Below are 281324 nucleotides of genomic sequence, written 5' to 3' on the forward strand. Positions count from 1 at the left end.
TTGAAAATATATATGATACGTGATTGTTTTTATGGACTTTACAGTGACATGCTGGGTATTTGATATATTTTATATTTATATACAGGGTGGCCATTTGAAAACGAAACAGACGAGATTACAGACGAAATAAAGTTTTTCTATAGAAATGCTCGGACAGGTCGATTTCTGTTTCAAGGGGGACAACTTAAGATGTAGGTTACGGACGCAAAGCGCTTCAACCCTTGCTACTACAACCCTCACCCCCAAATTTTGAATAGGGAAGATGGGGTGAGTGATACCTCATTTGAAAGGTATTTTTATACTGATTTCAGCACAGTAATTGTTTTTTCATTTTATGCATTAGTTCTCGAAATATTCTTAACTAAGTATTTGAAAATGAAGTGGTGTTTTCATGGCACTTGTAGTGTTTTGTGAAAAATCGACATTTTGAGCTTCAAAACATACCTTCAAATTGAGGTATCACTCACCCCATCTTCCCTATTCGAAAATTGGGGGTGGGGGTTGTAGCAGCAAGGGTTGAAGCGCTATGCGTCCGTAACCTACATCTTAAGTTGTCCCCCTCGAAACAGAAATCGACCTGTCCGAGCATTTCTATCGAAAAACTTTATTTCGTCTGTAATCTCGTCTGTTTCGTTTTCAAATGGCCACCCTGTATGATATTCATATGAATTGAAAATATCCGCATTTTATGTGTTCAATAAACTCCACTGAATAATTTGTGAGGTTTAAAAAAAATTGTTGAATATTCTCTTTCAGTTTATGTATATTCGACAGAGCGGTGCATATAATATGAAATTTTCAACTGTAAAATTATTCCATTGTTGGGGATATTAAAACAGCATTGAAAATCAAATGTTGACAGGAAGTTTTTATATAATTCATCTCCAGATTTCGGCATGACCATCGTTTTACTCGTAGCTACACTGTAACAAAACTTATTTGAATACAACAGAAATAAAACTTGTAATTACAAGGAGTGCAACACTCAAAAGTGAGATACAATTGCAGGATATCCAGAGAACTAGGGCTGTTGCTGCATTATGGGAAGGCTCTTACCAGTTTTACGTTCCTCTCAATGTTGGAAACCGGTAAAGTATGAAAACGATAGAGCCAGTGCTTTTTATTCCAGATACTTTCTACACTTCTTCTTCCTAGAATTTATTCCACTAGAATTCTCTATGAATAGGACAAATAATAAAATAGCATAGGGGGTAATCAATCATAAATCATAAATTGTTTCTCATTCTGAGATTGAAGGAACCATAAAAATTTGAAAAATAAAGAGAGTATAGGATCTGATCTGATTGAAGAACTACTACTTGACTTTAGCTTGACTGGAAATCAAGTGAATCCCTAATTACCTATGATTTTAAATAATATTCAAATTGGAATATGCATTTGAAAAATCACTTCGATAAAAATATGGTATTTAGTATGAGCATGTTCTCATTTTCTCTATTATGTGTTTCCAATTATTTATATTATGTCTAATTGATTCCTTGAAGGATCAATACCGTAAAGCAACCGAGTTTGTACCTAATTTTCATTAGTTGATCCCTGGACAGAGAGGAGCTACGATTCCTGCTCTTCGAAGTACACTTACTAATTCAAGAACACTGGTTGTAGAACTGGCAGATCAATAGGCATTAAATGTATATGGGTGTATATATATATATGTTGGCAAATATAAACAGAACGACATCCCTATATGTCTTCAAACTAACTCCTGCGATATATAAGTTTATTTTAAGATCTCAGAGTACGACATATGCACTTTGGCTGAGGTAATTTTTCAACAAATTGGATTTTTATGTCGTAACGTAAAACAAGATTTGATACGATCGAGAGTTTCCAGACTTGTTCTACTTGTCTTCACATCACTTCGCGTATAACAGTGGCAGGAAGTTGCATTACATAAGGGATTTGAGTGGCCAGACAGACTTCACACAAAAAGGTTTTCATTCGATTTTGGTTATTTCACTATGAGTTTTATGAGTCATATAATATGAAAAATGCTGTGTTGACTCTCTCTGGAATAATCACTCATTTCTTGTTTGCATAACTCCCAAGCGCTCATTCTGAAGAAGCTGGATATCATTCGATGAAGATATCGAAGTCATAAAAGAAAGCTTACCTACAAGAAAATGATTTGTCGAACTGACAATTTTAGAGAGAATGAATCGATTGGGCTTTAAACATTAAAATCGCGAATTCATACATACGTTCATATTTTCTAACATCCAGCTGAACGAAAATCGAGTTGTTTATCTGATATTCTGATAAAAACATATGCAGCAGTCTGACGAAGATAAAAACAATGTCATGACTCATTTCGATTTATCGCGAGACGAGAAAATGGAAAACGTGTTTCAAAACTAGCGAACTGACGAATTTTAATAAATTTTGAAATCAGCCCGAGTTTACATTTGGAAAAAAGTTAAATTGAGTAAATGACGTATTTCATATTTTTCCACAAACAACGAAGGGTGGAATGACTTCCAATTGCAAGGAAAATGTCCTTACCCACTTGATTGCGATTTGAAAAATTTCTAAGAAAATGTTGACTCTATACAGGTGTTCCAAAAGTAGAACTCTCAATCTGATTAATTTTGAAAACTACTCTAGTTTACTTTTGAAAAATAAGGCAAGCATTGACGTTTCGTCAGAAGATTTTGAGCTTTGGCTCATTTAAGCTCCAATTGCGCCATTGGATACCACATAACTGTATATGGGTATATTATATACAGTTATGTGGAATTCAAGAGCGCGTTTGTTGCATGAATGACGAGCATTAAAAAGCACACGACTTCACATCAGCGCTTTCCTGATTTTTGAGCGCTCATTCCCCGGACAGATCGCTGTATCATTTGTATAAGAATATTTTTTATACTATGGTTATACTTATTCCCATAAAATTTTGTTTTCTCGTTAATTGAGAAAAATTCTCTTAGATCGAACTAAATATTAGAAATCAGTTGTAATATAGCAACTTTTTTCGAAAATCGTCCATTGGAAGGATTTTTTTTTTGTGAAACTTCTATATCTCAGAAATTATTTGTCAGATCTCACAGAAATTTTGAACTTTGTGTTTTGCTGTGCTATTTCAACAAGAAAATTGAGCTAAGGGAACGTAATATATTGAAAGTCCTGAGTTCTCATCTTTAGCTCATTATTCCTTACCGTACGCTGGTGCAAAACACCCATCTCCCTTCTTTATTTCTGACATCTTATGAAAGACTGCACGGTTTTACAAGTGCTTCTAAAGGAGCTACACTCAGCAAATATCTTTTGTTCTCCACAAAGGAAATTTCCAAACGCAATTAATAATAATGTGGAAATAACTTGACACTTTTTTTTCGATCCTGGTGATGGGTATCTCGAATTCTATGGTTTCGTAAATTTTTGTTTTGCTGATAATTTCAAAATTACGAAAATGAATTTTTGCAAAATTTCATGTTGATTGCGTCTCCTAAATCATATCAAAATCAAGCAGTGTCACTTGAAAAAGAAAATACTTCTGTAAAAACCAATTCAGTTTGTAGATATGAATTGATGAATTCAGAGTTTTCACTTCCTTAAATAAACATGATGAAGTTCGAATTACAGCGAATTAGGGTACAGATTTGTTTGGATACAGTAAAATTGAAAATTGAAAATAATACTTTTTTAATTGAATGAATTCTAAGAAAGTACGAAATACACATTGAAAAGTCAATTACTTAAAATTAGTTTATTTTTCAACATTCTCCGTATCCGAACAAATCATCTTTATTCGACTGAATTAATTTTTTTTCTCTGTAGCCGTGATGAAGTCTAAATAAACAGACTAAACGTAAACGTAGTCCAAATTGGTAGCTTGATTTCTATGGTCCTAATCCTGCAATTTTAACTTCATCATAAAATACATAAAATGACTCGAATGTTTTTGCCGGATTTCAACCTTCGAAAGCTCCTGACGCTAAGCCAGCGTCTTTTTCGAATTCTTAATTGGTCTCATATTGTTGTTGAAGTAAATGAATCAATTTCCTGGTTTTCCCATTTATGAATTCCGTGGAGAATTTCCTCACCAGACGTCAACTACAAAGCCTTATCAGAATTTGTGTATCTTTCCTCCATTTCGAAAGCTCTATCTTTATTGGAAAAGAAAATCGCCTATACGAAAATGCATCCGCCAGATGAATTCAAGAAACGGGCTCTCTACGCTATCTCTGCATTGCCATCTTCCGCATCACATGTTTATAGCTATGTTTACTGATCTTCCAACCGAGATTTTACTGGTTTGCTTAATAGACAATCTGATGTTGAAACAAATGAGCTTCAATTTAAGTAATTACTTTGTTCTGGGTAACTACGTTGATTCAAGCTGGAAAAATATATGTCCAGTTATTTCCATGAAGCAGATACAAATAGCATACAGCATAATACCAAAAGGCTTTGACAAAACCCTATGACAGGATTACAGATTTCCAAAGCTCTCCAGTTCCATGTGGAATATTTCGATTCCAGTTCTAATGAATGCGATCAGTAGTTTAACCATGTTTATATAGATTTTAATGATGTTTTCCCCATTTGCCAAATGTTTAATTAACTAATCGAATAACCCAGTCAACAACTTGTTAACGAGAAAAGGAAAGAATGGACATAGGAGTGAAATCGATATCAGAACACGATTTGACTTTGTCAATTTCTAACCGATTGGGATAGTCTGTGACTTCTGGGAAATGCGGAAAAGATCTAAATTTGACAATTCATGAATTCTAATTAATTATTCGTAATTTGAAATGTTATTGGTTTTTTGTTTCTCAACAATCTCAACGGCTGTAGCGGTAAGTGGTAGTCGACATAAATAGATAGTAGATGTCATACAATAAGCTTAGGTATTTGTAAACATAACGCCTTCGAATTATTAGTCGATTTGTGTTTGCATCATTAAGTTATTCTCGATCGAACACGTCAGCTTACGAAAAAAATTCTCGTCATTTGCGGGAGGTTTTATTTCTGCTTTAATATGGAGAAATCTGGGGCTGAGGCTCATCGAATGCTCTCAAATGGTCGCTATTAGTGAAAGAACGTGCAAAGATGAGTTTCAACGCTTCAAGAACGTTAATTACCAGGATTATTGGAAGTAACGCAACAAGTCGTTTCAAAACGCCTGAAAGTCATAGGAATTATTCAGAAAGAAGGAAATTGGGTGCCCTACGAGTTGAAGCCGAGAGATGTTGAACGGCGTTTAGTTGCTTGTGAATAGCTGCTTACAAGGCAAAGACGGAAGGGATTTCTGCATCGCATTATGATTGGAGACGAAAAATAACTTCATTACGATAATCCCAAGCGCAGAAAATCACGGGGATATCCCGGCCATGCCTCCACGTCGACGGCCAAATCGAATATTCACGGTCCGAGGTCATGCTTAGTATTTGGTGGGACTAGCTCGGCGTAGTGTATTATGAGTGGTAAAAACAGGCTGAAACAATAACAGGCGATCGTTATCGAACGCAATTAATGCGTTTGGGCCGATCATTCAAAGACAAACGGTCGCAATACAACGAGAGACATGATGAAGTGACTTTACAGCATGGCAATGCTCGATCCCATGTTGCGAAAGTGGTCAAGACATACTTGGAAACGTTGAAATGGAAGGTCCTTCCCCACTCGCCGTATTCTCCAGACGTTGCTATCTTGGACTATCACTTGTTTCGATCAATGGCACAAGGCCTGGCTAACCATCACTTCCGGTCTTATGAAGAAGTAAAAAATTGGATGGATTCGTGGATCGCTTCAAAAGATGATCAGTTATTTCGACGTGGAATTCGTACGCTGCCCGAAAGATGAATATATTAGTGGCCAGCGATGGACAATACTTTGAATCATGAATGTATAACCAGTTTTTCAGAAAAAAGCCTCTAATTTCGGAAAAAAATGGCGGAAGCAAAGTTGTAAGCCTATGTAGATTCAAGAAAGTTGTTAGAAAATGTTATTTTATTCTGACGTCATTTCATCTTTCATATAGCTAATGTTGTGGGAAACTTGGAATAATAGTATATTCTAAAACAAGTTGCAGAATGAGCTCCTATTCCAACACTAAAGTGAAATTTGAATTTCGAAGCCATGAGTGTTGGAATTGCCTTCTGCAACGAATATTAGTCGAAATTCAATGAAAAATGAGTTCATTATAGCACTGTTTTTAGTACTGTAATGAACTCATTACGATACTGAAATAGAGAAAGAAAATGATCTATCTATGAATCTGCATTTCCTTATGCAACATCGGCCTGATGATAAATTTGAAGCAACCCCCTCTAATTTTTTTCTGATTGGGATGCTGTGCAAGATTCAAATGTACCGATTGCGTCGGGAATGGACCGACGCAAAGGGCCTACGTTCGACGCTATCTGAACTCCGTCGTTTCGAACGCTTGTCAGTCAGCAGTTGTAAGCCGCGCTGTTCGGTTGGGTTCCCTCGCTCATAGAAAGGTGCGCGCGTATATTTCGTTGCACCTGCTCGAATTCCTCAGGACCAGTATAGCATGTGTTCTTAAGGCCTACGCCCTTGGTAAGTGCTTTAAGGCCTAACTTATTGCCAAAACTATTTTTGTACGAGACGCCGGCGTCTAGTTGACGCTGGAAATTCTTAAGACGGCCGTCTTCTAACACGTGGAGGAACTTCGCTGCCGAAGAGTTCTCAAGCTGTCACAAAAAGTTTTGTTTTGCCGGTTATTTTTGACTGGCGATGAGTGACACGTTTGAATATAAATTTAACTTGCGCTCCATGTATTCTCGTTGCATCGCGTCTTTGTTTTTGTCCTTTTTAATCCTGCGAGGAAGTGCAGCTTACAAATGTTCGAATTTAGGAGCTTTTTAGTTGGTGTTTTCCAGGAGATCTTTTATTTGACCTGAAATCACTTATTAAAGGATCAAAATGAAAATGAGGAAAGCGCTAAGGTGATGTCAGGACTTTTGCGCGCCTTAAAATTCGTATACTTGTGATTTCGAACGAACTTTCGCATGAATCTTGTATCTGCCATGATAGAATAAAATAGTTCATGATAATATTGAATTATACTTTCAACACATTATCAGTTATCCCCATTATAAAATAAATTAATGTAAGAAACAAAAAAAAACATAAAAAATAAGGTCCAAGTTTTGATTTTTATGATCGAATCATTATAGTGGCTTTTGAAATGTTTTTTATTTTTATTCAATAACATTAGTAACTATTCTATATAAAATTCCGAAAAGGACAACTATAACTTGTGTATTTTCAAAATTCCCATTCGAACTTTGTGAACTTCGTGAAAAATATATTAAAAATGTTTCAAAGGCCCCAACGATGTCAAAAACAATAATGAAAACTATTTTATCTCTTACAATTTACGTGAAAATAACGAAAACATTCGAAAAGAACATTCTCTATGGTTCAAAGGGTTACCCCATCAGAAAAAACTTGATTATTTTTCTCATTCATTATTTTTCCACAGTTTTCTAAATTTCAGCTCGATCGGATTGTGTTTTTTCAATTATTAAAAAAACAAAATTTATGTTTGTAACTCCAAAACTATCCGACGGATTCTGTACATTAGTTGAACTAATCCAAATATTCCAATACCAAACCTATTCTTAACTCACTAGTCATCTTGAAAATTCAATTATGTGGAAATTAATTAATTCATCACATCAACCACTTTGAACATAAATTGAATTTGTGTTTACTTGGTGAAAATTCATTCAATTGATCTAAAATATAAGTCAGTCTAATTCTCACAATTGTTTCTCTATACCTAGGTAGGAGATTAGCTTCTTCAGATTTCTTACAATTCTTATTTATATAATGAAATAATGGAATTGAGGATAATTGGTATTTAATGATAATAGCTTGAAAGGTTATTACGATAATCTATTCATGCTGGCATGAAATGTTTAAAATTTCAATAAATTCTAATACGTCTTCTTATAAGGGATTATAGAGAACCGGCGCATTCACCATTTTGCGCCTAAATTCTATCTAATATTTTCTTTTTCATATTTGAAGTCGACTAGACATTCGAATATTCAGACTTCAAATGTTATATGTCGAAGGATTGCTATCTACAAGAAATACAGTTTTCATTTATAAATTTTCCTCTAGTTCACTGAAAAAAAAAATGATAATAAACCTTGCGCAGTATTGACTCATCAACCTTATTTAATTATAAAATATGAAAATGTGTCACCTGAAATTACTTCCGTCGCAGCAATATTTGAAATTCCTCAATTCTGGAGTTTCGTCCGGAAAGGTTTCCTTATTTAGCTTCTTCACTGTGAAAAGAACAGTCTATATAAGGCGGAAAATTATTAAATATCGCTCAACTTTTTTTATCAAACTATGTGATTATTCGAATATAACCGATATAGAACGCGATGTAATCAAAAAAATTAAATTTAATGAATCTGAAAAAGCAATCTTCCTACTAGAATATTGAGTGTTTATTTTTCTAAATGATGAAACGCAAAGAAAATACAGAGTTAAAGGTCTCATTCCTTCGGGATCAAACCACAAAACACGTATCCCATTACGCATTAACAAAGGAATAATCCTAGACCTGACAGATACAAATGAGCGGTTAGTCTTAAAAATTACACAATAAAATGAAGAGATTTATAAATAGGTATAATAATATGTCGTATCTCAAGCACTTTCTAGAACACGGCTGTAAACAATATGATGAACCTGGTCCAAAATAAACACGGCATTGAATGTATAAATGTGCTACAGGATCTATCCACAACAGAATTCCAGTAGATTCCGATGTCTATAGAAAGAGATATTTATTGTTCTATTGTCGCATAAGTAGCTCTACTAAGTGAATTAATTCGACGTTGTTCCACCATTGCCGTCCAAGTTTAGCTCAAATGGTCAAACAATATAATATATCGTAACTCTTACTGCAATTACTAACTCATACATTGAAGAATTTCTTCAAATATAACAGTCCAGTTCCCGGTCTACCATAGTAAAACACATTTTTTTGACAAAATTCGATTTTCTTATTCAACATAATTGCCTTCGAGGCGATACAGCGATTTTAGCGATCTTCCAACATTTCGATACCATTTTTGTGGTACGATTTGTCTTTCGCTTCGAAATAGGACTCAGTTTCGCGATTACTTCTTCATTGGCGCTTAATTTCTTTCCAGCGAGCATTCTTTTGAAGGTTGGTACTAACTAAAAATCATATAGATTAAATACTAGCACCGCCATCTGTGCATCGGACCAGGAACTTTTCAATTGGTCTAATATTTGTTGGAAGTTTGAGCTGGTGCAGTGAAAAAATTGAGGATTATCGAAAAGTGTTTGTAGAACGATAAACACCGTAATATGAGTAAATTAAGATTATGGATTATTCAGTAAATTGAGGAGACTGTGCGATTATCTTGGCGAAACGAACGACAAAAAGCCTGAAAGTACTTCCTAACTCAGTAATACATATTCCCTGCAGAAATCTCGAAGTTCGAAATAAATAAACGTTGACCGACTTCTCAATTCGGAGTTCCATCAGAAACTTCGATTTGAATATCCTCGCTCTTTATTCTGTAATGAAGGAACTTCATCTTAAATTTCCATTAATCGACTTAAGGGTTTTTCTTTCCTTTCAATCGATAATTGAATATGTCATTTCTCAGAACTTTGAATTTTTCATAATTTGAAGTCGTGTCGTTATTCTCAGCAGGGAAAACCTCAAGATATCACCGATTGAATTGAACTGATTCAGTGGGAATTCTGGGAACCCTCAAAGATCTCAGTAAAACACAATTAAAAAAAGAATGTTACATTCAATTCATCGTTTTCTTTGAATTATTTCCAAATTTAATTTAGTAGTCTACACTATTGAATATTTCAAAATGGTTACACTTGTTTTGACTTGACGATTTTCAATGTAGATCTGCTTTGATTATGAAGACTTTATCAACCCAAAAGTTTGCACGAAGTTCGAAAGGACTATTCTTTATGAGAAATAATATCAGATAGAAACTATATTGGAAAGGATGAAAAAATATGAATATAGTCAGAAGGACTAACAAAAAGGCACCTCTATGCAAAGACCAGTAGAGTTGAGATTATCTCGAAAGCAACCGTTGAAGATTGTGCTAAAAATGGAACAAATTGATTTAAGTTGTGTGAATACGAAAATCTTATACTTTCCTACAAGGATCCTTCCAGCGTTGAAAGAGTATCCAGGCGAGTATCCTTCGGGAATTGAAAGCTGATAATGTGGCTTATGGCGAAAAAAACCGTATCAAAAAATGTGAAGGAATCGGCACATCCTTATGTCATGTCAGTTTATTAATTTCATTTCTGATACAGCCCCTCTTTTGTCCTTTTCCAGAAAAGGACTGGCCGTGAAGTTCATAACACGAACTCATTTCATTTCGATATGTCGGAAACTCCAGCTACTTTTTATATTATTCCCGATTATCTGCTTTTCCAGGATCGTCACGTGTGCTATCCCGTTTTATTCTGGGCTGGCGTGAACGAAAATTCTTTTTTTGCGGGATTTTTCGAATTTTCTGCCGCCGCACCAACTTTTATCTGGAATAACAGCTGCATAAAAATTCGTTCGGAAGATTCGGATATAAGGGTTGTAAATAAAAACTTCCATAAATCATCCAAAGAGGTTTATATGTTATATTAATATCTGGGGTTCCAAGTTTGTTCGAATATTTTATCAGCAGTGGGCTTTAGCATTTATACTGAAGGAAATCGGGCAGAAAAAACCTCTAAGGATAATTCGATATGAAGGAAAGAAACTTCCAGACAAATCTCCTCCTGAAATGTACACGTTCTTCGTCGAATGTGAAGCTCAAATAAAGATCCGATTTCCATTGAAATGAAGCCCAATTATTCATTATTATCTTCTTTGTGTTACAATCTCGAAAATCCCCACATACATTTTTCTATAGAAACTGATTTAAATTGTGACAAATTGGGGATAAAAGAAATATTCATCTTCCGTTTTCCGATGTTTTATAAGAACTTGATGAAAGAAAAAAGACTGAAACATTCGTAATAACATAGAGCTTTCCACTTTTCTATTCTTCCAACAATGAATGATGTGGAAAATAATCCTCTATTTTCTCCAGTTATTCTTTCTCGAACAGGTTGTCTTGAAATGTTCGATCGCAATAAGTTCCCATATTGACCTTCTTATATTTTTCACTGGAACACGTGGCTAACATCGAGCATTCTTTTTTTTATCGAATAACTCTTACGTTTCCTTGAAAGGCTTTACGAAGACGTCAATTTGAAGTCGACACGTGTGACATTTGGATTTTCGTTCTTTTGCGTTTAGTATGAAAACGAACTATTTTGTGTATGGCACAAGAACTGCATAAAAGTAACAGGGACTGCTATTGAACTGCTTGTAGCAGGTTTTCTACTCACCATGATTCAACTTGTAGATTCTTAGCTGCATTTTCGCAAGTTTGGAGCCAAAGTTCACGGAGTACTGTCTTCAGAGAGGTCTCTTTCAGCCGGAGTTCCGCAAGGATCTCTGCTGTCTCCGTTATTGTTCACAAGTCGCATCAGCTGTGACGAAGGTAAAGACTAGCAACCGCTACGTTGTAGCAAAATGTCTCTTTCCAAGACCCATATACAGAAACTTCAAGTCATGCAGAATACGATCCTGAGACGAGCCGTAGTTGCACCATGGTTTGTCAGCAACTTCAAGACCGATTCCTAGACGATCATCTTATAGACCTAAATGTGAAACCTTATAAGGAAGGCTTGTGACCATGAAAGAGCCCCTAGGAAACACAAGAGACCAAAGATGGCACTTTCCTAGGAAGTGTGTGTTAAGCCAAACACAGAGAAGTTGTTATTATTGCACAAAGATTTTTGTTGGCATATTGCCACCTGCTAGAGCAGAACACAATACTTCACCAGAGGTGAATAACATTGAGATGGAGCAGTAAAAGGCTGATAGTCTAACTGCAAAAGGGAAGAATGTTCAAAGTATGGTACTAGAATGTTTATAAACATCACTGAATGATTTGGGAGGATTTGACAAATCTTTAAAAAAAGTAAATGTGAAGTGTTGGAGTGTATCATGTAAAAATTCAAAATTCGGATGAATTTTACAATTTCAATTATTCTAAGCGCTGCTATCCAACTCACGGTGTATAAAATGACACTCTGCCCTCTTATTTCGTATTGTGGATTAGCATTTAGATTGGCTATGCGATTTCATTTATATGAAAACGTCCAAATAGAACGTCTGCTTGGTTCCTCCAGAGAACTGTTATAATTTAATTTATCCTTCGGACAGAACGAGAAACTCATTGTGTGAAATATATCCCTAGTTGAAGGGATCGTTTCCGCGATAAAGCTGAAATCAGGATCTCTCGATACGTCCTGGGAGACGTATGAGCAAGAGTTATTTTCAACAAGGATTGCATAGGGATTTCGAAATCGTAAATAGACGACTGATTGCTCCCGCTATAACGGAAATCCATAGACACATTCTTGTAACGACAATATAAAGCGAGGTGTGCGCCATAAAATTGACCATAAAATCGGCGTGTCTCTATTGTTCCTCTAATTCAGAGAGTTGCGGCGTGGAAAGAAACGGCGCAAAAATAGATCCTTGTGGAATTCCCGAGAATTGAAGCGAGTGATCCAACACAAACGCTCTTGAAATTTCGTACAACTGTATCGTTTAATTCTCATATTAGGCCAATTGAAAAGTCCCCGGTCTGATGAATAGATGCCGGTGCTAGTATTAAATCCATATAATTTATAGTAAATACCAATCCTCAAACGATACGTGTCAAAATTTGACAGCAGTCCGACCATTAGTTTGTGAGATATTGCGTTGGCAGTGTAGCTACTTTTGTTATTTGAAAAAAAAAAGAATTTCGTGTGCTGGTAAAAATACAGTCGAAACAAAATCTTAGCTTGATGAGAAGTTTCTGCGGTCTGCACCAGGAAAATCAACCATCATAGATCGGTATGCTTAGTTTAAACGTGGTGAAATAAGCACTGAAGATGGCGAACACAGTGGACGCCCAAAAGAGGCTGTCACCGACGAAATAATAAAAAAAGTTCACAAAATAATGTTGGATGACCGTAATTTGAAGTTGATCGAGAAAGCAGACATTGTGAAGATATCATCAGAACGTGAACATCATATCATTCATGAATATTTGTACATGAGAAAGCTGTGTGCAAAATGGGTGCTGCGCGAGCTCACAATCGATCAGAAGCAATAACGTGTTAATGATTCTGAGCAGTGTTTGAAGCTGTTTAAGTGCAATAAAACTGAATTTTTGCGTCGATATGTGACAATGGATGAAACATGGCTTCATCATTCCACTCCGGAGTCCCATCGACAGTCAGCTGAGTGGACTGCACACGATGAGTCGAATTCAAAGCGAGGAAAAACACAACAGTCAGCTGGCAAGGTTATGGCATCAGTATTCTGGGATGCGCAAGGTATAATATTCATTGATTACCTCCAAAAGGGCCAGATCATCAACTTCGATTATTATATAACGTTATTGGATCGTTTGAAGGATGAAATCGTTAAAAAAATGCCCCATTTGAAGGAAAAAAGGTGCTGTTTCATCAAGACAATGCGCCGTGTCACAAATCAATGAAAACTATGGCAAAATTGCATGAAATGGGCTCCGAATTGCTTCTGCATCCACCGCATTCGCCAGATCTGGACCCCAGCGACTTTTTCCTGTTCTTAGACCTCAAATGAATGCTCGCTGGAAAGAAATTTAGCGCCAACGAAGAAGTAATCCCCGAAACTGTGGCCTATTTTGAAGCGAGAGACAAATCGTACTACAAAAATGTTATCGAAAAGTTGGAAGATCGCTATAATCGCTGTATCGCCCTCGAAGGCAACCATGTTCAATAATAAAATCAAATTTTGCCACAAAAAAAGTGGTTTACTATGGTAGACCGGAGACTTTCCAATTGGCCTGTTCAAATACATTGCTTATTATGTATATATGACTGATTATTTGAAAAGCCTGGCCATGTGAGCTTTTCATGTTCACGCTCCATAGTTTCTTGACGTTGTATATTGACGGCATAAACCTTTTAATAAGACTCAGATGATACTCACTTTCCAAACTAATAAAGGTGAGTGTTGTGGCTGTGTAAATTGCCAAAGTGTCGAGACCAAAGTTGCCAGGTCCATCGATAATGTAATTCCATTGATACATTGAATGGTCCTTTCTAGATGTTTCATTGGAAAGTTATGCGATGAAAACTGAATAATAAAAGGGAAGTGACTTCATCACGATAGAACTTTCTTCCAATAATTATTGATTATACAGTATTGCTTACGATACGTCTTGATATTGCTATAAGTTTCTCCAAGTTATTGCCCAATTGGTGGAATTCCTGATGCAAATGGTACAGAACATTAATTTGAATTCAGTTACAAAAAGGTGATGAGAAAAACTAAAAAAGGCCTATGAAATTGGGTAAAGAATAAAGTGTAAAACTTGTTTAACATAAATCATAATCAACTACCAAATACTTACGACAGAAAGAGTTCAATTTGAGTTGAAAATCCATATTGTGCGCCCAATATTCTGGAGTTAAGATTTTTCAACTACTTATTATACCCTTGTATACAGGGATTATAAAATCTTTAATTAACTCCATCGAAAAAATTGAAAATCGTTGCAGACTTCGCTTAGGCCTACGAAATTCCTAAATTTGAAACTACCTCCCTAAATCCTCTTATAAACCTATAGGGAAAATCAAGTACTGTGTGGATGATATGATATTAATTCCTGATAACGGTACATAAAGCCACTTTTCAGATTTAAATTAGTTTCGAACTCAATTAGGGTATCCCTTTCTTGAAATTTTTACGAACTCTGGCTAACTGATCGCCAAACTTGGTAAAATCGATTCCTATATTTCGGCGATTTATTTGTTCGAAGGAACTTTCTATCCGAGGAAAATTCGCCGAAGCTGGTCAAATTAGTTTTATTTCTAATAATCTGGTGTATTGTATGGAATTTTTGCATTTTATTAGAAGGTTTTTGGGGAAATGGAAAATGGTTAGATTTTTCATATTCTCTCAAATGAATCAGTTATATTTATTGAGCACATGAATAATGAATATTCTCAATTCGCATCAATATTTCCCGAGATGAAAACGTAACACTTGAAGGTATAAACAATTATACACGAAAGAGTTAATTTAACCGTTTATTTTTACTATATCTTTTAGTGCTTACTGACTTCTTCATCTTATTCATCAACTCACGGAGCCTTAGCTTTAACTCTTGTTGCATACAAAGTTGATCATATTCAGGTATCAATTTCATATGCTAATAGTTAATTTCCATCATTTCCCTCCTAGAAGAGTGGATATGATCGACCCTATTTCGATTAAGGCAAGAACAATCTATATAGATGCTGTATCCTGAAAGTTGTACATCAGGAGAGAAGCAGTATAGAGCAGGAAATTGCTAAGAAGCTCAATTACTGTTGCTAAAACCGAAGATCTCTCTGGAGATGGTTTCGCGGCTTCTGTTCTGTTTATATTATTTGATATACAGCAAGCTGAACCCCTAATCGGAAAATAAATTTCCATATGTGCCTAGGTAAAATGAGAATTTATTGGAGGCTTTAAGACTTTGGCATGAATTTTTGATTGGGTTATCACATTGTGTGCTTCTTCCACCTCTGAATTATCAGAGTGTCGGAAAAATTATTTGATGATCGTGCATTTTTCACCTGAACCCACAAGCCCTTGAGATATAGCTTACATCGAAAGCACAAGCTTAAAAATTCAGTTTTACTGTTGAGCTGAATTGACGTAGTGGATTTTAGCCCATAAACAGATGAAACGCAGGTGCGTGTGAAGATTTATAGTCGACCGCTGCAGACCCATCAGAAGATTAAAAAAAATCCCATCAACTTGTCGAGAAACGTCTATCAGCCTCTTTCAAATTCACCCTATAAACAAATTGTACAGCAAATATATAGGCTTTCCCTAGAAAATCAGCAATTATTAAACAGTGACAAATGACATTACTCTAGGTAAAAAAGTGACTGAACTGTTCAGTCACGTGCTGATTATTCCACTAGATATTAACCTAGTCGTTGAACGGCCATATTTACAGAACCCCTTGTCAGATTTTGCCCATTAACGTCATTAAACGCTACATTCAAGATCCAAACTTATCCTGAAAATTTCAAGTTTCTAGCTCCTTATGTTACGGAGTTATCGTGTTTACGGCCGGCCGGTCATTCCTTCTCGTTTAGGATAATTGCCGGCTCAAAATTCAGAGAAAAACAGACATTGTGACGAAATGCAGAAGCGATTTGTTCAGTGAACGAGCGCTCAAAAATTAAGGGAGCTTTTGAAGGCTTGTTCATTCATGCGTCAATTGTCACCGTTGGAGAACACATAAAATTTATAATGTGTCGCTAAAAATATTTCTAATTACACCCAAAATTCGATCTATAATAATATTATTTTCAATCTGCTTATCAGATTGAAAGAATTTCATTCCTTTCTTACGCAGTCGCCTCAAAATCACCAGCTGTTTGTTTACCCGAATTAAGTTGAAACTTTCTGATCGAGAAATCTGTGCTTTTGTTATTACGTAGTCATTTTGTTCCGAGTGACAAATGCTGTTCTAAGTTGCAGAGGATTTTGTACGAAAAATGTAAGTATTATTGATTGTTATCAAATAACTCTTGTAATAATTAGTCTTTGATATATTTTCGGTTATTTTTGGCTTCACTGTTTCACTTAATCGAAGTGAAAACTTCTCATGAAATTTGTATCAGGTTGATGTTGTTGGAAAATGTCATGTCAGTGCGCATCGTAAAAGGACATGAATATCTATGATTATTTCGAACCTACAAATTCCATCGAAATTAAATTCTGCATTTAGATTTCAAACAATGATTTCAAGCTACATGCAAAGTTTTAACAGGTGTGAAGTTATCCACATCCACAAGTACACTCCGAGGCAAAAGTAGGGTACAATCAAATAATGGTATAATTATGATTTTCAATATGAAAATGGATAGTAATTTATTACTTGACTCAAGCAATACATACTTTTCATATTTTTTTCTATTATTGAACTTTTTTCAGCAATTCAGAGGGTTGTTAATGTTCTCATAGAGGTTATTTCTAGTTAAAAATTCATAACTTTTTTGTTTGAAAGAGTACCGTGTTCTGCATTTAGTATGTGGTGAACAGAAAAAAACAGAATCCAATGACATACTCCGTATAGTTTTTCAGGCCTCGGGAGTGGGGAGACTGCGATTTTGGGGGTATTTTTTCACTAAAAAATTCATAACTTTTTTAAATGGAGTAGTACCGTGTTCTGCTTTTAATATGTGGTAAACAGAAAAAAACTGAATCAAATGACCTACCCCTTATTGTTTGTCAGGCCTCGGGGAGGGGGGAAATTGCGGTTTTGGGGTATTTTCTAGATAAAAGATCATAACTTTTTTGAATGAAGGAGTACCGTATTCTGTTTTAGTATGTGGTAAAGAGAAAAAAACTGAATTAAATGACATACCCCACATAGCTTGTCAGGCCTCAGGGAGGGGGAAACACGGTACTCTTTCAAACAAAAAAGTTTTTAGTAGAAAATACCTGCAAAATTGAATTTGCCCCCCAATTTCAGTTTTGAACAATATTTTGGAACCCCTCATCGGATTCTGCCCATCAGCAAACTTAACCGTGACATTCAAGATTCAATCCTACCCTGAAAATGTCAATGTTTTCAGCGCCTCACGTTCGAGAATTATCATCTTTACGACCGGCAGAAAAATTGCCGGCTTAAAATTCGAAATTAATAAACCTTGTGACGAAATGCTAGATCAATATGATTAAAAATGAGAGGAGATCTTCATTTTTACTTCAATTCCATCGTAGAAAAGGATTTTCTAGGAAAATGTAAGTATTACTGATTTTTTTCGAATTTTCATTTCGATCGAATCCGCAGTTCTAAAATGAACAAAAGACTCGAAAAATTTTCCACTTACAAAATGTAACCAAATCAATCCATCGTTGATTATCAGATAAAATTCCTACTTTTATCGCTTCAAAACGTAAATGAAGAGTTCAATTCTGTTTGCATATTGAAAAGACAAATACGTGTGAATACAGTAAGGCTAACAGAGTAGAAAATGAACGAAATAACGGCTGATTCAGAAGTGGAAGTTAAATCGAATTTCGTGTTAGAAAAAAAAATTGCGGAATCCTCGAGAACATCTTTAATTGTTCTGTTCGAGAGTTCTATTTACCTTTGCTCCTCACCTCTTCGTCTAATATTCCCACACATTGTTGCTCACAAAGCAATACGAAGTCAATCAACGATGATTTCAAAAACAAACACAAGAATATTCTGTCGAGGTAGAGGGATGGAGATATTGATTGTTCAGCTCGAAATTAGAAAATGAATATATTATTGTTAGCACTGACTTCTGTTCAGACTAATCCGATTATGTTGGGAAGTTTGTTTGAACTTTTGATTCGGCTACGAAGCTCCCTTTTGCCAAATGATGAAACGTCTCTGCAAACGACTGAAATGCTTGGCTCATATTCGGAGTTTGTGAAAAAAAAGTTCGAAAAATTTCAACGAAATCTTGTAGAAAAAAACTGGGAGTTTCCACATTTGTTGAAGTTATTCTGGATCTAATTTATGTTGATTTATATCGAGCTTGTTCATTATTCCCCAATATCAAGCTAGTACATCTGATTATTAATTTCTCTAATTCTGTGGTTATTCCGTTCATTCTTCCACATCTTGTAGAACAAAATCGTGCGAGAATATATCAGAAACGCACAGTTTTCATGGTTATATTTTATTATTCTATGTTGGTACTCCGAACTTTCCGCCACGGCTTTATCTGTCAATTCATCAATTTGCCTTAAAGAAATCAGTTCTGTCAACCAATATTTTTCAATGCAAAAATCACTAAATGATATTCATGGAAATATTTCATTAATTTCAATGAAAATGCAATGAATTAGAGAAAATAATGTATAATACTCGTACAGAAGGCTCATTCTACCACTCGTTCATTCCAAAACTCGCCACTTCGTGGCTCGTTTTTGAATTTTGAACTCGTGGAAGAATATCAATGCCTTCTGCACTTGTATTATAAATAACTATTCCAGATGAGGATCGAATATCTGTATCATTAGGTTAGGACAATATCCAAAGGGGTATCGAATCAACGGTAATTATTACACCCTTATAACCAGCTTTAATTGAAATTTATCGCCTGAAATTTGCAAATAAAGGGGGTATTTATACAAGTTCAAGGATTATAACAGAAAAAATTGCAAATTTGATACATGGACCGACAGCCGACAATTTTCAAAACACCTAATGTGTTTTTTTATCGAAAATGGATTTTTGGGTGTTCCCTGATCATTCTACTGATTCGCTCGAGATGAATTTTCGTATTCAGCAATAATTGGAATGTGAAAACTCTACTGAAATGTGTTTAATATTTTCAATTTAAAATCTGTGTACTCTCAATACTTTTTATGTAATTCCATTGACCAATGACTTCATAGTCCAAATCGAGGCACCAACAAATTTGTTTTTGTGCTTCCAATTAGAATCTGATTCTGCTGAAAAATGAATTAAGAAGAAAATTTCTCATTGACACTGCCAGATGCGGCAGAATCTGCTAAAGCATCAAAATTTGTAGGAGAAAAGGTTTCGCACTATTTTAAATAACTACTTTACAAGAATCGAAAAGAGAGCTTCTAGAAAGTTTATGGTCTAAATGTTTCGTGCTGAAAGCAACTTTGAATATCCAAAACAATATCGATCTATTATATAAAAGTGTTTATAGCGAATGCTTCTGATAATACAGGGTCTTCCCGAATTGGAGGTACAAACGAAAATGAAAGATTCCTCGGATCATTTTGAGAAAAAAAGTTCTATGAACATGGACCCGCAAACGATTTGTTTTTGAGATACAGGATGGTAAAGTTTGATTTTTTTTCCATATTATCTTCGTTTCACAATATATTCAACTTGAATTTGGCATAGATATAATATATAATTTTGAATGCAAATCTACAGGGGGATATTTTTTCTGGAAGATTGGCCGCTTCTTTCCTCCAGAACTAGTTTTTGATGAACCACCAGTAATTTAGAAGAATGTAAAAAGAAACTATGTTCTATGATGCTATGATGGTTTCCAACCTTCGATAAGAGATGGAACTAGAAGAAGAAGAAAAAGAAACTTGGTCAACTACTACACCTTGTGGTGTCTTGTAGTTTTGTCTTCGATTTCGACAAAAAAATTTCCAACAATTCTCTGGTAATCCTCAGGGAAATCCAAATTTTTATAAAGATCCAGTTAGCAAGCATTGATGAATGAATTTATTATAAGATTTGGTACTTATTAAACTCATCTGTAGGGAAGATTAATGTAGATTCGATATTCTGAAATACAATCATCACCAAAAGTAGGACTACATCCCGAGATCGTAGCTTTAGCGGGCCCATGTTTATGGGACTTTTTTTCCTAAAAATTTTCTAAGGAATCTCTCATTTTCCTCTGTACAAAATATAAAATGAATGTAATTAAAATCATTATTCGACTTGTAGGTAGCATTGATTTTTGGAGTAGCTGGTGCATTTAGGAGAGATGAGTTGTGTAGTTTTCAGAAAAATGATGTCTAAGATATGAAATCGAAGTTTTCGTTGAATCCTTTTAAAGCACACTCAACCAGGACATACAATGTGGTGGATAATGATAAGCATACACTCCACACGTACAGCCAATAGACATGAATAAGATGGATATGTTGTAATGGAATTACTAGGTAATTTTTTTTAATATTCAGCTTAATTATCTATTGTTCTGACTAACACGAAATTTTGAACGCAGCTTGAATTTATTATTCCATATATAAACACGTAAAATCTCAACCCAATCGAATCATTATTCACATGAATAACAAGCGCTCAACAGCTCTTGAACGCAAGTCTGTTGTTATCTAGAAAATATATTAAATAAATGAATTCCAAACTGTTCAGTTGAGTGACCACACTGTATTGCACCTAATTTTTAGAGGTTTTTAACGTTCTGACAACAATGTTGCCATCTTCAGAAACTTAAAGTTACTGTGATTTTTCGAGTAATGACGTCATCGTAATTTTTTTTAAATGGAACACCCCCATTTTGTCTCAATTTTCCGATTACTCTAGCTGAGCTGATTCCAAAAATGTATCACATGTTGATTCCAATTGGTACAGGGTGAACGAAAATACAATAGTTTTGTGTGTGCTCATAAAGTAACGCGTAACATTCTTTATTAGTTAAATTAAGAATATTATCAAAAATACTTATTGTCTAGCGGCAATTAGTTTGAATGTAACACCCTGTAGTTCCTTACATTTTTAGATTAATAAAAATGTATAAATAAAGAAATAATTTATTTCATATTCTGTCTGTTAAACCAAACAAGTACCACACATGTTTGGAAACAGCTCATTTTTATTAATCTAAATATGTAACAAACTACAGGGAGGTACATTCAAACCAATTGCCGCTAGACAATAAGTATTTTTGATGATATTGTTGATTAAACTAATAAAGAATGTTACGCGTTACTTTATGAGCACACAAAACTATTGTATTTTAGTCCACCCTGTACCAATTGGAATCAAGATGTGATACATTTTTGGAATCAGCTCAGCTAGAGTAATCGGAAAATTGAGACAAAATGAGGGGTGTTCCATTAAAAAAAAAAAGACGGTGACGTCATTACTCGAAAGTAATTCACCCTGTATATTAGATTATTATTTTAAAATACTGTAAATTAAAATAAAAAATCGACGTGTTTCAGGATTATTTCTTAAAATGGTCTGTTTAGCTAAAAATGAATTTGTTCCAAACTTTACGTACAAAGTGTATACAATAATTTCCCTAGAATATCATGTGCGCTCCATCGATTAATCGATTGAACCTAGTTCATCTCGAATCGAAGGTACAACGAATTATTTTTAAATTTGGCAATCGTGATCAAATATCGCGCCTCGCTATCATCGAAACGTTCGATCAACAGAGATGAACAGAGAGCGAATTCATTCTGCCTTGGGCGATGATGATTGGGATTCCACTAGGGCACAACTGAGATAGGATGCGTAAGGAACAGATGGCGTCATCCAGAATACTGAACAGTGCACACACATTTCACCCTATTCGCATCCGTCATTCTCAGCTTCATAACACCCCTAAGAAGATTCTAAGGGATCGGCGTGGGCGAGAGCGAGAGAGAGAGGGAGAAAGAGATACAGGGTGGATTGTAGGCATATATGTATGTACTTTGGTGGCATTTTAATTCATCACAAAATAAAGATTATCAATAGCTCACGTTCTGAATATTGAGGGCGCGAAGTGTACCGTAGGAATATTATCTAGGGGTGGTTTACGATGTGTAGAGACCTTCGAAGATTAACAGGGGTTTGGGGAAATTGATTTCATACGTTTGGTCGAAGTGATTAGGATGAATCTGAAAAGATCCTAGGGTGTTTAAGTCCTCTTCACCTAGGTGACAGATCAATCCATCAAAATATAGATGTAATCAATTGCTCCTTGGATTCTTATGGTTTCTAGAGGATAGAATTCCTTTCAACTCTACTGGTCTTTGCTTAAAGGTGCCTTTCCGTTAGTCTTGTTAATGTTCTTTTATGTCTGTTTCTTTATTATCTCTTCTATGGTTTCTATCTTCAGGTCTTCTGTTATCTATTGGTTACTCACGTACCATGGAGATCCTGGGTCCTTAGCTTCTTCCTTCAATTTGATTTTCTTACCTTGTTCTAGATTTACAAGTTTCTCGTTCTTCGCATTGTTTCAGTGCAATGAACTTCGTTAATCGTTTGGACAAAGAGTCCTCCATATGGTATGCCGATGGATCAAAATCAGATAGAGGTACAGGGGTATACGGGTGTGAGGATCTCGAAACCCCTAGGAACTGACCCTCTACCTTATGAACCGAGAACTAGCTGTCTAAGAGGCTCATATTAATAACACTATGGACATCCAGGCCACGCTGAGGTTCCTGGCAGGGGTCTCTGTTGACATAGGAGTGTCGTTGTACCATAAAGCAAATAGCTAGAGGTGATAAAGTAACTCTACAATAGTAACTGAAGTGTTATGGTGTTGAAGGAAATAAAATAGCTGACGACCTTGCGGAAAGAGCATTAAGGTTAACACCTTTTGGCCTGTGGGCTTGGAAAAGAATAATTAAGACAGTGATCTAACAATGGGAGTGGGACTTCAGAATAACCCTCTGGGAAAACACCCCTGGTTTTGCTCAGGTAAAGAAATTTGTGGTGTTTTCACCGACCTATACCAGGAAGCTCTTAAAGTTGCCACGAGCTGAGCTTTTGGTAATATGGGACTGCTGCCAGGACACTGTAGGTGCAAATACCTTTTCTACCACAAAGGTAAGTCAGCAGATGACATTTGCAGGCTCTGTGGAAAGCAGTTGAACACATGGTGTGCAAATGTCCGGGATTGACTGGCCTAAGAACCACTCATCTGGAAAAGTCAGTAGTGGATACTCACGTTATAATAGCCAAGGCTCCTAGGCATATTGGCCTCCTTGGGTTTATATGAATGGGTGAGCTCTGACGACTCTTATTAAAAAAATAATAATAACAACATCGAAATAGATTGCTTTGGTCTTATTTCAATTTATCCTCATTCTCCTATCGTTCGAAATAATTGACGTTCTTCTCGAAAAATTGTTCAATTACCCTTTAGCGATTGTGTATGTTGATCACAGTGTCATCTGCTAACTCAACTATCTCACTCTTTGTCTCTGGGAAATCTGAAAATGAAATTTTAAACAGTAGGGGACCTAATACAGATGTTTGTGGTACACCTGATTTAGTATTCCCGGTTGTTGACTTCGCTTCTAGAATGTTGACTCGGAACTTCCTGTTTGCTAGACACTAGTGCACTAATTCCATCAGCTTCGTTGGGAATTCAAGTTTATCAAAAGCTTACGAGGTGAATATTGAAGGCAGAGGTGAAGATAAATACTCTCTGATAAGATCAATAATGGTATGAAGAAATTGATATACCCAAATTGGGTGATTATGGATCTCTCCTTGTTTTTTCAGTCCATTTGTCCCAATGAAATTGGGAGTAGATTTTCAGTAGGCTGAACTTATAATACAGAAGCAAATTGATGTTGATGATAAAATACATCAGTAGATTAACACAACAATTCTTGGTTCATACAAGCCTTTCAGATTCATTCTTTAGCGATGAAGTTAAGCCCCAGGAAAAATCTCTTCGAGTGATGCCTTTGAGATTGTTCTCTGTATTAAATAGTTTCCATATTATCTTCATTAACATCGCTGTGTATCGCTTGGCTGGCTTAGAACATATGCGCAACACTTGCAGAAACGCAAACTTCATTATGATTCAAGCGGAGTAAACATGGTACATCGCGAAATAACAATCTGAATATTTAGTTAATTAATAAATGAAAGAATAATGTGCCGCATATGTGGAAAGATCTACGTTGCTTTTCTCCCTCAAATTAACGATAATTCGTACAATGCTCATGTTAATGGATTAATTTGCCTGCCTTTCAGTCGTGTTCACTTTCATTAGGTATAATTCGAATTAAATTTTTCGCCTCAACCGTATCCAGTTTGAAAGTGACCCTTTTTTTTCTTTATGGAGAATTGTATGCCTTTGTGGAGTATTTAAGAGTACCAGGGGATGAAGTGTTGGTCAAGATTCTTCAAGAAATTTAAATTGAATGGATTTAATGTAGAATTTTGCACATCTCAGCTGCTCAAAAACTTTTGTAGCACGATTTGTCTTTCGCTTCAAACTATGCCTCAGTTTCGGCGATTACTTCTTCATTGGCGCTAAATTTCTTTCCAGCGAGCATTCTTTTAAGGTCTGAGAACAGGAAAAAGTCGCTGGGGTTCAGATCAGGCGAATACGGTGGATGCAGAAGCAATTCGAAGCCCAATTCATGCAATTTTGCCATTGTTTTCATTGGTTTGTGACACAGCGCATTGTCTTGATGAAACAGCACCTTTTTTTTCTTCAAATGGGGCCTTTCTTCAACGATTTCATCCTTCCCACGATCCAATAACGCTATATAATAATCGCTGTATGATGGTCCGGCCTTTTTGGAGGTAATCAATGAATATTATACCTTGCGCATCCCAGAAAACTGATGCCATAATCTTGCCAGCTGACTGATGTGTTTTTCCTCGCTTTGGATTCGGCAGCTAAACGATAGGAAGCATTCTGTACTAGCCCCTAATAGTCTTGGTTTAAGAACCTCCTGTGTACCATTTGATGGTATTCTCTTTGAAAACTGATGGTCGATTGGTTTATGGTTTATGTTGAGTGTTAAATTCATGAATCTTCACGCAACCACTCAAGCAGTAGAAGACGTTTGGTAAGGTTATCGAACCTATTAATATTTTCTAAAAAACCTTTTAATATTTTCAAAAATTGGATTTGGTTCATCAATGAAAATAATTAATTTCAAATTCAGCTTGAGAATGTTTTCTGACTTCGGATTTCGAACAAATATAAAATATATCATTCTTTCTATTCAAAAACGCGTGACAATAAACGCAAGACAACTGTGACTTCCCCTTTTCCGAAAGCATAATTATAGAATACACAGTGAGCGAAAAAAAGCCGTTGGAAAATCTTCCTCACCGATAAAAAATTTCATAACTCCCCTCGGGTGCTTCCGATTGTACAAGCTGATGGGGGAAAGTCTGTATTTCGTTACTCAAGACTGTGGAAAGGGTCCCTCATTGTGTCTGAAGCGAAACGAGATCAGAAATGTTGTTGTCGAACTATCAACTTCAAACTGTACAGGCTTCTCACTGAGATCAATTTTGACACAAGTACGCAACATTTTCAGGTTCTCAGAATTTCCTAATAGAAAGGAGTTAACTACGTCCTGTATATTATTATTATATAGATAATAAGGCTGGTTCTAAACAAAGGCCTGTTATTTTCCGAGATCTCAAGTCTCGAATGTTAATTTCAAAAATGATAATGTCATTTTAATTAAATCAAATTCATAGGAGAAGTGTTAGGACTTTGAGTTGAGGAATTTTGTATACAATTTGTTCCCATGATTCAAAAATGCATTTTGGTGAAAAATTTCATGTCAAAGCTTCCAAAGTACACGAGAAAACATTACAAAATGTAGATCATTAAAATTTCGAGTAGTTCTCAAGTTGTACTATCACCTTATATATTGTATTGTTTCAAGTCAACTTTGAGATAATCAAAAATAGGAATATGACGAAAAGGAATGAGGTGCAGAATTTTGCTCTGATATTCATTTGATTTTTGCCTCATGTGTGAAAATTTTGTGCATTTATTTCCAGAAAGATATCAAACAATTTTTTTTTAATGAAATACTCAATCAATTCATAAATCTAGAACTTGTCAAATTGGTGTATATAAATTTTTAATTATCAGTACTGTTCCCTCGATCAGCAAAAATGCCATCAACATATCCATTGTCAAACAGAAGATTCCCACGATATTACGTAGGAATCATAATCGAAAGTAACCCAAGGATAATGCATGTCATCGAGGGAGAGTAGCGATATACCGGTTTCACCCTTGTTAGGGATCATCAGTACCGCAAAACTCAACCTAAGATGACAAACATGCGTCTGTCAGCGTTCAATAAGGTGCCTACTATTTCGTTTGTTCGTCATCTTGGGTTGAGTTATGCGGTGCTGATGATCCCTAACAAGGATGAAACCGGTATATCGCTACTCTCCCTTGATGACATGCATTCTCCTTGGGTTACTTTCGATTATGATTCCTATGTAATATCGTGGAAATCTTCTGTTTGTTAATTCATTATTTAGACACAAATGTTCATTAAGAATGTTGTTTAGCAAAGTGTATACGAATTGTTTTTTTAGAGATGTAATGACTGACTGCCTTGAACCCTTATAACTTGCACTTGACCGATTATTACTCAGCCCACCCCTCGTTCGTTACCTTCGTTGTACTTTCGAGTTTCCGCTTGCTTTTAAATTAATCATTCTCCAAGAAAGTTTCCACTCTCCCCCTTGTCCCCTGGACCCCCTGATCGACTACTTGGAGGTCCCATTTCCATCTGAATAACCGCTCTTCGTGATCACGTTCTTGGTGGCTGCTGTTCACTGTTATATACTGCGGATATACTATGGGCTCTAACCGAATATAACTTGTTTCGGACGATTTCTATTCAACTTAGAAAGGGTTAGGGATCATAATGAAAACGGCCATATCTGAAAATCGTCTTCATTTCATGATGGCTCCTGCTATTCCTTTCGATGCACAGGGAGACAAGGGCGTAGATCTTTTTTTTTTGCTTGGCGGGGGGGTAATCGAAAAAATTTTTTCGACGACATTGTTTACTCATATCTATACCTAATGGGAGAAAAAGAGGTTCTATAATGTAGTTTGAACCAAATTACTCGAAATAATTTTTTTTTATTACCAATTCGATTGTTCTTATCTTATACTGGGTGTTCCTGAATTGGAGTTACGAAGGAATATGAGAGATTTCTTGGATAATTTTGAAAATAAAATGACCCATAAACATGAGCCCGCAAACGCTTTGTTTTCGAGATACAGGGTGTTTCTTGTAGTCTTACTTTTTTGTGATGCTTAACCAGTTTATCGAATCTTTATTAATCTTCGCTACAGAGTTGATAAATAAGTACCAAAACTTATGATTAATTTATTTATCACAGCTACCTAACTGGTTCTTTATAGTAATTTGGATTCTCCTGCGAATTACTATAGAGAACTGTTTGAAATTTTTTATCGAAATCGATTACAGTTACGACAAACTACAACAAATCAAAAAGTGAAGTACTGAACCAGACTTTCTTTCTAAATTTTTCTGAACTACCAGTAGTTTACAAAAAAATAATACTGGATGAAAGAAGCGGGCATCCTTCCAGAAAAGTTTACCCTGTAGATTTGCATTCAAAATTAGGATATCACATGATGATATCAATGCCAATTCAAGTTAAATATCTTGTGAAGGAAAGGTGCTATCAGAGAAAAACTCGAACTTCATCACCTGTATTTCAAAAACAACTCATGCGAACTCATGTTATAGGACATTTTTCTTGAAATGATCCGAGAAATCTGTCATTTTCATTTGTACTCTCAATTTAGGAACCCCCTGTAAATATAGTCAATTCAAAACTGATTTCTTCACAAATAAATTGCAAATTGAATGAAACACAATAAATTGTACAACACAGCTCAGACAATTTTTTGTTGCGAATTACTCAGTTCATTTCTTTGATAACTACATATTGAAATTTTGTGACTAGAATGATACAAAAAATCGAAAACAACGGGTAAGTGTATACCGATGTCCAATGCAGAAAACACAAATGGCAAATAAGAGGCGGTGCCGAGAAAGCGGATAGATAAGGAAAATAATAAACCTCGGACAAAGACGAGCTCGTAGTGCAATAAAAGTACTCATCTTGAAAGCGATAATAAACTCATAAACCGTAAAGGGGTCCGATTTTTTACTGACGTGTCGATTTCAAAGGAAGTAGAATGATTATTATTATTGGTTCATTTTATTGAGAATTTTTCGTTCTTCGTTTTCGCAAGATTTCTGAAATTTTATACTTTGAAAATCTTGGGGATCGATTTACTTTCCAAATTAATTTGTAGACACATAAGTTCATCCTGGAGTGGAGGTCGAAGAACTTTTTCTTGATCTTTTCACATTCGAAATCCGTTCGAAAAATCTCGCATATAATAATTACTGAATAGCTACCTAGGGGGTGTTTTTGTTATTATGGCGATGCAATATGCTTTGATTAAACCTGATGAGTTGAAAGCTTAGATCCAGTCTGAGGAAAAATTGGATTTTTTTCTCGCGGTTAAGCCTGTCATAAAAAACTCAAATTTAATTTCCATTAGACAAAACAAGTCGATTATGTGCCCCTAGTTCAAGATCAAATCCCATTCTGAATTAAAAAGCGTTGGAAAGTTACAATTCTTGTCATAAAGCTGTCTTTTATCGGTGAATTACATCCTTCCAATCTTCTACATTTAATTCCCCTGCTTTGGTTATGAATAAGGTAGGCATCAGAAACGCGTTCCTTCTCTTTCTGTGGTTAATAACATCATTTCCCCTCTGAATAGCGCACAGTTTTTCATCCAATTCACGCTCAGCCTGTGTTTATCCCGCTGAGAAAACGCTTTTATAGGACCATGGATAATTTCTATATTTTTCCGATTTACCCTCAGAGATTTTCAGGAGTGAAAGGGGAACAGTAATTTATGGAATTGTAATATCCAATACCTCCACTTTACAACACCAGGGGCATTTAATGAATTCAATATGGAGCCATTCGAAATAAGCGAATAACTTGCTTTTTCGACTACTAACCTCAGACTTCCAAACAACGAATTTGAATGCCGAAACTTCTGGGAATTCTACAGCCTGGTTCATTATTTAAACACCCCTAAAAAAGCGGGGTCTGAAATTGATCTTGAACTGCAACTGTTTTCTCAGAATTCGATAAATTGTCACGAAGGGTTTGGCTTATCACATCAAATAATGAACAATCAGAAATAGAATGAAAATTTCATCAATATCCCAAAAAATTGAAAAAAAAAACACATACTTCTCAAAATGAGGCTGTAGTCCACATAATCCCATTTTAAATACAAAACACATTTTTTCTTTATACAGGGTGTCAGGAAAATGTGGGAAATCTCACGGATTCAGATAAAACATAAAAAATAAGATGACAAGTTCCCATCATTTTTTTCCTAGTGGCCCTACCTACGGAGATACTGCCTCCTAAATGACGTCACTGGAGATCCATTTTAGTGGAATGAATTTCAAACTACTCAATATAATTTAAAGAAAATTTGATATGATGAACAGTAGTAAGGACCTCTTAAAATACTGCCCTTAATTTTAAATTAGCTCTTTTAGTTTAGCAGGGGCGGACTAGGTTGTTCATTTTAATGCTTACATTTTCAACACACTGTATGATAAGGAGTAGAAAAAAACAAATTTGGAGAGCTTGAACATTGAATTAAAAAGAGGTACTGCTATTTATCGTCGATAAAATGAACCGTTTTCGAAAAACAAAATAACAAAGGAATTATTTTTTTTAGTTCTATTAAAAAGAACCATGAATTCTATTTTTTCTTGTCGGCAACAAGTGTGATACGAAAGTTATTCAAGGAACAAAAAAGTTTAAGTTTATATTATTGAATCCGACAAAATTACAAAGATTCTTAATAATGCAGTTTTGGCACAGAAAGGCACGTTATAGTTATTAAGGGGTTACTAAAAGAGCTAATTTAAATTTAAGAGTTGTATTTAATGAGGTCCTTACTCATCATCAATTTTCTTCAAATTATATTAAAAAGTTTGAAAATTATTCCACTAAAATTGAGTTCCAGTGACGTCATTTAGGATTTCCCACATTTTCCCGGACACCCTGTATAAATTAAAAAGACACTTGATTTAACTAACTGATGAATGGAACGGTTGACAGAATTGTACTAACTAAAATTGAATGAAACAATTTCCTTGGATTTTCAATTTTTATTGATAGTCAAAAATACAATAATTTGAACAAATATAAAGAAATATCAACCAGATTTATTCGCCATGTGGATAGTCTTGTATTTTTCATTTAATTTTTTTAGTTGTTTGTCCGACATTTGAACCCTCCTCATGAGTTTGAGTCGATTTTTGATTATATCCAATTTATTTGCGAGGATTTCGTTGAAGGCATACTTCTTCAAGAGGTAGACGAAAAGACTGGGATATTCCTTCTTCAAAAAAGTGCAAGCAATGGTGAAATTATTATTCAGACGATCGTTAAACTTCACGTTATCATCGAGACCTTTCATTTTGATCCTGTAATGCTTGGAAAGGAGCTCTTGTTCCTTCAATAACCTCATGCATGACAAAGTGAGTTGCGTTTTGCTGAATTTCTCTTTGCATATATCGAATTTGTACAGATAGAGTACGTCTTTTTGGGAAACATATTTCCAGTAATGAGGGTAATACACTTTAAGCAATGATACTGCTTTCGAGAATTCTTTTTCATCTATGGTTTCTCTAGATTTTCTTATGATGCCATTGTAGATTTCGCAGGCTGCTCTGAAATCTTCAGTTTTTTGTGCATCTTCGCAGTATTTTGCAGCTTGGTTGGTATTTCCATAAAGCTTCTCGAAATCGCAGCAACTTTGTGAAACACATACTGTTTTGAGTGTTCTGTTTGGGATCATTTCAGTGCCGAATATTTCATCTTTCAGGTAACAAGCACATTGAATTATGTCATAGGGGAGTCCATACTTCGTAGCAATGCTATCATGCTCAATATTCGCATCATAATCTGAAAAGAAGAAGAAAAATAATTCTTAGTCTCATTTTGACTTATAACATAAGATCTCCAATAAAATTTGATTTTATTGGAACTCTTTCAGCCGTTAATCTTTGGTAGTTAATAGAAATTGATTTTATTGTTTCTTACCTTCAAAACTGGCGTCCAAAATGTTATCAGGAACTCTAGCTAATGTTTCTACGGAATCTTCATGTTCCTGTTCGAAACTAGAAGATTCGTCCACAGTGAATGTTCCTAAAAATTGTTCAATTAATGGAAAAAATCTTCAAAATGAGTATATTGTTCTGTACTTGTTCTTCTCAAATTTTTCACGTTAGATGTTTTCTTCATTTTTTGAATTGATGCTATCTTCTTCGCCCTTTTCGCTTTTTTGTTGGAAGATGATGAGCAAATTCTTCGTTTTTTCATAGTTTTTGATGGTATTTTCTTGGGTTCCTCCTCCTTCGAAGGAAAGGCTGAAGAACTCGTTGAATGAAAAATACCAAACTTTCTGAATAACTTCCTCTCTTGTGTTTTGGATACTAGAACATATTTTAATATTTATAAAATGGAATTGTACTAATCATGAAATCAATCTGAAATGCCATATTCATTTCAATTAAACTACAATTCTGTTGAAAATTCTTGAATAATCACTACCTACATTCGAGTACGCTTTCGAGCAGGGTGCTAGATGTATCTTCTTCGAAAGAATCGGTATAAATTGGTTCTGATACATTTTCAACATCAAGTTTACCGGAGCCCTCACTTTGAAGTGACATTTTGGAGAAAACTTCTCAAATATTTATGAGTTTGGAGAAGCTGTAAGAAATATAAATATTAATTGACTCAGTAATGAGTGAAATAAATTAGTGAGATGACCTCCATCCAAAATTGGAAACTGAAAAGGACGTATTAAAAAATCACTCACCTATCTTCTTTTCGACGAAGAAATTTATTGTTATTTCAAGTTCAATATATACAAATTCAATATGATGTACTTTTGAGTTTGATGATTCGATTTTGATTACAAAAAAACTTGTTCAAAATACGAACATATAGAAAATAATATGACAGTAAAAAATATTTTGACAACTCAATTTTGACTTTTCTCTCCCTTAGTTACAGAACCTAGTTTTAATGACAATGCTTTGATGAAATCTCATTCTCTATGAGCTATTTCATTCGTGAAAAATAATCGAACAGAAGTAATTTTATTCAGGAGGTTTTAGTAGGTGTTTCATTTTATCTTTGTAGAAATTTAATATTTCAGAAATTTTATGAAATATATTATCATGTACGATTTGAACGAATTACAGTGTTAGGACCGTTGGACTAAGCCAACGTTTCGTCTATGAATTTAGACTTCATCATGGCAAGTTCATTCAATCGACTATAAAAAAATGTGTTACGTTTTTTTCCAATATTCTGTGAATCCTAAATTACCTTCATTCGATTATATGAACTTGCCATGATAATGTCTAAATATACAAGGTTCCAAAATTGGAGGTACAAACCAGAATGACAAATTTCTCGGATAATTTAGAGAAAAGAATTTTTTTATTAGTCATAATAAAAAATTTTATTCGGGAATTTTAGGCTTTATTGCCGACAAAAAGTCTGAAAACTCCTGATAAGGTGTTTTAGTCAGAACATTTTCATTCCTATAGACAAATGCTTTGTTTTTGAGATAAAGGGTGTTAAAATTTGATTTTTTTTTTCGAGTTTTTTTCTAATTTTAATTTCTCTTCTTTATTGGATTGGTGAAAAATATGCTATTGGGAGTGCAGGGTAATTGAAAACCATAATTTTTCAAAATTTTTTTATTGAAAAACTCAATTTCACAAAAAATTTAACAAAGAACAAATTCAAACTTGATGTCTGCTTCTGATCTTCTCCAAAGATTGATGATAGTGAAGGTGCTCAAGTTCCTCCAAGTCCTGTTGTAATTTCTTCGAGTAACTGATGAATCTCAAACGGTTTTCTTCAATCACCACTCTTTTCGCAGCAAAAACATGAAACTCATACTTATCAATCAAATGCTCGAAAAGGCTAGGGTATTCTTTCATCAAGAAGGAGCAAGCTGCTTTGAAATCTTTGTGAAGATAACGGCAATCAACGCTGAATTTAACATTTTCTCCAAAATCTCTCATCTTAACTTGGTAGTGTTGCGAAAAGAAATCCTGCTCTTTAAGAACTCTCTTACAGAACTCCACGACCTTTTCTTTGCAGGATTTCTCTTTTTGGCGCTGATCTTCGTTCAAAAAGGTCCTATATTTCTCGCTCAAGTACACCCAGTAGTTGGGATAGTTCACCTTCAGTTTATAATCAGCACTGCGAAATTCAGCTTCCTTCCTTTCATCTGGTTTGTTCAGGAAAGAGTTGTAAATTCTGCAGGCTCTCTTGTATCCATTCAAGCGTTTGGAGGTATGCCATAGTCTTATGGCACGTCCATCCAGTTCACCAAACTTTTCTTCGAACTTGTGGCAACTGCCTGATTTGCAGACTTTGATTCCAACTACTCTACGTGTTCGCATCTGTGATTCATTGTGGCAGTTGCACTCCACCAAGTCATATGGTAAACCATATCTGGTGGCAATCATGTTGTGTTCGATATTTTTGTCGTACTCTGCAAAAAAAAAATTGTTTCATCAACTCATCTAGAAGAAGTAAAAAACGCTTTTCTCACCTGCTGTTTCTTCATCGAAAATGTTATCAGCAACTGAGATGTCTGAAGAAATTGAAGAACAAGTGGCTTCTAGGGAATCATCTAGATTAGACCAAGTCCTGGTAGTCACCTTGGAAACCGAATAAGTTGTAGGGTCATCTTCAACTGTAAAAAAATCTCAATAAATAAATTGGATTATTACAGAAATCTTGAATACATACTGTCGCTTGTTGGTGTTGAAGAAGGCTCATAATCTTCAATATCTGAGCAAGTGCGATTGCTGGAATGTGGATAGGAGCTCTCAGATCCGTCACTTCTTCGGATGTTGAACAGTTTATATTTTCTCAGTGGTCTTGGTTCATCTTCACTTGATGATTCAACTAAAAAAGAAAAATTTTAGTCGTTATGTTTTTGTCGATTCAAAAAGGTACCAGTTTTCTTCAGTCTTCTATTAGAAGCGACAAGAGTTACATCGTCTTCCTCCCATTGGTGGTCAGAAGTTGAGATATCTTGCCATTTACGAGCACTCTCCTGTAATAAGGTATTATCAGATTTGTAGTAGGAATTCTTAATTGGTACTTACTACGTCACTTGTAACACTTTCTCTCGGTAGGGATTCGATGCTTTCGTTTTCAGAAGCTGAAAAAGTAAATCAGGTATTTCAATTTTCTTGGCAGTAAAACATAGAAACCATGGAAGTTGAAACACAAAGAATTTTTGATGAAACCCATCAAACAATATTCGTAATGATGGGTTTACGATTTCCATAAAGTTGAATCCATCTATTCCATCCTTGAAATTATTTCAATTGTTCGGTCTTTGATGTGAACCCCCCTATAATAATGAAATTGATAGTCTATTGTTAGCTATTCGTCAATGTTCAGAAATAATGTATCGGATCATGTCAGAAGTCTCTCTTGTTAAACCTCTACCTCCAACTTATCTCTGAAGGTTCATCTACTTGTTGAATTAATTGTAGTGCTTCGATTAGTAGCTAAACGACGTACAAGGAGAAACTTCATTTTACAATACAGCTCACGCAAAATCTAGTTTGAACAGAGTTAGTGAGGTACTTGAAGTATTATATGAAACACCTACCCATTATAACCTATTATGAGCTTCGGAAATTCATGAGTATTGAACATATTGATAATGCCAATTTGGCAACTATTGTTTCCAATCAATTTTCCAGTTTTGAATAAGCCAGAAGAAAAATAACTCTACAAATCAATTATCGAAATAATATGAATAATTTCCCCTTTTTCCTACATTTGTATAATTTATTTATATTATTTTAACTTGATAATGTGCTTTTTGTCACGTTTATAATGAGCAAATATTTGCATAAATGCTTAAAGAGGTTTGGAATTTAATTCATTATCATAATAGACCATAATGTTTCAGCCATTAACTAAAAATATAATACGATAAATACATTTAGCTAGTTTTATTTGGGTAAATCGTGATTTCATATTTAAAATTATTGAATTATCATGCACTATTGAAACAGAATATAAATATTGGGGTGGTGAGTGGTTATTGGATGTTGTTATTTTTCACTTCAACAATAACAGGATTTTCCATTTGATTAATCTTCTCAATTCTATATACAATTATGCTAGAATATTGCGGTAAGAAAATATGGTATTCAGTATCTAATTAAAATTGAGGGGTTGGTTTTCTAAGGTAAGATTTCTGGATGGGTAAATTCAAATATTTATAATTGGAAATGCGAATTTATGTAGAAGTTTCAACAGATAAATTATTTTTGGATATTCCAAGGAACGTAGGATTGAGTTAAAGTATGTATTTACTTTCTTGGAGGAAGCTACTGTATTGGATTAAACATGAAAATGAAAATGAAGCTGTTTTCCGTTTCACCAAAATTTCAAGTCTTCAGAGGAACGAATTCGAGTTATAATCACCGAAGAACAATTGCGCTAATGCTTAAATTTTCATAAAGTCCTGGAAGTAGTAGCATTATTTTTGCTAGAATGCACCCCCAAAGAAAATTTACTGTCCGAATGTTGACTCTTCAGGAATAAAATTGCAATTTCCAGCCAGCTATTACATCCACCCTACCCAACAAAATACGAATAGAATTTTATAAGATGATTTCTAGGTTTTTAGATCCTTCATTTCCGTTCTAATTTACCCTCAGTTCCGCATCCGTTGAAAGGGGTGCTTTCTATCCATCCTGCCATCTCGTCTAAGTAATAAAGCAGCACATTAAAAACAGCTGCCCATGCCAGAAGATGAGGGGATATTGTTTTCGAAGACGTTCGCCCAGTTTGCCGAATGCTCAAACAGATGTCGTTGTACAATTACCGAAAATATCAAAATCATACCGAGTGATGGATTATCTTGATAACATTATTCTTGGTTTATTACATTCAATAATAAAACTCAAGGAATCGAATATGGATTGGCTCGGTCTGGAAATTCATTTTGAATCGAAAATAAAATGACAGTTATTACCTTTGCTTCCACTTTTCAATTATATAAATTACTGTTTCGCAGCTTATTCAGATTTCACATTTTCCATAAGTTATCGAAAATGTAAAGCAGCTTCATCAGATTTTACATTTTTCATAAGTTATTGAAAATGTGAAGTAGCTTCATCAGATTTTACATTTTCCACAATTTATTGAAAATGTAAATTATCTTATTCAGATTTTACATTTTCCATAAGTTATTGAAAATGTAAAGCAGCTTCATCAGATTTTACATTTTCTGTAAGTTATTGAAAATGTAAAGTATCTTCTTCAGATTTAACATTTTCCATAAGTTATTGAAAATGTGAAGTAGCTTCTTCAGATTTTACATTTTCCATAAGTTATTGAAAATATAAAGTAGTTTCTTAAGAATTTACATGTTCAATATGAATTTCAAAAAGCTACTGTGTAAGGAAACAATTGTAATTCATAAAATGAAAAAGTTGAAATATAATGAAGGGTCATTTTGTTTTCTATTCAAGGAATCACATTTTTAGAAAAATTCTCAAGAACTTGACGACAGTTGCTAGTACAAAAATACTGAATACCACCCTCTAACCACAAAATTCTGGCCCAAATAGTTTCAGAGTTATGAACTATTGAAAAATTTATATCGGAATTGATTTCGCCGAATTCTAATCGATATGCATATAAGAATTTTTTAAAGCACAGTTTTCAGCATTTTCAATGCAACTAAGTCGAAAGAATTCACCATAACTAAATAGTGTTTTCATATGTTGAAATAAAGAAATTGATTATTTCTTCATTTATGATGTGATAAGAAGGCCCTTTTCGATATGATCGCTTGAACCCCACCAAATGAACTGAGATAACAGATATAATTCGGTTATATGACCAATATTCTCTAGTAATTTGGGATCGAAAGCTCAAAAGCTGAGATAAGATAGCAATCGGGTTGAATGTCCTCAGAGTCCAAGCAGACCCCTCCGAGGAACGCTACTGTTTCCGTCCTTAATTATCTGCCGGGGTCATAATTTATGACTTCTAGTTATTTTTGAATTTGCCGGCCACAAGAAGATGCAATTGCTACACTATCGATCTAGATAAAAAAAAATCTTGTTGCTCAATATCGTCCATTCATCTCTGGACTAAACGAAAGATACAACGAAAGAAAAATGAAACGTATTAATCAAGAAGGCGTCGGTCGGATTCAACTGTTCGAACAGCACGCTTGATTATTCCTACTGAATAAATGAGAAGGGATCGTTGGAATGATGATTATCCATCTTGTGGGTGAAATGTTTTCATTGCCAGAGGCTCGTCAAAGCCATAATTCTTTCAAACAGCTGCATTGACAGATAATTGCTGTGGGATCTTGACGCCACCGCCAAAAGCCTCGTAGAAAATCTCTTTGTAGCTAACACCCGATAGAAATATATATAGAACTGGGACTTATTCACTCAGAAAAAAATTCCTAGTGTATCGAAATTAATATTTGATGATATATACCTAGCAATTCCTCAATCAGTCACAAAAATCGACCCTAGTTCTTGTAATTCAATGAATATTGGAGTTTGACTCACCCTCGTTATCAGAATCGAAAATTCCACTTGAAATCATGTCCTCAGTTGAGGTGCAAAAAGATACTGTAGTCCAATTCGTTAGTTTCACATTTGCATTCATATCATCAGTGTCATATTCGATTTCATCTCTAGAGAGACTATTGGTATTTCTTGAGATGCTTATGGTCCTGTCAGTCAAGCTTGGTATTGGAGTGAGACTATGGGTCAATGTACTGATAGATAAAGAATCTGAAAACACAAAAAAATTTAAAAAGAATGGCCAAAAAATTGTCAAACTGACGTACCTGCCAATTGTTGACACAACTCCATCTCAGGAGAATCAGGTCCCTCCCCAAGACCTATTTCCATTTCATCTGCAGAGTTTTCCATGCCTGACGATTCGAATTGACCCTCTTCTTCCATCACTCCTGATTATTATTGAATAATTCAAATTTTTTTCACTCTGGTAAAATTAATCTGAAAAAAAAGTTTTAGTGGCATTCTATGCTGTGGAAAGTTATACAAACAATTCTTACCTGTAGAAAAATGATTGTAGATATTATTTGAAGTATTTGTTGTATTTACTTTCACTCTGGTTGGCTTGAAAGATGAAAAAATTATAACACAATTCCTTGACAGTAGATAAAATTTTTTGACAATGTTCTGACGTTTATTTTTTTCCTTAGAAACAGACACTTCACTGAAGTTTTGAATAATTAGAAACTATATTTCTATGAATTAGACAATTCTACAATATAGTATACAGTGTGTTTCTTGAAAAATTCATCTAAACACAGGTATTATTTTTAAATTCGGAGATACGTGGTCTTATTCGATACGAAATGATTTCTAGCTTCTTACTTATATCTGGAAGGAAATTATTGATGGATTTGGTATTGCGAAGATTCTGTGATGAAAGAAAATTCTTTCAATCAGATTGGTATCGATTGATACTTTTGAAAACATAAGCTAAAAATTTTTTGAGGTGAGTTTAGAATGGAGAAAAATTCTAATGATAAGCTTCTGTCTCTAAAATATATATTCATGTATATTGAGTCAGCAAATTAATTGAAATCCTTGAAAAAATATGTCCCGTAGATGAAATAACTCTGCTTTTAGTATAGAATGATAACGAATAAAATTTATAATTCCGATTCGAGAGAAAAGCAGTCAACGAGACAAGAGTTTGATGATCAAATTAACAATATTTCTATAGAAGTGAATTCATGGAATGATTGCGAGATAAACCAATTAGTGTTTACCCCAGAAGTTGACTCGTTCAACCATGTTTTCAAACTCGAAACGGATGTCGTTTCTTGTCCAGAACATATTTGAATCAAAGCTTCAAATGATTAAATTAACTTCGAACTTTTCCTGCGAAAGACGTTCCTGAATGTATATTCCGTGATTTCTCATTGTGTCGAGTTAACCCTTTGTTTCATTTTTCCACCAGACAACTTTGTGTTTGAACAAAACCGCTAGTTTTGCACTTGCTGGGTTACGAAAAGGATACCACCTCATTCATTCAGGAACTTTTTCCTTTCACTGCGAAATCGGATAATTCAGCTCCTTTTATCCTAACACTTTCTTCTCCTTTGAAGTATTTCAATCCACTTGATAGATATCGTTATCACATTATTTCTTCTGGTAATTTAAATCCATTTGATTGATATCACTTTCGAATTTGATCATTAATAAGTCAGTGGATTATTTTTGGAAACAATAAACCAACCGAGGGCAGAAGCGACCTTTTGTCATGAATATTGTAGTTCCCTGCGGTTGTATTTACAATTTTCCAGTTCCTCCACAACAATTCTTCTGCCCAGAGTAGATAAATTCGGATGGAGCTAGTCAAGAATTCAATGTTTTCGGAATCCCTGTCCGGAATATTGTTTTTTGTGTATTTGCTTGAAAGCCCATTACCAACTTTCTTCATTTATCCACAACAAAGACGAAACGTCACTGAGGAATGGAAAACTCAATTTTCCAAGAAACTTGATGTTCTATACTAAACTCTGCCGAAAATTTTCTACGCTTTTCATTTCCTCCAATTAGGTAAGGACAGTCGTAAGGAAAATATTAATTAAAGTTTTCTTATGGATGAGATGATATACCGTAGCTTCTGCCGAATTAGTGGATAGGTATAAAAATTAATTTCATCTACCAGAAATGGAGTACATTTATCGTATTTTCTATTTAAGATCTCAAACTTCTAAATAAATATCGCAATGAGTAGAGATTCCGGCTTGGCTTGATTTTCAAGCTACTTGGCTTTAGCTTGACTTGATTTCAAGTCAAGTAGTAGTTTTTCAATCTCAAGTCAAGTCAGTATTAATTTATCAAGTACTTGAATCATATCAAGTTAGTTGATTTTTAGCAGTTTCATTTTGTAGAGTCACATCAATAAAAAAATTTTGAAATGAGAAGGAACCTTGCAAAAAACACTTATTTATTAAACTGATTGTAAAAAAGAACGGAAAATATCAACTTTTTTGAAATAGAAACATAAATTAAATCACTATAAATCATAACAAAATGAAAACTAATAAAAAATAATGTTTCTTAATATTGGGAAACCAGGCTTTGTTTGATTTCATAATTTTCCATCCAGGATCTAAGACATTGTGGGTTTTTGTAACTATAAGAGCAGCTCTGGAAAAAGTCTTTCAACAGGAGCTGAAGATGCTGTCGTTGATGAAAAATCCTTGGCCATTTTGGCCAAGTTTGGAAGGATATTTCTGAAACTACCAAAATCTACTAATATATTTCATAGAAATATGAGAAAACTACTACTAAAGCCACTCTATCGAATGCTTCACTTTCTCGGTGCTCGAGGAATCCCCTTATTTAGTCTAAGCGCGCACGAGATTGCAGAAATATATGCCGAGCGACGCGATCATATCAAGCTCAATTAATATCAAGTAGCTTGATATCAAGTCAAGCAATCAATATCTAAAATCAAGTCAAGTCAAGCTCAAGTATGTAATTTTTCACGATCTTGATTTTCAAGTCAATTAGTTTGTTAAAAATGTCAAGCTACTTGGCTTGATGAATCCATAGCAATGAGAGATTGAATAATAATTATCGGTGATTATCCCATGAAAATGGATTATATTCCACCTTCCAATTCTACTTTTCCGAATTGGATTTGATTGGCGTAGTGAGGGTCTTGCATTTGGCTCAGTGGATCTTCCAATATCAGCCCTAATTATGAACATGCTGTGTTCGTAGCCACTGAAGCGATTGATGGCCATTTGAGAGTGTTGGGGAAGATTGAAAAGGATTCGAAAATACAGATAGCATCCGCCTAATGATCCATAGTATCGTTCAATGTTTGAAATTGCTGTTCAACTCATCAGCGACGTCGATCTGAAAATAATCAGAGATACTAGGAATTATTGATGGGTTCTTTCACTTCGAGTCTGTGGAGTGGAAAAACTGATGTCGAAATGATATCAGGCCACTGATTGAATTCCTCCACAGATTTCTTATCGAAATAACATTTGATCGAATTATTAGATAGATGGAGTTTGATTGAATCATCCCATGTAATACGATTGAATTATTGCATTGATTTCATGGAATTCTTTTCAATCAAACATTGGATTTATTTGAAAGAATTATTTCATGGAATTAATTCAAGAATCATATGAATTATGAAGGAATTATTTCATGGAATTTAATTCTTTTATAAAATGAAATTCAATCAAGTTAAAGTTATTTGATGGAATTTAATCCATAATTCCATGGGATTTGATCAAACCATTGCATGGAATTCAATTCATAACTATATGGAATTAATTCAAGAATCATATGAGAAATGACGTAATTATTTCATGGAATTTAATTCTTTTATGAAATAAAATTCAATCAAGTAGTTCCACAGCTTTTTATGGAATTATTCGATGGAATATAATTGAAACAACTCATAGAATTCCAATGAATATATCTATGGTGTTTGATTGAATTATTAGATGGAATTTTAAAATCTGATAACATGGAATTCGATTGAATATTTGCATTGATATGATGTCCGCCGAATGAAACAATGGCATTATTCCATGAATTCCAGTTTATAATTTAATTAAATCATTTCATGGAATCAATTTCATAATTCTATGGAATTAATTCAACAAATATATGGAATTTGATATGAAATATGTCCGAAATATTTCATGGAATTCAATTTCATCATACAATGAAATTAAATGAAGTAATTCCATGGAATTCTCTGAAACTATTAGATGGAGTATGTTTCCCGAATCAAACAATGGAATTATTTCATGAATTCCAGTTTATAATTCATTTGAATCATTTCATGAAATTCATTCCATAATTTTATGGAATTAATTCAAGGAATATATGGAATTTCTTATGAAATATGTCGGAAATATTTCATGGAATTCAATTTAATCCTCGATTTAATCAAACAATGGAATTAAATGAAGTAATTCCATGGAATTCTTTGAAATTATTAGATGGAGTATGGAATCATCTCATAAAATCTGAATGTATGAATGTTAATTTAATATAATCGTACAATTAAAATCATTAGAATAATTCCATGGAATTCGATGTCGATAGAATAAACTGTCAAGAGTTAAAAAAAAAATCAGGAATAACTTGCGGTGTTTTTAACAAGATTGAATCACGCTGCAATTAGAAGGTTACCACAAAATACTCAATGTCTCGCTAGTCCTAATCAATATCTTCGTAGAATAATCAGAGATCGCTAATGCCAGGTGAATATCTGTTCATGTTCCATGAATTCCAGAACTCTCCTAGTGGTTTAGGGTTGTTTCTCACAGGAGTGCATATTTCACTGTTTCTAGATCGAATTGGGGGTCATGCCCTACACCTCGATAAATTTGGATAATTCAGTGGTTTGAAATTGATTAAGACAAGCAGTAGGTCGGAGCTTGAGCTGGCTAGTTTGGCCAATATTGATTGGCAAAATAACCGGAATATAGCCACATTCGATTTCGAATTGCAACGAATTAATTTAAATCTGATGATGTTAGCGTTAACACACTTTAACATGGGACGTTAATAGATAACAGGACAAAAAGGTCTATTCAGATGATTATAGTGTGATCATTTTGGACGTATTGCCGGAGGCTTGTATGGACATATCGATTTAACTGCATGTCGCTTGAAATTGTTGGATTAAATGTCTGATTTGTAGACATATATAGAGGTTTGTCCTCGGCTCTCCAATTTTCAAACGATAATGGATCCTGGTTATTTTCTCTGATTGAAATTAGCTGTAAATTTGTAACTATTGTAATCGTCATTCCTAGCCATTTAGTTCCGGTTGGGTTTCAAATTATAAAATTCAAATAAAGCCCCACTGAGGAAACATCATATGAAAAATAGAAAAATTGTCTTTGAAATTTTTTTCAAATTGTGTTTTTAAAATTTTTTCGTAAGATATAATAATTTTAATATGGATATATCCACAGTTAGATTTCGCGTAGAATTATTTTCTTATTTTTTGTGTGGAATGACCTTTAGTAAGTATTAATTCATTTCAATTATATAATTCAAATTATTCAGCATTTGTGTGAATAATAGACTAAAATTGAAATGTAGTTGTCGTTCATATTTTCCAGTAATAAAATTTTTAATAGTCGACTTCCTATAATTTGTATCACTCCGTTCCACTGAAAATGCACAGTATTATAAATTACACGAAATTCTCCATTCTTTCGGGAAAGCGTGCCTGACATACGTCATTCCAGCTTTTCCTTCCAGTCCTAGAAATTATCAGTTACATGCTAATTATTCCTTTCGCTGCTTTTCATACCACAAAAATAGGGAATTTTAATAATGTTCCCGGTGACTTTGATGGATTACCTACTCTACCCTTAAGCTGTTTTTCCACACGCAACAAATCTTAATCATGAAATGTTTCTCATTTTCACCAAATTAAAACACTTTGCTGGTTCCCTAATTATTTTTCATTTTTTTTCTGTTCATTCGATATTTGGCATGTTTCTTTTGGGAATCGAAATAGTAAGCACCTGTTTTGAGGTTTGCTAGCTGGTAAAAAAAGACTATTCGGTTGTCAACTTCTTATTTATCCTTTCTTTTCGATGGAAACATGCAGCTCGGAAGATTTAACTACAAATGAAGGAGTTCATTATAAAACTTTCGTTCGTTAGTTAACTAACTCTATATCAAAAGTCCAGTATAGTTGGATATGATGAAATATCAACTTATAATCGTTTTACATCAAACTTTTCGAAGGATTATGCAGCCGAGAGAAATGCACACAGAAATCTTGAGGAAACTTCTATTTATTTTCCTGTTCTGAGATACACTCTGCGAAATCGATACTTTTTGAGCATTCTTCTATTCGATGAGGTTTCAAATATCTTCTATTATTTTCGCGATGCACTAATATTTCTTATATAGAAGGTATTGACAAAGATCAGGGATTCACGGCTTGACTTGATATTCAAGCTACTTGATTTGATATGCATGCTTCTTGGCTTGAGCTTGACTTGAAGTGAACTCAAGTTCAAATTAAGTAGTAATTTTTCAATGTTAAAACAAATACTTAATATATAAATACTTGACTCAGCATTGAGAAACTACTTTTTGACTAGAACTTGAGTTGATTTCAAGTCAAGCTCAAGGCAAGTAGCTTGAATATCAGGTCAAGCTGTGAATCCCTAACAAAGATATGTCGAAAATTTCACGTTTCTTTTTTTTTTTTTTGATGATGAGTCGCATTATTGCCAGCAGAAACTGTATTTAAAAAAATTATGTATATATTGAAAATATGTTAAGGCTGTATACAGAATTTGACTTTTTGCGCAATATATTCTCGTAGTTGTTTCAATGTGCTTCTATACATATTCGAAAATTTTCTATATGCACAATTTGAGGTAAACAAAGGCTCGTATGCGTATTATTAGGAGAAGCTATGAATAATTCACTATAAGTTTAATTCCCTGGTCATGATGCCCATTCCACCGCATATAAATTTCTTGGAGCAGTTAAACTTTATTAGGTCAGAGACGAAACAGATAGATAGGAGTGGTATATGGTGTTCAAAGGGCCGTGAAATCCAGACTCTGGATATCCACAAACAGAAAACAATTCCACGAATCCCGATATGAAGAGGAAGTATGAATATTGCTCGTTAGAAAATAACACCAAACTCTGGTATCCATATGATAAATAGAGCTCTCTCTCGATGTCTTTCATCTAGTTTGGTTCTGTACTAATGTTCCCTTTTGATGGTGACTGGCAGGGTGCGAATTTTAGCGGGCGATGTACACATTTCCACTTTTCCAGCTTTGCAGTATTAAGAAATATGTTGTCGGAGTGCTATTCTGCTCACCCTGCAGCGGCTAATCTACCGGAAATGTCAGAAAATCCCACGGCTAAGTGATATCTCCGTATGAAATGGAGGGAAAACTCCAATGTGCTACAGATTCCACAACTCGAATCTGTATTGTGGCATTACGCTGAATTTGCGTTTTCGAAAAATCTGAATCCATAGCTGAATGAAGCAAAATTTCCACAAATATATTAATATTGACAAGAATTGTTTCGTCAACAATCTAACTTCTCCAGGTTAATTTTACATTTCATACAGGGTTGTTCAAAATCACAGGCTTTCACAAGACATACCTACTAAAATTATGAAAAGTTCGTTTTTTTCAAATGGAATTATCTGTATATCATAAGATGTGTTGAAAATATTTGAGATCGATAGCGAAGTAGTTACTAGGTACCCAAAAAATCAAGTTTTCAATAAAATCGAACCTTCTTTTTCCGTAGAAGTCTAGGATACCATCCACCGTATATTATATAGGTAACAAAATTTGAACGTTGACCAGAAAACCCATGAAAACTAAGGACCTGATAAACTTCACAGGTACAAAAAAACATTACGATAATTCCTTTGAAGTTGATTGAATCATTCTGAAATGAAGTTATTATATTCAGTGCAAATATTATGTGTTGAAATTTTCACGTAGTAATAACTTTTTCAGTATGCATATTATGTGACTGAATATTCTCATTATCGTTTCGATATCAGATCTTCATGCAACTATAAATATCCACCTGACCACGCAAACATTTTAACTTGGCATTCGTGCGTATGTTTTTTTACATGTTTTCCCATAGTTGCGTGATTTTTCAGTCATGCACCTATGACATCTGATAATGATCCAATTGTGGAGTAGATTCTAGAGGTATTATGATATTCTAAGAACTCGGCTCGTAAACTTGATGTGCTATTAAAATTTACGTGGTTTATAACACCAATATGAAAAAATAAATCTAGAAAAAGCGGTGCAAAGGTCGATCAACAACACCAAAACTATTAGGAGTAGAACTCTTATTCCAAAAAGAATATATTAGGCCAACTGAAAAGTCCCTGGTCTGATACACAGATGGCGGTGCTGGCATTAAATCCATCAGATGATTTTTAGTTAGTACCAATCTTCAAACGATATGTGTCAATATTTGACAGCAGTTCGACCATTAGTTTGTGAGATATTGCGTTGTGAGTGTAGCTACTTTTGTTATTTGAAGAAAGATGGAAAAAAAGAATTTCGTGTACTGATAAAATATTGCTTTTTGAGGAAAAAATAAAGTTGAAGCAAAATCTAGGCTTGATGAAGAGTTTCCCGGGTCTGCATCAGGAAAATCAACCATCATTGATTGATCAAAAAAGTTCACGAAATATTTTTGAATGGCCGTAAAGTGAAGTTAATTGAGATAGCAGACATTGCAAGATATCATCTGAACGTGTACATCATATCATTCACGAATATTTGTACATGGGGAAGCTGTGTGCAAAATGGGTGCTACGCGATCTCACAATCGTGTTGATGGTTCTGAGCAGTATTTGAAGTTGTTTAAGTGCAATAAACCTGAATTTTGCGTCGATATGTGACAATGGATGAAACATGGCTCCATAATTTCACTCTGAAGTCCAATCGACAGTCAGCTGAGTGGACTGCACACGATGAACCGAATCCAAAGCGAGGAAAAACACAACAGTCAGCTGGCTAGGTTATGGCATCAGTTTTCTGGGATGCGCAAGGTATAATATACATTAAGTACCTCCAAAAGGACCAGACCATCAACAGCGATTATAATATAGCGTTATTGGATCGTTTAAAGGATGAAACCGTTAAGAAACGGCCCCATTTGAAGAAAAAAAGGTGCTGTCTCATCAAGACAATGCGCCGTGTCACAAATCAATGAAAACAACGGAAAAATTGCATGAATTGGGCTTCGAATTGCTTCTGCATCCACCGTATTCGCCAGATCTGGCCCCCAGCGACTTTTTCCTGTTCTCAGACCTCGAAATAATGCTCGCTGGAAAGAAATTCAGCGCCAACGAAGAAGTAATTGCCGAAACTGAGGCCTATTTTGAAGCGAAAGACAAATCGTACTACAAAAATGGTATCAAAAAGTTGGAAGATTGCTATAATCGCTGTATCGCCCTCGAAGGGAATCATGTTGAATAATAAAATCGAATTTTGCCAAAAAAATGTGTTTTAGTATGGAAGACCGGGGACTTTGCAATTATCCTGTTATTGTCGTGAATGAAATGAAAGTTCTCAAAATCTTCCTCGATTCAAATTTCCATAAAGCTTAAAAAAATGGGGGTGGTTCACAAAGGATTGATAGGGGGGAATATTCATATGGTTAATTTGGAATTTACATTTCAATCAGCCCCCACAATAAGTCTCGTTTTCATTAAAGATATCCGTGGGGCCACCCCAACGTGCTCATAAATAAAAAATGGTCACTCAGAGTCGGCAATGATATCAACAACTTAATCGTTGGAGAGTAATTTATGCATGAATATTACTCACTTTGGATATTATTAGCACAAATTACACTTGACATGCAAGCACGTCAAAGAGACATTTCGCATATGTAATGGGAGCAGGAAAAGTGTTAGCAAAATCGCATAAAACATGAAAATGCAAAATTTGTACTATGAAAAATTCGCGCACTTAGCCTTTATGGAAATATCTGCAGTGGATCAGATTATAAGGCGAAGTTTCCATGATATGGAATTTTCTTTTTAGATAAACATTTTTGTAGTAGGTACATTCCATATTCATCGTAGAAGAATTTCAATAAAAATGAATTATATGGGATATACGTATTCTCTTGCAGTGGAATTTCTTTGTAGTGTAATTGCCAGTGGGCGATGAAAAAATCCTTCTCTGTATAATAAAATACGTATTCATTAACTTCATGTCATATAAACCCTTCAGTCTTCTGAATACAATATTCAATTAACCTTCAGAATGGAATGCCATATGAGAGCATAGAAAAATACTTCTCATTCATCTCATTTTTTCGGTTCTTTTGAGCATATCCTGAAAATTCCAAGTATCCAGCATATTTCGTTTGAATGTTATCGTGTACGCAGCAAAAAACAAGTTTATTATATATCAAGATATTGAGCTTTCGTCCAACTAGTGATCGTCATTTTCACATGAACGTTCTAAATGGCCCATTTGGTTGATACGGAGCCTCAGAAATATTCAAATGTCTTGATGAGAACCCCCACAAATGTCAATTTGCTGTACCGCCATTCGAAGGGGGAATTTTCATCAATTTCATAATCTAAATATCGAATTCGAAATATTCGTGCTTGTGTTATCGTGCCCATTTCCTTGCTAGCATGTCACACCTCACAATTTATCCCCTACATGCATACTGATAAGATAACACCTCAAACTAAAATTAAACGATAACTTGCATTCAAACATACATCTTATTAACATTTTAATGTGCATAACGATAAAGGGTCTCTATTTCACTACCTCTGACGAGGAAACACAAATTTGCAGGGCTGATATTCGATTCTGCTGGCATCTTCTGAAGGTATATGTTGCCACGAATTCACGATCAGTTATTTTAAGCAATTTTCATTTTCATTTTCTCTTCTTTGAAATGACCGACAATAATACTTCAGAAAAGTTCGTTTGAAGTCACTGTGACTGAAATTATTAAATTAGAACATTTCGAAAAAATTATCTCTTTGATTTTGTTTAAAAGAGAGATATACTACATTTATTATTATTCCATTACTAACAATTACAGTTGCACAAGTTCGTCTTGAATGTTTGAGATTGACTTGAGTTTGAATTGGAATTGAGTCAAACTCAAGTTAATCTTTCTGACAAATGATTCAAGTCAAATCAAACTGGACAATGGTTTCAAGTTTGAAAATTCAAACTGTTGCTCAAACAAAAAAGTTTGATTTTCAAGTCGAGTAAGTTTGTGAGTTAAATCAAACTCGTTTGACTTGGATGTATCTCTACTTACGATTGTTCCATTACTTCCGAAATATGAATAAGATTTTCTAGAAGCGAAAGTATTCGATTATTTCTATTCGATCCCCGCTTCTGGTAATCGGTCCAATAGGATAAAATACAGCCGGGCTGTAGTTCATTGTCGTGGCCAGTAATAAATTCGGTCCAGAAAAATGGCCAGCATCCCGGTGACAGAGACATAGTGCGCAGGAAAATTGCGACAGGACATACATCGATACAGGAATGTATCATTCATCAATCAAAATATTCCTTGGAATGGTCCTAGAATGTAAAAATATTAGTCAAAAGAAAGCTGGCACGGTCAATTCCACACTGACACAATAAAAAATCTGTTCTTTCAGTGTCGTTGATTGATGATTTTGCGGGTGACAGTCTAAGAGGATCTATAAAATATTAAACAACATATCGAAAACAAACTTCGTCGAGACATGAAAAACTGTGTTGGTCTTTGGGGACTTTTCGAATGGGAGAAATAGCAGCCTCGAGAAAAATATCAATTTTTTTTTTTTGAAAATCTCAGTTAATAACCTATGATTTCTGAAATAATGTACTGATCGCCAAACTGCGAACATTTCCGTAATCTACATAACTGGATTTTGTTACAAGATGTTTCATTTTGAACAGATAGAATTCAGAATGTATAATCGAGCTATCTATCACATGAGACTGAAGATCTGACTCGACGTTCATGTTCGTTCAGTAGCAAAGGAAAAAGTGTATAAGTAGTTCATTTCTTCTCAATAGGACGCTCCAGTGTAGAACATCTGTTCTAACTTTCAGTTTACACTATTCAATCCAATGTATAAACCTAAAATTTCTGGCCTTAATAAAAAACTGTTTTTTTCCGATTAACAATTTCACCAATACACGTTTACACACCTCACTACTAAACAACCTATGAATGTAAATTTGATTGGATGGTTTCCTCCAATGTTGATGGTTGAAACCCAATTGGAAATGTCCCCGAATTCACACCATATCGATTACAACGCAAATGCATCAATCAACAATCCAAACTAACGGTGCTGAAGAGGCGGTAAAAACTCATTACAGAAGCTATTTTAATTTTAGTTCAGAAAAGGCCGTTTTGGCTTATCGGCACCGAACATACAGCTATTTTGCGTGACGATGAGGCACTGTAATATCTCTCGAATGCAGCACTTATCATCCCCTCAACATTTACCTATTTAAAAATGTGTTTACATCTCTCCCTGACACTGTCGAATTGATGCTTCGATTTTCTTATGTTAAGATACCGATAGAACAACGTTTGATATTATTCCATACAGGCTTAATAAAGTAATGCTCGTACAACTTGGTATAAAGAACCAATTTTCTAGAGTCCACAACTTCCTTATCGTGTTATGAAAGAATCGAGTGACAAGAAAGGAAAAATTATTATTTTGATGGAATTGGGCCAATTGAAAACTCCCCGTTCTGATGCACAGATGGAGGTGCTGGTATTATATCCATATGATTTTTAGTTAGTACCAACCTTCAAACGATACGTGTCAAAATTTGACAGCAGTCCGACCATTAGTTTGTGAGATTTTGCGTTGTGAGTGTAGCTACTTTTCTTATTTGAAAAAAAGATGAAAAAAAAAATTTGAAATATTACTTTTTGAAGGGAAAAATATAGTTCAAGCAAAATCTTAGCTTCATGAAGAGTTTCCGGGGTCTGCACCAGGAAAATCAAAAATCATTGATTGGTTTGCTAAGTTTAAACGTGGTGAAATGAGCACCGAAGATGGCGAACGCAGTGGACGCCCAAAATGTCACCGAAGAAAATATCAAAAAAGTTCACAAAATAATTTTGAATGACCGTGGGGTGAAGTTGACCGAGCAGGCATTGTGAAGATATCGAAGATATCATCTGAACGTGTACACGTGTATACGAATATTTGTACATGAGAAAACTGTGTGCAAAATGGGTACCGCGCGAGCTCACAATCGATCAAAATGAACAGCGTGTTAATGATTCTGACCAGTGTTTGAAGATGTTTAAGTGCAATAAACCTGAATTTTTGCATCGATATGTGACAATGGATGAAACATGGCTCCATTATTTAACTCCGGAGTCCAATCGACAATCAGCTGAGTGGACTGCACACGATGAACCGAATCTAAAGCGAAGAAAAACACAACAGCCTGCTGGCAAGGTTATGGCATCAGTATTCTGGGAAGGGCAAGGTATAATATTCATTGATCACCTCCCAAAGGGTAAGCATCAACAGTGACTATTATAAAGCGTTATTGGATCGTTCAAAACGGCCCCATTTGAAGAAAAAAAGGTTCTGTTTCATCAAGGCTATGCGCCGTATCACAAATCAATGAAAACAATGGCAAAATTACATGAATTGGGCTTCGAATTGATTCTGCAACCACCGTATTCGCCAAATTTGGACCCCAGCGACTTTTCCCTGTTCTCAGACCTCAAAAGAATGCTCGCTGAAAAGAAACTGAGGCCTATTTTGAAGCGAAAGACAAATCGTACTACCAAAATGGTATCGAAAAGATGGAAGATCGCTATAATCGCTGTATCGCCTTCGAAGGCAACTATGTTGAATAATAAAATCGAATTTTGCCAAAAAAATGTATTTAAGTATGGTAGACCGGGGACTTTTCAATTGGCCTGTTATGTTATCATTTGATTATTCGAAAAAAAACAACATATTTTCTCGGTTTCTTCGAAATTGATCACCTGTCTTCAAAAGGGTGTGGAGGAGCCGCTTCTATCTGGCAGCCAGATCGTATGCTTTTTCTGTGTTACAAACATCTTTATCGTATGTTTCGCAGTGATATTGAAATGCAAATTATTTCTTTAATGAACATTTCATTATAATGAAATAGTGGAAATCAGACTAAATTAAATTAAATTGCAATTAAATGCATTCTCATGACGAAGTTAATCAAATAATATAAGAAATATGTTCATATCATATCATGCAGTTTCTGAGAAAAGGATATTAAAATGCGTGGAACGCTTTTGAATAATTTTCCCAGTATAGTTCCAAAGGCTTTTTATTGGAAATGAACTAGTCAATTAAATAATATAAAAAAAATAACATATTTCATGCTTATTTGCCGAGAAAATGATACGTAGAAGGGTTTTGAGTCGTTTTCCCGGTATAGTTCTAAAGGTTTTTATTTGGAATGAACAGGTCAATCAAATGATATATGAAAAATAGAACTTTAAATTGCAATAAAACAACGATGGATTATTCGATTGACATGAATTTTATTTATCCGCAAGATAATCTTGTGGTATTACATTTTAAATATGATTTCTGGCATATGACCACGGCTGGCTCGGATGTAGTCCAATCTGGACGTCCAATTTTCGACGAGTTTTTCCAACATTTGTGGCCGTATATCGGCAATAACACGGCGAATGTTGTCTTCCAAATGGTCAAGGGTTTGTGGCTTATCCGCATAGACCAATGACTTTACATAGCCCCACAGAAAGTAGTCTAGCGGTGTCAAATCACAAGATCTTGGAGGCCAATTCACAGGTCCAAAACTTGAAATCAGGCGGTTACCAAACGTGTCTTTCAATAAAGCGATTGTGACACGAGCTGTGTGACATGTGACGCAGTCTTGTTGGAGCCATAGCTCCTGAACTTCATGGTTGTTCGATTCAGGAATGAAAAAGTTAGTAATCATGGCTCTATACCGATCACCATTGACTGTAACGTTCTGGTCATCATCGTTTCTGAAGAAGTACGGACCAATCATTCCACCAGCCCATAAAGCGCACCAAACAGTCAGTTTTTCTGGATGTAACGGTCTTTCGACATACACTTGAGGATTAGCTTCACTCCAAATGCGGCAGTTTTGTTTGTTGACATAGCTATTCAACCAGAAGTGCGCTTCATCGCTAAACAAAATAAAATGGACGTAGTGCGCGATACGTATTCCGCACAGAACCATTATTTTCGAAATAAAATTGCACTATTTGCAAGCGTTGTTCAGGCGTGAGTCTATTCATGATGAATTGCCAAACCAAACCGAGAATAAATCATTTGACAGCTGTAGAATCGGTCGCCATCTTGAGCAGTAATGCCAACTTAAAGTTATATACCTCGAAAAAAAACACCCTTTATATCATATTTTATGCACAGTTTCCGAGAAAATAATGCGTTTTGAATGTGTTTCCACAGTTTCTTATTGGAAATGGATAAACCAAAAGATGGGCATGATAGGTCAGATTTCCGCATTGTATCCCTGTGGTTCTTTCATCAACATTTCGACGTTTTGAGGTAAAATAGCGGGCAGTCAACGATGCAGATGTATCGTGGTTAGGGCCACGATGCGATGAAAAGAAGGAAGATTATTTCTGCTTCGGATGTGTTCCTTTGTTCTCCCGCTTGATACCATTTTATGAAATGTTTAACGAACGATTTTGGGCCAACAATTTTTCATTAACTTTGATATGAACTCGAGCATGAAACAGGTGCAATTCATTGCATATCACTGTTTGCTTTCATTCAGGAACATTTCTAGGCAGCTGAACAATTTCAGAATTTTTTTTTTCCTACATCAATGAGTAAATTGAAAACGAATTCGCGGATTCTCGTTTATTATTTCGTGAAGAAAAAAAGTTGTTGACTGACAAACCGTTTAATGTTGGGGAATTGGAGTTTGGCGGTAAAACGCTTTCGGAAATTACTGCAAGGGCGTAGAAGTGGAGGGGTACTGGAATTATTACCCCCTTAAGATTTCCAAAATATAAAATTTCATAAAAGCCAAAAAAAAATGCAACTTCCCTTCACAAGACATTTAACCTAAATTTGTGGGCCCATGTATAGGACATTTTATTCTTCAAAATTTTTAAAGGAATCTCTCATTCTTCTTCGTAGGAAAGTTAGGAAGTGAGGAACACCCTGTATAAGGTAAGACCGAACCAAAAAATGCTATTATTTCGAGTAACTTTTGGTTCAAACTCCGTTATCATCTGATCTACAATACATTTTTCAACTGAACTATTTGTAAGCCCGCTAGGTCATTATTATAAGCACCACCCTATATACCAATTTCAAAGAGCAATATTGATTTTACTGAAGTTACGTAAACTTCGAATTATAGAACAAACACAAAATATATAAAATAAATACTAATTATCTATTTTCTTATTTCAGATCTCGTTTACTGGGTTGAAGCAAAAACAAGTGAGTTTTATAGTTTGTGTAGTAAATATCAATTTTTTCTACTAATTCGCATCTTGAACGCCTCTAGAATAATGTGTGACAAAAATAGAATCACGCGCAATTAATTTCTGATATATTGCCTATAGAAGAAACACTTCACTACACCCTCTATATGATTTTGTCGGTTCCAATCTAGAGGAGATATTGTACAGTAATGGTCAACAATAACAAACTTTGCAATTCGATAAAAGACAACTTCGCCTCTGAGTGAAAGTTCCAAATAGTCTATATAACGCAGACAAAACGATTTAGGGGAAATAATATAACGTCCAGCGATGACAAACTTGGAAGGCGATATAGAAAATACACGATTACTTGTGGAAGTGATTCGGTATAAAACTGTTCAAGAACACATTTGTGTCCATCTATTTCACTTGGTTAAAATTGATTGGCAACTCAGCTTTCTCATCAAATTGAACAATAATTCAGTGCAAAAATATATATTCTGTTTCAGTAAGTTTTTCGATGATGAATAAAATTAACAGGCCAATAGAAAAGTCCCTGGTCTACCACAGTAAAACAAATTTTTTTGGGTAAAATTCGATTTTATTATTCAACATAGTTGCCTTCGAGGGCGATACAGCGATTATAGCGATCTTTCAACTTTTCGATAGCATTTTTGTAGTACGATTTCTCTTTCGCTTCGAAATAGGCCTCAGTTTAGGCGATTATTTCTTCATTGGCGCTAAATTTATTTCCAGCGCGCATTCTTTTAAGGTCTGAGAACAAGAAAAAGTCGCAGGGAACCAAATCTGGCGAATACGGTGGATGCAGGAGCAATAAGAAGCCCAATTCATGCAATTTTGCCATTGTTTTTCATTGATTTGTGAGACGGCGCATTGTCTTGATGAAACAGTCCTTTTTTTCTTCAAATGTGGCCGTTTTTGAACGATTTCGTCCTTTAAACGATCCAATAACGCTGTATAATAATCGATGTTGATGGCCTGGCCCTTTTGGAGGTAATCAATGAATATTATACATTGCGCATCCTAGAATACTGCTGCCATAACCTTGCCAGCCGACTGTTGTGTTTTCCCTAGCTTTGGATTCGGTTCATCGTGTGCAGTCTACTCATGCTTACTGTCGATTGGACTCCGGGGTGCCATGATAGATCCATGCCCTTCACAATGTCTGCTATCTCGATCAACTTCACTTTACAGTCATTCAAAATAATTTTGTGAACTTTTTGGATATTTTCGTTGGTAACAGTTTCTTTTGGGCGTCCACTGCGTTCGCCGTCCTCGGTGCTCATTTCACCTCGTTTAAACTCAGCATACCAATCAATGATGGTTGATTTTCCGGTGCAGACCCAGGAAACTCTTCATCAAGCCAAGATTTAGCTTCACCTGTATTTTTTGCTTTCACAAAGCAATTTTTTATCAGCACACGAAATTCTTTTTTTTTCATCTTTTTTGAAATAACAAAAGTAGCTTCACTCACAACGCAATATCTCACAAACTTATGTTCGGACTGCTGTCAAATTTTGAAATGTAGTATCGTTTGAAGGTTGGTACGAACTAAAAATCATATGGATTCAATACTAGCACAGCCATCTGCTCATCAGACCGAAGACTTTTCAATTGGCCTAATAGAATTGTTCTAGGAAAACTAATATTTCTCTGAAAATTTCTGGATTCACGTTCTGGGTATTCCAATCCAAATAATGCTGAACTGTTGTAAAATTCATACATAGATAGATTCAATACTTTTTTAAAAACTAACTAATAAATAACTGACCAGTAAAATGACTAACAATTCGACAGTTTGAGAAATCGAATGGAATTAGGAAAACAGGGTCGTATGTCTAACTCAAAAGCTTTGCGTTGTACATTTTATTTGTATTATCGTTCATTGTTTATCGGCAACAAAGCCATCATTTATGAAATTTGCCAGTTATATAATGTATAAACAAAATTTGTGAGTTTGCCCATGGGTCTTTCCTTATCAAAATGAATCTGCAAATACAAATGGATTCCAATTATTTCCCCTATTTTCGTTGATATATTGACCGTACAGCCGTTCTGAAGCGTAGATTCGAATACAAAGCAATGAATTATTTAATGGCTTCAGTACCCGTTGAATCCAAAAATGAAGGAGAACAATTTCAGTTTTTTTTTTCACAATATGTTATCCATTTGGCACGAAACTCCCAGGGGGAGCCGAAAAATCCATGAAAACTAAAAGGGCCTAATAAACTAAAATAATTTTTCTTTATATTTTAAGTATATAGAAATTTTTTATGCTATATCATTTTGCAAAATTTTTTGTATCGATATTATGTTCAACGTAAGGGGAAGATGAACGTAATGCTGCATTTTTTTGTGGTTTTTTCAATCATTATCTTATCAATAATTGATGGTTTGAGACCATTATCCCTACGATTTGTTTGATGAAATTCAGTTCTTTACAAAAATAATCATAACTCATAGTTTCAAGATGAAAGTGAATTGGGTTTTCAGCATTTTTTTTCAAAATAATTTCATTTCAGTTCTTTTCCCTCCTGTGATTTATCTTCGTCGAACTTTATTGTGATATCAATATGGCAAATGCAACTTTCTCTTCTATATATAAGAAACTTCGCTCATTCTAGATTATCTCTATAATTTCGGTCTGTCCCATAGGGGATTCTCTCGCGAATTTCTCCTCAATCTGGAATCATTTTTCATTCGAGTGAACCCCTCTATTGACAATTCGTTATTGCTGGAAGAAACTTATTCCAATATGGGTGCCGCGAGATGTACGAATCAGAAACCAATTTCAGTTATACACTTTCAGATATAGAGCGTGGATAACGTCAGAGTTGAATTAAAATAATTTTCGATATTGCTAGATTGTTTGTTCTTTCAAGATTTACGGAATCATCGTAATTGGCTCCTGAGTTGATATTATGCCAGACTTTGAGCTCTATTTGTTCTCATTATTTGTTTCCGAGAGATCTTTCTCTAAGTACACAGAAAAATCAATTTTGTTTTCGCATACTTGCTTCCTTGAAATTATGCAAAATGTTTGAGACAATAAAGTTACTCTACTATGGGTACCAGGGCACTGTGGTGTTGAAAGAAATGAAAAAGCCGATGAACTTACAAAAAGTGCCTCAAGGTTAACACCTGCTGGACCTGAGCCTTTCTATGGGATAGAAAAAGACCAATATAAGGCAGCAGTCCAGCAATGGGAGTTGAATAACAGGATAACCCATTGAACAAACACTCCTGGACTTATTCTGGCCAAGAAATTCGTGATGATTTCACCTACCTACGCCAGAAAGCTCTTGAAGCTGTCACGAGCTGAGCTTCGGGTGATGGTGTGCCTGCTGACGGTACAAACATCATTTGTACCGTATGGGAAAGTCAGCAGATGAGATTTGCAGACTCTGTGGACCAGAAGCAGAAACAGCCGAACACATGATATGCAAGTGTCCAGAGCCAGCTGGCCTAAGAACCATTCATATGAGGAAGCCGGTCCTGGATACCTGAGAGGTAACAGCCAAGGCCCCTAAAGAGGTTGTCAGTTTTATCAACGTCATTGGCGACCTCCATGGGTTTCCATGAATGAGTTGGGTAGAGAACGAAAGATCTACATGGTCGCAGTTCCCGGAAGGCTTACCGAGCCACAAAAAACCCTATTCACGTACCAGTGACCTGTCGATCAGTACTGTCGATTTGCAGATCGTCAGTTCTGATCGACAGGTCACTGGTACGTGAGTAGGGTTTTTTGTACAAGAAACGTCAGGTTTAAAATCGATTACTCAGCTTACAATGCAGCTTTGGAGCCTTCAGCATTATCCAGAGTTGGGACTATTGATTGTAGTTTTAATGGAGTAAAAAATGAAAATTCCATTTCATCCAATTCCAATTCGATTATTGGAGATAAAGCAGAGTCCCGAAAAATCTCGACACAAACGGATGAAAATTAGGAGGAATTCATAGCCAGCAGTGCTGTTGTGGGAACAAAGAGAAGTCGAATATTTCCAGGCCACTTTTTCCTCTTTGTATGTAAATAAGTAAGAATTTGTATCGTTATGTGGTCGTGCAAGCCACCTCGATCCGAAGTGGCTGACGTCGTTTGTACACAGTGATGCCGATCCAACTCGAAACATTTTTCCAACATTAAATCCGAATTTCAGCCCGCAATATGTTGAACATCTTTTGAATTATTAGGCCATATCTCGACGTCATGCACCGAGTCGTGTTCCTCTACTTTCTATTCGCCTATTTCGGTTATCTGCCAAAATAAAAGCTTTCCGTATATCAATCTGGGGTTGGTTATGTTTTTCAATCACATTGAAACGTGTTTGTCGAAAGAATTGCCCTGGTCTCAGAAATTGTTCTAGAATCTTTGTAGTTATCGTTGATTTATCGAAAACATATATCAGGGAAGATTTGGTGACATTCCAGAAAACGTGACGTATCTTTTCTGTTCTGTTTCGCTCCAACGATGCTTGGTCCAGACCATGGAGGGGTTGGAGTCTTGTTAGAAGGGAGCACAGAAATCGTTTCCGCAGGGGTGCGGAATTCTCTTCGATTTTCTTGTAATAAATTCATAAATGAATGATGGATACGAGAAACAACGGAAAGGGTTCGCTTACAGGGTTTACGAGCAGTTAGCTCGTAAAAAAAAATTGGAATTAATCACAATTTCTCATATAATGGTTCAACTCACGTTGAACTTCAAGGTTCAGGAATAGGACCATTGAAATAAGATGACCAATTTGAACTGAGCCAACGTTTCATCCATATATACTAACTGACAACACCCAAAAGGAGCTATTTAAATTTTTTTTTTGGTAAAACATAAATAGTATAGCAAGGAGTAAATGATCGGATTTGGAGAAAAAAATCGTGAAGGTTGCCTAGAACACGTGTACGCGGAATTCATCCCCAGCTAAGTGAATTTGAAAGAGGTCGAATTATTGGTCTACGGGAGGCGAGGTGGTCCTTTCGAGAAATCGCTAACCGTACGAACAGAAATCCAACTACTGTTATGAGATGTTGTCGAGCGTGGTTTGATAATGCTCAAAATCGAAGAAGAGTAGGCATCGGACGTCGAAGGGGCACATATGAAGTTCAAAATCGAAGTCTAAGACTTACGGCCATTAGAGACCGATTTGCGACAACTCGATCTTTGGCTGATGCGTGGTTAGGAGAACAAGGCCATCCTGTAACTGTCCGAACGGTTTAACTCCGGATAAGGTCTTTTGGACTGCAGCATTATCGACCCCATCTTGTGTTACCTCTGACGGTTGAGCATCGCCTTCAAAGATTACAGTGGTGCAGAGAACGTCAACATTGGAATGTGGAATGGCATCAGGTCGTATTTTCTGATGAATCTCGATTCTCCTTGGGTGCACATGATGGCCGAAGAAGGGTAAGACGACGTCGGGGAGAAAGACGTGAACCTCAGTTCGATGTTGAGCGTCATGTACACCGGGCAGTAGGCGTTATGGTATGGGGTGCTATTGCACATGCAAGTAGGTCACCTTTAGTCTGAATTCGAGGTGACATGACAGCACTGCGTTACCTTCAAAAATAGTGGAGCAATATGTTCTCCCTTACCTCAACCGGCTCGAGAATCCAATATTTCAGCAAGATAATGCCCGACCTTATGTAGCCAGAGTTAGTTCAAAATTTTTCGAAGCGACCCATGTGAATCTTTTGCCATGGCCGCCCAGTTCTCCCGATCTATCGCCCATAGAGCATGTTTGGGACATCATGGGTAGAAGGCTTGAAAAGTAACCCCAGTCCCCACGAACTTTGGCGGCTCTGAGACATAAAGTACAGGTATCTTGGGATAGTATCCCTCAAGAAGAAATTTACCATCTTATTATATCAATGCCTAAACGTGTTGGGGAGTGCATGAATAATCGCACTACCTGTAGTACCTGATGATCATAACCTTGTGCTCGAAACCTGCCCCAAACGCTAATTGAAAGTCCTGCTGTCGAAAGAGTGCTTACCTCAGCTTCTAGTTGATGTTATTGGAGGTTCCTGTTAGAAAATGCTGGATTACTGAGATGAATCGATGGGATTTTCTGGCGGGGAAAATTTATTCCGAATTCATTTTCCCATTTCAATGGCTGCCAATTTCGTGCATTTAATCTACTGAAATTGGCTTCTACGTATCGAACGAGCCAACCTTGTTCAACACCATCCTATCGCAAACCGTAATATTGCTTGACCCTAATCTCCTAATAACCATCAGACATTCAGGAATAATTACGATGTAACATGATGTGTATCCGTGAGCACAGAAGCCAGGTACGTTTCCGAATCTGCAACAGATGCTGTAGACATCAACTCCCTATAAATCCGTCGAACAATTAAACATCACTATATTAAATTATACCAGCAATCAGAAAAACTACTGCAAATTTTACACTAAAGTAATTTAGTTTCGAAATAACCACAGTTTATAGTTTTCTCGTGTCTTTCAGTATCTGGTATGTTTCAAAAAACCTATGAAATATCCCATATAATAATAAACCTTTATTTCATATTCCAACATACAGTACATATGTACCACGTAAAGAATTACAAAGGAATAACATCAAAATAAAATAAATTTCATTCAAAGAATACGGTGACGAAATTCGTTGATACTTACACCTTTCTGTTGATGTTAGACTATGTAAAGGATAATAAAAGTCTCTGGATCTGACGGGGTATCTATCACTCACCTGTAGAACATCGAATCTATCAAAAATCTAAATCAGAAGCTTCATCAATTACCCTCTGAACTGTTTCACTCCCAGCCAAGATATTTGTATCATCAACCTAACCTACCAAATGTGAAAACAATCAAAACTGCCATATAAATCATTTATGAATGAAAGGAATAGCATGGGACCGAAGGCACTTCCCTGTGGCACTCCATAATGTCAGTGTAATTTTGATGTTTAGGCTTGCATTCCATTTGTCTTGATTAAAACCCCTCTTTATCCAGCTGTGTATATATCTCCTTCATCTCCTTCTGAGATCTTTCAGAACATGTTCAATATAACGAAATTTGCTTACATAATTGAAACGATGAATTCTACTCTACACCATCTTAGAAAAACACGTCTGTTTTCAGGAAATACATGAAAAACGTAGTTTCTTAAATCATATGGATATAAACACTCTTATATACTGACGAAGGGAACAATGATAAAGCTTTTTTTCCGAATTAAGCTGTATTAGACTCCGAAAACTCGAGAAAGATAGCAGAAGATCTTTCGTAATCCTTACATACCCCGTTGATAGGAGTTGTTTGGCACAGAGTAGTTAAAAGAGTGTCGAAGAGAACTTCCGCTGAAGGTTTTGTATACCTTTGTATAGGGAGGGAAACCGCAGAAGAGTTCAAACCGAAATGAACCTTCTCTCACATGGAATAAAACCTAAAGGAACTTGTTCTAGCTGGTGCACAGATCAGTGAACTCAATCAACGCGCACCCCCCTTCAACGTCAGAATTGAAATTCAGTCGAAAAGAGAGGAACGAAGAAGAATCGCTACTCTATTTGTAATTGTGTTTTCGGCAGAAGTTTCCCTTTTGTAAGCCAGTTTAGCTGTGGACAAGTTCATTCTAATATGAAAATCAGCTCTAATATCGCCATTTGAATGTTCTGTTTTGAATGTGTATGCTAATTTCGACAAATCGTGTAACACGACAATGGGAATGGGGGCCTTACGTTTCGAAGCGCACTCTGCTGGGGTTCCGGCAGGTTGGAATTCGATGTTGCGCTCTTTTTTTATTGATGAAGACATGCATTTTCGAGTGAAGGTTTTATAAATATTCAACGGCTTGTGTGCGGTTTTACACGTATTGTTCTGAGGTGTTTTGTTTTGGTACATTTATTTGATCGACTGGTCGTTACTTGATGGATATCTATTTAATTGATGTCGAATACAAGTTATTCTAATTTCCACTTGTTCATTAAAATATGTTTATCCACAGAATCACTGAGAAACATGAGGTGAATAAAGAATGTAAAACGCAAAAAGGTTGACTTGAAAGCGTGACACAATCAATTCAATAACTGAGGGAAATAGTATGTAACAGACCAATTGAAAAGTCCCCGGTATAACATAATAACTAAAACACATTTTTTTGGCAAAATTCCATTTTGTCATTCAACATACAGCGATTATAGCGATCTTCCAACTTTTCGATACCATTTTTGTAATACGATTTGTCTTTCGCTTCAAAATAGGCCTCATTTTCGGCGATTACTTCTTCATTGGCTCTAAACTTCTTTCCAGCGAGCATTCTTTTGATGTCTGAGAGCAGGAAAAAGTCGCTGGAGTCCAGATCTGGCGAATACGGTGGATGCAGAAGCAATTCGAAGCTCAATTCATGCAATTTTGCCATTGTTTTCATTGATTTGTGACACGAAACATTGTCTTGATGAAACAGCTCCTTTTTTTCTTCAAATGGCGTTTTTTAACGATTCCATCTCTTAAACGATCCAATAACTTCACTTTACGGTCATTCGAAATTATTTTGTGAACTGTTTTGATTTTTTCGTCGGTGACAGTTTCTTTTTGGCGTCCACCGCGTTCACCGTCTTCGGTGCTTATTTCACCACGTTTGAACTTAGCATACCAATCAATGTTGGTGGATCTTCCTAGTGCAGACCCCGGAAACTCTTCATCAAGCCAAGATTTTGCTTCAACTGTATTTTTTCCCTTCAAAAAGCAATATTTTATCAGCAATTCTTTTTTCTCCATCTTTTTTCAAATAACAAAATTAGCTATACTCAAAACGCAATATCTCACAAACTAATGGTCGGACTGTTGTCAAATTTTGACACGTATCGTTTTTGAAGGTTAGTAGTTACTTAAAATTATATGGATCTAATACTATCACCGCCATCTGTGCATCAGGCCGGGGACTTTTCAATTGGTCTAAAAGACTGATAACATAAATACAACAAGATCAGTTTGAAACAATGAACCTACTAAACTACGCCATAAAAATAATAAAATGAACAAAAATTCAAGCACAAGCAAACCGAGATAGTGATCGAGATGAAGACCCAATATTCAGCAATTGTACATTTAACTATCGAAATGTTGAAAGGACCACAATCGTGGGATGCAATGCGTAAATCTGACCAATCCTAACCCTGTTTTGGTTTATCCATTTCCAATTATAAACCTGTGGAATTATATACCGGGAAAATTATTCAAAAGCCTTCCACGTATTTTAATATACTTTTCTGGGAAATTGCATGAAATATGATATGAACATATTTTTTTTATTATTTGATTGACTTGATCGTGGGAATGCATTCAATTGATATCAGATAGGTGTTATTATGGTTTCCACTTTTTCATCATAATGATATATTTATTCCAAAAATCATTTGCATTTTCATCTCACCCAGAAAATAGGATTATATGGTATGAAATACGCGAAAAGCATAACACAATTAATTCAGTAAACTCTACATGGTGAGAGTCAATTTTAACTGCAATAAATGAGGAATATAGATTCTAAATCAAGCTGGCGAAAACCAAGATAGAGGTATTCAGGGTGAAGTAAATTGCGGTTTTTCTTTATTTAAAGTTCTTCCTTGATAACTCTTGAAGTATTCATTTCAGGGAGAAAGATCATTGTCTCAAATCAAAATATGCAAATTTTCAGCTGAAGATTAGGATCTAATAGTCCATCCCAGTGAATCACCTTGTATATATCAAATCAAATCAAATATAATCTAGTTCTTTCAGCGAACCACTTCCTAAGTTCAAATCTGTTCAAGATTTTCCTCTGGATGTACAAAACAAAATTCCAATGATATAAATCCGCTTAAATTCCTCCTAGAGACAAAATGCCTTGGAACGAGAGCGCAATACAATATCTTCATCTTAACCCTTTTCAGAGAAACCATCACTTCTGCATTTTGAACACAAATCCATGCATGTTAATGGTGAATCTCTTCACGATATTCAGACTGACTTAATGTCAATGCGGCGCCTGATTTTCATTCATGCCTCGGACTGAAAGGAAGTGACATCGATAAAAATTTTATTATACATAGGATACCGTACAATACCCCTTGAATTACTATTCTGGTACCGATTGATATGCTTTAACGCCTCTAAAAGGAACAATAGACGGTCTTCGTATACTGTTTCGGTCAAAAAAGCTTTCTCATTGTGTACTGTTCAGTCTGTGATAACAAACGCGCCACAATAACATCATTGTTAATTTAGGACACTTGTTTCTTCCCGAAATTGGTTCATCTATTTCAATTGTGAGTTATTCAAATTATTCATTTTATATCGTATGCCTTTTACACACTGTTTTCATCAAAATTCTTGTTAGGAAGGAATGTGTAAGCCAATGATTTTAATTTGTGTTGAGTATTGAATTATATTAATTTTTTTCATATTATTTTCGTATGGAACAAATTCATTTTTAGCTGAACAGACGTCATTACTCGGAAGTAATTCATTATCATTTCAAAATACGGTAAATAAAAATCAAAAATCGAAGTGTTTCAGGATTATTTCTTAAAATGGTCTGTTTAGCTAAAAATGAAATTGTTCCATACTTTATGAACACAGTGTATAATTACATGAATATTGAATTTCACATAGATTTTTATAATATATTGCCATAATTCAATGTTTTATATGAATTAATGAAATAAAATTAATAATTTTGGGGTTCATTCAAATAATTTCAATTGCACTTCAACTGTCTGACTACTCAGTCTGTATACATTGACTACAAAAAAGCTATATACAATTTCATCAACGAATCACTAACGAATTTCAATAAAATACGTACCGTTTAAATTCAATCGGTATCAATTCCTGCATAATAAATTTTTTCATATTCTCATTGCATATTGAGCCAAATTAACGATTCTGCTTGCTGCATGTTCAATATAATCCAATTAACGAAACAAATACATCAATATATAATTTCACAATAGGGATTTTACAGAGAAATCGCTTTATATTGATTAATCGTGAGCATACTTCATTTCCGATTTTTCGCATTGAATGCCGAAATACTCTCGCTGTGAGTGACATTTTATGTTTCATTGTGAAAGCCTTTGGACGAGTGAAGGGAAAAAAATCCAGAACTCTTTTTCGTTTACGTAAATACGTAATTGGAAAATTTACGAATATGGAATATTCATAGACCACTCTGATCCCTAACACTTTGAATCTATACCTATTGAATATGTGAGTAACATTTTCTGTTTTATTGTGGAATCGTATCGCTGAATAGAAAAAAACCGTCCAAAATTATTTTCGTTTAGCGAAAAATTCTCGAATGTGGGATATTGATATACCAACTTCTGTTATTTCTTATAAATGGTGTTTTTTTCGAGGAATATAACTTTAAGTTAGCATTACTGTTTAGGATGACGACCGATTTAACAGCTGCCAAGTGATTTATTCTCAGTTTGGTTTGGCAATTCATCATGAATATGATGAATGGTTCTGTGCGGAATACGTATCGCGCACTACGTCCATTTTATTTTGTTTAGCGATGAAGCGCACTTCTAGTTGAATGGCTACATCAACAAACAAAACTGCGGCATTTGGAGTGAAGCTTATCCTCAAGTGTATGTCGAAACACCGTTACATCCAGAAAAACTGACTGTTTGGTGCGCTTTATGGGCTGGTGGAATCATTGGTCCGTACTTCTTCAAAAACGATGATGGCCAGAACGTTACAGTCAATGGTGATCGGTATAGAGCCATGATTACTAACTTTTTCATTCCCGAATTGAACAACCATGATGTCCAGGAGCTCTTATTCAGACAAGACGGCGCAACATGTCACACAGCTCGTGCCACAATCGATTTATTGAAAGACACGTTTGGTGACCGCCTAATTTCACGTTTTGGACCTGTGAATTGGCCTCCAAGATCTTGTGATTTAACACCGCTAGACTACTTTCTGTGGGGCTATGTAAAGTCATTGGTCTATGCGGATAAGCCACAAACTCTTGACCATTTGGAAGACAACATTCGCCGTGTAATTGCCGATATACGGCCACAAATGTTGGAAAAAGTCATCGAAAATTAGACGTCCAGATTGGACTACATCCGAGCCAGCCGTGGCGGTTATATACCAGAAATCATATTTAAAATGTAATGCCAATGGATTATCTTGCGGATAAATAAAATTCATGTCAATCGAATAATCCATCGTTGTTTTATTGCAAACACCGTTTATCATCAACAAAAGTATGTGTTATGGTCCATTTATTTGTGAGCAGTGTATAGTAGAGAGCCCTGGGGCACACCTGCTTTAAAATACTGTATGATTAAGTCACTATTTAATTTTCTTCTGGAATATTTCAAATCAATCGTCGAATTGTATCACAATCTTCAGCATTGAAAAATTATTTTACTTCACGAAGTTTCAGGGTGCAAAAGTTGTTCTATTGTTCTTCCATCGGGATGTCCCATGTGTCGTCATCTAGCCAAGGGAACTCGTTTTAATCCAGGAATTATTTATTTAAATTTACATGGGGGAGGGATGAAACATCAACTTTCAAAGGCAAAATGGCTCAACTAAAAGCAAACAGAGTCGGGACAATGAAAATCAAACATAGAGGTCTAATTGTTATTCAATTCGTGGAAGTTTGAAAACATATATTAATTAATTTCCCCTCACGATGCATATCGAAGTTACCGCAGCTTTCAGGGTCACAAGTTATTTCAATTAGACAGGAATATCGCGTTGTCGGACGAAATTATCCTGTGGGATCCATCAAGGTTTAGCGTCGGGCTTGATGGTCTTTTGAATAAGTGGTCTGTCAGCTGCAACTGTTGAATTATCATAGGATCCGGAGGAGTAAACAGTAATATCAATTTCTTGCCGGAAGATGGATGGAATTCATTTGTAACCGCACCATTTTCTCCCAGCTAGGAGTATGTACATATGTTAAACTTACGGCTCTAACTTCGTGATCTATAGCTCTTTTTACAAGAACCCTGGATAGAATCAAGAAACACTCCTTAATTCAAACCACAATCTGAAAATATTCATTGCAAGGTCTGGTAGTTCAAAGAATATTGCTCTATGCAGTTTATTCATTGATATTCTCATAGGTTAGAGTTTTAAGAACAACATATTTCAATTCGAGAAAATTTATTCCGAAAATTTGAATGATTAAAACATTGGTAATAATAATAATAGCTACACTCACGACGCAATATCTCACAAACTAATGGTGGGACTACTGTCAAGTTTTGACTCGTATCGTTTGAAGGTTGGTACTAACTAAAAATCATATGGAATTAATACTAGCACCGCCATCTATGCATCAGACCGGGGACTTTTCAATTGGCCTAATAACAAGTCAAGCCGTGATTAGTTAGATTTGTCGATATTCTATGTTCGAATTTTCTCAGGTACCAAAAAGCAAGCAGTACCAAATTTCGCACGTAGCTTGAAATTGTTATCATTTCAATTCCCAATTGTTAATGATTAAAAATATCAAAATGTTCAATCGAAATTGATTGAGATACATCAAGTGTCGTATTGCCAAACCCTAAACGACGAAGGTGTAGGACAAATTCGATAATTTGTAGAAATTCGAGGTTGATAAAATTACCCCAAAATACCTGGTTGCCATCGACCTGTGATAAATCTCTCCAAATGGGAGGAAACCAGCCTCAGCACAATACACACGTACAGATTTTATAGATCCACGAATTTGTGTCGGTGTGTTTATGTTTCCGGAGTGAGGTCAAAGCGTAATCCGAATGATCTACGTTTTTCGTTGAATTCTGATTCTGAAAAACTGGTGTGGAAAATATTATACAGTATTTTCATTACTCACAGTTGGTTGTAAATGATAATTGAACGTATGCGGCTCCCTCAGCGATGTCTTTATATCGTGTATTTTGTATTCCATACTGCCTAGAGGAACTTTGAATTCATATGGAATTCTACAGGGTGGCCATTTGAAAACGAAACAGACGAGGTTACAGACGAAATAAAGTTTTTCGATAGAAATGCTCGGACAGGTCGATTTCTGTTTCGAGGGGGACAACTTAAGATGTAGGTTACGGACGCATAGCGCTTCAACCCTTGCTGCTACAACCCCCACCCCCAATTTTTGAATTGGGAAGATGGGGTGAGTGATACCTCAATTTAAAGGTATTTTTATACTGATTTCAGCACAGTAATTGTTTTTTCATTTTATTCATTAGTTCTCGAAATATTCATCCGTTAGTTAGTTCCATGTTTCGTTTTTTATTAGCCACGGACCCGGTTTCTTGAAACTTTGACACTGATTCCAAAACATACTTCCTATTAACATGTTTATCTAAATGATATTTAGTTAAGAATATTTCGAGAACTAATGCATAAAATGAAAAAACAATTACTGTGCTGAAATCAGTATAAAAATACCTTTCAAATGAGGTATCACTCACCCCATCTTCCCTATTCAAAATTTGGGGGTGAGGGTTGTAGTAGCAAGGGTTGAAGCGCTATGCGTCCGTAACCTACATCTTAAGTTGTCCCCCTCGAAACAGAAATCGACCTGTCCGAGCATTTCTATCGAAAAACTTTATTTTGTCTGTAATCTCGTCTGTTTCGTTTTCAAATGGCCACCCTGTATATTAAATCTGATTCTTCCACACCGGCGGTTGGACAGAATTTACTTAAATTTTCATCAGTAATTCGATCACAATTATTTGAGATCTTTTTCCGGGCCTAAATCCGAAAATTACAAACATCTGGGTAAACTAACAGTGACCTTGGAATTCAGGGAATTCTACTGGAATCTTATCACAACTATTCGCCCTGTATCTTTTCCGTAGCAGGAAATTAGGCAATTCTAGGAAAAACGCTACCTCCGATTCCACAATTGAGTTGACTATACGAAGCATAAAAATTCACATTCATTCAAAGATAAGCTGGAACTTTTATATTCCAATGCATTTTGTGATAGTAATAAAAGTTTAACGTGGCTCAAATGAAACGGTAGTTTATATTCGGAAACCCAATTAACACATCTCGAAACTGGTGCATTTCAACCGAATATCCATTTTGCAAAATGTTTTACCGATTCAGATTGGGAGGAAGGTTTAAATGGACTAAACTCTTCGTAGGAACATCAAGTGATGTTTCATCTGACGCTCTAGAGCTGGGAATATAAATACTAATGAAGCGGAATGGTGACAAGAAATGAAATCTTATTGATTCCTGAATTACGTCTCACAAGTTTCTGATTTCCTTCTCATTGCGGAATGATACTGTTTTTTTTTAATGATGATGAATGCAGGCTTAATTCGATAATCTGACTGAATGTATTATTCTGGTTGATCTTGTCAACCACTCAAACGACAGCCCCTATACGGTATCAGGGATGGTACCAGATACCATCCTTACCAATTTCAGCCTTTTGCTAAGCCAGTCTTCGTCAAAATGGCACAGTTTCAAAAAAAGTGAAAATTAATATACCAGAATACTGTGAACTGCATTAAAGAAAAATGTATCAGCGAAATATGAAATCCAAGATAAATCTCACAACGGATCTGAATTTTTGCGTCGATATGTGACAATGGATGAAACATGGCTCCATCATTACACTTCGGAGTCCAATCGACAGTCAGCTAAATGGACTGCACATGATGAACCGAATCCAAAACGAGAAAAAACACAATAGTCAGCTGGCAAGGTTATGGCATCAGTATTCTGGGATGCGCAAGGTATAATATTCATTGATTACCTCCGAAAGGGCCAGACCATTAACAGCGATTATTATATAGCGTTATTGGATCGTTTAAAGGATGGAGTCGTTTAAAAACGGCCCCATTTGAAGAAAAAAAGGTGCTGTTTCATCAAGACAATGCACCGTGTCACAAATAAATGAAAACAAAGGCAAATTTATATGAATTTGGGTTCGAATTGTTTCTGCATCCACCGTATTCGCCAGATCTGCCCCGTAGCAACTTTTTTCTCTTCTCATACCTCAAAAGAATGCTCGCTGGAAAAAAATTTAGCGTCAATGAAGAAGGCCCATTTTGAAGCGAAAGACAAGTCGTACTACAAAAATGGTACCGAGAAGTATGAAGATCGCTATAATCGCTGTATCACCCTCGAAGGCAACTATGTTGAATAATAAAAACGAATTTTGTCAAAAAAGTGTGTTTTACTATGAAAGACCGGGGATTTTTCATTTGGCCTGTTACATGAGAATATTACAGAAAATGAACCCAATGAAATGGAAGAAGATCCAAAAGAAATGACTAGAGAAGAAATTATCAGAACATAAGAGGAAGTACCTCTTTCAAAGAACCAAATAAAAGTAAAAAGTGACATGATGTACTAAGAAAAGCTCCCAATTAGAAGGAAATCGGAGAAATGAAAGAAGAGGTGTAGGGAATAAAATTCTAGACCTTAGACCTTAGAAGACCTTAGAATGTTATTAAAAAGCGAACCTTAAAATCGTTTTTCATTATCAGCATGTGGTTCACAGTAACCACAATTTGCAGTGTTTTCCAAGAAAAACTTGCCAAGATTTGGAGAAATGCTAATTCCCGCTCTGTTTCCACGCCTTATGAAAAGGCACGGATTCGAAAATTCACGAAACATCGGGGGCCAAGCCAATTAGTTAATCAATTTATCGAGGTTAGCTTCGAACCCCTCCCAAAGTATCAGTAAATCAGCGGAATGAAGTGGCAGTCTGAAGTATCAAGGAAAATATGCAAATTTCGGTAGCAGTATAATCGCGCGACAAGAGGGGTATGGGGTTTTCTGTGCGGTCAACCCTCACCGCAGTGTACCCCAGCCCCGTAATATATGTTTAGATTGCTTCCCTTATATTTACCTCATACACCAGTTTACAGAATACACGCCGTTAATTGTTGAAAACGTTGTTCCAGCCCAATTTGCAACTGTTTGCAAGGCCGGCCTGGTTGACGTATAATGCCTTGATAAAATTTGGTCTGGTTTTATCGTCTGTAAAACACCGAACGCAGTGATTGTCGACTCTTTTCGGTACATTAATGTTTGGATTCAATGAATTCCATTTTCTGTGTACCGTACACGTTACCCGAACATGCATAGTTTCGTTGCATGTTGCAACTTTTTATCTAGCCGTGCCAAAAGTGAAGGCTTGTTGATATCGTTGTTGGCTCCATATACGAATGCATAATCCTTAAAATGCAATGTGAATAAACTGACTGACAAAGAAACTGCTACACCCAGAAAGAGCTGTTTAAATTTTGAAATCTTTATGGTAAAGTATAGATAGAACAGCAAGGAGTAAATGATTGAAATTTGGAGAAAAAAACTGAAGGTTTACAATTTTTTTTTATAAATTCTTCAATAATGTGTTTGTCCACCGCGATTATTTATACACTCCCCAATACGTCTCGGCTGATTCAATGAAATTCAGATTTATTGCGTCTCTTTTTAGAGATATCCTTTCCACTAGAACATTCCCATTTCAATGTTTTCAAGGTTCTATTTTTAAACTGACATAAACTAACCTAATAAGACAAATTTAATAAACCCGCAGACTGGATACATTTATAAATATCGACTTTCGAAGGATTAAACTGAACAATTAACTCAGAATTCTACAGTTTAAGAAATCGAAGAAATTTAGAGTTCATTATTCATTTTTATTTGTTATGATTTATTAATTCTAATGTTGGATTTGCATTTGTCCATGCAAATGACCTTATATTATTATGAATTGGTGCTGAGCCTATGCCTGTGGGAAACTTGTTAGAAATTCGTGATCATGATTCTTGTATTCTTCCCATTTTTTAAGATCATAAAGTAATATTAGAACCAATACGTAAAGATGGGTTGCTTGATCCAATCTTTTACCTAAATTGAATGTTTCGTGCCAGAAGTAAAATGAGAATTTGTGTTTATGCGTATGTGAGGAGTCGAGGTTGTAAAAAGTTCTTGATTTATCTGCTGTTTGAAGAGTAATAAAAAACGTACGCATAGCTATATAAAGAGCAGAGAAGGTTTGTTTTAGTCTCTCAAAAACACCCCTGGGTGAAATATAACAGGAATATAGATCCTCAGGAGTATTATGCTTTATATTCGTGCCACATAAGTTGACAATAACTTAGCAAAGCTGAGAAAATGAATTCCTTTCAATGGATAATTCATGTCAATGATATTTCATCGCATCACTTCGAAATATTTAGGCTCTTAGATTGATAGAGGACCCCAAGACTTTTCAAAGAGCCTTTTGCATACCTAGATAACTACTTCTGGAAAAGAGTTTTTATTCTATATATTTAAATGAGTAGCAAAATGAGAATCTAAAGGTTTCGAGGTGAGGTAGATAAGAATGCAATCACAATATCCTTTGGTAAAAAAACACCTTCAAGGCGGACAAATTAAAGAAGGAAACCAACAGAAGGGAATAACAACGAAAACAAACGACAGCGTAGAATCGCGAAAGATAAAATTTTTTTTTTGTATATTCCGTACAATTGTCAGTTAAGCGAAAGCATTAGGCCAAATTCAATCTAGATAATATGACAGTGAACGTCTAGAACGTGAGACGAGCAGCAGGGTTGAATAATAACAAAAACCGAGATAACCGACATCAACCAACACCTTTCATTGCGTATCAAGCCAAATAAAGACGAAATAAGAATTTGGCGAACGCATTATTGTTATATCCTGGCAAGGATAGCGCAGGATTATTTCTTCCGAGGTGGAAAATGGATGAGTGACAGGTCAGAACTAGGGCCTCTGCACCAACAAAACATTCTGTCTTCCATCATTAGATGGATTTAATCCAAGAGTTGCTTTTTTTTTGTTTTCTTGTAATCTCACTGTAGTTCTGACGAGATGAACAGTTCTTTTTTCTTCTGGAAAAACTCGTAGAGGTTTATACAGGGTGTATCACGGTCGATGGTACGTTAGACGTTTATAGAGAACGGAAAGCAAGAATTCATTGGAAATTTGGTTTCTTAGACAAGAACAGCTGCTCTATCGATCTGAAATATTTTCAGTGCTGCGGTGTTGCCGCTTATGTCAAAAAGTAGTAGGTTCATTGTTATTTCAAATGGAACACCCTATATATTATTGCATTTTTCCATTCATCGTAGTAACATGATTATTTTGGTATCACTCTCTCATATTCATCTACATCACTGGTATTCATGTCCTCTTTGCCACTACATAGTTGAATATATACAGGGTGGCCATTTGAAAACGAAACAGACGAGATTACAGACGAAATAAAGTTTTTCGATAGAAATGCTCGGACAGGTCGATTTCTGTTTCGAGGGGGACAACTTAAGATGTAGGTTACGGACGCATAGCGCTTCAACCCTTGCTGCTACAACCCCCACCCCCAATTTTTGAATAGGGAAGATGGGGTGAGTGATACCTCAATTTAAAGGTATTTTTATACTGATTTCAGCACAGTAATTGTTTTTTCATTTTATGCATTAGTTCTCGAAATATTCATGCGTTAGTTAGTTAGGAAGGAAGCCACAGTCATGGTTGTTTTGAAGCTCAAAATGTCGATTTTTCACAAAACACTACAAGTGCCATGAAAACACCACTTCATTTTCAAATACTTAGTTAAGAATATTTCGAGAACTAATGCATAAAATGAAAAAACAATTACTGTGCTGAAATCAGTATAAAAATACCTTTCAAATGAGGTATCACTCACCCCATCTTCCCTATTCAAAATTTGGGGGTGAGGGTTGTAGTAGCAAGGGTTGAAGCGCTATGCGTCCGTAACCTACATCTTAAGTTGTCCTCCTCGAAACAGAAATCGACCTGTCCGAGCATTTCTATCGAAAAACTTTATTTCGTCTGTAATCTCGTCTGTTTCGTTTTCAAATGGCCACCCTGTATATATTCATCTACAGCGGTTTCTGAGTAATTAAATGATTCCTTCTAAAACGAGCACCTCTTTAGAAAACTGAAAGAGAATGAGGGATTTCATAAAAAGAACTAATCAGTAAAATATTGAATTTCAGTTGAACCAAAAATTAACCTCCAGTAGGAAATATTCCAGAGCCTGAAATATAATGTTTTCTGAGTTCTGCGATTAATCATCGCCAAAAGGGTGAGAGATAATGTTTTTCGGGTTTTCAATTAAGAATTGTTTTCTTTGGCAGTCTGTATCGCTTTAAAATTCGCTAGCTCATCATGTCCATGAGATAACCGACGGTGGTCATCTAGCATGAACTGGGAGAATTGTATCAGCTGGATACCAGTATGAAATTCGTCACATACGTTTAGCCGCATCGCAATCGCTATGAGCTCTATATAGCACATGTTCGATTTTTAATTAAGTCTCTCTGTCAGAATAACTCATTTCCTGAATGTCATGAACGTACGTGGAAATCTGTTTATATTTCAGATAGACCAACAATCTGGGTTCGCTGTATCTGGAAAATTTCATTTGGCGCCTCAGATCCGAAAATTCACAGTTTCCGGACCAGTAATTAACTTGGTCGAAAGTATAATTGAAAAAAATAACACACGAACTTCTCATCCTGAACGAAATGGTCAATGTGGTGTTTTTATTTTTCGCGAAGGAAATGAAAATTTTCACCGGACAACATGGGTAACTATGACAAAAAAGACTGTTCTAAAATTTCAAAGAACAAATTTCATCTTTTGGCATAACAGGCCAATTAGAGTCGTCGGTCTACCATAGTAAAACACGTTTTTTTGGCAAAATTCGATTTTACATAGTTGCCTTCGAGGGCGATACAGCGATTATAGCGAATTTACCACTTTTCGACACCATTTTTGTAGTACGATTTGTATTACCCATACACCTAAAAGTAACAAATGGGATACAGATTATATATACAGGGTGGCCATTTGAAAACGAAACAGACGAGATTACAGACGAAATAAAGTTTTTCGATAGAAATGCTCGGACAGGTCGATTTCTGTTTCGAGGGGGACAACTTAAGATGTAGGTCACGGACGCATAGCGCTTCAACCCTTGCTGCTACAACCCCCACCCCCAATTTTTGAATAGGGAAGATGGGGTGAGTGATACCTCATTTGAAAGGTATTTTTATACTGATTTCAGCACAGTAATTGTTTTTTCATTTTATGCATTAGTTCTCGAAATATTCTTAACTAAGTATTTGAAAATGAAGTGGTGTTTTCATGGCACTTGTAGTGTTTTGTGAAAAATCGACATTTTGAGCTTCAGAACTACCATGACTGTGGCTTCCTTCCTAACTAACTAACGCATGAATATTTCGAGAACTAATGCATAAAATGAAAAAACAATTACTGTGCTGAAATCAGTATAAAAATACCTTTAAATTGAGGTATCACTCACCCCATCTTCCCTATTCAAAAATTGGGGGTGGGGGTTGTAGCAGCAAGGGTTGAAGCGCTATGCGTCCGTAACCTACATCTTAAGTTGTCCCCCTGGAAACAGAAATCGACCTGTCCGAGCATTTCTATCGAAAAACTTTATTTCGTCTGTAATCTCGTCTGTTTCGTTTTCAAATGGCCACCCTGTATATTTAATATTGGGAAGATACATTTGTCTAGCTTGTAAGTACTTTGTTTGTACCTATATGTGTGTATATTACTTTTTATTTTCACTCTTATTTCAAACTAAAAATGTTTTAAACTTTATAATGTTTCTTTGTATATCTAAATTATACCAGACCATCTTTTTTGTGATATTTTCTAGTCAATAACTTTAAGTAATGCTCATCTTTCTTTTATTTTGTAAACACCTTCATCAATGTTGCAAATGATGTTTTCCGTAAATTTTGTAGAGCCCTGACGATGGAAATAAATTTTTCCGAAACGTCGGCGAACTAACAGAGTATTGTTTTCCTGTTTCTCTGATCCTACCCCACCAATCTATAGTGAAATTTAATATTAGCACCGCCATCTTTGCATCAGACTGGGGACTTTTCAATTAGCCTAATATTAACTCTAGTCTTCGCCCAGGTTTGCGTGAACCTTGATCTTACATCGTATTTTCTTCTTCCTTAATCACGTACAGAAAATGGCCGTTGCAAAATTTGTGCTAGTTTATTCCAGATGAGTTTTTACCGCCATCAAGTTAAAGTGGTAATTTCGTATCTACCAGTTTTTTCGGGGCACTAACGAGTACGAATACAAATTACGTTAAATCGTTACAACACATTGAATTCATCAACGTGACATGCAGAAACCTAATGGCTGAGGAAAAATTGGGAAAGTCCGAAGTAATCCAGTTTTTCGAAGGGCACTTCCTAACAAAAACTGCCCTAGTTGATTGATGAATTCTTCTTCCAAGTCTTCATTGTTCGGTAATACATCACTTGCTTCAACATACTAATAAATGTACACTTTCTAGGGATTGCCAAGTCCGAGAACAACGCTCCATTCAATATTTTTCTGGGCTGTTGAACGCTTAATGAATTTACGCCAGTTAAATTTGTGCTACGACCTGAAAAAGGGTGTTAATAGGGCTCTAATTCATTCGCCTTGTTAATTGAAGATTTCCCTTTGGAAAAGTTGCTGTTTTTCCGATTTGAGGAGATTGTTTCTACGGATAGTCCAGCGTTAATTACATTTGCTGACATCTTTCTGTAAACCATATCAGTAAGGCTGTTTGACAGCATGAAAATATTGTCTTATTGGTTTCCATCCTCATAGATTAGATTTTTAAGAACGATATACATTAATTTGTTAAAAAAATATGTCATTAGCTATAAGGTGAATTCACGATGACATCTACGTTTAGAATTAGAATTATCATTCTTTTGAGTTTTACTGCTTATTTCTACAATGAAATCTGCTGTCTTTCATGGGAAAGTCATAGAAAACTTAAAGCGTTTGAAATAACATTGAATTTTGGTCTAGAACTGATTGCTACAGTAAAAATGTAATGTATACACCGGGATGGCCTATTAGACGTTTATGGAAAACTAATCAAAATTTTGAGCTTTCTTTTCCATTTTCCAAACGTCTAATAAGTGAATCATCTTGTATGATGTTCGTCAAAAGAAAACAATTGCTTCTATACCTTATAGGTGATATGCCCAAGAAAACTCAACCAGATAGGCCAGATTTACAAGGCCGTTGTCATCTGAAAAAAAAACACAAGGAGCAGAAAAATGTGAAAGTTTATTTTTTTCGAATGGTTAACCGAAAAAAATAGCGGACGTGATTTGTAGGCAGATATATCGTATGGTATAAAAACATCGTAAGCGATGTTGTACTTTTGAATGCGAATGTATGCGAGAATAAAATTTCAAGTGGACCCCGCTCAGCATGCATGTGAAACGATGCGAACTATATATTTGAGAATTCAGCGAGCTTCAATATTTCGTTCTGTCACTATCAAAATGATAAATCGCTGGAAGAACCATTAACAGAACATGCTCCTAATTCGAAATTGAAATGATGCCAAATACTTTACATCCGAACTTTTTGTTCGTTTTTTTTTCGGGGATGTAGCTGGCCATCTCACTGTCGCAGAGCGATTTCATTGTTCCTCTTTTTCTCTGCCAAAAATAGGATATAACTGATTTTATACATACAATCGCGAATATCCGCATGTACTGAGTTTGGGTATATGCTTCTGGCGAAGACCGAGTCCATTCCAGCAGAAAAAACTGGATATGAAGCTTGGGGACAATCCTAGATGTGGGAAACGTTCGAATTCACTCATTCGAAGTTCGCACTTCGGCTTACCACTGAAATACTCAAAACTTTCAGTCAAATATCATACAATAGTTCGCGAAAGTTATTCAGAATTTCGAGCATATATATACGATCCCTTTAATTTGAAATGAAATACATAAAAGATGCAACCAAAGAGCAACTTCACCTAATATTGGCCTTTGACGACACTTGGATATGTCAAACATACAGGGTTGTTTACAAAACTATTTGTTTCAAACTTGATCCAACCGTTTATAATAAGTAATAAACATAAGTATCATTTCAATCATTCTTACTATAGCAATCTATTTGAGATTACTTTCAATGTTGTTCCAAATGGGATATTTTCATATTCACAACGAGATTTTGTTATAGCTTTTTTCGCCTATTCAACAATTTATTTTATATTTATTCACATTTATTCTCAGTAGTCTGATCTATCAGTCATTGAAGGCAGAAAGAAAAATTAAAAATCCAGGATAGGGAAAAAACATTCGAGAGGTGATGCCAAGTAGAAAATTTCAAGAAAAACAAATCACATTTATAGATATATTGAAACTCATAAGAAAACATTCGATAAAAGTGAAAACTATTAAAAAAAATATGTAATTCTAAATTTTTTGGAATTGAACTGAATCAAAATATTATAATTTTAAAAGATCGATTTTATTATTAATAGAAATCATGTCCTTTGAAATAGCATATAATGGCATGGAGAACATTTTCCATTCGTCAGTTTTTCATTCCAACCAGAATGAGCAGAGAAAAACTTACGACTTCGTCTTCTTGGAATTCCAGATTTCATTTTTACGATTGAGAGGAGCAAATAGAATACCGCAAGATTTTCAAGGAACTGTGGACGCTACAGCTTAAAGAAAACTTCAGTGCGCTGTAAGAATTGGAGGGCGCATCCATAATCTCCGTGAGCATCATATATTTCATGGAAATTTCGATTCGGGGTGCTCATTCCTTTTTATGTTCATTGTGACTTTTGAGGCAGAGCAAATTTGAGATTTGCAATGGAGCCAATGCGCCAACAAGGTTTTCATGAAGGGGGAAATTCAACTGGGTTTCACAATACCCTACATACTATTATTTCTGGGAATTACAGGAACGAGAAAAACTCATGAATATTTCCACAGTGTACGATGTCGTAGCTTACAGCCCTCAGGGAGTCAGAAAGGTATACGATTTCTAGGGAATCGAGAATATTCTGTCAGACGGAATTCATCAATATCATGTTTTGATTGATTCATTTCTGCTCTTGTGAATAGAATAACAAAAAGGCATATATGGTAATCAACAATTGACAGAAAATTTGCATGTACGCTTTTTCAAACTGTAATATTATTGTTATTGGATATATGGAAAGCAGCTGGATATTTCACAATTTCATATTTCATCATGTTCAACTCATTCGAAAACTCTTCCAAATTGCCTTTATGGTGAAATTTTTTCTTGCAAAACTATTTTTGATCGATTTCTACTTTTGTGCTCTGATTTCTCTATTATTTCTCAATACGCTTCTTTGTTCAAACTTTCAATGATTCTCATATTTGGTTTTATTGTGCTGATTCTGAAATCTGTACAACATATCAATTAAAGGTCTGATCTATTTTTCATTTGCTTCTGTAGTTCTGATTGTTTATTTTATGTTTCTTCATTATCGTAAACTTTCTGAGAGAAAAATTTGATTGAAATGTAGCGAAAATATACTTACTGACAAGGAAACTGCTACACCCAGAAGGCGCTGTTTAAATTTAATTTTTTTTTGGTAAAACCTAGATAGTATGGCAAGGAGTAAATGATTTGGAGAAGAAACAAAGGGTTTTCAATTGTTTTTAATAAATTTGTTAATAAATTGTTCGTCCACCGCGATTATCTATACAATCCTCAACACGTCTCGGCATTGATGCAATAATACGGTCTGTTTCTTCTTGAGGGATACTATCCCAAGCTACACTCATGTCTCAGAGCCGCCAAAGTCCGTGAGGGCTGGGATAAATTTCCAAGCCTTCTACCCATGATGTCCATGCTCTATGGTCGAAAGATCGGGAGATCTGGGCGGCCATGGCAAAAGATTTACACGAGTCGCTTCAAAAAAGTTCAAACCATCTGTGGCAACATGTCTTAGACGTCGATATTGAACTTCATTTGTGCCCCTTCGACGTTCGGTGCCAACTCTTCTTCGATTTTGGGCATTATCAAACCACGCTTGACAACATCTCATAACAGTATTTGGATTTCTGTTCATACGGTTAGCTATTTCTCGAAATGACAACCTCGCCACTCGTAGACCAATAATTCGACCTCTTTCAAATTCACTTAGCTGGTGATAAATTCCGCGTACACGTGCTCTATAGGCATTTTAACAACAATTAAACATTGACTTTAGATCTCCTCGAACAGCTGGTTTGTTGTAAAATTTAAAAAAGTTGCAAAAAACGACTACAATATTCAAGTAACAAAAATTGTTAACATGAAAAAACTTGTTCTTCTCCAAATGTAATCATTTACTCCTTGCTATACTATCTATGTTCTACCAAAACAAAATTAAAATTTAAGCAGCTCCTTCTGGGTGTTGCAGTTGTCAGTTAGTAAATGTGAAAACAGTATCTATTATTCAAAATAATAAACCAACATAGTCGTATTTGAGGCACCCAGTTCTTTGGGCTGCTACACCACTGCGAAGGCTCTTTTGTTGAGTTCGAAGTGTATCCGTCCAAATCCAATTAAATATGAGTCAAATCGCGTGTTGCGATGTGAAGATACCATGATTACAGGAACCCCATCAAGTTCTCGGTGGAAAAATGGGGGATGTACTTCATTAACTGAAATATATTTCGTGGTGGATAGATCGCGTTCTACGCTGATATTTTTATATAGAATAGAAAATCATATTACCGCAGCTTATCTCGGAAGAGATGGCAAAATCCGAAGGGAATTGAAAAATCGTGAAGGAGCTAATTATATTCGATCGCTTTTGCCCTTCATGGGAAAAAGGTAACTGAATAGCTCCTGAATATCAATTATGGATTCATTGCTCTCAAAAAAAGGCGCAAGTTCGTGAATCGCTCTTTTTTTATCGCAGGAAAAGAATGACTCGATGCGGAAAAAGGGAGAAAAAGTCCATCTAAATCGTTTAAGGGAGGAAAATGAGCTCGTTTCTCTCCCAATAACACTGCTTTCAAAAGTGAATAACACGCATTTGAATGGCTATTCTTCCAGCTCGAAACTAATCGTTGATCACTATTCTCATTTCTGGAAAGATTTACATCGAGCTTTTCATAATCTACGAAACAGGAAAGGGAAAAAAATCATTAGCCTTCTCACAAATCATTCCAAGAAAAATGTTTCAATATCATCATAAAATTCAAACCATACCATCGAAAATTTTTCAACTTAAGGATTCAATAAATAGAACCTTCAAAACATTTTTTTCTTCACCAACCACTTCAAATACCGATTTCCCAAAAAATACAATGGTGCTTGTTAAACTTTACACTGCACTAATAGGCACTAATCAGGCACTGATTATCTGACATATTTACAGAATTAGTGCTCCCAATTTTTCGATAACTTCACGGACCCCTTCAAAACGCATGTTTTAGAACTACCATCTGCTGAAAATGTTTCGAATGATGCTTCAAGCACATGCAAATGTGTATAGATCTTAGAAGCGATCATTTTGAAAAGCAATAAAAATATTTTGCATCAGAATCGTATTCTCAATACATAAATAGTCACCCTCGTATAAAATAATTAAATTTGTCATCGGAAAGAAATTTTATCCAATAATAAATATGATTTTCAGGTGAAGTAGCATATCATGAGATTAATTGAGAAATTTCTCCGAATTGTTACTCAGCTGAATCAATTTCTCACCTTTCTTCAACGCTGAAAGGGATTAGAAAAAAAAAAACACCGACTGCGTGAGTTTCCGTTCGATGACAAAAGGAACAAATACGGCAAGGAGATAAGAAAAACACTCAATCACGACCTTATTTATGCGCTCAAATACTCGGAAGCATCATTATAAACTCCGGTGGAATTTCCGACGTCGAATGAAAAAATTATCTTGTTGAGCCGTCGAAAAAAAGTTGCGGTAAGTCGGAATACGCGAAGAGAAAACGGTAGAAATTCGAGTATACATCAAAGATAAGATCAGCGGGTTCAGTTCTACCGAAACTGACGAACAAAGAACAAAATGTAAGATTCATGAAATATCATTTGTAATCCTTATCTCGTGCCTTCCTTGTCTTCTCAACAGCCCATGGATTTTATATAACGCTCACTTTATTACGCGAATAAAAATACTGATTCTCGTTTTCTTCTAATACATATGTACATTGCCAAGATGTTCCATCCTGGAATAGATTCTACATTGGATTTTCCGACTTGATGATTTTTCTGACAGAAAACTTTCTGATCCCAGTGAAATATTTGTACGCTTCAGCTTGCATTTGGGACATTGTAAAGTGAGGAGCTTCTGATGCAGAATACTTCTCCAACTACATATTGATTTCGTAGTTTTTTTTTCCGAAAATCGAGGCTTAATTGTAAAAAACTAGTTAAGAATTTTTGATTCGAAGTATTGTCCATCGCTGGCCACTATATTCTCCCATCTTCCGGACAGCGTACGTTTAAAAAAACAGGTCATCTGTCGAAGCGATCTACGATTCCATCCAATTTTTCACTTCCTCATAAGACCCGAAGTGCTGGTCAGCCAGGCCTTGTGCCATCGATCGAAACAAGTGATAGGTCTAAGAAACAACGTCTGGAGAATACGGCGGGTGGTGTAAGTATTCCCATTTCAAAGTTTCCCCATGATTTTCTGCATCTCCAGTCTCAATGCGATGCAGAAATCCCTTCCATCTTTGCCTTGCAAGCAGCTGTTCACAAGCAAATTAACGCCGTTTAACATCTCGAGGCTTATACAACTTATACAGCACCTACTTTCCTTGTTTCTGAATCATTCCCATGACTTTTAGGCGTTTTGAAATGTCTTGTTGAGTCACTCCTAATGATCCTGGCAATTCTTTTTTTGTTGACACGAGTCTTGATCATGTAATCCCTCCAATTCTGCATCTTCGAAAACCTTCTCTCTTCCACCGCCATGCTGGTCTTCGACGTCAAAATCACCGTTCTTGAAGCGTTGAAACCATCTCGGCACGTTCTTTTATCAATAGCGGCTTCACCATAGGTATTTGAGAGCATTGGATGAGCCTCAGCCGCAGATTTCTTTATATTAAAGCTGAAACTTAAAACCTCACTCAAATGAGTAGAATTTGGCTCGTAAGCTAATCGAGAATAACTTTATGATGCAGACACAAATCGACTAATATTTCGATGGCGTTATATTTACAAATACCTAAGCTCATTGTATGACATCTACTATCTATTTATTTCGACTTACCGTTGCAGCAATCTATTGCAAAACGACGGAAGCAAAGTTGTACACCTAATAGTATTATTTCTGTCGCCTGAAGAAAGGAATAAAATTCCCTATTTGAAGTATATATTGTAGTAATCGTAACTGGTGACTAAAAATCCTCCACCTTAGTAGTATCGGGAATGATACAAGCCTTTGTGTTTCAATTTTCAGTTCGCCAAAAAATAATTACGTTCGAGGGGTGTACACTCCAAAGGTTCGTCCCTAAACATAACTTCCTGAATATGATTGCTTATTATTATTGCCTACCTGTGGAAAATCGTTTTTCCGATTTCCATTCAATGCGTAACAGCTCAATTCGTGTCAGCACGGCAAGTTCTGCTAAGAGAAATAAAAGGGCCGGTAATAAAAGTGCCGCCTTTCAAGACCATCTGGTTCACATAATGGCAAATGCACGTATGTCGAATTACCTCCCATTTTCCACAGTAATATGATAGAGTCTTGAATTGGCACACTCGGGTTCATTATTTTCATTTCGTGATGTGCAATTGGTGAAATTACGTTTGTACCTTCACAAGCGAGGCGAATTCGAAATGGGACATATATTCGCGACATTTCATATAAACCCACCTCAGATTATTGGTTATTTATGTGAAAGGAAGTGTGTGTGAGAAATTCTCCAGAACTTGATTCGGTTAAAGGACTTCAACAGGCATCTAACCCTTGGATTTCGAGGATCGATAAGGTGTGGGATCAATGATTGATTCATAAAATAAAGGAACTCGAATTTTCAACGAAGCTGTCGATAAAAGTACACTCGAATCTAGCAAACAGGAGGCTTTGAGTTAAGAAGCTAGGATCTATAGATTGTAGATTTGTAGAAGGGGTTTTCATTGCACCGCGACCTTATGGTCTATTGGACCCCCATCAGAGCAGTTCTCGTCATTTATTCGTAGTAGTCTACAGCTTGCCCTTTAGAGTTCCAATGAACTCCAGTATCTTTGATGGCTTCAAAGAGGTAACTTACAAGTCTCTTGTCCAAATCATTTTTTGCATTGGCTGGTGATGGTGATCCGGAGTTTTTCCCCCATCCTCGCTGTATCGTAATAAATAGATCGTAGATGTCATACAATAAGCTAAGGTATTTGTAAACATAACGCCATCGAAATATTAGTCGATTTGTGTCTGCACCATAAAGTTATTCTCGATTAAACATTTCAGCTTACGAGCCAAATTCTCGTCATTTACGGGAGGTTTCAATTTTCTGTTTTGATATGAAGAAATCTGCGGCTGAGGCTAATCGAATGCTCTCTAATACCTATGTTGAGGCCGCTATTAGTGGAAGAACGTGCCGAGAGTGGTTTCGAGGCTTCAAGAACGGCGGTTTTTACGTCGAAGACCAGCATGGCGGTAGAAGAGAGGTTTTCGAAGATGCAGAATTGAAATCATTACTTGATCAAGACTCGTGTCAAACGCAATAAGAATTGGTAGGATCATTGGAAGTAACTCAACAAGCCATTTCAACAACAAGAAAATTGGGTACCGTATGAGTTGAAGCTGAGAGATGTTGAACGGCGTTTGTTTGCTTGTGAACAGCTGCTTGCAAAGCAAAGACGGAAGGGATATCTGCATCGCATTATGACTGGAGACAAAAAATAGGTTCATTACGATAATCCCAAGCGCATAAAATCATGGGGACATCCCGGCCATGCTTCCACGTCGACGGCCAAACCGAATATTGAAGATTCCAAGACCATGCTCAGTATTTGGTGGGACTGACTCGGCGTAGTGTATTATGAGTTGTTGAAACCGAATGAAAGAATCACAGGCGATCGTTATAGAACGCAATTAATGCGTTTGAGCTAAGAATTGAAAGACAAACGGCAGCAATACAACGAGAGACATGATAAAGTGATTTTGCAGTATGAATGGAATCGCTTCAAAAGATGACCAGTTTTTTCAACGCGGGATTCGTACGCTGCCCGAAATATGGGAGAAAATAGTGGCCAGCGATGGACAAAACTTTGAATCATAAATGTAAAACCAGTTGTTTCATTAATCACTCTGTATCTCCGACAGTAACAGCCTTAGGATATACAACAAGCTACTTTTCTGGAAGGCCTGGATGACCACTAGGTTATGGTGAACCACTCATGTTACACCCTGAAGAGAAAAAAAAGGCCCGGTATGAAGTGTTTATGAGAAAGTTAGTTGACAACAAATCCCCTTTCGAAACGTTTCGTTGCAGAAGGAAGAACGAAATAATCTCTGTGGCGAGAAGCTACGATAAATCCAGCTGAAGTTTCCACGGTGGCATTCCAGTCATTTATGCAGTCGTAACGGTAGCAATAGCGGGAACTAACAGCTGGCCTGTTCACTTTCTTCGCCATTTTTATGGTTCGATTTCCCTTTATTAAGGGCAAATCCTATTGGCGGTGATCCGTGCGGCCCGAGTACAAAGCCCTTGCGCTAAATATAATGAAAATTTCACTTTTAATCGAAAAGAGATAGGGCTGCTTTTCTGATCCTCCTCGTTGAGCCGAGTAGGGCGGATAATCCCTGTATTCCGACTGGTCGGATTCGATATAACTTCTTTCGCGATAGTTTGCAGAATGCGGGAAAGGAACCGATGCCAATTGTGGGGAGAATCTGGAAAGGATGCTAAAAATCTATCATGATATGGAAATAAGAATTTGGTAGTTTGATAGCCTGGGGTTTTGGCGGTCGATAAACGATGCGTCGTCGCTGTACATCATCTCAGATTTGCAGGCTCTGGCATTCTGATTCGCATGCGAGGTGGACAGCCCGAAGGCTGGTATGCGAGTATGCGGAAGCGTCTTTAAGAATCCGGGACTAGGAAAAAGAGCGGCTCGCTCAACCCTTCCGTTGGAATTATGGTCCGGGGGTGTAATAGTCGAATTAAATTATAGGCTTGTCTGGAGCAGGGTTTTCCTACTGGGACTCCGTAAGGATTTTCTGGCGGTTCACCAAAATATAACAGTATTTCACATAATATTACACACATCCCAGAAATTCTTGGAACCCTTTTTGTTCGTCGAAATGAGGCACTATTAATATTAGTCAAGAAGTTTATTACAAACTAAAGGGTGTTTTTTTAGAGCTATAGAATTTTAAATTGCAATAAAACAACGATGGATTATTCGATTGACATGAATTTTATTAATCCGCAAGATAATCTTGTGGCATTACATTTTAAATATGACTTCTGGCATATGACCGCCACGGCTGGCTCGGATGTAGTCCAATCTGGACGTCCAATTTTCGATGACTTTTTCCAACATTTGTGACCGTATATCGGCAATAACACGGCGAATGTTGTCTTCCAAATGGTCAAGGGTTTGTGGTTTATCCGCATAGACCAATGACTCTACATAGCCCCACAGAAAGTAGTCTAAATCACAAGATCTTGGAGCCCAATTCACAGGTCCAAAACGTGAAATTATACTCCTCAACCACTGCAATCAATAATTTCAAATGGATCTTATGGCTATTCGCATCGTCGAAAGACCTTTTAAATAATGAAGTAAAGATAACCGAATGAACAAAAATTAGTTGCAAAAAAATGGTTGATACAAATTCTGATCAAATTCCACTCATACTATCCACTCGGGCTTTGTAGAAATAACGATCGTTCACATTTGGGACTTTTTTAATCCCGAAAGCGAGAAACTCCCACAATACAATTATTCCCCAATTTCTCAATGTCTCCAGAAAGATAATTAATGAATGGGTCAGCAGCTACCCTTGTTTCTGCGGAGCTTATTTATTTTTCTGTCGGCCTTTGAACATTCAACAGAAAAGGGAATTGGTAATGACGCCACAAAATTTATTTACAATGGTCGGGCCGAATATGAGCGGTTTTGGAAGCAATTCTCGTAATCCTCCGGGTTTTGGCAGCAAATCTTCGAGATCATTTCAAGGAGCGAATTTCTGTTGCGGGATGATAGAATTGAATTAATTTTCATTCCGTGAATATTTGATGTTTTTCGGAATTCACTCGGCGCCTTTGGTCCTTCACGCCGGATCACAATTCCGCTCACTTGATATCAGAACAGGTCAGGAGGGAACAGTTCCGCCTACACTGTGGATTTTCGAATAAACTGATTAGAGTGTTCACTGCTCCTTTGTAGGGCCAGCCCCGTAATACATATGACCCCTCGTGGAATAATTGATGAACTGTGTGTCAACAATGATGCAGGAAAACACAATTAATCGTTCGTCACTACAACAATTACCTCTGATAACACTAGGGGATCGGATATTTACGGAGAATTGGCAATATGGTGAGTATGGAGATTGTGGCATCATAAACGCTGTTGTTTTTGGTCGGAATTCGCATTCTGATTGTTGAATAACTCCCCAGCCTATTTGACCATGTTCGTTCAGGTTTTGGTTTGCTCGGAACTAATTTTCTATCGGGATAAGCAAAAGATTGGAACTCGATGGAAATTGATTACGAACCATGCTAATATTTAACCAAATGCAATGCAACGAAGCTCCTACCTGTACATAGATACCTTTAATCTGTGAAATTTAGTAAGAACATAGTTTCATATCATATTGTTCATTCAACATAAAAACAGAAAAGCTGTTGGGCGCGCCACTATAGATCATACTGATTGGACAAGGTTTTTTTTAATTGCAATTGAACGTTTCTGAATACCCTAAAAGGTACTGTCATTATATGAAATTAGCTGAGAAGGAGATAATAAAGAGCTGAATAAATACAGCTGAATGCTAAAAATGCAAATTCAGACCAGACAGATGGAACCCAGTGGGTTAGAGCGTTGAGTAGCATAAACAATTCCACATGAATGATCAAAACCGTGATTGTGTTCAATAAGCCAGGGAAAGATAGAAAGTTCCTATAAAACTACAGGCCACTGTAATCACTTGAGAGTGTGGTTGCCAGAAGACTAAACGATGAAACACTGAATCTGATGCCATCAGAGAAAATGGTATTCAGAAGAGATCATCAGACATAACTGCAACTACTAAGCCTCATCGTAAAGTTACTGAAGGATTTCAGAACAAAAAAGCCACAGGGCTAGTGCTATTAGATGTTGAAAAAACCTTCGACCAAGTTTAGCAAGAAGGACTAGCCTACAAAACGAGCATGACATTCTATATCTATTGCCAAATACTCAAAAAAGAAAAGAGTGCCCCAGGGTTCAGTATTAGGGACTGTAACTTACAACACATAAACATAAAAACAAAAAAATTCAAGAAATATTTCAGCCCTCTGCAAGACTCTCTAAAAGATATAGTCTAATGATTCTTCAAATAGAAGATTCAAATGAACGAAAAATAGAGCCAATCAGGCTAACCTCTAGTCTTAGAAATGAAGTCCAGTTTCTAGGTGTACTACCAGATGATGGATAAAATACTCTTCTTCCACTTATAGGAAGAAGGAGCCAGAATGAACCAAAATACGTAACTGCGAATGATAAAGTCAATCACAAGACTTTAACTGATATATGGATCGACAGCATGTATTGTTGAACAAAAGGAGTCCAACACATACTTGTTAAATTCGACAAAATACCTCCCATGTAGACACGTAATTCGAGAGATATTACATCTGACAGGGCATCTTATTCTAGTTCACCTTCAAACGGACGTTATGAAAAATGGAACAGTTTCAAGCAGAAGCCAGTGAGAACTATTGTCAAGGAAACTTGTATGGCGCTGAAATGTATGCATCCGGAGAATTCTACAACAATTCCTCATCTTCTTTGTTTCAACAACGAAGCATTTTGACACTTTCAACGAGGATTGACAGTCATATGAACGAATCTCACTGCACAAGAAACAGCAATAAATTTCTATTTGTATACATACCGATGTTATCATGACGTGCAACATTGATGCTGTCAGACCCATTAGGTTGTCTGGTTGAGTGGCTTATAATTTTATTTTTTATTTTTGTTAGCGCGCTTCAAGTGTACGCTCTCTGAAAACATTGAAGTCCAATGAATAGTTTTAGTCAGAACCTTTTATTTTCAGACTACAATCGCCCGAGACCGTATTGAGTTTTCTGTTGTTGGCTACAATAATAGGAGTGATTCACGGAGTTTCATTCAGTTATTTACTGTGAAATGTATCGGGTGTCCCAAATTCGTTGTCTAGTGGGGGGATCTCGGAATCCCTTTGAGTTAAAAAAAATGAGTGGCACTTTTTCTGGCTCGATTTTCGAGGGAATTAATTTGGTAAAAACCGCAACTTCATGAATTCAACTAATAAATGAAAAGTCCTCATAACAGCTTTATTACTGGCGCTATCCATATTGAACAAAAACATTCTATAGGCTCTTTTTTCAGTGGAATTTGTGTTTTATTGCAATAAGTTTTGAAGTTATAGTTCAAAGTTGTGTCATTTTGAATGTAAACCATAAAAATTTCTATAAATTATAAAATCAATAAAATCGATTTTTTTCTTTTCAAAAATATATTGCCTGATATATAATTTTCTCATCAAACTATAAAAATCATCAAAAATTTTAGTTTCACACGACAAATCAACCACCTGCCTACCTTTATTCTGGATTCAACACCGTTGGATTTTTTCCTTTAATTACATATAAAGAACACCATTTATCAATTTGGAAATGTTAAAATAATTTAACGGTGTCAAATCGGGAGACTCTGGTGTCCACCGTGTTGTGAGAAACTGATTTTTGATGATTGTTCTAGTTTGATAAGAATCTTGTGAGAAATCAGGGCATGCCATATGTATAAATGGACTCATTGACACTTTTGGTCATTTTTTAAAATTGCGGTGTCTTTCGGACCACTCGTAAAGTGTTTTGTAAATTTTCAGAAAAACTTGAAAACTTTTCGGGAATTCATTAAAAAAATCGTACCTCAAAAAGTACCACTGTTGTGCAATGCAGTGCATTGAAAATTATGAGTATATAAAAATTGACATTATCATTCAAAAAACTGGTTGTTATCGTGTTTTATCACTTTCTGACCAGCCTGTAGTATCAAAAATAATGTGAGATTATACGCTGAGTACTGCCGATTCCGTCAAAACTCGAATTAGTCTTCTTGTCCAAACGTTGCAAGAGTTATCGACCGACCGAGCACTATTGACTCACCCTGTATAGTAGTAAAAAAAAAAATAAGGAAGCGAGTGTATGCTTCCGTTTTATACGAACACCGTGGAAGGTTTTCAGGCAGTAGACTTTTCACCACAGCTCATTTGAAGCTCATCGCTCCTGAAAACCGTATCCAAGAAGGATCTCTTCAAGGGATTTGACAGAGAGATGAGGAATATAATTCCTCGCGAAACGACCTGTCAGGAAGATAATTTGAAGCGTACACAAACAAACATGTTTTGAATCAAAATGAGCTGGGAGAAATCGGCAAAAGGGCTACATGCCAGGCTCCCTGGGGCGTCATAACTAGGATATCAAAAAGCAAGTGTGACATCCTCAACTTTCATTTTATGCTTTCTTGACGCCGATCATTTTCATTACACACGGGCATATTTCATTCGGGCGTACGTACTCGACAAAAATACGATAAAAAAAAGGGCCGGAATGAAATAAAAGGGGAAGAATTTAAGAGGTTCTCAGCTAGACGCTACGCGCTGGAAAAAAAAGATACTTGTTGTAGACGGTGACAGTTGCTTCGTGAATTTGACGAGGTGGTTCACCGAGAAACTTGGAGCACTTCTAATTAGAAATGTTTGTACAGCTGCATAGCGTCGAACAAGAATTGTCACAACTTGAGGCAAGACACCTCCACCTTAAATTCCATTGTATTATACAATTCCAACCTCCGTTGTCACTTCCTCCTTTCAGTTAGATCAAAGGTTAACCCTTGTAATCAAAATTCGATGTCGGAGAAAAATTTTCAACAGATGCGAATATTTCGTTCGATGTAAAGTTGTGAGAAAGTTCCAAAAACCGATTTCGGTCGGATTCACGGCTTGGCTTGATTTTCAAACTACTTGGCTTGAGCTTGACTTGATTTCAAAATTTTCCATCCAGAATCTAAGACATATGAGGCATCTTATAGATTTGTCGCCTAACCTATTGCGAATTTTTGTAACTGTGCAGCTTTGGAGCTGAAAGAGCTGAAGATACCGAGGTTGATAAAAAATCCTTGGGCGTTTTGGGAAAGTTTGAGAAGATATTTCTGAAACTACCAAAACATATAAGAAATGACCGGATAATAAAATCATTGGGGGATTAAGAAACAGGCCATCTAGGATCTCCTATGGAAGCTAATTGCCGCAGTTTGTTTGCGTCAACAAGCTAGCTTTAAATATTTCAAGGCGTAGTTAGCTATGCAAATGAGCAGAAGTGTTGAATTCTTATAAAGATCGTGAGGTACCTTATGGGGTTGTGGTTTATCTGACCGATTATGTAACTTTATACGGCTCTTATCGGAGGCAGGCAATTACTCATTGTTTTATCATGAATGTCTCTTATGTGAAAATCGAACGTCATGGCATGTTCAGGTCAGCACGAGATCTGAAATTTCGAGAGAACTGCTAAGTATGATGGATGAGGTAAAGTTCCCTGTACAGAGTTGTTACTTTCAAAGTCCGCGTGTTGTCGTGTTGCAGGATTGGCTTCGAAACCGCAGAAAAAAATCTCCTCTGAAAAGAAACTAATTAGTTTCAGAATGAGGCCGTTGACGTTTTGCTCTTAACATAAAAGCAAAGTGACACGACATGGGCAGTGTTAAAACTTACACAGGAATTCTGGTAATTCAAGCGAATCATAACAATCTTCGGTGTGAATATCATTCAGTTCGGGTTGTAAAAAACGCTCATCTCACTTTTGAAGGTTTATATACAGTTATTTGTCAGATTGAAGCTGTGTTCAACTCGTGTCCTATTACCTAATTGTCTTCCGATCCTAATGACTTATCCTCCCTTACACCTGCACTTTTTTCACTCATTGATGGCTACACCACGAAGGGACTTCACAGAAATTCCCTCTACACGTTTGAAGTTATGAAAGACTACAGCAAATTGCACAACATTTTTGGGAACATTGGTCTTCGGAATACCTGACATCTCTACAGCAAAGACATAAATGAAAGATTGAGGGAACAATATTGTACGTGTCGTGAGCATCATGACGAAGAGTGGTGTTTTCAAGCGCAGTATACATAAAATCAGACTCCTGCCAATGGAGGTTTAATATAATTAATAATTTTTAATCCTTTATTGAAAGTCGAACCTTTCAAGGTGACCGCGATGTTAAGGCTTACATAGGAATAAGATAATAATAATTCCTCTGTGGTTCAACTCTATGATTACTCGCACAATGCTCTCACCTCTAGCTAGTGCATCCAGGATTCAGTATTCATTAAGTAATAATTCAGTAGTATTCATTAGTTGTTAGTAGTATTACAATTACAGTTCTATTCAGTGTATGTGTTCTCTCGCTTAACAAGGCAAATTAAACAAGTGAAAATCATTATCGTATTTTCCTTCATCCACAATCAACATTATGCAGTCCATTGAAAAAGAAGATAATGGTATCTGAATATCAATTTAGACAAATTATCGAATTGTAGGTCATTAGTAACCCTTACTATATTTAACTGATTTTTCTGAATTGTTTCAAAACACAAAATCGAATGAAACAACCAATGACACATTAGGCGCATGTCGCCGTAACTAGGTATCCTTTTTGTGTCTCAATAGACACGGCTGTCAGATCTGGTCCAGATAATATTTTTGAACTTCTGAGCAACTTGTTTCGTATCAATCAATCATCACTGGTCTTAGCTAGAGATCCGACATTTTAACGAGAGATGGGATATCTGGCAGATGACAAACTGGCAACTCTCTTCCTCGATTAGACGCAAGTGAGAGAGAAACATATCGTGCGTAACCATTTAACATTCTTCCCAAAATATGCAACATTTCATGGTTGAGTGTCTTTTCTTGACAGGATATAATTGTTTTGATATTCGTTTTTATTTTAAGAGAGGTTGAGTATCGGCGACAATTTTGGATCCGGGAAATGCAAGAATTATGTAACTAAGTAGTAGTTGACGAAATACCACATCCTTAAACATCGGTAATTGATATATGATAATAAGTTCGAAATATATGGAGAATTAAATTATAAGATGCGAATGAGTCATTCAAAGTTTAATAAAGAAACATGGAAGATGTTACAGCAATTCTGAAGAATATAATATTTACTTTAAATCGATTTAGGACTGGTAGTGGTCGTTGTAATAGTATGCTCTTCCAATGACATTCTATTGAAAGCCCACTATGGGATTGTCGCCTAGAAAAACCATTGACCACTTGGTGAATAGTTATCCAATTTATAAGTTTCATGGTGATTTCCAAGCTATCCATTCAGTTTCAGATAACGAGTCACTAACTTCAAATTATTACAATGGAAACTATGAAATTCTTTAATCCTTTCTGGTTCTTTCCTCTTCTATTTAAGATTCAGGTAAAATATATGCGTTGTCAACTTTTGGTGAACAGGAAAGATCGAAAAGATTTTGTTTGAATTGAGAAGAAGCTCTCATTCTGCAAACCAATTATTATGATACTACACATAAACGAAGAGACAGAGTTTCTGCTGTGGTTTTTATCTGTGCCCTTGTATCATACGTTAAAATGTATGATCCTCCGTTTACATTTTCTCTGCTAATACCGTTGTTTGAGTTAACAGATTTCTGCTCTTTCTCAAGATAATCTTACATGCTAGTTTTAATTTCTTTGTTGCTGCTCAGACAGCTCAGTGGTGTTTATATAATACCAGATTCTATAAGCGTATTATTTCATCAAATTATTTCCCTAAATCCAGTTTGAAGTCAATGTTCCGAATGGGACGCATGATCTGTGAAACGATTAATTATCGAGTTCATTCTCGTTACAGAATCTTCAGAATAATCGATGTGCTTAATACCATTTCGACGTTTTCCATGCAACACAAAGAAATTGTGGATGTAGAAGTCGTTATCTGGGGGGTGGATGATCCCCCCCCTCTCGTTCATTTCGAGGAGGAATTGTTCGAAATCGGTTTTGGAGGCCAACGAACCAATTGATTTAATCCCCTTTTGGGGCGTTTATATTTTATACCATTACACCCCTCCCAAATATCATTCCGCATTCCGCAGATAAACAACATCTGTATTGATGGTTCAATATTTTTCGTTCAGAATAGGAATTCGGTGTGGCGGTATTATTGTCAGAAAGCTGGAAACGACAATAAAGGCCCAATGTGGCCCCGCATCATAATCCTGGAAGAGAGAAACGAAAAACTCTGCGTAGCTTTGACTTCGCGCGAACTGGTATCATTTACATTTTAATAACCAATTGCAGTAGCAGGGAAGGAAATGTACGTTACAATTAAAATATGATTTACGGTAGCCAATTTTCCCAGAGATTATGCCTGACGGTGCCCAATAAAACGTTTGCCAGAATCTGCCAAATTTACGTTCGGTTCAAAATGGATGAACCTCATATCTCTGCAATTGATTGTTCGTAATCCGTTATTTCATCATTTCATTCAGTTCCGACTGAGTTACAGGCATAATGATGCTTTGTTCGACATTAAATCGTTTGGATTGAACTCAGACGAATGTAGTACAGCTAATTTGTAGTTTTCGATTGTAATTTCAGTAATCACTCCTTCTCGTCTCGAGAAGTCTTTGTTGTATTGTTAATACACTGTTTTAATATTACTCTCGACTCTTGAACTTCGTAGGACTCATTTTCTGAATATGAAAGATGACATTGAATGAGGTGCATTTGCTATTTCGTAACAATTGATGTCGAAGCTCATTCGCCATCTGGTTTTTGTTTAATAGTCGGATTCTGATTAAAAGTTAAGATGACTACTCATATATAGTATATCCGAAGTCACTTGGAGGAAGCTAAAATATTTCGATTATACAAGGGTTGTCCAAGTTTCTAGAAATTAATTTGAGGGAATTTATTGTTTTACCAATAAAATCTAGTATGCTAGTTGATTGTCTAGCAATTTGATTGCTCTTATTGATGTTCATCTTCCACATTTCATCAGAAGAACTGATTTGAGGAGTTAGTAAGAACCGTTTAAGAAAGTTCAATCAAATACAGATGGAGGATTGTACAGTCATCGAGAAAATGAGGAAGATATTTAATGATAACGACGATGACTTCGGGGAAGATTGGAAAAACTATATACTAAGCTAGGCACGATACGATCAAATCAAAAAACCTAACCTGGAGAACGAGATCTGACAAAAGACTACTGCTGGATTAATTTTTTTATCGCATATCTATATCGTTTTTCATCTTTTGAATAATCAAGAATTCAATAATAAAATATTCGCCTAGAGAATGAAAGAGCCAGCAAATGTTAATGTTGAACTAGGGTGAAAATACCTCTTGAATTTGTCTGTTATCGATTGAGGGAGGGTTTTGTGAGTGTCAGGTGGACCCTCAATGTAGCAAGCTTTATCCTAATTTCAGGAAGCATCTGTGACAGACTTTCCCAACTATTTACCATTCTCTTGGAACGCTACGGGCAATGGCAAAACCCGTCCTGATGTTTGCCTTTTTCTCCGACATTTGAACCGTTTCCAGATTTCATACTGAAATATCGATCCGAAATCCACCAGCAACGCGAAAAAAAAAGTATAGAAGCCGGGAATTTTTTGGTAGAGAAACGCTTTCAAAGCATGGGTTTGCCCCAACAGGGTCAGCCGACTGAATAACATGACTTTATTTATTTGTATCCGGACACTTTAAACAGGGATCCTGGCATGAATACAACTGCAACTGCGTTTTTCGATAGCAGATAAGTGGGTGTTTTGCACTGTTCAGAAAAAACTTGAAGGTTTTCCTAATATTCAGGTTGAAGATAACCAAATAGATATCGAAATGAGGACAATTTTTGCAAATACTATGATATAAGGTTGCTGGCGGAAATGAACGTTTTTTCACAGATACCCCTCCCTGTATATACAGGGTGATGGACCGGGATGGCCTATTAGACGTTTATGAAAAATTAGTCATAATTTTCAACTGGAAATTGGCACATTGGGGTTTGAGACAATGATCTTTCTCCCTAAAATCTCTACAACTTCCAGTTATACCGAAAACAGACTACTACTTCCTTATTTAAAGTGGTACACTCAGTATATTATTGCATCATTAGATAGCTCATTTGATGACAATTTCGGCAATATGCAATACCTTGGTGAAAACTCAACGGTTTATGAGTTGAAAAATGTTGGCGATAAAGAATTTTAGTTTCTTTCTGCGTTTTCGGACGTCACAGACTACTCCACACAGTCATAAATTGCTGTTAACTCTTAAAATATTCATTTTATGTATAGGGTTTGCTCAAGTAAGCCCCACTATTTTTGTACGAAGAACCGACTAAAATAATAAAAATATAGGTTCTAATTTGAAAATCTTGATTTTTGATGAATTTGAAGTTCATGATCTTCTGTACATTTTTGGTCCAAACCGCAAAAGAAAAAAATCTTTCAAAAAAACCTTTTCTGTCGGAATATCGAAAAAAATGTGAGTCCTTATCGCCACCATTTTTTTCATAAGAATCTCATTAACTCATGAACCGTTGAATATTTACCGAAGGTATGGCATATTACCGAAATTATCATCAAGAAAGCTAAATAATAATGTAATAACATACTGGGTGTGCCATTTGAAATGAGGAGGTAGTAGTCTGTTTCCGGTTGAACGGGAAGTTGTAGAGATTTGAAATTATTTTAGGGAGAAAGATCATTGTCTGAAACTCCAATATGCAAATTTTCAGCTCAAAATTTCGATCAGTTTTCCATAAATGTCTAATAGGCCATCCCGGTGAATCACCCTGTATATAATTTTCATTCGGTAAGCACATCAGTGGAGTTGGATCTTACTTGGAAACCTTTACTATAAGAAAATTTTCAAATCGTTGAGAAATAATCATGATTTAGTGAAAATCCTCAGTTGAGTAGAAATATATCTTTCACCAAAAACTATCTTCACACACAAAGCCTGAATTTCCATGACCTCCTATAGACAACATCTATAACGAGCCAAGTTTGGCATTCAATTCGTCTGCTATTTTACTTCAAATATTGAATGAGAGTAGTCGAAATCCTCTTTAATAATGCCGAAAACTGAGTAGCCTCATCCCTTTCTCGATAGCTGGAAGATATTTCACTTCTAGATTTTCCGAACCTCTCTGCTCGAGGAAAAGAGACGGATACATCGTAAAAACCAATACGGAAAACCTATAGATATATGAGTTCAGAATCATATTGAGGCAGTGTGTTATGCAAAACTTCATGCGTGTTAATTCCTTTGATTTTAGACTCAGAAGCGCATGGCTTATCTGTGAATCCGAGTGATAATGGGAATATGACGCATTTGCACAACGAAAATCTAGGCAGAATATATACAGTAGTGGCAACGGTCTTGATATCGTAGATTTACTATGTGAGAAATATATGATCATTTGAACAATTCCTTTTCCAACATCGCTTTGAGGGAATAAGGTTCAAGTAGACGTGTTCGAAATGATTTGGTCTAGTTTATCTGAATTCAGATGTGCAGAAAAACAAGAATTGAAGGCGACCTTTCGGGTTGGTCAACAAACTACACGGAATCATCAAACGTACAAATCAGACTACATTAGCTTCGTATAACACTAATTTCACAATGTTTGGAAAATCGTATTTACCTGATACTATGAGAGAACGTTCTGAGTTCATACCACGTATTGCTTGGGTTTGTGAATATTGAATGACTACTATTTGAGTTCAGCGTCAAGATGTAGGCATAGCCTGAAAAAGTAAACATCTTCTCATTGGATAGGTGATTTTTATATGAGTATCGATCTTAGCTTACATCTAAATGAATAACTACCATTGCTTTCTAGAATTTCTAGAAATGTTTCTACCTGTTATCACCGAAGTATGTTTTCAATATCTAATCTTATCTCGTTTTTTTTTTCAGATTAATTCAGAGAGAAGAAAAACAACATCTAGAAATTTCACTATCAAGGGAATTTCAAATATAGATATTTCTTCTCTAGAGAAGGTAAATATTGAAAATCAACTTATTTGTAATTAAATCTGCTTCTGCAATTTGGGATAATTCTGCATCATTGGACTCTTTTTGCAAAGCAGTGCTTATCACTAGAACTATTATCAATATATTCAAGTTTTCTTCGTTGGTTAAGTGAACAAGGAGATTACAGTTAAATAATCATCTAACTCCGCAATATTCAAAAAGGCAGTTACAATTTTTAGTTCAAATGGCCTCACGCATGAAATTCATTTTCTCCAAGTCTCTGGGCGCAATAATATTGTGTGAAATCATAATAAAACCAGGACAAAAGCTAAATCTGCATCTTCGCCGTTTTCCCTTCCAATTGGGGGATTCTGAAGATGATCGTTAGAAAATTCTCCCTCTTCCACCACTGATTTCGTTCAAATGTACTGCTTTTATCGAGGGTCTCACTCAGCTCGTAACATTTCTGCAACTGCGGTTGGAAATTCTTTCTTTTCGCCTCAATAAAATCGATAATTAAACGAACTGAGCTATCCATCCCTCTTGTACCTTTGAAGTCGTTTAATTGCTATTGTCGAATCCTAAAGCTTATGTAGTAAAATTCCGATGGAGCCTTTAATTTTTTTTGTTCGAAGAGCTGGAACGTGCGAACAATTCGAGATTAAGCCAATTCGAAGAGTATAGACGATGATGGGTTGGCGTCTATTCATTATTGAAAAAAAAAACATGTGAGATTCGGTTTTCGAATTGTATGCAAATAAAAGCCCAGCTACAATATAAAGGGTTTTTTTTTAGAGCTATAGAACTTTAAATTGCAATAAAACAACGATGGATTATCCGATTGACATGAATTTCATTTATCCGCAAGATAATCTTGTGGCATTACATTTTAAATATGATTTCTGGCATATGACCGCCACGGCTGGCTCGGATGTAGTCCAATCTGGACGTCCAATTTTCGATGACTTTTTCCAACATTTGTGGCCGTATATCGGCAATAACACGGCGAATGTTGTCTTCCAAATGGTCAAGGGTTTGTGGCTTATCCGCATAGACCAATGACTTTACATAGCCCCACAGAAAGTAGTCTAGCGGTGTTAAATCACAAGATCTTGGAGTCCAATTCACAGGTCCAAAACGTGAAATTAGGCGGTCACCAAACGTGTCTTTCAATAAATCGATTGTGGCACGAGCTGTTTGACATGTTGCGCCGTCTTGTTGGGACCACAGCTCTTGGACATCATGGTTGTTCAATTCAGGAATGAAAAAGTTATTAATCCTGGCTCTATACCGATCACCATTGACTGTAACGTTCTGGCCATCATCGTTTTTGAAGAAGTACGGACCAATGATTCCACCAGCCCATAAAGCGCACCAAACAGTCAGTTTTCCTGGATGTAATGGTGTTTCGACATACATTTGAGGATTAGCTTCACTCCAAATGCGGCAGTTTTGTTTGTTGAAGTAGCCATTCAACCAGAAGTGCGCTTCATTGCTAAACAAAATTCGCTTATGAAAATCGTGAACAACGGCACATTATTTTCGAAATAAAATTGCACTATTTGCAAGCGTTGTTCACGCGTGAGTCTATTCATGATGAATTGCCAAACCAAACTGAGAATAAATCACTTGACAGCTGTTAAATCGGTCGCCATCTTGAACAGAAATGCCAACTTAAAATTATATACCTCAAAAAAAAAAACACCCTATAGTATTCTGAGAAATTTAATGAAAATGCCTGCAGTATCAGCAGAGTTTCATCTAAGAAACGAAAAATTGAAAGATATAAAATTTCCGCATAACCCTATTAAGCTGAGTTCACATACCCTCGAGGCCTACGTATCATGTAGCGTATCTGGTGTTAGATGCGCTTTCCAATTGATATTCCCCAGTTTCTGTAGACGATTAATCATATTGACTTCTAATATAATGAGAGATTTATTACTCGCAACTGGTTCGAGCAAATCGATGATTGTCTTACCGGCTAAATGCGGTATATATATTATATTCTAGTGCGAATATGGCTCCGCTGAATATGAACTTGGATCTTGGTGTTCGTCCTTCAATGGAACCCGTTGGTGACCTGATAACCCGTAGGAAATGAACCTTGCCCAAATGTGCTTGCAGAGGCAACCTCAAAGGCAGGATTATTCATCTCGAAGACATGACGGGAATGTTCGAATGATATTTTTGATGATTTCGAGGTTTGTTTGAATCTCACTTTGATGGTTCACCAGAATATTCAAGAATATCATGAGAAAAAACAATCCGTATTGAAACTTAACTTTGTATGTGAGAAATAATGACATGAATATCAATGCTGAAGATCACGAGGTTTGTATTAGGTTGGAGGGAAGTCATTCGACGGTTTTTTTTCAAATGAATATAATTCTATTTATTATAGAATCGTTTCGAAACATTTGCAGAAGGCTGTTATATGTTTTGACACAAAAAACCTCATGGATCGAATTTCCATCTGTGAATCACAATGAAAACGACAAATTTCTAAAGCGGATGAAGACTGGAGAAGAGAAATGGATCATTTACCACAATTTCAAGCGTCAGAGATCTTGGTCGATAGCCAACAAAGTAACCCAGACCGTGAACAAGCCAAGATTGAAGTCCAGGAAGATATTGCTTTGTGATTTGTGGGATTAGCTCTACTATGAGCTGCTCTCCTATGGTAAAACGCTCACCTCTGCCTTCTACTTGACCGTTCGAAGATGGCGATCGAACAGAAGCGATCAGCATTAGTGAATAGGACAGAAATCGAGTTTCATCAGGGCAACGCCAGGACACACAAACCTTTCATGGTGCACCAAAAGCTCGTAGCTCGAAAAAAAAGTTCTTTTCCATCTGAAAAGGGCACCAAGTGACTATCACCTGTTCCTGTCTTTAGCAAACGCGGTTAAGAGGGTACAAATCTGGCTTCAATATCGGCCTATGAGAATTGGTTGTCCTATAGTGACAAAGGCTTTTACGACAGGAGCATAATGAAGCTGACGATCAAACAGAAGCTGCAAGCTTTGGTGAATATAAGGGGAAACATGTTTCATCAGGAACTCGCAAAGTCACACATATATTTGATGACGTTCCAAAAGTACTGAGAGCTTGGATGGGAAGTTCTTATGCATCCACCCTGGCACCAAGTGCTCATGTCTTTGGATAATGCGCTTGGAGATACAAATTTGGCCTCTATCGAGGCCTGTGAAGATGTATTGTCTACGAGAAGGGCGTTTTGAAGTTGGATTCTTGTTAGCAAACAATTTATCGAACAGAACCAGAACCTAAATTGGATGATTGTAGCACTTTGGAGGAAGTATTGAAATAAAGCAAGCTTTTTCCCAAACTGAAATAATCAAGTTCAGTAGTTTATTCCGTTTGAAGAATTGGAAGATGTTGATTAACTAAATTGAACTAGCGATATTTTTCGGACGATGAAAGCAAATGTTTTTGGCGATGGTGTTCCAGGTGGAGAAATCGAATTCAGAGAATCTGAGTCAGAAAGGCTGTCTTGACTATCGGCAATGTGCCTGCATCCCCTCAATTTCAATTATATTACGGAATTGCTTTCAATTGAACCCTTTTTCTCGGATCATTTATTCAAACTAGGAAGTTTGAATAGAAGACCATGCTGGAACTCATTCCACTATACCTTCCGAGGGAATTGAATAGAGGATGAGTCCGTATAAGACTGTAATTTCAAAAATTCAGGCCGCAAACTGCAGAGCAATTAAATTTACTAGAGGAAATAGTTGAGTGAGGAGTTTCAAATATGGAAATTCGAGGGAATTTGCCTGTGTGGTAGTGATTAAAAATAAATGGGGCGTTAAAATATTTGTCGGAACTTCCATAATTCCATTCCGCGGCGGCGGACGGAAGTTAGGTTAGAATTCAGAAGGGAATAATTAATATCAATATAAGAAAGATGATTAGAATGTAAAATTCCGTTCCCCCATTTGCGTTAATAGGATGATAATTGAATGATAAGGTTCGATGAAACCCTAACGATGTTGCCACGTGATTTCTATTATCCCTACCTATATCGGAATAATATCGTTAAATTTAACGAGCTCAAACGTTAATAGTCATTCGAGAGCTTTTCATGATCGATTTCATCAATATCAATGCATACATTATCAACATTTACATTATATGGATAAAACCAGAGTTCATATATAGTATTTATTGATAGGAATTATCTAACGGGTGTTTTTTTTCGAGGTATATAACTTTAAGTTGGCATTACTGTTCAAGATGGCAACCGATTTAACAGCTGTCAAGTGATTTATTCTTAGTTTGGTTTGACAATTCATCATGAATAGACTCACGCCTGAACAACGCTTGAAAATAGTGCAATTTTATTTCGAAAATAATGGTTCTGTGCGGAATACGTATCGCGCACTACGTCCATTTTATTTTGTTTAGCGATGAAGCGCTCTTCTGGTTGAATGGCTACGTCAACAAACAAAAGTGCCGCATTTGGAGTGAAGCTAATCCTCAAGTGTATGTCGAAACACCGTTACATCCAGAAAAACTGACTGTTTGGTGGGCTTTATGGGCTGGTGGAATCATTGGTCCGTACTTCTTCAAAAACGATGATGGCCAGAACGTTACAGTCAATGGTGATCGGTATAGAGCCATGATTACTAACTTTTTCATTCCTGAATTAAACAACCATGATGTCCAGGAGCTGTGGTTCCAACAAGACGGCGCAACATGTCACACAGCTCTTGCCACAATCGATTTATTGAAAGACACGTTTGGTGACCGCCTGATTTCACGTTTTGGACCTGTGAATTGGCCTCCAAGATCTTGTGATTTAACACCGCTAGACTACTTTCTGTGGGGCTATGTAAAGTCATTGGTCTATGCGGATAAGCCACAAACCCTTGACCATTTGGAAGACAACATTCGCCGTGTTATTGCCGATATACGGCCACAAATGTTGGAAAAAGTCATCGAAAATTGGAATTCCAGATTGGACTACATCCGAGCTAGCCGCGGCGGTCATATGCCAGAAATCATATTTTAAATGTAATGCCATAAGATTATCCTCGAGATTATCTTGCGGATAAATAAACTTCATGTCAATCGAATAATCCATCGTTGTTTTATTGCAATTTAAAGTTCTATACCTCTGAAAAAAAACACCCTTTACTACACAAACGCATTCAAAATGTCATTTTTCTTTCAGTATTCGGTAATAATGCTCTGAAATTATCATTCAATAATTTTTCAACTGAGCGAAAATGCCTATTGATTTACAATTCGAATTCGTTGTATTTGGCTACCTTCACAATATAGTGCGTTGATGAATATGTCGTTGAAAATGGCCACCATCAATCAAATTCGTGAACATTAAGTAGGCTCATTCGTAACATTTCGACACACATTGATAATTAACTCGACTATTGACTAAGGCAATGATGGATAACTAAATTTTTTCATGAAATTCATTCAAATTTTAATCTTTACAAGAATCGTTATATCTTTCTAATTTTAACGCTTCGAATCTTCTGATATATTGATCACAATCACCTCAAATGAAAACGTTTTTTATAGATAGAGGTTTGATCTAAAACATATCGAAGGTTCGAGTTCATATCTTGCCTCAAGGAGAAGGTATAACCTCGAGAAAAAGATTAAAATTTATCAGTGAATTTCAGTTGACAATTTATAATTTCTGCGAGTATTTTCGTAATCTACGTTATCGAGTCAATTTATAGAATTCTATCAACTACCCCTGAAGGAACTTTTAATATCTATTTGAAGACGGTTGTTGAAAAATTGATTTCAGAACAAAAATTTATAGATAATTCTCTGGGTCTTGGTGAAAATTATGCCTCAATAAACAAATTCAACGTTAATTGCGATAAGCAAGAATCAAATTTCACCATTTTATTATTATGAAGTCAACAGAGATAAATTTTTGTTGACGTAAAGAGTGGAATAAGCAATATGAAAATCCCAACCAGATTGTTTCCGTTGATGTGACAAATAAACATGGAAATATACCTAAGCGAATCCTCTGGAATTAGAGGAATGAAGTAATTAGGGCTGACCAGCCCTTCGCAGTTATATAATTAACAGGAACAAACGCGTGAGCTTGCAAAAGAGAAGACCCGAAAAAGATCAGGGAGCAGATGTGTGGAATGGATCGTCATAAATGGTATTTTGCAAATTGACTTTCACAAGTCACTGGACACAAAACATATTATGGCTGGGAAAGGATCAAGGTTGCCGGCTTTTACACTGGGAAAGGCAATTTTTACTGCCTGCTATTTTATGAAATACTTTCTTCGCTTCTTTATGCCTTCCTTATATATTCGTAACTACATCCATTTCATAAAACACATATACATTTATCACAGATTATATTACTCCCTCGGGGTGTGGGGTTCCTACACAAGACGCCTCGCATATTACAAAAAATCAACCGGATTGCCTAAGCAGTTGGAAAGGGATGATCACACCCCACATATCAGCTGAACGAATGCTTGATCAGATCGCATTTTCAACGATACTGTGACCCAGGGATACGGACTTATGAGTGACAATCCAGCCGTGAAATTAACAATTTCAAAGGTTCCACAAAGGAGACTTTATTTTATGTCACTTCTCGAACGATTTCATTCTCTTCAGTTCGATGTTATCAAATCGATGTATTCAAGGGGGTGAAGGACTAGGTGTAGTAACACCTAGTCAAACAATACCAAATGTTATCAATTAACTAGTCATAAATAAGCTAACAGGCCAATTGAAAAGTCCCAGGTCTACCATAGTGAAAAACATTTTTTTTTTAGCAAAATTCTATTTTATTCATGCAATTTTGCCAATGTTTTCATTGATTTGTGACACGGCACATTGTCTTGAAAAAACAGCACCTTTTTTTTTTCAAATGGGGCCTTTTTTAACGATTTCATTCTTTAAACGATACAATAACGCTATGTAATAATCGCTGATGCCATAACCTTGCCAGCTGACTGTTGTGTTTTTCCTCGCTTTGGATTCGGTTCATCGTGTGCAGTCCACTCAGCTGACTGTCGATTGGACCCCGGAGTGAAATGTTGGAGCCATGTTTCATCCATTGTCACATATCGACGCAAAAATTCGGGTTTATTTCACTCAAACACTGCTCAGAATCATTAACACGTTGTTGATTTTGATGGTGAGTTCGCGCGGCACCCATATTGCACACAGCTTTCTCATGTACAAATATTCGTGAATGATATGATGTACCCTTTCAGATGATATCATCATTTCCAGAATTTTCGAGAATACAAGAGAGATGGATATTGGACGGATCTTCTTCTCTGATTATGGGACATACTTTGGCTCCATTCGTTGTATCAGGATTTTTTTATCTTGAAGATTCAAGTTCGAAACTAATCCCGAATATATCCATTATAGATATAAATACTATTTTTTGTATGAAACTGAGTGTGTATTTTTATGATTGATTTGAGCGAGTATAGTTGGATGATTTATACCATTTGTTGATATATTCGAGCTGGTAGTGTATTCGATTTAATGCAACTTGATATCGAATATACATATATTCAAATTGATGGGGTTTTATGCAGCTTTTTGTTTTTCCACCCTTGTATACCTGCGCCTGTCTCTCATCCTATTTGTATCTGACAGATCATTTCCACGCGATAATTATTCTGATTATTAAACAAATTCAACGCAAAAGGGAACGAAACGATTAACACTTTATAATTCAAAATTTCCATTAAATATTTGTACTGATGAAATAAAACGGGGGTAGGAGGAATTCAATTATCGCATGGCCTCTTTTAACCAACCACGCGTTACAATTGGACTGTCCAAAATACGTCTGAAAATTTGACATAGCTGTTGGAAAAGCGGAATTTATTGTAATTGAGAATTTGGGGGTGCAATTCCGTACAAGGGTGATTACTGGAGAACAGATGATAAAGTATAGTGGAAATAATTGTAGAAGATCCGCATTTAGTTCGCTATCCGACATACCAGCACTACGTAAACCTTTAGGAATGACGTAATTGAGGTTGACCACCCCTTTCTCGTTATATAATTAACAGGGTGTACGCGAAAGCACGTAGGGTGACCAGTGTCGGTGAAAAAGTGGGATTCCTGAACACTTCACCCTTGCTATTTCTACATAAGATGGCTTTTGCCATCAATTATTGACCTGGTTGACGTGAATAAATTGAGGGAGTCACCCTATCTGCGGTCAAAGGGTACTGAAATGAGAAAAAGTGACGACGAAAAGGACCTAACACTCCGGCTGGACACTTTGGACTTCTCCTGCTATTTTTCTTTTCAGGACGACAGCTCCCCTGAAATTGATAATAAGCATTCTTTTTATCATGAAAGGATGGGATCCACTTATACCCTATCACCACTGTATCCCCGCAATTAAATCAAGTTACAATAAAATGCTTTCAATTCCTCCCTAGCTTTATTTTTCACAACGTTTATTTTGCACGAACTTTCAGGAAATAAGGAAATTCTTGCTGAAGTGTTTCTCTGAATTCTCTCGATTGTATTTTGCAAATGAATTGGTATATCTATGCCAAACAAAGCAAAAAACCGTAGATATGTAAGAATTCAATACGGATATTTCTTGCGCATCCCAACAGTTCAAATTCAAAAATGCTTCAGTTTTGCAAGATGTGACTGCAAAATTGTCACCATTTTTGTGTTGAATTTTGACAATTTCAATGCGTTGAGTGTTATTCCACTTCAAAAGTGGTAGCTACCCAGATACCTCTTGTTGGAAAACCCTTTATTTTATTACATCTAAATCTTGTGATGAAAACTTCAGGAGCTAGAATTCCTGAGTTCAGGTTTTGTACTTGAATTTTTGCCAATTTGATCTTTTCTTTTATAGATCTGATTACCAAGCCAGCGCAGTATCGATAGAAACCGATTTCGGCAGTTTATGCATTCGTCGTTCCTCACAAAATCTCTTGAGGGCGAAAGGATTTTCCCATTCAGGGTGTTGAGGATAAATCTTCGAGGGAGGATAGTATAATTTTACAGGCAATAAATAACAGGTGAAGTTGGCGAAGGATTCATTATGATGCGGATCTGAGTTTTCGTTCAGTGCATCAGCGAGGGCTGCAATTGTATTGACTAATATGTAGTTTTATGAGCGTCATTCATCACCGGGCCGGGACTTCTTGACGAATAGGAAGCCTCTCCAGAAGGGACCCCATAAAGCTTTAGACAAATCGTTGTTTTATAGCGTAGTCGGCGCTAATTCCATTTGAAGGATGCCCCTAATAAATCCGGATAATTGTTATCAGAAAGAAAAACGCTGTTAATTCCAAGAAACAACCTTCCATTGCTCTTCGACTCAACTCCGTTCGCTCTCTCGAAGGATTAACTTGGAATAGCCTTTCAGTTAACTTTTTTTTTCTAGATAAAACGGCTCGTCCAAAAACTCTTCTTAGGCAAGCTAAAAAGTCAATCTGTCTTTGTTGGGCAACGCTGATTGTCGCGAAAACTGTAATACCAGCAAAAACACCGATTGTATTAGTTAATTGTATTTGAGATGCTGCGTTGAAAGTGTAGAATCCTTTGAACGGTGTCCAACTTCTTTGGTTACGATATTAACAACTAAACAACCAGCGGCTGTTAAATATTTTCTAAGAATTATTATTTATTGTTGTTATTCCCTCAGTCCTTAGTTGTTAACATGTATCACCATACCTATACAGGATACAGGGAGATTCACCGGGATGGCTTATTAGACGTTTAAGAAAAACTAATCATATTTTTGAGCTAAAAATTTTCATATTGAGGTTTGAAACAATGATCTTTCTTCCTAAAATATTTTCAGATCTCTACAATTCCCGGTTATACCGGAAACAGACTACTTCTCCCTTATTTCAAATGGCACACCCAGTATATTACTGCGTCATTCAAATTCATTGAAACTCAAGATTTTCAAATCAGAGCCTATTTTTTTCTTATTTCAGTCGATTTACGTACAAAAATTATGAGGGTTACTATACCTAAAATGAATATTTCAAGAGTTATCGAGGAAGAACTTGAAATGAGAAATGAAATAATAAAAAATATATGTTCTAATTTGAAAATCTTGACTATGGCATATTGCCGAAATTGTCGTCAAAAAAGCTATCTAATGATGGAATATTAAACATGGTGTGCTATTTGAAATGAGGAAGTAGTAGTTTATTTCCGGTATAAGCGGAAGCTTAGAGATCTGAAAATATTTTAGGAAGAAAGCTCATTGTCTCAAACCCCAATATTCAAAGTTTCAGCACAAAATCATGATTTATTTTCGATAAACGTCTAATAGGCCATCCCGGTGAATTACCCTGTATACGTGAAAAATATGTAAGAATGTGTAGCGATATAATTATTAATTATATAAAAAACAGTGGAAATTAGAGTAACTCGTATTTATGTGAAAGCTACACAGAATTATCAAAGGAATCTGACTCATAGCTTCTGAAAAATCGAAATTACACAGGAGAATTTATTTTCGATGTTATAATGATGCAATCCTCAAAAAAATTTTCATGAAGCCTTGTTTCACTATTTACCAACAGATTTCTGAAGTATTTAGCAGATTCCATTCGAAATTTATCGGCGACCGGCGAATGTTTCATCAGTGAAAGGAATGCAATCTTTTAAAATCGATCTCTGGCCTGGCATTCCACTGAACAAAAACCTACCTATCTTTAACAGAGCGGTCATCCATCCATATACTGGCCCGACCCAAGGGTGATTATCTATAGATCAGAAAAGCTTTATTACCTTCCTGCTACAGATTAGTCAATCCAATTGCAACAGTCGCTGATGCAACCAACGAAAGCGAGCATATCCAGCATCATAATGAATCCCTCGCCAAGTTCACCTGTTATTTATCGGCCGTAAAATTATACTATCCCCCCTGTGAGATTTATCCTCAACACGTGGTACTGATATTTCGACTCCACTCCAATCTTGAATAAACTCCATTTCTCCCGAGTGCTTATTTATTATTGCCATTTATTCCCTACTAGCGTGTGCCACAACTCGTTCAAAGGTGGAGGCAGTGAAAAGGCTGAATCAATCCTTATAAAAGGGCGAATTATTAGAAAGATTTCTCTCGCGTGTTGCCAGATGGAGAACAGTAGCGAAGCATGAATAAGTTTCCACTTTTTTTTCAGATATTGTTTCGGGTAAATCATAGAACAAAGCTTTGAAATAATTCTTCATGTTTCATAATACGATTTGAGTAAATTGGGCGGGATATCAAATACTACTACTACAAAATACTAACTGACAAAGAAACTGCTACACCCAGAAGGAACTGTTTAAATTTTAATTTTTTTTTGGTAAAACATAGATAGTATAGCAAGGAGTGAATGATTGAAATTTGGACAAAAAAACGAAAGGAATACAATTTTTTTCGAATAAATTTGTTAATAATATGTTTGTTCACCGCGATTATCTAAACACTCTCGGCATTGATGCAATAAGATGGTCTATTTCTTCTTGAGGGATACTATCCCAAGCTACCTGTACTTCATGTCTCAGAGCCGCCAAAATCCGTGGGTGCTGGAGTAAATTTCCAAGCCTTCTACCCATGATGTCCCAAACATGCTCTATGGGTGAAAGATCGGGGGATCTGTGCGGCCATGGCAAAAGATTCAACTGGGTTTAAATGATTCACCCATGTTGAATTTGTTTCGCTAGGGATAGATTCAAATAAGAAATGATAATCAATTTAGTTAGTTAATTACCTTAATAGATGGTATTAGCATTAGTTGCCCATTACACCACCCTAAAGGATATAAATATAGTTGTCAAGATTATAGTTGTACTTATACCTCAAAAAGCTATACTGTGTTATCGAAACATATCCTTCCCCTGTACCTTTCTCAGCAATTCCTTTCATTATGTGATTTGTGGAAATGTACAGTCGACGTCAAAGATTGAAATGCAAGCGATAATCCTAAATCCAAAGATTTTCAAGCAGTGGCTTACCATCTGTGATATGTTCGGGACATAAAATCCCCGAGTTACAGATAGGAAGCTGAGTATACATTTTAACTAACGAAATGGAACATCCCAGCAGGATTCCACACAGGCTCGAGGCTGTTTGATCTCTAGAAAATCCAACCAAAGCCGTATTAGTTTATGTGACAAATATTTGAGAGGCAGTTCAAAATGTCGATAGTGTCATAAACTGTCTAATTCCTTCCATTGTATTCTTTCTCACGGAGTTGCTGTGCCTTGAAATATGATCTATGGTTGAAATGGGAGAGGGAAAACGCAAACAGCTTAGTCCTTATGTCCGAATTGACTGTCACAGTGACGGGCGCCTTTTTTTTACGAATTGAGAATTTATTACCCGATTCAGCAGGAATGTGAGATATTTTATGGGACAGAGTTTGTAGGTCTGTTCGCGAATTTTGAATGTTTCATGTGCGAGACTAGAATTGATATAGACATCCACTATTTTAGAATTTCTATACACGCTTCCAACATTACCAGAGACACCAGAAAATTTTCCAGTTCCCTTCATGGTTTTCTATGGAAAACGTCGTATTTCTTCTCATATATTCTTTCATTTTCAGTAAATTCACTAATCTTATTATGAGTTCAATAATCGTGGTCAGGCTTTATATACAGGGTGGCCATTTGAAAACGAAACAGACGAGATTACAGACGAAATAAAGTTTTTCGATAGAAATGCTCGGACAGGTCGATTTCTGTTTCGAGGGGAACAACTTAAGATGTAGGTTACGGACGCATAGCGCTTCAACCCTTGCTGCTACAACCCCAACCCCCAATTTTTGAATAGGGAAGATGGGGTGAGTGATACCTCAATTTAAAGGTATTTTTATACTGATTTCAGCACAGTAATTGTTTTTTCATTTTATGCATTAGTTCTCGAAATATTCATGCGTTAGTTAGTTAGGAAGGAAGCCACAGTCATGGTTGTTTTGAAGCTCAAAATGTCGATTTTTCACAAAACACTACAAGTGCCATAAAAACACCACTTCATTTTCAAATACTTAGTTAAGAATATTTCGAGAACTAATGCATAAAATGAAAAAACAATTACTGTGCTGAAATCAGTATAAAAATACCTTTCAAATGAGGTATCACTCACCCCATCTTCCCTATTCAAAATTTGGGGGCGAGGGTTGTAGTAGCAAGGGTTGAAGCGCTATGCGTCCGTAACCTACATCTTAAGTTGTCCCCCTCGAAACAGAAATTGACCTATCCGAGCATTTCTATCGAAAAACTTTATTTCGTCTGTAATCTCGTCTGTTTCGTTTTCAAATGGCCACCCTGTATATAATGAAAATTGGTTTACAGGAAGTTCTTACGAATCGAAATGCATGAAAGAATATAGGGTGTTCCATTGAAAAATTATCATTTTATGAAATATTTTGACAACGCTATTGTCAATTTTTTTTTGTTTTCGGCATCGAGAAGACCACTAAAAATGCTACTAATTTGCCCATTTAACCGACATCGTAGCATCAATAATAACGGAGTTAGCAATGGTGCCGACTTAATTTGAAACACTCCATTCATCTGTACCAAATTATGGAAGAACCTTCAAATTACTCTATTTCGTATAGAATTTTTTTTTTATTGAGATTCATGACAAGTTGTTAGGACCAAATCATTGTGTCAACCTAACTGGCGTGCAATTCAAATCTTTTACCCCCAATGACAGACCGCTTAGAAAGGCAAACTCTCAGACTATCCATCGAGAGAAATAATGAAAAAAAAAGTCTTAAAGGATTTGGACCAAAAGGAACTCTCGATCATTTCGCTTTGACTGAAAACTTGTGGTTGATGTTGGAATACTTTGAAATGCTAATATATCTCTCCGATTTCTCTTTGCATAAGAATATACACATCAGTCTTTTGCTTTTTTGGGGATTATCATCAGAGTTAATAGTGCTGACAGATCTACCCCCAATGCCGAAGAGCACATCCATCATGGGAAACATTTATTTCGCGTCTGAGCACGGATAGGCATTTTCAACGGCGCGATACATCAGAATATAAATTTGAAGGAATCCAATAGGCCACTCCAATGAAATATTGACCTCTTCCAGGGAGAGTTGATCACGTTCATCTTTCAGGTTAGACCATTCGTCAAGGCAGTTTCGCAGATAAAATTCAACCGCTGAGAATATGACTTATGATTTCACCGCCTGACGAAGAACACTGACGATTTTTCATCTCCAGATCTCGGTCTTTCGGAGTTTATCTCTTAAGTAGGCCCGCAGTTATATTGGTCTGCTGTATTCCTAACGGATCCTCTCATTTTCCGGTGTCATTTATAACTACGGTAGGACCGTTGATTTATGGTTTCGATCATATTTGGGCTCGTCTTCATATACTGGCCAACATCATTTTGTCATTTGGTCATAACGAATCTCACTTTATTTCTGAATTATAAAATTCAAATATGTCGTTCTTCATCGAGGTTATTCACTGAAAATGAATGGCTGGACGGACGGGCTGAATTGATTCTTGCCTCAATTCTCCAAACCCAACTATACACAGCGGCAAAATTAGGGAAACGGACAAAATCTCAACGAAGTTTGTAGTTTATTTTCTGCTTTACCGGTTATAGCTATTATTTTTTCGAATTGTACTTTAATGCCTCAGGAACATAAATGTTCAAATGCCTTCCTCAGTTACTTTTTTTGTATACAGCTCTGAATGTAAAGGTAAGTTTTCATTCAGAACCATCTGTGTTTTGAATCGTTGACAGACAGAATGTTTACGAATACTTAGATGTTGCCTCATCTTTCCTGAACATTTTATTTTTTCATTTATTGCGATATCTTGACTTTGAAAGAAATAACAGCACTTTGAATGGTTTCAGTACACTGAAAAGTTTGTTTGTTTGAAAATGGCAATCATCAATTTGATTTCATCAGTAAAATAAAAATTCATTCCTTAACCTATATTCATTGATTTTAAAATTAGGACTTGTTCTGGAACCATTCCGCTTATTTACGTTTAAAATTTTTTCATTTCGTTGCATGCATAATTCCAGGAGTGGATGTTGTATCCCCACCGTTGCCAGTTATAACAATTTATGAATACCGAAAGTCCTCTGGATTGATACAGCATGATGTGCTAAGCACTCAGCTTCCAACAAACTTTGCTTTTAAAACATACTCCCAGAGTGATTCATCACAGATAACGAAATAATTGAGTGGACAGGAAGCTCTCAGTGAAATTAACTACTCAAGGGATGAAACAATAACTTCTTAAGTTGAATTTAATTCGGACAAACCATTTGAAAAGTCGAGTTTTCATATTTGATTCATATTTAAATTCCGTTTGTGACAGATGAAGGAGTTTAATAAGTAAGTAGCTCCAGATATAAAATAACCGTCTTTTTACAAGGGCGAAAAAAATCTTTTGATCCAAATTACTGAAAATAATTTTTTTTTATTGCCAATTCGAATATGATTATTCTCATCTTATAATGGGTGTTCCTGAATTGGAGTTACGAAGGAAAATGAGAGATTCCTTGGGTAATTTTAAAAATAAAATGGCCCATAAACATGAACCAGCAAACGCTTTGTTTTCGAGATACAAGGTGTTACTTTATTCCTTCTTATTTGTGCTGCTTAACCAGTTTATCGAATCTTAATTAATCTTCGGTACAGAGTTGGTGAATAAGTACCAAAACTTATAATTAATGTATTCATCACAGCTACCCAACTGGATCTTCATGAACATTTGGATTTTCCTGCGAATTACTATAGAGAGCTGTTTGAATTTTTTTCTCGAAATCGATTGCAGATACGACAAAACTACAACAAACCAAAAAGTTTAGTGCTGAACCAGAGTTTCTTTTCAAATTTTTCTAAACTACCAGTGGTTAACAAAAAAATAATTCTGAAGGAAAATAACGAGCACCCCTCCAGAAAAAAATCACTCTGTAGATTTGCATTCAAACTTGGGATATTACATGATGAAAACTTTAAATTGGAATATCTATGCCAATTCAAGTTGAATATCTTGTCAAGGAAAGGTGCTATGACAGAAAAACTTGAACTTTAACACCTGTATCTCAAAAACAAAGAGTTTGCGGACTCATGTTATTGACTTTTTTCTTGAAATGATCCGAGAAATCTGTCATTTTCATTTGTACCTCCAATTTAGGAACATCCCAATTCAATTCAAAAGTTATGTCTTCACAAATAAATTGCAATTTGAATTGAAACACAATAAATTGTACTACAACACAGCGTCGACAATTTTTTGATGCGAATTACTCAGTTCAGTTCTTTGATAACTACACTATTGAAATTTTGTGACGAGAATGATACAAAAAACCGAAAACAACATGAGTGTATACCGATGACGAATGCAAAAAACACAGATGGAAAATAAGGGGCGACGCCAAGAAAGCGGATAGATAAAGGAAAATATTAAACCTCGGACAAAAACGAGCTCGTAGTGGATCAAAAGTACTCATCTTGAAAGTGATAAAGGGGTCCGATTTCTCACTGACGTGTTGATTTCAAAGGAAAGTGAAATGATTTTTATTGGTTCATAATAATAACCATCTTTATTAGGCGGAAGTTTAGCTAAGGCTATTCTCCCACTTTTACCTAAAATGATGTGAATGTTCAACACAGCCAACATGAATAATATCAGGATAGCCAAAACTAATTCCAAACGTTAAATTTTGTGTCACGTTGTGTTTTGACAGCCATCAATTCCCTGTTAACGATCGATTCACTTATGATTAATTTTGCATCGAACTAATCTGAAGCATCTGCATATCGGTATCTGAAGAGAAAAATACCATCAATTTCCTCGACTATTAATCTAGTTTCCTGATTCGCCTTTACGTATCCCAAGCCATGATTGAGAGCCTACTCAAATAATAGGAGAGCATTTGATAAATGAAATGAATCTGAATTATGCACCTTCACTTGACTACCCTACCATAAAGCAGTCATACAACTAGCTCTGTACAGTAATAAATGATGCGGAAAACACTTACACTACCCGGACTGATGAATACACGTTGATTTATCAGCAGAGCATCGACGTTTTCCTTTAAACCCAATCGATAATCAGCATCCGAATATGCTCCTTTCAAAACGTCTAGTGGGCTAAAGCGTTCACTTTCTGATGAATAATTCTCTGAAACAAAAATTGAAGGTTCAAAGGGAAAGTTTTCCTTTATTTGCGCTCAAGTAAGGGTGAAATTTCCATTAAAGAAACAAAAATGCTTGAATTCAATTGAAATAATAACATCTTTAATTGAAAGTTGTTAGTTATACCCAATCCTACTAGGAGTTTTATATTAAAAACCATTCTAATCAAAGATACACTTTTCTAGCCTTCGATTCGGTCAACTTATTTATCAAATCATCCATAACTGACGATGTTTGCAAGTGGAATGGGGAAAAATTAAAAGCATTCAGCTATAATCTACGGAAAATTGGATGCAAGGATATTGTATTTTATCAGTACCAAGTTCATAAGTTCCTTGATGGATGGAATTTGCTGAATTTCAGATTTTAATTGTATTCGAAGCAATTAGTGGTTCATATAAATCAACTGCATTTGTTTTTTTTTTAATAGTATAATTATTGTATAATTTTATGAGATCCTTCAATTATGTACACCTGTAATTGGGCTTCATGGCCTGTTGGATGTATTATTTTCAAAATGAATAAATAACTGAAAAGTACTAGCTATTTGTAAGTCATTTTTTCAGGCTGTACACCTTTGAAAGAGTTGATGATTTCAAGTAATGAAGATAAAAGTCGACAAGCACTGCTTTCTCTAAAATATCAATTATTTTTTACATTTGTCACTTTAATCTGTCTCAGTGAAATTAAATTCGGTTAGTACAATGTTTTCATTACTACTAAAACCTGGCGCATTTGCCATTTAGGATCTTCTACCTTGATATTTCTTTCATAACTAAATTTGACACAGACTACTCCACTCGGTGAGAAATTGCGATTTTTCTTTATTTAAAATTCTTCCTCGATAACTCTTAAAGTATTCATTTTAGGTATAGGGTTTGCTCAAGTAACCCCCACTATTTTTGTACGTAGAATCGATTGAATTAATAAAAAATATAGTTTCCAATTTGAAAATCTAGAGTTTCGATGAATTTGAGTTATCCATTTTGAAAAACTGGAATTCAACAGAATGTCTAACAAGTTACGAGGAATTAATTCATTTATTTTGAAACATTTGGCATAATATGAGTCAAACGATTACAGCGCAAAACCTGTATTTTCCTTAGTTAGTTCAGCCGCCAAAATAACCTATAAACTTCAATGTTTATATTCACTTTGGCTACGCATTAGAATAAATATATAGCGACGCTCTCACGATTTAATATCAGTTTCATTGATGAGGCTAATATAATTATGCAGATTAGTCTTGGGAAACTTGTTTGCCCGGGTATAGCTGCCGAGAGAGCTTTCTTGCTCACAACTAGTAAAAGATCTCACACTGTATTCACTTAGGATGAGTCCTTTCTCTAATGAAATTTGTCGAAGATGCTCCTCAATGTTGACATAATTTGCGCTCTATCATGAAAACTACTCGTTCAGAATATAATGAAGTCATTAATTCACCAAAATAAGAAGCGTTTTGTTTTAATTATCGAAAAAATTATTTTCGAAATCGCGTTTTGTTTATTCGTTATTAATTATCCAGCGAAACCAAAATTTCCGCAGACAAAGTCTAATCTACCTTACATGAACTCAAAGGGAGTCTAAAACATGCGGTGAAAACTTTCAAAGCAATTTCTCAAGAGTATTATTTATGAGTACACGTTTGTACACCACCTAGACTTCACGGCCTGGATCAATTAAAAGCAACCCTTAGCTAGCCCTGGCTTCCAGTTATGAGTGCAGAATACACATTACCAGGATTAAATAACGTACACAACCGTTGATGATGGCAGCCTTATTCTGAAGATTACGATCATTTCCTTCGTGATGGAATCCTAAAATTCTCCCGGAAAATTGTTCGTTTCCCTTAGCACGATTTACCTAGAAAAAACACCCTAATTGTTCCTTTTTACTTTTTTCATTCATCATTGCCGTGATTTATTGTTTGATATCAAATTAATTAATATCAAAATTGTAACGGGTGTTTTTTTTTCGAGGTATGTAACTTTAAGTTGGCATTACTGTTCACGATGGCTACCCAATTTAACAGCTGTCAAGTGATTTATTCTCAGTTTGGTTTGGCAATTCATCATGAATAGACTCACACCTGAACAACATTTCGAAAATAATGGTTCTATGCGGAATACGTATCCCGCACTACGTCCATTTTTGTTTATCGCACTTCTGGTTGAATGGCTACGTCAACAAACAAAATTGCCGTATTTGGAGTGAAGCTAATCCTCAAGTGTATGTCGAAACACCGTTACATCCAGAAAAACTGACTGTTTGGTGCGCTTTATGGGCTGGTGGAATCATTGGTCCGTACTTCTTCAAAAACGATGATGGCCAGAACGTTACAGTCAATGGTGATCGGTATAGAGCCATGATTACTAACTTTTTCATTCCTGAATTGAACAACCATGGTGTCCAGGAGCTGTGGTTCCAACAAGACGGCGCAACATGTCACACAGCTCGTGCCACAATCGATTTATTGAAAGACAAGTTTGGTGACCGCCTAATTTCACGTTTTGGACCTGTGAATTGGCCTCCAAGATCTTGTGATTTAACACCGCTAGACTGTGGGGCTATGTAAAGTCATTGGTCTATGCGGATAAGCCACAAACCCTTGACCATTTGGAAGACAACATTCGCCTTGTTATTGCCGATATACGGCCACAAATGTTGGAAAAAGTAATCGAAAATTGGACGTCCAGATTGGACTACATCCGAGCCAGCCGTGGCGGTCATATGCCAGAAATCATATTTAAAATGTAATGCCACAATATTATCTTGCTGATAAATAAAATTCATGTCAATCGAATAATCCATCGTTGTTTTATTGCAATTTAAAGTTCTATAGCTCTAAAAAAACACCTTTTAGTACCGTAAAATTGCTAAAAATAATATAAAATTAAAATAATGCTCTATACTATTTATGTATTGAGAATTAATAACACTGTTATTATCAGGTTAAATCTGATATTGATATCGTGAAATTTGACAATTTTTGTTGTTCACAAAATTGAAAATTTCATCTCTGCCAAAATATGGATTTAACTTAAAAATGTATTGATCTTAAAGGCGGTTATTTTGAAAAGCAATAAAAATATTTCGCTTCAAAATTGCTTGTTAATTTTTTGTATTCTCAATACATAAATAGTAACCCTCGTACCTAAGAGCTGAGATTGACATACCGTTCAGATCAATCTATCAGATTTCAAACTTTACACCTACGGCTACAAACGAACGACAGATCATCTTCAACGTCAATTGCAGCGAAAGCAATCAGAAAATAAAAAATACCATAACTTCAGAATGGATAAATTCTGTGTTCGTCAAGATATACGTAATCTGAAATAGAGTCCTTGTTCGGTTAGCTATAAAATCACGAATATATCGTAAACTTGGGATGGTGCAGCATATATTACAGTTTATAAACAGGACTTCAACTCACAACATAAAAATTATATTGCATGGAGGTCCATGATTATTATAATGGCTATAGATACGTCAGAACCTATCAAAATTTCATGTGATCCTTGCAGTCAACTAGAGGTGTCCTCAGTATATAGAATTTCAGTATTTCTACATAAATGATTTTATCGCAAGGTGATACTAGCGTAGGTAATACACACATAGATTCGAATTTTATGTACTAAGTTCGAATATAAACTTACAGAAACCTATGTTACATTGACTAAATATCAACTGTACCTCTACATAATAGACAGTGTGTGATTTTTTCCGAATGCGCCACACAGTATTTCTGTGAAAATAGCTCCTTCTGGGTGTTGCAATTTCTTTGTCAGTTAGTATATGCCTTAACCCATAGTTGAAAGTAAAAAGGAAATTCCGGACTACATCTTCAGAGATAGTAGATTGTAATGCAGTGTTTTTCATGGGTTGAATCATCCCAAATATCATATCAACTCTAAAAACATAAAATACGACCCAAGCTGCAAATTAGAGACGGAAATGTGGATGATAGGGTGATCATGCATGAAAACAACCGTCTCCCAAATTCGAGACGATAGGACCTCGAATTGACGTTGAATCCAAAGAAATGGAAACCTTTTTTCTCTTGAGTTAATCGCAAAGGCGAGAATTTGGCCAGGCAAGAGGTATCTGAGAAGAATTTGGAATAAGTTACGTGATGTTCTACAATGCACCCAAAAAAAAAAAAAAGGCCTTCCCGAAGCAAATTCAGGATGGTTAAGTTTCAAATGATGTTAAGAAAAGAGCTAGGAATTGAATGCTCTTCAATTCTGAAGGAATAACTGAAATGTTTCTTTTTTTCTGATTTAAGAAGATAAACATACGTCTCTTTTATTGGAATGTTCGAAGCAATTCGAATGCCTCATTATATTGGGATTTTCTACCTTGAGGCTAATGCCCACATTGTGATGCAGATTCTTCCTCGGAATTGATAGAATATTATAGGATTAGACAATATATTATTATGCTATATAACTGGAGAAATTTATATCAAAAACAATTTTAACGACCGACTTTTTTCCCATTATACAAATCTTTCTTTTCACTAAGCTATAAACCTTAGACATAGGTCTGCACGAGGAGTGATTCACCGGGATGGCCTATTAGACGTCTATGGAAAGGTGATCATAATTTTGAGCTGAAAATTTTCATATTGGGGTTTGAGACAATGATCTTTCTCCCTAAAATATTTTCAAATCTCTACGACTTCCGGTTATCTCGGAAATAGACTACTACTTCCTTATTCAAATGGCAGACCCATTGCGTCATTAGATAGCTTTTTTTTACTTTGATTTCGGCAATATGCCAAAAACTCATCAAAAAGTTTATCTAATGATACAATAATATACTAGATGTGCCATTTGAAATGAGGAAGTAGTAGTCTGTTTCCGGTATAACCGGAAGTTGTAGAGATCTGAAAATATTTTAGAAAAAAAGTTAATTATCTCAAACCCCAATATGCAAATTTTCAGCTCAAAATTATGATAAGTTTTCCATAAACGTCTAATAGGCCATTCCGGTGAATCACCCTGTAGGTATATAAGTTCAGATGTTCGAATTGCGCTTCCATTTTTCGCTCGATATAAAACATCAGCGAGAAGATACTGAGTGATGATATTTAGGAACCCCCTGAACTGTGTGAAATGTGGTTTCTTGAGAGAGAAATTACACATCAGAAGGCCAGATGTTCTCTCATTCTTGATATAATTAATCATTTTCATGTGTATCGAACGCTGGAAGAATAAGACATGCCAACCCTTGTTGGTATATAAAGGGATAGAATCCCTTGCGTGCGGTTTGAGATATCAGAGACTCTGATTTGATTTTCAGGTGGTTTTGACAGGGAAAATTGGCTGGCAAATAAAAGTAAATTCGAGAAATTACGAAAACAAACAGAATTTCAGATGAGGAAAATCTTACCCGCATGATGTTCTATCAGAACCTAATCAAGAACACCAACCAAAAACTAGGTTAGTTCGTACAAGTGTATCATAGTCCAAATTTAATCTTTTATTTGAAAGCATTACTGTCAATCGATCATAAAATGAGATTCCTGGAGAACGGCCCCATTTGAAGAAAAAAAAGGTGCTGTTTCATCAAGACAATGCGCCGTGTCCCAAATCAATGAAAACAATGGCAAAATTGCATGAATTGGGCTTCGAATTGCTTCTGTATCCACCGTATCCGCCATATCTGGCCCCCAGCGACTTTTTCCTGTTCTCAGACCTCAAAAGAATGCTCCCTGGAAAGGAATTTAGCGCCAATGAATAAGTAATCGCCGAAACTGAGGCCTATTTTGAAACAAAAGACAAATCGTACTACAAAAATGGTATCGAAAAGTTGTAAGATCACTTTAATCGCTTTATCGCCCTCGAAGGCAACTATGTTGAATGATAAAATCGAATTTTGCCAAAAAAATGTGTTTTACTATGGTCGACCGAGGACTTTCCAATTGGTCTTTGATAGTTGAAATCAGCTCTAAAATCCCAATTTTTTGGTTTTCCTGTGTTATTATTATTATTATTATTATCAGGAATGAAAAGATTGAATAGAACTGAAAAATCTGATGGGGATGCCAGGATTCGTCCTTGCTTTAGGCATTAGGAACCTAGAATTGTATCTTTGAAATCCTAAAATATCGGAGATTTGTTCATCACCTCCAGGATTATCAGCTCTATAATCCTGACGACAAACATCAACATCTTTGCTCATAATTCAACAGTTACAATTTAAGTTGGGAACGATGGCCTTAATTGGTTTGAAATTACCAAAATCCGCTAAGTAGATTCAAACTTTATATGCAACCGAAACTTTTACAAGCTTTTAAACTTTCCAAAATAGACGCAAAGTTCAGTTTCAAATACCAGATAGTTTACCAAACAGAGAAAATGTTCTCGAGCTAATCGGGATCGTTAGCATTCCATTTCCGTCGACTGCTTCTGGATTTTAGGTAATATTGGAATCGTTCTGGTGGAAATTTTTAATTCGATAAAGATTGCTATGGGATTTGTACAGGAGGCTGTGTGTTCGCAACTTTCACTCAAATACTAATTACGGCAATCATTTCTAGAGCAATTACTAATCAAAACTTTTCCTTATATTGTTGTTCTAAAGCCCATGAATTTGGAAATCCTGGTAACATGCTCCCAGGGCCGGCGTTAGGGGTGAAACAGTGCAGCGAACGTATCAGGCGCCTCTATTTGAGAGGCGGCATTTCGGCCCAGTTTGCTGGCCGCCTTTTCATATTTTATCCCAGATTCTTAAAAACAACATAATGTTGTTTCGCTCTGCTTGCGTTTGTCAACATTCCCTGCTATCAAAACTGCTTTTACTAACAGGCCTATTGAAAAGTCCCCCCCGGTCTATTTTTTTGGCAAAATTCGATTTTATTAGGGGGATGAACGTCTGAAGATCTTTACCACAGTAGTAAACGAAACGTCAGATGAAAAGCCGACTAGACCAATTCTGATGGTCATCGACGTTTGTTCACACCATTTTCCCCACTTCAAATTCTACTGGAATAATTCAAGTTTAAATTTTCCATCGATACCTGAATGGGATATGAATTTCCCGTTTCAATGAAAAACAATCCCATGAATTTAATTCTATTTCGCACTCGACAACATCAACTGCTATAATGATATTTGATTGGGTTGGCTTTTGTTCTGCAATTTATGTGGATTTGTTGTTATAACAAATGATCGAAATGATATAATAATGTCGAGAGGAGATTCAAGTTCAATAATGTATTAATAAACATAGCGGCTAGAATTGCCCTTTCATGGAATCATTTCGATAGTCATTATAAATTTATCTCCATATTTTATTAATTTTCCATCACCATACAATTTCATTGTAGTTTTTGAGTGATTTGAATTGTCCAATTGAAGCGTTGCTATTTTGATAGGGCTCATGAAAATATCTTATTTCAACGCATAATAACTCAATTATTGTGAATGATTTCACCTTTTTTTGGCTGGAGTTGAATTGCACTTTATAGCGAGAGCTATGAAGTTTTATCTTCTGTGGGTAATCTAACAACCTAATAAACATAAATAAATATAATCTGGAATTTTTATCTACGTTGAAATATGGTTTCGTGATTCTTGAAAGTGTATACAACGTTGAGACCGTAGTTGCATTATTAATCCATCTAATGGGCTATAAAAAAAACATACTAATTATTTCAGACCTCAATAACATAGAATTTAATCTTTTCCCCTTGCATCCCGAAAAAATCGCATTTTGTTGAACTCTGAAGACAATCGATGGGAATCAGTAACTTATTCATTCAAAATTCTTTCCACCACGTGGATTTTCCAGTTCATAAAATGTTGGTTGATAATTTGTGTTGGTAAATCAGAATCCTCGAAAGTTTGGCGCCTAAGATCTTTGTCGTATAATATCCCCGCATCTGATGCACCCCTAAGATCTATAGAGGCGGAGGAGGGAAGATTGGCGCCTTCTGCAGACAGCCTAGCACATATTTTACATGATAAGCTCATCAATCAAAATAACCTCTAAATTATAGATCGCATATTTCAGCTATGAACTGCGAAGCATTTCCAATCCCCCTTTTTGCCTATCTGGAAACGGAATCTTCTTTTATTACTTATTTTCATCGCACTGATTTTCCCCCAGCTATTAATGCTCATTTGAGCCACATCTCCCTTCATAAATTTCTCTTCTTCGACTCAGGGAACAAAAGAATATCTCTGAAGGGACATCCGATTTATGAACTATATGTTTTTCTGGATGTTATGGAGCATCCACTTTCCATTTTAATAGTTCGATATCTCGCCTCTACTTATGGCCGTTGGGAGATGAAATCGTACAAACAAACATAGTGTTCTTGGGATGTGCCAAAAACTGGGTAGTAAACATAAAAGCCTGATATGTCTTGCTACGGAAGGATGAAATATCTTCGAGGACGTTGTCTTATATTTTTTTCCGTTTGATGTTCAATTTCCGCTCCAACTGAAAATGGACACGCATAAACAACACTTAACTCAGTTTGTATAAAACTGTGTTACCACTCCTTTGCGCTATCACACTGTATATGTTACCGTTCTTATTGACATTCGATTTAGAGAGCCAAATTTCGCGTATATTTGTCGCGCGAGCTCACAATCGATCAAAAGCAACAATGTGTTAATGATTCTGAGCAGTGTTTGAAGCTGTTTAAGTGCAATAACCTGAATTTCGCGTCGATATGTGACAATGGATGAAACATGGCTCCATCATTTCACTCCGGAGTCCGATCGACAGTCAGCTCAGTGGACTGCACACAATGAACCGAATCCAAAGCGAGGAAAAACACAACAGTCAGCTGGTAAGGTTATGGCATTAGTAATCTGGGATGCGCAAGGTATTATATTCATTGATTAACTCTAAAAGGGCCAGGCCATTAACAGCGATTATTCTATAGCGTTATTGGATCTTTTAAAGGATGAAATCGTTAAAAGACGGCCCCATTTGAAGAAAAAAGGGCAAAGGTTGTCATCAAGACAATGCGCCGTGTCACAAATCAATGAAAACAATGGCAAAATTGCAAGTATTGGGCTTCGAATTGCTTCTGCATCCACCGTATTCGCCAGATCTGAACTCCAGCAACTTTTTCCTGTTCTCAGACCTCAAAAAGAATGTTCGCTGGAAAGAAATTCAGCGCCAATGAAGAAGTATTCGCCGAAACTGAGGCCTATTTTGAAGCGAAAATCAAATCGTACTAAGATCGTTATAATCGCTGTATCGCCCTCGAAGGCAACTATGTTGAATAATAAAATCGAATTTTGCCAAAAAATGTGTTTTACTATGGTAGACCGCGGAATTTTCAATTGGCCCGTTAACATTTGAAAAAATTTCCCTTGTTTATTTTATAATTGAAATAAATCAATTTTATGAAGTATATTTCAAACTCTATATCAACTAGATCGCGATATTTCCTAGAAATAATCTCGTGTATGTAGCTGATCAATATCTAGGGCAGCTGAATTGTAAACGTGCTCACAAATTGTAATTTTGCATTCGAGCTCTAATCATAGGTTATTGTTCGGACCAGTTCATTAAAACCGCTGACATATTGGTTGGATTATATATTGTTTAAGTCTTCAGAAAATTCAATTTCTATTTGCCGTATTCCGCTCGGTGTATTTTTTCCATACGCCCTGAATTATAATCTCTGCACGTAAAATGATGAAACTGGTTTACAATGTGACAGAAAAGTAATATGGCAAATTTGCATTGAGCTCGATATAAATGGATCGTAAAATTCCCGACATGGGAAATTCGTGATATAAATTTGACCCCGGTATTGTTCATGCCCCTAAACTTATCTAATCTATTCATTAGTTGTCAACGAAACTCAGATTAAAAACGATATTCGCTGCGAAAAATTCAAATTTCCGGCAAAAATTGAACTCCAAAACCTTAATGTGATTCCTTTTACATGAACTTGAATTTCTCTAGTATCGAAGGTATTGAACTTTGATGTTATTTGAACTTGAATGTTTTCATTCCACGAAAAGTTCGATAAAAGTCACTTTTACCTTGAAAGTTTACTGGGGAAACTCCATCCAATATATATCCAAAATTACTTTAGGATTATTTTATGGTATAACCGTATTTCTCCTTCCATTTTCTCCGGAGAATTTTTTTAATGGAAGTGGTGATAGAGGAACACCATTGGGGAGAAACGATTGATGGTGCCAAGTGTGTGTAGAAAGAACGAAATCAACTATTTAAGAGGGGACAATTTGATCCACTGAAGCGATTAATGGAAAAGTGGTGAAGTTTGTAATAACAATAAAAACTCAGCTGGTCGCTCAGTCTCCAACTTGGATCCTGTAATAACGCGTCATGACAGGAAATCAGCGAAGATGAGACAATTCGATTCGAGAGAAAAAAATTACCAATTTCATATGCCAGAAACACTGCTTCTGCAATTTATACGACAATCAATTTGGATCACAGATTCTATTCTCTATGTTATCGAAATATTTGCGTTATATTAATTCCAAATAACAAGTGATGGAATGAATTTCAGTCAGAATAAGATGTATTCTGTAGCAGTCGTTGAGAAAATCAATTTTTGAAGAGGCAATGATAGGCTTTGGCATTATCACCGAAGATTTAGAGAGAGTCTGCTGAGTGAGTGGAAGGAGAAACGTTAGGGGACGAGATTTTTCTTCCTTATCAAGGATAGGAATAGAATAGTCGAATCCGGGTTAAAACTCTGCATCGAAGATGAATTGTTCTAATTATCATCAGGAAATCCTCAAAATGATTTATCTAGGTTAGGGATAGATGTTCTGGATTACGTAAATATATCAGCCTTATCACATCGATCTGTGCGGAAAAACTCGGTTGCCGTTTTCATCCTGAAAACGGCTATTCAGAGTAATCTACCATGTTCCCGAGGGATGCAATAGTAAACGGAAGACGCCATCTTTTTTTCCAGACCCCATTCATATCCTCAGCTCATTTTACTCAATTACATGCATTCCTCGGATTTATTTCTGAAAAAGCCTTATTCCAACAACTAGCTAATGAGCTTGGAATAACCTTCTCCTCTCCTTTTATACAGGGTGATTCACCGGAATGGCCTATTAGACTAATCATTATTTTGGGCTGAAAATTTGCATATTGGGGTTTAAGACAATGATCTTTCTCCCTAAAATATTTTTAGATCTCTAGAACTTCCGGTTATAACGGAAACATACTACTACCTCCTCATTTCAAAACTCACACCCAGTACTTATAAAGGGGTTTTTTTTAGAGCTATAGAACTTTAAATTGCAATAAAACAACGATGGATTATTCGATTGACATGAATTTTATTTATCCGCAAGATAATTTTGTGGCATCATTACATTTCAAATATGATGATGACCGTCACGGCTGGCTCGGATGTAGTCCAATCTGGACGTCCAATTTTCGATGACTTTTTTCAACATTTGTGGCCTTATATCGGCAATAACACGGCGAATGTTGTCTTCCAAATGGTCAAGGGTTTGTGGCTTATCCGCATAAACCAATTACTTCACATAGCCCCACAGAAAGTAGTCTAGCGGTGTTAAATCGCAAGATCTTGGAGGCCAATTCACAGGTCCAAAACGTGAAATTAGGCGATCACCAAATGTGTCTTTCAATAAATCGATTGTGGCACAAGCTGTGTGACATGTTGCGCCGTCTTGTTGGAACCACAGCTCCTGGACATCATGGTTGTTCAATTCAGGAATGAAAAAGTTAGTAATCATGGCTCTTTACCGAACACCATTGACTGTAACATTCTGGCCATCATCGTTTTTGAAGAAGTACGGACCAATGATTCCACCAGCCCATAAAGCGCACCAAACAGTCAGTTTTTCTGGATGTAACGATGTTTCGACATACACTTGAGGATTTGCTTCACTCCAAATGCGGCAGTTTTGTTTGTTGACGTAGCCATTCAACCAGAAGTGCACTTCATCGCTAAACAAAATAAAATGGACGTAGGGCGCGATACGTATTCCGCACAGAACCATTATTTTCAAAATAAAATTGCACTATTTGCAAGTGTTGTTCAGGCGTGAGTTGTAGCGTGCTACATTTCAAATTTTATATATTCAACTGAGTCAGACAGTTGATGGAAATCTGGGCGTACGCCAATGCGTATCTTCGTGCATATGTACTCGATACTTCGAAATTATGATATCATTTTCTTTTCTAGTTTCTTCGAACGTACATATATCGATAATTATCGCTGCAAAATAGTTATAATTGTTTTTCTCTAGTTCATTCATGAAACCCTGAAACCCTATTCATGATGAATTGCCCAACCAAACTGAGAATAAATCACTTGACAGCTGTTAAATCGGTCGCCACCTTGAACAGTATGCCAACTTAAAGTTATATACCTCGAAAAAAAACACCCTTTATGTTTTCGTTGGAAAATTTTCCGGTATCGGCCAACTGGGCCTAATAGAACGAATCTTCATTTCGGAATTCAAACAACGAACCTTGATTAGTAACATAAAGGAAAATCTTCTGAATATTCAAATTCCTGACGAGATAGTGGCAATTTTCCACCCAAAATTAGTCATTTGCGGTCCGCCCAAATATCTTAATTGATTGGCCCTCGGACCGTAATCAAATTGGAGGTCGTTAATTCTTTTTTTTTCTCTGTTCAACCGCGATTTAAATTCTCAGTTGGCGTATTTACATACCTTCGACTGATAAAATAACCCGGCTGCATATAATGAATACAAAAATCGCATTAGCATGTTTTTCAACGTGGATTTAAATCTTCACAATGAGCTAGTTACGCCCTCTGGACCCTTTTTTCTTCCAGGAAACGTCGAAGAAATTGCCCCGAGGTGCACAGACTGATCCTAAATCCCTCAGGAATCCTACCGAATCAGCGAGTATGAATGTCAATGATTTCCATGAGAACGCTAGGGTTTATTATTTCAGAGGCATCTTCCCCCATCTTTTCTAATTCTACCTTACCACTTGAAATTCTAGTATCGATTTTCGAGATAACTTCACGGTTTTCTTCATTTTATTCTTTAGGCGAGAATATCTTCCCACGATCGTATTTTTTCTATACCTGGTTCCGACAAAAATATTGCATTTCCGAGGAGAATCTGAAAATTCTATCTAATCAATTTGAGTCAATTGAAAGGACATGTGACAGTTTCAGTAATTCGCATTTCTCCTGCAGTTTCTAGTTTATTTTGTAATGAGCTTTCAAATTAACCTTCAGCGACAGAAATGGATTTCCAACCACCAGGTCATTTGATATCTTTTCCATTGTCAGAAAGAATAAGGGCCAATTGGAAAGTCCCCGGTCTTCCATAGTAAAACACATTTTCTTGGCAAAATTCGATATTATTATTCAACATAGTTGCCTTCGATGCGATTCAGCGATTATAGCGATCTTCCAACTTTTTAATACCATTTTTGTAGTACGATTTGTCTTTCGCTTCAAAATAGGCCTCAGTTTCGGCGATTACTTCTTCATTGGCGCTCAATTTCTTTCCAGCGAGCATTCTTTTGAGGTCTGAGAACAGGAAAAAGTCGCTGGGGGCCATATATGGCGAATACGGGTGGATTCAGAATTAATTCGAAGTCCAATTCATGCAATTTTGCCATTGTTTTCATTGATTTGTGACACGGCGCATTGTCTTGATGACAATCCCAGAATACTGATGCCATAACCTTGCCAGCTGACTGTTGTGTTTTTTCTCAAAAGAATGCTCGCTGGAAAGAAATTTAGCGCCAATGAAGAAGTAATCGCCAAAACTGGGACCTATTTTGAAGCGAAAGACAAATCGTATTACAAAAATGGTATCGAAAGTTGGAAGATCGCTATAATCGCTGTATCGCCCTCGAAGGCAACTATGTTGAATAATAAAGTCGAATTTTGCCAAAAAAATGTGTTTTACTATGGTAAACCGGGGACTTTCCAATTGGCCTGTCAACAAAGTATTAAGACTGCACAGACGTTAAAATGAAAATACGAAAACACATTTCAGTAATGTTGTGATATTATTCGAATTGCTGCTGGATATTTATCTGTTCTGTTGACCATTACAATCATGCATTCATAATAAGAAATCATGCCAAAAAAAAGGTCATTAATGAATTATTTGATGTACATTGAAAAGCTATTATTATGAGGTTGGAGATGAATTATTTTATTCGGTGAACGTTTTCTCGTACATTCTCAATCTTTTACAATTAAAATAACAAAAGAGTTCGCAACAGAGGATCATCACTCATTCTAAAACTCGACGGTAATAAATTCCATCATAATACAGGAAGATTGAACGTCCCCTGTCTATTACAACGATCAAAGATAGAAGATACTGGAATGAGCCTTTTATGTGCAATCACCTCGCATGTTGAGAAAGCCCCAATTTATTTTCAGCAGCCATTACAGTCTCCCAGTATAATCTTATAACGTTGTCTCATTTTGATATACCACCTGTGCATCCAATTCGCTGCCCAGTTGAACTTTTAAATCCTATTTGTTGTGAAAGCGGGCCTAAATCTACCCCAAAATTTTTTATGGTTGTCCCATCCGAAGAGTTTTAGCGAGCTTGATGGAATTTGGAGAACAGGATGGATGAGAGTCTGAGTTCCTTCTGGGCCCTCCTTATGGCGTTTTTCGAATAAAATCATGAATATTTGATGGCCAGAAATTTCGACTTGGGGGGGAAGACCTTCTGATTACGTTGATTAAGCCTCCCCAGAGGCTGACAGGTCTATCGCTTGAAGGGTTCTCGTTGGGAGATCTGTCAATGGCATTAGAACACAAAGTTTGAAAGTTATTCTCTAAATTGAAATACTGAAAAACTATGAGGACCGAAATAATCATTTCTGAGCAACAAGCAGTTTCGAATTTATTTCATTTGTTCATATAAATTCAAGTAGGAATAAGTGATAAGAAAAACAAAAAAGAGGCTTTTAAATTTAGCAAAGAAGGAACAAACAGGGTTAATAAATTTTCTCGAAAAAAGCTTTTTCTGCCGAAATATTCAAGAAATGTGAGACCTCATCGCCACCATTTTTTTATACGAATCCCATTAACTCATGAACCGTTCAGGTAATACGCAATATATGGCATATTGCCAAAATTTTCATCAAAAAAGCTATCTAATGATGCAATAATATACTGGGTGTTCCATTTGATATGAGGAAGTAGTAGTCTGTTTTCGGTATAACCGAAAGTTGCAGAGATCTGAAAATATTTCAGAGAGGAAGATCATTGTTCCCAACATGGAAATTTTCAGCTTGAAATTATGATTCGTTTTCCATAAACGTCTGATAGGCCATCCCGGTGAATCACCCTGTATATGCAAATTGATATAAAGGTGGCAAATCGCTAATACATTCAATATTCGCTTCGGAGCTTCCTCCAATATAAAAAGTATCAATATTCGAGAAACTCTGTGCTTGTGACTAAGTCTGATGTACGATAACTAGAAATAAGCCCTGAATAAAATAGAGCCATACTCCAGACACTAACGAACAATTCAAAATATGGAATTTGTATGGGGGGGAGAATACAGAGGGTGAACAGCGAATTTGCATAGTCCGGAGTGTTTCAGCCCAGCAGCCTTAAAATTCAGACCTTTACCGTCCTAATTCCGTTATTTCATAAACAATTCGTTTACAAATTAGGATTACCTACAATTGCGCATTGTTTACGGTACGAGAACATGCCATGCAGTCGCTGTATCTGCCATCTTGCCCAGGCTGAGTCAATATTTCGTTCATTAATCTGAATTTCCATAATATCATTTCTATACCATGCACAATTGGAACATGATGTTGAATTGAAATTTCAGTTCGATTGAAACTTCAATAGAGCTCAAATTTGTTGAGCAATATTCGATTCCAATATCTCAGTTCATTTGGCTGCCGGCATACATAGAGTCACTCCTATACAAAATATCCCATATAAAACTTTTCCACTGATTATTTCGTCCAATTTTTTTGCATTTAAGTTATAACTTTCGCCAAAATTCAATAAACTGTTTCATTAAACCTGACCCTTAAAAATTTTTTGAAAAATAAAAGTTCTTTCGTGGAAATATTGTGTCATTTTATTGATTGATTCGACAATGTAGATTACGAAAATGCTTGCAGTTGTGCGGTCAGTACATTATTTCATAAATTATAGGCAAAAATATGAAACTTTCAAAGAAAAAATTGATAATTTTCCCGAAGCTGCCACTTCTTCTGGCCATGGGCTACGCACTTGAAACTCCACTATGTTTCAGAGCGGAACTTGAAGTTTGAAAACGTTTTTATTTGAGGGATCTGTGACGAATAATTCAGGAGATATAACGATTTTTAGAGGCAAATTCAATTTTTTCCCAAATTTCGAGTTCAAATTCCCCCAAAACCGGAAGTACTACGAAGAATCGGTGAGCGATGCCATAATTTACGATCTCTGATTAGCCGAATTTCGATCTCACCTGAAAAATTTTTTGTCCAAAAATTTTCGTAAAATTGATACCTGACCCTTAAAATTTTTTTTAAAAATAAAAGTTCTTTCATGGGAATATTGTGTCATTTTATTGATTGATTCGACAATGTAGATTACGAAAATGCTTGCAGTTGTGCGGTCAGTACATTATTTCATAAATTATAGGCAAAAATATGAAACTTTCGAAGAAAAAATTGATAATTTTCCCGAAGCTGCCACTTCTTCTGGCCATGGGCTAAGCACTTGAAACTCCACTATGTTTTAGAGCGGAACTTGAAGTTTGAAAACGTTTTTATTTGAGGGATCTGTGACGAATAATTCAGGAGATATAACGATTTTTAGAGGCAAATTCAATTTTTTCCCAAATTTCGAGTTCAAATTCCCCCAAAACCGGGAGCTCTACGAAGAATCGGTGAGCGATGCCATAATTTACGATCTCTGATTAGCCGAATTTCGATCTCACCTGAAAAATTTTTTGTCCAAAAATTTTCGTAAAATTTTCTATACCTGACCCTTAAAAATTTTTTGAAAAATAAAAGTTCTTTCATGGGAATATTGTGTCATTTTATTGATTGATTCGACAATGTAGATTACGAAAATGCTTGCAGTTGTGCGGTCAGTACATTATTTCATAAATTATAGGCAAAAATATGAAACTTTCAAAGAAAAAATTGATAATTTTCCCGAAGCTGCCACTTCTTCTGGCCATGGGCTACGCACTTGAAACTCCACTATGTTTCAGAGCGGAACTTGAAGTTTGAAAACGTTTTTATTTGAGGGATCTGTGACGAATAATTCAGGAGATATAACGATTTTTAGAGGCAAATTCAATTTTTTCCCAAATTTCGAGTTCAAATTCCCCCAAAACCGGGAGCTCTACGAAGAATCGGTGAGCGATGCCATAATTTACGATCTCTGATTAGCCGAATTTCGATCTCACCTGGAAAATTTTTTGTCCAAAAATTTTCGTAAAATTTTCTATACCTGACCCTTAAAAATTTTTTGAAAAATAAAAGTTCTTTCATGGGAATATTGTGTCATTTTATTGATTGATTCGACAATGTAGATTACGAAAATGCTTGCAGTTGTGCGGTCAGTACATTATTTCATAAATTATAGGCAAAAATATGAAACTTTCAAAGAAAAAACTGATAATTTTCCCGAAGCTGCCACTTCTTCTGGTCATGGGCTACGCACTTGAAACTCCACTATGTTTCAGAGCGGAACTTGAAGTTTGAAAACGTTTTTATTTGAGGGATCTGTGACGAATAATTCAGGAGATATAACGATTTTTAGAGGCAAATTCAATTTTTTCCCAAATTTCGAGTTCAAATTCCCCCAAAACCGGGAGCTCTACGAAGAATCGGTGAGCGATGCCATAATTTACGATCTCTGATTAGCCGAATTTCGATCTCACCTGGAAAATTTTTTGTCCAAAAATTTTCGTAAAATTTTCTATACCTGACCCTTAAAAATTTTTTGAAAAATAAAAGTTCTTTCATGGGAATATTGTGTCATTTTATTGATTGATTCGACAATGTAGATTACGAAAATGCTTGCAGTTGTGCGGTCAGTACATTATTTCATAAATTATAGGCAAAAATATGAAACTTTCAAAGAAAAAATTGATAATTTTCCCGAAGCTGCCACTTCTTCTGGCCATGGGCTACGCACTTGAAACTCCACTATGTTTCAGAGCGGAACTTGAAGTTTGAAAACGTTTTTATTTGAGGGATCTGTGACGAATAATTCAGGAGATATAACGATTTTTAGAGGCAAATTCAATTTTTTCCCAAATTTCGAGTTCAAATTCCCCCAAAACCGGGAGCTCTACGAAGAATCGGTGAGCGATGCCATAATTTACGATCTCTGATTAGCCGAATTTCGATCTCACCTGGAAAATTTTTTGTCCAAAAATTTTCGTAAAATTTTCTATACCTGACCCTTAAAAATTTTTTGAAAAATAAAAGTTCTTTCATGGGAATATTGTGTCATTTTATTGATTGATTCGACAATGTAGATTACGAAAATGCTTGCAGTTGTGCGGTCAGTACATTATTTCATAAATTATAGGCAAAAATATGAAACTTTCAAAGAAAAAATTGATAATTTTCCCGAAGCTGCCACTTCTTCTGGCCATGGGCTACGCACTTGAAACTCCACTATGTTTCAGAGCGGAACTTGAAGTTTGAAAACGTTTTTATTTGAGGGATCTGTGACGAATAATTCAGGAGATATAACGATTTTTAGAGGCAAATTCAATTTTTTCCCAAATTTCGAGTTCAAATTCCCCCAAAACCGGGAGCTCTACGAAGAATCGGTGAGCGATGCCATAATTTACGATCTCTGATTAGCCGAATTTCGATCTCACCTGAAAAATTTTTTGTCCAAAAATTTTCGTAAAATTTTCTATACCTGACCCTTAAAAATTTTTTGAAAAATAAAAGTTCTTTCATGGGAATATTGTGTCATTTTATTGATTGATTCGACTATGTAGATTACGAAAATGCTTGCAGTTGTGCGGTCAGTACATTATTTCATAAATTATAGGCAAAAATATGAAACTTTCAAAGAAAAAATTGATAATTTTCCAGAAGCTGCCACTTCTTCTGGCCATGGGCTACGCACTTGAAACTCCACTATGTTTTAGAGCGGAACTTGAAGTTTGAAAACGTTTTTATTTGAGGGATCTGTGACGAATAATTCAGGAGATATAACGATTTTTAGAGGCAAATTCAATTTTTTCCCAAATTTCGAGTTCAAATTCCCCCAAAACCGGGAGCTCTACGAAGAATCGGTGAGCGATGCCATAATTTACGATCTCTGATTAGCCGAATTTCGATCTCACCTGAAAAATTTTTTGTCCAAAAATTTTCGTAAAATTTTCTATACCTGACCCTTAAAAATTTTTTGAAAAATAAAAGTTCTTTCATGGGAATATTGTGTCATTTTATTGATTGATTCGACAATGTAGATTACGAAAATGCTTGCAGTTGTGCGGTCAGTACATTATTTCATAAATTATAGGCAAAAATATGAAACTTTCAAAGAAAAAATTGATAATTTTCCCGAAGCTGCCACTTCTTCTGGCCATGGGCTACGCACTTGAAACTCCACTATGTCTTAGAGCGGAACTTGAAGTTTGAAAACGTTTTTATTTGAGGGATCTGTGACGAATAATTCAGGAGATATAACGATTTTTAGAGGCAAATTCAATTTTTTCCCAAATTTCGAGTTCAAATTCCCCCAAAACCGGGAGCTCTACGAAGAATCGGTGAGCGATGCCATAATTTACGATCTCTGATTAGCCGAATTTCGATCTCACCTGAAAAATTTCTCGTCCAAAAATTTTCGTAAAATTTTCTATACCTGACCCTTGAAAATTTTTTGAAAAATAAAAGTTCTTTCATGGGAATATTGTGTCATTTTATTGATTGATTCGACAATGTAGATTACGAAAATGCTTGCAGTTGTGCGGTCAGTACATTATTTCATAAATTATAGGCAAAAATATGAAACTTTCAAAGAAAAAATTGATAATTTTTCCGAAGCTGCCGTTTCTTCTGGCCATGGGCTACGCACTTGAAACTCCACTATGTTTCAGAGCGGAACTTGAAGTTTGAAAACGTTTTTATTTGAGGGATCTGTGACGAATAATTCAGGAGATATAACGATTTTTAGTGGCAAATTCAATTTTTTCCCAAATTTCGAGTTCAAATTCCCCCAAAACCGGAAGTTCTACGAAGAATCGGTTAGCGATGCCATAATTAACGATCTCTGATTAGCCGAATTTCGATCTCACCTGAAAAATTTTTTGTCCAAAAATTTTCGTAAAATTTTCTATACCTCGAATTTCATTTTCGAACATTGAATTTTTCGAGAGTTGAGTTTTCCTATCCACATTATGAATTTTTGATCTTTTAAATGATTCGCATAACTTGAAAATTTACTATCAAAAGTACTTACTTACAACTCCTTCGGTTTTCATGTTTCCTCGTAGTGAAAGATTTTCTTGTTTGTCCAATATAAACCATAAGGCAATAGTTGCAAGTAAACTTGTGGATTCCGGATATAGTTACATCTATTGAATATCATCAAAAAGGTTGGAAATTCCAGGCGGCAAATATCCAACAAACCTGCAAAGTTTCATTATGTTATTTTTCGATCAACGTTCAAATTTTTTCAGCTGTATAAGTTGGTTCACAGGCTCTGTTGTGTTATCTGAAGTAATGTTCTCTGAAGAAGCCACAGTTTTGTGGAAATAACTTTGTTTTATTTTATTTTTAAGGAATTTCCATCAAGTAAGGAGCAAATCCAATACATATACTAACTCACAAAGAGACTGCACCACCCAGAAGGAGCTGTTTATATATATATTTTTTTTTTTTCGTAAACCAAAGATTAAATGATTGAAATTTGCAGAAACAAAAGAAGAGTTTACAATTTTTTTAAATAAATTTGTTAATAATGTTTTTCCACCGCGATTATTTATTGATTCATTTCTTCTTGAGAGATAGAGTCCCAAGCTACCAGTACTTCATGTCTCAGAGCCGCCAAAGTCCGTGGTGGCTGGGGTAAATTTCCAAATTTTTGGGACATCATCGGTAGATGATGTGTTCTAGGCATTTCAACAACAACTAAACATCGACTTCGGATCTCCTCGAAAAATTGGTTTGTTGAAAAATTGAAAAACGAAAAACGACTACAATATTCAAGTAACAAAAATTGTTTACATGAAAAGACCTTCACGATTTTTTTTCTCCAAATTCAATTATTTACTCCTATGTTTACAATCTATGTTTTATCAAAAAAAAAAATAAAATAAAATTTAAACAGCTCCTTCTGGGTGTTGCAGTATCTTTGTCAGTTAGTATATTTATAAAAAATTTAAATTCACTCTACGAGATGAGTATTAAACTCTGTAAAAAAGAGGATACCAAAACTAATTACTATCTCTTTTTGAGGAACGCCTATGTCGTGAATGCTTTGAATCAGTATGAAAGGGGACATTGCTTTTAAACCACAGACGCTAAAGAGCGAGCAAAATCATATTCTCATCGCGAATATAACTTGCGTATCCGTTTCTATCACGTTGTAGAACGTTGTGTAGGTAGTCCGCTTCTTTTTTTTATGAAGACGACACGGTATAGCTCTGTTGTTACTGAGGCTTTCAACGACAACAGGTTCGGGTGTCAAAAGAGAATACTTTTGCTAGGAAGAGACGTTTTAGAGGGAAATGGTCATTGCTGCCATAATGCATAGGGCCGTAATTGCTACGAAGTAGAAAAGAAAAGTGGAATATGTCGGTGATCAAAGCGTTTCCGATCTGCTCATTAAATACTTCACGTTTGGAATCCAGCAGCTGTTGATAATTTTAAAAAAATCGATAGCCACTTTCGAACGTCAAAGCCAAAGTGAAACGATCGCCACCAAAGGGCTGAAAGAGTACTTGAAATTCTTCTTCCGGAGCCAATAACCAACAAACGCTGCTAGTTCTAAATTGAAGGGCCGAATATTAAACCGAAGATGAAATAATGGTTTAACGTCTGTAACATATTAAATTAATTTCACGGCATTCAGACATTCAGATAGATCGAAGGCTGGAGCTTCGGACTAGTTATTCGGAGGTTGCGGGTTCGAGTCCCGCTCGGGGAGGTTCTTTTTCCAGAATTGAAAAATTGTCTGAATGCCGCGAAATTAATTCAATATATCAGGTGTGTGAATAAGTCTTTCCCGTTTTTTGTAAGAGATGGCGCCACCAATACTGTGCGAGTATTTAATGGTTACATATGTCATAATCAAAGCTTATTCATCTGTCAACAATTCCACACTAACACATTAGTTGAAATTTTTTCGCATCATAAATTTTTGAAATCGTGAAAATGTCGAAATTTGAGCCGAGTCGACGTCATTTGCGGGAAGTTTCACTTTATTGGTTCAATTTGAAGAAATCTGCTGCCGAGGCGCATCGGTTGCTTCAGGAAGCTTATGGAGAAGGTTGTGTCGATGATTCAAGTGTTCGCGGATGGTTTCGACGCTTCAAAAGTGGCGATTTCGACGTGGAAGACAAGGAGCGTTCCGGGCGGCCGCAAATCTTTGAAGATCAAGAATTGGCGACTTTGCTTGATGAAGATTCGTGTCAAACGCAAGAAGAACTTGCTGAAGCATTGGGAGTTGACCGAACAACCATTTCCAAGCGTTTGAAAGCCATGGGAATGATCCAAAAGCAAGGAAATTGGGTGCCGTACGAACTGAAGCTGAGAGACGTCGAACGGCGTTTTTTCACTTGCGAACAGCTGCTTCAGCGACATAAAAGAAAGGGTTTTCTGCATCGTATCGTGACTGGCGATGAAAAGAGGATCCGTTACGATAATCCGAAGCGAAGAAAATCATGGGGACTACCCGGCCATGCATCATCATCGACGGCCAAGCCAAATATTCATGGCGCCAAGCTCATGCTCTGTATATGGTAGGACCAGCTAGGTGTGGTTTACTATGAGCTTCTGAAACCGAATGAAAGGATCACAGGCGAGGTCTATCGACGACAATTGATGCGTTTGAGCCGCGCACTGCGAGAAAAACGGCCACAATACTCCGACAGGCACGACAAAGTTATTTTGCAACATGACAATGCTCGCCCACATGTTGCACAGCCGGTGAAAACATACTTAGAAACGCTCAAATGGGAAGTCCTACCCCACCCGCCGTATAGTCCAGACATTGCTCCGTCTGATTACCATCTCTTCAGATCGATGACGCATGGCCTGGCTGACCAGCACTTCCATTCCTACGAGGAAGCCAAAAAATGGGTGGATGACTGGATAGAGGCCAAACCGGTCGAATTTTTTCGCAACGGGATTCGTATGTTGCCAGAAAGATGGGGAAAAGTTGTAGCTAGCGATGGCCAATACTTTCAATAATTCATTTGTAACCATTTTTTCACAATAAAGGCTCAAAATTTGAAAAAAAACGGGAAAGACTTATTCACACACCTGATATTAAACCGAAGTTTATTAAAATCTGATGTGAAATATCTCCAAGGATGGTCCTTCAATTCCTGGAAACTCTTCCCACGACCATAAATATTATTCTGGGGATTTTTCCGCTGCTTGCAAGTTTTAATCAAAAGATAAAAAGGGCCGAGTGAGAACGATAAAATTCTCTGGAAGACACTACGGGACACGTAAAATGAGTAATACGTTGGCGAGCTGTACCTAGCTCCTGCAATAAATAAATTTTCGGTCCAACCAACGTTGGAGCCTGTCACGGAGAGATAAAATTGTTCCTCAGACAGCACCGTGACATAATGTCCCTAGCGTTGAAGATGCGATAGTTGCCGTTGGCAGAAACAGAACCAAACGTGAGATGTAATCAGAATTGCCATCCTGAAAAACTTTACCGCCAATCTATTAATAGCTCAGTTTAACGTACACGAAATCATCCATGATTTCTCATCAATGGCCAACCGAACAGAGAAATATGCAGCAGCGATTCGTATAATGTTACAGCTATGTGTTTCGTAACAGGCCAATTGAAAAGTCTTCGGTCTACCATAGTTACACATTTTTTGGCAGAATTCGATTTTATTATTCAACATAGTTGCCTTCGAGGTCGATACAGCGATTATAGCGATCTTCCAACTTTTCGCTACCATTTTTGTAGTACGATTTGTCGTTCGCTCCAAAATAGGCCTCAGTTTCCACTATTACTTCTTCATTGGCGCTGAATTTCTTTCCAGCGAGCATTCTTTGGAGGTCTGAGAACAAGAAAAAGTCGCTGGGGGCCAGATCTGGCGAATACGGTAGATGCAGAAGCAATTCGAAGCCCAATTCATACAATTTTGCCATTGTTTTCATTGATTTGTGACAAGGCGCATTGTCTTAAAGAAACAGCACCTTTTTTTCTTCAAATGGGGGCGTTTTTTAACGATTTATTCTTGGTGAACATTCCTTTTATAACTGAGAATAGTTTTGTGAAAAATATGTATTCATGTCTCAATAATTTTATAAGCCTAATTTTTTTTTCTATCGAAACGAAATATAGTAATAGAAATTATAGTAATATAATTAATTTTATAAATTAATAGAATTTATAATAATATAATTAATTTTTTAAAGATGTATTTTCGGAAACCCACATGAACTGGAAATACACAAAAGATCACCCCAATTGATAAACCAAAAATTAAACGAATCGATAGAAATATAGTTGAAATTGGACCTTTGTTCAGGATAACTGTGGCTGGAAATCTTTCTTACTGAGTCCAATAAAGGATATATCAAAATGTGGGTGAAAGATGAGCAGCCTCAATAACTTAATTATTGAGTTCATCCAAGCATTGAACATTTCGCCATCTAATTCCATCGAATCGTGAAAAGAGGACATTTTTCCAGATTGCCTTTTCCCAAACGGAAATCATAGATACAATCATGCAATTTTCAGCTAGCGACGAAGTTCTGCCAAGAAGAGGAAAGGAAATTTTGCTTCCTATTCTCGACTCCGTTTTTTTTCACCGTGAAATTTTTCGAGAGTTGAAAAAAATTGGGAAAATATGCATTATTCGATTCAGATAATGAGATTCGCACCCAAGGAGCAATTCTTTTTGTTTAAATCTGAACGCTTTTCTCTAGCCTTATTGAATGAAAGGTGGGAAAATTGCTCCCCCTTCTTTCACGACTTTCAACGTCTTCGGGTTTTTCAATGAAAAAAAAATGATTAAACTCTTGGACCCAAAAACGCCGTTTGTTCCATAACGTAAAAGCAATGGAGTTTTATTACTCCAATGTCTGATGACTACTAGAACTCTTTCCTGGAATCGAACTGTTCCCGTAAAACTTTTGATTGAAATGGTCGAAATTAAGAACTCCTATTTCTAAATAGTTACTGAAATCTGTTTTCCTAATGGAAAATTTCATTAGAGAGTATTCTTCTTTTAGTGCCTTTTCTAGTGAAGATTAGCGACAACCACGGCAAATACTTTATCTTTTGGGGGTTTTCAAAATAAAAAAGTATAAACATTATCCTTTGTTAAAAGTATGTTGAGTGTGACTACAATACGTTCAACAACGTTTTAATGATAATGAGCACTGTTTAAGTGCAATAAACCTGAATTTTTGCGTCGATATGTGACAATGGATGAAACATGGCTCTATCATTCCACTCCGGAGTCCAATCGACAGTCAGTTGAGTAGACTGCACACAGTCAGCTGACAAAGTTATGGCATCGGTATTCTGGGATGCGCAAGGTACAATATTCATTTAATACCTCCAAAATGGCAAACCATCAACACCGATTATTATATTGCGTTATTGGATCGTTTAAAGTATGAAATCGTTAAAAAAAGGCCCCATTCGAAAAAAAAGGTGCTGTTTCATCAAGACAATGCGCCGTGTCACAAATCAATAAAAACAATGGCAAAATTGCATGAATTTGGCTTCGAATTGCTTCTGCATCCACCGCATTCGCCAGATCTGGCTCCCAGCGACTTTTTCCTGTTCTCAGACTTCAAAAGAATGCTTGCTGGAAAGAAATTTAGCGCCAACTAAGAAGTAATCGCAGAAACTGAGGCCTTTTTTGAAGCGAAAGACAAATCGTACTACAAAAATGTTATCGAAATGCTGGAAGATCGCTATAATCGCTGTATCGCCCTCGAAGGCAACTATGTTGATTAATAAAATCGAATTTTGCCAAAAATGCGTGTCTCACTATGGTAGACCGGGTCTTTTCAATTGGCCTGTTTCTATTAGCTTTGAAACGAAATTCGCAACTGTTATTTTTTTAAATTTTTAATAGTTAACGTTCAAGCTTGTATCTTGACTCGATGGTCCGAGCCTCCCCAAGGAACAACCCTTATTTGCTTAAGTTACGCTTGGAAAAAAACGTACATGTAACGATTAGTCCGGAGGTGAAATCAGACGTTCCTGTATAAATACAATTCCACCAGGAGCTTGGAAACTAATTTCCGTTTATTACAATCGTTTGTGTTTACTCTTGAGCAAGTGAGCATGACCAGTTTTGTTGACAGGAGTTTTTCCAAGGAGTATTGCTACAGTCGGACCAACAATAGATGCGAATGGAAAACAAACTGTATTGTTATTTGAAGAATTTCAGACAGTCTGAAATAACATCAGCTGACTCGCAGACGGTTTGAAAGGAACTGATGCCTTAAGCTGCAATACTCATGTTTATTTAGGCAAATCCAATTTTTTAATATACTGAAGGATGTTTTCCTTTCCCGATAACATTTTCAAATGGATGGATGAACAAGGTTAGTCGCCATTGGACTATGTAAATCATTGATTCTGGAATGGACGAGGTCCACGATGGCGTGAAAAAATGAGTTTTCCACTTCCTTAAATTGATTTAATGCTGTATAGCTCTGTTATTCGAGAAACCTCATATAACGATCCATCTAAACTTTTAACTTTATCTAATTAAGGCTGTATACATGCCACCATCGTGTTGGTTAAAAGAGCGGTGTGAACCCTTCGGAAATTTTCATTTTTATGTGGAGAACTGTGTTAACATCGGAATCTTTTCCATAACACTGAATAATTCATATTGAAATGGCAAGTAGAGAGTTTCCAACACGAATTATCTGTTCTACCACACACGGCCCATCGTCCAGAAATTTATGAATGAATAATACATAAGACTTGAGCGGCTGTTGTCGAACATCCCAATAAAGAAAGAGATTTCAAGAAGGGAGGGAACTACCTGGACCATAAAAAGTATGACGATCCAACTGTAACGAATGGCTCTCCAGTGCATAATACTGATTCCTATCAAAAAATTGTGCCCAGCTCAATTCAGAACAACTTTTTTTTCAATCTTCAACTCTTTGAAGAGGTTTTGTTCCCCTCGGTGTTCAAGTGAACGAATCCGTTCTTGGATCGAACCGATGGGACTATGAATTAATCCACTTTCGGTTTCTGGCTTATTCTTCTTTGCTTTCGCTCCACTTATAAATCGATACCAGGACATTATTCTGTGAAACGGAACTGCTCAAAATTTTCTTCCATTTAGAATGGAAGAACAGACCGAATAGGTATACTTGTTCACAACAAAGCTTGAATGGGATTAGAAAACAGACCATTTTTTTCTATCCTGTCAAAAATATATTATAAGACGCGCAACTAAGTTCCCGTTGTTTTTTTTTTCATAAAAATGCAACTTTATTGCTTCAGTTTCACAAACATTTTTCCAGTGTGCCTTAGAAGATTTCACCATCAGTAAAAATTTCTGGAGCATTATTTTCAACAGAAAAAGTATTCATCGATGAATTCACCTAATAGAATTGGAGATCTGTTTTTTCTTGACCTTCAGTAGGCAGAGAAAACACATGGAGAACTTTTTTGTTGTAATTATGATTGAAGAAGTCGGATAACAATTCAAGATAAATTAGAATGTTAGAGAGTAGATCAAGATATGTTCATTGATGTAAAGAAGAGGCCTCAAATTTGAACTGGTTTACTTTCATTGAGTAAATAATTCTTTATTAGCTTCGCTCCTGATGTTAAGAACCTCTTGTTGAGTTCTGATTCTAATCGTAATTTTTTTTTGCAGATCCCATGAGTGTCAGACGAGCTTGGCATGGGGGGTGAAACAACCCAGCCCATGTTCTTTTTGCGGATGGTGCCCATTTTGATCCTTCTGGCGATGACTGTGTCTGCTAGTGTGGCTGCTCTGTGTCCGGTAAAGTGCCGTTGCAATGACACAACCCTATCCACAATATGCACGTCGGCAGGCCTAGAAGTCATCCCTTTACAACTAAACCCCGAAATACGTCACATGGACTTATCCAACAACAAGATCAGTAATCTCTATTACGCTCTATCAATATACGAGAATCTGATAAGTCTAGATCTGTCTAAGAACAACCTAAGCTCTCTCGGTTCCGACAAATTCAAATCTCAGAGCAATTTACAGGTTTTGAATATCAGTCGGAACAGCATCGAGAAACTGAAGAAAGACTCCTTCAACGGCCTCAAAGCGCTCGTCAAGTTGGACTTGAGTTACAACAGATTGGAGCAACTGCATAATTTAACCTTCCTCGAGTTACATTCATTACGTACAGTCGTTCTCAGTGGTAATCGAATAACGCATCTGGATAAAGGCCTTCTTAAGGCCACGAAGCATCTGAAAGAATTGGTGCTGGATAACAACCAGTTGTTGGAAATCCCTTCGGCCGTTTTATCAGACGCAATAGGCCTTCAACGTCTGATTCTGTCCCAGAACCTAATTGACAGTGTTGATGAGGGGAGCATACCGATTCTTTCAGATCTACGATCTCTCTCAATCGACGGCAATGTGATTAGAGATATTCATCATGCCGCCCTAACAGGACTTCTATCCCTCGAACGCTTGGATTTAAGCGACAACAATTTCACAAATGTACCAACCGCTTCCTTGTCGAAGTTATCCAATCTGACATGGCTCAAACTAAGTGGAAATTTCGTTGGAAAGATTCCACCCGTGGCTTTCAGAGGCCTATTCCAGCTGAAATATATTCATTTAGATCGATTGGAACTGTTAACGAAGATTGACGTTAGAGCATTCGTAGACAACATAAACCTGGAGCGCATTTGGCTCAACGATAACATTGGCTTGAGTTCTATACCGACTAGGATCTTCCACGGCAATCCGAAAATTGTTCATATATCTATGAGGAATAACGCTCTGACTACGGTTGAAGCCACGCATTTCCCATTAGATCAATTAAGGTTGTTACAACTTGGAGGAAATCCATTAGAATGTAACTGCTCGTTATTGTGGTTGTGGCATTTGGCGCAAGATCAAAATAAATCGCCAATTATCCAGTCCAACCAAACGCATAACATTCCTTCTGAGCTACACATTGATTCTCAAGACATCATTTGCGCTGGACCGGAAACACAATTGGGTAAGCGACTGCTTGACGTGTCTGAATCTGAAATAAACTGTTCCTACAGTTGGATAGCCATAATGTCAGCAGTCGTCAGTATCCTGTTCGTTGTTGTGATAATAACAGGTCTTATACTTTGGAGCCCGTTGAAGAAGAGTCACTTAAGAGGTAAAGACATGTCTCAAGGGAGCGGTGCCCTTGGCAGGGCAGAGGTGTACGAGCCCCCAAGGATCGAAAAATGCATAGTCTCTGCACCTGTGTCCCATCATCACGATTATCGCACTTTATCCTCATGGGAGCATTATGGATCCAGCTACGGTAATTGTATGAGTAATATGAACATATACGAACAGTTGGATTGTCACTTAAAGGATCGCCCCCATATCGTTTATGTCTAGATGGACAAAATTGAATTGGGATGATACTTGACGTATCCCAAAAACCATTCGAAACTTCTGTTTGTTTTGTCTTTTCCCTTGATAAGCGGAACTGTGTTATATCAAAATTGAGACAGCATTCGCTAGATGTTACTGGACTCTCCAGTACTGATTGATATTAAATACAAGTAATTCTAATTTCCACTATCTTATTATTATTTCGCTACACAGTAGCTTCTTCAGATTTCTTACATTTTGAATAACTAAACTTAGTGATAGACCAATTTTATATATCTAGGGAAAGATATCTACATGTATGTTTACAGCAATCAACTGAGGAAATTAGAGTGAGTAGTTCAAATATGTTTGGTCGATGAGCAATATTGCTATTTTATTAAGTCTGTTTATTTTTGAGGCTTCTAGGCAGGTAAGGACTATATGTGAAATTTCATAATAGTCGTTGAAATTTATGTCCTAGTTCTAAAAGATGTTTCCGATATGTTGAATTTTTCTTGTCGTCGAGAAAATACTTGATATGTTCTTTGATTCTGCCCTTACCTACCTAGATACCCAATTAAAAAAAAAACGTAATAAAATGGGAATTTTGCTCAATGATCAAACAGATCTGAATATCTCCCTACAATTCACATTTTCTAAATTGCTGTCATTCATTCAGTCCTTTGTTGTTAGCACTTGCCTATCTCTATATCTATTTATGGAACTAGCCCATCACTAATCATTCAAAATGTAAGAAATCTGTTGATGTGTAGCAAAACAATTGTTATTTAGTAATAAAATAGTGGAAATGGGAAACCTTCACATTTAAATCAATAAAGATACTAAGATCAAGTTGAATCAAAGGGATACAATAGATTTTCCAACTCCGATGGTTATTTGTATTCATTTTTTAACGATGGACTATGAATAACCATTCAGATTATTCTTATTGTATCCACATATCCATCTCTTAAAGAAATCGACGTCAGAGACACATATGAAAAAAATTAAATCTTCAGATGATGATACAATTTTGAGCTTTCATAAAATATCTTGAACAATATGGTGTTCAAGATATGTTATTTTTATCGAAAAGCATACAAAATGTACATTAGAGCCCCCATGCCATAAAACTAAGATTATGTTCATGACATGAACAGCTAATTTCTTAGTTTGCAAGTCGTATTCGAATTTATTCCTACACTGAAGTCAGATGTCTGTTAGTTGTACCTAACAGGTTAATAAGTTTCAAGACGGATAGTTCAACTATCTAAAGCAAGAAGTATTCCTTGCTCTGAAATAAAACAATGTTGCTGAAAACGAACTTTGAGAATTGAGAGAAAACCTAAAATTTCAAATTATTGTCTAGTGTTCTTCTCTCAGAAATGATCGAGCCACAAATAAAATGCAGTTGCCCAAAACAATCCTGTCATTGGAGTTTTCCTTTATGAGCCAAGAAGTGCTGGCAAGTTTTACGATGTAAACTTGAATAAGAAATTCATCATTCGATTTTGCTTCGTTCAAAACCTTTCCATCTTGACGACATAAAACTAATGAAGAGCTCTTTCAGGAGAAACAATAATCGAATATCACGTTCTAAGTAGTCCATTATTTCTGCTTTTCTCATTATTGGATTCATCGTTTATGCCGTTTATGATTTTAATTCGTGCCAATAAGAGTTAGAAATTTCAATTCGTCCTTTACTTATTTCCGCAAAAGAATTATCGACTTGATTTGAACGAAATCTCAACCGTTGGTGTCAGAAAAAATAAGAAGTGTTAATATTGAATTTGCTATTTGGATTCATATTGAAGGAGTTTCGTTTTTTACTGAAAGGAGAGATTACATTTACTGTTATGTTGAGTTATATATTACCCACCCAGTAAAATCGGGTTGTCTATGTACAGCTCGGACCAAAAGTAATTCAGAATAAAAGATCATATCTTTGCTACTGAGTCAAAACCACTCAGTTACCAACTATTAAAGGTGTATAAATGTTTTGTATTAAGAACAAAATTTAATAATTGTCTTCCTATATTTACTGTCGCTACTTATTCATCTCAATGTACATGTATAATTGTCTTATCCTTTTCAATTCCAGTGGAACTAGTAGAAAGGTTCAATTTTATGTTAGAATACAAACAACCGAATTGTAGGAAATTTTCAGCTCTTCTGAAGAATCAGAGGGAAAGACTGAAAAAAGTGTCCATTTTGATACTACTATAAGTCGATTAATTTTTATCCTAAATTATGGACTGAGTGTAAGATAAGGTGAATATCGAAAAGCAATAAAATTTATCGGAAACTTCTCAAATAATTCGATGAAGAAATATTGAATGGATTGATGAACATCTTCATTATATTGATAAAATATTTGAATATATAGATACTGGATTTTTTATTGGAACGACGTTCTCGAAGAATGTCAAGCGCTTGCAATTTTTTTCCTCAAATTAATTGTGAAGCTACGATTTGTTTTAGAATGAAGAGTTATGATTGGAATATTTTTCGAGAATGTATCCCTTTCAGCATTATAGCATATAATTGAAGACCTTTCTTGTTTGTTTTCTCGATTATTTAAAATAAATGATTATATGTATGTCTTTATTGGACCATGTAACCCCTTACCATGCTAAAGATGTTGAAAATTTATTTTAATAAGCATTTTGAATAAAGGATAAAAACATGTGTCATTGTGTACAAGTATTATTTACAAATATGACTGTCATCGATACTCTTGTAATATTATCATTCAGTTATCTCCATTTTATATTAGTTATGGATAATGTTTATTGAAATAAAATATTTAAATTATTTGTAAACGCATTTATTATTTGTTCCATAATATCCCAAAATAACCCAGAAGAATTATTTGATGTGAAAATTAACAGCTCATTTCAACAGTGGAAACCTCTATTGAACGTCATGTGTAGGTATTCTATTATGAAATGCTTGGAATTCTATGAAATACTTATGTCAGAAAAAAAAAACAATACGTTGACCATTTTATCACTTGGAAAGAGCAAAGCCACTATGAGATAAGTTTGATCAAATAACTTCTAACTGAGAGTAATTTCATTAGCACTTGAATATAATTAGAATTGAATAAACGAATTACATCCCTACAAAATTCCGAACTTGAATTCCCTAATCGTATATTTTATATTAGATTTGTATGAAACTTGAAGTTTAAGCTTATAGAATTGTATTCTGATTGTTCACTGAATTTTTCGATAAAAACCAATTCAAAAAAAAATTTTAACGTCTACACACTAGGTGAAAATGAATGAATACGTCTCATTGTTTATTTTAGGATGCCAAATCATCTTGAAGCACTGAACTTCAAAATGATCGTGTTGACCGTGAACTTTTTTCATTTGCGAAAATTTCTTTTTCCATGTCAGAACAATCGATCAAAAGCAACAACGTGTTAATGATTCTGAGCAGTGTTTGAAGCTGTTTAAGTGCAATATTCCTGAATTTTTGAGTCGATATGTGACGATGGATGAAACATGGCTCCATCATTTCACTCCGGAGTCCAATCAACAGTCAGCTGATTGGACTGCACACGATGAACCGAATCCAAAGCGAGGAAAAACACAACAGCCAGCTGGCAAGGTTATGGCATTAGTATTCTCGAATTGCTTCTGCATCCACCGTTTCCGTCAGATCTGCCCCCAGCCACTTTTTCCTGTTCTCAGACCTCAAAAGAATGCTCGCTGGAAAGAAATTTAGCGCAAATGAAGAGGTAATTGCCGAAACTGAGGCCTATTTTGAAACGAAAGACAAATCGTACTACAAAAATGGTATCGAAAAGTTGAAAGATCGCTATAATCGCTGTATCGCCCTCGAAGGCAACTATGTTGAATAATAAAATCGAATTTTGCCAAAAAAATGTGATTTACTATGGTAGACCGAGGACTTTTCAATTGATCTGTTAGGCCAAGAATAATGAATGCTGACTCTACTTTTGATTCACTCAAATATTCAAATTGTTGTCATAAATATTTTCGAATAGAGAACCATCGACGTATGGATCTATTGTTACCAAAATATTCAACTGGATTACATAATATGTCCGATATAGTTTTTGCAATATTTGCAATTCATGAATAGAATGCTGAACTTCGCCGACGATACATTTTTTTACGTCCATCTGATTTCAATTAAACTAAAAAGTATTTGATGCGCTATGATTGTTTTCTCGTATTTTATCTATTGTCAGCTTTCAAAATTAATCGATTAATGTAAAGCTAAGATATCCATTGCTGTAACACAAAAATAATCTCTGAACTCATTTAAAATTCTCAATTTCTCCTATAAGCACATTTCAGCAATGTCTAAGGGAAAATTTAATTGATATAAGGACGATAATTTTATGATTTCTGAACCATTTTTCCTTATACGTCAAAAGTCTCTATTAGTGAATTTAAATATCAAGTCCTATTCGCAATATTTTTTAAATAAAAAATTATAGTATTGAAAGTGAAATGAGCCGGTTTCAAATATGGCAACACCGAATAGAGCTACTTCCCATGCGTTCCGAAAGGTAACGCAAGCGTATAGGAATTAAAATGCAAGCAAGGCAGCCAAGAAGTAAACAGAAAACCTTACAATCAGATTGTTTAATGAGTTGTTTTGAGTTACACTGTGCTCTCAGTGACAATCCTCGTATAGTTTTCAAAGAATTAAGGACCGTCTTCATGAATTAACTGGTAAGATTTGTAGGCCGAGCCGTTTTAGTTAGGTTAGGTCTCGGTAATCAATATCCATATATATCCCACTCGCCTGCAATCCTTTCCTCAATTCCAATGCGTTTATATTTGGAACGTAATTCGATGGATCTTGTATTATCAATTTTTTTCAAGGAATTATCCGAAAATTTTGAGAAATGGCAACGTCGGAAATTTTGGAAAAAAGTTTCGCGACAAAATTCATATCGTGAAATAGCGAAAAATATGCAGAGTGTCCCAAGGTCAAAAAGCAAGATTCGCTAATCAATGTACATAATAAAAATGAACGTGTTAAACTTAAAAAAAATTCATAATAATTTGGAAGATGTGTTTTCAAAAATTTTGAATTTTGAAAATATTCGCGCGATGGAAGTTTTGGATTTCTTGTTAACGTCAAACCGGAAGTATTAATTAAACCCAATTTGCACAGAGTAATCCTACTCAAGATGATAATCTCGTGATCCACTTGTCTTGTTCCTTCCATCATCCAGATAATCTCTTCTAATTAGCCAATAAATTCCAATCGTCTTATCGCATAATATGGACCAATACAGATTAATCGATGAATTCCATATTAGCATGTTTGACTTCTCCAACTTCCTCTCAAGAATACACTCTGGAGTAGGGTTGAGCGGAAGTTCTCTTTGAGTAGGTTGCCCCTAGTTGTATCAAAAGCATTCTGGAATTTGTTGAAAAATGCGCTTTTGCGAATACGCCAGATAAGGTCGACCCATAACAATACTTGGTTCACTTTCGTCCTTTGAAATTCACTTCGAGAAACAGTCAGAAAAAACAACAAATTTCACACAAAGGTTGAGGTTTATTCCTTCTTATTTATTTCGCCACAAAAAGCTTTTTCCTTTTTTGATTCTACAAATACTTAGTATTAAAAGACTGTTTGTGGTTTGGACAACAAATGTACAGGGTGATTATAAGAAGATCATGAACTTAACCTAACTCTCAAAGTATTCATTTTAGGTACAGGTTTTGATAAGTAACCCTCACTATTTTTGTACGGAAAATTGACTAAAATAATAAAAATTATAGGTTCTGATTTGAAAATCTTGAGTTTTGATGAATTTGAGTTGTCCAAGTTCATGATCTTCTTATAAACACCCTGTACATTATTGGTCCAAACCGCAATCAGTATTATAATACTACGTATTTTCAGAATTGGAAAAGAAAAAAAAGATTTCGAAAAAAGCTCATTCTGTCGAAATATTAAAAAAAATGTGAGTAATCATCGCCACCATTTTTTTTATAAGAATCCCATTAACTCATGAACCGTTAAGTTTTTACCCCAGGTGTGGCATATTTCCGAAATTGTCATCAAAAAAGCTATCTAATGATGGAATAATATACTGGGTGTGTAATTCGAATTGAGGTATGTTTTCGGTATAACCGGAAGTTGTAGAGAACTGAAAATATTTAAAGGAGAAAGATCATTGTCTCAAACCCCAATATGCAAATTTTCAGCACGAAATTACGATTAGTTTTCCATAAACGTCTAATAGGCCATCCCGCTTGAACTTTTCAGGGGACTTCTGTCATGTGATACGATATTTCTGGAGACATTATGCTAATATTGAAATGACGAGAAAGACAATATGTCTCATGGTAAACCCTTGTTATGGAAACTGAATGAAAATGATATTGAGAGCTGAACGAGAATATGAAATCTAATCAGTTCTCAGTAGTTCATTCCAAATTTTCCAATATACTCGTGAATAAATATCATGACACAAAAAAACAATTGAACTTCATTTCATTTATGCGATTATTTTTTGTTAATTCGGGTAATTGAGTTCGTTATTGTTAATGTTGTTATTTTTAATTCCAAAATGAAAAAATCAAATTATTTTTATTCATTATCATATCGACGTGATTATAGACGAATTTCAATTCATTGCATTATATTCATTAGAAGTAATGAATTCAAAAGAACTGCATTAGAAAAATGGAGAGAACATTCCAAAAAAAAATTATATGAACATTTGAAGAGTTTCCTCATCTGTACAAAAACCGGGTGTCCCAAGTTATCGTATTAGGCACAGGCATTATTTGACAAGATAATAAAAAAATAGAAAAATTGCTTTGAATAACATCAAAGTACCTTCTCAATTATGTCATTCTATTTGGAAGGCAACGTAGCACATACTTGGTATTTTTTTATTAATAACAACAAAAACATTAACATTTTGTGTAGTATGAATTGCAACTAAAATACCTCTTTGCAATTCAAAAAACAAAGAAACATTCAGGTGAAGCAAGTGTTAAAAATTATTTATTATTTTATAAAAGTTTATTGAGTCAAATATAATGTTCATTTGGTTATTCAATTTGTTCGCTCAATTTCTACAGTTTTAGTTCTTTTAATTTTCTTTTGGTTGATTATTAATTTTGTCATTTTTAGAATTGGAATTGTTTTTGTTGTTTTGATTAAAAAAAATACCAAGTATGTGCTATCGTTGTATTCCAAATAGAATGACACGCAATTTCCACTGACAATATACAGGGGGTGCCATTTGAAAATGAAAAGCGAGGGGCAGCTACCACAGGGCTGTCAAATGTACAAATCTTTTTTATACATCATTGGGAAAGTACTTTGATGTTATTCAAAGCAATTTTTTTATTTTTTTATTATCTTGTCTAATAAGCTAGATATTGCTTGGGACACGCGGTATTCCACGCATCTGACCAAGCTACCGTATTAGTAATATCTGATTGTGAATATAGAATCTAGTGAAATATGTTTCATTTCCATCAACATATTGTAATCGAGAGGTCGAATATTATACATTCTGGGAAACTGAAAACATAAAGGCAGGCAATCCCAAATACGGTAACATGCTAACCGCATTGATATTGGACAATTATCTCAAATCTCCCTTCACAAAGTTTGTTTTCAACATATCATCTGGCCCTATGTTCATTCTGTTGAACCTTGTCAAATTCAACCCGCAAAGTTTGTGACACTGTCAGCTGTAAACAGAGATTGTTAATTTACCACAGAACTGCTATTTTGTCTGAGAGGATTACGGACCAACCTTTTTATCCCCTGATATCTGCATCGTGAACAGTGTACCAAGATTTTTTTTGGATTTAACCCATCTGTATTCTACATTCGCGTGAGATTTTTTCCCTCCCCCCTTGCTATAAAGTTCGTGAATTGTGTCAGCCCCAGTTTTGACTGGAACTGTCTCATTCACAGGGATTATTTGACTCTGTCTCTTAATGCCGATACATTACCATAAACTGATCTAATTTTTTCTTATTTAATCTTCCTTAGGCATATGAACAACTTTCCAAATGCTTTTTGAGAGTATAATGAATATAGCTCTATTTATTGACATCCTCATAGTTTTAAAATTCAAGAACATTAAGTTAACATCGAAAATATATTATTATATGCAAAAAAAGAGCATTTAAACCTCAAAAAGTATAATATGGTAAAAATGTAATGTAAACTCAACTATTAAGAATCTGTATTGAGCTGTATGAACAAATGAAACTATGTTTTTCCAAAATATTTAACTCGTTCAAATTATACCCCAAATTTATTTATTTTCTTCGATTCTGCAAATACTTGTATTATAAGACTGTTTGCGGTTTGGACCAAAAATGTAAAGGGTGTTTATAAGAAGATCATGAACTTGGACAATTCAAATTCATAAAAACTCAAGATTTTCAAATAAGAGCCTATATTTTTATTATTTCAGTCGATTCTACATACAAAACAGTGGGGGTTACTTAAGCAACCCCTATACCTTAAATGAATATTTCAAGAGTTATCTACGAAGAACTTCAAATAAGGAAAAACTGCAATTTATAACTATGTGGAGTAGTTTGTAACTTCCGCAAAATACAGACAGAAACTAAAATTTTAGTTTCTGAGACTTCCGGAAAACACAGAAAGAAACTAAAATTTTGGTTTTTCCTCATTTAAAGTTTTTCCTCGATAACTCTCAAAGTATTCATTTTAGGTATAGGATTCACTTCAGTAACCTCCACTATTTTGTACAAAGAATCAACTGAAAAATACAGGTTCTATTTCAAAAATCTTGAGTTTTGATGAATTTGATTTGTCCAAGTTCATGATTTTCTTATGAACACCCTATACATTTTTGATTCAAACCGCAAACAATCTTATAATACTACGTATTTGCAGAATCTAAAAAGAAAAAAATATTTCCGAAAAAAGCTTGTCCTGTCGAAAAATTGAAAAAAATGTGAGTCCTCATCGCCACAATTTTTTTTTATAAGAATCCCATTAACTCATGAATCCTTGCGTTTTTACCAAGGTATGGCATTGAAATATTGAAATCGTCTTCAAAAGAGCTATCTAATGATGCAATAATATACTGGGTGTGCCATTTGAAATAAGGAAGTAATAGTCTGTTTCCGGTGTAACCGGAAGTTGTAGAAATCTGAAAATATTTCAGGGAGAAAGATCATTGTCTCAAACCCCAATATGCGAATTGTCAGCTCAAAATTGCGATTAGTTTCCATAAACGTCTAATGGGCCATTCCGGTGAATCACCCTGTATAATATTAATAACAGTCCAATATTTAATGAAATATTTGTATGTAAAATCTCCAGCCAAATATCCGAATCAAGTATACCGTTTATATACTTTAATATAGCATTATTAAACACCTCTTCATTTTGTATCTCATTCAATAGTTTCACTTTGTTGCAGAAAATGAGAATTAACGTATTTCCAATTATATTGGCTGCACTTATCTCACCCTGCTTGTGTTTCAATGGGGAACTAGCTGAGCTCGAGTGTCCTGATGATTGCGATTGCCACTACTTCAGGATAAACTGGGTAACAGACTGTTCTGATAGCCATCTGTCGAGAATACCCTACGAAGATATCAGTCTAGATGTTTACATCCTGAATTTGAATGATAACAGTATCGTAGATATTGAGCATTTTCCATCAAACATGAAAATGCGTCGACTTCAACTTTCCGGCAATAAGTTGACAGCACTGGAGAGGAAAATGTTCGCTGGACTTTACTACCTCATCGATGCAGACTTTTCTCATAATAACATCTCGAGAGTGGACCCTACTGCATTTCAGTAAGTGGACAATTTTTCTATTTTCATCGACGAAATGCACCCAACTCAAAAAAACACCAACTCTCTGATGTACCTCTATTTGATAACAATAAACATATAACTTACAACACATTTTTGAACTGATAAATAAAACTGTGACTTATTTATAGATAAAAGATAAAAATCGATCATATTACGTGGTGCTAGATTCATTAGTGTTTTTTTGCACAAATTTGATCATTTTCCGACGAACATGTTCTCTCAAACGCCTTATTGCACTCATATGATGTTCTTTATTGACAGTCTCATTATTATTAAATCAAGGGCCTAGATCTTAGTTATCTCTTGGGGGGGAAAATCGAAAAAAAAATTTTCACGAAATTGTTCACTCAAATCTATAATGTGAGGAAAAGAGGTTTGTTAACGAAGTTTGATCCAAAATACTCAACATATTTTTTTTATTACCAATTTGATTATTCTTAACTTATACTGGGTGTTCCTGAATTTGAGTTACGAAGGAAAATGAAAGATAATTTTAAAAATAACATGGCCCATGAACATGAGCCTTGCTTTCGAGATATAGGGTGTTTCTTGTAGTCCTACTTTTTTCTAATGCTTATTCAGTTTATAGAATCTTTATTAATCTTCGCTACAGAGTTGGTAAATAAGTACCAAAACTCATAATTTTTATTTATTTATCACAGCTACCTAACTGAATCTTTATAATAATTTGGATTTTCCTGAGAATTACTATAGAGAGCTATTTGAATTTTTTTCTCCAAATCGATTGCAGATACGACAAAGCTACAACAAACCAAAAAGTGTAGTACTGAACCACAGTTTCTTTTTAAATTTTTCTAAGCTACCAGTGTTCAACAAAAAAATAATTCTAGAGGAAAAAAGCGGGCACCCTTCCAGAAAAAATTCACCCTGTAGATTTGCATTCAAAATTAGGATATCACATGATGAAAACTTTAAATTGGAATATCTATGCCAATTCAAGTTAAATATCTTGTGAATGGAAGATGGTATGAGAGAGAAGCTTGAGCTTTAACATCTGTATCTCAAAAACAAAGCGTTTGCGGACTCATGTTATAGAACTTTTTGCTTGAAATGATCCCAGTAATCTGTAATTTTCATTTGTACCTCCAATTTAGGAACACTCTGAAGATATAGTTCATTTAAAACTGATTTCTTCACAAATAAATTGCAATTTGAAACACAATAAATTGTACAATACAGTCCAGACAATTTTTCGATGCGAATTACTCAGTTCGGTTCTTTGTTAACTTTATATTAAAATTTTGTGACGAGAATGATACAAAAAACCGAAAACAACGGGTAAGTGTATACCGATGAGGAATGCAAAAATCACAGATGGCAAATAAGGGGCGATTCCGAAAAAGCGGATAGATAAAGGAAAATAATAAACCTCGGACAAAGACGAGCTCGTATTGCAATAGAAGTTCTCATCTCGAAAACGATAATGAACTCTTTTCGAGATTTCTGAAATTTTATATTATGAAAAACTCTGGGGGGTGATTATCCCCAGTACCCCCCTCATTTCTACGCCCTTGTATTAACTTTTGTTTCCGTTTCAGGGATTCAACAGGATTCATAACCCTCGAACTGCAAGGAAACGCTCTGGAACCAGTCGAAGGTCCTTTCCTATCCCAAATATCCTTGTTGACCTTGGACATCAGCAGTTGCGGTCTGAAATTCATCCATCCTGATTTCTTCGCTAATATCACCTCTCTCAGCGATCTGGATATTTCCAATAACCCATTAGGCTCATTGCAAGGAGTCGTATTCAAACCGTTGGCCAGCTTGGAAACCCTGAAGATGAATAATTGCAACCTGAGTTTCATATCCAATGAGGTGTTCGATCCATTCGAGAACCTGAAGCGCTTGGAATTGAGCAATAACCATTTCCAGGACACAGATTGGCCGCTCGTTCTAAGGCCACTCATACGACTGGAAACATTGAATTTGAGAAATTCCAATTTGCAACATCTTCCAAAAGATACTTTCAAAAATAATATTTACATGAGAGTTTTGATTCTGGCTGACAATAATCTACATAACTTGGATATGAGTTCGATGTTCCACATACTTCACCACCTGGAAACTTTAGACTTGTCTAACTGCAATCTATCCTCACCTCTATCACAGGATTCATTTACAAATTCAACGAGAATAAGAAGTTTGTATCTTTCTGGAAACTCCCTGTTAGCATCTGATTCACTAGTTGCTCTGACGTCTCTCGTGGATTTACACAGACTCTCCCTCAGCAACTGTGGCTTGAGCAAGCTTCCAGATATTTTCAATAATTTCAAAACTTTGCAGGAACTCGATTTATCTCACAATCCTTTGAATGACGTCTTCGTGAAACTCTTATCCCCTCTAGAGAATTTGGAATATTTGAATATGGGTTATAGTAATTTGTCTTACATTTCCCCGACTTCATTTTCTAAGATGACATCTATGAAACGTTTGGTTCTTGCAGGCAACGATCTGCATACCTTGGAGACTGGTGTGTTTAGAAACCTCACGAAGCTACAGAGTTTGGATCTTAGTTTTTGTGGTTTGAAAAGACCCTTCAACGCTACAGTTTTCTTCGCAAATTTCACAGACGAAGATATAACCGATCTTCAGTTAGCTGGGAATCCTTTACAAGTACCACAAGAAGGTGCCCTACTACCAAAACCACTATCAAAACTACATAACCTAGATTTAAGCAATTGTAGCCTTATATACCTACCACCTGAAGCATTTCAATGGACAAGAAAGATAACATCATTGATACTCGCCAATAATTTGTTCGATAGTTCTTCGAATTTCAGATTTTTAGAGCTTTTACCTGATCTGCAATCTTTAGATTTACGGAATAATAAGTTGTTAACGTTCGATTTGAGCTATATCGTTCTGAATCCTCACTTGAATAGGCTAAAATTAGTCGGTAATCCTTGGAAATGTGAATGTTATATTGCTGATATTTTGGACAGATCATTAGTTGATGAAGATAACATCAAAACCTCCGATAATAAAGGTCAAAAACTGCTAACCTGTATCTATGACAGTGATAAAATTCCTTTAACTTTGAAAAATACTGAGAGAACATCACGCAGAAGGCCCTTCAAAAATCCCCAAAGAACTGTAACAACAGCAAATAGGACCTGGGCTAAATATATCAGGGAATCTGATTGCGAGCTACATTTAAACCATACAAGATTACCTAGGTCAGCTGAGAATCTAAGATCAAATTTGGGTCCAAATAATTGGGCTGTGGCAGCAGTAAATACAATAATTGTTTATGGTACAATTATGGCTATCTTAGGTGTGGTATTCTTGCTAACTAAAAAACAACGTTCTGCACCCAGAATGTTCAACAAAGATACCTGAAAGTATTCAGATATCAATCAATTGAGTTTGTGATAATTGATAGTGATTTTTATATGTGATGACAAATAATGTATTGAGATAATGTGTAATAAATTGAATCCACTTTTATATGTTGAAAAAGAAAATTTTCACTTTTCAGATTATCTGTTTTGTATTTAATTGAAGCAACTCTTTTAATTATTCATGTTTTTAGTAGTGCAAGCATTTTGTATAGATTGTATTGAATGAAGAACAAATAAAGTTTTTCGATTAGTTCCTTTTTTCTTTCGAGAAAAATGCCTTTAAACTGTTATATCTAATTGTTGTTAAAGTTATAGGGATGTTCATGATATTAAACCCAGTTTGTATCAGTTTCTGAGAAGCCTGTTTCTCCAAACGACGTTTATGGTTGAGGAGTACGTACACTAGTTGGCGTTGAGATAAGATCCTCGAGAGAATATTAATGTCAACAATTCGAAAGACGACTTCAATTGAAGTTCATGTAGGGTGAAGGTTCATTAAAATGTTGAACATCTAGACCAACCAATTTTAATGGATTCAATTTAACAGATACTATTCGAATTGGTATTAGAGACAAATAGATCAAAAAACCTATTTACCTAATAGGCTAATTGAAAAGTCCCCGGTCTACCATAGTAAAACGCATTTTTTTTGGCAAAATTCGATTTTATTTTTCGACATATAGTTGCCTTCGAGGGCGATACAGCGATTATAGCGATCTTCCAACTTTTCGATACCATTTTTGTAATACGATTTGTCTTTCGCTTCAAAATACGCCTCAGTCTCGGCGATAACTTCTTCATTGGCGCTAAATTTTTTTCCAGCGAGCATTCTTTTGAGGTCTGAGAACAGGAAAAAGTCGCTGGGGGCCGAATCTGGCGAATACGGTGGATGCAGAAGCGATTCGAAACCCAATTCATGCAAATTTGCCATTGTTTCAATTGATTTGTGAAACGGCGCATTGGCATGATGAAACAGCCCCTTTTTCTTTCTTCAAATGGGACCGTTTTTTAACGATTTCATCCTTTAATCGATCCAATAACGCTATATAATAATCGCTGTTGATGGTCTGGCCTTTTAAGAAGTAATCAATGAATATTATACCTTGCGCATCCCAGAATACTGATGCCATAACCTTGCCAGCTGACTGTTGTGTTTTTCCTCGCTTTGGGTTCGTTTCATCGTGTGCAGTCCACTCAGCTGACTGTCGATTGAACTTCGGGGTGAAATGATGGAGCCATGTTTCATCCATTGTCACATATCGACGTAAAAATTCAGGTTTATTGACTTAGACAGCTTCAAACACTGCTCAGAATCATTAACAAGTTGTTGCTTTTGATCGATTGTGAACTAGCGAGGCACCCATTTTGCACACATCTTTCTCATGTACAAATATTCGTGAATGATATGATGTACACATTCAGTTGATATCTTCACAATGTCTGCTATCTCGATCAAGTTCACTTCACGGTCATTCAAAATTATTTTGTGAACTTTTTCGATTTTTTCGTCGGTGACAGCCTCGTTTGGGCTTCCACTGCGTTCGCCGTCTTCTGTGCTCATTTCACCACTTTTAAACTGAGCATACCAATCAATGATGGTTGATTTTCCTGTTGCAGACCTTCATCAAGCCAAGATACAGAAAAATATTATATGGCATTGTGTTGGAAAAATTCTGTTTATAATGTTTGTATAGTATACCACTTTTCAATTTTCAATTGGTGTACGTTTTTCCAAAAAATTGAAACATCATTTATGAAGTTCAAGTGCCTAGAAAAGCTTAAAACGATGATGATCTTGCCTAATCTAAACTTCGTGTGAGACAATATTCGAAGTAAGTTATCGAACAATGAAAGGAAGTCGAGCATATCCAGACGGCAACAATCTTTCATTTAACATTATATCCTATTCATTGACCACAATGAAATGATCTTCCCCCACCCCATTTCAGGATATCAAATGAAGTGTGGACATGAATACGAATTAAGCTAAGCTTACCAAAATTCTACACCGTGCTTATCGGCTGATAGTTGCAGAAAGGTCTGCACAATGCTGATCTCACCCTTTACTTACTATGGAGAGCCTGTGCGTGACGTCGTGACATTCTAGGCCAGACTAATTGGAAGTGCAGTTTGTTTGAGTGGCCATGCTCAGCTCTTTAATTAGACAAATCCTGAGACAGACCCTTCATTCCCTCATAGGCGGAACTGCAGAAGGGAAACGGCGAAAAATCAACATCGAGTTGATCCTCAGGATTCTACACAAACACCTCCATTCGAAAATCATCGAACATACATTGTCATACATGGGGGACAGCCAAGAGATCTCAACGATCTTCAAGTTCATCCAATAATTTTTTCTTACCTCAAAAAATTCACTTCCGTTAATATAGAAGGTTTTTTCCGAGTATATACAGATTTAGCCAATAGTCCTCGATCGATCGATAAATTTTTAAAATTTTGGGCTAGGATAATGATTCAAATTTTGACGAAATTCACAGTACTCAACTCATCAGCTTAAATTACTTTGGACTGTACAGGCTGGTCCGAAAGTGGTGAAACATGATACCGCCCTGTTTTTTTTTTCAAATGAGAATGCCCACTTTTTATATCACACTCCTATTAGGCCAATTGAAAAGTCCCCAGCCTGATGCAGAGATGGCGGTGCTAGTATTAAATCCATATGATTTTCAGTTAGTAGCAACCTTCAAACGAAACGTGTCAAATTTTGACAGCAGTCCGGCCATTAGTTTATGAGATATTGCGTTGTGAGTGTACCTCCTTTTGTTATTTGAAAAAAGATGGAAAAAAAAGATTTCGTGTGCTGATAAAATATTGCTTTTTGAAGGAAAAAAATACAGTTGAAGCAACATCTTGGCTTGATGAAGAGTTTCCGAGGTCTGCACCAGGAAAATCAACCATCATTGATTGGTATGCCAAGTTTAAAGGTAGTGAAATGAACACCGAAGACGGCGAACGCAGTGGACTCCCAAAAGAGGCTGTCACCGACGAAAAACTCAAAAATGTTCACAAAATAATTTTGAATGACCGTAAAGTGAAGTTGATCGAGATAGCAGACATTGTGAAGATACCATCTGAACGTGTACATCATATTATTCAGGAATATTTGTACATGAGAAAGCTGTGTGCAAAATGAGTGCCGCGCGAGCTCACAATCGATCAAAAGCAACAACGTGTTAATGATTCTGAGCACTGTTTGAAGCTGTTCAAGTACAATAAACCTGAATTTTTACGTTGATATGTGACAATGTATGAAACATGGCTCCATCAGTTTACTCCGGAGTTCAATCGACAGTCAGCTGAGTGGACTGCACACGATGAACCGAATCCAAAGCGAGGAAAAATACAACAGTCAGCTGGCAAGGTTATGGCATCAGTATGCTGGGATGCGCAAGGTATAATATTCATTGATTACCTCCAAAAGGGCCAGACCATCACCAGCGATTATTATATAGCGTTATTGGATCGTTTAAAGGATGAAATCTTTAAAAAAAACGGCCACATTTGAAGAAAAAAGGCGATGTTTCATCAAGACAATGCGCCGTGTCACAAATCAATGAAAACAATGGCAAAATTGCATGAATTGGGCTTCGAATTGTTTCTGCATCCACCGTATTCGCCAGATCTGGCCCCCAGCGACTTTTTCCTGTTCTCAGACCTCAAAAGAATGCTCGCTGGAAAGAAATTTAGCGTCAATGAAGAAGAAATCTGAGGCCTATTTTGAAGCGAAAGACAAATCGTACTAAAAAAATGTTATCGAAAAGTTAGAAGATCGCTGTACCGCCTTCGAAGGCAACTATGTTGAATAATAAAATCGAATTTTGCCAAAAAAAAAAATGTGTTTTACTATGGTAGACCGGGGACTTTTCAATTGGCCTGTTCTAATGAAAAATTTCTGGAAATGTGACAAAAACTTTTTCATCAGTGTTTGATTCAGGGAATAGCGAATTCCTTGAAGGAGATACTGGGTTCAGCACACAGTATTCCAATTATCCTGTACCCAGATGAGTCCCTCCTACGAATTGGGAGAGCACGTAACAAGCAGGTAACATCTGGTAAGCTCCATGTTCGCTCCAGTTATAACTTTTTGAGATGGGGTTGGTATTTTAATTGTATTCAAAGCAAAGGCTACAGTAATGAAAAGTAAATACCATGTTGAGAGCGAATTGTATGTGACTTCATTCATTGAATAAAGATGGCGAGGGAATTGTTGTCGGTGGAGTGCGCGGGGGAGAATATACACTGCACACAAAAATAAAGGAGGGAGGGCTTGATTGGATTTTAATTAAAGGATGCCCATTAAGATCTCGATATAGCGTGATAACAGAGCAGTTATACCCTTTGCCTTTCAGAATTGTTATCTTTATCTATTTCGGTTAATTGGTTGAAGTAATTGGGGGGGTGAAACCGCAAGGGTAAATTCATTAAAAATTTTGACTCGAGGAACACAAAAATTGACCATAATACTACGAATGTATCAAAAATGTAATCCATTCATCAGGACTTTTTCAAAATCTTTTCAGAAATTGAATATTTGTATCATACAGAAGGTAATGAACCCAATTCCTCGAAAAATCAGATAAAAAAATATATGTAATAGGAAGAAACAAACAACTGACAAAATTTCTGAAATTATTTTTTAAGTCCTGACAAATTATTGAAAGCGGATAGAAAAAGTAATAATAAGACTCAGATATCTCGATATGAAATCTTCTATGTGATCTCGAAGAGTTTTTTACACACAGTTATAAATTAATTATAATACATGAAATGTACAATTTAGTTATCTATACATCCGAATTTTAATCAATCATTTTAATTCAAAATTTCACGAAAAAAAAGAAACTCGCAGTTGAAATTCCCCATGAGTTTGAGATTTTCTACGTTATTGTAACAATTTGGAAGTTATTGTTTCCCTTGAATGAACTTACTGTCTAATAATTGTCCTAAGTACCTACTCACCGATGGCTAGCTTCCATTATTTATTGTACCTAAGTTGGTGTTTTTTCCATTATAACCTTCGAAAGAATTCATCATTTTCCCAGAGAATCGTTGTAGGTATCTTCATCATCACAACTAGCATCATTAATCTAAAATAAAGAACATTTTTCAATTTCATCAACACCATTGGATAAAATATATGATAATTTCAGTTGCAGGTTGCTTGTAAAATGTACATAAAATACCTTGGAAATAAACAACTGGAGAAAAACTGATTGATTCACGAAAATCTCGTATTTTTTAATTTCTCTGATATTTCATTGAAGTTTGAACGTTTTTATAGTTCAGCCTCCTTGAATATATTCTGATTCAAAGAAGATTCTATAGGAACAAAACATATTTTAGGGAGAAAGTTGATTGTCTCAAACCCCAATATGCCATTTTCAGCTCAAAATTATGATTAGTTTTCCATAAACGTCTAATAGGTCATGCTGGTGAATCACCCTGTATATACACTTAGTCAATGCAAAAAAACTGTTGAAATCATACTCTCCGTTCGGTGAGGAGAATTGAAAACATACAGCATAAAATTTACATAAGCAATATCGTAATTTTTCACGAGATGTTGAACAATGTAGTAAAATATTAAATAACCATGAAGAATGATAGTGCAATTTGAATCAAGAGTCCAATAAGACACAATTACTATGCGATACGTGATCTCAAAGCTTCATTTCTGAAGCCAACTGAATCTCATAAGCCTATAAATGCAAATCTTTGGAAGGATATACCCTAAGGGATCAAGAAGTACCAAGGACCCTGGCTAATTCCTTACAAATTCAATTTGAAACATGTCACGGCGCAATGTTCCAACTTCTGATATCCAATTAAAACCACAGTAAGGCTGATAAAAATCTGTGGACATATTATTTTTCAATATCGGAAAATCACAACATAAGGTATACACTTCAATTAGGCGAACAATAAAATCTGCTGAAGCGGTGGTTTTTTTTCCTTTTCAGAAACCCTCACACAAGTTTATCACAGGTTGTTATCTACAGAGTTTTCACTGGAATATTTTCCAATGAAAATATTCCAGACTGCATCTCAGATAACCCAGCTGTGTAAACTTGTTCAACTCATTGATCGATCTTTTCTGGATTAGCTGTTTTGCTGGAGCACTATTTGAAGGCTTTTCTCTGGAAAGAAAGTAATTATGGAATTTTTCCTGGAATTGTTAGTGTGTTTTTCTACTTAGGAATCGTTAAGTCTAACACCCTTCACCGATTTTTCGTAGACCTCACTGTTCAAGAAAATTTGAACTCGAAATTTGGGAAACTTCAGTAAAAATTTAATATCTATTCAAAAATTGTTATATCTCCTAAAATATTCGTCTTAGACCCTTCAAATAAAAACGTTTTTTGAAGAACGAGCTCTGATCTAGAATATGCTGGAGTTTCAGGTCTGTATCTTGCGTCTAGGAGAAATAGCAGCCTCGAGAAATATATCAATTTTTCGTTTGAAAATTTCAGTTTATAACCTATAATTTCTGAAATAATGGACTAATCACTCAAATCTTGGAAAAAACAATTCTTAGAAACATGATTCGCAGCATCATTTATAATCAGATTGAATGCATGTGCTGCTCAATGAACGAGCATGCTCTTTAATAAGGGTTTGTAAAAAAAAATTATGTCAACTCTTAAACCTATTGTAAATTATCTAAACAAAAGTGACAATCCTTCGAGATTTGGAGGACACTCTCAAATGATTATTTGATCGCTCAAAACAATTTGCAATACTCCAAAATAGCTGATAAAGGATCAAGTGCGACATGAACACAGATACGATAAGTGATCGAATACATTCAAAAGCCTTCAAATTCTCATCAAATATAATTTGTGGGTAGCATCGAATTCTGCTTCCATTAACTGTTATAATACGATCGTTGAATATTGAGTTATGCGTTTAACATACATAATGAATCAGATGCCAGCTTATACAATATTCGATAGATGTCCTGCTACAGGATCAATACCTTATTGGCATTTACATGCTCTGACCACTCTATATCCTATCACAGTCTTAGATAAAACACAAACACTTCCTTTGATTCGTGATCAAATTAATTCTGGTCAATCGTCTCGATAACAACATACCGTGAAAGAATGATAATACAGGGTGATTCACCGGGATGGCCTATCAGAGGTTTATGGAAAACTAACCATAATTTTGAGCTGAAAATTTGCATGCTGGGGTTTGAGACAATGACCTTTCTCTCTGGTGATAGATTTAATCATAAATGAAGGAAGAAAGTATATTTTCAGATATCTACAACTTCCAGTTATAACGGAAACAGAAGGAACTTTTAATTTTTTTTCAATTTTCAAAGGGTCTGGCACCGCTCACCGATTTTTCGTAGACCTTACAGTTTTGAGGGAATTCGAACTCAAAATTACGATAAAATTGAATTTCAATCCAAAAATCGTTATATCTCCTGAATTATTCGTCACAGACCCTCAAATAAAAACGTTTTTCAATTAAACTTCAAGTTCAAGCTCTAAAACATATTGAGGTTTCAAGGGCGTAGTATATTGTGTATATTCGTTTTCTGCAGTCGAAATCTCCACAAAGTTATATCTACATTTTTACTAATTTCTCAAGGATGCTTCGGAAAATAGGTACAAAGGTAAAAAAAGAAAAAATCAAATCACAATTGCTTTATTAGCATTTACTTAATATTAATCTTGAGTTATGTACATAAAGTTATAAACTTTCATTGGTAGTGTCGTACATTAAATAAATGAGATCGATTGCTGTTTTGGTTCCTCTCCAAAGATCCCGCACCAATTTAATCATTGTAAAAGTAGCGTTGAAAATGCCTAACGCAACTGGTACAAACTGAATGGCTAGAATTAGGCCCTTCAAAACTTTGTGACTTTCGACTTTTTTTTTAAACCATCGTCAGCATAAGTATCGTATGCCTTCATCAACATCATCAGTATTGGTTCAACGTATTCGAGTGACCTCTTATTCCTGATGTCTCTCAAGTTGATGCTTCTATAGCCTTCAAATTCAGAAAATGGATTCAAGCAGAAAATTCCGAATGTAAAACATAGTTTTTCTGCTAGCAGGGGTAGGAATAGGAATATGGTAATCCCTGCTGTCACAACAAAAGAGGCTAACCCCAGAGCGGCCAAGTTGGTCATGGAAAAAGGGAGTCTCTCAGTCAATGATGTCGATTTAGGATCCTTGGCTTCTAATTCTGTCTTGGGAACTGATGCTGCATAAACCTGGGCCAATACAATGGCGAACAGAAAGAGAGTGATGGAGGTTTTGGAGTACATCCTGAAATAAAAAACAAAAATGTATTGAAGAAATTACTGAAAAACATCATGAAATAGTACTATACAAGGGCCCAGAAAGCTTGTAAACAAATATTGCTAAAGATATCATTCGAGCTTTGAGCAGTGTTTGAAGCTGTTTAAGTGCAATAAACCTGAATTTTTTCGTCGATGTGTGACAATGGATGAAACATGGCTACATCATTTCACTCCGCAGTCCAATCGATAATCAGCTTAGTGGACTGCGCACGATGAACCGAATCCAAATCGAGGAAAAACACAACAGTCAGCTGGCAAGGTTATGGCATCAGTATTCTGGGATACGCAAGATTTAATATTCATTGATTACCTCCAAAAGGGCCAGACCATCAACAGCGATTATTATATATTATTGGATCGTTTAAAGGATGAAAGCGTTAAAAAACGGCCCCATTTGATGAAAAAAAGGTGCTGTTTCATCAAGACACTGCGCCGTGTCACAAATCAATGAAAACAATGGCAAAATTGCATGAATTGGGCTTCGAATTGCTTCTGCATCCACCATATTCGCCAGATCTGGCCCCCAGCGACTCTTTTTCTGTTCTCAGACCTCAAAAAAATGCTCGCTGGAAATATATTTAGTGCCAATGAAGAGGTAATCGCCGAAACTGAGTCCTATTTTGAAGCGAAAGACAAATCGTTTGGCCAATAAAGCACAAAATACTACTCACACTTATCCTTCACGAGATTTTTGAAAACTACAATACCAAAACCTAAACGGAGAAAATCAGTAGAATAGTCGTGATGCTGTGGAAAAGCAATAGTTTTCTTATTCAACAAATTCAGTATCCGAAAAGGGGGATTGAGAATTGTCATAGTGGATTTTTCGTGTAGATGAATTCGATGAAACATTCATAAAGCCAAAGTGGAGATTCAAAGATATAAAAAGCAGCTCTTGACTTAAATAGACGATGTAGAGTAGAAAGTGCCCCAAATAAAAATGGAAATATATTTGGAGAAAGAATCTCTCATCCGATAGGCGTTCTCAACAATGTTGCTTGTTGATATTTCTCCCTTTTATTCTGTGCTACAGAATGGTGAAATACAGTGTGTCCGTAAAGTATGGAACAAATTCATTTTTAGCTAAACAGGCCATTTTAAGAAATAATCCTGAAACACGTCGATTTTTATTTTAATTTAATGTTACGCGTTACTTTATGAGTACACACAAAAATATTGTATTTTTGTCCACCCTGTACCAATTGGAATCATACATTTTTTAAATCAGCTCAGCTAGAGTAATCGGAAAATAGAGACAAAATGGTGGTATTCCATTTAAAAAAAATTACGTTGACGTCATTACTCGAAAATAATTCACCCTGTATATTAGATTATAATTTTAAAATACGGTAAATTAAAATAAAAATCGACGTGTTTCAGGATTATTCCTTAAAATGGTCTGTTTAGCTAAAAATTAATTGTTCCATACTTTACGGACACAGTGTAGTATATTTCCTTTCAGATATCCAATTTTGAAAGAAAATAATGAAGATGTACAAAATTTTACTAAGATTCACTCAAATTATCCACGTAAAATTATTCTGAAATTCTAGAAATATAAATAAAACTGATGGGAAACTGAATAAAACATTTTCTAAGAAATTACGCAACCGTAGGAAGGGCCAATTCAATTTATTTCCTCATCCCTTTCAATGGTTATCAGATGGCTATAAGTTAAAAAAAAGAGTTGGACTTACTTGAGAGAACGCTGTGTTAGCTGCGAGCTTACTTCTGAAACTGTCGCAGATTCCCAAATGCCCCCAAATAAATATCCAAAATTTTTGGGCGAAATACCTTAGAAAGTGAGATAACAAATCAGAGAGTTCGGTGTAATAAAGAATGGTAAATGAAAGAGGCGCCAGTGAGACAAGTATACTGACACTATTTCCGGCATTATCTTGCAATGTAAATGCAAAAAGTTTTTGCTGGCATTTTTTAAATGAATGGCACTCGTTTTGGGATGATAACAACAATAGACGTAGGCCGATAAGTTGGGAAGAATTTCACTAAAAGGGTCCTACCTTTATAGTTGGTTAAGTGCAGGTCTGCATTTTTTTTCAAGGTTTTACCCTGAAGAATTTCTCGACAATTTATTAGAGGCAATATTCTCCGGTATGAATCATAAATATTTTGTCAGTATTTTGTAGCTCCGATTTATGGATTTAAGATTTGAATATTTCTTTTATATGAATTTATCAAGGTTATTCAAGTAGTTATTAGATACAGAGTTTCCCAAATTAATTTTTTTCGAAATAATAAGATATCAGAAAGTATATTATGGATATAGTGATTTGTTCTCGAGTTAAAAAGCGTTTCTAAAAAATTACTGTTTCAAATATTTCGTGCTTTTGTTCGAGACACATATTCAAAAAAATCTAAAAGGTTTTCTGCACACCCTATATTTTTCAACGAAGTTTTTTAGCAGCAGATTTGTCGAAAAGATTCCCGTTACTGGTTTTTCAAAAATGTGATCCGTTTCAAAGATATTGTGTTTTTCGTCTTCATTTTTTTATGAGACACCTTATATAAACAGTGATTCACCGAGATCTATTAGACGTTTATGGAAAACTTATATCAATTTTTAGCTGAAAATTTGCATATTGATGTTTGTGACAACGATCTTTCTCCCTAAAATATTTTCAGATCTCAACAACTTCCTTTTATACCAGAAACAGACTGCTACTTCCTTATATCAAATAGCACACCCAGTATTATTGCGTCATTAGATACCTTTTTTATGACAATTTTGGCAATATGCCATACCTTGGATCAAAACTCGACGTTTTATGATTTAATGAGATTTTTATAAAAGAAATGTACGTAGAATCATCTGAAATAATAAAAAATATAGGTTATAATTTGAAAATCTTGAGCTTTGATGAATTTGAGTTGTCCAAGTTCATGATCTTCTTATGAACACCCTGTACATTTTTGGTCCAAACCGCAAACAGTCTTATAATACTACGTATTTGCATAATCGAAAAAGATAAAAATGTTCCGAAAAAAGCTCTTTCCCTGCAGAGATATTCAAAAAAATGTGAGTCCTCATCGCCACCATTTTTTTTATAAGAATCCCATTAACTAACCGTTGAGCTTTAAGCCAAGGTATTGCATATTGCCGATATTGTCGTCAAAAAAGCTATCCAACGATGCTATAATATACTGGGTGTGTCATTTCAAATAAGGAAATAGGAGTATGTTTCCGGTATAACCGGAAGTTGTAGAAATCAGAAATATATATGCAAATTTTCAGCTCAAAATTATTAGTTTTCCATAAACGTCTAATAGGCCATCCCGGTGAATCAACCTGTATAAATATTTTTCATTTATTTCAAAATTTACTTCATTTTATGTCCATTGTATAACTGTAATCAAGTCGTATATGGGTGTCCCTGATTTGGGAGCAGATAATAATTTTTATAATGATATTAATTGTTATAACAACAGAATTTTTCAATCATGATTATGACTATATTCGATGAACATATCAGTTTTCAACTCTTCACTGCGCAATTTGTTTTGAAATTTCGATTACAATATCTTCTTTTTCAGTCAAGATGTCTTCTAGTCAATACGAACAGATGTTCTAGCATATCAAATACAATTTATAATCGTAATTCGTTTGAAAATCAGATTTTATCGCAAATTCTTTTCAGTAATGGCTTTAGCGAAGAAATGTATAAAAATAATACCGCTGAAACTAGACAGTCGGTTGAAATGTGGTGTTTGTGATGATTTCTTAGTGATACCACCAATATATTCATGTTTATCCGTAAAATACATTTGCGGGCCTTGCTTTGAAGGTTACAGATACTACCTGGACAATGATGATTTGAGAGGAGCTGATCAACCAATACGTCAAATTTTATATGAGAACTATGCATGTCGAATTAGATTTCCATGTTCATTCTACCCCTTCTGTCAGGCTGTAATGGAATTTGATAAAGGTGCGAAAATGCATTACAAGGAATACTGCATGGCGAGAATCCTATCTATCTTCAAATGTCCTATATCGAGGGCAAATCGTTGGTTTCTACGACCAACTCAAAGGTACTGTCAAGAAAGATTCAAAGGAAACTTGTTATACGAAAACGAGAACCTGAGACTCATGATTCACCTCAAGGTATATCATGGCGAGTATTTACTAGATAAACCATACATCCTGTATTTCAAAAGTTTAAAAGCAGATATACGTCGACGTCAACTTTTCTTATTGTTAATAGAAGAAAACAGCATCGTAGCTGTAGTCACTACTGAAATCACAAAAAACGATATAGTGTTTCGTTGCAGAGTAAACGACTCAGCTGATGCCAAATCGCAAGAAGCTGATCCATTTGAATGTTACGTCAGTTTGTGGCCCCCTCATGAAAGATTCAGCAAATCAGTGGTTAATTTGAAATTCGGATGTGTTCAATTCGATCATGAAGATATCGAATATCCATGGCAATCACTACGGCTTCCTTTACGTCATTTAATGGATGAAACTGTGTTTAAATTTTATGTTGCTCCACGTTCTCATCTTTTGAATTGTCTACCATTTATACTTAGAGATAGACACCTGTGTGACAATGTCGAAGAAGATTCTGCGAGTAGATCATCAGAAGCTACAACACTGTCTAACCCAGAATCGGCCAAAACTGAAATTGAGTTGCTTTCTTTTCCTTCTACTAATTCGGATAATCAGGTTACAGAATTCGATAAAAGTGCTCCAGAAATTTGGGGAGTGGACACGAATATAGAAACCCAAGATATTTTACCAACCAAAAACGATGATGATCTATTTCTGGGTGTGGATGGTGACAAATATGTAGAAGAATATCTTGAATCAAACGTGAAACAGTTGCAAGAAGAGGGTGGCCCATTAGAAAAAGACACAACTGATTTAATATCTTTATTAACACCAGACTCATCAATGACTATCCCAAATCAATCGGAAAACATAATATTCGAAGAAATGGAAGGAACATCATCACCTAAAACATCAGAAAGCAATGAAGACAACATTGAATGTGATTCTTGTCAGGATAGGATCGCCCATAAAATCAAACCAGTCTCTAGATCATTGGTGCTTTCATCAGATAATATCTCAGATTCCGATAAGTCACCAGAATCAAATGATGTTCTTACTTTCGGGCAACAGGATAACTATGATTACAATGAAATATCCATTGAGCATAATTATACTAAAGCAATTTGCATGAATAGCCAAGAATATAATAGAATGTTAACGTCTAAGCTTGAGGGTGATCATTCTAATACATATCAGATACAAGAAGAAATAAAAAGTACGTCAGACAACAAAAATGTGAAACTGTTCTCACCAGAGAATATCATGCCACATCTAGAATTAGCAGAGTCTGAATCATCATCAGATCCAGCATTAATTCCAGATGACCCTCCCGAGCTAACACCTATTTTTGATTTGAACCAAGATAAAGATGGGATGAAGAGAACAAAGAATAACTCAAATGATAGTAGGGTGGTCGATAAAGAAAATTTACCACATCATACAAATAATGAATTCATCACAACTATTTTTGAGGAAGAAACTTCAGAAGAAAGTTTTGCTGACATGTCTGATATAAAAGAAGAAGTAGAACTTATTAGAATCATGACATTGAGAGATAAGGAAAATTCACCACTTTTTATTACAGAACGAGAATATTCAAATGATAATGAATATACTGAAATTGAAGAAACAGGAAAAAAATACTCTGCAAAGAACGTCCTTGAGAATATTACAAATGTTTGTAACAATAAAGGATTGAAGGAAAATCAATTCGAATGTTTTTGTATGAAATGTACGGAGAAGAAAAATAGAAAATAAGAAAACATTTCCGTAATAACAGTATATTGTGTTAAAAATTGAAAGAAGACCCCTTTTTCTCGTCCAGATTAATCAACTTCTCATCATAAATTTTTCAATGGTAATTAATTATTTAAATGTTCCAATATTCCATGTTCTCAACACATTGTGAAGCCTTTGATTTAAAATATTATTTATCTTCTACAAAATATATATCTTTGAAAATTTGATCAGGTTTAAAGTTTTAAATGTTTTTTTTTTGTAAACTATTGTATTCTGTCATTTGAAATGATTTAGGAATAACAAGTGTATCCTGTATGCCCACTCAAGACAATTTATAGTCAACATTTGTAATAATCAATAAAATATTATTTCATTTTAAAAGTGAATTTTTTTTTAATGAAAATATTGTGCTATATAAAGTCTAATATAATGGAACTAATATTTTCAGTATTATCTAAGACTAGTTCAGTAAAGAATCATGGCATATATGGTAACCTTTTGATAATTATAAAGTACATAAATTGCATCTAATATGGGCACATATTTTTAACGATCATAAATAAGATGTTTTTTCTTATATACGTTATAATTAGGTGAATCTTTATCATTAATATTTTGAAAAGGGAAAAAAATGCAATCAAAGTGTAATATGTTTTTATTTCACATATTATATAAGTAAGAAAAATATAACAACATTTGAAGCAACTTATATTTCACAAATAATATCCCATAAACTGAAATTCAACGAGCTTTACATTACCCATCACTGCTTTCCAGAAGTAGCGGTCTGAATAGATTTCAATGAAGTCCATAAATAACCTGGTACTGCAGGAGCACTCATACTTGGATAAGGTGTTGTACTTGATTTATAATAATCAGAAGGTGCATGCATGACAAATTCCATGCATCTCAAGCTTCTAGGCAGTTCTTCCTCGGGGCCAATAATGTATGTTGCCGCATCAAAACGTTCATTTGGAGGTGGACTTTCTTTCGTAGGCAGCAGCCATGTTATGACTGCACTTTTTTCACAATACTGATCAGTCAAGAGTCCTCTTATCTGGGCATAGTAATAATCATCATCTTCATCTCCTATTAGTCTTACAATATCTCCAACCTGATAATAAAATCCTTCACAAAATACTGACTCACTTGTTACAGTTGTGGCCACCGCTTGTGGAGCTTTTAAAGGAGTTCTTTTAAACAAAGATCGTCTTCCTCTACCTCTAGATCTACCAGTCTTAGGAAGAGCAAACGGATTCAATCTTGTGGATCTGGTGGATCTAACCTTTTGTTTAGAAGGTTTAACATCAGTTGAAGGACCATCTTCTTCTGTTTTAATACTCTCTTTAGTCTCATTCATGCAATTTAAGCATACAGCTCCCAAATTTTCAGCATTAGTCCATAAAGGGGACTCGGTTGCTTTGCATTTAAGACAAACGGGTGTACCTCGGAGCGGCATTAGGTTAGATATTGACGAATTCGTAGGCTAAATTAATATTAGTTACAGTGAATCATCTTATCTGAATAATTAAGATACTTTCTTTACGAATTATTTTTAAAATTTATATCCTCAAAAGTTAGGTTAAGTTTGTTTTCCTTGCTTGACAGGTATTAGCATAGAATATTGATATAAAGTTTGAATGCCTATTCAAATTGTTTGCCCTGAGATCTAAAACAGAAGGGATGGCATATGAATTATTCTATTTTATTATTTTAATTAGTTATTCTAATTGAAAATTCAATGAAACAGAAAATTTGGCTGTAAGCCATCTATACACTATATACTGAACTTAAACTTGCAGCAGTCAACCATGTGTAGAATCCTGTAAAAAAATCTTTTGAATGAATATTTATGATATGAGGAAATTCTAGTATTTCTATTATAAATTTAATTCTAAAGGAGTGCTAACAATTCGAATATTCATTATTTCTTAAAAAAATATTATAATTTATGGAATTCGAAGTATGATTTTAGTTTCTCCCTAAAAAAATTCAATCTGAAAATTGGAATTCTTTCTAAATTAAAAATAACTTTTGATTGTCCCCCGTATGCGGATTAAAAATATTTTTAGATGAAAACTTTTCGGTCAACCCACATTTCGAATATTTTGCGGATCCGAGACGAGCGATCGCAGCGCCAAATTTTCAGTTCATTTTGTCCAACTTTTGCGGAAAAAGGCTGAACTAACGCAAAAATCGACTACTAAACTGAAGCCTTGAAAATTTCATAGGTCTAGGTTTAGAAAATTTCTCGAATTTTTTTAACTGGTTTTTTCTGGTGAAGTTCGTTTTTATAGGATTTCCCTCACACATATTTAACATTTTATGGCTCTCAGATTCATACTGGGGATAAACCATTCAAACCATACTTAGAATACCATAAATTTCCGATTAATAATGACGACTTGAATTTTATCAATCATATAAAATCGGGATGTATACATAAATTATAGAGTAAAATGTCTGCAAAAATAATATAATACATAAATTCATTATTCAAGTTACTCATCAGATACCTGCTCGATTATTCATTCCATGGATTCGGTCCTGTTCCTCGTTTCGTAAATCTGAAATTGTGTATTAGGAACATAGGAAGGCGAGGAGGTATTCGGAGTAATCATAGAAGGTTCTATGAAGGTTACTCCTAATACCTCAACTATTTCTATGGTCAACGAAAGGCAACGACACTTCACGAAGCGAGTAACAGCATGGGCGTAGCCAAGCGGTGATTTACGGGTTTTTTTTCTAAGAATCGTCTGTTTAAATTCATGCATATTTTCATGTAAGTAGTAGTTTTCTGAATTGTAGAATTCTAATTTGGTGTTCATTTCGCGTAGAAAAATTTTTCTACAAGAGAAGAGAGATTTTATTCTAGACTTGATGAAAATAATATCCAGTCAACCCCCTGAAAATTTTTGTTCTATGGCGACATCTAAATGAATCACTTCGAACCTGCCGGAGGATGACACCTATTGATTATAGAATTCTACCCGTATTTGGTAGCGGTTCATTGAATTGTGTGTAGATGACTCACAGCACAGACTGATTATATTGTAATGAAAAATAGTAATTATTCTTCAAAAAGTGATATAATTGATAGTTCTCTAATTTAGTATTCAATCACAGCCAATACATCTAATTGTAATAAAAATTCCTTCTCTCTTAGCCATGACAATAAAGAATCATTGGTGCAAATGATTTTTCAAAAATTGATATATAATTCATGGTTTTCTATTTCGGTATTCAATCACAGCCAATACACCTAATTGAAAATAAAAATTCCATTTCTCTTAGCCATGACAATAAAGAATCATTGGTGCAAATGATCTTCAATGCAAAAATTGAAATTTAGGCATATGAAATGTCTGTCTGTAACTAATAAACGACACATCAATGAATTTTTCACATAAACTGAAATCTTACTTAGAATATCATAAATTTTGAAATTTTCCATAAGATAATTAAGAATTAGATTAATATAAATCCTATGAAATCGGAATTTAGGAATATACTACAATAACAGAGTAAAATGTCTGAAAAAGCAATACATAGATTCATTATTCAAGTTACTCATCAGATACCTGCTCGATTATTCCATGGATTCGGTCCTGTTCCTCGTTTCGTAAATCTGAAATTGTGTATTAGGAACATAGGAAGGCGAGGAGGTATTCGGAGTAATCATAGAAGGCTCTATGAAGGTTACTCCTAATACCTCAACTATTTCTATGGTCAACGAAAGGCAACGACACTTCACGAAGCGAGTAACAGCATGGGCGTAGCCAGGCGGTGATTTACGGGTTTTTTTTCTAAGAATCGACTGTTGAAATTCATGCATATTTTCATGTAAGTAGTAGTTTTCTGAATTGTAGAATTCTAATTTGGTGTTCATTTCGCGTAGAAAAATTTTTCTACAAGAGAAGAGAGATTTTATTCTAGAATTGATGGAAATAATATCCCGTCAACCCCCTGAAAATTTTTGTTCTATGGCGACATCTAAATGAATCACTTCGAACCTGCTGTAGGATGAGTCCTATTGATTACAGAATTCTATCCGTATTGGGTAGAGGTTCATTGAATTGTGTGTAGATGACTCACAGCACAGACTGATTATATTGTAATGAATAATAGTAATTATTTTTCAAAAAGTGATATATCTGATGGTTCTCTATTTCAGTATTCAATCAGACCCAATAAAACTAATAACAGCGTAAATCAGCGAATATTTTAGTAACTAAATGAACTCGTGGAAATATTCAAGCCTAGATTCTCACATGTTCTGTCATTTTATATTTAAGATTAAAATCATTTTGACCATACAATACATTAAATTTTGAATTTTTTATGTCGCATCCAAGAACAAGCGATCGCAGCGCCAAATTTTCAGTTCATTTTGTCCAACTTTTGCGGAAAAAGGCTGAACTAACGCATATTAGGCGACCGACGTATTAGGAGGAAAATTCTATGATTACTCCGGATACCTCCTCGCCTTTCTATGATCCTGATCTAAGATTTGGTTGAACACTATGTTCTGTGCAGCAGATATAAACTTAAAGATACCTATGTAGGTGAAGGCCGCCTTCAAGTTCAATGATACAAATACTAGAAGTCGCTTCAGAATTCAATTATTCACAGTAATTTTTTTACTGGAATGTTTTCGGAAAAACAATAATGAAGTAAAATTTTAATTGATACAATTCAATTGCTATTGCTTTTATAAAAGTCAATAAATACATTCAATTATGGGAAGCTTTTATACATGTAATTCTCTTTCAATATCACAGTGATATTTCAATGTTTTAAAGCCATCGCTAAATAGATTAAAAAAAAAACAAGTATTTAACTAACTTATTGATTTTTCAACTTAGAGGAAAATATAGTGTTTCCTGTATGAATAATAGCATTCCGATCTCGTAATTCAAATAATGAATTCTGTCAACTACCTACATATTCATAACTAGATTATGGAAATAACGCAGTATACAAATGTATACACTCCAGAATGTAAATGCATCCCCAAAATGGAGGTGATATCTTTTTGGATCAATATGAATTAAATAGGGGTTGGTTGATAGCAATTTCATTCATGGGTGTCTATCAATCGTGGATATCTTTTGCCATGCGCGCAGCGCTCTTTAAATTACTTTTGACGGATAAAGCACTTCATACTTTTGTTTGATTTGTTCGGTTGTTCCCGCATCCCTATGTTGAGCCTGCAAGTGTGATTTGGGTTGACTGTTGTGTGTTTGAGTATTGAAAATGGCGCTGAAGAGTTGGATAATTGAAGTTTTTGTTATAAATGAAGATCATCAAGCTATACCTAAATATAATAAGAAGTTAAGATTAACAGCTGAATATGATCCACAAGGTGTTAATATTAAACTTTACGATGGTGAGTCAATTTCTTGTGGTTTTCAACTGATGAATAGTGAACAGACCGTTTGTTTTGGCTCTAGACATCCCGCTCGTTCAAGAACTAATTGTTGATTTGAATGATTTATTTATAAACCGACACATTCTCTCCTTATTACAAAACAATTATCACGTTTAATGACTTCATTAACGAAATTATTGTAGAAATTAACACCATTCTTATCCCATCTTTTGGCGAATGCGGCATCACAACATTCGAAGGTTTTTGCAATTTTGAGGTTGATTTGTTGAAATCATGTGTATTTTACACACACGTTGTTGTTTATTTCGTTAATTCTTTTTCGGTTGACAACATTTTTCATTAAAAATAACGAATTATATCTTGCTAAAATTTCTAACCTATAAATTGCAGATCAGATGGAAATAGCTGAATTTTCTGTATGTACAAATACAGAATGTTGCCGATTTGGAAATTGCTCCTATCTGTTTTCCTTTGATAATGAATCTCTCCTTTTTAAATTTAGAAATCCAGAGGGTGAGTTTTTGTATTCATTTTTATCTCTTTATTATGAATCATATTTTGTCTTGTGGATATTGTCCCATGCCAATAATTTTTAGATGTTTTAATTATCCTTCTGCAATTTATTCACTGTTTTAATCTTGAATCACTTAAACTATTGTTTGAATGGATAAGATTGTTCACAATCCATTTTCCATTGAATAGATAATTACTCAATTAGGTATTCATTAGACATTCACAACTTTTATTCAAAAATTGCTTTTTAATAATTTAAAACAGTATGTATAGTTTCAAGTATTTCCAATATTATTACAATAATCAAAAGGATTAATAACATGAAGAGACATGTGATTCATATTCTTCTCACTTGAATTAACATTGAATTATTTCACAATGTCTTGATTGAGGATTAATTCAAATTTTCTGCATACTGTTTATCTATGAATTCCCAAATATCATTTTTCACAAAAATATTTCAGATGCTAGGAGTTTCACACTTGCCATGACAAAGGCAAAATCAGGTAAAGGAGCCTCCGTATTTTCAGTAAGAACTGAAGATTCCTCGGCAACTCAGTACTTCCAATTTTATGGCTATTTATCCCAACAACAGAACATGTTACAAGACTTTGTTAGGACTTATACTTATCAACGGGCAATATTATGTAATTTGAATGATTTCAAGGTAAGAATATCGAAACTCAATCCAATCTTAAATCTCAACGAAACCTTTTCCTACATAGGACAAAGTTGTATTAGATGTAGGTGCAGGATCTGGAATTTTGTCGTTTTTTGCGGCTCAAGCTGGTGCCAAAAGGATCTATGCTGTGGAAGCTTCCACTATGGCTCATTTTGCGCAGGTAAATCTAATTTTTTTTGAAAAACTTTTTCATGTTTTATTTTTGAATTTCTCATTTCAGAAATTGGTTGAAGCGAATAATTTAAAAGACTTGATCAAAGTTGTACCTGGGAAAATTGAAGAGGTAGAACTTCCTGAAAAAGTGGATGTTATTATATCTGAACCGATGGGGTACATGTTGTATAATGAAAGAATGTTGGAAACTTATTTACATGCTAAGAAATGGCTCTTGCCTAACGGAAAAATGTATCCGTCCCGTGGTGATCTACACATAGCTCCTTTTACAGATGATTCTCTTTACATGGAACAATACAGCAAGGCTAATTTCTGGTAAGCAATTTTTTTTTTATGGCAAACGGAAGTATTTGACAAAGATTTTGTCCTCAGGTTTCAAACATGTTTCCATGGTGTTAACTTATCTGCAATTCAGAATAGTGCTGTCAAAGAATATTTTAGACAACCGGTTGTTGATACATTTGATATTAGGATATGTATGAGTAAATCCATTAGACATATCGTTGACTTTCTTGAGGCCGATGAAACAGACCTACATACAATAGGTATGAAAGATTGCTTTTTATTTTTTTCTGTTCTAAATTCTTCAATTTTTTAGAAATTCCACTTGAGTTCCACATTTTGGAGTCCGGTACTTGCCATGGTCTTGCCTTCTGGTTCGATGTGGCTTTTGCTGGTTCTCAGCAAACAATTTGGCTCAGTACTGGACCGACAGAGCCTCTTACACATTGGTATCAGGTTCGATGTTTGTTAGAACAGCCGCTTCTTCTCAAACAAGGACAAGTTTTAACGGGAAGAGTAGTACTAGTAGCAAATAAAAGGTAAATGAATAGTTTGCGAAGTTTTACAACCATGCTGATCATCTACTTTTCAGGCAAAGTTATGATGTAACAATTGAATTGACAGTTGAAGGAACGAATCAGTGTTCTACGAATACATTAGACTTGAAAAATCCCTACTTCAGATATACAGGGGCACCGGTTCAACCGCCACCGGGGGTCTCGAATGTATCTCCCAGTGAAAATTACTGGAGCCAGTTGGATGCTCAAGGTGTAAGAAATGGTAAGAATGAATCAAGAAAGTGGCTTTAGTCTGTTTGATATCGCGAGAATATTTTACAGCTGTCAATATGGTGAACGGAATGTCGGTTAATGGACTCGGAGAGGTTTCGATGGACACCACGCAAACGGTTCTCAATAATAATTTGATGGCAAATAATCTGATTGCTTTAGGTGAGAACTTAAAAAGGGGTTTGTTTTTTACTATTCAGTTTTATGCACTAGGTGACTTTTTGTATCGAGATTTCAATAATTTTTGGTGAATATACAGGGTGATTCACTGGTACAGCCTATTAGATGTTTATGAAAAACTAATCATACTTTTGAGCTGACAATTTGTATACTAGGGTTTAAGACAATGATCTTTCTCTCTGGTGATAGATTTAATCATAAATGAAGGAAGAAAGTATACCGAAAATTATTAAATGTGATATAAGAAGTTGCTTCATGTTTCACAAATAACTAATTCAGGGTTTCTGATGGTATATTTGAAACATATGTAATATTTCTTGTACAGTGGACACTTCACAATTAACAGATGGAGCACCTCCGAATATTCATCCAGGATGTATCTCAAGTACAGGCAGAGGAAGAGTTGCAGCTAGTCCGACATCCACTCACACTGCTCAGTTGATAGGTGGCGCTATTTCACCATCATTATTTACTTCTCCGAATGGCCAACAAGTAAGTGGATTCTTTTCGAAACATTCAAATTACTAACTTAATTTAAAAACGTTTTCATCATTACAATCATCAAGAAAAAAATCTTGTAATAAACTTCATTTGGAATACACTCGGGGAATAAATTAAAGGATCTGAAAAACCACTAAAAATTTCGAATTTTATTTTGATCCTTCAATTTTTTCCACTTTTATAGTTTCCATGATATTTAGTTGGAATACAGCTCACTCATTATTTTTTCAAAGTGTGTTGTATAAACTCGATTTGACAAAGATTTAAAAAAAACAGGAAGTTGATAATTATACCATCATTCGATAAAATGAGCTTGTCTGAATTTGGGAATAGAATAAAAAAATGTACGGTGCAACCCAACAAAAACCTGATTGTAAAACTTTTCAATTTCAGTTTGAAAAATACTTTAGAACTAAAATGTATGTCCCTAAAATCCAACATCAACTTGTCCCAGAACATGTTCATATATTGTCAAGTTTCTGTTGGGTTGGCTTGTCTTAATTTTGTTCTAAGTTGCGCTCTTCCTTTTTTTTTTTCTGCTATAACTACTATTAGGTTGTCTTTTTCAGCAACCTTTAGTGATGGCAAATTATCCAGTTAGTGCAAATTTAATGATTGGTGATTATGTTACCCCAGGAAATGGAGTAGCGATGCCAAGTTATCGTCAATAATCAATGGACTGTGCACTTTCACGCTCAAAAAAGAAACTTAAAGGATATTTTTAAGGGTGGGGGATTCCAATTCGTGTACCCAACGCGTGTGATTCCAAGTATTTTTCTGTTGAATATTGTAAAATACTTTATCACTTTGTGATAACGACCTGATTTGCTGTCAGTTTTTGAAATCTCATATATCAGCTTGTCGTACGGCAGAGGCAAAGTTAATTCCTAGTTTTTACATCTCAGCCGTTTTTTACACTTCTTTGGTATTAGTCACAACGATTATTTTTTTAATGATTATTTTACTTTATATAGTTTTATCAAGAAGTGTACATTTAGTTGCTCATCACAACTAGGAAATAATATTATTTTCAATTAGTTAAAAGTAGAAACAGTACTCAATTCATTTTTTATTTTCATTGAGCCTCCCTTAGATATTTATTTGTAAATACTGGATTAGTTGGATTAATTTGAGGGATTCCTCATGTACATTAGTGAATTATTTTCATTTTTCTCTAGAAGATGATTTTTTGAAGCGAGCCTTAAGATATTTCATTACTGAACTATACCACTTTTCAATGAAAAATCCATAAAACTGTTTTCACTTTCTAATAAGTGAGATGGTTTTTGGAAATAATGGACAATATCTTTCAGTTAAGACTGCAATCATAAATACTCTATTTTTAATTACATTTGTCACTATGTAAATGTTTGTGTTATAGAACACTGCAGTGTATGAAAACCATCTCTTTTTTATCTTAGTGTTATATTTGAAGTCCAAATTTCGAAATTCATTCCTATCGAATTTTTCTACAAGAAGGAAATTTTCAACTTTGGAAGTCATTATTTGATTGCCGATCACATTTGAATCTTTCCATGTTTGTGAATTTTATGTCTTATATCAATTGTCGTAAGTTGATTCCATTAGTTCTTTGATCGATTGTTTTGGATACCCTACTCTATTTCCAAAAAGAAGGAATGTATAGTATTAAATATTTTCCTAGATAGTTTATTGTTGGATGGTCTTTATTAATATCACAATTAATTAGCAGTTTTAGGAATAAAATCGCTCGATACTGATTCTACATGGTAAAGGCATTATGTAATGAAATCCAAAGACAACGTGGTATTCAAACTGGATGGTTAAAATATCTGTTTATCCAAGAGACAAAGAAGCTAATGACTACTATCATCATGAAGTCCCAAATTTAACCTTTTTCAATAACATGGTAGCTTCCTTAGATTTAAAATGTTTGGTGTCAAATACAAGCACAAAAATGAACATCCAGTGTTGATCAAATAATTTTTTCCTAAATCTTGCGAGAGAAATTTTGACTATCCAGTGATCAATTTTTTTTATTAATGATTTTAATAAGAACTCCAAAACTTTTCAAAGCTTATTATTGTGTCTATAATTAAGCATTTTTGATCATCTGGTGGGTAACATCAAACTTGTGTTTGTATATGTTGCTATTATATCTGTGATATTTTCATTTTGAATCTAACCACATTTCATGTAAAATTAAAATAGATTAGTTATCATTAGGTTTTCATTTGTTGACCAATATATTATTTATTCAATTGTAAACCAAGATGAAACTCTTGATGCAAACTTAATTGTACAGACTGTTTAACTTGTAAAGACCTTTGAAGGATCTACAACATACTGGAAATGTTCTGTTTCTCTATTTTAATTGTATTTTTACTTTTCTACACTCGAAATATTTTTTCTCCTTTTTTTTTTTCATTATTTTATTGATGAATTTTTAGAAAACTATACACTGAAAAATTTATATTGCAACGAAATAATTTTGTTTGTAATTGGTCTTTATGAACTTAACGTTTTTAGCAAAAAAGCAGCTCATCCTATTGGAACATTTTTATATACAAAAGATATTTCAAATATTGGATTGACTCTGTTTTTACTCAATGGAAATCCATTTAAATCGGAAATATTTAACAGTTATTCTATTTCCACTTTCTGATTATATAAATAACAATTTTAGTTATACAAATTGTAAAATCTTCTCTGTGCAGAGAAACCATTGTTATTTAAATAATTGAAAAGTGGATGTAGAATAACTCTCATTTAATTCCGAAAGATATTTTAATTTTTGTAAATGTTATCTTTTACATATACATGTCATCACAATTGTATCACGTGGAATATTCCATTATTGTAGTTTTTAAATTGTCTATTATCAAACCCTCATTGTTTACACGTTCTCTATTTAGTTCAACCTTTAGATACGAGTGAAATTTTATCAATGTTCAGTTCTTAATTTTTTTTATTCTCTCTATTTTACTATGAAGAATTAAGTGCCAACAATGAGGATTGTAATGTTTACAGGTGTGTTTACAGTATTTTCAGATCCTTTGGGATTTTTATCGAAGTTTATTGATATTGTGTTCATGATTATCCATTATGAAAGTTTTAGTTCATAATTGTGTAATGAACTTCCGATCTGTGCAGTCTGTTAAATAAGAGCATCTGTCGCTCAGTTGAACTAAAATAGCATTGTATTACCTGCCTTATCCTTACCCATGTATTGTGGCAGCATTGGGGAATCGCCTAGTTACATTATAAGCTTCATGTATACAAGTAGGCATTGATATTTAATTGTGTACAGTGACGGCGATAATAAAAATGTACAATTTTGACCATTATTTTTTCCTATGTTGAAAATTTTCCTAAGCGTAATTTGTGTTCCATTGGTCTAAATATTAAGGAAACTTAATAAATGCTGCTCAAAACCTATGTCTTTTCAATTCTTGCGGATTTAAGAACTAACAGAATATTGGTGATAAGAAAACTTATAAAGAATAATCCTAAATTAAACGAAAAATATTGAATTGAAAGAAAATAAGAGATTTCTTGGATAATTTCAAGAAAACACTGGATCTTTATAATAATTTGGGTTTTCCTAAGGATTAATAGAGAATTGTTTGAATTTTTTTCTTGAAATCATTAGCAGATACAACAAAATTATAAGGAATCAAAAAAATGTAGTACTGGACTAAAGTTCTTTTGAGATTTTTCTAAACTACCAGTAGTTCACCAAGAAAAAATTCTAGATGATAAAAACAGACACTGTTCCAGAAAAAATATCACTCTGTAGATTGGCATGCATATCACATGATGAAGATTTTAAATTCGAATATCTATCAAGGGCGTAGACCTTTTTTTTTCTGGGGGCTAATCGAAAAAAACCTTTTTGGACGACATTGTCCACTCATATCTATAATGTTGGAAAAAAGTCCTACTTTTTAGTGAGGTTTAGCCAGTTTATCGAATCTTTATTAGTCTTCACTGCAGAATCTGTAAATAAGTACCAAAACTCATAATTAATTAATTATCACAGCAACCTAACTGGATCTTTATAATAGTTTAGATTTTCCTGCGAATTACTATAGAGAGCTGTTTGAATTTTTTTCTAAAAATCGATTGCAGATATAACAAACCAAAAAGTGTAGTACTTAAGCAGAGTTTCTCTTTAAATTTTTCTAAACTACTAGTGCTTCAACAAAAAAATAATTCTGGAGGAAAAAAGCGGGCACCCTTCCAGAACAAATTCACCCTGTAGATTTGCATTCAAAATTAGGATATCACATGATGAAAACTTTAAATTGGTATATCTATGCCAATTCAAGTTAAATATCTTGTGAAGGGAAGGTGCTAGGAGAGAAAAACTTGAATTGTAACACCTGTTTCTCAAAAATAAAGCGTTTGCGGACTCATGTTATAGGACTTTTTGCTTGAAATGATCCGAATAATCTGTCATTTTCATTTGTACCTCCAATTAGGAACCACCTGTAGATATATTCAATTCAAAACTGATGTCTTCACAAATAAAATGCAATTTGAATGAAACACAATAAATTGTACAACACAGCTCAGACAATTTTTCGATGCGAATTACTCAGTTCAGTTCTTTGATAACTACATATTGAAATTTTGTGACGAGAATGATACAAAAAACCGAAAAAAAAATGGGTAAGTGTATACCGATGTAAAGGAAAGGCTGCTATGAGAAAAACCTTGGAAAAAATCAAACTCTAACACCCCCTGTATTTCGAAAACAAAGCATTTGGGGGCAAATGCTTTTTATCCAATTTAGGAACACCCTATAAATATAGGGTGTTCCTAAATTTAGTAGATAAATATCTACCAGTTTATTAATAGATTGTCTAGATATGACCTTTCAATTTGGACTGATATTCAAAAATTTTATTTGATGTCTTTTTTGCCAATTGTGCATTAAAAAAGTTCATTCATCAATTAATTCTCCCATAGATTAACAAATTCATATTCTATTGAATTAATTCAATGTTTAGAGGTTGATGGAAGAAGTTAAATATAAAAAATTTACTTGGGTCATTTGAACTACCTCGAGTTAATTCTGTAAGATGATCCCTGAAAGGAATGTTTTTTGTCAAATAATACCATAATGCATTTTCGAGATCTTTATTAAGAAATTTTTAGGTCATCACAATGTAATCCAAATTATCTAACAGTCTTATAACTATTCGACTTTTAACAGAAAAAATTTAAAACATAACGGTATTTTTTGTGTTAAAAGTCTTTTTATATCACTATAAAAAGATCAAAAGAGATCATAATCATTCGAAATCTACAAGGACCGAAATTTTGCAAATATATTACAGTGTAATTGTGAAACTTATTCCTAAAACCGATCGATTTATGCTCCACAGAAAAGACCATCCCAGATGGCTTACATTAAATACATATAAATTAAGCTATAAGCGTAAGAAAAGAACTTAGATGGTACATACTTAACCTATGACCTCCAATTTGGTTCAAACTATTGTTACAGGATATATTATTGGCAGGTAGTTGATTTGTACATTACAGTTAAATTTCAGTTGGTGTTTTTAGGAATTTTTTTTATATATACTTATCCTTACATTAATAACAAAAAATTTACTGCAACAAGGAATAGCAAACAAGTACTAGTAAAATTTTGATTAGTTTATACAATTTGAATATTCATGTCAATATGATGAATCAATTATTCACATTAACCATCAATTTGAATGAAGATCAAAAGGTATATATTTAAAAGGCACAAGGATTTAAAAATGTTAATGTTCTTAAAACAGAACAATAATAATTCAACAATTCATGAGGATTTCCATTCAAATTGCTACAAATTCATATCTATAAAAAACAACTTGCTTCATTAAAAAAAAACATTATCACCCAATTGTGAAATTATATTTTTCCACAATTTACTCACTGAGATTTACCAAAGGCAAATTATTTGATTATATTTATGATGTGGATGAATTAATGTACAACATATTAATGGTTCAACAAATTAAATCAAAAAAATGATTCCTCCATCACAGGATCTTCAATATGGAAGAGAAACGATGCATAATTTCACATCAAATATGCTTTCAAGACCAACCATAATCGGTCTAATTTTCAATGTTTTAATATAAAATTCTCTTTAAATAATATACATTTCAAATATTACAATATATTAAAAATATACAATGAGTCGTTCAAGGAATAAATTAACTAATAAACCATGTGTTGTACGCTCTTTCAATCAAAGAAAAAACATTCCTCCATATTTTCATCGATAACTAAAGCATTCTAGAGATAACACATTCATATTAACTTGTGTATACAAAAAATGTATGTATAAAATATCTCTGAATTCTGGCAGTCTTGGTTAGTGTTTGTAAGTAGAAGTATCACATAGTTACCTCAACACTCAATTAGAATTCGCCAAAATCTTGACGCAACAAATTCAGTTACTCCTGGCTAATCTTCCGGATCATCTGTGTCTGTTTCTTCCTCTTCTAATTCTTCTTCCAATTCGTTGTCTTCTTTGTGTAGTATAACTTGCCGGACTGGGTAGTTCACTGAATTAGAAATGACAATATCTTCCAGCATCTTATCAAAACTAACTCCGTTATCAATTTTTTCTGGACAGTCGTCTTCTACAATTAATGATGGATTTTTCCCCATTTGTTCCATCCTAATTATGGCTGATTGTTCCTAGAAAGAATACATCCTCGATATTCACTAGTTCCATGTAATTTTCATGGTTTTTGTTCATTGATTGAAGATTTTGAAGGGGGAAAATTGAGAGAAATAAAGAAAAATTGGAATTCTACTGGGGAAACTCACTAGTTCCATGTAATTTTCATAGTTTTTGTTCATTAATTGAAGATTTTGAAGGAATAAAATTGAGAGAAATGAAGAAAAATTGGAATTCTAATGGGGAAACTCAATAGTGAAGAAAATATGGGAAAATTGTTGTCAAAGAAACGGTAGTCATAGCTATTCAGTTATGATTTTCAACAAATTGAATACTTGATTTCGATGTTTTAGCACTACAACTTTAAAACCAGAGGAGATAGACAATCTGATACCCCATTCTCATTCTCTTTTTCTGGGAAACTAACAAGACTTGTATTCATTTTTGGCCACCTTTTGTTTTCGATTATAAGCTAAAATTGGAAAAATGGCGATATAGAAAAAAATTCATATCCCCGCTAATACTGATAATAGAGCTCTGAAATTAAAGCATTATACAGGCACTTTTTAACGTAGAATCCACTGACGTGCTAGTATTTTTAACAGGGTTTCCAATTACGAAGCTATGGCCCAAATGTTTTTTCAAATGGCAACACTAGATTTCTGTGCCATTTTATGAAAGCCCAATTTTTCCTGATTACAAAAATATATAACATCGTATGGTTTGTATCAATATAAATAATAGAAAATGGTCAAAAGCCTTGTTTTATCTAAGAGTCTCAAAATTTATATGGTTTCAACTGTTGATGAGCACATATAAATTGAGCTTTCTATAACAAGAGCAGTGTCCTTCCGTCAATCTGATTATTTCTATGATTTTTAGTAATTTATACAAAATTCGAATCTAGATATATTATATAATAATAGTAACGAAAATATAAATGAACTCGGAGAAAATCTCCTAGGATGCTTGAAACAGTTTTCCAATTTTCGCTTATGACTCGAAAACAAAAGGTGGCCAAAAATGAATTCTACTTTTGTTAGTTTCTCAGGAAGAGAGAACGAGAATAGGGTATCAGATTTTGTCTATCTCCTCTTGTTTAAAAGTAGTAGTGCTAAAACATCGAAATTAGCCCAGCCTGTAAGCACTTATTTCTAGCAATTTCGTTGTGATAAAGAAAGAACGAAAAATTATATTGAACCTGTGATTGACCTTATACAAACACAATTTTAGGCAGCTCAATTATCAAAGCACCTAAGCTAGGTAGCGCATTCTAGACCAATAAATTTTTTTGTCAAGTTAATGAAGAAAAACATAAACCTTTATAAAATTTGTAGCATTTTTTCAATCTTATCCCGTAGGAAACCTACCTATTGATAATCATGTCCCCATATTGACAAGATGATTTAAAATAGAAAGACTTTTAAAAATTGCGAAAAATAATGATGAAAATTCTATTGAAGGAGTCAATCAGAAGTGGATTTAGATAAATGGTCTACTTACAAAGAAATCCATATTAACGGCATGTGTTTGAAGCGAATGGTTTTCATCAGGTACAACAGTTTTACAGGACTTCCTCAAAATTTCCAAAGAACGCTGCGACTGCTCGTCATTAGCTATATGAACGCTACAGGATTGTAACCTTGTATCCTTGGAATTTTGAAGCACATGATAGAACACAGCCATGTATTCAGCACAATGTTTCAGTTGATCCCAAGTCAAACCTTCGCAAAACAATTTACATTATTCCAAATGAACTTGGTTTTGTGTGAGAAAAAAACATACCGGAAACAGAGAGGGCAGCCTGTTTTCCATACATAAAATACATTGCAGCGGCTGCTACAGTGCTGTAACTGAACCTCAAGAAACCTGGATCTAAAGACATCATATCAATTAATAGGGATGCCCTTGTGAATTGGAATCCTGAATATTGAGGAAAAAGGAAATCCTTGTTGATTTCCCTATGTATCCTTTGGGGAGTCAACTCGTCTGCTTTGAAGTGTAACTGCATATAAAGGTTGAGCCAATCGCTAGGAGTCATCAAACTCAGATCCCATCCCAAACTCTAGAATAATAAATTGATAAAAAAAGATTCAATTTTTTTTTATATAAAATACTTACATTTAATATAAGCAGTTCGCAATTGAGGATATCGTCCGGACTGCACGCCCCATCACAAACATAAGAAAATTCTGTCACCCTGGGTGGGTATATTTCTTCTAGCTTGGCAGCTAAGAACAAACAAGTAACTCCTACAAGTTGCAGTTGATTTTTTGGAACATCAGGACGAATAGACAAGAATCTGTCAAAGTAATCAACTCCTAAATAATAAGTAACCCTCCGCAAGTGATAAACCTCACAAACTTCCATTATCCAGTCAAGTAATATAGCCCTCATCCGGGGTAAGAAATTAGAAAAATCTTCAAATAACCTAGGGTTCCTCAAATTCAATGAGGCTTCTTCTTTATAAACCATAAAAAGCCAAACATCTTTAGCATCTGCCCAATTCATAAGTGGTAATGGTGCTTCTCTTGAATTTTGATTCATCAATGCACTAGCCATACGTTTTCTTTTATTTCTTAATCTAGCTTTTTGTCGTTTTTGTGATAGTGGTGTTTTATGATTTATTTCTGTTATTGATTTTGAGCAACTTGGTTTTTCCTTAAAAAAAAACCCATTTAATATCAAATGAAATATATCAATTGAGTTACTTACAGATATACAAGTCTCTGAGGAGACACTGTCATTTCTACCCCTATCTTGTCCATGTTTACTTCTTGCAGCCATCATATTTTCTTTAGCTCTCCTCATTATTTCTTCACCAAATTTAAATCCCCAAACTGTCTGTTTATGGTGGTTTTGTAATAGTTCATTGAATGGTACTTGATCAGTATCGCCATAGTCATTCATTTCATCTTCTAATGGATTCAAGGCATCTGAATCAAAATCTTTGCAAGAAAGGGTACATCTAAAAAAACATCCATCATAAGGAAAATATGAACAAACACTAATTTCAAAGGATAATATTGTAAAATACACTTACTCATTCCTAGGTTCTTCACAGTCAGAATCAGACATCATTGAAAATTAACTGCAAAAAAAATTATACTGATATGAAAACGAATTTGTAGATAACATTCGGGTTTTAAGCAGGAATCATACTAAGAATACCGAGCATAAAAATCAACAAAAGACATCAATCAATGTCAGCAGTTCAACAACCTAGAATAGACATTTAAATTTTAAATATTACAAACTTTGCCTTCAAAGTGGAAAATTAAGTTGGTAATTTCATCCAAAACCGTGAAACTCTTAAGGGCAATTAACAATACCAGTAACTCGACAGGTTTTATGGTTTTTTCTCGGTTTTATACAGTCAAAACGCCCATAATTTAGGCGCCAACCTGTACTAGACAAGTCATTTTTGGTTGAAGAAAACTGGCCCTATGACCAATTTAGAACCCGCAAACAATATCAAAATCAAATGTTCAAACATTTGAGACTTCGCCGAGGATAATACGACAAAAATATTAAGGGTATTTTAGTAAAAAAACCATACATTTCAGAATTTGTTAACGTGTCATCTTTTGTAAGGTTATGCGCGGCAAAATCTTTTTAGAAAGATATTACAGCCTTTAAACTTACTAAAAATCAAGAAAAAACTGTTTAATCGACATCACTGATATTTTTTACTTCTGATTACATCCTTATTGAAGGGGATTCGATTTATAAATTGACCAAAAATCATCCCCAATTCAAAAGACCGCGAAAACACATACCGACCTCACAAAATCTCCGAAATTTACCATTTATAATCATAATATAATGATTTCCTGCATATCAATAATAGATAAGGATAGGATTGATCATTTGCATCAAAAATTTCATCAAAAAAATAAGATCTTGAAATCCATATCCACAAATTATACCCCCTGCAACGGCTCAATGATTAGTTGATTTTTTGGAACCTACCTTTTGCAATTAAGAAAAATCCTTGGGCACAATCGTGAACTATACAATATTAACACATATCACTTAACAAGAAGTAATATTTTATATATAAAAGGAAATAAAGAAAACAATTTAAATCCCAAACTACAAGTGTCTCAAGCAACAGACAGCTTCAGAACCTAAACATATCAAAATACCGCCGTCTGGGTACGCTCTATCTCCTAATTTAGGGTGATATCTCTTTCTAATAGATAGTAGTTTCAGAATGGTAAACTGTCAAGAAGATGCCCCTACTGCTTATAACATCTTAAGAAGAAAATAATTCTATCAAAAGAGTAAAAAATGTATAATAAATGGTAGATTTAGTATTTGGTTAAATATTTTTTTGTCTAGTATTAGTAATTATTTCTATCCATGCTAATTTTAAATCAAATACCAGGAACATTTATTTTTATGCGGTTGGTACTACTGAAAACCACTGTCTTTCCCATTGAATGATGTGAGTTTACAACAGCTGATTGAGAGGTTTAAATTAACCTAAAAAACCGGGTTTGCTTTAAATGTCACGATAACTTTCAAAAAAATTTTTCTCAGGTTATTCACCCTGAAATATTAAACCAATTTTTCTTCTAAATTTTTTTAATGAAATTATTTTTCATTTCCTAAATTAATGCCAATATAGAACCCAATTTTTTTAGATTAGGGATTACACTTTATTTGTTTGAGTTTGTTTTTAAGGTACCTGCATATTTAAATTGAATTAACAGTGCGCGATAAAGAAATTTGTGTGCTATGAATGGCATTTATTGTACACTTTAAATATCAAGGTATAACAGGAAACAGATATTAAAAGTCAAAATATTTATTCAAACTTTATTTGTGTATCTCGCGTCCTTGAGATTGAATGTAATATGACACCTTTGATAAATCGTAGAAATTGATAAGGGCTATGTCTTTTTTCATTCTAGAATGACTAATAGTAATTTGAAAACTATAAGACCGATTCCATAAATTATCTTAATAGGTTCAATATGGGCTTATTTATTATTTCACATCGCTTGAGTTGAAAACAATATAAAGCATAATTTGAATGCTATAGGTATTAAAGCTTCCTGAAATGTCTTTCAGTTGACCTTGTATTTCCCTTAAAATTGATAAAAGTTGAAACGTTTCAATGTTCATAACAAAAAACGATGTTTATGTTGAATAAAATGTATATATGGACCTGAGTTTTCGATAGTTTCAAATTTCACGTATATCCTATATGAAAATTTTGAGAATATGTAGTGGATTTTTAGTCCCCTATACGAAACCCTTAATCACCAGATAACTATGACGATAGGCTTTGTGTATGGGGCGATTAAAAATCGTTTTGAGTTTATCAACCTTCAATAGCTTTTTGTCATATTCTCTTCGTATCTAGACGTTACAGCTGCCATTAAATATTAAGAAATCTACTTACCAATAATGTATGAAATTATTCAAAAAGCAATTTAACGACCTACTGAATATTGAATGATTCTGAAAATATTTGGTTACCTCTATATCATGCCCAACTGTAATAATATTCATTTGATGATCTTATCGAAGTTGTAATATGTCTAGCAGAGATGAACTCAGGTGTTTCAAAAATTTACAAATTTATTGGCAAAGAATTGGCCTTTATCCAAAAAAAATGGAGGATTTCACTACAATGTATGGTATCAGAAGTTCCTTGATAATGCTTTTATTCCAATTTCCTTTCATGTTTGGCATTCTAGGATATGCATACACCGCTTTCAGAGGTGAAATATTCCCACAAATATACAGAATGGTCCACTTACGAAAACTGATCAATCCTTTTAATTTGCGTTTGTTTTTATTTTTTAGGTGGCGTATATAATAGTATCCTGTATTCAATATATTGCTTCAACTTTGTAGCAACGGTTCAAGCCTGCATACTTTTTTTTCTAACTCGAGGAAGGAACACATTACAGTTTTTGATGAAATTAGGAGAGGCAAACTATGGTAAACCGAAAAATTTCGATCTAACCATCAATCTTGCTGAGAAAGCTACTACTTTCCTTCATAATACAATCATAATAGAAGAAATTTTGGTGGTTATCACCTCTCATTTCAAACAAGCCTTTTGCGATGAGAAAGACCTACTAGGTGACGACAGAATTGTATGTGGTCTTATGGTGCCATTGTGGTATCCATTCAAGATACCTTACGCTAACTTAATTTTATCAATATATCTGTTATTCTTCTTGCCATATTTGGCTGCTCAGACGTGCGGTAACATCCTGTATGTCGGTAGTGTTGTACCGATACTGCCTAAAATAGAACACCTGAAGGATTTCTTGAAAGCAATAGATTTTGGAGACGAACAAAGATCTCATGAAACAATGAAATTATGTTCAAGATACTACTCAGATATTTTAGAGTAAGTATGAATGAAATATTTAATATGTTTCGTTTCATAAAAAAAAATTTTCACAAAGATGTATTAATGTATCAGGTATCTTGTTGATAAAAATTTAAATATGCAGGAGAATATACATGCTGATTCATCGGGATAGCCTATATTAGACGTTAATGGAAAACTAATCATAGTTTTGAGCTGAAAATTTGCATATTTGGGTTTGAGACAATGATATTTCTCCCTAGAATATTTTCAGATCTCTGCAACTTCCGGTTATATCGGAAACAGACTACTACTTCCTTATTTCAAATGGCACACCCAGAATATTATTGCATCATTAGATAGTTTTTTTGGCGAAAATTTAGGCAATATGCGATACCTTGGGTAAAAACTCAACGGTTCATGTGTTAATGGGATTCGAATTTTTTTTTTATTTTATCGATTCTGCAAATACGTAATATTATAAGACTCTTTGCGGTTTGGAACAAAAATGTAAAGGGTGTTCATAAGAAGATCATGAACTTGGACAACTCAAATTTGTCAAAACTCAAGATTTTAAGGCCATCCCGATGAATCACCCTGTATATATTTCTTCCAAAACTGGCTTGGATAAATCAATTTTTCCATTTATTTAGGCTGGTGGATCAAATGAATGAGACTGTTGGTTTCATTATGTCTCCAGCTCAAAATGTTTTAGTGGTAGTGATGGTTGGTCTCTTAGAATATCAAGCTGTCATGGTGAGCATTTCTTTTTCATTGCGGTCTTTATTACCATACTAAGAAGTTTATATAATTAGACTTAATTGATCATTTATTATTTCTAGGATAAAAATATATTGGCAGCATTTCAGCTGGTGATTTGGCTTATAATCCAGTTCATATCATGCCTCTCTGGCCAAATTCTGGAAAACGCAGTTAGTTTATTTCCTTCTTTATTGTCTTTAATAATACAGATTTTACACTTTTGTGGCAAATACACATGTATCATTAACTTGATCTAAAATGTACAATTGCTGTTTTCGTTTTATTCTAGATTATACGTTCGGATATACATAATAACATTGCATTATTTTTCATCCTAGAGTTTATCCATCACTGAGTGTGTATACGATATGAAATGGTATGACATGCATCCATCTCTTAGGAATACATTCAAGATTTTACAAGGGCAAGCACAGCAAACAATGCATTTCAAAATTCAACCATTGATAACGATGAACATGGAATATTTTTACAAGGTTGTACTAAATTAAACAAATTGGTCAGTATTTATTGCAATCTATTTCAGGTTATGCAGAGCTCTTATTCGTTTCTGATGTTTTTAAGCAACTTCTAAAGATATTTAGATGACTCAAGTATAGGTGTGAAAAAAGTCTTTACTTCAACTGATATAACAGCATTCAACACTTTGCACTACTAAGTACCTGAGTAATAATAATCAATATACTGAAATGTTCGATATTCAATAACGATACAATCAAAAATAGAAAACACCGAGCACACAGTTGATTGTACCATTTTGAAAATCACATCTATTCTCATTATAATTGTTATCTACCTTCACTTTGAGGATATTATTCAGAATATCTGAAAAATTAATATGTTACATATAGTGACTTTTGATCTCTTGATTGAAGGTTTGAGAATGTGAAGCTGTATAATAATATTGAATAATTATATGTATATGTACCTGACCTGAAATTTTTAAAAACCAAGCAACTTAATTCAGAAAAAATCCGTGACTTAGAGTCTCATGATATCGGCAATCCAATTTGTGTATGGTAATTGTTTTCGCAAAATGCATTCAAGCATAACACATGCATATGGCAGATGCGCTATTTTAAGCGCATCCACCTGAATTTTTTTCAGGATTCGACCCTATAGAGACATCTAGAAAGGGGACTTCAAATTGAATATTAGAAGTGAGGAACACTACAAAGTTTTATATGTGATTGATAGAGGTAAAAAATTAGTTCTGGGGAGTGTTTATAGGTAGCTCAAAAAATTCTGTATTAAATTGAATAATAATAAATTGAATATTAATGTTTTTTTAGGAAAAACTGACATACCTAATATGTGAGTCTTCAGTTCTCTGAAAGAAAACGCCTATTTCAATTGATTATTCATTTTTTCAAGACCATAAAGATTAATCATAATCAGTGGAAATAATCTTTTCAAACCCTTCAAAAATTAAAAACTTTAGGCTTTGCTAGGATGTAACTTTTCTCAAGTGAATATTCAAATATGAAATTCTCCAAGATATCAAATTTTAAAGAGGATTTCACTGAATCCTTTCTTCTAAAACTATCCTATGCTTTTTTGGAAGATGCGCTAGATATATGCGCATCCGCCAGAGTTTCTTCAGAATCCTTATAATTTTTACCTCAAAATATTCTTATGTTTTTAAGGAGTTTCGAGATAGATTCTTAATTGGGCATCGATTCCGAACAGAAAAATCTTCCTTCACATTGAAAGAATACTTTCTTTACAATATTCGGAATATTTCTAAGATTTGGGATCTTTCAGAATAAGACTGGTTACATATTCGTATCAGCTGTTCTAAAGTTTGATTTAAGTATGTAAATAAGGAACAAAGGTTGAGGTTAACTGAACGTCAGAGAATCAGGTTGAAAATCTACTTTAAAATATTTATCAATTGATGATAACCAATCGAATCCTAAGTATTGTTGATGAATTCAGTACAAAACATCACAAATGGCATTCAGGTCTGTTATACTGGGGGCTCCTGCCTCTGGAAAAGGCACAATTTCTTCTCGAATCGTGAAAGCTTTCGGGTTAGAACACATCGCAAGTGGAGATAGATTGAGGATAAATATCAAAGAAAATACTCGTAGGTTACCTCTCCAAACCTTTGGAACACCCTCTTATCTACTCGATTTTCAGCATTAGGAAATACTGCCAAATCATACATTGAAAAAGGTTTATTAGTACCTGATGATGTAATGGTCAATTTCATCTCTAAAGAACTGCAACAATTAAAGAAAAATACTTGGTTATTAGATGGTAAGTTATTAATCTTAGCTTCACATAAAAATATTGTTGCTTCTAGATTTGCTAGTTTAATTTCAGGTTTCCCTCGCACAGTAAGTCAAGCCGAAGCTTTGTGGAGTGTGCAGAAGTTAGACGTAGTTTTAAATCTTGTAGTTCCTTTCAATATCATTGTAGATAGGGTCAAAGGTCGTTGGGTACACTTACCAAGTGGTCGTGTCTACAATACAGACTTCAATGCACCAAAAGTACCTGTAAGTTAGTCCACAACTAATCATTAATTCATTCTTCAATAATCATGCCAAATCTACAATGCGTATTAGGTATTGTTTGAAATTTTACAGCTTCAAACACAAAAAAAAAATTTCATTTGTAATTCTTTCCAATAAATGATTTTTTTTAAGGGAAAAGATGACATAACTGGGGAGGATCTTATACAAAGGAAAGATGATAATCCAGAAATTGTTCTCAAGAGATTGGAACAATACGAGAACCTCACAAGACCTGTTATAAATTTCTATAAGAACAAAGGAATATTGAAAGAATTCGAAGGAAAAAGTTCCGATGAAATATGGCCAAAGGTTAAGTCGGTACTTTTGAATTATTTACCAGAACAAAAGTCGTGAAAACAATTATATCACTTTTACCAGTTTACAGTAATTAAATGTTTCTTTACTCAAATGTTTTACACCTTTGAAGATTTTTATGAAGAAAAATTTTATATCCAGAAGTGTTGATCAAATATATAAATTTAATATTTTTTTATTGATTTATGTTAAGATATTCACCTTACGACATTTGAAAATCTGACGAATAAAGAAAAAAAGGGAATTTAAAAACCTTTTTACTCCATATGATATATTACTCTGAACAATTTCGATGAAATAAATAACAATGAGTATGATTACAGCCATCAAAATAAATTTTCAAATAACGAGCGTTCATTAAAATTCATGATCAAGAAAGCTGTGGAAAAATCTAATTTCTCCACAGTACTCTTGACCAAGAATTTTAATGAACGCTCGTTATTTCCATGAGAAATATATTTTATACAAACATTTCCAAGTGTGGAATTCTGGAATATTCGAAGATTTAAGTATTAAACATCAAGTACCACATAAATTTAATTCAAAGTAACACACCTTGCTGTACAATAATTTCTAAACAAAAATTCCAGAAAAATATGTTGCCAAGAATATTTTTAACAACATTAAAATGGTTCATTCATTATGCTTTATGAAATAAATGAAAATATCATCCATAAGGAACGTAAACAATTATTCTTGAGAACAATTTTCACACACAACAAACAAAATCCAAGATGTGAAATTTCAATCCTAAACAATTTAATGTTCCAAAATATCAATAAATACAAACTTCATAGTGTCTTTTAATTTAATCATAAAAAATATCAAAAATAAAACTTCATTAATAATGCAATTATAACAAATTGAAGTGTTCAATTTCAATATCAACATCTGTGCTACTAACAGAAAATTCCAAATCTTTCGGAGGTAACCTTTGCGGAGAAAAAGAAGAATCTCGACTGAATCCCTTATCAAATATGAAAAGAGGATATTCAGTTCCCAAACTGTTAGATTTTCCTGAAGGTACAATAAGCTGCAAGAAATTAATTTTAGATTTGAAACGAATGTACCTTTTTTTACATTTTTACTTACTGACTGGACAGTATCAACTAGATTAAAAAATTCTTCTTTAGTTGAACAATAAAATCCGATACAACATGAGGGATCCATCTTGCCGATATGTAATTTTCTTGGTGACCTACAATGGAAACTGCTAAGTGGAAACTCGGGAGCCCATACGTCGACCATTTCTTGACAGTAGTGAGGGTCCAGATGAATCAATTTATCATCTAAAATTAGATGTTACTTGAAAAAAGCCACCTAATTTTCTAATACTTCCACCACCTTGAAATCCAACGAAGTACATAGAGTGCTTGGGTCTTCCGCCTATAATGCCTATACCCTGTTTCAAGCTGAACAATGCCGTTAAAGAAGGAGCGTACACTGAATTGAATTTTTCCAATCCTAATCGTACAGGAACTAAAAGTATCAGTGATTTCCATTTGCCATCAGCATCAACATTTTCTTGAAGTACATCCCCTATATATACTGTAATTTGAAAAAAAAATTAGAAAAAGGCCGATGTGAAATTAAAATTCCAAATATCTAGCACATTTCTTTCAAAAGTAACTCGTGTACATGTTGAGAATAACATTTGAAATTATACCTGTACAGTTTTCAGCAACGAAAACATTCAGAGCGTCAAACTCGTAGTTTTCTTCAGAAGCTATATTCACAGCCTTTTTGAGTAAATGAGCTACAAATCCAGGGCCATACCAATCTCCAGCTTTTTTACCAGATTCTTCACCCAAGGTGACAAGTGTGTGAATAGACAAAGGACTATTTTTTGATGGTTTATCTCCAAACCACTTAATTATTTTTCGATGATTAACAGATTCGATAAATTGTTCACGATTGCCCGGCAAAGCTTCAGGATCCCATCTCCAATCTAAAAATATTTCTACATACAGGAACAGGCCGAAAATCTCAATGAATAGTATTATAAAGAACTTATAGAATTGAACAGTATTAAAGAAATGAGGTAAACTCATTTTGACCTACATACTTCTTCCTAAAAAATGACAAACTAAAGCTTGAGCCATCAGCATTTGTCCGCTTCTCAACATGCAACCCCAACCACAATCACTGCTGAGATTGGACCCAGTCAAAATAGGAAATTCCCTACGGTAAGTCAGCCACAATCTACTGAAAAAGTCTTTTTTGAAGGCTTCGAAGTTTTCATCATCTCCGGTAACTAGCTGAAAAACCATATAATGAAGTTCTTATCCACATTACAAACATACAATTCTATTCTTCATATGAATAATACCATAAGCTTTCACATTTGCAATAATCACCCATTGTTATTGAAACAATTTGCAACAGAATGCTCAATTGTTCCATTAACAATAAAACTGAACTATAGAATAACCAAAATAGAATCAACAAGTGAATAAATTTTATTTTTAATCTTCATAAACATGATATTCCCAATACATGACTTTTTATAGTTTTAAATGGCTCTATAATATAGTGCAATAAACTCTAAAAGGCTCGATTGCAAATATTCTAATCATTGATAACTGAAACTATAATGATCACTTTTATCTTCTTTATTTGCCTTCTTAATACTTGACCCAGTTATGGGATTCTTATTGACATAAGGGTACTGTATTTATTTATTAATAGGAAAGGATGCACGCAGGTATTGATAAATATGAAAAAAAAAGATCTAATGATATAAAATAATAATAACACTTCAAGAACTACTCACATCACCCTGGCTGTGAAAAGCAGCTACATCTGTTCCTAATTCCGTAGAATCCGATGAAGGACTCTCAAGCCTTCGATAACACTTTCCTAGTAGCCAAACTGGAGATTCTTTTGAGAAGTTACTACGTAATTTCATACCTGAAAAATCTGAAATACAAGAGAACTCTTATATTATTTTAGACAAGAAAACATTTTTATGAAGAGGAGTTTTTGTCAAAAAATGTTTTCTGGGTGTAAATGAAAAAAAAACCAACCATATTTAACGTTATTCCACATGGATAACAATTTGTTCTTGACTTTTCCTTCACTTTCGATGAGATTTCCATCTTCTTTTGAATCAGTTTCGGGGTTAGAACCAACGAACCGTGAAAGGAAAACCGATCTATCTTTAGGTAATTCTTGGGTATTCATGTCGTTGGACTATTTCATACTCAACGTCAGATTAACAAGTCGAACGTATCAATAGAATGAACAGAAATTAGCATCTCGATTTTTCAAGAAACCATTTCAATTTTTCTTGTAAATATTGACCAAACTTCAATTTACAGAATTTCGAAATACATACTCCTCGACGAACAACACTTTTTTTCTGAACTGAACAATATTTGATCGTTCTTTTGTGTGAGCACTTTGTTCATAAAATTTACACCTTCGTACGAATTCAACACATTTACTAACTCATGTCAATCCATTCATAATTAGTTATCAATAAACAATGAAACATTTCTCATCGTCCAGTTGATAAGACAGGTACAAAATACTCAAGTTATGACTTATGATGTGCAATTTTTTATTATCCTTTAATATCTGAAACATAGATTTTGACAAGGATTTACATCTATGGTTCGATATGATAGATATACAGGCTGATTCAGTTCACTCACATGTAATATACAGGATGTTTTCTAATTGAATGTCAATATTTATAGGGGTGATTGTTGGGCCCATTTTAAGAAAAAAACTTCAAATAAACATATGTCCTAAACGTCTTACCTTTTGAGATACAGGGTGGTAAAGTTTTCAAAAATAAATCGTTTATCTACAATACCACTTCAGATATTTTAATGAAATTTGTCATACATGTACTATGAATCAAGAGGAATTTTTTAATGTATCACTTTTTTTTTAATTTCCACCAGTGGCGTTCGTACGTAATTTGACCTGCCTATTTGACATTTGACATTGAGGGTACGCCAAAAATTTTTCCTGAAATAAAAATTATTTTTGAAATTCACATTCATTTCATACCAAAGTTGATCACTTGACTTTTTTCAATTCGTTGCACGGTTTTCGCTTAAAAAAATAAAAACCATTTCTCTGCTTGATCATAACATAACAATATCGTTAATACATATATCTGACAATATCATCATATCAGATTTAATTTTTTTAGATGAAACTCGTGCGTCAGACTAAATGAATTCATAGAATCAAATTTAAAATATCTGGAAGTGGTATTGTAGATATTAATAATAAATGATTTATTTTTGAAAACTTGACCACCCTGCATCTGAAAAGGAAAGACGTTTAGGACATATGTTCATATGAAGTTTTTTTCTTGAAATGGGCCCAAAAATCACCCCCATAAATATTGACATTCAATAAGGAAACACCCTGTATATAGTTTGGGTCAAGAGTTTGCGGTTTTTGCGTTTAAGACCTATAATTTCGTTTACGCAGAATCTTAAACCAGTTCGGAACTAGATCGAAGATATCATTTACAAATGCCATCGACCCTGAAATAGATATGTGCTTGATCAGTTAAGTTTTAAAACAGGTATTGAGCACTTAATGAAGCTTGAATTACTTTAGATTAGGTATTGTCTTTCGAAACGGCATCGTGAGATGGTTGAACTTTGGCAGATTATTTACTTATATAGGATAAAATGGATTTATAGAAAAAAACTATTAAGAGAATATTATTTCAATTTATTTCACTCAATTTCACCTAGCCAGTATCATTCAAACTAAAAGTAGACCATAACAATAAAACAACACACACATTATGTTTACAAAATAACTGAAAATATCACATTTTTAATTCTGGCAGAATATTTTTCCATTTTTAAAAACACAATTATGTTAGCCTCATGTTTCAGTCGAGAAAATCCAATAAACCAAGAAATGAGAAACTCAAATATCATTCATTCTTAATTTCATCATTAAAATTTCCTCAAAAATCATACATTTCTCATAATTAACATTTGCCACAAATTTCTCATTTCAGTGATTCTGGAAAACAAAACAGATTTATCATTAATAAATTATTTAGTATTAACTATTGTCACCTACATTTCATTTACTATAAATAATTTATGATTAGGATATCGATAATTTCAGACCTCTAATCAAAATAGATTTTTGGCTTCCAGTACTTAGGTTTGTCAAGTAATAATTTACACATATTTGTACTATTATCCCAGGAAAAGAGCATTTTAATAAATCAACAGAAGATAGAAGACTATTTCAAAAGTACCAACAATTATATATTTAGCGTATCACTCAAAGGCTTATTCATTTATAGAAAATCGAGAAGAGTTGCATATGAAAATGGGCATTTCAAAGATGCGTGAATTTGATAATAAATAAATAATGCGGGGGATGAGTGTTCAAGATGATATAAATAAATGGCTGAGAAAAAAATTATCCTTACAAATCAAACTCAAATAATACTAAGCTTTTGAGACAAGTAATGAAGATGCCATATGGTGCAACCCATACTGATAACATTGCCAATTGCTATGGTCATATGGAGTTTTCTGAAGGACTTATGGAGTTTCATGTATTCCTCATTCTCCAGAAGCCTGCCTGGGTTGAATTTTCCCACTTCCATGCCTACTCCTGCATCTTTTTCCAATTCGTTCTTACCAGATATGAGCTTCAGAAGAGGTGAAGTGAGGTATAAGCGGGTCAGCAACTCAATTAGAAAGCAGAGTGTCATAGAGATAACCTGAAACAAAAAATGTAAATGTAAAGATAACAATTCCAGTTTGTCACAATCGATTTACATAACAGGCCAATTGAAAAGTCCCCGGTCTACCATAGTAAAACACATTTTTTTGGCAAAATTCGATTTTATTATTCAACATAGTTGCATTCGAGGGCGATACAGCGATTATAGCTATCTTCCAACTTTTCGATACCATTTTTGTAGTACGATTTGTCTTTCACTTCAAAATAGGCCTCAGTGTCGGCGATCAATTCTTCATTGGCGCTAAATTTTTTTCCAGCAAGCATTCTTTTGAGGTCTGAGAACAGGAAAAAGTCGCTGGGGGCTAGATCTGGCTAATATGGTGGATGCAGAAGCAATTCGAAGACCAATTCATGCAATTTTGCCATTGTTTTCATTGATTTTTGACACGGCGCATTGTTTTGATGAAACATTTCTTTTTTTTCTTCAAATGGGGCCGTTTTTTAACGATTTCATCCTTTAAACGATCCAATATCGCTATATAATAATCGCTGTTGATGATCTAGCCTTTTTGGAGGTAATGAATATTATACCTTGCGCATCCCAGAATACCGATGCCATAATCTTGCCAGCTGAGTGTTGTGTTTTTCCTCACTTTGGATTCGGTTCATCGTGTGCATTCCACTCAGCTGACTGTCGATTGGACTCCGGAGTGAAATGATGGAGTCATGTTTCATCCATTGTCACATATCGACGCAAAAATTACGGTTTATTGCACTTAAACAGCTTCAAACACTGCTCAGATTCATTAACACGTTGTTGCATTTGATCGATTGCGAGCTCGCGCGGCACCAATTTTGCACACAGCTTTCTCATGTACAAATATTCGTGAATGATGCACACGTTCAGATGATATCTTCACAATGTCTGCTATCTCGATCAACTTCACTTTACGGTCATTCATAATTATTTTATGAACTTTTTTAATTTTTTCGTCGATGACAGCCTCTTTTGTGTGTCTACTGCGTTCGCCATCTTCGGTGCTCATTTCATCACGTTTAAATTTAGCATACCAACCAATGATGGTAGATTTTCCTGGTGCAAACCCCGGAAACTCTTCATCAAGCCATGATTTTGCTTCAACTGTATTTTTTCCCTTCAAAAAGCAATATTTTATCAGCACACGAAATTCTTTTTTTTTTCATCTTTTTTCAAATAACCAAAGTAGCTACACTCAGAACGCAATATCTCACAAACTAATGGTCGGACTGCTGTCAAATTTTGACAGCTTGGTACTTACTAAAAATCATATGGATTTAATACTAGCACCTCCATCTGTGCATCAGACCGGGGACTTTTCAATTGATCTAATTTACTGAAGTAACTTACCTGAGATGTAATTTGAATATTCCCAAATTTATTGTTGTGTGTTCTAAGGAAGACACACAAAGTGATAAAACTGAGAACAGCATTTAAGAGAAAATACTTTGGGAACAGCACTTTCTGCACACATCCAAATGTATGCCTAGGAATCGAGAAGTAGAGAGACAGACCAGATATGAAAGTCATCCATATTTGGGCTCCAAGATGCATACTGAAGGACCCTAAATATATTAAGGTCCACAGTCCAGAAACATTTTGGGAATCGTCAGATTGTACCAGAAGACCAGCCACAATCAAAACAGAAACGGCAGTGATGAAATGGGCAGGCTGGGTTGTGTGGAACAGAATTCTGCAACAGAACAGAAAATGTTATATAAAACCTTAAACCTTGCCAGTCGTCTACTTGAAGTTGATTTAAAATGAATCCAACAGAGGAGGACACTTTTAATGCAGCAATAACTTAATCTGGTATGTAACATTTGTTGTCTACTTAGCTTTTTGATGAAAAAAAAAATCTGAATCAACGGAATTTTACAAAAAAGCGGATTATCTAAATTTTAACTATCGCCGAATATTCTAAAACAAAAATTTTTGATTTAAATATACCCCCTTATATCATAGACCAGTGGCGCATCCAGAGATAAAGAATGAGGGGCATTATTTAGTAATAATAGAAAAAAAATTATGACCATTTCAGAAAAAATGACGAAAATTAAGCTTAATCTATTACTATTATATCGTCCTGAATCATTGTCAATAGGAGGTTTCAAAATGTTGAAAATTTTTTCCCTAGGGGGTAACTACCCTTACTAATTCTCACCTTGGGGCCACCCCTGACATGACAGTGAAATGCATTCAAACAGGAGAGACGAGAAATATTTGAATCAAAATCAAAAACTTGAAAATGAATACCATCTTGTCTACTTGGCAGATCGCAGCTGTTAAAAGAATCTATTTGCAAAATAATTTATAATTCTGATGGACTATTTTATTCCCAATTAATTCTGCGTGGATAACTATCAATGCAATCAATTAATATTTCAAATTGAATTGTTCGATATTGTAAACGTGATGTTAAATAGGTCATGGAAATTTTCGAAATTGAGTATCGCTAACACGTCTTCAATAAGAGTGATTAAAATCCTGCTTTAATTGTAAAGTTCCATAATTTCCTTTCAATAAAAAACTCGAAATGGAAAAGAATAATGTGTATAATAAAAGTTTCAACAATACCCTATCTGAAAGGATAAATAATGAACCTTGAGATTCGCACCGCATTGAACTTTTTTAATATGGAAATTTCAACATCCTTCTTATAACAATTGTAATTAGCAATTGACTAGTAACGGTTCATTAAACAACATATCCTTTCAAATACAGAGTAAAGGATATAACAAATAATTGTTTTTTTCAAAAATAAGGCAGCTTAGTAGTGTACCTACCTACAAGCAACAACAAATGCGACAACACCGCAAAAAAACATGAGCAAAAATACCCCTTACTTGTAGAGTGTCGAATTTTGGAATGTCTGGAGCAGGTCTGCAAGCCCAAAAAGCACGGTGCGTGTGTACTTTGTAGAAACTGCTAGGGCATCTTCTTTCCACATATTCTCACAGGTGTTTTTCATCCTCAAGCTAGCTTGCAACTGTACTTCTTCAAAATTGACGTCTACGTTGCGGCCAACACACATTTTCGAAAATTACGGAACCCTGGCAGCAATCAGGCACTAACGCGCTATGAGATTTCTCTACACTGACGAACGTGCACACCACAAGGTGGGTTCTTTTAAAGCGGCTAAATCATCGGCGTTGCCAGATCTCCAAACGGATATCGTGGACAAAATAAATTGAATTTCTCCGAAGTTTATTTCAAATTAATCTTGACAGAATAATATGAGCTTCGAATGCAATTCATATATGGACATTTAGGCTCTATAGCCTTTGATTTTTGTGCAACAGGTAATGGTGTGGTATTGGCTTACCAATATTGCCGGTTTAAGGACATTAAACAAAACAAAAACATATTCTACTGAAATAAATTTATTGCCATCTATTATCCCATGTTTTTAACTTTATGATTTACAACGAGAAAGTTGATATAAGAATGTCTATTAATAATTTTCACATGATAAAGAGAAGCTTCTGGATAAATTATTGATTGTGAAAGATTGGGACACAGGAAAATAAAATAAATATCGCAACAAATCATATAAATGAACATTGTTCCATTGCCAAATTGGCGATACCTAAATCAACTTTTTGCGATCGCATCAATTCAATTATCAATAAAATAATCGATCAGAACACTCATAATTACAGAGATATTATAAACAGATGGATAAAAATCAATACGTTGTTTATTCACCTATTTCAGCCTACTTTTTTAAATAAATCCAGTTCATTGATTAGATTAAAATATTAACGATGCACCTAGTCAAAGAGTCGATGCGTGATAATAGGCTCAACATAGAAATAAGAAGGAATAGTCTTGATTTTTCATTGTATATAGCCTTCAAAACTTTTCGAGAACGGAAATCCAGAGTTGAGATCTAATCTAAAGATTAGTTTCTCGAAAGCTGATTACGTTTTAAATAGAACCTGTATATTGGGAAAGCCGCCCACTGAAAGGCAATTCGAGATGGTAATAAAGTCCTTTAAAAATGGTGTGTTTCTTGAAATTTGCATTGGAGATAAAGGTACCATACACGTGTGGATACTTGGGTTTCGAGATTATTTGCCCAAGCTGACAACTTCCTTGCAAAAGTCCAAAATATGGCATGGGTTAGCACTCGTGTACTCTTATTCCTAGTAATGTAGGAAGGGATCCGCGAAAAAGTGCAGTGGACTGTAGCTTCGTCACGTAGGCACCTCATTTGATGCCGTTGACGTCGATAGTTAGTCTAGACGCACAGGTATCTACCTCAAAGCATGCGGGACAATACGAAGTTCATTAAGAATCGTTCCACACATACCACTCCAAAACAAGGGCGTAGAAATGGAGAGGGTACTGGAGGTAAATACCCCACCCCCCAAAATATAATTTATGGGTTTATTATCGCTTACAAGATGATTACTTTTATTGCACTACGAGCGCGTCTATGTCCGAGGTTTATTATATTCCTTTATCTACCCGCTTCGTCAGTCCCTTATTAGCCATCTGTGATTTGTCATTGGTATACACTTACCCGTTGTTTTCGGTTTTTTTGTATCATTCTCGTCACAAATTTTCAATACTGTAGTTATCAAAGAACTGAACTGAGTAATTCGCATCGAAAAATTGTCTGGGCTGTGTTGTACAATTTATTGTGTTTCATTCAAATTGCAGTTTATTTGTGAAGACATCAGTTTTGAATTGACTATATCTACAGGGTGTTTTTAAATTGAAGGAACAAATGAAAATGACAGATCTCTTGGATCATTTCAAGCAAAAAGTGCTGTGAGTCCGCAAACGCTTTGTTTTTGAGATACAGGTGTTAAAGTTCAAGTTATTCTCTCCTAGCACCTTTCCTTCACAAGATATTTAACTTGAATTGGCATACTGAACTCTGGTTCAGTACTACACTTTTCGGTTTGTTGTAGTTTTGTCTTATCTGCATTCGATTTCGAGAAAAAAATTCAAACAGCTCTCTAAAGTAATTCTAAGGAAAATTCAAACTATTATGAAGATCCAGTTAGGTTGCTGTGATAAATAAATTAATTATAAGTTTTGATACTTATTTACCAACTCTGTAGTAAAGATTAATAATGATTCGATAAACTGGTTAAGCATCACAAAAAAGTAGGACTACAAGAAACACCCTGTATCTCGAAAACAAAGCATTTGCGGGCTCATGTTTATGGGCTATTTCATTTTTAAAATTATCCAAGGAATCTCTCATTTTCCTTCGTAACTTTGATTAAGGTAAGAACAATCGAATTTGTAATGAAAAAAGTTATTTCGGGTAATTTGGTTCGTTGTCAAACTTCTTTTTCTCACATTATAGATATGAGTAAACGTCGTCGTAAAAAATTTTTTTCTCGAGTACCCTCCAAAAAAAAAGATCTACGCCCTTGCTCAGAAATGCCGACAATTACAGTTTCCAAAAAAAATTTCGATGAAAGCGACCACGTGAAATAAATTGCTTCTGAGAACTTGTTTATTTTCTCATTTACGCTCAACAATACAAGCCAAACACATTTTAATCTCCGATTTATTATTTTTAAACGTTACACATGTATATCTGAGCGGTTACTCTTCCATTTACCAACTGTTTTGCTTAATATACCTTTGGGCGTATAATAATGAAGTATTCTACTTTTTTTCGGAGCCTTTGATGTTCGCTCAAAATTTCATGGCTTTCTTTCCAAATTAATCGTTCAAAAGTAGGAGCAATTTTCCAAAAATATTCAGGTGATGTTCTGGGATTTAAAGAATGTGAAAGTAGAGTAACAAACACTACAAATTTTACACTAAGGTTCATTATTTCCTCATAGAATAGATAATCTCTTTGGCGCCCTCTGGCCCTCCTCTAGCGTCGCCACTGGTGAGGAGGATTAATTTCGTCTTTTCTTGCACAGAATTTCATGCGTACTGATCGAATAGTTTCCGAGAAAAAATTTTTCATTTCACTAAAGATTCATTATTGGGAATGATAATAATACCTAAATATTTCTGGGGAAAAACTTTTTCTACACTCATAAGTTCCTTTAAAATAACAAAGCAAAGTGGTTTTGGGATCGATGGAAAATTGACAGTTTGGTCACATCATCCTTGGGTTTCTCCGAGCTATATTCATTTTTAAAATATTCCATACCAGTGTACATCCATATACTTCGTTAATCTATGTGTATATCTGTCCGTTCTATTCCTTGCATCAGGACATTTTATAAAGAATACAATGATCAGGGGCGGGTCATAAGAGTGACCAAAAAAAATTTGACCATCATTTTATTTGTAGAATTCAAAAGTAGTCATATGTGAATTAATTTTACGTGAACAAAAATAGTGAATGTTTTTGTGGTCCCAACTTTTACGAGCCGCTACTGCATTTCATTATACAGGGTGATTCACTGGGATGACCTATTAGACATTTATGGAAAACTAATCATAATTTTGAGCTGAAAATTTTCATATTGTGGTTTGAGACAATGATCTTTCTCTCTAAAATATTGTCGTCAAAAAAGCGATCTGAAGATGCAATAATATACTGGGTGTGCCATTTGAAATAAGGAAGTAGTAGTCTGTTTCCGGTAAAACCGGAAGTTGTAGAGATCTGAAAATATTTTAGGGAGAATTCTCTCAATCCCCAATATCCAAATTTTCAGCTCAAAATTATGATTAGTTTTCCATGAACGTATAATAGGGTGTATCACTCTGTATAAGGAGAACCCTGATTGGATCCCTTAAGTAATGATTCATTATTGGAAAAATAAATCAACACAAAAGAATTTCGAGAAAAATATTTTTCATATAATTCTTGTTTTCCTCAGGGTTGAAAAACTCTCAAATGTAACTAAAATCCTTCAAAGGTATTGTTTTCCTTTAATAAATTGTAGCCACAAGAACACTGAGCCATTTTATAGGCTCATATTTCTTTTACTATATTCCATCACTTATTTATGTATTTTTCCAAGATTCTAAAGAGAAATCATAAATATTATCCTCTTTCAATCAAAGCGATGTCTATATTTAAGAAAATAGATAAAATCAATAAATCAACGATCCCAACATCGGAGGTTCTAAGAAACTCAGTACAATTCCACATAATTTAGAGTGGGGGGATTTATAATAAAACACTCTCGAGTCCAATTAGCCAGATTTATGATAAGATATAAAAGATTACTCCTTATTCAAAATTAGATAACTTTAATGATTGAAATGCATAATTGATAAAAAAATCGAACTGGAAGTTTTTTGGAAAATCCTAAATCCGAAAATACTCAATTCAAGATAAGTTCAACTTTGAATACTTCTCAGAATGTGCTGCAATAGTTCAAGCATTTGACAGGATGGAACAAAAACGATTAATTTGAAGTAAGGTTATTTCATGAAAAATTATTTGAATTATACAGGGTGTTCCTATAAACAAGAGCTGCGAATGCTTTGTTTATGAGGTACAGGGCGTTTCTTAGTCCTTCTTTTTGTGATGATTATACCAGTTTATCGAATCCTTACCACATATTGGGTAAAAAATAAGAACCAAAACTTGAAATTAATTTACTCATAACAGCTCACTAACTGGATCTTTATAATAATTTAGATTTTCCTGAGGATTACTTTAGAATCTAGGATTCTTTTTTCTTAACTACAAGTGGTTCACCAACAAAAGTTCTAGAGGAAAGTAGCGTGCACTGGAATATCTACGCCAAATTCAAGTTGAATATCTTTTGAAGTGAAGGTGCTATGAGAAGAAAACTTGAATTTTTCACTAAAATTGATATGTTATATATATTTCCAGAACAATATTCCTCAAAACTTTGAAAATCAACTAATTAATTCATTTTTATTTTCTGTTCACTTCACTATATCCGTTGAGAATTAACAGATCTCAAAAAATGTTTGGTAACTAAAATTTCTAATGATTGATAAAAGAGTGAAATTCAGGAATAACCAAGGGATTCGGTGGGACTCAGGTTCAACAAATTTGCATATGGTTAATCAACAAAATATTTATATAACGCGAATATTTTTCCCCAAAAATTCCAAAAACATTATAAAAATTATTAAACCACACTAAGCGTAAGAAACTAACCTCCTGTTAATAACCACTCATTAAATATTTAGAATCTCAAGATAATTGAAACAATTGAAATTTTACTTCATTTTAGTAATGAATTCGAATCACATTATAAAGTAATAAAACAAAATATACAATTATATATCGATTTTGTAAATTTAACATTGGATCAGATGTATCTAAATAAAGAATTATTTACATTTATACATAGAATCTTAAATCACTTATATACACTGGTTTCGCCTACAAAGTTTTTCTTGGACGTTTCTTGTCAGGTGGTGTAATCGGAGAAGCAGATCTTTTCTTTTTACACATGGCACATAGAAATACCTGAAATAAATTACTTCCGATAAAAATATGACGAAAAATCAATAGAACAGTTTTTAGCTCCTTCACAATACTCTCGATTTTATTTCTGAACATGACGGTGGAAATTTTTTTCTTTTAATCACTGGAAACCAACAGTGTTATCATCTAGATGTTGTACCTACCTACCTACTTAATCATCATGTTCGATTTCACTAATCTATTCACTGATGGACTGTTTCACGAAAACAGTTTTACTTACATCCTAATCTAATTTAATTAAAATGTGGTTGTCATACACTCGATGATTTTTCAATAACACTTTACAAATAAATGAATGAAGACAAAACAAGGAAAGAAACGACTTACTTCAGGAATATTGTTTTTCTTGATTCGAGCACAAGAAAGATGAATCCAGGTCAAGCATTCCAGACATTCTATCATTGGACGACCAGCAAATGGTTTACCACAAAAACACGTCACCAAATTAAATGATTCACTATCTTCATCTTCACTTTTTTTCTCCTTTTGACTACTACTTGCCAGTTCCGAGTTGATACTGCTTTCAGAACCATCTCTCTGAGGACTAGGAGTTGATTCACTATGAATTTCCTAAAAATTCTATAATTATAATCAAGCTAGAAACCATATAAAAGATAATATATCAACAGAAAAATTTCATTGTTCTCTTTGTCAGATTAGACGAAACAATTAGGTTATGCAAATTACCACATTATTTTTTCATTTATAAGAAGAAAGTGAGAAAAAGAGATATCACAAATTGTGTTTCAAAATAATGAGAACTTTTCCATAAACTTCAACCTTCTGATAAATCAAAAAAAAAAAAAATAGTGAAGTAACAAAAACAGATTCAAAGTTTACCTCTTAGTCCTTTCTTTCTAATGAAATTCAATAACTAAATAGTTTGTAATTAATTGATATTCAAACTGACAGATAAAAAGCTGATATGATGCTAAGTTTAGAGGATACCTAATTAGGTTTTGAACGAAGAGTTAATGCTTCAATACGATACTAATAATTTTTCACAAGAACTATTGTGATTCAACATGTAATCTTGTTTTGAAAATCACGAGAAAATACTTTCAACAAAGAGAAATTCACCAAAATGAAAGAACTAAATATGGTAAAACTTTGAGCAACACTTCAATCTGGATTGGACTCACCTCATTAACAAGTGCCTCATAATTTTCGTAATTCAATACAGTCGTACAAAATTCATAAAAATCTTCACTAGTCCTAGGACGTCGTATGTTATTGGGTGATTCCAGATCAATCTGAAAAGAGATAATGAGTTATAGCTGTTTTATTGGGAGAATGAAAGGAATGCAAAAGAAGAAATAGCAATTTAGCTAACTTACATTCTTATTTTCCGTAATCTCTGGTGGCACTGGAAACAATTCACGTATAAAAAATCACAAAATCTCTTTATAGGAAATAAGTTTTTATAAGATAAAAACATACTCACTGGATACCAATTGCTTGTGTGTCATATTTGATTTCCTAAATTAATATCAGGTTCGAAATTCATTAAGGAGCGTGAACCTATCTAAAATTCGATGAAATGCCAATAGTTTAGCTATATGTCCATAACTAATAATTAATATTAAAAAAAGGCTAAAATAAAATTGACTCAAATTCCTAAGCTTAGAAACTCTTCGAGTTCTGTGTTGTTTGTAGCAGCAGAAAGCAAGACATAGAATTTAAGTAATGAATGACCATATTATTAATTTCTTATCTGTGATTTAATACTTAAGTCGTTGATTTAACATCGAATAGATATAAGTAATAAATTATATTATTTATTTCATGTTTCATGAAATTAAATTACTAATAAACATAACACGAATATAATCTGAGGCTGATCAAAGGAATAAATACGTCTTCACTTTACGTTTGGAGTCATAGAAAAATGGAATACGATCATTCTTTACTTACATTTTCTTTTATTATCAGTTTATATACGACAAAATTATGCGTTTGAATAGTAAAGAAATTGTTTTTTTTTTAATTTATCTCGATGAAGTAGAAAAATTGTTTCTTTGAAATTAATTAGGGAGAAAAATTTAGCCTATGGCGCATTCACCAATATTTTAATATTCCACTCCATCATTTTAATAATTGAATAGAAGATAAATAAGTAATAAGATTGAATAACTGAATTGAATACTTATCTTACTTAAGACCTCCACGAAAAATCACATCTGTCTGAAGTTAAACACATTCATTTTTATTCAAATTAATCTTAATAGACGCCCTTCATTGATTGAATATTACCTTTTTTTAAAATCCGTGGGAAAGTCAGTATATTCACATTTTTTTCTCCTTTATCCCAAAAAGTGTAAAGGAAAGTCAATAGGTTCGTAGATTATCGTGTATAAATACATTTTTTAAATTTTTTTCAACGGTATTTACCGCTTTAGTACACGTAAAAATATTTAGGACAGTATGCGCGTGTAAATTTGAAAGGGACAAACAATAGACTGGTTTTTGTCTTATACTCCAATTCAAAATTTCATCCAATTTTTATTTCCATATACGACATACAATTCAAATCACATCAAGCTTTACCAATATTGTTCTAGTGGAAAATGCGACCTGCTTTTAATGAAAATCTTTGTATCAACAAATGAAATGTTACACATTTCATTCGTCCATACAAAGATTTTTAATTTTGTTGAAGATATTTTTGAATCATTTAGTGAGACTAAACGGAAATTTCAATAATATCCAAGTTGTTGATTGTTCTCAATTTATCCACTAGGAAGACTCCCACTGATTGCTAAAAATTAAGTATATTGTAGCTCAACCTTGTAGTCGAGAAAAATATAAAACTTTGAGCTTATTGATTCAGTTCAATTTATTATTCAACTAAGAGAAAAAATAATAGTTTAAAAAACAGGATATTTCTTCAGTATAGCTAACATTCTCCCATGCGAAACTTTATTGCATAGTGGCAGTAGCAATCTTAGTTTTTCGTATTTAATTTAATGGAGAAATAGTTACTATTGCTTATTAAGACACTTTGACACGGAAAATGTAAGCACCTAGGATTGATTTTCTAGCAATTTCGTTCTACTGATCTAATTATAACATTGAGCTGAAACAACCGAAATCTTACCAACGCAATTTTTTCAATTAGCGTAAAACATGGTTTGTAGTCATCGGAAACTACTGGTTAAGGTGCCAACCCCACCTCTAATTTAAATCTTCTCTACTATTGGTTACAAGTTTATCTTGCCACTCCTTCAATTTAGCAAAGTATATCATAGGTATATGTATATATATATATTTATAATAGGTTATATTAAGGGCTAAAACGTTAATGGCAATTATTTTCCTTTTTGTACTTTTTAATACATTCTGTTGTATTCAAGAATGTTTTTTTTATTAAAAAGACCCATATATTCCTTGTACCTAATAGTTAGAAAATTGTTATGTATACTTTTTTGTAGATATTTCTTTGAATTGCCAAAAAGGTATACATAGGACAGATAACTATAACCTGGAGTTTCTGATGAACACAACTTTGTTGTCGAAATGTACAGTAAACGTTACTTGAAAAATTCCGTGAACAAGATTGTGGATACTTCAGCTTTCAAGTATAGTAGCGAGCTCACAGAGAACTCGAATTATTTCATTATGATGGCAGATTAGATATTGATGCAACAAGCGTAATGCGTTTTTCCACAAATGGAAAGTACCATGTGTAAGAAAATATACTTGCCAGCTTTGTTGCATACAATATTTTTCCACAATTAGTATTATCATAAGGAATACTGAAACATTTCGAAATTAAAATACAATGTGTTTCCGTCTATAACCATCAAGTAGTTTCTCGCACAAGACAAATTGATGAGGTACGATTGTAGTACTCGAATAATTTTGCAACATCTACAATTAACTGTCAAATCTCCATCCATTAATATCTAGGTAAATTATAGACCAAGTAGATTTCCAAGGTATTATACTATCAATATTTGAAACACTATGAGGTTCCAATGTTTAGTCGTTTTTTTTCGTAATATACAAGCAATTCTATCGCCAGGTCAATAGAATTTCTAGTTACACTTTGTGTCAATAACCATTTTCTTCACTTATATTAATAAATAAAACCAACAATAACTAATAATTGATAATACACAGAAAGAATAATAGAAAAAATATATTTGAGGAAGAATACTGAATCAAGACAACTAATATCATCAAAAAAAGGATAAAAAAAAACCGAATTCAATAAATAATCCATATTCGCTAAAAATAAAAAAAACTCTCAAACAAAGCTGTAAAAATCGATTGATTGGGTTTGTTTTCAAGCTTTGTGCCTGCCAGCTTTAAAAGCTCCAAATTAAGATCTTTGGCTTTCTAGAAGGATTCGTAACAACGTAAATTTGTTCACCACTCACTGAAATCAAAGAATAACGCAAGATGGAACAGAAAATGGTAAATGTCACTTAATGTTCATCATCGATAATTTTCCATTGTGAATGGTATTCTGCTGTTCTTCATTACCATCAGAAACGTCTGTATGGATAATGAAGCCATTCACGTCAGGAGAGAGTCTTAGATGTTTTATGTCATTATTTTGACTCTTGTCACATGAGGATTTCCTAAAGTTAATTTTGTTGTTCTTAGTCTTTATAACATTAATACGATGAGCAAATGATTTGTTGTAATTAGACAATATATCATTCGCTATGTGTTGAGAATTTATAGCGGATAAGATATCTTTCCGCTGATTGATTAACTTTTGCTTAGAAATGACAATAGCTCCACCTATATTACGAGCACCATATGAAGGATATGATCCTAATTTCGGTCTAGTTTTATACATTTTAACAGTCAATTGTTCAGGGATGGTGAGGTAGAGTTGGTGTGAACATTCAGTTGGGGTTATAGGTTCCTCGGGAGTATCCACACATACCAAATCTTCTTTGATGATCTGAAAATTATTTCGTTATTATATGGTAGTAACTAATAATAATCTTATCAAATCCCAGAAAAGCATTTAAACTGGACCAGAAGCTTCTGCAAACTTGTTCAGTACATTTAACTGATTAACTCAAACTTGGTTACTCCTAGTTATGAGAGTGATGTTTTTCATTTCATTCTTGTGTTAGATATCAAACTAATCTATCTTATAACAGGCCAATTGAAAAGTCCCCGGTCTACCAAGTAAAACACATTTTTTTGACAAAACTCGATTTTATTACTCAACTTAGTTGCCTTCGAGAGCGATACAGCGATTATAGCGATCTTCCAACTTCAAATTTCTTTCCAGCCAGCATTCTTTTGAGGTCTGAGAACAGGAAAAAGTCGCTGGGAGCCAGATCTGGCGAAACAGCACCTTTTTTTTTATGGAGCCGTTTTTTAAAAATATCATGTTTTAAAAGATCTAATAACACTATATAATAATCGCTGTTGATGGTCTGACCCTTTTGAAGGTAATTAATTAATATTATACCTTGCGCATCCCAGAATACTGATGCCATAACCTTGCCAGCTGACTGTTGTATTTTTCCTCGCTTTGGATTCGGTTCATCGTGTGCAGTCCACTCAGCTGACTGTCGATTGGACTCTGGAGTGAAATAATGGAGCCATGTTTCATCCATTGTCACATATCGACGCAAAAATTCAGGTTTATTGCATTATTATCATCCACAAGTTGTTGCTTTTAATCGATTGTGAGCTCGCGCGGCACCCATTTTGCACACAGCTTTCTCATGTACAAATATCTGTGAATAATATGATGTACACGTTCAGATGATAATCTTCACAAAGTCTGCTATCTAGATCGACTTCACTTTACGGTCATTCAAAATTATTTTGTGTACTTTTTTGATTTTTTCGTCGGTGACGGCATCTTTTGGGCGTCCACTGCGTTCGTTCACTTCAGTGCTCATTTTACCTTGTTTAAACTTAGCATAACAATCAATGATGGTTGATTTTCCTGGTGCAGACCCAGGAAACTCTTCATCAAGTCAAGATTTTGCTTCAACTGTATTTTTTCCCTTCAAAAGTCAATATTTAATGAGCACACAAAATTCTGTTTTTTCAAATAACCAAAGTAGCTACACTCACAACGCAATGTATCTTACAAACTAATGGTCGGACTGCTGTCAAATTTTGACACGTATCATTTGTGAGTTTGATACTAACTAAAAATCATATGTATTTAATACTAGCACCACCATCTGTGCATCAGACCGGGGACTTTTCAAATGACCTAATAAACATATATATTTTTTTTCAAGGTTTCCAATTTCTGGGATATTGAACTTTTCAATATTCAGTGAAATGATCTTCACAAAATTCGCAGAAGGAAATTCCAAGGCAAGTACAGACCTGTAGAGGCGATAAAGCAGCTACGGGACTCATTGGCATAAATACTACTGGGACTGGAATTTCTTGGGAGTTTTCCTGAGTAAAGTAATCACAATCTACGTTCACAGTTTTGTTGTTGAGGACGAGAGCTTCATTAACCTGAAAAAATTAAAGTGATGTAATGTTCTCAGCATGGCAATATTTGAAATTGAATTTGAAAAAAACACTTTTCCTGTGTCCTACGACTTGAACAGTCCACTACAGTTGACTAAAGCATTTTCGGATTTTTCCGTTCACAGCTTCAAGAATATTTGCGATTTTATTCAACTATTACACTTTCTTATATTTGATGAGAGTTTTTATCTGGAGTTTTGATCTTCATAGGAACAAGTTTCGTTGAGAGTGGTTAAGGATAAGCTTTTTTCTTGAAATTGGTTCAAGAAGTCTACAAATTGGATTAATTCGTTTATTGCTTTCAGAAACTGTCTCAAAGTATACATAATACATTGGAAATATAGATGATACAGTTGACAATTGTGAAACATAAAACATTTATTTGAATCATTACAATTACTTCAATAGACACCAAACAATTCCCACTTCAACAAGCAAAAACTCTTTTGTCATGTTTACAACAATTCAACCATTTCTTTAGAAATGAAGATAACATATTTCTCAAATGTTTTTTACTTCTAGTATTCAAATAAACATTTATACTTACACTGGTATGATTAGAATACTTAATACTTCGCATTTGTTGATTTTTATTATCTTCGATTGGGGGGCCTGTGTGTGATTTTGGGTCCGATTCTTTGTGTGATTTTGAATATTTCTTTCTCTTACATTTGGAACTACTTGTGTGGGAATTTGAATTTGTGTGACTTAAGGTTTTACTGCTTGTTTGGTCCTGGGAATTTGCTGTTGTCTTGTCAAGAGTAGATGATTCGTTCAATGATGTATTATGTGTAGGTGGTAACGGTATATTTCCTACATCCTCCACCAGTTGGGAGGGTTTTGCTGACATAGGGCTTGCAGCGGCATCTATTGGTGGCAACTCGTTCACATTGACAATAAATATGGAATTCTGCCGTATCTCTGTTGTATTCAATTCTCCTAGGGGCGACACACCTTCTAGGCCGGTCTGTGGGAAAAAATAATATTAAACCAATCTTAAATAAAACTCTGTCAATCCCCTAATGCCAAAAATAAAAAAAAATATAGATTCTGATAGAAAAACGTGCAAAATCACAAAACCAAAAACAATTTCAAACAGAAAAAATTGAAATATATTACCAGGCAACCAGCCATAATGCACATTTGGATTCAAGAAGTTACCCATTTCGATGATGATGATTTATTTCTTCCAGCGTTGAGCTCTCTGAACTAAACTGATTGGAAACCGAAACCGCGAATATTATATACAAAATGGGTATCAACTTCGATTAGACCACCCATTGTCCTTCTTAGCATATGGAATGTTATCAATTTATCATTGAACAATTGAAATGACGTATCTTTCAACTGCAATATCTGTATATTCTAGAATTGCACCTGATAATGATAACAATATTAATTCTTGAGCGTTATCTATTTCTTTCAACAAAAACGTTGAAATAATCGAAATTTCCAAAGAAATTCAAGCGATATCAAAATATAATAAAAATTATCACACACCAGATATGCTTCAAAATTATTGATAGAAAATATTTTTAGGTGATGTCTAAACTCTCATTCTGAACAACAATACATTCAAGAAATATACAAGGACAAATGACATTAAAAAAAAAAACAATCCATGAAGACAAAATTATAGAAGTGGATGCAACAAAAGAAGGAATAAAATGAAATTCAACCAATGCAAAAAAAGATTGAAATGAAACTTGCATGCAATAAAAAAAAGACAAAAACAAATCAATTAATGCTTTAAAGGAAATGATATCCTCATTTGTACTGTATGTATTCAATAAACATTATTGGTTCCTGTTTTAATCTATTCATAAGTAATTGAAATAATTATTTTTTCATGTTGTACCCTTCAACTGGTATTCCCTCTATTTTTCCAGAAATAGATAGAAAGTTTTCCAAGAATAAATAACCCGTTTATCAAGACTGGAAAATGACTGAGCAATATCACCAGAACAGTATATCACTTCCAATTGTATAATGATATCACTATACAGACATTTTTTTTTATCAAATCAATATGAGATAAATATACAGCAAAATGAAAGAGGTATTTTTTTCACCTGCACACCATATTAGTCTTTCCTAAGTGACCTGGTGCAGTTGAGAAAGCTGTTTATTACAAAACAGGTATAACTTGTTTAAATTAATAACAAAAAATACCAATTACAATTTCCGGATAATAAATGGACAGTTCTTGAAAATCTGCTCCACAGTTTTAGGAATTTTTTAACAGGTTTACAAAGATTCGAATTTCACAACAAAAACTCTCCTTTTTTTTTTCTCCTTCAATCTACTTACAGGAAATAAAGGTGGAAGCGGCAGAGGTGACTTCTTTTTCGACTTGACTTTTTTCTTGAAATGTGGAGTATGTTGAGATTTTATTCTTACAGTGCAATTCTTATGCAGTAATACATCTTTAGGATTGAATACATGTTTACAATCTTTACAAGTACTAAATGATCTCTTCTCCATTTTGGGAATTATTCCATATAGAGAAACATCTTGTCGAGGTAGCAACTGAACGTTTTGTTCCACCATATCAACATTATTGCTTCCTGAAAGAGTAAAATATTCAATTTTTAAATACTAGTTAAAAAATTATCAATATATATTTGAGTGTTGTACCAGATGAGAATCATGTTGAACCATCTTTGGCTCAATAATATGAAATCAAATTAATATACGAGTCGTGACCAATCAGAAATGATGATGTCAAAATTATTGAAATTAATATTTTATTAAGAAATTCATAGTATAATTTTCCTTCTGAGATTTAGTGAGAATTTAGGTCATTTGTCGAAAATGTTAAGCTTCTAATGCTAACTCAACCTATTTTTTTTCTGATTTGAAAGCCCATTAACAGAAAGTTCTTCAAAACCTCCAAAATCATACAAGTTGAAACAATTCCAATTGAAATACAATTTACTGAGGTAATCATGTAAGTTTCTTTGAACAAACATGTGAAATAAATAGAATATGCAAATATAAAGTTGATATTTACAAAGTAAACACTATAGGGAAGAAGGATATAAAATAATATTATTAAAATTAATGGGGATGTGGCATTAAATAAAACGTAATTGAAGTACTTGGATTCTCAATAACACAAAAAAAAATTGGATAAAATACTTACCGATATCAATGTTTTCATTTTCTAAAATATCATTCCAACTAGTGAAGTGGAAATTCAAAGTATCAAAATAGGACTCGAATTCTTCCATAATTGTTTATTCAGAGGTTCGTCAGTTCCTCACCTAAATAATAATATATTTTTCCTAGAATACAATATTTTCATGACACTTCTCGTCTTCACAAAAAAACACCTTATGAAGATAAAACTAACCTATCAATAACTAAAATGTGAGTCATGCTGATGTTTAATATATTTATTGGGAAACATAGTTAAGTTGTAGCATTATTGTTGAAAATGAATTGAATTCATTACATTACATCTAAAAAAGGATGAATAACAAATACCAGGCATTCTCATTTTCTACAAATGAGAACTAGGAATGCATTGGAGATCACAGCTTTCAACCAGCTGTTTTTCTGTTTATTAGTGTCGTATTTAGTTTCTCTCTCTTCTTCCCTTCTCACAAGTGTAGAGGAAACGAATGGACTCTATGAATGATAACTAACCATCAAATAATTTTCGAGGAAAGAAAAATAATTTAAATTTGTTCAGTGAATAAATAAATTCGGTTTTTCAATAACTAAATAAATAGAGAACTCAAGACTTTGGCCACGAATTCTTGAAAAATTATATACACCTCACCCGAAAAATTTGGGTTTTTGATTAATGCAAATATGAAAAAGTATTCTTCTATTTTGCAAAAAAACTCGTTATTTTTCAATGAATAAAGGTTGTTTGTATTGGTAAAGTTAAAAATTGGAATCTTTAACGGCAGGCATCTTATTGTAAAGCTTAATTGATTCTAATCTAATTAATATCAATATTATCAATTATCCATTAGATTTTATATTATAATCGATTAGTATCTATTTGTCACCAAAATTTATTTATTCAAAATAACTTGCAACTCCCTTTTATGTTAAGACAGAACAGTGAATTGTGATCAATAAATAGGAGAAAACTAAAACTAGTATGAAAAATATCGTGAATCCCGCAATTTTTTTATAATATATTTTATTCCTGAATTTTTTCCTCCAATTTATCAAATAACTATTTCAGAATAGCGCATTCGCCAGTTTGTTGCGTGTGTATTTAGCTTTGCCTATATTTTCAAGGGTGAAAATTAAAATGTATGTAAAAAATATGATATGATCCTTCAGTCGATTAATCATTTGGTAAGAAATATAGGATACCTTTGCAAAATGTAACGAATTATATGGAGTTCAGAAGATTAAGGACGTGTTTGGTTTTGTAATTTTTCGCTTGAGCAAGGGATCAGTAGCGTATCCAAAGATTGAGTAAGGGGGTTACTGTTCACGTACGTTGAAGTAATAAAGTCAAGTATCGTGATTGACAAAAAATTTATGAGGTTGCTCCTTTTTGAAAAATTGATATAAGAGGAGCTTATCTATGATTCTAAGCCAAATATATTGTTTCAGCATATGTAGTTGTAATATTTGAATAATCCAACAAATCAAATTATTAACTAATGCAATTTCATACTTTTTAGTATTTGAAAAACCATATTTCGGTTTTTGCTGTGAAGGATTAGAATTAAATATGTTCAGGCATCATATTTAGGAAAGATTATTTTTTCATAACAAGGATTTATTAGCATATTTATGTATAGACACGAATGTTACAATCATATTATTTTTTTCTTATATGAAGAATAGGAAGTTTAATAATACCTAATTGTCAATTAGATACAACTAGAAAATTCTTCAGAACGAAATGTGTTGTTATCAACCCATTTCAATATTTCGGTAGGTGACGAACAATAAAAATTATCGCTAAGGTTTTTTTTTATTTGTTATCACATCACTATGTCGATAATGTTACGTTATTAAGGAATGGATTTTTTTAGAATGTTGAGGATTTAATCAGCAGGACATATGCGGATGATAATTTCTGTATTTCTTGCTACTCGAAGCCATGGCGTCTTCCAAAACGTAGGAAAACATGATCGACGTCCTGCCTCTTGGAGTTGCCCCCAAAATAAACTGAAACAGAATAGTTATTTATAATACAAGTGCAGAAGGCATTGATATTCTTCCACGAGTTCAAAATTCAAAAACGAGCCACGAAGTGGCGAGTTTTGGAATGAACGAGTGGTAGAATGAGCCTTCTGTACGAGTATTATACATTATTTTCTCCAATTCATTGCATTTTCATTGAAATCAATGAAATATTTCCATAAATATAATTTAGTGATTTTTGCATTGAAAAATGTTGGTTGGCAGAACTGATTTCTTTAAGGCAATTTGATGAATTGACAGATAAAGCCGTAGCGGAAAGTTCGGAGTGCCAACATAGAATAATAATATATAACCATGAAAACTGTGCGTTTCTGATATATTCTCGCACGATTTTGTTCTACAAGATGTGGAAGAATGAACGGAATAACCACAGAATTAGAGAAAAATAATTGAAACAGTTCATTCAGTCTGAAGATTTTATTATTCTGGACTGCCATAGGAAGGTTTCTTTCACAAAATTAAAATGTGTGACAGGTAGTGTACCTACACTCTCAAAGTTCATAACTTGTTGGTAAGAATTTTAAGGTATTTCACCTTTACCATAAACTTACATTGCTCTTCTGGAGGTGCATTGTCATTAATAGCTTGCTTGATCACAGAACATAAATGTCTCAGATAAATCCCAGCTTCTGGAAGACTGTTTGGAGGACAACTCACCACAGAAGCGGAGGTGCTGAGCATAGAGGTAGCTAAAACTCCAAAAAAAAATATTGCGACGAAGTTCAGATGCATTTTCGGCTGTTTCAATCTGAGGACAAATTAATTACAAGTTTTACTGATGAAGGAAACTCTAGGTGAATTCAGAGAATTGACAAAACATCGAAAAAAAAAGCATTAAGGTTAGGAGCTTTCGATTGCTTGTCCCTCCCTGCAAATAAAAATACCAGAACAAAGAACTCAATTATTTTTTCTTGGTGAAAGGTAGGTACAGAGCTGAATTTTCCGATAACTGAATTCATGGATGAACTTTATATACTCACAAAATTTGAGTTGAATGTAATGCATAGATTTTAAGATATCAAAATTAGAAGGAATGAAATATTCCAGTGAATTTTCTTTTACGGTGTGAATTGACACGTTTGTTGAAGCAGGTAGATTATCATATTAAAACCATAACTTTTTGATGTTTCACGTACACCGATGTTCGTAATATGGTACAGACGATGAAAAACCCTCCAAATTCAAAAATAAACTATAAAACCTTCAAAGATAACCATTTGGTTTTACAATTGCGGAAAATAAAGTAGACCTGTGCCACTGAGTCATAATTCTTTATTGGCACTTGAAGAAACATGAACTCATATGTGATATGGAAATTGACGTGATTCGATGTAGAATGTCTGCGATTAAAATGTTGAAAGAATACGACCAGTCTATAAATTTTGGCTTCCTAGTCGACAAAAGCAATTTTCAGATAATATAATAAGATGTTTCCCGACATACTTTCACTAAATACAGGGTGATTCACCGGGATGGCCTATTAGACGTTTATGGAAAACTAATCATAATTTTGAGCTAAAATTTGCATATTGGGGTTTGAGACAATGATGTTTCTCCCTGGAATATTTACAGATCTTTACAACTTTCGGTTTTACCGGAAACAGACTACTACTTCCTCATTTGAGATGGCACACCCAGTATATAATTGCATTATTAGAATATTAGATAGCTCTTTTGACGACAATTTTGGCAATATGCCATAGCTTGGGTAAAAACTCAACGGTTTATGAGTTAATGGGATTCTTATGAAAAAAATGGTGTCGATGGGGATTCACACTTTTTCGAGTATTTCGTCAGAAAAAACTTTTTTAGAAAATGTTTTTTTTCGATTCTGCAAATACGTAGATGAGACTGTTTGCGGTTTGGACCACAAATGTACAGGGTATTTATAAGAAGATCATGAACTTGAACAACTCAAATTCATCACAACTCGAGATTTTTAAATTAGAACCTATATTTTTTATTATTTCAGTCGATTGTACATACAAAGAAAGTGGAAGTGAATTCAGCAAACCCTATACCTAAAATAAATACTTTAAGAGTTATCAGTATTCATTTTAGATATAAGGTTTGCTTAAGTAACCCTCACTATTTTTGTACGTAGAATCGACTGAAATGAAAAAAAATTTAGGTTCTATTTTGAAAATCTTGAGTTTTGATGAATTTGAGTTTTCCAAAAAAAAATTTAGGTTCTATTTTGAAAATCTTGAGTTTTGATGAATTTGAGTTTTCCAAACAGTCTAATAATGCTGAGTATTTGCAGAATCGAAATGATGAAGTATTGTTTTTTCGAAAAAAACTTTTTCTGCCGAAAAATTAAATTGCCGAAATTGTCGTCAAAAAAGCGATCTAAAGATGCAATAATATCCTGGGTGTGCAGATTGAAATTAGGGAGTGGTAGCTTGTTTCCAGTTGTAGAGATCTGAAAATTTTTTAGGGAGAAAGAGCATATCAATGCTCTTTGCACATCAGTGCAAATTTTTAGCACAAAATTATGATTAGTTTTCCATAAACGTATAATAGGTCATCCCGGTGAATCACCCTGTATATTCTAGGACCATTCTCGGCTCAAAGTTGATTACAGACAATAAAATAAAGGTAAGTGATTCAAGAAATAACTGATATCCTTATTCCGTGTACAAATCAAAATGATCTTCCAATAAACCCTTGTAGCATGAAAGGGATTTAGGGTTCCTACGTTTACCAACATTTTTCGCGTCATTTTTACATTCGAATAAATAGATATGAATCGGCCTGTATCATTTTTATTGCGTTCGTGACAGGATTTGTATACTTGCCAATAATCCTTGTAAATGTTGCAGGTGTAACTACATGCACAATAATTGAACAGAAAGCTACGTGCTTTTTGAATGAATTGTTATGAAGCGAGCTTAGATTGTTTGTTTCAATTTTGTGTATTCTCTTCTTACTTGCTTTTTAATTTTATCCCGTCTTGTTAAACATTATTAGGTTAATTGAAAAGTCACAGATGGCGGAGCTAGTATTAAATCCATATGATTTATACTACTTTTGTTATTTGAAAAAAGATGGGAAAAAGAGAATATCGTGTGCTGATAAAATATTGCTTTTTGAAAATACAGTTGAAGCAAAATCTTGGCTTGATGAAGAGTTTCCGGGGTCTGCACTAGGAAAATCAACCATCATTGATCGGTATGCTAAGTTTAAACGTGGTGAAATGAGCACCGAAGACGGTGAACTCAGTGGACGCCCAAAAGAGGCTGTCACCGACGAAAAAATCAAAAAAGTTCATAAAATAATTTTGAAAACACAACAGTCAGATAGCAAGGTTATGGCATCAGTATTCTGGGATAGGCAAGGTATAATATTCATTGATTACCTCCAAAAGGGCCAGACCATCAACAGCGATTATTATATAGCGTTATAGGCTCGTTTAAAGGATGAAATCGTTAAAAAACGGCCTCATTTGAAGAAAAACGGTGCTGTTTAATCAATACAATGTGCCATGTCACAAATCAATGAAAACAATGGCAAAATTGCATGAATTGGGCTTCGAATTGTTTCTGCATCCCCCGTATTCGCCAGATCTGCCCCCCGGCGACTTTTTCCTGTTCTCAGACCTCAAAAGAATGCTCGCTGGAAAGAAATTCAGCGCCAATGAAGAAGTAATCGCCGAAACTGAGGCCTATTTTGAAGCGAAAGACAAATCGTACTACAAAAATGGTATCGAAAAGTTGGAAGATCGCTATAATCGCTGTATCGGTCTCGAAGGCAACTCTCGGAATAAATGAAAAAAATTTATATACAGGGTGATTCACCGGAATGGCCTAGTAGACGTTTATGGAAAACCAATCATAATTTTGAGCTGAAAGTTTGCATATTAGGGTTTTAGATAATTATGAATTATGAATACTTTGAGAGTTATCGAGTCCTCATCGCCACAATTTTTTTCATAAAAATCCCATTTACTTATGAAGCGTTGAGTTTTTACCGAAGGTATGGCATATTGCCGAAATTGTCATAAAAAAAGCTATCTAATGATGCAATAACATACTGGGTGGGCTATTTGAAATGAATAAGTAGTAGTCTGTTTCCGGTATAAACGGAAGTTGAATGAATAAAATCTCGAAATAAATGGAAAATGTTTATATATAAGGTGTCCCATCAAAAAAATGAAGTCGAAAAACTCAATATCTATGAAACGGATGGTATTTTTGAAAAACCGCTACTGCGGCTGAAAAACTGCTATGAAAAATATAGGTTGTCCGATTAAATAACTTAAACAATATACCCTAAAAATTTCAAATGCTTGCACATTCAAGAATTCACATGCACACATGCATATGGCGTGAAGAAAATCGAATTTGAAAAAAGCAAAGTACGTTGATTTTTCGATATGGATTTCAATCGAAGAACCTCTAGTAGCATTCAAGAATTAAATCATACAATCACGAAAAGGAAACATTTAGATAAATTACTTGAAGCTGTGGAGATCAGGATAAAACTCACACGTCTAAACAATTAGTCTTTATCAGCAGAGTTGCTTAAGCGACAATCGGTCGATTTTCGTGTAATGGAAGATTTAAATTGAATTCTGCTATCTTCAAGCTGATTTGTGGTAGCCTGGAACATTCTAGGGTGGATTTAGAGTCTTTTTTATTCAGAAACCACAACAAAAAAGTTGATGGCCGTAATATTTTTGTCTAAATCAAGACACAAAAATGCTATTAATTGAAATGATTTGTATGTTTGCGCATTCGCCATTTTGCAACTATATATTAAAGAATTATCCTTCTGAAATAAAATCGAAAATTCTGTAACGGAGTGCAAATTATCTTATATTGCAATCAATAAAACGAAATTTTCGAATATCTGAACATGTTTCAACTCATATACTTTCCAGAAACACAGCACAGATTGAACAGTTCAAATAAAATTTGGCAGGAATAAAGTAAATCTTTTCTAAACAATCACTTAGGAGGATGGAGAAAATGTTCTAGCACTATCAAAGATTTTCATTCAAAATAACATGCGATCAAAATTAATTTAAAACACAATAAAATAAGCAGAAAGTGCAATTTTTCGACAACTCGAATTTATTTGTAAACACAAGAAGCAAGAAATAATTAATTATGTTGATACATACTTTAAGATTTCAAAATAACAGAATGCATCACTATAAAAAAAATTAATTCAGGCATAAGCAGTAGGAGCAATTTTTCGACTGATTTTACGTAAAAAAAAACACAACAAGAAGTGGGAGATACCTTCTCTTCCAGGGAACACTGAAGCAGGAATGTAGTGCACCAAAACTACAGAATAAATGTTAGCGCCAAAGAAAATTTCTTATATATGCTGAAAGTGCGCCTACTATCTCCTACCCTCAAACTTGCGCGTGTCAAAACTCCATTCATGTCGTTCAAAAGTTATACTTTTCAGCCTTATTCGAAATGAAAAATATTATTGCCACGATTAATTTGGACACGGAAGAAAAAACAAACAATTTGAACTTGTTCTTTCTTGTAAAGGACTTCAATTTCTTTCAACAGGTCTCGAATTCTCCTAAAGGACCTGTTTCACAGGTTTGTTATCTAATAATGGAAGGAATAGGATGCCTCAAAGAACGCTTATAGGTAAATTCGATGTCGTGGAATGTTACGAAAGAATCTTAGGAAAAATGTTCATTCAATCCATTGAAATTAGTAGGTATACAAAGTGAAACTTCTAATGAATTGATGATTTAGGAAAAGTGAAAAATATGAAATTTTTCAATCAAAAATTCTATTTTGGTTTATTATTTTTACGAACTGATTAGAATACATGGTGATACGTGTATTATTTTGACAAAATATACAACAATACAACTGAAAATACATAATTGAAGAAAAAATAAATACAGGGATGGCCTATTAAACGTTTATGGAAAACTAATCATAAATTTGAGCTGAAAATTTGCATATTGGGGTTTGAGACAATGATCTTTCCCCCTTAAATATTTTCAGATCTCTACAACTTCCGGTTCTACCAGAAACAAGACTACTACTTCATTATTTCAAATGGCACACCCAGTATATTATTGCATCATTAGGAAGCTTTATTGACGAAAATTTCGGCAATATGCCATACCTTGGGTGAAAACTCAGAGGCTCATGAGTTAATGGCATTCTTATGAAAAAAAAGTTGCGATGAAGATTCACATTTTTTTGAATTTTTCGGCAGAAAAAACATTTTTCGAGAAATTTTTTTCCTTTTTCGATTCTGCAAATACGTAGTATTATAAGACTGTTTGCGGTTCGGATCAAAAATGTACAGGGTGTTCATAAGAAGATCATGAACTTGGACAACTCATATTAATCAAAACTCAAGATTTTCAAATTAGAACCTATATTTATCATTACTTCAGTCGATTCTACGTACAAACATAGTGAGGGTTACCTAAACAAACCATTCCTAAAATGAATATTTAAAAAGTTATCGTGGAAGAATCTTAAAGAAGGAAAAAACGCAATTCTTCACTGTGTGGAGTAGTCTGTGACTCCCAGAAAACACAGAAAGAGACTAAAATTCGATGTTTGGATTTCTAAATTTTTCATATCATGAATTATAATCAATTTTTTGTTGGGATTGTTGAGAAACCCATAAGCCAATACAATTTTCAATCACGGATAATTCATTACAATTCTTAAAATGTCGAATTTAGTTATGGAAACATCGAATTTTAGTTTCTTTCTGTTCTTGTATAGTTAGAAGGAAATGGAATTTATAGAGTTTTTTATTCAATTTTCCCTTGAACGATTCGAGAAAGTTATCATTTGAAACTAAGATTAAAAAAGACATAAACCTTCCTAACTTAATAAATCGATCTATTGATCAAAAGACTAAAAACCACATATTTTCCGTAAGATTGTAAAATGTAAAATAATAAAAGTAAATAGGATGAATGATACAATGAAATATTAAATTAGATATAAATAAGACAAAATTCTGTTCCTAATAGTTTTGGAGTTATGGAATTCAAAATATTCAGTTCAGACTGCAGAACAAATAACAAGTTCAAAAATATTTTCGTGAATAAGTTGAATTATTCAAAGAAGATTTTTCTGAATCGGGTGAATATTCAAGCCCTGACATTAGCTCAGTAACCTGAAATCCATTAGTTTGTTGATATTCTTATTATATCAGATTATTATTTCAGTTTTCTGCACGTTGAATAAACATGTCAGCATGAATTGAATTGACACCTTTCAATCAAGGATTTCCGTATCTAATCATAATTACTAGAACATACAAAAAGAACTTAATTTTCTACAGGTACTGGCAATTTCATGTTATGAAAACTTTTTTGGATGGTAAATCAAAATGTGGAACAATTTCCATTAAAAAAAAGCCAATCACTAAGTTGAGATATTCGTTTTATATTCTGGACCAGCTCTGGATGAAAAAAAATTCTAAAAAACACTAAATTAATGTTTTCATCATCAAGTAGAAAGTAACAAAAGACAAAGAGGAACACGCAAAACTTCTGTTGAAATTTTTTTGATCGTGTGGTGTGTTCAAACCAGAGTGGAGGAAATAAATTATAGACCATCTTATAAAATATCCAAAGGACTAAAAGAAATGATCATCCCTCATCCCTGATAGTTTAGTGGAAAACTTGTTTGGAATTCATGAACAACGAAATGAATTATGGAATAATATTGAAGAACATTTGATTATGAATATAAATTGTTTGGAGGCAATCTTATTTCGTTCTATATGTTAAGCATGTCCTTTGGACTCAATCTTCTACAGATTCTTTCCCTATATAGATATTTATTCAATTACTAGTTAGAACCCACGATTGCGTTCGTGTGAAACACAAACTCCTAACTTTTTCTTGTAGTCCAATTTATAAACCTCCAACTTCAAAAATGCATGGACCTACTTAATTTTGAAATAAAAAATCGAAGAGTGAGAGGATTTTTCTCCATAATTATTCGTAGAAGAATTATGAATGAATAATATAGGTTGAATTTGAAAATCTTCAGTTTTGATCAATTTGAGTTGTCTAAGTTCATGGTCTTCATGAGAAGACAAGTGCTTATGAAAGCACTTGTAACGGGTGTGTTTTTTTTCGAGGTATATAACTTTAAGTTGGCATTACTGTTCAAGATAGCGACCGATTCAACAGCTATCAAGTGATTTATTCTGAGTTTGGTTTGGCAATTCATCATGAATAGACTCACGCCTCACCAACGCTTGCAAATAGTGCAATTTTATTTGGAAAATAATGGTTCTGTGCGGAATACGTATCGCGCACTACGTCCATTTTATTTTGTTTAGCCATGAAGCGCACTTCTGGTTGAATGGTTACGTAAACAAACAAAACTGCCGCATTTGGAGTGAAGCTAATCCTCAAGTGTATGTCGAAACACCGTTACATCCAGAAAAACTGACTGTTTGGTGCGCTTTATGGGCTGGTTGAATCACTGGTCCGTACTTTTTCAAAAACGATGATGGCCAGAACGTTACAGTCAATGGTGATCGGTTTAGAGCCATGATTACTAACTTTTTCATTCCTGAATTGAACAACCATTATGTCCAGGAGCTGTTGTTACAACAAGACGGCACAACATGTCACACAGCTCGTGCCACAATCGATTTATCGAAAGACACGTTTGGTGACCGCCTAATTTCACGTTTTGGACCTGTGAATTGGCCTCCAAGATCTTGTGATTTAACACCGCTAGACTACTTTTTGTGGGGCTATGTAAAGTCATTGGTCTATGCGGATAAGCCACAAACCCTTGACCATTTGGAAGACAACATTCGCCTTGTTATTGCCGATATACGGCCACAAACGTTGGAAAAAATCATCGAAAATTGGACGTCAAGATTGGACTACATCCGAGCCAGCCGTGGTGGCGGTCATATGCCAGAAATCATATTCAAAATGTAATGCCACAAGATTATCTTGCGGATAAATAAAATTCATGTCAATCGAATAATCCATCGTTGTTTTATTGCAATTTAAAGTTCTATAGCTCTAAAAAAGCACCCTTTATATTATAGTATGTTTTTAATAGCATAAGACCTTTTTATGAGCACGTTTGAAAGGTTGAGTACAAATAGTATATATATTTTTAACAATCCCGCACAAATTATGATTAGTTTTATATAAACGTCTAATGGACCATCGCGGTGAAGCACCCTGTATATTTAATAGTGATAACGGTCCTTAGATAATGGAAATTCATTATGAAATAAAATAAAACTGAAATATTTTTTACAAAATAAATTTAATAAACAATATGACTGATTTACATTATCAATTTTACATTTCGACTGATAATATTATTATGTCAAATAATTTACGGTTTCAATATCGAACCAAAAACGTGAAGAATAATTCCACTGTATGAAATTCAAGTTCGTGTCAGCAAAAGAGTTTCTTGATGATGCTGCAAATTCAATTGCGAGGAAGTTATGATGATTCTTGTTGGAGATTAAAATTATCCTTTGAGATGGGCTGCGGCTAAATAAGATTTCCCTTCATATTTCCCCGAAGGACGTCTCAGAACAACAATACTGAGGACTTTGATAGAAACTTCAAAGTTAACTCCATTCAGGTATTTTGGTGACCATATATGGCAAGATGATAAATAAAAGTGTGTCAGTTCCGACAATTCAGACAAAGAAAGACTTTTCTTGCCATTTTCGAAATTCTCGCATCAAAATAATAGAATATTCGCCGAAAAATTGTTTGCTCAATAATATACAGGGTGGGCAAATTTCGATGTTTTAGCACTACAACTTTTAAACCACAGGAGATAGAGAAAATCTGATACCTCATTCTCGTTTTCTTTTTCTGAAAAACTAACAAAAATATAATGAATATAATAATTCATTTTTGGCCAACTTCTTTTGTTTTCGAGTTTTAGAGAAAATTGGGAAAATGGCAATATCGAAAAACATTTATATCTCCGTTGATACTGATGATAGAGCTGTAAAATTAAAACATCACTTTTTTACGTAGAATCCAGTGCGTGCTCGTCTTTTTAACAAGGTTTTTAATTACGAAGCTATGACCCAAAGTTATGTTTTTTCAAAGGGAACATAATATTTATGTGCCATCTTTTGAAAGATTGATTTTTCCTGATTTGAAAAATATATAACATCGTAGGGTTTGTATCAATATGAATAATAGAAAATGGTCAAAAACCCAATTTCTGTGCTCATCAACAGTCAAAACCATAGAAATATTGATACTCCTACGTAAAAAAAGGTTTTTGACCATTTCCTATTATTTATATAACCATACGATGTTATATATTTTTGAAATCCGGAAAAATAAAGCTTTCAAAAAATGGCACAGAAATCTAGTGTTCTTATTTGAAAAAAACAACTTTGAGTCATAGCTTCGTAAATAAAAACCCTGTTAAAAAGACGAGCACGCCACTGAATTCTACGTAAAAAAGTGCATGTATGATGCTTTACTTTTAGAGCTCTATCATCAGTATTAGCGGAGATATAAATGTTTTTCGATATCACCATTATCCTAATTTTCGCTTATAGGTAACTCGAAAACAAAAGAAGTTGGCCAAAAATGAATGCAACTCTTGTTAGTTCCTCAGAAATGGGATATCAGATTTTATCTATCTCCTCTGGTTTGAAACTTGTAGTGCTGAAACATCGAAATTTGCCCACCCTGTACAGTTCATTTCCAAGCCTTTTTTCAGCAAAAATGGAATTACATATATTTTGAAGAAGATCACATTCGCAAGGAACTTTTTCAATTCAGAAAAGTACCTTATGAATGAATATGAGAAAGTTTTTCATCTGAAATCTGAAAAAAATAATTTGGAGTTTTTTATCGACAATTTCCAAGTAACTTTTTGATATATGGGGTTTCAAAATTTTGAATTATGGTGTTTTTAGGTGTTTAAAATCAATAGGATTGATTACCGGATTTTCAATAAGATTTCAAAAGGGTAAACTGTGAAAGTTTGTCCGATCTCTTCATTTTAAAGGCTCAAATTTTAAAAAATTCGCGAAATCTAGATGATGAATGATGGGAATCTGTACGATATTGTTTTTCACAAAAGGTGCCTATTTTTTTCACCGCAAATTCCTTGCAGTTTCGTAATTTATGAATAATGTTTTCCATACAAACCCCACAAGATATTAATTTAAAGTCTTTTTTATTAGTTGGTATATTTTTTGAAATAAAAGGGAGTAATAAGTCAATAAATGTGTATTTTACAGTTTTTTTCCTCTATTTCGCTGATCCTGTTACTAAATGACAGTTTCTCATACTGAGGAACTGAGAGTATATTCAATTCCCACTGAAAGAATCCATCTTTATTGAAGCGAAACATATTAGGTCCAAGTTGAGTAAACAAAATTATTTAATGTTAGCAAATATTGATAGACGTTCGATGAGTTCATTTAAGTGGAGGAGATCCATTCGGAGTAAATTGCAAGAAGAGATCTAGCCGATTATTTTCTCGGTGAAATCCATAAAATCTCTTGAAGACGAAACTGTTGCTTATTATAAAAAAAATTTTACTTTTATTTTAAAACCAAATAAAAAATAAATAAATTGTGTGAGGGAAATCCTATAAAAACAAACTCCACAAGAAAAAACCGGTTCAAAAAATTCGAGAAATTTCCTAGGTCTAGACCCATGAAATTTTCAAAGATTCTATTTAGTAGGTGATTCTTGCGTTAGTTCAGCCATTTTCCGCAAAAGTTGGACAAAATGAACTGAAAATTTGGCGCTGCGATCGCTTGTTCTTGGAATCGACATAAAAAATTCATAATTTGATGTATTGCATGGTCAAAATGATAAAATTTTAATCTTAAATATAAAATGACAGGACGTGTGAGAATCCAGGCTTGAATTTTTCCACGAGTTCATTTAGTTACTAAAATATTCGCTGATTTACGCTGTTATATATCACTCATTACTTTATAACTTTTAGCTTCAAGTAGCGAAAATTTGAAGTTCACGCGAATCTCCCTGATTTCAATAGGCATTTGCAAAAATAATTGTTAAGACATTCATGACATTTCCTGGCCCCCAAGGTCACCCGACTTATCACCTTGAGATTTCTTTCTGTGGGGCTACCTAAAGGCTGAACTGTACAAACATCGTTCAGAACTAAAAGATGCCATTAGGCAGGAAGTGGCAGCCATTCCAAGGCTTCCGAAGAACTATGGTCAACTTCAGGGAAAGACTTCGTGAATGTCTTAACAATGGGGGACATCATTTATCAGACATAATTTTCAAAACCATGTAAAGTGTACTAAGTGATGTAAAATGGCATCATATAGGCTATTCACAAATATAAGTAGAGAGTTATTGCAACGCACAAATAAGCGATCTTTTATTAAAAGATCCTGTAATAAAGGATCCTCTATCGTGGACGTTAAAAGTGAACTATTGCAAGGTGCTTTTAACGAAAGTCAGTAAAGTGACAGATCTTTAAATTTGACATATTTATATTTTGTCACCTTTATTTTGTATTCTGATAAATAAAATAATTCATTTGGTAAAAGTTCAAAATCGAAAATGAAAGAACAAATAGCGTTAGCAATTTTAGCTGGGACCATTATTGAGGAATTGATTTTTCATAATAGATACAGTTGGTGTAGAAAATATATCAAAACCAATTCAAACAAATCGACTAGTTGACTTGGAAAATTTTTACTACAAGTCTCGCAATCATTATCGAAGTTTATTTTTATAACTGCAAACTTCATTGTGGAAAATCATGGACACTTCTAAGATAATTTGAATGCACATAAGTGGCTTTATAGAAATAGTTATCAGCTCTAGTTATAGGCAAGATATTAGCTTAATTGAAATTAAATTATTTATTATATTACCTTAATTCGTTTTTAGTCTACCAATTCGTAATATGGGAGGAGCTGTACCAAACTACTGGGGTTTTATCGATGAACATATTAGAGAAACTTGTTGACAAAGTATCATCACTATGTAAAATATCAGTCTACTTTATGTACTTGTTTGAATGGAAGTCAATCAGGTATTTCTTTTCATGTAAAACCACCAGTATTGGAAGATTATTTTGTTTAACACAATTATGTTATGTATTTTTGTACCTTTTCCTACAATAATTTTAAAAAGTGTACTTAACGTATAATTTTATAATAACATTACTGATAATTAATTAGGTTCTGCATTGTGATTTGCTTTTTTTATGCTATGTTGATCCAATATATAAAACAGTACTTAGGTAACAAGTTTATTATTTTTCTTTCAAAACAATCCCATTGGTGTTTCTATATTACAGAATAAATTACTTATATTCAATATAAAAAAATAATATTCAGTATGCAGTAGCATTCTGTAACAATATTACATTACACATATAGGTAAATTCTTATTTCTAATAAAATTCAGGATTTATCAGGATTATTTTTAATTCTTTTAGTAGGATCAAATTAAATATGATGTTTTGTTGAGAATCGTATAAGTTCTTGAAAAATTCGTTATTGAGAGCACATTTTTTTCCTCGAATGAAATGGTTCCCACAGATGCCGAAAATCAAGAAATAAAATGCAAATTTCTCAAAAAGTTTACTTTGTTTACCTAAACAGCTACCAATATTTATAGGTTAGTTCTTGCTGCATAACGACGGCAAATATTCGGCATAAACAGATATCTGTCAAAATAAAGGATCCTTAAATAAAAGTTGGTCGCCTGTATTTAAATAAAGTAAGGGACGCCTGTATTTTAGATTTAGCAATCCTTAATATCTGACTCAGTGCGCATGCGTACATGTCAAAATAAGAGATCCTGTAATAAAAGATCGCTTATTTGTGCGTTGCAATAACTCTCTAGTAATTGTTCTATTATTCTTATGGTGAGGCGGTTCCGATTACAGGATTCTATACATTTTGGGCCGCGAAGTAATTAGTTCAGTAAAATGCAGAAAGATGGACAGTTTCCAAATTCTCGACTGATTTATTTTAAATATCTCGAAATTGAAACCTTTTAGGAGCAAACTGATTGCAGATTTGTATTGTATTGTATTTTGCCATTTAAATAACCCGATTCTCTACAAAATTCAAATTATCAATATGCATTTTTATATTTGATATAAGTTAATGAGCATAAAATTTAAATCTATGAACTGTGGTCAAAACAACAGGGTTTGATTTTCTATAACTAATCATCTCCATAGTAACCATAACCGTACATATAAACATATATGGACTTCAAATAAAATCATAGTGCATTAATTCTGAAACATGTTTATTTATTTGAGCAAGAAGGTATGATCATGATAATAAATACTTGAGAAAGATTACTGAAATTATTGATTTTAGATTGCAATACCCAATCAAACAAAAATAAATTCTTTAGCTTGGAATAAAGAAGATGGTTACATTGCAGTTGGAGGAGAAGAAGGCCTTCTTAAAGTATTTAAACTTGATGGTGGTATTGGTACTTTTACTTGAGTTAATAATTCGCTAAAATTTAAATTTTCTTAGCTTCCGAATATGACACTAACAAAAACAAAGGTCTATCGGTAACTAGCAACTTATCTCTGAATCAAACTTTAGAAGGGCATAATGAGTCTATTAAAGTTCTTGTCTGGAATGAATCTCAAAAGAAATTAACAACAAGTGATAACAGTGGTGTCATAATTGTTTGGATGATGTATAAAGTAAGGTTTACAAGGAATGAAGAATTATTATTAAAACCTGAATTCATTTAGGGTTCATGGTATGAAGAAATGATCAACAATAGAAAAAAGTCAACAGTTGCAGGAATGTCATGGAGCTCAGATGGATTAAAAATATGTATCATTTATGAAGATGGAGCTGTTATTGTGGGATCAGTAGATGGAAATAAAATTTGGGGAAAAGAATTGAAATCGGTTGCTTTATGTTGTGTTCAGTGGTCACCAGATGGTAAACTGTTGTTGTTTGGCTTAAAAACAGGGGAAGTCCAAGTTTATGATAATCAAGGATCCTTCATAGTATGTTAATATAATTAGTTTAACAAATTTAAAAAAAAATTTATTTGCAGAAAAAATTGGTAATACATTGTTTAGACAGCCCAGATGAAGAGGTTCCTATAGCTTGTATTGATTGGTACAGTGGAAAACATGGATACATTAATTATTTCTGTCCAAATTTAGCTATTAGTTATGAAAATGGAAGAGTACAGTTGATGTATAACGAAAGTGGATCATCAGAATGTAAGAATGCTTTAAGTGGAATTAATCTTCTCCAAAATTTAATTGATTTTCTATATGAATACTAGGTGCAATTAGTTTTATGTTTCAATTTTAAATTAAAATGGCATTACGAAATACATAATGAAAGTTGATGTAATGGGAAAAAAATTCATTTCAGCTTCTATTTCTCTAAATACTGGAATGGCTATCGTTCACTGTAGTTGGAATCATAATGGATCATTGATAGCTATTACAGGAAAGCAAATGATAGAGGAAAAGTTCGCAAATCTTGTGCAATTCTATAATCCTTTCGGAGAGGTTTGTACATAATTAGAATTCCTAAAATAATGATAAACCTGTTGGGATATTTTATGATGAAGAATCGTCAAAAATTCAAAGTTGGTATATTGCTTAGAACATGAAACAATTACTCAATTACTTATTCAACACCATATCAGGTTTTCATTTAGCAAAAAACAAAGATGTCTTAGTGTATAAAACATTATTGTTTTCATAGCATTTAAGAACCTTGAAAGTACCTGGAATGTCAATCTCATCATGTGTTTGGGAAGGAGGATCTTTAAGAGTTGCATTAGCAGTTGACTCTTCAATTTATTTTGCAAATATACGACCTGATTACAAATGGTGCTGTTTCAAAAACACTTTGGTGTATACATCGTGTAAGATGCAAAAGCCTGGCATGTACCTCACGTTTTGGGATATTGCCAATGATCAGGTAAATTATTGAAATATTAAAAAGCAATTTACTAATAATACTTGAAATTATACAGAAAGTAAATTCATTTTTGATGTGATACAGGTTCATAATCAGCATATATCAGCTTTGTTAGCTATTGCTGGTTGCGAAGATCATTGTGTCATTTCGGTGCCGTCTGACTCTGCTGAAGAGACTGGTGGAAAATATGGTTTAATACTATGCAATACGGTTGGCACACCTGTAGACGGTGATTATAATGCAATTAGATCAACAAGAATTTCATTAATATTATTTTTTATAGGCAAATATGTTAATATCGAAACGATATTTGTTGCAATGAGTTCAACATTTGTTGCAGCTGCTTCTAAAGATAATTTCTTAATTTGGCAATATAAAACGCCTAAATCTATTGGAGTGGAAGGTGAATTTATGAATAGGGAATTTTATTTATATGAATCGAAGAATAATTGTTTCAGCTAATAAAATGAAGTCATTGATTTTCCACATTGACGATACACCTTTGGGTACAACGAATATAATTCAAGACTTGGACGACACAGAACTTATTCAAACAACAAGAACCCATACAAGTTTTGATCCAATTTGCTGTATAGCTTGTTCGAATAAATGTTTATTAATTGGTAGAGAAAGTGGTACCATACAATATTACGCTCTACCACATATTGTTTTAACAAAAAGGTATAAGGTACAAGCGAGGCCTCATAAAATTGCTATTAATTGTAGTTCAACGTAAGTTCAATTCATATAAATTAAAATACAGCTATTACAATAAAAATTAATGAATTGTTCCAGGAAAATGTCCGTTATAGATGTAGGTGGAGTGTTATCGATAATAGATATTTCTGATGGATTGGGACGACCAACTGTACCGACTGAAAGTAACAAGTTTGAGAGAAAAGATGTTTGGTCCATGTGTTGGGCTTCTGATAACCCTCAACTGCTTGCAATAATGGAAAAGACACGGATGTATATATTCAAAGGGAATTCACCAGAAGAGCCTATAGCTTCTTCAGGCTACATTTACAGTTTTAATGTAAGTAATGGGTAATTGAAATAATTATATAATCAAATATCTGTTACATTGATAAGTAATCTATATTAGGACCTGGAAGTTCAATCGGTTCTTCTCGACGAAATAATGAAAAGTCCTGAAAAGCCAACTAAAAACAGTCTGATAAAGGTGGAAGTAAAAAGTTTGAGAGACACCAGAATACTGTTGGAGAAAGTTGGTTTGACTGAAACTGAGAGCTTCATCGAGGATAATCAACATCCCAGACTTTGGTATTATGCCTTGATTTCACCAATATTTAGCTTTGAATGAACTATTACTCTCTGCACAGTTATTATCGAAAAAAGAGTTTAGGTGCTACGAACTAATGGTGTCTCTTCTCTTCTATTGCTCATTTAGATAGATTTCCATTAATTCTTAGGTAGTAGCTCTTCTTTGTATTATCTTCTGGAACAAGATGTGTCAGTTGGTTATAGCATGCATTTTACGAGAGTTTTCCAATTCGACTGGGACTCTTTTTCTGTAAGAACTGAATTGCCACCAAAAGATTTTTTTTAAACTTATTGCAGGCGCCTACTAGGTGAAGCTGCTCTTAAAACAATGAACTTGGAGATGGCATCAAATGCTTTCATCAGATCAAAAAATTACGCCAGAGTCTTATTTGTGAAAAAGTTATCAGAGTTCAATAACACAACAATAAACAAAGGCAAGATTGCTTCTTATTTCAAGAACTTTGATGAAGCTGAAAAAATATTTATGGAAGCTGATAGAAGGTAACTTGATTACAATGAAGGCGCGGAAAAATTCAAATTTGTTCGAACTTTCAGCGATCTTGCTCTCGATCTTCGACAAATGTTGGGAGACTGGTTTCGAGTGATTCAAATATTGAAAAATGGAGCCACTGCTTCAGATAAGGTTCTGGAGGGTGCTTACGAAGCAACAGCATTCTTCTTCAAAGACTCCAACAATTAGTAAGTTGAAACTACATAATCTTAGATCAATTTGAATAGCAGAAACACAAATACCTGAAAAGTTTTCAATTATCACCAGTAATTTTAATCACACTTATTTGTGTTTGACACAGTTTCAAAAGCTGTTCTTTATTGCAACAATTCTAAAGAATATTTTTTCAGTGCTGCAGCAGCCGAATATTTTGAGCTTGCAAAAAATACAAAGGAAGTTATCGAATGCTATTATTTTCTGGAGGATTATGATAAATTGGCTTCATATATTGAAATGCTACCCGAAGGAGATCCTTCATTAAAAAGAATAGGAGATATGTTTGCCATGCATGCAGTTCATTCTGAAGCTGTAAAAGCATATATTAAAGTAAATTAGTTTACTTTAATTGATAAGTGAAATTTGCTACAAATTATTTCATTTTGCAGTTTGGTGACATCAAAGCAGCCATTGATTTATGTGTACTGCATAATCGATGGGACACAGCAATCGATTTGGCGAAAAAATATAACATTTTGAAGATATCGGAATATTTCACGAAATACACAGAACATTTGATAGAACAGAACAAAGTTTATCAAGCTATTGACGTTAATGTTCAAGCCAAATTCTACCTTCAAGCATCTATCCACGCTTTTCAGGTGAGCTTGATATGGAAAAAATACCCCGCACCATTTTTCAACTTTATTTAATTGCAGTTTGCACATAAGATAGCAAAAAAACCCGGAATATCGTTGAGAGATAAAAAAAAACACTTTGTGTATGGTGCAAAACTATTAGAATTACATGGCAGGCATCCGAACCCTGGTAAGATAATTCAATTATTAGGTAAATTCTTTATATACATAGCTCATTTATTTACTCAGTGGAAATGTCGTCAAGTGATACCGAAATCTTTTTCAACCAATGGAGGGGCGCAGAAGCTTATCATTATTTCATGTTGGCTCAAGAACAATTATACAATGGAAAGCTACATGATTCTCTCTGCACTATATACAGATTACAAGATTACGACGATTACATTAGCCTCACAGAAATTTACTCACTCTACGCATTTATAGCTTGTCTCAACAGGGCCTTTGGATTGTGTTCGAGAGCTTTTATCAAGTTGAAAAAAGGAGACCACACAGTAAGTTACACAAAGTACATGTAAGATTCCACTAAATTATTATAAATTTCAGATGTCAACTGCTGAATGTAACGAATACAATAAATTATCGTGGGAAATATTTCTTAAAAATGAAGCCAATGATCTGAGGGTTCAAAAAGTACAGTGCTTTAAATGTAAAAACCTAATTCCCTATTGGTAAGGATAAAGAAAATTATATTACAAATCATTCATTTTTATCAATTTTAGGAGTACATCATGTTCGAATTGTCAAGAAAAATTTCCAACTTGTATGGCTTCAGGTAAACCCTTAATTGAAGGCCAAAATACCTGGGAATGTCCAGAATGTTTTCACAAAGCCTCAACACACTTAATGAATTTCATAAAAAATTGTCCTTTATGTCATACTTCTATAGAATAAATTATTTCTTTTCTCTTCACTGTTGAATATTTCAATGTTAATTGCATTCAATAAAATTTACTTGAAATCGTCCAGTATATTACCAAAAATATTCAAAGTAGATACCATTAAGCAAATTTTTCAAAATCAAAATTTAGAACTCTTGGACAAAATCAGTAACAAGAAAAAATATCTTTTAGGATGATTCAAATATTCAAGTGATATAAGGTTGCTTTAAATGCAAAACAAAAACATATTGCAAATATATTATTTATTGAATTAATTTCAATATAAATATTGCGCCTAAGGAGGACTTCAAATGAAAACAAAATATTTAAGGAATCTGTTCAAATCGGCTTCTGGATTATTCAAAGTTGTGAACGAACCATCTTGGCACGTTTAAATATTTCATCAACATCTTTGAAAACATCGTTTTGTGCTTGTGCCGCATCTACTCTGTAATGAATCTTGCGTATTTGATAATAATCAACAAGTGGTTTTGTTTGGGTGTGATATGTATAAAGTCTCTTCTTCAAAGCTTCAACATTATCATCTGATCTTCGAATTAATGGTTCACCTGTTATATCATCAGTCATTGGTTTCTTTGGGGGATCAAACTCTTCATGATAAGATCTTCCACTAGATGGATGTATTAACCTACCAGTAATACGTCTCACAAGTAATTTATCTTCAATTCCAAGTTCAATAACTGCATCTAATGAAGTTTTTCTTTTCTCTAGTAAATCATCAAGCTGTAGGAAAAAGAATTCAAATAAAATCTATTCAAAATCCATAGGAATATCACATAAATCATTCTAGAACTAACCAATAAAAAATACAATGGACATCGAGAAGGAAGAAACCAATCGATATACCTTTTCAGCTTGAACAACTGTTCTAGGGAATCCATCAAGCAAAAATCCATTTTTGCATTCCGGTTGATCCAAATTCTTATCAATCATACCCACTACCAAATCATCACTAACCAATTTACCTTCATCCATAACTTTTTTCAGTTTGGCTCCCAGTACAGAACCAGACTGAATTTCCGAACGTAACATATCTCCTGTAGAAAGATGGCATACGCAATATTTTTGCTTCAACTTGGGGGCCTGAAAATATAATGTTCTCGAAATGATTAAACAAAAATATAAGCACTTGCAATAGTTCCTTTGCCAGCTCCTGGAGGACCCAATAAAACAGCATTTATGCCGGTTTTATTAGAATCAGATTGGAAAAATTTAGGAAGAGATATATTTGGTGCCATAGTTCAATGTAAATTTTTACACTTTTCTATCCTATATTTCTACTGATGTTTTTTATTCCATTACACCATTACGTGGCGCGAAAGTAGATAAACCACAGATATGATAAGGAAAGATAACAGTGTGCAAAAAAATTGAATTAATCTCTCAAAGTAATATTTATTGTATTGAATTCTAGAAAAATTCTACATTATGGACGAAATTTAAGTTTTCCGTACTTTGCTCATTAACATATTTCTGAAATAACAAAATCTTAAAAAGAAGGGGAAAAAACTATGAAAGAACAATGTGTCAAAAATTAATTGTCTTCTAGTTAAATCTGTGATTACATCCATGTGTCAGATTTGGAGGACAAATTGTTATTATTTATTTACAATTTAACGCTAGTATCGGGTAAATTACCGCTATGAGGTAGGTACACATTTCCAGGCAATATAGGCCCAAAAATACTTTACTATTTGACCTTTGGATTAAGTCAAGTTTGCGCAAATAATATATCACCACGAGGTGAATATAACGATGATATTAAGATATTCCATTAATTTTCGATTAATATTACTTGGAATTACAAATAACTTTAATTTTACAGCTCCTTGAAGCTCCAGAAGAGGCTGGCATCTTCTGTTATGAGATGTGGCAAGAAAAAGGTTTGGTTAGATCCAAATGAGATAAGTGAAATCACTAATACAAATTCTAGTGAGTTTAACTTTCTAGTAAAATATAAGTTTTTGCTAGAAATACTCAAACCACTTAGGATTATGTAATCGGTACACTATTTGTTTATATCGAGTAGAATTCGTTTATTCCCTGTAACAAGAGCCATTGATATGACAATGATCTTATTGTTGAATTGGCTTATCATAGTGTGTTATTGACATACACTTATTGCTTTGGGAAAAAATGTTTCTGCAAGATTATCAAATATTGTGAAATTTTCTAGGACAATATATAAGGAAGCTTATTAAAGATGGTTTCATAATTAGAAAACCTGTAGCTGTTCATTCTAGAGCCAGAGTACGTAAAAATGATGAAGCACGTTCTAAAGGACGTCATTGCGGTTTTGGTAAAAGGAAGGGTACTGCAAATGCTAGAATGCCAACAAAGGTTAGTCATCATATGCTCAATTCAATAATTTATATTGGTAATGAAGAGGAAATATCTGACACATTTATGATCATTATAAATTTCTCATTCACTTTCATGTCTATTCCCGTTCTAGGAATTATGGATTCAAAGAATGAGAGTATTGAGAAGATTTTTGAAGAAAAAAAGGGATATGAAGAAGATTGACAGGCACCTCTATCATACTTTATACATGAAAGTTAAAGGTAATGTTTTCAAAAACAAGAGAGTGTTGAACGACTTTATCAAGAAAAAGCATTCTGAAAATAAACGTACAAAACAATTGACGGATCAGGCAGATGCTAGAAGGTTGAAGGTTAAAGAAGCAAGAAAACGACGTGAAGAAAGAATAAAAATTAAGAAGGCAGAAGCTATCCTAAATTATGTTAAAGAAGATGAAGCTGCTGCTGCATTGAAGAAGTAGTATAACATCTAATAAATTATTTAAAAATAGTAATTGTTTCATTTCACTCTTTCTTCATTCAAAAAGATACAAAAATATAAGTTAATTTTATAATTTTGGATTTGGGCAGGTGCTGTAAAATTTTTGCAAGAAAAAAGATAAGCTAAGAATAGCTTAAAACACTGGTAAATATCTGAAATGTTTGCTGCACTGGTAGTTTAGTTAATTTTGGAAATTTCATTAAGAAGGATTCCAAAGGTTTCAAATTGTAAATAATACATTAAAATGGTCTAAAATTCTTTGATATTTATTTGAGAAATGCAATATTCTAAATGAGAATCACTAAGATTTTCAAAAAAGCAATAACCGGAGAAAAGTTTTATAAAAGCTGTGTCTATGAAATTTACACAAAAACTATGAGAATTCTATACTTATACTGATTACAGCAAAATTGTTTCTTTCAAGAACGAACAATCTAAATTTTTAATGAAAACACTCCAGAATAATATTAATAGTATCAAAAACTAACAACGCTATCTTAATGAAGATATACATCTTTTGAAAAATATTAATATCAAATACTGTTAAATTATTCTTACAATGATTAAGAATCTGTAGTATTACATGCATTACTTTGGATCTATTGCCAAAAAAAAGTAGACTCCTACCAAGGAATAATCCAAAAACTTTCTAATTTTTAATTAATAAAAGTTAGCTGAAGCGTAATAATATTATGGTTTTTTCCCCAAAATTCGTAATTGTGTAAATAATTGTATGTTCCCTTTTCTCAGGCGGTCATTTTAATTTATCTTTATCCATCCAAATCATTAAACAAACCTTTTAACAATAAATTCCCACACTATTAGGATTAGAAATTTGTGCTAAGGAATATTGTTTACAGTACAAACATTTTCAAAATTGTATTCCTTGAAATTCATTGTTTGTGTTTTCAACCTAGAAGGATCAATGCAATATAGCAATTGACTTTTGTAACAAATTTTATGTGAATAGATCTGTACAGTTTTTTAATGAATATTTGAATTTCACTCATTCAAAACAAACTAAAATTTTCAGGAAGTGGTTAAAATTTCATTAACAAGGATTCCAAAGGTTTAAAATTGTAAATAATACACTAAAATGGTCTAAAATTCTTTGATATTTATTTGAGAAATGCAATATTCTAAATGAGAATCACACTAAGATTTTCAAAAAGCGATAACTGGAGAAAAGTTTTATAAAAGCTATATGTAACTATGAAATTGACACAAAAACTATGAAAATTCTATACTAATACTGATAACAGCAAAATTGTTTTATTAAAAAACGAACAATCTAAATTTTTAATGAAAACACTCCAGAATAATATTAATAGTATCAAAAACTAACAACGCTATTTTAATGAAGATATATATATCTTTTGAAAAATATTAATATCAAATACAGTTAAAATCTTATTACAATAATTTAGAATCTGTATTATTACATGCATTACTTTGGATAAACACCAATACAGTCTAGATAATATGAGACAGCTAAAACTTTTTAATATTGAGGTAATAATTATACGACTCATGATTGAACATTTCAGAGAATACCCACACATAAATTTGGGAGATCTATAAGCACTATTTTGAAAAACAATTATAAAAAATCTCCTTTAGAATATCCATTTAGAAAGGTCTGTTAACTTCATAAGCACTTGAATAAGATAATATGGAAAATTGCTAACATGACCATTTCAGGAAGACCTATACTAGAACCAGCAAATATCGCAAAAAATATTTATATTTATATAAAAACATCCATTCACAATAAATACAACAACTTGAACACACAAATTCACTTTCATAAAATTAATTCTTGAGAAGCTTATAGTAACTAATTCAATAGAAAAGTCATAAGTCATAAGTTATAGTACGAAGGCTTATTCATATCTCACAGCAGCTGCTTGGAGAAATCTTCATTAAAATAACGATAAATGTCAAAATTACGTAAATTTTAACTTTACTTAAATCTATTTAGAATTGATATATCACACGTCGAGGAAATCCTTCAAAAGAGTGGTTCTACGTTTTTCGGCAATATCCATTTGGTTTTCCAAGTCGCCCCTATCCGTAGTCTCAGCTCTTTCGACTTTCCAAGACAAGTTTTCTATTTCTGCCTCCAATTGAGCTTGTTGATATTCGAAGAGTTCCTTTCTAGGACCTGGTTCCATGAAATAGGCATAAGGATATGTATATTGTAAGGTGTAACGGCACTTGGCTAAAAGTTCTGCCGCAGTGAATAAGTACTGCCAATCGATCCAAGTACCTAAGCCTGACATAACCTTTTGATTGATCCTGTTTCTTAATTTTGTTAAAGTTTGTTCTTCCAGCTTCAACGATTTCGAATGATTTTCCCATCTTTCATAATAGTGGAGATATTTCTTCAATGCTTCACGGGCCTAAAAAATCAAATTCATATAAATTATTTCCATTTGCTATGGTCAATAAGAAAATTGTAATAACTAATCCGATGTTTTAACCACTAAGACACCGGAACGAGAAACCTCTAATCGAACGAACATAATAACGTCAGTGATCATTACGACTCTATCAACTAACATTAGATTCTGGGATTAGTGGTTCTTCGTTGCGGAGAATCTTCAGCTTCCTCGGTGACTTAGTGGTTAGAGCCTCGGACTAGTTATTCAGAGGTTGCAGGTTCGAGTCCCGCTCGGGGAGGTACTTTTTCCAGAATTGAAAAATTGTCTGAATGCGGTGAAATTAATTTTATATATTAACACACAGACGTTAAACCATTATTTACAAAATGAAATATTATCACACGAGTTGTGAATTCCTAGATTAAATAAAAGCCAGATCTATATTAGTTTAAGTAATACAGCTAATATGAAAAAAAGGCAAAGTACTTTGAAAATACCATCAATAAATTGCTGATCATCATTAACCAATTAAATTCTATTGCAAATGAATGAGTTCTTGAATTGAAGTTATTATTTCTACAATTTGTTTATATTATTACATGCAACTGTAAGTACCTTTTATTAATATTAAATAACTAAGCCATGCAACTATTTTGATGGTATATTTATGTCTACATCGTCTGATCGCTTTTACAGATAATCTAAAGTTGTTATAATAAAGTGATAAAAATAATATCTTTGAAAAAATTAGAGGAAACAGTGTGATTTCATTGAAAGTAACAAAAACACGCATATTTATTATAAAATACCATTACATATAAAATCTTACTTGAGCATGAGCAGATTCCAGTGCAATGTTGGGGTTTTCCCTGTACCTCGAACATTCATAATACTCAGATCCATGGGTTTTCCAGTCACCCATACACATCCAGCAAAAATCGTGTTTACACGAATAACATTGCATATGGTTGCATCCCCCATTCTTTTCAATACAAATGTTGCATTTTGGACAGTCTTTAGTATGAGCACTAATATAATTCGCTGTTTCACTATCATCTGCACACTTTGTCAACCACTTCTTGATTACAACACATTCTGTTGGTGCATGATAGTCCATACCACACCTGAAATGTGATACTAATTGTATTTCCTGAGTAAATTCCATAAACATGTATATCTTACAGAGCATTAATTGTCATTGACTTCTTATTGAATTAAGAATACTCACTTGAAGCAAAATATTGTTTTGCAGACAGAACAAACTGCTCTCTTAGCCTTTACCTCTTTGCTATAAATTACCATGGAACAATTCCGTCCAGGGCAAAATCTCAAAAATGGATGAGACTTTACGTAATCTTGAAAGGCAAATTGTTGGTATTTTTCTCTGAGATTTGCACGAGATATATGTTTCAAAACGAAATCTTCAGGTGCCAATATTCCACAGTCCTTTGCCATACAACTAATACTAGTTGATATTCCCTGTAGAAATTTAGATGTAACTTATATGACATAACCAATTACAAATTTAATTCTTACTTGATTAATTTGAACTTCAAAGTGACACATCCAACAGTCTTTACAAAACATGTGTGAACATGATAAGCTATGAAATTTGTCCATGTTCTGAATAGTTACACAAACCGAACAAGTGACATATCTGGAATATGTTAAAGATTGAGGTACAATGGCAGGTTTAATGTTTGTTCTAACGAGTAAGTCAGGTGCATTATCTTTATAGTTTCTAATAATTTCAGGTACATCCCACTGATTACTATGCAATAGAACTTTGGCCAATGACGGAGTAATATGAAGATTATTGCTCAAAAGTTCTACTATTTCATTCAACAACCTTTCTACTTGTTCTTCGTTTAAAGTTTCACAATTAAAATATTCTACATCTATTTCACGTGGATCTATATCTTCTATATCGTTATCATCGTTGTTATAATAATCATAATCATCATAGCATTCTGTATCTGAACATTCCATATCAGAATCACCCCCTAGTGAAGTTTGTTGTATTGGACTTTCCATTCTTTTCTGTTTCAGTCATACGTATTTCTCAACATTTCTTTTTTTCTCAACTGAGTAGAGATTATATTTGATTATACCACCAATGTATTGTTCATCAAATGTGGTGAATGTAGAAAAAACTTAAAAAAAATTATTTGGCAGTCCATCAACTTATCACTTCAATACATTTAATACCCCGTGGTTATTTCAATTGTTTGTTGCGGATAGGTTCCGTACGCAACTGGCAAAAATCTAACAATTAAATAATTATGTTTTAAGAAATTCAAGGATATTGTTACCGATTATTTGGTGTTTTCAACAATAGTAGAATAACCTATTGTTCATATTAAATTGTAAAAATAAATTCTTTTCATATGACAACCATAAATGTCAGTGAATGACGTCACGCCATCTTTACGTTTGTAATCTCTAGTAAAACGTCAACAATTTCTGAAAAGTAAATAGATTTACGCGATCAAGCTGAATTCGATTTGTTTTTTTTCTATATTCAATTTAAAATGAATCGATCGGATGGACTAGTACAAAGACGTAATATCATACGTGAAAATGCCGAGAGTGTGTCTAACGATCCGACTAGCAGTGAAAAAAAGGATCGTGAGGAGGATGTTGAGGATGGTGATTCCAAAGAAACCAGGTTAACATTAATGGAAGAAGTCCTACTCCTTGGGTTAAAAGATAAAGAAGTAAATTATTTAAATTATCATTCTTTTTAAACTTAAACAATTCACATGTTGTAGGGTTACACATCATTTTGGAATGATTGTATATCCAGTGGTTTAAGAGGATGTATTCTAATAGAATTGGGTCTAAGAGGTAGAGTAGAATTAGAACGTGCTGGCATGAGGAGAAAAGGATTGCTTTCTAGAAAATTAATTCTCAAAAGTGATACACCCACTGGTGATGTTTTACTAGATGAAGCTTTAAAACATATTAAAGAAACAGAACCTCCAGAAACCGTTCAATGTTGGATTGAATACTTGAGTGGTAATAGTGATTTTATGCATTAGATTTATTCGAAAGCTATTATTTCTTCCTGTTGTAGGAGAATCATGGAATCCTTTAAAACTTAGATACCAGCTAAAGAATGTGAGGGAAAGGCTTGCCAAAAATTTAGTTGAAAAAGGAGTCCTCACCACTGAAAAACAAAATTTTCTTTTATTTGATATGACTACTCATCCACTTACAGATGATATTACTAAAAGTCGCCTAATTAAAAAAGTAAGGATTACAATTATATTATTATAGTGTTTTTTACTGTATTTTTTCCATTTTTTAGATTCAGGATGCTGTTTTAGCCAAGTGGGTTAATGATCCACAAAGAATGGATAAACGAATGTTGGCATTAATATTCCTTGCCAATGCCAGTGATGTTCTTGAGAATGCAACTGCTTCTCTTAATGATGATGATTATGAACTTGCAATGAAAAGAGTTCGCGAGTTACTTGATTTAGATTTTGAACAAGAATCGATAAAACCTAACACATCTGAAGTCTTGTGGGCAGTATTTGCAGCATTCACTAAATGAATTATTAATATTTAAGTTTATGTTCTGATTATGTCAAATGTAAAGTTTGAACTTCTTGTATCATATAATATTTCTATTTGGATAGGCTGTTTAATGTTATGAAAAGATTATGTTTTCTCTTACACTCAATTTTATAAATAATATAAATTAGTTTTAAAAAGCAATACATGTGTTATCAGTGTTTTATTTATATTGAGTAAATAAGGCCCCAATAATCACTTCAGTTAATTTGAAATTCAGGCAATTCTCGGCATTTAATTCAAAGAAATTTCACTTTTTGTATAATCTGTATATAAAGAATCTTGCTTGTAAATAAACTCCTTTTTTTAAATTATTTTGTTATGATTTGTTACTGCATCAGCTGAATAATTCAATAGAGATTAAGTTATATTTTGTCTTTGAATAATTTTATATTAAACTGGCATTGCAGTTCAAAACAGAAATCGTAGAATATCAGGATTTCACTCATTTTTTTAAGCAAAATATAATTTAGTAAGGATGTATCACCCTAATTTCTCAATGTTAAAAGCTGCTGTAGGATCAGTTAGAAAAAAACTCAAATTCTAAAATTCATTTTGTTTTAATTTGACAATTATAAATATCTTTTTAAAAACTCGTTTGCTTATGATACAATTTATGATGCTCAATTGTTTTGATATGAGCAAATATGTTTTTATAAATAATAATACATACATTCATTAAAATAGCGGTTATTCTAATTTCAGTGGAAATTGTTACAAACTACAAAATATTATTGATAGAAATAGAAAAATGTTAAATTTACATTAAAGAATGCGCATTTCATGTATCACTAATTTTCTTGTTATATTTCTCACATAATTCAAGATACTCTAATTTATAAGGGAATGTTGGAATAACAAGAACAGAAATATCATCACAGGATGCTTGCTTTCCATTCTTCAACTGCCAGTTATGGTCGTTTATTAGTGAACCTCTGGCAAAGCCAACCAAGCAAGTGGCAGCACAAACGTAACGTTCTTTCTCGCTAAAGTTTTCTATGGACTTCTTAACTATTTCGGCAGCTTTTGAACAACATACTACATCCCACAAACCATCGGTACCCATAACCACTACTTCTTTTTCGTCAGTACTGGTGATTTTGTACACTTGCACCTCTGGCTGGTGGGACAATAAAGGCTTTATTTGAACTTTGGTATGAATAGCATTTAAATCATGATCTCCGAATCCTCTGGTAACACCAATTGTGCCCATCAATCGGCTCTGAAAGTTTAATTAACAAAACATGCTGATGTAATTATTTAAATATAAGAAAAGCATCAATGTTAAGTCTAACTTCATAAGTTTAATGAAATAATATTTGGATAATTGTACTTACTCTTTTACCATGACCAATTATGACTGGACACTTCAAGTCATCTTGTTCAACAGTTTTATAAGCCCAACCTTTCATATGAGCATCACGATACATGACTGTTTTACCAAGATCTGTTGTTTGTAAAGGCTGAATGAATTCTCTCGAGGTGAACTCATTTCCTGAAAAATTTCAGCTAGTGATTCTTTCTTTTTTTTTTTGGTAACATTGTGGCACAGTACCTAATAAACTAGGTTGTTCCTTAACAAGCAATCTGATTCTATCCCTTTCACTTTCTGGAGTGAAATCTAAAGACAGTGGCTGATAACTATTATTATTGCACAAAATGGCTCTGGAATCACCAGCATTGGCTACATACAATTTCCCTAAGATGAATAAGGCTACACAAGCAGTACATCCACCTGCTGCTAGGTACTTCATTCTGTCTTCAGCAATCAGTTGATCCTTCAAAGTACAAGTATATAAATCATATGATTATTTCTGATTATACAAATGTAGCATAAGCTAAAAATTCTATTCATAGCCAAAATTTGCAGACTTTTCATTTTTCAGATAATTAGTTCTTATTGTTTTCTCCAGAGGGGCCTAAACAGAAAATTTCCCAATATACCTCAACACCTTTATAAGTGAAGAAGTGCTATGATTTAGATTGATAATTTGGGTCTCAAGTCAATGAAAACTCTTGATATCTGTAATCACGTGGAAATTTTAAGGAATGAGAATAAAGAAATTGCACAAATTAGTATATATGAAATTTGGACGAACCATTTCTTTGAAAGCAGCTTCTAATGCACCAATCACCAAAAGATCAGTTTGTTTACAAGTTGACGATTTATTACAATTGAAGTCAGCCCAAATATCGTCTTGAGCGTCAACCAATTTCTCCTGTAAAAGTTACAATATCAACGTATTTTTGCATAAGATTTGAATTGTGTGATGGGTTCATAACAAAACATGCATTGACAATATCAAAACTTACATGTATGATATGGTGTAATTGATTGGCTGCACATAAAGCAGCCCCAACACCTGCATGACCATCAAAAATTCCATAGTAAGAATATGGTATTGAAAATTGAACATCCGGTTTGGTCAGAACACCTCGTCTGAAAACAGCCTGATCTTCATTCCACCGGGATTTCCCAGCATTAATACATTCAGCATAACCAGCATAATGTGAAAGTGGTTTGCTGGGATGAATTATTGGTCTAAGACGATGATCTGCCGATATATGAATTTCCTCATCGTCTAATTGCAGAAAATGTGGCCTGTTGTATGGAAATTTAGGTTCCAATTTTTGTTGCCTCGATAGAAAATAGTCATTGCTAGTTCCAGCTTCGTTTCCACTTACTATAGCACCAACAACGCTTTTGACACGATTATACATCGAATCCATATTTAGAAAATCATCAATATCTTCAGGGGAATATTAAAAGAACGATAATCTCATCAAACAAATACAAACTTAAAGTTCCACATCATAACACCATTGTGTTTATTTGAAATGTTGACATTCGACAAGAATCCATAGAAGGTTACGGGTCAACCACAGAATATCAATTAATTTTGAATAGAACGTTTGAAAATTAAATTCTGGGAATGAAGAGTTCAAAATTCAAACCTCTGATTTAAATGTCAAGAAGCAATACTTGGTTTTTGTTTAAGATACTCCAGGTGAGAACTTTAGCTTGGTAAAACATTCCTTCCCTTCCTTAAAAAGCGTGACATCTATGGGAACAATTGAATATCAAGTACCATAGATGTAAAAATCATCCATAAAATAAAAACATATAATTTTTATGCAACCAAGTTACGCCAAACTCCATTAAATTCAAGTGATTTATTGAAATTAAACTAGAAAAGTTAAAACTTTTCGAGGGTGAGTGGTCACATCATAAATTCTAATATATCGTTCTTGAAAAACAGAGAGAATATTTCGTGTTTGCTTCTTCTGATTTTCATATCTTTCATATTCATATCCCGTGGACTCACTGAACTCTTGTTGAACTTCAGTTCGAGATCCCTTATTTTGTTTGATGAAATCATAAGTGTGTATGATTAAAATAGGTACCGAAATAAGGAATCTTCCTGAATTCAGGAAAGATACATGATATATTGAAAAGAACACAAGATGTCATTTCTCATAAGAACGAGTAGTTCGTAAATTCTCTACTAGATGGAGATGTCCGTAATACATAAAGCCTAGTTTTATTTATAAAATATTCTTTCTATTTTGAAAGACAATTATTGGATCAATGAAAATTTAGAATATCTGAAACTTGTTTTTAACTTTTGACTGTTGAAAGGTCCTTCTCGAAAATAACCCAAAAAAATGAAAAGTTCGAAGCCCTTACAGTTTTTTCATATGATGGTTTAGCCATAAAACATGTTAGCTCCAGGAAGACGTGTTTTAAATACATTTTACATCATTAATGATCACTGACTGAATCACATGACAGGTAATTCTATATAATTAATAGCAGTGAGTATAATCTCAGACAGATTGAGAAATTAAAGTGTAGATTTATTGCTTATGAAGTTTTACGATGTCCGTTGAATTTAAGAACACTTACAAGTTGCCTATATCAAATAAAGAAATAACTATACAGTCCATTCAGGAATTATTGACATCGAAGTGGGCCATGAACGTCTAGTCGCGGCTTTATTTCTGGTTACAAAAATATCACTAAAAATTGCTATGGTTCATCATAGAAATGACCATTTTCATAATTTTTGTATCCGAAAGATCCTGAATTTTCGAAATTACAATTATTACGAAGGGACGCATACAGTCATGATTTCATAAATTGAAATTCAGATTATATAACGTAAAAATATAGTGAAATGCTATCTCATTTCAAGGAAATCCAATGAAGAGATATCTATTCATTTAAGAGTCGCTCATGAAAGATCCCATTGAAGATCATTAAAATATGCATATTCCTTTTCACCAAAGGCTCTTCAAAAATTGTTGCATTACTGATGGACACTGGATACCAACCTATAGCTTAGTGAATGGAAGAGCCATATCATAATAAGACAGAAATAAAATTCAAAGAATCCATTTAGTATATGAAAAATTTTGACATCACAGTTGTACTCTAACTTTCAAAATAGGAACCAATTTATCAGCCGATGTGTGAATTACTTTCTAAAGTCACTATTTATTGAAACTGTTAATGACATGAATGATTGATTAAACTTGTATGAAAAATATAGGTACTATCTGTACTTGAGTTTTCTGTTTTTTATTGAAATGCTTTTATACTAGTTTCTATTGAATTACATAAATTATTTTGCCAATAATAGCTTTAACTCACTCACTAAAAGCATTTTTGCATGAAATTATTTTTAATTTGTGAATTTTAAAATTTTATTGCATTCTATTATTATCTTCAAGGGGGTAAGAGGTGAAGAAATTCTTGAAGTTACTCTTCTGAATATATTTTTCGATTAAATACTCAGTAAAAATTCTATAAAGCAATTGGAATTTATTAGATTTTTGGATTACTCATTGAAGAACAAAAAACAGGTATAACAATACTTAATTTCAATATAGAATATAAATAAACTATAGATGCAATGCTTAGACTTTGTTTAGCAATCCAATCATAAAATAATTCTCTCTTCATAGATTTATATAATCCTCATGATCACCACTGTCAAAACAAAACATCCAGGTAAAAATCCAAATATCCAGCATTCAAAATAGTGCTCCTTCTACTTTTACCCTTGAATATACTTGAAAAACATTTTGTTTTCTTTCTAGAGTCCACTGTTGAATAATGCTGGCATTTTCAAATAACCAAGTTTTCCTCCAGATAACATTTTGTCGCAAATATTCTCTGTATTCACCATAAAATCGTACTCAACTTATTATATTTTTCTGTTTATCAATAAGAATTTTCCTTTTATCATATTAACTGTTTTGAACTTGTAACCAATTAAGTTTATGTAAAGTTGTCTTTGATTGATTAAAATCCAGATGATTTTTGGTCAAATTTCATCCAGGCTGATATATTGGTTGCTTTTGGCTCGGCTTTTGGTAACAATCAATCAATCAAGTCATTCAATGATTCTTTGAAGGTGAAATCGTATTGCACAGGTTTTCTTCCACTAATAATCCAGGTTGTAATGACTTGCTTTCTTCTTTTTTCAAACAGTACTGTGAGAAATATTCAAATAAACTAATCAATGTGTGTTTGAAATTGAAACAACTTTTAAGTTTCAAAATTTCTTCGATCAAAACCAATAACACAAACAAACTGAAATCTAACCTCCAGTCAATGACATTTCCAATGCCAACCCGAAATCTGCAATTCAAAATGTTACTGAATGAGCCAGTACCAACTTAATTTCGATTTTCCAAAGCCACCCGGGATGTCAATAATTCCTGAATGGACTGTATGTAATTTTGAACAGGTTCAATTTTACATCTATAACGAGAACACGTTAACATTTTTTTAATTAAATCATTTCTTCACTTGTAAACATCAATAACATTCTTATAAAATCGATTTTTTTAAACGATTAGAATAAGATTGTGACACATTCATTCATGAGTTTCAATTTGAAACTTCGATGGAAACTTTTTTGAGATCGAATCAATTTAATGATATATCGCGAAACTATAAATTTTTCTGGTGTTTGATAACTTTTGGATCCGTAAGTTTTGAAAACAAGTCGTAAAAGTTTGATACAAATTGTATACTTTGTCCTCGAATACTGTCCAGCTAAACTTTTTATTACGAACCAACTGGAATCATTGCAGTGGACCAGAAGTTATATCCTAAATACACCGTATAATCCCCCAAATTTTAAGGCTCGGATATCGATGAAAAGCAATCGAAAGTAAACTCATTCCTTGCTGATGTAGTAAATTTTTTCTTCTGGCTATCGGATTTGAACAGAAAAAAATCGTTTATGAGAAATAAATTGTATGATAATATGATACAGGAAATTTACGGAAAGAGAACTTAAAGATTTTCTGATTTGGGAGCCAAGTTGTATGGGATAAGTGAACGCTCTGTTATTATTTAATCTAACAGGCTAATTGAAAACTTCCCGGTCTACCATAGTAAAACACATTTTTTTGGCAAAATTCGATTTTTTTATTCAACATAGACGATACAGCGATTATAGCGATCTTCCAACTTTTCGATACCATTTTTGTAGTACGATTTGTCTTTTGCTTCAAAATAGGCCTCAGTTTCGGCGATTACTTCTGCATTGACTCTAAATTTCTTACCAGCGAGCATTTTCTTGAGGTCTGAGAACAGGAAAAAGTCGCTGGGGTTCAGATCTGGCCAATACGGTGGATACAGAAGCAATTTGAAGCCCAATTCATGCAATTTTGCCATTGTTTTCATTGATTTGTGACACGGCGCATTGTCTTGATGAAACAGCACCTTTTTTTTCTTCAAATGGGGGCGTTTTTTAACGATAACCTTGCCATAACCTTGCCAGCTGACTGTTGTGTTTTTCCTCGCTTTGGATTCGGTTCATCGTGTGCTGTTCACTCAGCTGACTGTCGATTAGACTCCGGAGTGAAATTATGGAGCCATGTTTCATCCATTGTCCCATATCGACGCAAAAATTTAAGTTTATTGCACTTAAACAGCTTCAAACACTGCTCAGAATCATTAACACGTTATTGCTTTTGATCGATTGTGAGCTCGCGCAGCACCCATTTTACACACAGCTTTCTCATGTACAAATATCCTGTGAATAATATGATGTACCTACACATTCAGATGTTATCTTCACAATGTCTGCTATCTCGATCAACTTCACTTTACGGTCATTTAAAATTATTTTGTTAACTCTTCTGATGTTTTCGTCGGTGACAGCCTCCTTTGGGCGTCCACTGCATTCGCCGTTTTCGGTGCTCATTTCACCACGTTTAAATTTAGCATACCAATCAATGTTGGTGGATTTTCCTGGTGCAGACCCCGGAAACTCTTTATCAAGCAAAGATTACGCTTCAACAGTATTTTTTCCCTTCAAAAAGCAATATTTTATCAGCACACGAAATTCTTTTTTCCATCTTTTTTTCAAATAACAAAAGTAGCTACACTCACAACGCAATATCTCGGAAACTAATGGTCGGAATGCTGTCAAATTTTGACGCGTATCGTTTGAAGGTTGGTACTTACTAAAAATTATATGGATTTAATACTAGCACCGCTATTTGTGCATCAGATCGGGGACTCTTCAATTGGCCTAATAATTTTAAAGTTCTTAACTGATACTTTTGTCTGACAGCTTCTGTTCAACTAGACTAAACGATTGTTGATCAAAATTCCTTCATTGATTCATTAGTTCTTTGTAATCTTATGAACAACCGAAGGACTATAGATTCATTTTGTATCAAGTGGTCAAGAAATAAGAAAAATGGCGGGTCAAAGACACTGGCCGATGATAAGACAATCGAAGGCCATTCGGTCAGCTAGAACAGTGGCTCTAACAGCCCTAATCCATCTTTTTCCCCTAGGTCCCTGTTGCTTGCAAACTTGAAGTGAATTGAAGCACCACAGTAAGATTTCACAAGATAAATGCTACAACAACACGTGTGAAACTAATAACATAAGTTCAACCCTTTCTTCCTCCAATAAGACTGGAATAGAAACTTCAATTAGGAATAGGAATATGCCTGCCATACTGCTTCAACTCGAGGGTTATTTATTCCAAGGATCTGTCTGTTTGTTACTTGATAGAAAAGCAATAAGATAAATGTGAGTGAATTTCGATTTCAGTCACAAAAAAGAAAATGTTGAAAAACGATAAGGATGAAATGTAAGATCAATTGATGTAATTGATACAATCTAAAGAGTGTTTCAAATTTTATGAAAAAAAAAGTCTATAACTTTAACATCCGGTGTTTGTAACAGGCCATTTGAAAAGTCCATGGTCTACCATAGTAAAACACATTATTTTGGCAAAATTCGATTTTATTATTCAACATAGTTGCCTTCGAGGGCGATACAGCGATTATAGCGATCTTCCAACTTTTCGATACCTTTTTTGTAGTACGATTTGTCTTTCGCTTCAAAATAGGCCTCATTTCTGGCGATTACTTCTTCATTGGTGCTAAATTTCTTTCCAACGAGCATTGTTTTGAGGTCTGAGAACAGGAAAAAATTGCTGAGGGCCAAATCAGGCGAATACGGTGGATGCAGAAGCAATTCGAAGCGCAATTCATGCAATTTTGCCATTGTTTATTGATTTGTGACACGGCGCATTGTTTTGATGAAACAGCACCTTTTTTTCTTCAAATGGAGCAGTTTTTTAACGATTTCATCCTCTGAACAATCCAATAACGCTATATAATAATCGCTGTTGATGGCCTGGCCCCTTTGGAGGTAATCAATAAATATTATAACTTGCGCATCCCAGAATAGTGATGCCATAACCTTGCCAGCTGACTGCTGTGTTTTTCCTCGTTTTGGATTCGGTTCATCGTGTGCTGTCCACTCAGCTGACTGTCGATTGGACTCGAGTGAAATGATGGAGCCATGTTTCATCCATTGTCACATATCGATGCAAAAATTGAGGTTTATTGCACTTAAACAGCTTCAAACACTGCTCAGAATCATTAACACGTTGTTGTTTTTGTCCGATTGTGAGCTCGCGCGACACTCATTTTGCAGACAGCTTTCTCATGTACAAATATTCGTGAATGATATGATGTAAACGTTCAGATGATATCTTTACAATGTCTGATATCTCGGTCAACTTCACTTTACGGTCATTTAATTATTATGAGAACTTTTTTGATTTTTTCGTCGGTGACAGCCTCTTTTGGGTTTCTACTGCATTCGTCGTTTTCGGTGCTCATTTCACCACTTTTAAACTTAGCATACAAATCAATGATGGTTGAGACCCCGGAAACTCTTAATCAAGCCAAGATTTTGCTTTAACTGTATTTTTTCTCTTCAAAAAGCAATATTTTATTAGCACACGAATTTTTTTTTCCATCTTTTTTCAAATAACAAAAGTAGCTACACTCACAACGCAATATCTCACAAACTAATGGTCGGACTGCTATCAAATTTTGACACGTATCGTTTGAAGGTTGGTACTAACTAAAAATCGAATGGATTCAATACAAGCACCGCTATCTGTGCAGTAGACCGAGAACTTTTCAATTGGCCTATTAAAATAGAGGTTTTTGTGCGCATTCGGTTACACACTAACGTTCAGAAGAAAATATCCTGTTTTGACGAAAATGTATCTTAAACTTTTGCCTCATTTTAGTGGTGCGTTAATTTTTTGGCGAAGTGTTTATTGAAAATCGAACCTATTGAAAATGAGAAAAATCAAAAGTGCAAGCCATTGGGTTAAAAAAGTAGTTCTCAACCCCAAGCAGTATCATTTATATCGCATCAGCATCATTTGCAACCCACCCCCCAAACAACAAAATTCTTTGGGCTCACCAGAATCTCAACACGAAGGGGATCTAAATGAAGACCGTGCAAATGAACGTTTCTGATAAAGCAATGAGGATTTTATTATGCATTATTTCGTTTTTCAGATGCACGATAAGCCCGTCGCCGTTTTCAAAATAGACAAGGGTAGTTTGCATTTTATCCCCCTTTGATCGGATCATCTGTGGCTATAAAACAAACTTTATCTCACATATTTCGTCATTCGGGCACTTAATTTTGAATTAATTCGAACCGTTTATCATTCGAAAGATTGATGCTTCGCTTCTGGAAAAAAATCAACCCTCAATAGTATGTTGTAACACTATTATCTGAAACACAATTGTTCTAAGTACATTTTACTATGTATTTATTGGATCGATGTTTTTTTGGTTCAATGAAATGTTAAATTTAGTTATCCAAATATCGACTCTATGTTTTCCGGAAGTCACAGACTACTTCACTAAGTTAGCAGTTTTACCATAGTTCGAATATTTCCTCGATAACTCTTAAAGTTTTCATTTTAGGTATAGGGTTAACTTGAGAACCCTCTATTATACGTAGAATTGACTGAAAGAATAAAAAATATAGATTGTCATTTGAGAATCTTGAGTTTTAAAAAATTCGAATTGTTCAAGTTTATGATCTTCTTATAAATACTCTGTACGTTTTTGGTACGAACCGAAAACAGTCTCATAATACTACGTATTGGTAGAATCGAAAATTGAAAAGGTTTTTCCGAAAAAACCAATTTCTGCAGAAATGGTCAAAGAAATGTTAGTCCTCGTCGCCACCACTGTTTTCATAGGAATTAACTCATGAACCGTTGAGTTTTTACACAAGTTATGACATATTGCTGAAATTGTCATAAAAAAAGCTATCTAATGAAGCATTAATATAGGTACTGCGGGTGTGCCATTTGAAATAAGACGTATGAGGCCAATTGAAAAGTCCCCGGTCTGATGCACAAATGGCGGTGCTAGTATTAAATCCATTTGATTTTTAGTTAGTACCAACCTTCAAACGATACGTGTCAAAATTTGACAGCAGTCCGACCATTAGTTTGTGAGATATTGCGTTGTGAGTGTAGCTACTTTTGTTATTTGAACCATCATTAATTGGTATGTTTAGTTTGAACGTGGTGAAATGAGCACCGAAGACGGCGAAAGCAGTGGACGCCCAAAAGAGGCTGTCATCGACGAAAAACTCAAAAAAGTTCACAAAATAATTTTGAATGACCGTAAAGTTGAGTTGATCGAGACAGTAAACATTGTGAAGATATCATCTGAACGTGTACATCATAACATTCACGAATATGAAAAAGCTGTGTGCAAAATGGGTGCCCCGCGAGTTCATAATCGATCAAAAACAACATGTTAATGATGAGCTGTTTAAGTGCAATAAACCTGAATTTTTGCATCGATATGTGACAATGGATGAAACATGGCTTCATTATTTCACTCCGGAGTCCAATCGACAGTCAGCTGAGTGGACAGCACACGATGAACCGAATCCAAAACTAGGAAAAACATAGCAGTCAGCTGGCAAGGTTATGTCATCAGTATTCTGGGATGCGCAAGGTATAATATTCATTGATTACCTCCAAAAGGGCCAGACCATCAACAACGATTATTACCTATATAACGTTATTGGTTCGTTTAAAGGATGAAATCGTTAAAAAACGGCTCCATTTGAGGAAAAAAGGTGCTGTTTCATCAAGACAATGCGCCGTGTACAAATCAATGAAAACAATTGCAAAATTGCATGAATTTGGCTTCGAATTGCTTCTGCATCCACCGTATTCGCCAGATCTGGCCCCCAGCGACTTTTTCCTGTTTTCATACCTCAAAAGAATGCTCGCTGGAAAGAACTTTAGCGCCAATGAAAAAGTAATCGCCGAAACTGAGGACTACTTTGAAACAAAAGACAAATCGTACTACAAAAATGGTAGCGAAAAGTTGGAAGATTGCTTTAATCGCTGTATCGCCCTCGAAGGCAACTATGTTGAATAATAAAATCGAATTTTGCCAAAAGAAATGTGTTTTACTATGGTAGACTGGATACTTTTCAATTGGCCGGTTAGTAGTATGTTTCCGGTATAACCGGATGTTGGAAAGACCTGAAAATATTTCAGGGAGAAAGATCATTGTCCCAAACTCCAACATACAAATTTTCAGCATAAAATTATGATAAGCTTTCCATAAACGTCTAATAGGCCATGCCGGTGAATCACCCTGTATATAAAATTATTGAAAAAAGCATTTTGATCGTCGAAACTAAACGGATGAAGTCCCAATTTGTCAGATGTCTAATGTGTGTTGTCTAATTTTGAATTAACAGAATCATTTCGAGGTGTCAGTTCAATATTATGATTTCTTCATGAAAATTCTCGAAAATGTTGAGATGCTAAAGTAAAAATTAGTGTGTATGAACTCCTTTGAATATTTCTGTTGAGGTATGAAATAATAAATCAGTTAATTCAAGTCACTACCGAATACTATGTCATAAATAGAAATATTATTATTATTTCCATGATATTTTCTTCATCGACCAGTTTGCAAGAATTATATGCTACAATTTTCAGTTTTCCATAATCGAACACATGTTCATCAGGTGTCAGTTCAATATTCGGTAGTAGGATCTTTCTAATTTATTATCGATTGATTCGTTAATGATCGGTATCCATCTCTTCTCTTCACCATAGTAACTAAGGTGTAACTATGGTGACGGAAAGGAAGGGGTACCGAATATCTACTTATTTATCGATAATACATTAGTAAGATCCAAACAATTATTTGTGAAACCCTCAAAAATGTTTTGTTCCTATAGAATCTTCTTTGAATCAGAATAAATTCAAGGAGGCTGCACGTTAAAAATGTTCTTTTTGAGAAGGCTTTGGCACACCAATAATTCCAGAAACTTCAATGAAATATCAGAGAAATTCAAAAATACCAGATTTTCGTGAATCAATCAGTTTTTCTCCAGTTGTTTATTTCCAAGGTATTTTATGTACATTTTACAAGCAACCTGCAACTGAAATTATCATATATCTTATCCAATGGTGTTGATGAAATTGAAAAATGTTCTTTATTTTAGATTAATGATGCTAGTTGTGATGATGAAGATACCTACAACGATTCTCTGGGAAAATAATGAATTCTTTCGAAGGTTGTAATGGAAAAAACACCAACTTACAATGAATAATGGAAGCTAGCCGTCGGTGAGTACTTAGGACAATTATTAGACAGTAATATAGTTTATTCAAGGAAAACAATTACTTCCAAATTCTTACAATAACGTAAACGGTGAATCACCCTGTTTACCCCAGCGTTCTTCGTACTTTGCAATACCTTTTCTGTACAAACTTTCGTCTTTGCCTTCATTAGAACCAAATTTCTTTTTGCATAAAAATGATGGTCGTTTAAATTTTGGATCGTCCCTGTACAACCCGTGTCTTCAGAAACCGGCTGCCATGCAGAATTGCGAAAAATTTCGTAAACTGGTAAAGTTATTCAAAGATGGAGTATTGAAGAATCTATCCACGAGATTAATTGAAGCCTGGAGCTTGAGAATTAGACAGTATTTAAATGGGAGGGGATTTGTAGAAATGTAATTTATACATGAGACTACCGGATTCGATTAAACTATGAAATTAGACTTGCATCTGCAGAGATAGTATTCAAATTTAAAGTCTTGATGAGCTGTCATTCCCTCGGAATCTGAAATAATCATATAACGAGACGACAGGGAAATGAATGGGATGACTTTCAACCAATTTGCGTGATGAATTGAATCGATATTTCTTTCTATAAATATATTTATTCAAGCCTAGGACCCTTAGGGCGTTAGCGAGACGCAGCCAAATCCTATACTTACTAACGTCCTCAGATTTAATCTACTTAATATACAGCGTTACCCGAAAGTACAACAAAAAAATCATATTTCACCCGAATTAATTATATCTATCATCCGAATCTTTTATCTTTTTCCAAATTTTTTCCGCAACTCTAACCCTTAGTTTTTATTCTTGAATTAGTTCTAGCAGCTTATATTCGAACAAAAAATTTTACCTAGGTAAATTTGAAATAGTTTGGAAGGTCTTCTGATAAATAGAAATCATTGAGCATATTTATGTATGGAAAAGCGTATGCTTAATATACATGTTTAATTGAATCTTTTTGACAATAATTCCGAAGTTTAACTCGAAATTTGGGAAAAAACAGAAAAATTGAATTTCTATACAAGATTCGTTATATCTCCTAAAATATTTGTCATAGACCCCTCGAATGAAAACGTTTGTCGAAGATCGAGTTCTCATCTGTAACATAGTGAGGTTTCAAGAGCGTAGATTATGTCCAGAAGAAGTGTCAGCCTCTAGAAAATTTACAATTTTTTGCTTAATTAGTGCCTGTTAGTGCAGTGTAGAGTTTTACAAGCACCATTGTATTTTTGGGAAATCGGCATTTGAATTTGGCTGGTTGGTGCTAACTTCGCACTTAGCACCAACATTTTCGAATTGAGAAAAATGTTGGTGCTAAGCGCGAAGTTAGCACCAACCACTTCAAATGCCGATTTCCCAAAAAATACATATTATTGCAGTGTAAAGTTTAACAAGCACCATTGTATTTTTTGGGAAATCGGCATTTGAATTTGGCTGGTTGGTGCTAACTTCGCACTTAGCACCAACATTTTCGAATTGAAAAAAATTTTCTAAGGGATGGAAAATTTGACAAAAATTTTCCGAGGCTGCCACCTCTCCTTGCGGACTTGAAACTTGAATATATTCTCGATCAGAGCTCGATCTATAGAAAACGTTTTAATTTGAGGGGGTCTGTGACAAATATTTTAGGAGAAATATCGATTCTTGCAAATATTATAATTTTAATGATAAAAATTCGTCCCCCTTAAAAGAGAAGTTGACCTTTTTTTTTGAAAAAACACTTGGGGGGATCAAATTTCTGTTGTGACACCCTGTATATAAATGTCCAAGATCGTTTTCCGTGTATGAAGAAGAAAGTTAGTGTCCCTCGAGTGCTCTCATCAGAATCTATTATTAAACAGCAAATGTTAGGTGAGAGGTGAAGTTCTGCAAGCCCATACGGTGGACTATGAGTTCGAGGGCCATTTCGGCCGTTTTGCTTTAGCTACTTGCGTTTTAATTACATTTATGATTTATAGAGGACGCAAATGCAAATAACTTATCATTATTAAATGTCATTATAACTAGACGTCTCTTTAAATAATCGTCTTGCTTAATACTGTTACCAGACTATTTAGTCTGATGAACTTTTAATGTGGTTGCGCTTTATGCCATTATAACCATATGACCCAAGTGAATTAATTGAACGCATCATTTTCCACTCAAGAACTAGCCTTACAAAGAATTAATTCTGTTAATTAGTAAACCGAAAACCACCCTTTCATAATTAATCAAAAAGCACACACTTTTTTTCTACGTATCTAATTCTGTTTATATAATGTTTTGAGTCTTGTGACATTTCGTACCATAGTAAACACATTTTTTGGCGAAATTAGATTTTATTATTCAAACGTAGTTGCCTTTGGAGGCGATACAGCGATTATAGCGATCTTCCAACTCTTCGATACCATTTTTGTGGTACGATTTGTTTTTCGCTTCAAAATAGGCCTCTGTTTCGGCGATTACTTCTTCATTGGGGGTCTGAGAACAGGAAAAAGTCGCTGGGGGTCAGATCTGGCAAATACGGTGGATGCAGAAGTAATTTGAAGACCAATTCATGCAATTTTGCCTTTGTTTTCATTGATTTGTGACACGGCGCATTGTCTTGATGAACCACCACCTTTTTTTCTTCAAATGGGGCCGTGTTTCAACGATTTCATCCTTTAAAGATCTAATAATGCTTTATAAAAATCGCTGTTGATGGTCTGGCCTTTTTGGAGGTAATTAATGAATATTATACCTTGCGCATCCCAGAATACTGGTGCCCTAACCTTGCCAGCTGACTGTTGTGTTTTTCCTCGCTTTGGATTCGGTTCATCGTGTGCTGTTCACTCAGCTGACTGTCGATTAGACTCCGGAGTGAAATTATGGAGCCATGTTTCATCCATTGTCCCATATCGACGCAAAAATTTAGGTTTATTGCACTTAAACAGCTTCAAACACTGCTCAGAATCATCAACACGTTATTGCTTTTGATCGATTGTGAGCTTGCGCATCACCCATTTGACACACAGCTTTCTCATGTACAAATATCCTGTGAATAATATGATGTACACGTTCAGATGTTATCTTCACAATGTCTGCTATCTCGATCAACTTCACTTTACGGTCATTCAATATTATTTTGTGAACTTTTTTGATATTTTCGTCGGTGACAGCCTCTTTTGGGCGTCCACTGCATTCGCCGTCTTCGGTGCTCATTTCACCACGTTTAAACTTAGCATACAAATCAATGATGGTTGATTTAGATGGTGCAGACCCCGGAAACTCTTCATTAAGCTAATATTTTGCTTCAACTGTATTTTTTCCCTTCAAAAATCAATATTTGATCAGCACACGAAATTCTTTTTTTCCATATTTTTTCAAATAACAAAAGTAGCAACACTCACAACGCAATATCTCACAAAGTAATGGTCGGACTGCTGTCAAATTTCGACACGTATCGTTTGAAGGTTGATACTAACTGAAAATCATATGGATTTAAAACTAGCACCGCCATCTGTGCATCAGACCGAGGACTTTTCAATTGGCCTAATATGGCATTTGATTACAATTAATTGAGACAAAAAGTGAAAATATTGCATCAATCGAATGAGAAGGGTGAATTCGAAACGAATTGAACAGAAAAGGGTTATCAGAAAGAAAAGAGTATCAATATTCGAGTCCATTGTGTAAATGATTCCCCTAATAGGCACTGAATATCCAATTGTTCCATGGCACAAATCATATGAAAGCACCAAGTTGTGGTTAATAAATGCGACTAAAATGAAAATATCGCCCACAAACGAAATGAATAACGTGCATAAAAATTTCACAATTTAATGTTTTAATAAAATCAGCTACTCCCACTTTTATTTACGGAAATCTTATCGGGTGGGAAATTCGAAGAAGAAAATTGGTTTTTCGAATCCTTAAATGTGTATAATTTTAAAACAAGTTTTATACTTTGATTTGATTCTGCTCGAGTTTTTCTCCTTCCAAAAACCCTAACTATCAAAGTAAAGGGTGTTTTTTTTAGAGCTAATTCCATAATTTCGAGTTCGAATTTCTTCAAAACTGTGAGGTCTGCGCAAAATCGGTGAGCGGTGCTAAAATTGACGATCCCTGATTAGCCGAAATTCGATCTCACCTGAAAATGTTTTTGTCCAAAAATTTTCGTAAAATTTTCTATACCTGACCCTTAAAAATTTTTTGAAAAATAAAAGTTCTTTCATGGGAATATTGTGTCATTTTATTGATTGATTCGACTATGTAGATCACGAAAATGCTTGCAGTTGTGCGGTCAGTACATTATTTCAGAAATTATTGCTGAAAAACCGGAATTTTCGAACAAAAAAATGGATGAATTTCCCGAAGCTGAAACTTCTTCTGGACTTGAGCTACGCCCATGAAACCTCACTATGTTATAGATCAGAACTAGATGTTCAAAAAACGTTTTTGTTTGAGGGGTCTGTAACGAATACTTAAGGAGATATAACGATTTTTAGAGGCAAATTCAATGTTTTCCATAATTTCGAGTTCGAATTTCTTCAAAACTGTGAGGTCTGCGCAAAATCGGTGAGCGGTGCTAAAATTGACGATCCCTGATTAGCCGAAATTCGATCTCACCTGAAAATGTTTTTGTCCAAAAATTTTCGTAAAATTTTCTATACCTGACCCTTAAAAATTTTTTGAAAAATAAAAGTTCTTTCATGGGAATATTGTGTCATTTTATTGATTGATTCGACTATGTAGATCACGAAAATGCTTGCAGTTGTGCGGTCAGTACATTATTTCAGAAATTATTGCTGAAAAACCGGAATTTTCGAACAAAAAAATGGATGAATTTCCCGAAGCTGAAACTTCTTCTGGACTTGAGCTACGCCCATGAAACCTCACTATGTTATAGATCAGAACTAGATGATCAAAAAACGTTTTTGTTTGAGGGGTCTGTAACGAATACTTTAGGAGATATAACGATTTTTAGAGGCAAATTCAATTTTTTCCATAATTTCGAGTTCGAATTTCTTCAAAACTGTGAGGTCTGCGCAAAATCGGTGAGCGGTGCCAAAATTGACGATCCCTGATTAGCCGTAATTCGACCTCACCTGAAAATGTTTTTGTCCAAAAATTTTCGTAAAATTTTCTATACCTGACCCTTAAAAATTTTTTGAAAAATAAAAGTTCTTTCATGGGAATATTGTGTCATTTTATTGATTGATTCGACTATGTAGATCACGAAAATGCTTGCAGTTGTGCGGTCAGTACATTATTTCAGAAATTATTGCTGAAAAACCGGAATTTTCGAACAAAAAAATGGATGAATTTCCCGAAGCTGAAACTTCTTCTGGACTTGAGCTACGCCCATGAAACCTCACTATGTTATAGATCAGAACTAGATGTTCAAAAAACGTTTTTGTTTGAGGGGTCTGTAACGAATACTTTAGGAGATATAACGATTTTTAGAGGCAAATTCAATGTTTTCCATAATTTCGAGTTCGAATTTCTTCAAAACTGTGAGGTCTGCGCAAAATCGGTGAGCGGTGCCAAAATTGACGATCCCTGATTAGCCGAAATTCGATCTCACCTGAAAATGTTTTTGTCCAAAAATTTTCGTAAAATTTTCTATACCTGACCCTTAAAAATTTTTTGAAAAATAAAAGTTCTTTCATGGGAATATTGTGTCATTTTATTGATTGATTCGACTATGTAGATCACGAAAATGCTTGCAGTTGTGCGGTCAGTACATTATTTCAGAAATTATTGCTGAAAAACCGGAATTTTCGAACCAAAAAATGGATGAATTTCCCGAAGCTGAAACTTCTTCTGGACTTGAGCTACGCCCATGAAACCTCACTATGTTATAGATCAGAACTAGATGTTCAAAAAACGTTTTTGTTTGAGGGGTCTGTAACGAATACTTTAGGAGATATAACGATTTTTAGAGGCAAATTCAATGTTTTCCATAATTTCGATTTCGAATTTCTTCAAAATTGTGAGGTCTGCGCAAAATCGGTGAGCGGTGCCAAAATTGACGATCCCTGATTAGCCGAAATTCGATCTCACCTGAAAATGTTTTTGTCCAAAAATTTTCGTAAAATTTTCTATACCTGACCCTTAAAAATTTTTTGAAAAATAAAAGTTCTTTCATGGGAATATTGTGTCATTTTATTGATTGATTCGACTATGTAGATCACGAAAATGCTTGCAGTTGTGCGGTCAGTACATTATTTCAGAAATTATTGCTGAAAAACCGGAATTTTCGAACAAAAAAATGGATGAATTTCCCGAAGCTGAAACTTCTTCTGGACTTGAGCTACGCCCATGAAACCTCACTATGTTATAGATCAGAACTAGATGATCAAAAAACGTTTTTGTTTGAGGGGTCTGTAACGAATACTTTAGGAGATATAACGATTTTTAGAGGCAAATTCAATTTTTTCCATAATTTCGAGTTCGAATTTCTTCAAAACTGTGAGGTCTGCGCAAAATCGGTGAGCGGTGCTAAAATTGACGATCCCTGATTAGCCGAAATTCGATCTCACCTGAAAATGTTTTTGTCCAAAAATTTTCGTAAAATTTTCTATACCTGACCCTTAAAAATTTTTTGAAAAATAAAAGTTCTTTCATGGGAATATTGTGTCATTTTATTGATTGATTCGACTATGTAGATCACGAAAATGCTTGCAGTTGTGCGGTCAGTACATTATTTCAGAAATTATTGCTGAAAAACCGGAATTTTCGAACAAAAAAATGGATGAATTTCCCGAAGCTGAAACTTCTTCTGGACTTGAGCTACGCCCATGAAACCTCACTATGTTATAGATCAGAACTAGATGTTCAAAAAACGTTTTTGTTTGAGGGGTCTGTAACGAATACTTTAGGAGATATAACGATTTTTAGAGGCAAATTCAATGTTTTCCATAATTTCGAGTTCGAATTTCTTCAAAACTGTGAGGTCTGCGCAAAATCGGTGAGCGGTGCCAAAATTGACGATTCCTGATTAGCCGAAATTCGATCTCACCTGAAAATGTTTTTGTCCAAAAATTTTCGTAAAATTTTCTATACCTGACCCTTAAAAATTTTTTGAAAAATAAAAGTTCTTTCATGGGAATATTGTGTCATTTCATTGATTGATTCGACTATGTAGATCACGAAAATGCTTGCAGTTGTGCGGTCAGTACATTATTTCAGAAATTATTGCTGAAAAACCGGAATTTTCGAACAAAAAAATGGATGAATTTCCCGAAGCTGAAACTTCTTCTGGACTTGAGCTACGCCCATGAAACCTCACTATGTTATAGATCAGAACTAGATGTTCAAAAAACGTTTGTGTTTGAGGGGTCTGTAACGAATACTTTAGGAGATATAACGATTTTTACAGGCAAATTCAATGTTTTCCATAATTTCGAGTTCGAATTTCTTCAAAACTGTGAGGTCTGCGCAAAATCGGTGAGCGGTGCCAAAATTGACGATTCCTGATTAGCCGAAATTCGATCTCACCTGAAAATGTTTTTGTCCAAAAATTTTCGTAAAATTTTCTATACCTGACCCTTAAAAATTTTTTGAAAAATAAAAGTTCTTTCATGGGAATATTGTGTCATTTTATTGATTGATTCGACTATGTAGATCACGAAAATGCTTGCAGTTGTGCGGTCAGTACATTATTTCAGAAATTATTGCTGAAAAACCGGAATTTTCGAACAAAAAAATGGATGAATTTCCCGAAGCTGAAACTTCTTCTGGACTTGAGCTACGCCCATGAAACCTCACTATGTTATAGATCAGAACTAGATGATCAAAAAACGTTTTTGTTTGAGGGGTCTGTAACGAATACTTTAGGAGATATAACGATTTTTAGAGGCAAATTCAATTTTTTCCATAATTTCGAGTTCGAATTTCTTCAAAACTGTGAGGTCTGCGCAAAATCGGTGAGCGGTGCCAAAATTGACGATCCCTGATTAGCCGTAATTCGACCTCACCTGAAAATGTTTTTGTCCAAAAATTTTCGTAAAATTTTCTATACCTGACCCTTAAAAATTTTTTGAAAAATAAAAGTTCTTTCATGGGAATATTGTGTCATTTTATTGATTGATTCGACTATGTAGATCACGAAAATGCTTGCAGTTGTGCGGTCAGTACATTATTTCAGAAATTATTGCTGAAAAACCGGAATTTTCGAACAAAAAAATGGATGAATTTCCCGAAGCTGAAACTTCTTCTGGACTTGAGCTACGCCCATGAAACCTCACTATGTTATAGATCAGAACTAGATGATCAAAAAACGTTTTTGTTTGAGGGGTCTGTAACGAATACTTTAGGAGATATAACGATTTTTAGAGGCAAATTCAATTTTTTCCATAATTTCGAGTTCGAATTTCTTCAAAACTGTGAGGTCTGCGCAAAATCGGTGAGCGGTGCCAAAATTGACGATCCCTGATTAGCCGTAATTCGACCTCACCTGAAAATGTTTTTGTCCAAAAATTTTCGTAAAATTTTCTATACCTGACCCTTAAAAATTTTTTGAAAAATAAAAGTTCTTTCATGGGAATATTGTGTCATTTTATTGATTGATTCGACTATGTAGATCACGAAAATGCTTGCAGTTGTGCGGTCAGTACATTATTTCAGAAATTATTGCTGAAAAACCGGAATTTTCGAACAAAAAAATGGATGAATTTCCCGAAGCTGAAACTTCTTCTGGACTTGAGCTACGCCCATGAAACCTCACTATGTTATAGATCAGAACTAGATGTTCAAAAAACGTTTTTGTTTGAGGGGTCTGTAACGAATACTTTAGGAGATATAACGATTTTTAGAGGCAAATTCAATGTTTTCCATAATTTCGAGTTCGAATTTCTTCAAAACTGTGAGGTCTGCGCAAAATCGGTGAGCGGTGCCAAAATTGACGATCCCTGATTAGCCGAAATTCGATCTCACCTGAAAATGTTTTTGTCCAAAAATTTTCGTAAAATTTTCTATACCTGACCCTTAAAAATTTTTTGAAAAATAAAAGTTCTTTCATGGGAATATTGTGTCATTTTATTGATTGATTCGACTATGTAGATCACGAAAATGCTTGCAGTTGTGCGGTCAGTACATTATTTCAGAAATTATTGCTGAAAAACCGGAATTTTCGAACCAAAAAATGGATGAATTTCCCGAAGCTGAAACTTCTTCTGGACTTGAGCTACGCCCATGAAACCTCACTATGTTATAGATCAGAACTAGATGTTCAAAAAACGTTTTTGTTTGAGGGGTCTGTAACGAATACTTTAGGAGATATAACGATTTTTAGAGGCAAATTCAATGTTTTCCATAATTTCGATTTCGAATTTCTTCAAAATTGTGAGGTCTGCGCAAAATCGGTGAGCGGTGCCAAAATTGACGATCCCTGATTAGCCGAAATTCGATCTCACCTGAAAATGTTTTTGTCCAAAAATTTTCGTAAAATTTTCTATACCTGACCCTTAAAAATTTTTTGAAAAATAAAAGTTCTTTCATGGGAATATTGTGTCATTTTATTGATTGATTCGACTATGTAGATCACGAAAATGCTTGCAGTTGTGCGGTCAGTACATTATTTCAGAAATTATTGCTGAAAAACCGGAATTTTCGAACAAAAAAATGGATGAATTTCCCGAAGCTGAAACTTCTTCTGGACTTGAGCTACGCCCATGAAACCTCACTATGTTATAGATCAGAACTAGATGTTCAAAAAACGTTTGTGTTTGAGGGGTCTGTAACGAATACTTTAGGAGATATAACGATTTTTACAGGCAAATTCAATGTTTTCCATAATTTCGAGTTCGAATTTCTTCAAAACTGTGAGGTCTGCGCAAAATCGGTGAGCGGTGCCAAAATTGACGATTCCTGATTAGCCGAAATTCGATCTCACCTGAAAATGTTTTTGTCCAAAAATTTTCGTAAAATTTTCTATACCTGACCCTTAAAAATTTTTTGAAAAATAAAAGTTCTTTCATGGGAATATTGTGTCATTTTATTGATTGATTCGACTATGTAGATCACGAAAATGCTTGCAGTTGTGCGGTCAGTACATTATTTCAGAAATTATTGCTGAAAAACCGGAATTTTCGAACAAAAAAATGGATGAATTTCCCGAAGCTGAAACTTCTTCTGGACTTGAGCTACGCCCATGAAACCTCACTATGTTATAGATCAGAACTAGATGTTCAAAAAACGTTTTTGTTTGAGGGGTCTGTAACGAATACTTTAGGAGATATAACGATTTTTAGAGGCAAATTCAATTTTTTCCATAATTTCGAGTTCGAATTTCTTCAAAACTGTGAGGTCTGCGCAAAATCGGTGAGCGGTGCTAAAATTGACGATCCCTGATTAGCCGAAATTCGATCTCACCTGAAAATGTTTTTGTCCAAAAATTTTCGTAAAATTTTCTATACCTGACCCTTAAAAATTTTTTGAAAAATAAAAGTTCTTTCATGGGAATATTGTGTCATTTTATTGATTGATTCGACTATGTAGATCACGAAAATGCTTGCAGTTGTGCGGTCAGTACATTATTTCAGAAATTATTGCTGAAAAACCGGAATTTTCGAACAAAAAAATGGATGAATTTCCCGAAGCTGAAACTTCTTCTGGACTTGAGCTACGCCCATGAAACCTCACTATGTTATAGATCAGAACTAGATGTTCAAAAAACGTTTTTGTTTGAGGGGTCTGTAACGAATACTTTAGGAGATATAACGATTTTTAGAGGCAAATTCAATGTTTTCCATAATTTCGAGTTCGAATTTCTTCAAAACTGTGAGGTCTGCGCAAAATCGGTGAGCGGTGCCAAAATTGACGATTCCTGATTAGCCGAAATTCGATCTCACCTGAAAATGTTTTTGTCCAAAAATTTTCGTAAAATTTTCTATACCTGACCCTTAAAAATTTTTTGAAAAATAAAAGTTCTTTCATGGGAATATTGTGTCATTTTATTGATTGATTCGACTATGTAGATCACGAAAATGCTTGCAGTTGTGCGGTCAGTACATTATTTCAGAAATTATTGCTGAAAAACCGGAATTTTCGAACAAAAAAATGGATGAATTTCCCGAAGCTGAAACTTCTTCTGGACTTGAGCTACGCCCATGAAACCTCACTATGTTATAGATCAGAACTAGATGTTCAAAAAACGTTTTTGTTTGAGGGGTCTGTAACGAATACTTTAGGAGATATAACGATTTTTAGAGGCAAATTCAATTTTTTCCATAATTTCGAGTTCGAATTTCTTCAAAACTGTGAGGTCTGCGCAAAATCGGTGAGCGGTGCTAAAATTGACGATCCCTGATTAGCCGAAATTCGATCTCACCTGAAAATGTTTTTGTCCAAAAATTTTCGTAAAATTTTCTATACCTGACCCTTAAAAATTTTTTGAAAAATAAAAGTTCTTTCATGGGAATATTGTGTCATTTTATTGATTGATTCGACTATGTAGATCACGAAAATGCTTGCAGTTGTGCGGTCAGTACATTATTTCAGAAATTATTGCTGAAAAACCGGAATTTTCGAACAAAAAAATGGATGAATTTCCCGAAGCTGAAACTTCTTCTGGACTTGAGCTACGCCCATGAAACCTCACTATGTTATAGATCAGAACTAGATGTTCAAAAAACGTTTTTGTTTGAGGGGTCTGTAACGAATACTTTAGGAGATATAACGATTTTTAGAGGCAAATTCAATGTTTTCCATAATTTCGAGTTCGAATTTCTTCAAAACTGTGAGGTCTGCGCAAAATCGGTGAGCGGTGCCAAAATTGACGATTCCTGATTAGCCGAAATTCGATCTCACCTGAAAATGTTTTTGTCCAAAAATTTTCGTAAAATTTTCTATACCTGACCCTTAAAAATTTTTTGAAAAATAAAAGTTCTTTCATGGGAATATTGTGTCATTTCATTGATTGATTCGACTATGTAGATCACGAAAATGCTTGCAGTTGTGCGGTCAGTACATTATTTCAGAAATTATTGCTGAAAAACCGGAATTTTCGAACAAAAAAATGGATGAATTTCCCGAAGCTGAAACTTCTTCTGGACTTGAGCTACGCCCATGAAACCTCACTATGTTATAGATCAGAACTAGATGATCAAAAAACGTTTTTGTTTGAGGGGTCTGTAACGAATACTTTAGGAGATATAACGATTTTTAGAGGCAAATTCAATTTTTTCCATAATTTCGAGTTCGAATTTCTTCAAAACTGTGAGGTCTGCGCAAAATCGGTGAGCGGTGCCAAAATTGACGATCCCTGATAAGCCGAAATTCGATCTCACCTGAAAATGTTTTTGTCCAAAAATTTTCGTAAAATTTTCTATACCTGACCCTTGAAAATTTTTTGAAAAATAAAAGTTCTTTCATGGGAATATTGTGTCATTTTATTGATTGATTCGACTATGTAGATCACGAAAATGCTTGCAGTTGTGCGGTCAGTACATTATTTCAGAAATTATTGCTGAAAAACCGGAATTTTCGAACAAAAAAATGGATGAATTTCCCGAAGCTGAAACTTCTTCTGGACTTGAGCTACGCCCATGAAACCTCACTATGTTATAGATCAGAACTAGATGATCAAAAAACGTTTTTGTTTGAGGGGTCTGTAACGAATACTTTAGGAGATATAACGATTTTTAGAGGCAAATTCAATTTTTTCCATAATTTCGAGTTCGAATTTCTTCAAAACTGTGAGGTCTGCGCAAAATCGGTGAGCGGTGCTAAAATTGACGATCCCTGATTAGCCGAAATTCGATCTCACCTGAAAATGTTTTTGTCCAAAAATTTTCGTAAAATTTTCTATACCTGACCCTTAAAAATTTTTTGAAAAATAAAAGTTCTTTCATGGGAATATTGTGTCATTTTATTGATTGATTCGACTATGTAGATCACGAAAATGCTTGCAGTTGTGCGGTCAGTACATTATTTCAGAAATTATTGCTGAAAAACCGGAATTTTCGAACAAAAAAATGGATGAATTTCCCGAAGCTGAAACTTCTTCTGGACTTGAGCTACGCCCATGAAACCTCACTATGTTATAGATCAGAACTAGATGATCAAAAAACGTTTTTGTTTGAGGGGTCTGTAACGAATACTTTAGGAGATATAACGATTTTTAGAGGCAAATTCAATGTTTTCCATAATTTCGAGTTCGAATTTCTTCAAAACTGTGAGGTCTGCGCAAAATCGGTGAGCGGTGCCAAAATTGACGATTCCTGATTAGCCGAAATTCGATCTCACCTGAAAATGTTTTTGTCCAAAAATTTTCGTAAAATTTTCTATACCTGACCCTTAAAAATTTTTTGAAAAATAAAAGTTCTTTCATGGGAATATTGTGTCATTTTATTGATTGATTCGACTATGTAGATCACGAAAATGCTTGCAGTTGTGCGGTCAGTACATTATTTCAGAAATTATTGCTGAAAAACCGGAATTTTCGAACAAAAAAATGGATGAATTTCCCGAAGCTGAAACTTCTTCTGGACTTGAGCTACGCCCATGAAACCTCACTATGTTATAGATCAGAACTAGATGTTCAAAAAACGTTTGTGTTTGAGGGGTCTGTAACGAATACTTTAGGAGATATAACGATTTTTAGAGGCAAATTCAATTTTTTCCATAATTTAGAGTTCGAATTTCTTCAAAACTGTGAGGTCTGCGCAAAATCGGTGAGCGGTGCCAAAATTGACGATCCCTGATTAGCCGAAATTCGATCTCACCTGAAAATGTTTTTGTCCAAAAATTTTCGTAAAATTTTCTATACCTGACCCTTAAAAATTTTTTGAAAAATAAAAGTTCTTTCATGGGAATATTGTGTCATTTTATTGATTGATTCGACTATGTAGATCACGAAAATGCTTGCAGTTTGGCGATAAGTACATTATTTCAGAAATTATTGCTGAAAAACCGGAATTTTCGAACAAAAAAATGGATGAATTTCCCGAAGCTGAAACTTCTTCTGGACTTGAGCTACGCTCATGAAACCTCACTATGTTATAGATCAGAACTAGATGTTCAAAAAACGTTTTTGTTTGAGGGGTCTGTAACGAATACTTTAGGAGATATAACGATTTTTAGAGGCAAATTCAATTTTTTCCATAATTTCGAGTTCGAATTTCTTCAAAACTGTGAGGTCTGCGCAAAATCGGTGAGCGGTGCCAAAATTGACGATCCCTGATTAGCCGAAATTCGATCTCACCTGAAAATGTTTTTGTCCAAAAATTTTCGTAAAATTTTCTATACCTAACCCTTAAAAATTTTTTGAAAAATAAAAGTTCTTTCATGGGAATATTGTGTCATTTTATTGATTGATTCGACTATGTAGATCACGAAAATGCTTGCAGTTTGGCGATAAGTACATTATTTCAGAAATTATTGCTGAAAAACCGGAATTTTCGAACAAAAAAATGGATGAATTTCCCGAAGCTGAAACTTCTTCTGGACTTGAGCTACGCCCATGAAACCTCACTATGTTATAGATCAGAACTAGATGTTCAAAAAACGTTTTTGTTTGAGGGGTCTGTAACGAATACTTTAGGAGATATAACGATTTTTAGAGGCAAATTCAATTTTTTCCATAATTTCGAGTTCGAATTTCTTCAAAACTGTGAGGTCTGCGCAAAATCGGTGAGCGGTGCCAAAATTGACGATCCCTGATTAGCCGAAATTCGATCTCACCTGAAAATGTTTTTGTCCAAAAATTTTCGTAAAATTTTCTATACCTGACCCTTAAAAATTTTTTGAAAAATAAAAGTTCTTTCATGGGAATATTGTGTCATTTTATTGATTGATTCGACTATGTAGATCACGAAAATGCTTGCAGTTTGGCGATAAGTACATTATTTCAGAAATTATTGCTGAAAAACCGGAATTTTCGAACAAAAAAATGGATGAATTTCCCGAAGCTGAAACTTCTTCTGGACTTGAGCTACGCCCATGAAACCTCACTATGTTATAGATCAGAACTAGATGTTCAAAAAACGTTTTTGTTTGAGGGGTCTGTAACGAATACTTTAGGAGATATAACGATTTTTAGAGGCAAATTCAATTTTTTCCATAATTTCGAGTTCGAATTTCTTCAAAACTGTGAGGTCTGCGCAAAATCGGTGAGCGGTGCCAAAATTGACGATCCCTGATTAGCCGAAATTCGATCTCACCTGAAAATGTTTTTGTCCAAAAATTTTCGTAAAATTTTCTATACCTGACCCTTAAAAATTTTTTGAAAAATAAAAGTTCTTTCATGGGAATATTGTGTCATTTTATTGATTGATTCGACTATGTAGATCACGAAAATGCTTGCAGTTGTGCGGTCAGTACATTATTTCAGAAATTATTGCTGAAAAACCGGAATTTTCGAACAAAAAAATGGATGAATTTCCCGAAGCTGAAACTTCTTCTGGACTTGAGCTACGCCCATGAAACCTCACTATGTTATAGATCAGAACTAGATGATCAAAAAACGTTTTTGTTTGAGGGGTCTGTAACGAATACTTTAGGAGATATAACGATTTTTAGAGGCAAATTCAATTTTTTCCATAATTTCGAGTTCGAATTTCTTCAAAACTGTGAGGTCTGCGCAAAATCGGTGAGCGGTGCCAAAATTGACGATCCCTGATTAGCCGAAATTCGATCTCACCTGAAAATGTTTTTGTCCTGGAGGCCAATTCACAGGTCTAAAACGTGAAATTAGGCGGTCACCAAACGTGTATTTCAATAAATCGATTGTGGCATGAGCTGTGTGACATGTTGCGCCGTCTTGTTGGAACCACAGCTCCTAGACATCATGGTTGTTCAATTCAGGAATGAAAAAGCTAGTAATCATGGCTCTATACCGATCACCATTGACTGTAACGTTGTGGCCATCATCGTTTTTGAAGAAGTACGGACCAATGATTCCACCAGCCCATAAAGCGCACCAAACAGTCAGTTTTTCTGGATGTAACGGTGTTTCGACATACACTTGAGGATTAGCTTCACTCCAAATGCGGCAGTTTTGTTTGTTGACGTAGCCATTCAACCAGAAGTGCGCTTCATCGTTAAACAAAATAAAATGAACGTAGTGCGCGATACGTATTCCACATAGAACCATTATTTTCGAAATAAAATTGCAGTATTTGCAAGCGTTGTTCAGGCATGAGTCTATTCATGATGAATTGCCATACCAAACTGAGAATAAATCACTTAACAGCTGTTAAATCGGTCGCCATCTTGAACAGTAATGCCAACTTAAAGTTATATACCTCGAAAAAAAAACACCCGTTATAATTGCATTCGGTCGAGCCACTAGAAGCCTTGAAAAAAATTGGTAGCAAGTCATTATTTGAGCCATATCTTGAAAATGTGTATAAAATATTCTAGACAGTTGGATCATCCGATGGCGTACTTT

At 34.5% G+C, this 281324-nt stretch overlaps 19 protein-coding genes and 1 long non-coding RNA gene across 29 annotated transcripts; 8 read left to right on the top strand and 12 right to left on the bottom strand.

The window, feature by feature from the left end:
• The first annotated feature begins 6403 nt into the window (after positions 1-6403).
• On the top strand, positions 6404-148348 carry LOC123685567 (chondroadherin-like). Of its 2 annotated transcripts, XM_045625242.1 has the most exons (4): positions 6404-6552; positions 54564-54593; positions 98596-98679; positions 143843-148348. In XM_045625242.1, the coding sequence occupies exon 4, from the start codon at positions 143870-143872 to the stop codon at positions 145556-145558; it is 1689 nt and encodes a 562-aa protein (XP_045481198.1). In that variant the 5' UTR covers positions 6404-6552; positions 54564-54593; positions 98596-98679; positions 143843-143869; the 3' UTR covers positions 145559-148348. The 2 variants fall into 2 exon arrangements, with proteins under 2 accessions (XP_045481198.1, XP_045481199.1); XM_045625243.1 differs by lacking the exons at positions 6404-6552; positions 54564-54593 and adding an exon at positions 64746-64864.
• LOC123686184 lies at positions 30670-32191 on the bottom strand. Its single transcript, XM_045626193.1, has 4 exons — positions 32074-32191; positions 31721-31951; positions 31560-31664; positions 30670-31421 (listed from the first exon to the last, which is right to left on the bottom strand). The coding sequence occupies exons 1-4, from the start codon at positions 32189-32191 to the stop codon at positions 30670-30672; spliced, it is 1206 nt and encodes a 401-aa protein (XP_045482149.1).
• Positions 33224-40692, bottom strand: LOC123685568. Its single transcript, XM_045625244.1, has 8 exons — positions 38632-40692; positions 38401-38572; positions 38117-38344; positions 34661-34716; positions 34509-34608; positions 34299-34457; positions 34099-34242; positions 33224-34038 (listed from the first exon to the last, which is right to left on the bottom strand). Exons 2-8 carry the CDS (start codon positions 38516-38518, stop codon positions 33278-33280), a joined length of 1566 nt encoding a protein of 521 aa, XP_045481200.1. The 5' UTR covers positions 38519-38572; positions 38632-40692; the 3' UTR covers positions 33224-33277.
• On the bottom strand, positions 40767-136407 carry LOC123685569. The gene is made up of 3 exons (XR_006748327.1): positions 136243-136407; positions 49418-49686; positions 40767-41464 (listed from the first exon to the last, which is right to left on the bottom strand). It is a non-coding gene; the product is annotated as an uncharacterized LOC123685569 (long non-coding RNA).
• Positions 148349-150091: 1743 nt separating the features above from the next.
• LOC123685566 (toll-like receptor 6) lies at positions 150092-158986 on the top strand. Its single transcript, XM_045625241.1, has 3 exons — positions 150092-150249; positions 154968-155353; positions 156934-158986. Exons 2-3 carry the CDS (start codon positions 154971-154973, stop codon positions 158732-158734), a joined length of 2184 nt encoding a protein of 727 aa, XP_045481197.1. The 5' UTR covers positions 150092-150249; positions 154968-154970; the 3' UTR covers positions 158735-158986.
• A 14538-nt stretch (positions 158987-173524) lies between these two features.
• Positions 173525-174500, bottom strand: LOC123685983 (GATA zinc finger domain-containing protein 1). The gene has a single exon (XM_045625881.1). The coding sequence runs from the start codon at positions 174344-174346 to the stop codon at positions 173651-173653; it is 696 nt and encodes a 231-aa protein (XP_045481837.1). The 5' UTR covers positions 174347-174500; the 3' UTR covers positions 173525-173650.
• Positions 174501-178043: 3543 nt separating this feature from the next.
• Positions 178044-184719, top strand: LOC123685789 (histone-arginine methyltransferase CARMER). 6 transcript variants are annotated; one of them, XM_045625671.1, is made up of 11 exons: positions 178044-178276; positions 178670-178792; positions 179257-179459; positions 179518-179634; positions 179695-179963; positions 180021-180193; positions 180247-180469; positions 180523-180710; positions 180758-180880; positions 181245-181390; positions 181969-184719. In XM_045625671.1, exons 1-11 carry the CDS (start codon positions 178144-178146, stop codon positions 182068-182070), a joined length of 1800 nt encoding a protein of 599 aa, XP_045481627.1. In that variant the 5' UTR covers positions 178044-178143; the 3' UTR covers positions 182071-184719. The 6 variants fall into 6 exon arrangements, with proteins under 6 accessions (XP_045481627.1, XP_045481628.1, XP_045481624.1 ...); XM_045625672.1 differs by having other exon boundaries at positions 180770-180880; XM_045625668.1 differs by having other exon boundaries at positions 178045-178276; positions 181224-181390.
• A 1790-nt stretch (positions 184720-186509) lies between these two features.
• On the bottom strand, positions 186510-192225 carry LOC123686017 (G1/S-specific cyclin-E1). The gene is made up of 7 exons (XM_045625930.1): positions 192045-192225; positions 191116-191163; positions 190788-191040; positions 190194-190733; positions 189858-190137; positions 189576-189796; positions 186510-188089 (listed from the first exon to the last, which is right to left on the bottom strand). Exons 2-7 carry the CDS (start codon positions 191151-191153, stop codon positions 187853-187855), a joined length of 1569 nt encoding a protein of 522 aa, XP_045481886.1. The 5' UTR covers positions 191154-191163; positions 192045-192225; the 3' UTR covers positions 186510-187852.
• Positions 192226-192534: 309 nt separating this feature from the next.
• Positions 192535-196085, top strand: LOC123685916. Of its 2 annotated transcripts, none has more exons than XM_045625781.1 (6): positions 192535-193807; positions 193893-194448; positions 195063-195165; positions 195252-195341; positions 195510-195665; positions 195716-196085. In XM_045625781.1, exons 1-6 carry the CDS (start codon positions 193621-193623, stop codon positions 195761-195763), a joined length of 1140 nt encoding a protein of 379 aa, XP_045481737.1. In that variant the 5' UTR covers positions 192535-193620; the 3' UTR covers positions 195764-196085. The 2 variants fall into 2 exon arrangements, with proteins under 2 accessions (XP_045481737.1, XP_045481738.1); XM_045625782.1 differs by having other exon boundaries at positions 192535-192850.
• Positions 196086-197007: 922 nt separating this feature from the next.
• Positions 197008-198196, top strand: LOC123685917 (GTP:AMP phosphotransferase AK3, mitochondrial). The gene is made up of 4 exons (XM_045625784.1): positions 197008-197278; positions 197332-197451; positions 197518-197690; positions 197841-198196. The coding sequence occupies exons 1-4, from the start codon at positions 197143-197145 to the stop codon at positions 198060-198062; spliced, it is 651 nt and encodes a 216-aa protein (XP_045481740.1). The 5' UTR covers positions 197008-197142; the 3' UTR covers positions 198063-198196.
• A 621-nt stretch (positions 198197-198817) lies between these two features.
• LOC123685914 (cysteine protease ATG4D) lies at positions 198818-201585 on the bottom strand. 2 transcript variants are annotated; one of them, XM_045625780.1, is made up of 7 exons: positions 201050-201585; positions 200797-200933; positions 200089-200281; positions 199690-199971; positions 199368-199571; positions 199116-199312; positions 198818-199056 (listed from the first exon to the last, which is right to left on the bottom strand). In XM_045625780.1, the coding sequence occupies exons 1-7, from the start codon at positions 201204-201206 to the stop codon at positions 198877-198879; spliced, it is 1350 nt and encodes a 449-aa protein (XP_045481736.1). In that variant the 5' UTR covers positions 201207-201585; the 3' UTR covers positions 198818-198876. The 2 variants fall into 2 exon arrangements, with proteins under 2 accessions (XP_045481736.1, XP_045481735.1); XM_045625779.1 differs by having other exon boundaries at positions 200797-200942; positions 201050-201584.
• Positions 201586-202703: 1118 nt separating this feature from the next.
• Positions 202704-206856, bottom strand: LOC123685639 (transmembrane protein 205). The gene is made up of 3 exons (XM_045625400.1): positions 206592-206856; positions 205096-205438; positions 202704-203745 (listed from the first exon to the last, which is right to left on the bottom strand). Exons 1-3 carry the CDS (start codon positions 206777-206779, stop codon positions 203458-203460), a joined length of 819 nt encoding a protein of 272 aa, XP_045481356.1. The 5' UTR covers positions 206780-206856; the 3' UTR covers positions 202704-203457.
• Positions 206857-211873: 5017 nt separating this feature from the next.
• Positions 211874-213825, bottom strand: LOC123685640 (PHD finger protein 13-like). Its single transcript, XM_045625401.1, has 5 exons — positions 213597-213825; positions 213490-213518; positions 213295-213405; positions 212480-212722; positions 211874-212134 (listed from the first exon to the last, which is right to left on the bottom strand). Exons 1-5 carry the CDS (start codon positions 213619-213621, stop codon positions 212048-212050), a joined length of 495 nt encoding a protein of 164 aa, XP_045481357.1. The 5' UTR covers positions 213622-213825; the 3' UTR covers positions 211874-212047.
• Positions 213826-216277: 2452 nt separating this feature from the next.
• Positions 216278-222198, bottom strand: LOC123685638. Its single transcript, XM_045625399.1, has 6 exons — positions 221982-222198; positions 221772-221913; positions 220937-221193; positions 219174-219593; positions 218474-218611; positions 216278-217070 (listed from the first exon to the last, which is right to left on the bottom strand). Exons 2-6 carry the CDS (start codon positions 221857-221859, stop codon positions 216579-216581), a joined length of 1395 nt encoding a protein of 464 aa, XP_045481355.1. The 5' UTR covers positions 221860-221913; positions 221982-222198; the 3' UTR covers positions 216278-216578.
• A 15619-nt stretch (positions 222199-237817) lies between these two features.
• On the top strand, positions 237818-243239 carry LOC123686519 (WD repeat-containing protein 35). 2 transcript variants are annotated; one of them, XM_045626722.1, is made up of 20 exons: positions 237818-238072; positions 238127-238235; positions 238292-238467; positions 238519-238782; positions 238833-239004; positions 239162-239301; positions 239501-239719; positions 239804-239948; positions 240003-240122; positions 240178-240451; positions 240515-240755; positions 240825-241003; positions 241301-241504; positions 241559-241702; positions 241865-242060; positions 242120-242332; positions 242390-242498; positions 242558-242820; positions 242873-242997; positions 243049-243239. In XM_045626722.1, exons 1-20 carry the CDS (start codon positions 238049-238051, stop codon positions 243218-243220), a joined length of 3489 nt encoding a protein of 1162 aa, XP_045482678.1. In that variant the 5' UTR covers positions 237818-238048; the 3' UTR covers positions 243221-243239. The 2 variants fall into 2 exon arrangements, with proteins under 2 accessions (XP_045482678.1, XP_045482677.1); XM_045626721.1 differs by having other exon boundaries at positions 237819-238072; positions 238127-238238.
• A 214-nt stretch (positions 243240-243453) lies between these two features.
• LOC123686523 (adenylate kinase) lies at positions 243454-244573 on the bottom strand. Its single transcript, XM_045626726.1, has 3 exons — positions 244362-244573; positions 244075-244311; positions 243454-243951 (listed from the first exon to the last, which is right to left on the bottom strand). The coding sequence occupies exons 1-3, from the start codon at positions 244464-244466 to the stop codon at positions 243568-243570; spliced, it is 726 nt and encodes a 241-aa protein (XP_045482682.1). The 5' UTR covers positions 244467-244573; the 3' UTR covers positions 243454-243567.
• A 99-nt stretch (positions 244574-244672) lies between these two features.
• Positions 244673-246039, top strand: LOC123686524 (60S ribosomal protein L19-like). The gene is made up of 4 exons (XM_045626727.1): positions 244673-244875; positions 245054-245160; positions 245405-245568; positions 245684-246039. Exons 1-4 carry the CDS (start codon positions 244871-244873, stop codon positions 246008-246010), a joined length of 603 nt encoding a protein of 200 aa, XP_045482683.1. The 5' UTR covers positions 244673-244870; the 3' UTR covers positions 246011-246039.
• Positions 246040-247127: 1088 nt separating this feature from the next.
• On the bottom strand, positions 247128-250448 carry LOC123686520 (potential E3 ubiquitin-protein ligase ariadne-2). Its single transcript, XM_045626723.1, has 4 exons — positions 249951-250448; positions 249643-249893; positions 249244-249538; positions 247128-248432 (listed from the first exon to the last, which is right to left on the bottom strand). Exons 1-4 carry the CDS (start codon positions 250446-250448, stop codon positions 248022-248024), a joined length of 1455 nt encoding a protein of 484 aa, XP_045482679.1. The 3' UTR covers positions 247128-248021.
• Positions 250449-250931: 483 nt separating this feature from the next.
• On the top strand, positions 250932-252137 carry LOC123686522 (Golgi phosphoprotein 3 homolog sauron). The gene is made up of 4 exons (XM_045626725.1): positions 250932-251131; positions 251186-251432; positions 251491-251666; positions 251725-252137. Exons 1-4 carry the CDS (start codon positions 250946-250948, stop codon positions 251971-251973), a joined length of 858 nt encoding a protein of 285 aa, XP_045482681.1. The 5' UTR covers positions 250932-250945; the 3' UTR covers positions 251974-252137.
• Positions 252138-252537: 400 nt separating this feature from the next.
• Positions 252538-254847, bottom strand: LOC123686521 (protein phosphatase 1H). Its single transcript, XM_045626724.1, has 5 exons — positions 254307-254847; positions 254093-254212; positions 253549-253771; positions 253331-253488; positions 252538-253215 (listed from the first exon to the last, which is right to left on the bottom strand). Exons 1-5 carry the CDS (start codon positions 254721-254723, stop codon positions 252775-252777), a joined length of 1359 nt encoding a protein of 452 aa, XP_045482680.1. The 5' UTR covers positions 254724-254847; the 3' UTR covers positions 252538-252774.
• Between the last annotated feature and the right edge of the window lie 26477 nt (positions 254848-281324).

Source organism: Harmonia axyridis, chromosome X (assembly GCF_914767665.1).
Source record: "Harmonia axyridis chromosome X, icHarAxyr1.1, whole genome shotgun sequence".
NCBI lineage: Eukaryota > Metazoa > Arthropoda > Insecta > Coleoptera > Coccinellidae > Harmonia > Harmonia axyridis.

Coding starts and splice junctions, on each gene's coding strand:
- LOC123686184 (XM_045626193.1), bottom strand. CDS start 32,191: ATGTCACTTCAAAGTGAGGGCTCCGGTAAACTTGATGTTGAAAATGTA. Junction 31,665..31,720: donor GAAAAATTTGAGAAGAACAA/GTACAGAACAAT, acceptor AACAATTTTTAG/GAACATTCACTGTGGACGAA. Junction 31,422..31,559: donor TTTGGACGCCAGTTTTGAAG/GTAAGAAACAAT, acceptor TCTTCTTTTCAG/ATTATGATGCGAATATTGAG.
- LOC123685568 (XM_045625244.1), bottom strand. CDS start 38,518: ATGGAAGAAGAGGGTCAATTCGAATCGTCAGGCATGGAAAACTCTGCA. Junction 34,458..34,508: donor TAGAAGACTGAAGAAAACTG/GTACCTTTTTGA, acceptor TTTCTTTTTTAG/TTGAATCATCAAGTGAAGAT. Junction 34,243..34,298: donor TTCAACACCAACAAGCGACA/GTATGTATTCAA, acceptor ATTTTTTTACAG/TTGAAGATGACCCTACAACT.
- LOC123685567 (XM_045625242.1), top strand. CDS start 143,870: ATGGGGGGTGAAACAACCCAGCCCATGTTCTTTTTGCGGATGGTGCCC.
- LOC123685566 (XM_045625241.1), top strand. CDS start 154,971: ATGAGAATTAACGTATTTCCAATTATATTGGCTGCACTTATCTCACCC. Junction 155,354..156,933: donor GTGGACCCTACTGCATTTCA/GTAAGTGGACAA, acceptor TTTCCGTTTCAG/GGATTCAACAGGATTCATAA.
- LOC123685983 (XM_045625881.1), bottom strand. CDS start 174,346: ATGCCGCTCCGAGGTACACCCGTTTGTCTTAAATGCAAAGCAACCGAG.
- LOC123685789 (XM_045625668.1), top strand. CDS start 178,144: ATGGCGCTGAAGAGTTGGATAATTGAAGTTTTTGTTATAAATGAAGAT. Junction 179,460..179,517: donor GTAATTTGAATGATTTCAAG/GTAAGAATATCG, acceptor TTTCCTACATAG/GACAAAGTTGTATTAGATGT. Junction 180,194..180,246: donor AACAGACCTACATACAATAG/GTATGAAAGATT, acceptor TCAATTTTTTAG/AAATTCCACTTGAGTTCCAC.
- LOC123686017 (XM_045625930.1), bottom strand. CDS start 191,153: ATGATGTCTGATTCTGACTGTGAAGAACCTAGGAATGA. Junction 190,734..190,787: donor CCTCAGAGACTTGTATATCT/GTAAGTAACTCA, acceptor TTTTTTTTTAAG/GAAAAACCAAGTTGCTCAAA. Junction 189,797..189,857: donor GGCTGCCCTCTCTGTTTCCG/GTATGTTTTTTT, acceptor TGTTTTGCGAAG/GTTTGACTTGGGATCAACTG.
- LOC123685916 (XM_045625781.1), top strand. CDS start 193,621: ATGTCTAGCAGAGATGAACTCAGGTGTTTCAAAAATTTACAAATTTAT. Junction 194,449..195,062: donor TACTACTCAGATATTTTAGA/GTAAGTATGAAT, acceptor CCATTTATTTAG/GCTGGTGGATCAAATGAATG. Junction 195,666..195,715: donor ACATGGAATATTTTTACAAG/GTTGTACTAAAT, acceptor AATCTATTTCAG/GTTATGCAGAGCTCTTATTC.
- LOC123685917 (XM_045625784.1), top strand. CDS start 197,143: ATGGCATTCAGGTCTGTTATACTGGGGGCTCCTGCCTCTGGAAAAGGC. Junction 197,279..197,331: donor AAATATCAAAGAAAATACTC/GTAGGTTACCTC, acceptor CTCGATTTTCAG/CATTAGGAAATACTGCCAAA. Junction 197,691..197,840: donor TCAATGCACCAAAAGTACCT/GTAAGTTAGTCC, acceptor ATTTTTTTTAAG/GGAAAAGATGACATAACTGG.
- LOC123685914 (XM_045625779.1), bottom strand. CDS start 201,206: ATGAATACCCAAGAATTACCTAAAGATAGATCGGTTTTCCTTTCACGG. Junction 199,313..199,367: donor GTACTTCGTTGGATTTCAAG/GTGGTGGAAGTA, acceptor ATCTAATTTTAG/ATGATAAATTGATTCATCTG. Junction 199,057..199,115: donor TAGTTGATACTGTCCAGTCA/GTAAGTAAAAAT, acceptor AATTTCTTGCAG/CTTATTGTACCTTCAGGAAA.
- LOC123685639 (XM_045625400.1), bottom strand. CDS start 206,779: ATGTGTGTTGGCCGCAACGTAGACGTCAATTTTGAAGAAGTACAGTTG. Junction 205,439..206,591: donor CAAAATTCGACACTCTACAA/GTAAGGGGTATT, acceptor GTTCTGTTGCAG/AATTCTGTTCCACACAACCC. Junction 203,746..205,095: donor ATATTCAAATTACATCTCAG/GTAAGTTACTTC, acceptor TTTTTGTTTCAG/GTTATCTCTATGACACTCTG.
- LOC123685640 (XM_045625401.1), bottom strand. CDS start 213,621: ATGACACACAAGCAATTGGTATCCA. Junction 213,519..213,596: donor ACACAAGCAATTGGTATCCA/GTGAGTATGTTT, acceptor AATTGTTTCCAG/TGCCACCAGAGATTACGGAA. Junction 212,723..213,294: donor ATGAGGCACTTGTTAATGAG/GTGAGTCCAATC, acceptor TAGAATTTTTAG/GAAATTCATAGTGAATCAAC.
- LOC123685638 (XM_045625399.1), bottom strand. CDS start 221,859: ATGGAAGAATTCGAGTCCTATTTTGATACTTTGAATTTCCACTTCACT. Junction 219,594..220,936: donor CGCTTCCACCTTTATTTCCT/GTAAGTAGATTG, acceptor TTTTTCCCACAG/ACCGGCCTAGAAGGTGTGTC. Junction 218,612..219,173: donor AGTATTCTAATCATACCAGT/GTAAGTATAAAT, acceptor TAATTTTTTCAG/GTTAATGAAGCTCTCGTCCT.
- LOC123686519 (XM_045626721.1), top strand. CDS start 238,049: ATGTTTATTTATTTGAGCAAGAAG. Junction 239,720..239,803: donor GGGATATTGCCAATGATCAG/GTAAATTATTGA, acceptor GATGTGATACAG/GTTCATAATCAGCATATATC. Junction 241,703..241,864: donor TTCAAAGACTCCAACAATTA/GTAAGTTGAAAC, acceptor ATATTTTTTCAG/TGCTGCAGCAGCCGAATATT.
- LOC123686523 (XM_045626726.1), bottom strand. CDS start 244,466: ATGGCACCAAATATATCTCTTCCTAAATTTTTCCAATCTGATTCTAAT. Junction 244,312..244,361: donor GAGCTGGCAAAGGAACTATT/GCAAGTGCTTAT, acceptor TTATATTTTCAG/GCCCCCAAGTTGAAGCAAAA. Junction 243,952..244,074: donor CAGTTGTTCAAGCTGAAAAG/GTATATCGATTG, acceptor TTTTTCCTACAG/CTTGATGATTTACTAGAGAA.
- LOC123686524 (XM_045626727.1), top strand. Junction 245,161..245,404: donor AATCACTAATACAAATTCTA/GTGAGTTTAACT, acceptor GAAATTTTCTAG/GACAATATATAAGGAAGCTT. Junction 245,569..245,683: donor ATGCTAGAATGCCAACAAAG/GTTAGTCATCAT, acceptor TTCCCGTTCTAG/GAATTATGGATTCAAAGAAT.
- LOC123686520 (XM_045626723.1), bottom strand. CDS start 250,448: ATGGAAAGTCCAATACAACAAACTTCACTAGGGGGTGATTCTGATATG. Junction 249,539..249,642: donor AAAACAATATTTTGCTTCAA/GTGAGTATTCTT, acceptor ATCACATTTCAG/GTGTGGTATGGACTATCATG. Junction 248,433..249,243: donor TGGAATCTGCTCATGCTCAA/GTAAGATTTTAT, acceptor TTGATTTTTTAG/GCCCGTGAAGCATTGAAGAA.
- LOC123686522 (XM_045626725.1), top strand. CDS start 250,946: ATGAATCGATCGGATGGACTAGTACAAAGACGTAATATCATACGTGAA. Junction 251,132..251,185: donor TTGGGTTAAAAGATAAAGAA/GTAAATTATTTA, acceptor CACATGTTGTAG/GGTTACACATCATTTTGGAA. Junction 251,433..251,490: donor TTGGATTGAATACTTGAGTG/GTAATAGTGATT, acceptor TTCCTGTTGTAG/GAGAATCATGGAATCCTTTA.
- LOC123686521 (XM_045626724.1), bottom strand. CDS start 254,723: ATGGATTCGATGTATAATCGTGTCAAAAGCGTTGTTGGTGCTATAGTA. Junction 253,772..254,092: donor AAGCTGCTTTCAAAGAAATG/GTTCGTCCAAAT, acceptor TGTACTTTGAAG/GATCAACTGATTGCTGAAGA. Junction 253,216..253,330: donor TAATTGGTCATGGTAAAAGA/GTAAGTACAATT, acceptor TTAAACTTTCAG/AGCCGATTGATGGGCACAAT.